Source organism: Gymnogyps californianus, chromosome 20 (genome assembly GCF_018139145.2).
Source record: "Gymnogyps californianus isolate 813 chromosome 20, ASM1813914v2, whole genome shotgun sequence".
Classification (NCBI taxonomy): Eukaryota; Metazoa; Chordata; class Aves; order Accipitriformes; family Cathartidae; genus Gymnogyps; species Gymnogyps californianus.
In genome coordinates, this window is record NC_059490.1 from 10,674,270 (window position 1) to 10,957,870 (window position 283,601).

A 283,601-nucleotide genomic window follows, 5' to 3' on the forward strand; every position below is an offset into this window, starting at 1 on the left:
CCAGGCTGAGGACAGGGTTTTTAACATTCCCGACAATGATGCCCAGCGAACGGGGAGTTTCGGCGCGGGTTGTAGCAGGAGGTTTCTCCCAGAAAGGGTGAGGAGCACCGCAGCTTCACCAGCACTTGCCTCTCTGTGTCTGTCTGGAGGCTTGGAAAAAATGCAACCATAAAACCTTGCTATCTTTTCAGCGGCATTGTTCTGCGGCGGCCTTTAGGGACGAAGGGAGGTCTTTGAGCGATAACATGGCACCGCAGCTCCGCTGCTCCCACGCCAGGCATTGGACTCTCTCGAGGCTTTGGGTCCGGACTCGAGCAGCAGGATTTGGGCTGCAGCATCTTTCCCCATCCCTTTTTTCCCTCCTTTACCCTGTCTTGTGGCAGCCTGTGACGTAAATAGTGAAAACGCTTGCTGGAAAGAGGCCTCAAACACTATGTTTTAATTACAACCCTCAAATTATAGGGTCGGTTTGCAATTAGGGGCAGAGCTAATTGTGCGCTCCCATCCTGTGCAATCAACATTTGTAGGAGCTGGGAAAGGAAAGCACATGGACACGCCGCCACGTACCCCCTTCCGCCGGCACCTCGTGCTTCCCGCTCTGCTAACAAAGCGCATTTTGTAGCCAAACAACAAAATTCAAGGCATTTGCAGTGCATCTTCTCCCTGTGATGTCTCAACCCCGGCCTCTGTTTTCTCAATGTAAAAAGCTAATCCTTTTAGAAACATGTAAATTGGGAAACAGACCCGGTGTCACCCAAACCATGTCTCCTCCCAGGTGTTTGTTAAGATTAAGCACTGCGCTTCCCTGTCCTTCTACGCTAACTGATAAGCGGTTGTTTTATCAGATAATAAACAGCAGAGTAAACAGGTTGGTAATAATTTTAGTGCAAAAGCTTTAGAGGAACAAGAGGTATCAGGACTTCAGCCTCCTGTGACCGACTCAGCCATGTCTGGACACCCCCCAGGTTGCTCATCTCTGCTAATTGTAAGAGCGGACGGCTGAATCCAGTATTTCCACCATTCTCTGCGATACGTGGGCTTGGGTGCTGGCATTGCAGCCCATGGGTGATCTCTGGGTGGCAAAGGTAGGGCCAAAAAGGACCTACCCTTTAGGGAAAAGCCATTATCAGGTACTGTCTTATTTTTGTTTGCTGCTTAATTAGCAGAGAGTGGCCCATGCGGGAAGGGCCCCGCGCTCGCCCCGCGCACCGGCGCTTCCTGAAGGCCTGGCCGTGCCGGCACCGACATCCCAGAGGATCTGTGGGGGGATTTGGGGCACGTGCTGGCTCCAAGGCCCTTGCCTGGCACTGGGGCTCGGTGGGTGCCATGGTACGGAGTAGGTTTGCCCGTACGGTGCTGCACGCTGCCACCGTTGATATTTCTGGTGTCTGAGCCGGCTCGTGCAGAGCTTCATCCCTGGCTGCGGGCTGCAATGTATCCATACCCAAAAATGCAGCTGACGTGAGAGAAGCAGGATTTTACCCTGGGGAGATTTGCCATGTTATTTTACACCTTCCAGGTTTTGTTGGGTAAATACGTTTGGCAGAGAGCAGGGCTGAGCGCTGTGCAGAGCAGCCCCAGGCTCTTTGCAGACCCCGGGAACGCGGTGACCCATATTCGCTGGATCAAATAGCTGTGCTCCGCAGAAGTCCTGGTATCAGGTACAGTGGCTCCAGGCTATCTTCACACCTGCCTGCCCCTAGGACTGTGCAAAGCATGGATCCAGCTCAGTGGCTGTACAAATATTTGGGCTGAACTCTCTGTAACATCCCCAGCCCGCGTGGGGAGTTTTGCCAAGCCCAAGCACGCAGAAACATCCCTTGGGAGCCCACTCGTGGCTCTCCGTGGTGAGGAGGTCAGCACTGCCTTGGTTCTCCTTGCAGCCCCACAGAGACGTGGCACGGTACCTGCCGGTGGTCGGTGCTGGTCGGGACCAGACCCTTTTTTCCTTCATCCAGCTGGCAAAGGCATTGCTTTGCCCTGTGCGCCCAGGCCCGTGGCTCTGTCTGGGCCAGCATGGTGGGACACGTTGTGCTTGAATCCCACAAGAAACATGTTGGTACCCGATGGACATAGACAGAAGAAGTGCTGGTTTAACTTTTGTTCTAAAGGCCAGAGATCCCCTTTAAGAGACCTGCTTGCAAGGAGGTGCCGAGCTTCCCTGGAGCCCCAAAGGTCGGGTTTTGCCCGCTTTGGGTAGCAACAACTCGTTTTGGAGATGCGTTTTCTCTCCTACCACGTCTGTGGGCGCGAGGCACGGTACGTGGTGGGTAGCACGCCGTTCCCCTGGCTGTGTTTTGGCCGCAGGGGATTGCACAGTGCTAGGGTTGCGTTGTGAGCGGCGTGAAAGCTCAACGTGCCCCGTGTTCGGCACGCGTCCAGCCAGCCAGCAAACAAGCGCGCGGCCCAGATGCTGCCTTATGTTAGCTTGCCTCTTCTTTTATACTTAAAGCATGCATCATATTTTGTGCTGACTTAATACAACGTGGATAGTTGTACTTTCCAAGTAGCTGGCAATCCTTAATCAATGTTAATTGGCTCTAATTAGCATATGTTAATTAATGATATTTACTACAAATTAAAGGTATGAGTGCTCCCAGAGGGTTTCCTGTTCATCCAATTAGTGCCAATTAGTTGCAATTAACACGTGTAAATGAGATGCCATTGAACCCAAAACAAACAGCACATAGTCTGCTGTACTCGCTTGCAGTTGAACTTGAGCACGCGGTGGCAAGGGGAGGGGAGGGGGACTGCAGAGGGCTGTTAAATAACTGGAAGGTCTCTAACATCTATTTAAGCTGGCTCGTTATGTCTTATTTTGTCTCTCACTCGGTGCGAGCAAGTTGAAGGAAAGTTGATCTGAATAAAAGCCCTTGGCAGAGTAAACGGGACGTGTTTTCTTGTCTTGTTGGACTGCGAAAAGGACACCACGCTGTTTTAAGAAAACTGCCGTGCTCGTATTTGCACCTAGTCTTGGCTTTGCATTCGGCAGGGGGGATACGCAGCCCCGAAATCGAGCTCCTTCTGCACCCATCAGGAGTGTGGAGGAGACCCAGCCTAATACTCCGGAGCAGGCGTGGCACAAGAGAAGCCCTCGGCTGTTCCAGAGGACACCAATCATCTCAACTAATTCCCTAATCTCCCCTTGCTATTTTTTCCCGGCCAATCTTTAGCACCATCATCAAAAGGTGCGCTTTCGGTACTTTTCTGCTCGTTTTTTTGGCCTGGAGGTAAACACATCCGCAAAAGTTTCTTGCCCTCAGCTTCGATTGCACATGCAATCTGGCAGGCAGCAGAACAAATTGTCATAATTGTGTTTAATTAAAAAGCGTAAATGGATTATCTTCAGGTAAGGATGATTTATTTAACTAATCAGTCTGATCACAGAGAATGTATAGTCTGGAGATGGAAATCATTTGGGGGAAATGGGTAATTCCTTTTCCCAGCAGCCCCAAAGTAAGGCAGGATTTTAGCACAAAATCCAGCCCGGAGAGAGGGGCTAAGCGAAGTGCACGACCCCTCATCCTGAGGGATGTTTCGGAACATCCTCTCGCCCCGTGTCTCTTGCACTGAAGTTATTCTTTTACTTCCCGTTTTCAGATGAAATCAGCTGCGTAGTCCCATTTTGGCATGGTTTGTGCCGGACACCATGGGCTCAGTCCGGAGCTCCACGGACACACAACCCCTCGTCTCATAAACTCGGCAGGGTGGGGAGGATAACCCTGGGTGGGACGGAGCCGGCAGCACCGCTGCAACCCTTCCTGCAACGCAGGGATACACGGTTCGGACGCTGAGCCCAGGGCCAGGCACTACAAACGCCAAACGAGCATAATTAATTGACCATCTGCTTGAAAAGCCAAGTATTGGGTGGCACTGAAGTACGACTGCCGTGTCGCGAGCCTCTGAAATATCTCTGGAAGTTGGGTGCTTTGGATACTGACGTCTAGCTCAGACGTCCTGAGCTTTCCTTTGGTTTTACGTGAGTGCTCTTCGGTTTTGGAAAGTGGAGGTGCTTTATGGCATGATGCAAAGCCTGCAGCTGGAGGGTTTGTCACCTCCAGGGCTGGGAAGGAGACGAAACAAAGGGAAGGTGTCAGCCAGCACCCGTGCATCTGGAGAAGGGTCTTTGCAGCCTCGGTCATCCCCTAAACCACGTAACAATTCCCTTGTTGTGGTTACGTGTTTGGGGAGTTATTTGAAACCATTACAACATGAGCTGGGAAATAGGCACCTGTGGTGTTTTCTGTTATTCCTAAGAAAATTCTCCTTGTGTTTAATAGGTGATGTTTAATAAAAATGAAAATGAGCTTATCCTGAGCAGGCATGCACGCCAAAAGCTGGCATTTAAATTAGAAATTATGATTTAATAACTTGTCAGGAAACTCACCAATGTAACAGCGTGATAATTATTGAAAGGAGGCTTCATAAATACTGGAATACCGTGATCTGTTATGAGAACCGAGCTCATAAATGCCCCCTGATCTCTGCGTGGGTTTGGGCTGCAAACCTCTGGCCCTCACCAGGAGAAGGCTCTCAGCGAAGTCCAACCTATGAGGTCCTGAGGGCATCCCCATCCCAGGGATGATGTACCTCGAGTTTGGCTTGGTTCACTATAGGGTTGCACCGTTGCACAAAGGGTGCAGGCAGTTGTATCTGAGAGGTCCTCCGTGGGTGCAAAGGGCAGGCAGGGAGGGCTCCTGCTGCGGGCAGGGGGGCTCCAGGTCTCCAGGACCGGGAGATGTACACACAATGCAATGTGGTGAGGTGGTAGTGGGGAGCCGGATACCTCGCCGTGGGTTTAGCAGCAGCACCGACCCAGCTCGGGCACACGACAGCACGCTGCAGCAGAACAGGACCGGGTTTGCGATCGCAAGCGGGCTGACGTAGCGGGGGAGCTCGGCCGTGGGGAATCGAAACGGAGCCGCCCAGGGCTGGAGGCAGAGCAGACGGCGCGTGTCGGGGCGCTGGGGCCGGGGAAGGATGTGACAGACGGGGCTGGAGAGCGCGAGCGAGCCCGCACGGAGGGCGGCACGGCTTTGCCCGGGGGAGGTTGGCCACGGCCCAAGGACGCCGTTCGGTGTCCAGCTCTGCCGCTACCGAGCTGAGCCAGCCCCGCCGGGCGGGAGAACACGGCTCCGCTCGGTGGAACCTCCGAGGTGCCGCTTAGAGACAGACCACGCTGGCTGGGCAGAGTCTTCTGTTCAAGTAATCTGGCAACAAAAAATGTTTATAGTCTTGGGAGGTCACGATTGCTCCTTCGCACCTCGTGAGCCTCCTCTAAACCCTTGACTGATTTGCTGGGAAAAATTGTCTTTGGTGGGGCCTTATTGTTTGAATCATGTCCAATCTCTTAATTTAAACAAAACATTCTCATAAGGACTTCTTAATATATACTTTAAATTACAATCTTGACTTTCTGTTGGTTGATTACGGCATATGACTCTCAGTTGGAAGGCCATTATTTCTGCTATGATTTACAAAGCAGTTAAAGCAAAATCTATGTAATAAATATTGAAGCATTGTAATAGATAATTCCATGTATTTAAATGCGACAGACCCCTTGGCACAATGTTTGGTTGGCAGGAGGGCGTGAAAAACCCGGACAAAAGCAACTGACAGGCTAAGGCTTTGGTTTCTGGCTCAGCCACGTGTCTCGGTGGGGAGCGGCATCCCGGCAGGAGCCGGGTACTGGGTGTCTCGGTGGAGAGTGGTGTCCCCATGGGAGCTGGGCGCTGGTTCCCGCAGGCTGAGAGCAGGGAGCTCGGCTCAAAGTTCCCCCATTAAATGTAAGCCCATTATGTTACTTACAGTATGATGCCTTAGCATGTGCCGTGCCATAGTAAAAATGGGCCTTAAAAGACCACCAAAACATGAGAGTGAGCGCCCGGTGTTTATAGCAGATTCCTGCCATAAATTCAGGGAGTGGAAGTGGACAACCGATCCAGATTAACTGCAGCGAAGGAAAGCAAAAGAAAACTGTACAGGGAAGCCAGAGATTTACTGCAGAGCCCCACCACCACTATCCTGTGCCATTCAGCACAGCGCCGCTGTCTCCAGATACATCAAAGCGGCTGGCGAGGGCGCGTGGCAATAACTGGGATTTCGGTGCCTGGCCGTCTGGCTCCGTACCTGCCGCCGCCGCTGCTGCCCTGCGGCTGCTGGAGCGGCCTGGGTGCCTGCCTGAGGCATGGGGCCGCACAGCTCTCCCGCTGCAGATCCTCAGCCGTACGTGCAGATGCGTGCGGCGTTAGCAGCTGCATGAGAAAAAACAATAATCGAGGTGGTAGCTTCGGCACCTGGCTTTTTTTCCCTTTGTTGATGGTTTTTCAAGCTCACCTTGTAATTCTGCAGCGGCGCGGGGACGGGCTGCGGTGTGACGTGGGGCGGCACCGTCACAGGACGGGGTTTGTGGCTGCGGAGCTACAAGAGGACTGAGGAGCTGTAGCATCTGCCTCCGGCACTGCCAGCACGTCATGGCAGTAGCTCTGCAGGCAGGGGTTGTCAGAGCTCTCTGCCAAGTCCAGCACCCAGACCCTTTCCATCTTTAGTCCCCCGCACCTCAGTTTCCTACTAGGAGATGGGGGGATCGTACCTTCTCCCTCCTCCTCTTCTCTGTTGTGTTGACCAACGCTGTAGTTGTGCAAACAATTATGCACCAAGATTGTGTTTCAAATATAAGGGGTGTTAGAGAAATCAGTGTAACTGCACGGAGCTTATGACTAAGCCTTGGGGCTGTTTTGGGGACCATCTCGTCGTACACATACAGAGCTCCTGTCATGTTGTGACCCCATCCCAGATGAAACCTCAGGATGCTGTTGTAATGCAAATACTCTTACTAGTAATAATTAAATGGCACTCCGGAGCGGCCAGTGGTTTCTAAAATCTTGTGAATCGGGGGGTTTTCTGGCCAGGAGAGCTTTAGGAGAGGGTCTTCCTCCTTGCTGCTTTAGCTGGTGGGGAAAGGATGCTTTGAAGAGCTGCCGTGGTCTGTGCTGATCCCCGCGCTGGCCGCCCCGCTCTCCTCTGGGTGGCAGCAGGACATGCGCGCCTCGCCGCTCGGGATGAACCAGCACCCTCAGCTCAGCCCGACCCTTCTTCCTTTTGTCGAACTTCGGCTGCGAAGTCAAGTCTGTGAGCAGCTACTCCTAATCCCCTTTACACCCCTAGAAATGCGGATTAGCTCGCCCGCTTCCCCCTGTACCCTGGGTTTATGGCACCCTGACCATGACGAGGACCTGGTGCTGTGGCCGGCTCCCGGCAGCGCTCCCTGCTCGCCGCTGAGTTTGGCACGGGTACATCTCCCTCACGCTCTTGGCAAAGTGCTTTTTCCTCCGTTCATCCAGCTGTGTTGCACATGCAAACAGCTGGAACCGCAGTGAAGTTCTTCCTACTGCCAGTTCAACAGGGAAGACACAACGGGACCTTATCCAGATCGATGTTGGGGAAGAGGAAAAGTTCCCATTGACTTCGGTAGTGTTTGGGTCAGGACTGCAAAATAGCCAAATTGCTTGTGAATTTTATTTTAAATTAAATTCCTACCATAAATTCTGATTCTGACTGTGAAACTGCATGCGCAATTAAGGAGAAGTCCATCGGGGCTTCTCCCAGCGCTTTGCACGCAGAGCGGGGCAGGCGGAGGGGACGCCGTTCGGCAGCTCTCGGCTGGCAGAGCAGGAGCTGCAAACTGCTGCTGGGTGCAAACAGCCGCACTTGAGCGAGGCGCAGAAGGTGGGGTGGAAGAAGGGATGCCCAATGGTCGCTTGTAGCAACTTCCATCTGAGGATCTCCAAGCATTTTATAAAAGATTATGCTTTAAAATCACAAAACCCATATGAAGGAGATAGTTTATTTCCATTTGCAATGGGGTGGTAGGGTCATGAGTAGGCATCACGACGTTCCCGGGATAATACAGCCAAATACTGGCTGAGCCAGGGACAAAATGCAGCCCTCCAAGTCCCCCTCTCAGGCTACTCTCACTTGCCCAATCTTGCCAGCTCCAGGCTACCTAGTCAGCTCTTAAGGATTATAAACTTAACTGTTGCTGAAAACCCAAGTCTTATAAAAGCTGAGAAACCTTGCTTTTGCAAGGAAAACGTTAAAAACTGGCTTATCTTGGCCAGCCCATAGAATTAAAACATTTTTATATTTATTTGGAAAGCATCAGAAACAAAAGAACTTTGGTTATTTCTCCTCGTTGAGATGTGTCCCTGATTCTCGGTGATTCCCAATGCCTTGTTCATCCCGCTCCCTTTTTTCTTATTGTATGCCTGGCCATCCTGGAGGAAACTCTTGGGGATGAGTAGAGAGAAGGAAGAAAAAATAACAAACTATGAAAGTGATGGGGAAAAATTGCTCTCCTGTTTCCTCTAAACCAAGAAAATGTCAAGGAAAAACTTTCATACAGATTTTTCCAGTATTTTTCAGTGAAAAATATGTTTCCTCGGAGAAATTTCAGGTCATTCTATGACTAAATAGTGAGTCTGCTTATTATTCTGTCTGGTGCTCCAGGACTTTTTTCCTTTTTTAAGTGAAAACAACTTGAGAGAGAGAGAAAAATCTCTCTGACACTAAAATCAAATAGGTGTGTTTGAAAGTAATTGGGCTGGCCCGGAAAAAAAATGCTTCGTCAATAATTTTGAATTATAAAATGACCATTGCGCCATTTGAGGGTGACCGGGAAGGCTCGGCGGTGACCGCAAGTCGTGGCCACGCTGGCGCAGCGCAGGGGCCGGTGCGAAGTGCAGGCAGGGATGAGCTGCTGCCCACGCGGGCAGGCAGGCGTGGGGCAGGGTCCCCCACACCCATCCCTCCCACACCTCCCGACCGCGGTGCAAACGCCCTTCCTCATCCTCCCCGGCACTTCCATCCACTTTGGCACTTCATTAGATGGGGAGACGGTGGAGCGCTGCCGGCACCTCGAGAGCGCAATTACCTGGGCAGCATCCTCGGGGGCCACAGCTCCGTGTGCCGGGGTTGCAAACGACAATGGTTTCCTCCAGCGGAGATCCCTGCCTAAACCTCGCTGGTGGAGCCGTTCCCTCGCTTAGCTGCTCTGGCAAGATTAAAATTCATGACTTGTGAGATTGTAGGGCCAGATCAGCTGGGGAGTTTAGACCAAAAATCCTTCTTTTTTTTTCTTTTTAGAAAAAAACAAGGAAAAAAGCTTTTTGTTTCGTTTTTGCTTATTTTTGCTTTCTCCTTCCTTCTCTTTTTCCCTAAAGAGAAGTGAGGTACCACACCTTCAGTATTAAGAAGCGATGCTGTGGCCCAAAGCCCCACCAAGCCGTAGGGCAGCTCTGTCCGGTGGGTCCTGCCGGGCCGGGCTTGCAGCGCTTCCCCCCCCGTGTCATCTCCTTCATCCCAAGGAACATCGGCAGTTTGTCGCCGGCTCTGGCCAGGCTGCCGTATCTCTCACCTCCCCTCCCCATCAAACGTGGGGCACGGAGAAAGGTTAAATTCAGGTCAGCCCTCCTCGGTCACACGTTTCTGAGAGCATCCCTTGGAAAGCCGCAGGGATCCCTGCACCGGCGATGCCCGCCGACTCCGGCAGCTCGGAGTCAAGGTGAGAACGGCGATGGGCTCGGGGGCCGCTGCCCCGGGGACGGGTTCACAGCCCCGTGCTTCCTGCACCGCGGCCCCCTCCAAACAAACAGAGCTTATGGCGACCTGGGGCGGGGGGGAGAGATGGATGGTAGACAAATGCGCCTTTGAAGAGTGACAATGAAATAAATCACCCGGCTTACTTCGTTGGCACACTTGATAATGCCATTATCATAAAGGAGGGACTGTCGGGAATGCCTGCGATCGTGCCACGGCAGGGGCTGGGGGATGCCGGGGTGGGGGCTGCACGTAGGACCGTCCCCTTCCGCAGGGCACGGGGTTGTCCTCTGCCTGCCTGGGTGAGCAGAATTTCATCGGATCTTATAGCCTAACACTGATGTTTACCTTCAGCCGGTGGCCATCGGTGTGTGGCATCCATTCAGCTCCACCAGACATGTCCTTGGCTCCACCAACCTGGAGCGCCTGATGCAGAGGCACCCGTGTTCAGTTTTCCCTGGAATTCAACAGATTTGGGATGAGGGTCACAGCTTGGTCCGGGGGTTTATCCTGGGGGGAGGGATTTCTCCTCCTGGGTTTGCCTCTTTCCCCCAAGCCGCATGGTCCTTCCCCAGCCTGGGAGCATGTGGGTCCCTGCCCCAAGGGTGCTTCAGCACCTCAGCCCCATTGGTTTCAGGCTCATTTTTGCTTAAAACTGGTGGGATTGGTTGAATTTGCTGCTGTAAATTCACCGACTAAAGCTGAGCTGATGTAAGCTGGGTGTCAGTGTGTCTCTGAAAGTGGGCGCAACCCTTTGTTTTCACTAAATCTGCGTAAAATCGTGCTTTTACGTGATGTGGCCTTGTGTAAATCCTGCTCCTGGCTGACTCAATACAAATCTGAAGTAATCCTCGGTTTAGCTGAATTACGTGTGTCTGGACACCTCTTTTCATGCTGGACTCAACCAAGGCTATGCAGGCTGCCTGTGCCCCTCCTGCCCTCCCCTGTGCTCCGGGTAAGGAATTCCCGACTTTTCACTGGACCTGGATGGAGAAGGAAAGGAGGAGGAGGAGGAGGCTCCTTCTTCCACTGAGAGCTTCAGCCCTCATCATGGTGCCCAGGCTTCACTGTGGCTTAACTAGGACTTCTCAGCCCCCAGGCATAAAGTTAAGCGGGTGCTTAAAAGCTTGATCCTGAGCCATAGAAGTTGGATGTTTTTCTACTGACTTGAGGAGGAGCAGGATCTGGCCTCAGGTCCCTGCGGGTTTAGGGCCGGAGGGCTCCGTGCCTTGTGAGTCCTGCCCGAAACAAAAGAGAAGGCAGAGAAAAGGAAAGGAAAGGGGGGAAAAAATGGAAAAAAATGAGGAATGCTGAAATGAAGTTGTGCTCGTTCAGCTCCCTCAGATGCCCAGGTCTCTATCATTAATATTAAGCACTCCCTGACAATACCACTCTGCATTTTCCAAAAGAATAACTACCAGCCTGGTAAACAAACCTGGAAATGTACAAAATTCAGCAGAATGTCTCATCTGTAGAGGCTTTATGATAAATGTAACAAGGCAACAGCTATGCAAAAAAAAAAAAAAATTAAAATGTAGAAAATTGACATTTGGAATTGAACTGGGATGTGCACTGGAAACACCGTCGTCGTATCGACAAGGGGGGGGACTTGCAGCCCTTTCTTAAACCCCAATGATACAGGCTAATTTATATGCAGTTATTCACGTGTGCAGTAAATTCCAATTATGTTTACAGATGTCTGCTTAACATTTATGGAAAAGGAACCTCAGCATGTCTGAAATATCCTTATAAGGGTTTGGACTGGGCTATCTTTTTTCTTTTTTTTTTTTAACCAACAGCAATTTAATTATATTTTGCAGATTTAAAAAAAAAAAAAATCCAGCTGAGCTCTCTGATAGAAGGTTTAACGTCTAATGCATGTATTTTGGTTGTATGACCATTTCAGAGATGTTTTAACTGTATTTTTTGGTTTTCATATAAAACTCAGGAGTTTAGTTGATTTTTTTTTAGACACACACAAAAAAAGCGGCAACAAATAAGTGCAGTAAAAGATGCACAGGTTTTCGAATGGCTTCCTGTTGTAGACTATTTTTATTCTTTGTCTTGGAATTTCTTTATTTAAAAGAAATGTTTCCTCGCTCCTGTGTTGCGTGTGCTGCACTGTCAGACCCGGGGGTGCGACAGGCTCGCCCGTCACACGGTGGCATTTTGTCCTCCGCCGTGTGAAGAAGCCTCGCATCCATCCTTGGTTTTCCCTGGGAAAGGTGTTTCTCGCCCTTCTCCTCACTGGACCTGCGCGTTTCCTTCTCCTTCTGGTTGCACGTTTAGCTGCAGTTTTATATCGTCGCTGCTGATGACTATAGCGTTAGTGGGGCTGAATACTTTGTTCTCCGAGCCCCGGTGCGCAGGGGGTCCCTGCCCAGAGACCCCGAGGCCTGGACGGATCCCGCAGGCAGCTGGGCACACACCTGCAGAGATGGATTTTCTGACTGTAGTAGGAGTAATAAGAAAAATGTGTATTTTCAAGATGCGTGGGGCAAGAAGCAGCAATTTTCACACTCTCTTGCCCTGGGTCTGGGCTCTAAAGGCGGCTGCAGCCCTGGGAGGTGACGGCCCCGCGGGGGGACCTGCCTGGCCCAGCCTCGCACCCTTCCCTGGCACAAGCTGGACCTTGGCGGGGGGGATTCCCCCAAGGAAAAGGGTATTTTCTGCTAACTCTTAGACTGCTGTTTTCAAACATTTTCCCTCCCCTTTCTCTCTAAATGTGAAACACTCGTAGTTTATTACAGCATGTTGCGTGAGCAGCATCACAGGGAGCAGCAGCCTGGCTCAGCAGATGTGTCGGTGTGGGGACAGCGTGTGTCCGGCCGGGCACCAAGGACCAGGCACAGCCCCGGCACGACCCGGGGTGTCCGAGACAGGGATTTCCACACCAAACTGAAGGATCAGGATGCTTTATTGGTGCCTACCTCCACTCGCTTTTCCTCTGGAGAGCCAAGGCGATGCACGCTCGCCTCCCGGGGCTCTGCAGCAATGCGGGAGTTACCCCAGGTCCCACCCCAGTGTCCTGGATGGCATCAGGTCCCTGAACGCAACTCTCCCTGTCCGTGTCCGGTGACTTGTTTTAAGGATTGCCACCCTGCCCGCTGGCACAGCCGCTCGTGGTGGTGGTGGTGGTGCGTGCACTGGAGGTATGGAAAAGCTTTTCCATGGTCATTTTTAAAGCTAAACAAGTCAGTACCTTACATATGAAAGTACTTGAATTCAAATAGGGGGATGAAAACCGCATCAGTATTTGGAAATGGCATTTGCCTCCCATGTGAAGCACCAGCCCTACAGAATATTAATCCGGGGTTTGAAAAGCTACGGTAGGAAATCGTCTTTCCAGAGCGCACACAGCCCTAAACCATTCCTCAAACACTGGAGCAATCCTGCAGCACCGGAGGACTCTGCCCTCTGTGTTTGCTTGTCCAGCCTGCGGACGCAGGTGGGAAGGGAACCTTTCTGTGTGCTTCCTTGTGCAGGGGACATAATCTCCTGCAGGTATGCAGAAAAGATTTGTTTCGAATTAACACCTTATTGATTTTGTGTAAAGACATCCGAGGGAACGGCAGCGAGCAGAGATTATGCGCAGTGCACGGCAGGCGCCCGCAGAGCTCCAACGGCACGCAGCCCGACTCCGCTCTCCCGCTGCGGTTCACCTTGTGCACAGACGCTGGGGATGGAGCTGCTACAAACGCTGCGGGCTGACCCCGCGAAGCGAAAGGGAACGCTTTCCTTCACGAGCTTTGGGGCAGCTTCTCTGGTTTTAGAAGAGAAGTGCTAACAGCCTACGCACATAAAATTTGGTGTGGGTTTAGGTTGGTTTGAGAGTACGCAGTTGATCTGGGACTCGGAGATCCGTCCAGGAACTCCCTGCGAAGCTCAGGTCGGGATGAGGACAAATGCCCAAGCTCCTTCGCAGAGGTTAAGTGACCCTTTGGGAAGCCCCTCCGGCTGGCAGCAGGCAGGCTGTCAGGCCAGGACCGAGGGCAACAGGTTTTAATGTCTAGGGTGCTGGGTGGGAAGGAGTACTCGTCCTTGTAATCAACAGCCCAGCACGGCAAGCGTTAATGAGACATTTCAGAGAGGGGAGAAGAGGAAGACCATGCTGTGGTTAGAGTAACTTATTTGGTCTGAGAGCATAGGCGGACTAAATGTGCCAGATTCTAAAAATGAGTTTTGTTTATTAGCACACCCTTAAGGAAACAAATCATACATCATTAGGAGTGACGTCTTCTCACCAGCCATCTTCGTTATTATTAACACATTTACCTAATAGCCATGCGAATTTCTTTCAGCCATTTATTCTGGAATCTTATAGGCTTTACAAATATTAACGAATTACAGCAATGAAGATTTTATTTCAACAACTGAAAAAACACATTGGTAGGGAATTCCGCAGACTCAGAGTTTCCGAGTCTGAACATCTCGGGAAGTTTCCATTTTCACACGCACACGACATCACGGCACTCCCAGCACGAGGCAGATCAGCACAGAATAGCTCCTTCAGATAATGGTTATCAGCGAAAATAGTGTAATTTCACAGGCAGGACAAACATACTTTGTAAAACTGTTCACTCGGGTTTGGGGGTTGCTCCCGAAGGAAGCGTAGATCAATAAGGGACTCTCCATTTGAAACAAGGTTTGCTTGTTTGTAAGCAAAACAAGCTCCCCTGCCTTCGTGGTTACGCTGGTTCGGGGTGCGATGCATCGGCCTCTGCTCTCCGGAGCCACCTTCACCTGTGGATACAGAGAGATGAGAAGAGCACCGAGGGACCTGGCTGATGGGAAGTTCTCAGTGCCCCGTAACTCGTGAGCGACAAACTCGGTAAGAAGTTATGGAAGGCCATCAGGAAGGAGCGGAGCGGGGTGCTGTCTCCCCAGCCGGCTCATTAGCTATTCTGGTTATGTAGCACCATGCGTGCGTGTTTCTGGGAGCAGCTGACGTGAGAAGTTGTAACGTGCGATGTTAACAGCCTGCTGCCAGGAGTTCAACAAATAACCGTGCATTGAAAGTACCGAACAGGGGAAAAGACCGGTTCAGACTGCAGCGTAACAAAGCCAGGGGTGAGCAGCCTTTCGCGTGACATTTTTGCCACTTTGGAATGATAATGCCGCCGTGGGGCTGCGTTTCCAGTGCAGGTGATGCTCTGCGGAGCGAGACAGCCCCTCCGGTGCTGCCAGACTCCGGAGCCTCGTCCAACCTTCTGCAGCAGCCCTGGGGAGGGCAACGCAGACGGGATCTGGGGTGGGGGGGGGGGGGGTCCCCATCCACCAGGCAACACGATAAGGAAGGGAGCTGAGAGGTGATGGGAGTCTGAAGGGTGCAGCGCATCCGCGTGGGAGTTGGGAGATTTGGGTTGTGCCCATCTCTGGGTGACCCTCGAGGAGCTGCTCCCCACCCTGTGCCCTCCGGCACTGCCTCACCAACACAGCAGTGCTGGCAGGGATCTCCAGGCCCAGCTGCAATATGAGCGACAAAGATGTCGAGGAATGATTTTTTTAGAGCAGTAAGTGTTTTTTAAAGTGAGCTTCTGAGCATGGAGGATTGGTCCTTGGTAATGCCGGCATGCGGCTCTGCCCTGCACGGGAGACTTGTCTGGGAGCACAGCAGAGGACAGCAGAGCATGGTCAGGCAGGACCCTCACGGGGACGGAGCTCTACCCCTGGCTTCTCCTGGAAAAAGTAGCTGAAACTAGTGAAATTTCACATTCTAGAACAAAATGATCTGTTTTTTTCATCCTGAAAATGGTATATTGATGCATTTCAGACTAATGGGATTGTGGCTGTGCGTGCTATATCCTTGCTATAGTAGTGAAATAAGCTGTGTATGCCTACAGCCAAACTTAGAACATCACTTACTGTGCAAAGAAAGGGAAGGTATCAGGGTTTTTAAATGTGCATTTTTTAGGAAATAACATACTCGGCCACGTCTCCTTACCGCAATGCTCCAGTTTCATGCCAGTGCAGCGGTGACTCTATAGAAATCAGATGCTCAATTAGTAGCTCAGGTGTCACGAGCAGCGCAGTGCTGTGCAGTGCTAACAAGCCCTGTCTGGAGCGTGCCGGTGACCTCTTTAATTGCCTCCACGCTTGCAGTGCAGGGGCGTGCGAGCCCGGTGAGCCGCGGGCTCCCACGCAGCGTCTGCCTTTTACCTGGCTCTTGCCCACCTGGCCCAGGCAGACAAAATGCTGCGCTGAGCTGCGGACACCCGGCAGCCAGGAACTTTGTCGGGCTCCAACTGCATAAACCCAGCTGCCTCGATTGGTGCGCGTATGAGAAAGTGGGGAGAAAGAAGGGCACGCTGGCCAGAGCCTCTGCATCCTGTCAGAAGCCTTAAAATAGAAGCCTATATAAAGAGGGTGTGACATAGGATATTACATAGCAACGTGGTATCAAATTACCGAATCTATATATAGAAGAAGATTAATCAGAGGTCGGGACTAAGCAGACAGATATAAACACAGCCAGGAGCTCTGGATTCATTTTCACAAACGGCGAGGGAAGTTTGTGGTGCTGTGGTACCTGGTCCCGGTGATGCTGTTTTGTCACCCCGAACCGAGATGTGCTCCTGCACCTGCAGCAGGCAGGCAGAGGGAAGTGCTGGTTTCCCACCAGTGCAGGCGTGTTATCCCTATATTTTATTGGGATAGTCCTCTTTGGTTTGATTTCGATTATTTTTCTCAAACGCTCTGCGTGACGGTCATGTCAGACACCAAAAGCTGACGTTCTGCTGATGATAAAAAACCTCTTGTGTTGGGAACCCTCTTCTCCAGGTGCTTGCGAAGGACAAATAACGCAGCAGCTCTTTTTCTGTACACATATGGGAAGCCAGTGACAGCGTTCAGCAGAGGAAAGTCCATGCAGTTACTCCTTTCTAAGCAGGAAGATATGTTCCTGTTGGGTAGGAAGGTACTGTCCACCCTCAGAGACAAGAAAAACAAAGAATTGGCCCAGAGTCACGCAGCAGGTCAGCGGCAGGAGCGGGGGGAAAGGTCTGGACGCCCTCTTGCCTCCGACACTGCCGACAGACCCACTGCCTCTGCACAAAATCGCATATACGTGTTAGATAGGTGGATGAGATTGACTCTCACTCCCAGGGAAGTTCAGCGACTGTGAAATTAGTAAATTACACAGGCCCACAGAACTTAGAAAAACAATATAATCCTGGGGGTACTGAAATAATTAATTTGCTAATCAACTACACCTTGCTTTTTTTAATTTGCAAATAGCACTCGGTTTTGTTTCCCCATTTCAGCCACCTCAAGAAGAGCAATATTTCGGGCAGCGAAGCCGGAGGGGCCCGGGGCAGGGCCGAGCGTGGCGGCACGGCACCCCGGGGGCTGGAGGGCACTGGGGAGAAGCTGCCTTAGCACTGCAGTGACCCCAGTAAGAGCTGGGCGATGCTTTCCGGGGGGGGCCTCGCTGCACTCTGGATCCGGCCCCCAGATCCAGCCACCAACTTGCAAGGGAAGAGCCGGAGCTGCAGGGTTCCTGCAGATGTTTTGTGCTGGTTTGTCTCCTGGTCTCGCTGCACCCGTTGTTTGCTTTAAATCATTTCAAATGCGGAGGTTGTCAGACAAGACAATTAACATGGGGAAGGGGGAAAGTATTACCATCCATTATTTGCCATAACATGAATTTAAGCCAGGAAGTCAAATGATAAAATATGTGGTGAAAAGTGGTGGTGGTGGGAGTGCCTAAATGAGTAATAGCCTTGGGCTTCTGAGCCTTGAACTTAGCGTGCTAAGTAAATCCCCGAGGTCAAAAAGTACGAAAATTGTTGCAGCTTGGGGAGATATATTTTAACTTTGCAAAAAGGTCCTCGCAAATCCGCTGCTGGGGTTCGGGGGAGCGGCAGATGCCGAGCAGCGTGCCGCGCCGGCGGCGGGCTGCAGCTGGAGGCGGCCGGGGGCTGCCGTTCCCAGCCAGCCGCTGGCTTTAGACCGACGAGCGGGGGGGCTGGTTGCTTGTTTTGGGGGGGGATTAAAATGAAATAACATCAGGTGAGGAGTGCGCTGGAGCGGGGCTGCCGGGGGGTGATGGGTGCGCACCGGCGTTTCGGCAGGGCGGGACGAGCCGGGAGCGCTTTGTGCCGCCGGGAGCGGCTCCGGTTGGGTCCCCAGCGCCGCTGCTCCGCGGAGAGAAACGATCGAAAGCCCCGCTGTAACACCCCCACACACATACACACACCCCCGGAGCCGCACCGGGCCTCCCCGGCGAGCCGGGCCGGGGCCAGCGGGGGCGGGCGGGCCAGGGGCGGGCGCGGGGGTCCCCGCTCCGCCGCGCCGCGCCTTCCCGCCGCGCTCCAACTCTTCCCCTTTAAAACTCTTTCTCCCTATCGAGCTGACCATGCGGCTGAATTTATGGAGAGAGATGTTTTAGCAGAAATCCCCCAGAGTCTCCCATCAGCCCTAAATCCCCAGCCTGCTCTCCCTGGGAGACCTCATGACACAGAGCATGCCAAAACAGCTTCGTTTTGCCTATGCATTAGCAATCTATTTTACCTTTTTGACATCTCTCACACATAAAACCGTAAGAGAGAAATAAAATATCTGTCTCTGGGCGAAAATAAAGCTTTGCCTCCCTCCTGATCTATAGGATATAAAATAAAGCCATGGCTTTGATAGTGGCTTTTCCTTATACTGGAGTTGCTTTTGCACACACGGAGACAATGAAGATGGATGAGCCGGGATCGGTGCATCCTCCTGGGGTTTGTTTCACCCTCTTTTTTTATAGTCTCCCCCCGCCCCCGCCACCTCTTTACTTTTCTTTCTTTTCTCTTTTATTCGTCTTTTATCTGCCCTTTCTCTCTTTTAACAACGTCGAGAATCCCGTTCAGCTGTCACACACCCGGGCTTCCCGGCCGGGCTCCCCGTGCCCTGCCCCGCTCGCCCCGGGCCCGGCCCGACCCCCAGCCGCCGGCGGCGGAACCCGTCGTGTGTCCCCCCCCACGCCGGGACCCGCTCCCGGGCGGGCTGGGACCCCCTCCCCGCCCCCGGGCCACCGCCGGCCCCTTCCCGGCCACTTTCCCGTCTCCGCCGACAGCTCTCAGTCAAAACGCAAAGACGCACACTTCGGATCCGTAATTATTTATTAACTATATTTCCCATAAACAATGCATGAGCTTTGAGTGTAAGCGACAACATTTAGCGACGTGGAAGGAAACCCGGGAGGGTTCATCAAGGGGGAGGGGGGCAGAAAAATAAATAAGGGAAAGGCGAGCGGAGCCGGGGGCGGGGGGGGGGACACGGAGCGGGACCGCCCGGGCGTGTTTACCCTCAGCATCGACCCGAGTGTGGCAGAATAAACTGGGACCCTCTAATACATAATTTAAAGATTTCTTTTTTTTTTTTTTCCAGGCTCCTTTAAAACAAACCTGGCGCGGCGCGCAGCGATGGATCCTATCCAGCAACGGGTTTATTGCGCGGGGATGTTCTACAGGCTTAATTACATCTTAACTTCAATATTTGTTGAGTGCATTAGCCGCATATATATTTAATCAGGCGGAGGCGCTCTTTCCTGCGGGGGAAAGTTTGGGGGGGGGGGGGGGGAAGGTGTGACCCCCACCCTTCCAACGGGCTGTCCCCCGCCCAGCGCTGCCCGGGACGGCGGGGACCGCACCGACCCGCCGTCCCGGGCAGCGCTCCGCCGGGATGCGGGGAGGGATCGGCCCTGCCTCCCCCGCCCCGTCGAGGATGCTGCTGGTCACGGCGGTACCGGGAGGAGGTGGGGGGGGGGGGAAGCGGTTCACGCCAGTCGTTCAAAGCCCGGCAGCATCACCGATCCCGAGGCGCGGTCGTTGTGAAATGTTGAGGAGGAGGGCAAAAATAAAAGAATAAAAATAAAAAAAAGAAAACGGGGGAAAGCTTAGTGCTACCGGGGGACGGACACGGCAGAGAAAAGTGTCTGTGCCCAGGCGGGAGGGAAGTTTCTTCCTCGGCTTCGTTCGGGGGGGATGGAGAGGTTGGGGATGCGGGGGGGGGGGAGGGATGAACCGCACCGCACCGGCGGTGGTCCCCGGAGCTCTGCCAGCAGCCCCGGACAGTGCGGTGTCCGGGACGAGCGGGCTCCGGTGTTTGTACAGCGCTAGTGCCCCGTAAAGGAGAGAGAAATCCCATTACCGAGCGCAGCGGTGTAGAAAGGCTGATGATAAACAGGGTGATGTTTAACTAAAAAGACGGGAACGACACCAATAAAATGCAAATTTAAACTCGCCTGAAAGGGACTTTTTTTTTCTTCTGTATTAGATTTTAAATAAATTTGAGATTTATTTTTTTTTTAAACTCTTTTAATTTCCCTCTTTTTCAGCACCGGGTTGCTTGGCTCTGAAATACCCCGGCCGGCTCTCCTCGGGGTACGGGTGGGCTCGGCCCCGCTCTCCTGCCCGCCGCCGGGGCTGGGGGCTTGTGCCCGGCCGAGGGCCCGGCTGGGAACGGACCTGGGCGAATTGCAAAATACGATGAAAAACAAACAAACAAACAAAAAAAATACCCACCCCAACCCAGACGCACTGCCCTAGGAGGGGGCGGCGGCAGGCCGGCTGCTGCCGTGCCGTCCATCCCCGTGGCCGGGGGGGATTTTTCCCCCCCTCCCCTCAGGCTCCGCGGACTCCCCAGCCAGTGGGTGCCCCACGCCGGGACACGCCTGTCCCGTGGGGCAGAGGGAGGTCCGTAGGAGGCCGGGGTTGGTGAGTTTTTCTTTTCGGAGCCTGCTGGAAACAGCGCTGGCAATTTCGCCTCTCAAACGCCTGCTTCTGAGTCGGAGTCCCCGGAGGGGGGGGGGGCTCCCCCTAGGCGGACCTAGGGCACCCCACGGTCCCCACCGCCCGGGGAGGAGCAGCCCCCCCCCCCCTCGATCTGCGCTGCTGCCTCTCCGGAGTGGGTTTTCGGGGGATTTGCGTGTGCCGGGACGGGCGGGTAGGGAGCTCCGCCGGTAAATCAGCGCTGCCCGCCCCATCGCAGCGGTACGGCGGGTACCCCGGGCCGGCGGGCTCCGCTCCCCCTCCGCAAACCGGGGCGGGGAGGGGGGGGGGCCACACACACACAGAGCGGTCTGTGCCCGCCTCAGCGTCCCCGGGCCCTGCGCGGAGGCGGCGGGAGGGGGCAGGGGATAACCAGATGCTTTCGCTAACGCCTGGGAAAGGGGGCGGGGGGGGGGGGAGGAAATCGCTGTGAAAAACTGGTGCTTGATGGACATAAGATGCTCATCTCCTTCCCCTCATTCATCCCCACCAACACATGTCACTTGGGGGCCCGCAGTCAAAGGGAAGAGGTCCCTTGACGGCAGCCTACAGCTGTCGCCTTCCCGGGCGGCGGAGCGGGGCCGCCCGCGCCGCCTCGGCCCCTCCGCTCCGCATGAGAAGCGGCCCATATGCGGGGGGAGCGGGCGGGAGCCCAGGGCTCTATTGATCCCCGGCAAAAGCGGCGGCAAAGCAACCCAACAGCTGGGCAGGGACGCGGAGCGACGCGGAAAGCCTTGCGCGCCCCGGTGCGCGGCCCCGACGGGGCGGTGATGGCCGGTTCCGGACCGGTACGGGGGGCAGAGGGAGACCTGGAAGGGGGAGGTAAATCGCGGACGCAGCCCCGGAGCTTTTGAACACCCGCAGGAGCACCGAGGCGATGCCTCGGCCCGGGGAGAGCCCCGAGAACTGCCCGCAGGCTCTCCCGGGCAGGCTCCGCACCCCGCGCCGGCCCCGTCTGCCCCCAGGCCGGAGCGGCGGGCAGGGCGCGGACCTGAGGCTCCGCGCCCCGGCACCGGAGGGGGGTTTCCTGCCTTCGTTTTCCTTTTTATTTTCCAATTTCTCCCTCCCCCACTTTTTTTTTCTTTTTCTTTTTTTTTTTTTCCCCTCAAGGACGAGGAAAACAGACGTGAAAGAGAGCGCGGACGGTGGGTAAGGGCGCGGGGAGGCGGGGGATGCTGCGGGCCCGGGGCAGCCGCGGCCGCGGAGGGTGCGCGCCCCACCGCGCCCGGTCCCGGCCGTCAGCCGTGTGTGTAACCCTTGGGCACGTTCAGGCCATTTAATCCGCCGTTTCCCTCCTAATTCCCCACCGGAGGATCAATCAGCCCGCAGGGAAGGTGAGAGCGGGGGCTCCGCCGCGGAGGGGCCGGGAGGGTCCCGGGGTCCGGCCCGCGTCTGCCGGGCGGTGACACCTCCCCGGAGCGGCAGCTCCCGCCGGGCAGCAAAGCGCGAAGGAAAGAGAAATCACGTCCCTCCTAACCGCCCCGGCCACCGACCGAGCCCCTGGAAGGTAAAAGCAAATGAATTTTTATTTGCCAAAAAAAAAAAAAAACCCAAAAAAATGTACATCAGCGGTGGCCGGTGCCGATCGGCCCCAGACGGGCGCTGCGAGCGCCGGCAACGGAATCAACGCGAAGGTACCGGCGCCTTCCCTCTGCCCGCGGCGGCCGGGCGGCAGCGGGGCCCGCCGCCCCCTCCCCGCCACCGCGGCCCCGCCCGGGCACGTCGGAGCGCCCCGGCTCTCGGTCCCGGCACTTTCGCACCTTTTTTCCCGGGAAAGGCGAGCCGTCGCGGGTTTTTCCTCGTCGAGGCGCCGCGCACCGCCCCGCGGCAGGCTCCGCGCCCCCCGCCCTCCGGGCCCGCCGTTTATTGACGGGAGTAAACCACGCTAAAAACCGGGAACTCGTTGGACGCCGCTTCCCAGCCAACCGCTCCGCTGGTCGGCGGCGGGAACCGGCCGGTGGCTCCCTATAACGGATGCGTAACCCTATGGGGGTGCCAGACCCCAACGAGCGACCCCGTTCCCGGCTCCCCCACCCCCACCCCCCATCCCCACCCCCGCTCGCCCGCGCACCGACACACCTACCCGCTGCAGCGCGCTCCCGCGCCTCCGAGCAGGGCGCGCCTCGGCCGGGCCCGAGCGGCAGCGGGCCGTCGGTCCCTCCGCCGTGCGGTGGGGTGCGGGCGGAGGCGGCCGGCGGCGCCCCGGCGGCTCTATAAAGGGGCGCGGACGCCCCGTCCGGCGGCGGCGCGGCGGGCGCGCGTGGGGTGGCGGGGGGTGGAGGGGTGGGGGGGGGGTGGGATGGGGGGGTGGGGGGGGAAACGGGGACGGACGGCGGCGGCGGCGGCGGCGATTGGCCGGGGCGAGCGGTGACGTCTGCGCGCGGTGCATAAGGCTGCGGCCGCGGGGCTGCCGGGAACATGCAGTGCGCCCTGCGCTGCCGGGACGGCGCGGGCAGCGCGGGCAGCGCCGCTCTCCCTGCCCTGCCCTGCCCTTGCCCTCCCCTACGCTCCCGGCCCGGCCCGGCCAGGCTCGGCCCGGCCCGCCGCCCCGGGAGGGGGGAAACAAAAGCCGGTAGCGCCGGGAGATGCCGCGCCGGCTCGGCGGGGACGCGGCCGGCCGCCGCGGGTAGGCGCGCAGGGCGGTGCGCGGGGGTAGGTAGGAGCCGGGCGCGACGGTACCGCCGAGACGTCGAGGGAGAGAGAGAGAGGGAGAGAGAGAGAGAGAGAGAGGACGGAGCGAGGAGCTGCGGAGCGTCTTCCCCCCCCACAACCCCCCCCCCACCCGCGTAAGGACGGCGGCCCGCTCCGCGGCGCGTAGGGCCATGTCGCCGCGGCAGCAGCCAAAGCCCTTCTGACCGCTGTCGGGTCTCCATGTCTCGTTTTGTTATTTATTTTTTTAATTTTTTTTTTTTCCCTCCTTTGATTTCTCTTTGGGAAAAGCACTTTGACTCCTGACTGCTCTACCTCAGACCTGAGAAAAACTCATCACGCTCGCTTTTCGGCGTTTTTTTGTTGGTTTTTTTTTAATTTTTTTTTTTTTTTTAATTTTTATGAGCGCCGATCTTTATAGTCGTTGTTGTTTTATTGTTACTATTATTATTATTATTATTATCATTGTTGCTGTCGTGGTTGGTAGCGGCCGGGATTCTGCGGTTGTGTCGAAGCGCTGGTCTCCTCGGGCAGTGGGCGGTTTCTCCTGTGTATCCCTCCTAGGACACTCGAACGAAGACTTTCTTCCTCCCTTCCTTTTTCTCCTCCTTCACTTCTCCAAGGCTTTTAAAACAAACACAAAAAAGCAAACCTACGCCGGTGTTGTCGTCTTTTAAAATTTTTTGTTGTTGTTTTTAATTTTTTTTTTTTTTTTTTTTTTTTGCTTGACATCTGGGAAACCAATACCCCCCACTCTCAGAAATAACCAAAGACAATGGTTCACTGTGCAGGCTGCAAAAGGCCAATCTTGGACCGGTTTTTGTTGAATGTACTGGACAGGGCTTGGCATGTGAAGTGTGTTCAGTGCTGTGAATGTAAATGCAATTTGACAGAGAAATGCTTTTCGCGAGAAGGCAAGCTTTACTGCAAAAACGACTTCTTTCGGTAAGTACCGCGGCCCCGCTGCCCGCAGCCGTCGCTCCTTTGCATCCATTTTTCATCTCCCATTTCCACCCCCCCCTTTTTTTTTTTGTTTCCCCCCGTTGTTCAGTGTGACCCACAAACGCCTCTTCCCTCCCCGCGCACACGCAAACACCCCCAAAACCGTTGTTATTTCTCCAGGTGATCTCCCGGGGCGGGCGCGGGGGGGCCCGGCGGGGCGGGCGGGGGTCAGGCCCGGGGAAAGGGGCCCCCGGGCGCCCCGTCGGGACCCGCAGGGCGAGGCCCGGTCGCTCTCCGCGGGCACCGGCCGAGCTAGAGTTCCCCAAAGTTGCCTCGAAACTATCGACCGGCGGAGCGATAGCGGGGGCGGTGCGGGCCGGGCCCCGCTGCGGATGGGCGGGCGGGCGGGGGCCGTCCCGGCCCCGGTGCTGCGGAGCCGGGGGCGACCTCGCCGCCGCTTCAGCGGCACTTGCCGGGGCTTCCCGGCGGGGCTTTCCGCGGCCGTGAGCGCAGCGTTGTTCTCAGCACGCCCGGAGCCCGGTGCCGCCCCGGCGGGGAAGGCCCGGTGCGGCGGAGCTCCGCGGCTCGGTGCGCGGCTCGGCGGGCCCAGCGCCTCCCGTCCAACCGAGCCGAGGCCGCCCCGGAGGGCAGCGACCCCCTTCCCGCTCCCCACCCCCGGCGGATCGATGGAGAGGGGAGCGGGTACCGACGCTCGCTCGCCGCCGCTTCCCCCGAGCATCCCGGCGGGCCCCGGCGCCGGAATAAATCCCAGGCTCGGAGCGGGCCGCCTGTGCCCCTGCCCGGCCGGGCCCCGCCGCCCCGGCCCGCACGGACACCGGCGATAACGGCAAAGACCGGCTCGGGGCCGGGATGGCCGCGGAGCCCTTCCCGCCCGCCGCACACCGGCACACCGCATCGCCCGGCGCGGCGGAGCGCTGCCCCGAGCCCCGCCGTTCTGCTGCCGCTCCTCCCCGGGCACAGGGACCGGCGCTGCCCCGGGCCCGGCTGCCGGCAGCCCCGGCGGTGCGGTCCCCGGCCGGAGCGGAGCGCTGGAGGCAGCGGGCCCCGGTGCCGCCCGGCCCTCGGCTCCCCAGCGCCGGCCGAGCCCGTATCGGCAGCTCCTGCGGCCAGTGCGCGGCCGTGAGCGATTCATAACGTGTAAGAATTTCTGCTTAATGTTTATTAGAGCGTCGTTAATCAACGTGTCAGGGCGCAGAGGGGAAACCCTGGACAGCGCAGCCCCGGCGTTTAATTAATCCCTCAGCACTTCATCCTCTGCCCAGATCGGGTCTTTTTGGGTTTGGTTTGGTTTTTTTTTTTTTTTTAAAGATAGCATTTCAGGCATTCGCTCGTTAGGAAGCGAGAACGCTCTGGAGGGATGCTTTCGTTCATTTCGTTTCATTCTGCAATGGCCAAGCGGCGCAGCTCGCCGGAGCGAGCGGAGGCCGCGGTGAAGGGCGCGGGGCCGCGGTGCGCTCGCCCGTCGGGGCCGGGCTGCGGGCCGCTCTCGGCGGGGCCCCGCGGGCCGGGCGGGCGGTGCTGACCCGCTGCCCGGCCTCTCTCCGCAGGTGTTTCGGGACCAAGTGCGCGGGCTGTGCCCAGGGCATCTCCCCCAGCGACCTGGTCCGCAGGGCGCGGAGCAAAGTGTTCCACTTGAACTGTTTTACGTGTATGATGTGTAACAAGCAACTCTCCACGGGCGAGGAGCTCTACATCATAGACGAAAACAAGTTTGTCTGCAAAGAAGATTACCTAAATAACAGCAATACTGCCAAAGAAAACAGTCTGCATTCAGGTGAGGGAGCGCGGCCGGGGCGATGCGGGGCGGCGATGCGCTCAGCCCCGGCTTCTCCGCGGGGTGAGAGCCAGTCCTCTCCCTTCTGGTCTCCCTTCTGTCCTTCTCCTCTCCCTTCTTTCCTTCTCCTTTCCTTTCTTTCCTTTCTTTCCTTCTCCTTTCCTTTCTTTCCTTCTCGTCTCCCTTCTTTCCTTCTCGTCTCCCTTCTTTCCTTCTCGTCTCCCTTCTTTCCTTCTCGTCTCCCTTCTTTCCTTCTCGTCTCCCTTCTTTCCTTCTCGTCTCCCTTCTTTCCTTCTCCTCTCCTTCTTTCCTTCTCCTCTCCCTTCTTTCCTTCTCCTCTCCCTTCTTTCCTTCTCCTCTCCCTTCTTTCCTTCTCCTCTCCCTTCTTTCCTTCTCCTCTCCCTTCTTTCCTTCTCCTCTCCCTTCTCCTCTCCTCTCCCCCGGTCGTAGTGCGGCCCGTCCCCCGCGATCGGTATTTCCCCCCCGGCCGCCCCCCAGGCTGAGCGTGACCCGGTTTGCTTTCACCCAGCCACCACCGGCAGTGACCCCAGCCTGTCCCCCGACTCCCAAGACCCCTCCCAGGACGACGCCAAGGACTCGGAAAGCGCCAACGTGTCCGACAAGGAGACGGGCAGCAACGAAAACGACGACCAGAACCTGGGGGCCAAGCGGCGGGGACCCCGCACCACCATCAAAGCCAAACAGCTAGAGACTCTGAAAGCCGCCTTCGCGGCCACCCCCAAACCCACCCGGCACATCAGGGAGCAGCTGGCGCAGGAGACCGGCCTCAACATGCGGGTCATCCAGGTACCGCGACCCCCCCCCCCCCCCAGGGGCACCGGCTACCGGGCACGGCTCCGCCGCCCCGCACGCTCCGGGGGATGCGGTGGCGTGGAGGGACCGGCGCTCGGCAATCCCCGCACTGCAGGGCCGCGGAAAGCCCTGCCGTCGTTTTAAATCGTTATTATCGAGGTGGCCCGGCAGCCCCCAGCCCCGGCCCCCCCCCCCAGCCCCGGCCGGTGGGCAGGGGCAGAGCTGCGGGTTTCTTTTAGAAAGTCCTGAAGAAGCTGCAAATGGTATCGAAATTAATAACCATAAATGTGAGGGGTTAATGGATAAATAAGAATGACAATGCGCTGGAATTATTAGAAGGTTTATAAACCCGCAGCGCTGGGGGTAATGGGGGGTTAAAGGACCATTAAAGACGAGGTTAGATTGGAGAGTCTCAGTGTGAGGGTAATTAGGAGTAATCTTGTCAGGGTAATAAGAATTAACTCAATCATTCTTGACCTGCAGCCGGCGAGCTGCGGGCGGCGGGGAGCGCCCGGCCGGCCGCGGGGCCGCCGTCACGCGTGGGGCTCGGCCCCGTTTGAAACGAGGAGGAGCGCGGCTCGGGGCGCACCGGCTCGGGGCCTCCCCGCCTCACACCCGAACAAAAGACACCGGGAAACGCGCAGCCCCGGGGGTGGCGGCGGGGGGGGGATCGGGATCGGGATCGGGATCGTCCCTGGCGGGGCCGGGGGAGGCGCGGGGCGGCAGCGGCGGGTCCCGGGCTCCCGTGAGCGGGACACCCACGACCGTGGCTCCCGTGACCGGCGCTTCTCCCGCCCAGGTCTGGTTCCAGAACCGGCGCTCCAAGGAGCGGCGCATGAAGCAGCTGAGCGCGCTGGGCGCCCGCCGGCACGCCTTCTTCCGCAGCCCACGCAGGATGCGGCCGCTGGTGGACCGGCTGGAGCCCGGGGAGCTCATCCCCAACGGGCCCTTCTCCTTCTACGGAGGTGGGTAACCCTCTCCCCCCGCGGCCCCTCTCCGCCGTGCGCCGCGTTATGATGCCCGCTTCCCCGCGCCCGGGCTCCTCGCTCGGTACCGGGCACTCGCTGCCTCCCGCACCGGGGCCGTCTCGCCGGGCTGCGGCGGGCTCTCCCCCCCCCACGACACCGGGTCGAGGGACGCGGGTGGGCGGCCCGGCAGATTTCCTCGCCCCTCGGAGCCCGGCGGGGGGAATTCCCCTGCCCCCGGGGGGGGGCTGCTGCTGCCGCGCTGCCGGCGGGACCCGGGAAGTTTTACAGACCGGGCCGTTTCATTTCGGTGTCCCCGGTGCTGGCCGGGGGCTCCGCTAGAAGGGGATCCCCGGGAATCAGCCAGAGCCCGGCCAAGCCGTGAGCACGTTTCCCCCGTGGGTTCAGCGAGCTCTGGGTGACGCTTTGAGGCACCCCGATGCACCGCCGTTGAAGCGCGCTCTCGTGTCTTTTCCACTCGGTTGCTTCGCCTGCGTGTTACCTTCCCTCTGTCTCTCCTTGTCCACCAGATTATCAGAGCGAGTATTACGGCCCTGGAAGCAATTACGATTTCTTCCCGCAAGGACCTCCTTCATCTCAAGCTCAGACACCCGTGGATCTCCCTTTCGTGCCCTCCTCGGGGCCGTCAGGCACTCCCCTGGGGGCCATGGATCACCCCCTGCCCGGACATCACCCCTCCAGTGAGGCTCAGCGCTTCACTGACATCATGTCGCACCCCCCAGGAGACTCGCCCAGTCCCGAACCCAACCTGCCCGGGTCCTTGCACTCCATGTCCGCGGAAGTTTTTGGCCCCAGTCCTCCATTTTCTTCGATATCCGTCAACGGTGGTGCTAACTATGGCAATCACTTGTCACATCCACCAGAAATGAATGAAGCAGCTGTGTGGTAGCTTTAAAACAAACTGGGTCTAAGTAAGTGATGATCATCTAGTCTGCTTATTGTTACGGTGTACAGAAATGAATAAATATAACATCTCTCCTGCCCTAAGACAATATTACCTTGGGAACGAACTGAATCCAAATCGCTCCAAGGCAAGCTTTGCTCTAGACCAGGACAATCTTCATGTTATGGTTGTGTCAAACAAGCAAGGGGACTTTTTTGTACCATTGACAAAGAAACTGGTGAAGCTGTACAGTAAAGTGCTGCCATGCCGTAGGATGGCGTAAGTTTGATTACCCTGTTGGATGTCATCCTAAGAGCCACAATCCTTAGAAACTTCTCATTTAAAAAAATAATAATTGAATGAAGGAAAGGTCAAAGAAAAGGGGGAAAAAAAGCTTCAAGAACTCTAGCGTTCCCGGTTAAGGATGGTTCTGGCATTATGAATTTGTTTGTTAATTTTTGTCTCTCAGAAAGTTCGACAACAAGAAACTCTTTTTAGCTTCAGCCATTTCAGCCTGCTGACTATCAGGTGGGACAACTTTCTTTTTCCTTTGTTTTTGTTTTGTTTTCCAAAATAACAAATACTAAATGTTAAGCCCTCAGCACCAACTCTTCTACCTTCACAAAGCTACACGTACAAAACCTCCTCGTCATAGCAAAGGTCACCACCCAGACCTCTAACGAAAATGACTTGAAAAAAAAAAACAAACAAAAAGTATTCTACCTTCACAGAGAGAGAAAAGCTAAACAAAAAGACTCTATTGAACTAAAAACAGTCAACTGTTTACGTCTAATGTTAAATTCAGGAGTTCAATGTTTTACTAATAAATCCTGTTTTAGAACCTCTTGTTCAAAAGCAAAATATTTTGAGCAACCAACCAAAATAGTTCATTTTCTTTTCTGTAGATGTTATAACAGATTGCAGGGCTTGTGGTTCACTGTGCTAGTTTGTAAAAGGTGTTGTTTACAGAAGGCAAAGAAAAAACCCCACGAAACCCAGACAGTTGCCAAATAAAGTAAATATATAGCACAAATACTGTAAGGTGCTTTGCACCAGCAACCCGAGAAGGTGTTTAAAAAGTGTTACAAGGTTAAAAAAAAAAAAACATCTTTGCTAATTTTTAGTCCTGTTGAACATTCATGGAATTGTTAATATGACTTATATAGACCCACACAGGTTTTATTTTTGTGTCTTTAAAATAAAAGTCCAAAATATTTAAATTTTATGGTCAAATATGCAGTCAACAGCTGCTACTTTTTTCTTTATATATTAAATTTCTCATATGTCTTTTATTGTTCTGATAAACCTAAGCTTGTGTGACCTCCAGTGCATATTAGACCATTCACTGTATGAAAGAAAACATGTTGGATAAAATTTGTGCGTTTTTAATAAAATTAGAAAATCTGATGTTTAGATAACTTGTGTTTCATTTGATGTTTTAAGCAATTTTAAATGGATTCTCTTGAGTAAAATAGCCCTGAGAAAGAATGATCCACTCTGCCGATAATCCTGTATAGCTCTTTTGCTTTGGTGGAAGTCTAAACCCTGGTGTCGATGCAGATAGCAGTCAGTGGCAGCTCCAGCCTTTCCTTCCATCTGCAGGCTCAGTCGTTGAAGTACAAATACTATGTTACGCTGTACGTTAAATTTCAAAATTGGCAGCTAATCAAATTGTTCAATATACTAGCCTCTTCTGGGTCTATGCTAAGAGAAAACATATTCAAAGTGCTTATTTTATGCATAAACAAAAATGTATTGTGAATGTAAAAAACTTGCAAAGAGATGGTTTTTAATTGATCCATTTTTAGTTAAATTAGTTCTCCAAAGGTAATTTTTCTCTTTTTTTCCTAATTGGATGGTTTTGAACACAGCATAACCTCAATGTCATGAAAGTAATTTGAATCCTTTTTTAGAGCTGATACAAAGTCAATTGTTTAATAGCGGTTGGTATATATGAAGTTCTCTGAAGGGCAGCGGGGGAGAATATTTTGCTTTGCACTAGATACATACTAATTTTCTTGGAGAAAAATGAAACAAAGAATTCTGGAACCTTGTGAAATGACAGATTTAATGTTTTAATTATAAATGATTGCAGAATCCCAAATATTCAGTTCTTCAAAAGCAAAAGTCTCACTGATTCCGAGAGGACTTTGACCTGTGTTAGAAACAAAGAATTAGGTTCGGTTCTGAAAAGTCACTGGTTTAAATGTTTTCCACCTGCTGAGCTAATAGAATGGGATGAACTATAATTGCATATTTTCCTTCGTCTCTCAACTAATCGTGACTCTGGCTGGCTTCTTTTTTATTTTACATAGACACAGAAATTTACGCTAAAACACAGACTTCTACATTCCCAGCAATTCGATTATTTCTCTCTTTGGACTGGGGGGGGGGAGAAAATAAAAATGCTTTAAAGTTGTATGATTTGTAATTTTCAATGGTGATTTTTTTATTTTGTTCACAACCTAGTTTCTATGCCCAGCAGAGGGGCCACCTAGATGAAGCAATAGTTCACTTTAAACACAAAATGTCTTATATAATAATAATATAAAGATAAAAACTATCTGCAAGGGATCTGTTAGTGTTTCTAAAAAAATTCATGCTTTATTAAATACAGGGCAGACTTCTTAAACTCATGGACTCCGTGTCTAACTCATTTACTTGTCTTTCGTATTGTTGCGATGTTTTGTTGCTCTGTTTTGCATTTATATAAGGAAAGTAATGGGTGATCTATTTATTACAAACTTTTACTTATCTGGGCAAGTGCTATTGATAAATACTGCTGTTTGTGCTTTTGGTCTATGCTGCTGGTTTGTTGTTGAATCAATTATTTTAAATGAGAATTTCACCCAATAGGCTTATTTTGTAGAAAACATGTCTGCCAAGTGGTTTTTCTTTTTTTTTTTCCTTTTTCTTCCCCCCCCTTTTTTTTTTGTGTCTAATGAGGTATTTGTACAGTTTATTCCCTGTTAATTTAGGCAGCGATGTGATACGGTTCAGTTTAGGTCAGTGGCTTATACAAGGGAGGGAGGAGAGCCTGTATTTTTTTCGAAGCTCCCATCCCTTCCGTAGGGGTTTTGCCCATCTTCGGGGGGGAGCCCAGGAGCCGTTCCCATGCTTAAGGCTGAGCGCGTCCTTCAGTGCTTCCCGGGATCCGCTCTGGAGGCCCCAGCACTTTGCAGATTTGAATTCTGTGCTCTTCAGAGCGAGCTCGGTGTTTCTGAAGACCCTAATCCAGCAACAATTGCACAGTCAAAACTCCTTTTGAAATCATTGTCACGTTGGGTTCTTGTAAGTCCTTGTTTACAAGAGCATTTCCATTGACTTCAGTAGCATTACTTGGGTGAATAGAGGTCTGCAGGAGAAGGGCCTCGGAAAATACGTGCTGCTTGGATGGATTTTACGTGTGCGTATTAATTTTTTTTAACTGCAGAAACACGGACATGCAACATGCAACTATACGTATGTGCAATGTAATTTCAAAAGCGTTTTTAGAAGTAATTACTCTCTTTTGATCTTTTCTTCCTTGACTGCTGCTGGTTTCGGTGACCTTCACCTTGTTGCTGTGTCCCAGCAGAAGGTGCAGCTCGGTGACGTTAAACCCTGCGCAGGCCCCCGTCCGCTCACCCGCTTTGGGATGGCATCCGTGGCATCAGCCAGGGCGAGCGGTACGCGCCCTCCCGGCACGGACGAGGGAAGCTCCGCGTTTAAATGTGCGAGGCTGAAGACTTGTGCAAACCCCGTGTGTAAGACCATTTGCCGTTTACTAGGAAAAAGGTGCAAGGCAAATACTGTAAGTATTATTCGTATTGAGCTAATCTGTATGAAGGAGATATTTGGAAGGCTAATCAAAGCGTCTTTAAAATGCCGTGAGTTTCCAGCATCCAAACAACTCTGCTTTAGGCCCAAACTGATTGCGCACCGTGTCCCCCCGCGCTGTCACTGTGCGATGCTCCTCTCTGCCCTCTCCCTTCGTCTCCAGTCGCTGCTGGTATCTATTTACTCAGGCCTTTGCTTGGGGAATGGTAGGGGATTTGTAAAGATCTGTATCCCAGGAGTAAGAATGTACTTAAATTACGATTTGTAGACAAATGATGTATATTATTTTAATATGTGTACGTGTACCCAGGTGCTGAGCGATGGGTACGCGATACAAATCTATAAATAAATATAATTTAAAAATATCAGTGGTGATTTACGTACTTTTGCCATCCTAGGAAGTGGCAGATATTGCAGTGTCCTCTCAGGAACGATTCCTTTTGCCATAGGCTGGACTTTTTCCCTGAACAAGAGTGTTGTATTTAAGCTTTGCATGTTCTTACAATATTAAATATAAGCATTTGCAGTCTCCCTTTCGGTTACTACCCCTAGTAGATAAATTCACATCTATTCAGATTAAACAGTTGATACATATCCTTAAATGCTGCTGACGCTGTTGAGCTGGAAACAGGGAATTGTGATGCTGGAGTAGGTTCTGGAAGGTCTTTTCTTTGTGTCTGCCATGGCACTGGGGTGCTCAGTGTTCCTCGTGCCAACAAAATATCTGTGAAGTTATAAATGAAATTAATGGGACCATTAAAAATATATTTTGATTGTAAATCCTTCTGGGATTGCTATCTTCTGTTTCTTTTTCAATGGTATTTGTGGTGCTTTTAGCTATAGAGCACGGGGTCATGCTTAGAAAGCAGAGTTTGTTGTTGTCCGGAGAGTTTTTCATTCATTACATGCAAAATTGTAATGCAGAAATGGAAGAGTTAATGTGGCCTTACAGTTAGGTGACCTTCAAATTACCGAATCTCTGTACTTGGGATTACTGTAACTGGAACGGTAAAGGTACTCTTAGGGCGACTGATTTTCCTGCAGTGTTTTCACCATTTGCATGTGGGGATCGCTGGATGGGATGCACGTAGCTGTTTTTATTGCGCACATCACGGTCCGGTTCTCGGAGAATCCCCTCGGCCCTCTACGTAATCCTCCTCGGGGATGAGGGGCACAACTGGTCTCTCTTCAGTCTTCTGTTACAGGCTGTCTTCAAATTCAGGAATAGCTCTGCTTTGATAACCTCTGGTGCACTGTTGAGAGAGCATTTTTGGCAACTGTAAGAATTAGCTTTTTTTCCTGACTGGTTTTCATACAAACTTGCTTCCTGCAGAATCTGAACCGTTAAAGAGGCTGACGGTATCTCACGTGGCTTGGAATGAAATCCTTAGCGCTGCTAATCGAGGAAGCCCAAGTTTGCAGGACAGGTCCAGTGTGATTTTGTTGCAAGGTCTCTATATGGCGTGAGGAATTGTGATGCGGCACAGACTGTAAACGTGAGCTGGAAAACACACCCCCACCCCCCCCCCCGGCGCCTATAGAGCTGGAGTGAGACGCATGCCGAGGTGTTGCGGTGAATCGCTGGGAGCGAAGCTTACGGCAAACGCTGCCTTGCGTGATGGTGCGTGGCGTCTCGAGAATAGCTGCGTGCGGGCGTTTCTGTGCACGGGGGAGTGCGCACGTGGGGTGTGCACGGGGAGGGTTTTTTTTGTGGATGAAAAATAGATTTTTTTGCTCCGTCTGAAAAAGGTTTTCTTCTAGTTTTTGAATTGTCTCTGGGTGGCCTTTAAAATTCTTATCTGCTGGAAGCATCTTTAGGCTGTGCATCTATTCAGACACACTATATTCATTATATTTTTAGACGTAAGAACCATTAAGGGTTGATTAAATCTTTAAAACAATTGTGTTTTTTGAATGAGTGATGGGTTAGGAATATAAAAAACGCTCAAGTAAATAAAAACACAGAAGAAAAATAGTAATAAATATTTATAAGGAGCGTAGTTTTTTATGTACATAATCTAAATTTCCTGTTATGTAATTTGTTTTAGTGGCTAGGTTTTATGTGTGCTCTTCCCTGCTTCTCCCCAATTTTTTTCTCTTCTTTTTTCTCTTTTTCACTGACAAATTGTGTTGCTGATTTAAAAAGAAAATCTCGAAATGAAATAGTGTGACTGAAATGAAAAAGGTTGGTTTGGAAAATTACATTTGCTAGCCAAAGCGTTGGAAAGATAAGCTCAGCTCCGGCTTGTAGCTATTTTTGGACAGCATGCAGTCCTCTGTATATGGGTCAAATTCTGCCGTTGATAATGCAATTCAATTAAATTCAGTAGAGGCGACTCTGGCGCGCGTAATTCCCGTGGATCTCTATGGGAATCCCGTCGCAGATCGGTGCCTGCAGCCCACCTCGCTCCCACCGCTCTGCTCACCAAGGCAGGGACCCAAGGCCGGGTGCTGCCGAACGCAGGACGCAGACGAGCAGGGAATGACTCGGTGGTGGCGTCTGAATGGCTTGACGTTTCCGACACGTTTCTTTATTTATATATTTAAGTAAAGAAATGCTCTGAAAAATGGATTCTTATTAATAACCTGTAATTCTACAGACGCGCAAGGATGATACGGTCTTTCACTGCCAAAGCTACCATCTAATCTGACAGTTTCCTAAAAGATGACAAGCTCCACAAATACACGGGAGCAAAAGAAGCTGAGTGTGAGAAATTAAAAGTGCTTTTTTGTAGTACAGACTATTCAAAATTCACTTGTTTATCTGTTCTGTGTTTAGGGTGTTATTGCCATTTTAGCAAATAAGCACGTAAATAAAAAGTAAAATTAAGAGGAAAAATGCCAAAGAAATTATGCCAGTTAGTTTGATGGCTTCTGCTTATAGTTTATAAACAGGCAGAGGGTTTTACAGAACATATCGTGATGCATAAAAAGGCTTTCATGATTGACTTAAATTAAAATGTATTGATATAATTTTTGTACAAATATTCCCCCACATGATTATGAGTCCAAACCGCGGCAGCATGGTTTGAGGGCATGTGAACCAGAAATTAAAACCGAGCCTGAGAGTCTGATTTAATTACCCTGCTAAGTGAAAGGTGAAAGAGAGAGAATAAACAGCGAAGAAGGAGGCTCTGTCGGTGAAATATTTTAACAATCCATGACTTTCATACACTGCGTTTTCTGTTTGATGTTGGTTTATATTGACTGAATCTCCTTATCACAAATTTTGAATTAACAGCTCCCGCAGCCCTTTGAGGGCTGAGCAGCGGAGCTGGGCTAACCTGAGCAAGTCCCAGCACGGGGGGGCTCCCCCCTTCTCCCCCGCACACCAGCGCAGGGGAAGGCATGTGCGATGCATACGTCTGAGCGTAGCGTGCTTTTCCCCCTTCAAGTTTGTTTTGCACCGATGTGAGCGACGGATGCAGGGCAGAAAAGAAACAGGGCTCTAAGCTCTGTCAGAACCCCTCGAGTTTGCAGTTGGACATACGTGAATTTTAAGGCATTGCTGGATTCGGGATTTATGCTGAACAGTTGTCCCATTAGTCTCAGCGGGCGAAATCCTGATCTCGCTGGCGCGAGTGGCAAAAATGCTGTTGACTTCAAGAAGCCCATTTTTTACTCCAAAGGACTAATGCAACTCACTGTGTAATTTTTTTAATTAATTATATTGGGTATGTTTTATTTAACCATCACTAAAAGCCTCTCTCCCTTTATTAACAGGGCTATTTATTATTTGTTAGGTTAGATAACATCCCTTTTTCACTCTGTAAGAGTGCGGAGGTTTGAAAATGCTATTATGCAGGGGGGGTCTTGGCACTAGTTCTTCGGTTTGGTGAGTGGTTAGTTACTCCTAAGTAACTGTTCAGGTAAGCACTTGTTTCTGCTACTTAATTTTCTATGGATTTATTTCTCCAGGCTCCTCCCTTTGTTTATAATGGCATCTTTTACTCTGGAAACAAAATGCCTACAAACTCAAAGAAAAAAAAAAGCCTAGAAGCAAAGCCAGGGAAGACACACTGTACACATCTCCTGTTTTATAAAACCATGTGTTCGTAAAAAAAAAAAGATAGCAGTGCTTAATTTCACATTGCTGGAGCAATGGCAAACCCACATAACATATAATGCAGAGCATTATAGCTGTCAATCATGGTATGATAAAATAAATACAAACTACAAAATAAAGTTGAAATAGGATTGAAATACTCAACAGCATAAAACCCAAGGGTTTTGTTTGCAATGAAAATGTGCATTTTCAGTAAACATTAGTTTTCATATAAATTGAACTGCGTATTGTCTTCACAGTACACAATATCACACAGTTTTATAGGGAGAGTCATAGGGTATTTGAGAAGGGGGGGAGATATTTGGGGTTTTTTCCCCACTCGGTCTCCTTCTTCGGTGCCTCTGAGGACCCCAAGCCCCCCTGAAGCTGGCGGGTAGCAGCGGCGGGCGGCGATGGTAATTAATGATATTCCTCTGCCCTCTGTAGGAGAGCTGCCCGTGCTGAGCACCGCTGCGGGGAACACTGCTGCAGCCCACAGCGAGCCCGCCGCTGCTCCCGCCAGGCCCGCACCTTTCTGCCTTCTAATTAGAAAGCACGTCTGGATTACATTTTTATAGCGTTTAAAAAGCAGATAAGGAGCGTGGAAGAGTTTTGTGTTGACAAGAAAGGGATGAGCGAGCAGCCTATGCAATTCGTCTCCGAGCTAGGACTCGAGCCGGTACCCGGCTCAAGTTTGCAGGTCACTGCTGGCACCCTCGCAGGCAAAATCCCAACGCCGGTTGTGGGAAGCCCCAATCCTGACCCCCTGAAGCTGTTCATTGTGGGGTCTGAAGTTCAGACCTATATCTGCAACTCAGATTTGAGATGCTGATTTGGGTCCCCACTGCCTTGTAACAAAATATGCGCCAGCCTCGATTGCTGTTCCCCAGTTCCAGGTCTCACCTCGTGCTTTGAGACCACCTCACCCCACACCGCAGCCAGGAGAAGCTGTCAGCGGGCAAACCCCGAAGAGCTGGTTCTTGTTAACGCTCTCAGCAGGTCACTTCTGCATCGCTTTGCTCCTGCTTCTAGGCCAGAGCCGGGCAAAAGCACCACAGGAGCTTTGGTGCTGGTATGGATTCGCTGAGGTTGGTGTAACTCTGGTGTAAGGATCCATCTGGGCGCAAGGACTGGGGTTAACCGAAGAACCTGCCTTTCAGCTCTCGCTGCTGTAAGAGGGGCCCTGGCTTCAACAGGCCACAAAATGTTTAACGTATGGGACAAGAAAAGAATTAATTCAGTTCTGTGCAGCAAACAAAAAAGTGCAATGTTGACTGAAAGAAATAGTTGTAATATTTTGCATTATATAATAGGACTTTGCTTTTGTACCGCTAACCATTATCCCAGTGCTGCTCAGCTTCAGAGCACTGGGCAAACACCAGTTCTCACGACCCGGAGGTGCACAATCACCAGTATTCCCCCCCTTAACGACGGAGGGACGGGGGCAGCGGGCACAGGCGGCTCGGCGGGGCCAGGCAGCCCTCCCCAGGCACGGCTGGGCTGCCGGGGGTGTATCTGTGCGGCTGCTTCTATCTACCCCGCGCACCTCAGCCCAGACGCCCGCCAGACAAAGGGCAGACACTCGCGAAGCCCCGAGACCCGCTGGGCCGGCTCCTCCCGCCCTGCGGCGGTCGCTGTCCCCGGCTGCGGGCCCGGGCACCGGTACCGGCTCCCGCTCCGGCCCGGCGGGACCCCGCGTTCTCAGCCGGCGGGCGGTAGGACCCGGCAGGATCCGTCCCGTCCCACCGCCTCGCGCTGCCCCGTCCCGGGCCGCCGGCCCCGCCCCCGCCAGCAGGCCCCGCCCCCGCTGAGCTCCGCCCCGCGGCCCCTCCCCTCCCTCCCTCCCTCCCGCGAGAAGATGGCGGCGCCCTTAGCGCGGCAGCTGGAGGAGCTGCTCAACCCCCGGCCCAGCTTACGCGACCCCGAGGACGACGCGGAGGAAGGTGAGGGAGGGCCGGGAGGAGGGTTTAATACCCGCGGCCGGCGGGGGCGGGCGGGGGTGGACCGGGCGCCGCCGCCGCCGGACCGGCCGCACGTGGCGCCGCAGCGGGCCGCCGCCGCGGGGAGGAGGCCTCGGCCCGGGCGCGGGGACGGGGCCCCCTCGGCCCCGCTGGGCGCCTCGATCTCCCCAGCCGCGGGCGGAGGTGGGTTCTGCCCGCTGTGCCCCCAGCCCCGGCCCCACAGCGAGCGGCGCTCGGCCTGCCGCCACCCGCTGCACCGCGCCCGGACGGGTTACCTCAGGGATCGGGGTTACCTCACCTCAGGGATCGTAGTCTCCAGGATCAGGGTTACTTCAGGGGCCGGGACTGGAGTTACCTCAGCGCCGAGTTACCTCAGGGCCGCCCAAGCCAGGCTGCCCCGGTGCGGGCCCTGCCGCAGGCTGGGGAGCGGATCCGGCTGGAAATCTCCAAGAAAAGAGACGTAAAAGTGCAGCATCGGGGCAGGACTGCTTCCTCTCCCGGTGAAGCGCAGCTGGTGCGGCTGTAGGAGCGGGGAGGAGGCTCAGCGGACGCGGTGGCTGGTGACACCCCTCTCCGGCACACCAAGCGCTCAGAGCAGGGCGCAGCGCGCTGCACGTGTCTTGTTTGATGCTTACCAGTGGGCAATTATCAATTTATGTTTTTAATCAAGCTCTTTTTGCCTTAGTTGTGTTTTTTGAGACATTTGTTCCTTTCCCTGTGACATGTAGGTGGCGGTGTCATCTTCTAAGTTTCCAGGCTGGTGCCTGCCGTTTCCTTGACTTACCTTCTCCAGAGCAGAGTCTCCCCACCGGTCAGTAGACCAGCCAAGCCGTGGGGCAGGACTCATCTCTAGGGCATGTCTGTCACACAGTGCCAGCACTTACCCCTTGAGATAGCGAGTTAACCATCACACGCTGACAGCGGTTGGCTTTAGGAGGTACTATGCACCACTCATGGTAAACATGCCAGCTAGCCTGGTTCTTTTATACAAGTGTATGTGAGAGCAATAGTGTCTTGTAAGCAATCTTAGTAACCACTGAGGAAATTAATGTAGTCAGCAGAGGCGTTTTCCCATTTTACTAATCATGATTTAGTTTCAGACTTCATATTTTAGTGGTGCCAAGACTGAGAATGCCAGAAGATCCGTCGAGTGCCACAGGTCATTCTGCATCTGCCACTCTTGCCCAGTCGTTCTTTGGTGCTGAGCATCTTGCCATCCTCTTGTAGCTGGAGTGACTATATTTAGACCTGATCTTGTTGCTTTGATTATGAGCAAGAGATTTTTTTTTGCTTCCCCCTGCTTCAAGTAAACACTATATGTGAGGCATTAACATTTCCAAACACACATTAAAAGAGCACTTAGCAATGTTCAGCCACTTGGATCACTCAATTGGTTGAACAAAGCTAACCCTGTAATTTTGCATACAGGGTGTCTCGCACATGAATGAAAATAAGGAGGGAGTATGGTGTGATGTGTTCTCTTTGCTGGACTGCTCCATTCCTGTGTCCTGGAGAAGATGGGTATCAAAGAGGGTGATAACCACAGTGAAATTATTTTCTCTGTTTAGCCATTCTAAAATGTTTATGTATTTATGTGGCTCATATATATAGCAAGAGGCCAAAGTGCATCTGAATTGCAGTTTTCCTCATTTAATCTGTAAGCGTGAAGTGAGTGAAGGTGTTCCAGCTTTACTGAGTCTTCCACCTGGAGGACTGCACTTCTCATGAGACTCTCATGAATCTGTGGAAGGGCTTGGATAGGCTTAGTTTGTCTAGCGCTTTGTGCGGGTTCTCTAAAATAAAGAAGAGGCAGGGAAGAAAGTGTGAATGTAGGCGATGTTCATTCAAAAAAAAAGAATTCAGCAGGATTTTTGGTGTTTGTTAATAAACATCCATCTCTACTTTGCAGGTGAGCCCTGTGGTACCAAACCTGTGTATGGAGAAGTCCAGAGTACTGAGAGGGGGGTTGGAATTGGTCAGTTCATGTAACATCTCCCTTCCTCCTGCAAAGGTTAACCTGGCAGGTGGGAGAACGCTTCTGGCTGCAGAGGAGTCACAGGATGTTTTCTGAAAAATACCCTTGGAGCTGTCTTATCTCTTCTGCTAGATCTTAAATATTACTTTACTCAGTAGTTTCTAGGCAGGACTGCTGCTGATCTGCACAAAACCCAGCTTTGAGGCTTTTTCTCTGCCTTTGATTCCCGAGCAACCTTTCCCCCTTTGCAGAAAATTAGTGTACTGGCTTTCCTTCACCAGGCAGGGAAGAGCCTTGTTCCCTCTCAAAGCCTAAAAGCCAGACTCTTACGTGAGGCTGTGTTGCCATCCAACTCACCTTTGCAGTATATTTTTGTTTGTAGAGCATGAGGAGTTTTCCATGGCTCCTTCCTGCAGTTAGTTCTTCTAGTCTGAAATTCAGTTTGGTTTGGACATCCCTCCCTCCTTTTTTTTTTCCCCACAGCTACAGTTGCTAAAGTGATTGACAAATTTGAGGATGAAACTGCAGATGACATTTTCCCTGTTGGTAATATACGGAAAAAAGTTTCAGCCTCTCTCTTGGAAGCTGATAAAAGGTACAGTGGAAAAGCTACATCTCGCAAAGCTTTGCAAGAAGAACTCTGGGGAGATGCTCTGTCTGAAGAAGGGTCTGGTAAGAAATCTCATTTCTTTCCCCTCTTCACTAGACTACTCAAAATTTGATGTTAGCATGTTAACTGAGCTAGTGCCGTCTGAACTGAGATGACAAACTTTAGGTCCCTGTTGCAGGGCAATAAAGAGGTACAGTTAAGTTAGGCATCTTCTTGAAGTGCCTTCCTGAAATTCAGGCCATATTTTTTGGCCTGAGCGAAGGGGAAATCCCAAAGAGGAGGTCACTTCTACAGATTGAGGAAAGAGTGTGACTAAGTGTAAGGTGAGGTTCAGTGCACTGACTGAACCTTGTGTGGAGGAAAAGAAGCAGCTCCCATTTTTAAGCCAATGTATCTCGGGGACTGCAAGTATATACAGATTCTCATTTTAAAAATGCATATAGCAAATGCTGACCACCTTGTTTGCTTATCATGTCATTGTTTCATGGGAAAGCTAAGCCATGGATCTGCTAATCGTTGCTGCAGAAAATGTGAGCTGAGATCTTTTTGTGAACATGGCCTTGTGTTTCCATTATTTAGCCAAAACAAAGAGTAACATCATACACAAAACGGAGTTTGGAGCTCAAATAGCTGAAACTTGTAGCTATTGATGATGCATACTGCAAAGTCGCACATTTTGCTGCTAAGTAAATAACTTTTTTTGTCTTCTAATTATTAGCAGAAGAAGCATTAGATGAATGGTACAGCGGCAGTGAAGATTCAGAAGAGAATGGCAGCTTAGGCACTAAAACAAAGGAGAAGCCCAGCAGTGCTGGCAGTGACCAGGAGGATGACTTGGAAGACGATGAAGAGACAGATCCATCTGTCAAGGCCAAGGCATCGAAGTTCAGTTTCCAGAATATCACAGACTTTGAGAAATTTACAGAGGGGATGGATGATGTAGGAAGCAGTGAAGGGGAAGACGAAGATGATGCCAGCATGGAAGAAGGGAGCGATGAGGAGGAATATGGGAGTGAAAACCATGACAATATAAAGGAAACCAAAGACAGCGAAGATGATGGGGGGATGATGACATTCTCAAAAGGACAAGAGGCTGAAGAAGTAGAAAAAGGAAAAGCTGTGAAGAACCAGCTAGGTTTGTGCATGTTTGCTTTGTATTTGGACAAGACTTTCACCTTGCTGACACTATAGAAACTGGCCATGTTAGGAGCCACTTCAGCATGTTAGCATGCTGTTAGCATACTGCATGTGCATACTACAGCAGCCCTAGTCATTTGCAGATGTTCTGCCAAATTTGCTATGCAAGCTGGTGTCACTGCTGCTGCAAAATCTCCTGTTATGAAGTGTATTTATGCACTGGCTTAATTGAACCAGTACTGAATATACTTGTTGTATTGGTGGGGATGGGGACTTCCTACACTGGTAGTGCTGTGTGTGATGCTGATACCGCTTCTGTTCCTTTTCAAAATGTAATACTGAACGCAATTTCTTCCTATCTGTCCTATTAAACTGTCAAACCTCCATTTGCAGAATGTCCTTTTAAACAGTCAAGCAAAGGGGTGATTTTTTTTGTGGATCACAGAATTGCAGTCAGGATCATAAGATGGGATGCAGCTTTGTCCAGAGACACCTTCCAATTTTGTGCTGGGTCAGTGCATGCAAAGATTTGCCCTAACCAGGACTAATATAGCTCAAAGGAGAGGGCCTGTGCTGCTAAGTCAGCAGCTCCTTCACAAGGAGCAAGTGCTTTGGCTTGCTAAATAATTGTTTTATTTTCTCTTTGTTATGAAGCACTGTGGGATCTACTATTGGAAGGGAGAATCAAGATGCAGAAGGCGCTCGTAACAGCCAACCGGCTTCCACAGCCAGATACTTACCCAATCTTCAGAAAAGAAGGTGGACAAGAATTTGACAATGCTGTCGAGAACTGTAAGAATTCTTCAATCTTTCTACTTTGGGTAGACTCTGTTGTAGCCAGTATGTTTTGCCTGTGTGGGAAAGTGTTAATGGGAAGGTGAGGGCTTTGAGTTGCATGTGTCTGTAGTATTAGCTGTTGGTTTGTATTACCTTAATCATTAATTAGGTACTGTGCAAACAGAAACCAAAAACTGTTTCCTACCCCAGACAAAGAAAATGTCCTCTGTCACCCACATCTGTATATGCCTAGTTGATCTCTGCTGGTGGCCTGTCGTCACTTACATAATGTTGGAAAGCCTCAGCTCAGGTCCTGCTGCTATTTCTAGTTCATGTGGGGATTGAAGTTTGCTTATCAAATTTAAGTTTCATGCTGTATCTTAGAAATAATTGGTTTGGGTGCAGAGTTGGCATGCTCCTTTGCCCAGAGACACCTTGTGGTACCAATTTCGTGCTGGGTCAGTGAATGCAAAGATTTGCCGTAACCAGGAGTAATGTAGCCCAAAGGAGAGGGCCTGTGCTGCTAAGTCAACAGCAAATATCTTTTCAGCTTGGAGCTGCTTCATCTGTTTATTTCTTAGGATCACTAAGAACACAGATTGTTCTTTTTTCTAATCCCACTAATCAGAAATTAATGAGGTTCATAGGATATTCTTCCAGTCATTTTGAACGATAAAGATAAGCCCAGTAGCATTTTAAAGCTTGCCAGGTTGTTTATCCCTTTCACTTCTATTTCTTCTTTCCCAATCTTGAGATACTGCTCACTTTCCAGAACGTTTCAGCTCCCTAGGTGAGCACACCGTGGAGGATCCCAAGAAGCACCCTTATGTCAACCAGTTGGTAGGAAACGCTGTAGTGGTGTCTACAGCCTTTCATGCTAAACGTCAGAGACATCATCTGAACTGTCTGGTTTGCTGTGGTTGTATATCCATTCAGCCACACGATGTGCCGGTTTGTACATGCGGTAGTGATACCTGCGCATTGAGAAATTTTGGCCTGGGCTGGCACAAGTCATCTTAAAACTGGATTAGGAACTTTCACCATCATTGAACTTGACTCTGAATCTTGCTCCTACACCAAATTTTGGCTGTCATCTTACGGCTTGTACCTGATCTGAACATGGTAGCTAATCAGCTTATCTGGAGTTACAGCCGGTGAGGTACTTTATATTTTAAAGTTAGCTCTGCTGCTTTAAATGAAGTGATTAAGGAAAAAAAGGCGAACTCCCAATAATACTAAGCTGACCTTTCAGTGAAATACATGTTATTAATGTATTTAATGAGATGCATTACAAACTGCACTGAGCACCATGTTTCATTACAGGTCTAAAATGCAATATCATTAAAGACCTTTAACAGAAACAATGGTTGACATTTTGGTATTTCCCATAAGCAAAATACATCCAAGAACATGGAGTATAATACTGTACACAGTACAGCAGAGAGGCTAATCTTTCAGTTGTCCAGAACACTAAAGGAAAAGCTATTGTTCATAACTGCTCAGTGATTCCCTCCCCACCCTGTTCTCGTAATCGGGGCAGGAAAGTTGCAGTAGTACGCTCTGATGTTCCTGATAGCCTGGGTTGGTGTTCCGTATTTCATCTGTGAAGAAGCTGGAGTGACCTGGGCAAAGTTAGCAGAGGAAGGGCTCAGACTGGCAGATGGGAAGTAATGAATTTAGGAACATTCTGCTAGGCTTGTTTAGTGTTTTCTGGTGTTCTCTAAGGGACCAAAGTTATATTCCTTTTTTTTATTTCTGTTTTTTTAAAATACAATCTGTAATTGTACAATAAAGTAGGTGACAATAAATAGTCATTTTTGATGAGCTACACTATTGTCTAATGCAGCTAGCTTTCACTGCCCTGCAAAGATACTCTTTCCAGAAGTTACGAAGTGCCAAGCATGAAATAAGGAATAAACTTATACATGAAGATCTTACGAAAGACTGGGGATGTAGTTGATGTTATGAGGCAAAGACCCATTTCTCTCTTGCTTTGCTATGTCGGGCCCTGGGAGAGGGATTGACATCTAATGAACAGCTAGAGCTTTACACTGTGGGCAGTCTGAGCTGTGTTACATCTTCATTCATGGAGCTTCTGCCTGGATAACAGGGCTGTGACCTGTCAGTTCAGGAGGTAAAACTAAGTCCTTTCTGAAAATATACATGATAATATATTTAAAGTTCTTTCATGAATTGATGCACCTTGATTTATGAGGGGGAAAAAATCTCACTCATTATAAATCAGCTTCCAATAAAAGTCTTAATTTTTAGCTGATGAAGGGATTTAGTGGCTTCTATAAAGATAAACTTTTTTACTCGATTCTGGACGGTGATGTAGTGGGCTGGGTAAACATCTCTGGACTCCTCAGTTCTCATCCCAGTTGTGTTACCAGCTTATGGGTAGGATCCCATTCCCCAGACAGGAAAAATTAGAAGAACTGTGCATGAGTAAGTTTAGAGATGAGTGGAAGACAGGACTTTGTAAATACTGAATGTTGAGGTGGTTCCATTGTACGTGATGCGCTTCAGTCTTGGACAGGATTTGGGATAATCATGACATTGACACTGTTTTGGACTGGATGATACTCTCCTTTCAAGGGAAGCGTCAGCACTTCTTTCCAAATCCACAGAATAAATTTGGCATGCTTTCATCATCTTCATTGAACAGGAGGAAATTATTTGGTGTTCAAGTTGCCCAAAGCAGACAGTGCCAAAAATCCAGACTCTCGGTGTACACTATAGCCAGCTGAAGGCAAGAGGGCACAGAGAGATCTCGGTGCCCAGCTCTCTCTGAGGTCCTGGACAAGTCCCTCACATCTCTTTGAAAGCTGCCCCAGAATGCTCTCAGTAATTTATTCCAAGTCCTTCCATTGCTCATGAAATTTCTGCTCTGTGCTCACAGGATGGATGAATTTTTTGAAATGGAAAATGGTACTTCGTATATTTGCCTCTGTGGTATCTCCCACTAGTGACAACCTTCTGTGCAGCTAGTGGTGGTAGTGAAATTCCCTAAGGGTTTGAGCATAATTGCATTAAAGAGTAGACAGCAATGCTCTATACGTTTGCAGTTTTAAAGCCAAATCTGAGTGAAAACGGTAAGGTCATGCTTGTTTTCCAAATTTTGAGATTGGAGGTTACAAAACCTCAAGTGTTTAATTTATTATTTTTGTAATCTTTTATGAAATAATTTTTTCTAAAAAATGATACAACGCGCTTTGGACAGTCTTGGATTCCTGAGATCTCAGGTTCTGGTGGATGATTTACTGCAAAATTGCTTATAAATTGAAGTAGAAAATGTTTTGCAGACCTGGCAGCTTTCAGGCTTCACACCCATTTGTCACCCAGCATTTCCCTTTGTGTATAGAACAAGAATTAATTAGGCTGCACTGCAGGAAAAGTTTATGGCCATAATTTATATAGGATGAATTTCTGTTTAAAGAGACAGCATTGCTTTGTTTGCACTGTCTTACTTTTTCTTGCCTTTTTTTTTTTTTTTTAAATCTTTAATTATATTCCAGATTTTTTTTTTCTGTCACCCTTTTTACATACAAATTGGAGACCAAACTGTGGTCATGGAGCTCATGTTTATTCCTGTTTTGCATCCATGGAGAAGGTCTGAGTGTTTTTTAATACTGAAATCACAGTGACTGCACTCTGAATGCAGTGCAAATGTTTAATGTTTAATGCACTGCACACGTGAACTCCCACAGCTTACGTTTCTGAGGTGCTGCTGCCTGGAGTGGTCTGTTTCTCCAAGATACATTTGTATTCTCTCGCACCGTATCTTCCAGTCTAGTCCAGGGCTTGAGATGTTGCCTCTGTTTGGGGTCTTGCACGTTCAATTAATGTTTTTCATAATCAATGCAAGTCAGAATTTGCAATCTGCTCCTGATTTGCACATTAAAGAGACCCATTAATTAAAAATTCCAATCCCTGGCATGTTCCCGCAGGATCCTTGCATTATTTACATAGAAAAAGAGTGCAAGGTGCAAGTTTCTGTGTTGTGTCTCTGCACAGGTTGCATGCCTGCCATTCATATTTCTATGTATGTTTTCAAGGGGGAGGAAGGTTGGAAGTGGATCTCGTGAAAATGTCACCAAAAATTACCTCAAGGACAAGAAAGAGCCAAAGAAGAGGTGGAAGCAACATTAGTGAAGCCACATCCAGTGTCAGGAATTAAAGTGTTCTTAGGTTTGGGGCTTGTTATGTTAAATCTTGATTCAGTGACAAAAAAACCACAGTTAATTGGGGGGCAGGAGGGCAACAAGAGCTTTAAGAAATGATCTCTCTCGATCAACAAAGGCTAGAAGCTGTTGTTCTATGTGCCCTGGGTAGCTGGGCTTCCCAATATGGTCATGTAGCTCTGTTCTTGCTATTTTAATTACTTTCTCTTTATAATTCCAGTTAACAATGCTGAACTGGGAATGGTTCAGTGACTAGTACTTTATGCTCCACAAAAAGAGGTGGGAATTCTAGCTTTTAAATAGTATAAATGTGTTATTTTCAGTTTTTAGTTGGTGAGGAGTTAAAAACATACAGAAACCCAGGTGAGGATCTTGCAGAAGGCAAGATGCTGACGGAAGATGCTGATGGAAATTGCAAGACTTTAAACAGACAAGTAGTTGTGTACGTTTTCGTATGTATATGCTTTCACTTTCCAAGAGTTCAATAGGTCCCTGAAATGTAAACTACTGGCTGAATTTTTGTGGTTTTTTTTTTTGCTTTGACTCCATCTGTCAGTGGATTAAGAGAAAATATTGGAATCCCACATTTCTATTCTTCAGCATAAGCTCAAGATAAATTGTTTTGGAGAAATGGAGAAAATAGTGCTTTTGGTAAAAGGTAGATATGCAGGGTCTGTAAGAATGGATTTGCTTACTGAAGGAACAAAAGTGGGGACAACAAATATTAACTGTTATTTACACTTTGTAGGGCTGTGGAGAAGTTGCACAAAGGTTTGTGATCAATAAGAAAATAAACCTGAATAAAGTGAATCGGATAAAAAAAATCAAATGAAATGCTCCATGTGCTTGCAAGGCCATTATCCCCAAACCTGCCTGGGTTGTTAATGGAGCAGCAGCAGTGAGCTCTGCCTAGCAGCGGCCTGAACTTTTCAGCACAGTGCCTTGTCTGCTGCTAATAGATACAAAATTGTATAGAGCTTTTTAAATTCCGCTGAATTTAAATTGTGCATCTTTTCTCAACCCACAGTGATGTTTGAACTTTAATTTGTATTCTCTGTAGTCAACTATATCTTATTTTCCTGACCACTGTGATGTTACTCTAGATGATTCATCCATGGACATTATCTGTGGCCATGGGCTAGTGGCATTGCATCCATGCACAGAACGCAATTCCTGTATTCCTTGTATTCAAGGAGGGTGCATTATCCAGAAGAAACCTTGTTTCCCCCATCATGCAGCATTTCTGTAGTATCCCCTTTGAAATCCCTCCAGAAGAATTGTTGTGTTGAGCTCATTCACACAAAAAGATGAGCTTCTATCAGAGACAGGGCGTTGGAGAGTGCTGCAGTTAGCACAGCTGGCTGCTAAGCAATGCTGCAATGCATGACCTTGTTCACCCTATGAGCGTGCTGCACCGGGGCCCGAGGATGGTAGAATAGTGCGTTTTGCCTCTTGGGAACAAGTTAAACAAGTAATGGTGGAGACCAGTCCTTTTTTGTGCCCTACCAGTAGTGCTCCTTGCGGCCTGTGTGGCGTTACGGATAGTGTGTTTCTTTGTGGCCACTCTAGGGATGCAATTACACCTTGAAATGGGAAATGGCAGTTGCTGCCTGAGCAGTGGTTGCCAGTCCTGCCTTTCCTTCTCCATACTGAGTTGGGACCGCAGAATATTGGAGCATGTGCACCTTTTACGTCCTTCAATATGTGTTTTAAATGGGGTGCTGTGAAGAAACTTTATTCAAAAGAAAGATATGGAAAGATGAAACAAGGGAAATGAGTGTGAACTACATGTAAAGTTTGCAGGAAGCAACTCACTATTTGTCATCTTACTGTAGCCGGTTTCTTCAACTCAGAGTCAGTTGCTGGATAACTTATACTACATGTTGATTAGTTATTCCCTTAAGGTGTTATATGTCTCAGGTGCAGCTAGCCAATGGTTGCTATTCAATTATGCTTTATTGAAAAGTAGAGCTAAAAGGAGCACTTACAAAATTTGGCAGGACTTGCCTGGGATGGCACAAGGCTGGGTGTTTGGTGCCTTCTGGGAATTGAAGGAGATGTTGACTTCTTGCTCCTAAAAAGTACAGTCCAGTCTAAACACTTTGACTGACCCAGAAATGTCTGTTTCTGGGGTGGGAATAGGTGCATTTGTGGTGGATGTGCTGGTAAAGGACTGTGCTTCCACCTGGAGCTATGTGGACCTTTATAATAATTGCCTGAGTTGGGCTCTTGGTACGCCAGGTTGGTTAACTGCTCCCATGACAAATATCTGTGGCTTGTGACTAAACAGCACATTTGTGGACAAGGCCTCTTAAGGATGTGATTAAGAATCCCACTTACATTCATTGCCAGCAGGAGACCTCCAAAGATGCCATGTGTTTTCTGGTTTTACATTCTTGCATATTAAACATTTCTGTATGAGTGCTTCACGCTGAATATCTTTAGTTTCTTGTGGGTTGGTTCTGTAATATTTTGCTGAAAAGGGACTCAAGACAGAGGGAAAGATTCTATTCAGTGTCTGTTTAGTGTATGTTTGTTTGTATGTTCTCAGCGTGTTTTTAATAGAGGATTTTTGCTGGGTTCTGTTACTCTGATTCCTGATCTTTAAAAAAAATAATAATTACATTCTATACAACATCCAGGTAAGTCATGTCGAAGAAGCTGATTAAGCATTGACTAACTTTAAATAAGATCAAGTCTGCTTTAGGTACCGGAGAACCTGTTCCACTTCCTGTAAGAGAGGATGTGTCTGGCAAGGCGTCCTCCTCTCCAGTTGTGCAGCACGCTCTGTCTGACGGGCTCACCCTCTGCCTCCCTCCTTGGCTGCACCTGGTTGTCATTTTACGCATCTGGTTAGAGAAAAGCTGCCAGATGAAATGTGCTTTATTGACACAGGCTGGGGATTTTTCAGAGAAGCCTGCAGGAATCAGCTGCCAATAATTCACTCATAATTTTGTTATCATCTCTATTCGTGGATCACTTTTAAAACTAAAACATATCCATACATACATCTGGAGATGATAATGCATTAATACAGAGCGGGGTGGGTGTCACAGGGGAGCGGGGGAGGAACTGAGGCACAGGCAGATTACACAGTTTCCAGAGGCATAGAGCAGTTACAGGATTAATTGGTGCTAGGCAAGATCATGGACTTAAATATATTCTTCCTTTGAAGATTTTACTGGGAGCCTGCACAAATGTGTGACAGCAGAACTGGGTTTCAAGCCTGAGTGTAAATTATTGTGATCAGATCTAGCCTACTTAAAACTGGTAGTTCATTTTAATTGAATTGTATTAGGCTAGACACTTTATGAATACAGAAAACATCGTGCTTGTCAATTTGTGCAGGGTTGAATTTTATTTAAATGGACATGGATGCAGGTGTCCCCAAATTTCACCTTTCCTCTCTGATCCAATGAAGAATCTATTCAACTCTTTGGGACTGAGCCAAAGACTGTTGACATTAATGAAGACTTCTCTTGACTAAAATAAATGAATGAATCAGACCCTTTTTTAGTAAATTTTGTTGTAATGATCCTATGCCCTGGAGAGCTTTTGGTAAGAGCTGGGGTCAGTAAGGATGATAAGCTCCTGGGCTCCTGGGTGGCCATTCTGCGTACGTGCCAGCGAGTGAGAGGGAAGAGATACGAAGTGAGAAGCTTTAGACAAAAGCACAGGTATCGGTTTTGGAGCTCTCTTGTAGTTTGTGTGCGCATTTAGTTGGGTAATGGGAGGTGTGATGTTGTGTGCATGTGCAGAATTTGGGCTGTGCGAGGTACCAGGAAAGTATTTTGTGGCTTGTCGTTACTGTCTGTGAATTGTTCAGAAATTATGTGTGGGAGGTAGTGGAGAAGTGCAGGATATTTATATAACATGCAGTTTTGGGCTTTTTTTCAGGGAAAAAACCTCTTGCCCTTCCTCACTGAGTGCCAAGGCTTTTAGCTTGTGGTATTTAGTCTTTTTGAGCAGAATTTTTGTCTGCTTCTCTTGTATAGATGTGGTAAAATTGAAATGCTCCCATTTTATAGGTTATCTCCATAACCATATGTGTTGGACACTATTGGCGTTTGAGGTTTATTTTAAAGCTGTCTTAAATTCTAGTGCAAGAAATACTAGGAGAGTCTGTAGTTGTTGACCTGATGCACCCGAACACCGGACTGTGGGATTACACCACACTTTAAACACATCAAATAGGTTTGCCTGCACTTAAGTTTCCCTAGATAATTAATAGCTAATTAAATTGAGTTTAGCTAAATACTTGTGCATGTTAGTCTGTATACTCCACAAACAAGATGCAGGGAAACAAAGGCTTGCAAAGCATCCAGACAAGCATGTGCAAATGTCAGCTAACTCGGATTAATTGGCAATTGGTTACCTTGAGATGGAAACTCAGTGCTTGTAATGATAAATGTAATTAATGGCCTGGTATTATATGGGGAGGTCAGTCTAGATGGGCTAATGTTCCCTTCTGGCCTGAATATCTAGATAACTATGAAATTTCATATTTCCTATTCCTTTCTCATTCTTGCATATGTACTTGGGGATTCCTGCCTGGCAGAGGCAGGTATGCATGCTGTCAGCTTCTTTATATTTACAGTAATGTAAAACATCGGGTTTTATAAATCTCATTTTTACAAGCCCCGTCCCCTCCCTGGTTTGGGCTGATATCAAAAGATGACGGTTGAGGCGAATCAGTAGAGCATGAACTTCATGGAAGTGTTTCTCTTTCTCTCCCTTCTCAGCTTTCCCCCTCCCCCAGTCCCCACTAATAAAATCCTTGAATATCAAGCCTTTTATTCTGTTGTTGCATCTAGTTATTTTGTTTACTTTTAGCGAACTCATCTATGCCTGATCCTGTTGTCCTTACTGTCAAATGCAGCAATATTAGAGTGAAAGGTCTAAATTGAGTCCGTTCTGTAACTCTTTGGGAGTCGGCTGAACTGCTTGTGTGAAAGGGGTTTGCAGCATTGGCTCCTTTGTGCTGAAGGAATACAATTTTCCCTTCTGCAAAGGCTTTTGCATCATTTGCATTCCAATGGAACCAACAAATTGGGCCTTGGTATGAAGCAGACCTTTTTATTGCAATCAACAGAAAAGTCGGCTTTTTTCCTACTATCATTTGATAAAATTCCACAAACTCAGTGTTTTGGGAAGCATGAAGGGAATGTTACTCCCATAATTTTCTAAAATAACCTGGACAGATTTACAAGTGCTTTGTGTTAGGATTCAGCTGAAGTCCGTGAGAAACGTGTATATAACTATACCACCTTTAAAAAAATCAGATCACTCTCTACTGCCAAAGGGCTTGCAGCTAGCCTATAATTTAGTCTAGGCTGGCTCTTGTAGCTTCTATCTTACGCTTATCGGTAGCCTTTTATTTCTGTGCCATCTTGGTTTTGGGGCACCAGGACATACAGGGGTGCAAATCTGAAGATAGCGAAAGTCCTGCCTGGACCATATTGTTCCTCCTACAGTTAGTTACGCGGTGGGAATTACAGAAAAGCTGTTGTCCAAAGCCCCATGTTTAAGATGCGATACCTGGAGGAATTCCCCCTGCCTTTTCCTGGCTGGTAACGTTGCTCTGCTGTTGGGAATATAGAGCAAGCTCCAAAAGTAATACTGACAGACTTCAGAATTATGATACACTGGAGCTCTGGTGTAATTCTTTGTTGAAGAAGTTAGAGGCCTAAAATGTTAAGGCTTATTGTTATTCTGAGTTGATAATCTCTGCCTTGCTTTAATAATTTTTCCTCATGCCTGGATAGCCTGCGAGTTGCACAATAATCACTCACACAGCTTTGTAATCAATGCCCAAAGTAATAGGATTCCGCTGGCCAACGGCAATTAATAAATTTGTGTCTTTTTTAAAACACTAGCAAGTCGGGCCTGAAATACGACTGACTGGCTTTCCTCATTTGCATATTTATTGCAGTGGAAAAATTCTTGCCGAATGATTGATGTTGAGCCTGCCTCTTGAATTCCAAACAGCACATTATTATGAAATGAAAAATGCCGGCCATACAGTTGATTAAAGTTGAAGACAGTGGAATCGGTGTTTTTTAAGATTGTGGGAGAATTAAAGGCATATTTTAATAGATGTTGACAAGAAGTGAACTAACAAAAGCAAAGCAAAGGATTTGCTTGAAAAGATTTAATCAAACGTGTTTCTTGGGGGATTAATTGCTGGGGATGACTAGTGCAAGTGGCTGGCTTGTGGATTTGAATGAGAAGTATTGTTCTCAGGCCAGCATATTGAGTGCCATTTTGACCTGTAGTTTAACTCCTGTCCCACAGTCATTTGAAAGGAGTGAAAATTTCCCCTCTTCATCTGAATGTTGGGATAAATGCATGGACCTGATAAAGATACTTTTCATTATGTACAGCTATTAAAATAAAAGAGGTTTGATTCCTCTCCTTTTTATTTGCATAACGTGACCAGTGTGCTGGGCACTGTGCCTGTTCCATGCAGTGGTGACACGGTGACTCCCCAGTGGCAGGGGGAACTCCACCAATATTTGGCAGCTCAGCTTTTGCTCTCCATACCGTGGTTCAAACACCAGCGTTGTTCCAGCTTTGCTGTGTGAGCACTTCATACAGCCTGTGGAGGTACATGGAAAATTAAAAGCTTACATGCCGATGATATTCCTCTGATGCCAGGTCCTCAGATTTAATTGAGGGGAAGAAGTAGTTAATTTCCAGCTTTGGCGTGGGCTCTGAATTTCAGCCATGTCCTGTGTGTGCTGGTGTTTTGTGCTGGTACATCACGGTAACGATGCTCCTGTTTGTGTTTGCGTACGGTGTGTACACAGTAGCGGACAGGCACCGTTCTGTAGGGGAGCACTGCCACAGCACTGCCCCATCATGCCCTGTAAGGTGCCACGAACATACAGTGATGGAGTGAAAATCCTGGGAGTTTTGCCCCAATTTTGAGGATTCTGTCCCTGACCGTCGTACTCCGAATCTGCTGGATAGATGCACCAGGGCCGGGCGGGGAGGAGCTTGCCTGGTGGAGCAGTTTTGGGAATCCCACTGGTTGGCTCTCTGTGAATACCTTTGAAAGCCTGGCCTTGAGGCACCGGCTTTTTTCCATCGACTTAAAGTGTCTCTGCGTGAGGCCGCTCCCTGCTGCTCCGCACCAGCTGCTGCTCTCCGCAGCTGCTTGGGAAGATGAAATGAGACCCCATTTTTAGAGGTCATGAAAAAGAGCACAGATATTTTTCTGCGCAGGAAGCTGCCTTGCGGTAGAAATGCTGAACTTACAGCGATGGGCAAGCACAGAAGCCATCATGCCTGCAAGTCCCCAGCGCGGCAGTGCTTGGGTTTCAGCAGCAGTGGAGGCACAGCTGCCCTCTGCATGCGGAGAGGGCTGGTGGGGGGAGCGCCTGGTGGGGTCGGTACCCTGCAGCCAGGAGCCACCCCACACAGAGGGGGATGCCAGCAGCACAGCCAGTTTGTCCGTAACCACTGGCATTGACAAAATTGATTTTTGTGGTTTGAGAGCAGTAGGACAGATTTCATCTCTGGTGGGTCTCCTGACACTTTGATACATGGCAGTGCTATCCCTGAATGGAGCTAAATACTCCAGGGCTACTTTCTGACTGGGTGAAGGGATGTATAAAATGAGAACGTATGAGAGAGTATTAACAGAAAGGCACACTTTGATTTACTGATACTGGCTCCCAGCTTTCTTGGTGGATTGATATGCTGTCTGCTGGATCTGGAACAACTTTTTCACTCCTGTACACAAAATGAAGGGGCTCCCATGGCTCTTAAAAGTGGCTCTTACAAGTTAGCGTCTCACCACAGACACTCTGAGTCCCATTTAAGCTGGAAGTTATATTCAAACCACGTTTGCTGTGTTCTTGGAGCAGCTGCAGATGGATCCCACTCAGCATCCTTTTTTCTTTCCCAAAGGGCAGCTTTAGAAAAGGTTTGATGGAAGGAGGGCTTGCGTGTTGTCCTGGGGTTAGTTGGCCTCTCCTACACACCGAGTATGAGTTGTTGTTCTGGGGATTTCAGTTGCTCGTACTGAAATGCTGTAAAGGGATCCAGCTTCTTTTGTTTTTAAGGCAGTGCTGAGCCACCTGTCCTCAAAAAACACAGGTCGGACATGCAGAAGTAACTCCTGGAAAAGGAGATAGTTTTGAGATTTTTCTCACTAATGACGTATGGCCCAATGTTAAAGGTGTCAGTTGTGACACTGATGTCGATACAAGGTGGAATATTTACCCCAGCACATTGCAGTGCAGATTATAAGAGAGATGCAGCAAAGCTGCCAGCCGAGAGTGGGAGAGAAGGGGTGGGAGAGGCACAGACTGGGGTCAACTGGGGTGATAGGCTGTGCCTGCAAAGTCAGGTCGGGAGAGTTTTGCATACCACAACATACAGCTGCTTTCGCAGTGCTGTGCCTGCAGTCAGTGACCGCTGCCTGGTGCACTGGACTGGGAAGGGGCGGCTGGGGAAATGTAAGCAGCAGTAGTTGGCCGAACACAACAGAGTAGCACCCAGAAGTCGTACTGATGGCAGAGTTAGTGTAAGTAGCTCTGGGAATAAGCTGTTGGCATCAGGATCTTCCCGCTGGTGAATGAGTGGTGGGAGGGTAGTCATAGAGCTTTAACAGCATTGTTTCAGCCTCAGCCGATTTGTGGTGCTTGCGAAAACCATAGTGTCAATAACCTTCTTGGTCCCGAAAGCTTTAGAAACTGAAAATCATCAGGGACTGCCTAGGACCTAACACAGCTCATGGCAATGGGAGGCCCCTGCTACATGGTCAGGGCTGGCATTGCCTGTGCTCTTAGAGGTATTGCTGGCTTTGTTCTGTGAACAGAGCAGGGAGGGGAGCAGGAGGTACAACCCTGATGGTTATCACATGTCAAAGCTGGTAGTTGGTTGCCTTAATGTACTGGCGTGCTTGAAAGCTCCATGTTTGTGACTCTTTCTGTTTAACTGTCTGTTTCAGACAAGGAGCAGCATTTAAAAAAAAAAAAATGTGCTCGGGGCGGGTAGGAGAGCAGGAGGGTTAGCATCCGGCTTGCTTTCAGAATGAGACAGTTTGCATCTATGAAACAGTTTTGTTTTATGCTGCCTTCATTCACAAATGGACTCAGTCTTTTCCCCAAAGCAGACGGTGTAAAGGCAGATGAGGGCATTAGAGGGAAGAGAAGATGAAGAGAGAGGAGACTGGGAAGAAAACAGTCCCTTCTGGAATTAAACGTGAAATGGATAGGGCAGAGCTGGATGGGAATAGGGCAGGGGAGGGTGACACTTGGCTTCTGAAGTTGAGTTTACAGCACACTTAAGCACCCAACAGTAACAATGAGAATGCCATCCAATAATGCTATTATATACACAAGAACTGAAAACACGGAAATTACCCAGCTGTAAGAGGCTCATGGTGAAGCCACTGTCTGGAATAATTAGCCCTCCCACCTGGTTAGACACACGGTCATTGTCTTCCCTGCCCTCTCCATCCCCTTCACTCCAAATAAAATTGCTCCCCATCCCCACTTCTGTTGGGGTCCATATCTCATAGCCTGGGGGAGCTTGAGCCTGTCTTTATTCCTTGCCTGCTTGCCGTGGCCCTGATATACCCCAGAAGAGCTGGAGTGCTACTCCAGTTGTAATTGACAGGATCAAAGCCGCCTGGGGTGCATTAGCACTGCTGCTGGAGGATAGGCAGCGGGTAGAAAATAAACAGTTTCGGAAGCTCTGGGGACATTTAGCTGTGTTGCAGGCAGTGGGAAAGATTTTGCTGTTGTAAGCTGTGCACTCAGGCTAGGGTGGGGGCACTTTCCTTTTGCAAGTGATGCTTTAGCTGCAGACACATACCACAAATACATTTTTAAGGGCTTTTGTCTGTTTGTCTCTTGGAATTGTTTTGATGCTAACACACGACTGTTTTACAAGTACGGCAAACCTAATCCGTTAATAGGTTTATATAGAAGAGTTGTCAGAACGTATCTATAATGAACTGTGGGCCAGGGGAGGATGAATCCAACAGCTGATCTGCAACAAAAATCTTAAAGCATCTTCTCCTTGACATTCCTGTTACTGAGGTCAGGCCGTAATTTATCTGAAGATGGTGACAACTGAGCAATATCACAGTGGTAACATGCGGGAGATTGAGACCTCTGAATGTCTGGGCTGATTTCTGCTTGCCCTGTCTCTGTCTGGCTGATGAAGATTTGCTGTTCACTCTACCCATGATCTCTGTGTCCTCCATTAAAAAAAAAAGAAATAAAGAAAAAAATCGAGTGGTGAAAAGTTCTCTCCATTCTTTTATGCTAACTGCAAAGAAAGAAACAGGTTTGGGAGTTAAGCAAAACACCCCTACTGACTTCATGTCAGTGGAGGAACTGGCAGAGAGGGTACCAGGGGAAGCTCTGGGGAACGTCCCACCACCGCAGTGCTCCTCCTGCCCTCCGAACAAATCCATGGGCTCTGTCAGCCGGAGTCACTGCTGCCTGCGAGGATGCTTGTTCTGGGTGCGTGGGGAGGGAAGCCAAGCCTGCGTGAACGTATCCTGCAAGAAAACAGATCCTGAAATGGTGTGCTACGTTCCTCCACGCGGTGCATTTTTTCCCCTTTCTGTGGTGCCACTTTGTAAAAGTAGAAGGCAATACACCAGTGTCAGGTAAATGTAAATTAATCTGTGTAAAGTTCAGTTTAGGTTTTTGGATAGAAGCGTACTAAGTGTTTTACCTGGAAGAGCTGACCCTGTGATTGATGGGTAGCAGTGTACAAAGGGAGAGTTTGTGTAGGCCTAGACAAACACTTGTTTTGTATCAGAGCGTTCTGCAGGGAGGCTTGTTGGTTGCCACAAAAGAACTATTTTTAAAGAACAGATGCTGCAACAGTGTGCAGTTAACCCTTCCCACAGTCAGCTGCAACTGTGTGTCCTTGGAGAACGTAAGATCATTGGAACACAGATTGTTTTCTCTGCATCTGCATAGATACAGGAAAATTGTCAGCTATGAAAGCCTTTGGATACACAGCATCAGATCTACATTCAGGATTTGTGTCTGCAAATACCCTGGAAAGCAACTAGTCATCCCTGTAAAACTAACCTTCGCACCATGTATTGATCATTTTGTACACCTCTCCACCCCAATCTTTTCTTCACTTTCTTTCTTTCTAAGGATCTCTGGGCCTGCAGTTCTGCTTTTCTGATCAGAATCTTCTCATTAAACTTGCCAGGTCATTGTTTAAGTTTCCCCCATAGATTAGATCTTGCTACATTTAATTTTACTTACAATCTAATTTCTTATACCTCCTGCGTGGTGAGCACAGCGGCATAGAAACCAGCGGTAGTCACAGCCCTGCAGGAGTTTGGTTTTTCTTCTTGCCTTCCCTCCTTCTGCTCCCTATAACGTGCACATTATGTACAAGAAAGAAAAGTCAGAGGTCAAGTTTAGATGGGATGTACATATATACATTTTCCCTTGTGTTGCTTCATATTATTCAACTGAAGCTGGCCTCCACTGCAGAACTTAACACAGGAGAGAAATGAGTGAGTCAGCAAAAAAGGTTGTTGTCGTATGCGTGTGTCATCAGACACTTCTGCACACAGTGTTTGCTTCTTCAATATGTTAATCCTTTAGGCTCCGCAGTCTGAATGTTTGTCAATGAAACATTAGATCAGTATACTCCCGATGTGCAGCCAGGCAGATGTTTAGAAGGCAGTCCTGCCTCCTTTCCTCCCTTTTTAGGAAAGAAGTGTTCTTTCCCACCGTGGTGGTGTTTGACATTAACAGCTATAAATCAGTTTGAAGGTAAAACCACGTCTCTAACTGATTAGAGAAAAACAGTTAATGGGACATGCAGTAGCTGTGGCAGAAATTCAGCTTCAAGATGAGAAACTAAGCACTGCAAAGCTAAGTCTTCACCAGAAGCAAGGATCAGTGGGAAATTGTCACTTGTGTCTCTTGTTCTGCAGGTTGTAAAGCCCTGGAGGCATTGCTGAAAGTATTAGTGGACCTTCAGGATGAGCTGCTTTATCAATACCCAGGCACGAGGCATCTGGTAGATGGAAAGCAATCAAGAACTGAAAGGTGAATACAAAATAAGACAAGACCTTTCTGAATCCTTTGGTCTCCAGCTCTCCAACAAACAGGACAATGCACAGCCTTCCTGACCAAACTCTCTGCTGTTCTCAGTTGCTGCTGTATCTGAGTGACAGACACTCTGGACAAATGACCGTTTGAATTCCTTCTGCCAGTGTGGGAAGTCTGTTTTGTAATCTTTCTGATAACGGAGGAGGGGCTGAACCATGGGTCTTTTGCCCTAAATATCACCATGGTGTGGAAAAAGCATGGGTGGTAGTGGAGGGGCCGTTAAGAATTCACACCTGTTGCCTTAGAGAAGTGTAGGGTGTTTAGTCTGTGTATTTTTGTTCTAGTGATGATGAAATCCCTAGCAGTAGTGATGAAGAGCAAGTGGATAAGGCTCAGGAGAAGAGGAGGAGCCTCCCCAAACGAAAGCTAAAGATGGAGGACTACCCAGAATTCATAGCCAAGCGGTACGCTGACTTCAGGACGTATCGGAACAACGTCTTGCAAAAGTGGCATGACAAGACAAAGCTGGCATCTGGCAAAATGGGAAAGGCAAGTCTTTGTTTATGTGTGCTGACACGCTTATTGTTTAGCAGAGATCTGTGGAACAAGTTGGTTTGAAAGTTTCACATCATGGATGTTCCAAGTTAAGCCGAGAGTTACAGCAGTAAGAATGAAATACACAGGTACACACTTTTCCCCAGCCTTAAAGGAGTTTGGAAAGAAGCTCAGCCCTCAGATTTCAAAGACATAAGCTGCTCTCTCTTGTTTTGAGCAGATGCACAGGAAAAAATTTTTCAGGGGCAAATGGTTTCCGAAGTTTTGGGAAAAACTCTTGAATAATATTGGAGTTCTCCCAACCAAACATCTCATCATAGCCAGTCTCCAGCAGCAAGTAAGCTGTATGAAGATGCCACTATTGCTGATCAACAAGCTGTTTGTGTTTTATAACAGAACTAGGGGCTTCTGAGGCTCTCCTCCTCCATGAAGTGTACGCTTTAATACAATGGGTAATCATTTCATCCAAAGATCCAGGGTCTCCTAACATCTGTGAGTTAGTATTAATCATTGAGAAGTTCATCTGAACCAGAACAGCAAAGGCATTTTATTAAGCCAGGCATCAGGTTGCCTCAGGTTGGGAAGGGAGAGAGCGGGAGAAACAAATAAAAAATCCTAGCAGAAATCCTTGCAACGAAACCCAACCCCCCTCCTCTTGGAATGCTGTCTGCTTATCCACTGACATGGAAAGATAGAGGAACATTGCTGCCTTGAGGAAAAGCTTTCTGCATTATCTGACACTAGTTAATGTTGTTGCAGGGTTTCGGTGCCTTTGAGCGTTCAATCTTGACTCAGATTGATCATATTATGATGGACAAAGAGAGATTACTACGGCGGACACAGACCAAGCGATCAGTGTATACAGTGCTGGGAAAGCAGGAACAGGAATCTCATCCGGTCCCTGAATCTTTGCCTGAAAATTCGGTAAGGGTATTTTGTTTACGTAACTTATCCTGTAGCAGCAGTGAAACTCTCTGCAAAACAATTAGCTTGAGCCTTTAGCAGGTAATATTGTTTGTGAGAGATTTATGAAGGAGATATCTGAGTGTTGATTCCTGTAATGTAATGGCTAAGAAAAAGATGTAGACATTTCAACTTCGGTTTTATGGTGTTTGCATTATCTCCTGTGCTGGTTCTTGACAGGGGAAAAGTAGGTTTGGTCTGTGATTGAGCCCCTCCTGTGCTGTAGGAAGTGATGCTCCCTAAATCTGCTTTTTGAGGTAGCGGCTACAAAACTTTGTTTTTAGTCTGGAGTTTAGAATCTTTAACCCAGAAGGTCACTTCTGAAATCATACTGCATACAACCTACAGAATACGTTAGTAGTAAGTCTGTTATTAATTTAGTATTTAAGAATGAATAAATACTCAATTCTCAGAGATCATGTAGAATTACTGCACTTGCAAGATATATTTTTGCCATTACATTAAAAATATCTGTAGTATTTTGCCAGAAAGACTTTGCACAGTCCTATTTATTTCCCAGTAAGGGTATCATAAATCTATTTTGGCACTGGCAGCGTTTCTGCCTTGCCTTTAAATGTATTCCTAGTCCTTAAAAGCTTGTTATGTTGGGAGCTTTTCTCCATTCCTTCATATCTTCAAGCGTGTTTACAAGCTGCTGCACGTGATGTCATCAGAGTTAGGGACAGAAATATGCACATGTGAGCTTTCAGTATTTCCTTTGTGCTTCTAGGAAGTCCTCCCTCAGTCAGATTCCAACAGGCACCTGAAGGACATAGACGAGGAGATATTCGATGATGATGACTTTTATCACCAGGTAGGTGATGGTAAATCTGTGTTGGAATTAGGGCACTAGTTGCTTTTTAATACTTACAGAGCTAATGCGGTTGGTTCTCTGCTCTAAATTTCTCTTACCAGTGAAACTCAGTTACCTGTTTTAACACCCGAAATCTCTGTAGATACCTCAGAGGACTTTGCTCTCAACTTTCGATATAGGGCTATGTGAGCTTAAACTTGCGTTGTGGATGTAAACCTCCTGCCATTACTGGCACTGCTGTACTTGAGTGAGTCAGGGCTGCAGGATAAGGTCTATGCCTGTTGTTCTCACTGGTGAACATTGCTACACAAGAGAAAAATTCCTGAATTCTGAAGGTGACTGTTCTCTGTGGGTAGAGTCCCATTATGAAAAACGATTCTAGGAGATCCTCAAAAGCACCTAAGTTACTCTCAACCTGAATCATCTCATCTACCTACTGAATAAAAAGGCTGCAGGGCTTCTCTAGCACTTTTCTTGGAGTTGTGCTAGCTTGGATTTCGGCCAGTTATTCTTTTTATTTGCAAAATTCTTAGAAGCAAGGAATCTGCACCCAGTGCATGGAGGCTGCAGCTTAGGGAAGCCTTGTGTTTGTAATTTATTTAATAAATGACAGTGTCAGCTTTATGAAATACTGAAATTGCCATATTTTGAGGAGTACAATTCACTGTAAGTCCTTCCCCAATGCACGAAAAACTAGTTTTGCTCTGATGATCCACAGAGAGCTTTAACTTCAAGACTAAAGAAATACCGTTATATCATTAGAAAGGCAGAAATTTCTGATCTGAATAGTTATTAGAGTGGCTGGTAAAGTGTTAGGGCAGTGGAAGAGAGCTGTTGCCGTGTGACTGTGCTCTGATAACTCATTTAACCGGAAGCGTCTGAATACTTTCAAAATTTGGGGTTTCATGTACAGAGCCGGGACTAAAGGTGAATAAAAAGATGTATTAAGTTGGTAATTCTTATCTGTGTTTTGCGGATAGGAAATACAGAGAACTTTCATGCTGCCTTTTTTTTTCCCCTCCAAGAAGGTTTTCAACACCCTTCCAACCCTACTGCTGTAGATGTCCAAGAAAATTTTTGCAGTAGACCTCACCTAGTGCAGAATTAGGACAGTTTGAATATTTAATGTTTGTGAGGGATCTACTCAAAGCAGCCTGCCTCAGAGCCAGGACTGTATTCCAAGCTAGCTCCTCTCCAGGCTGTGTACTTATTGTAAGAGCATCTCTGCTAGTATTGCTGTGAATTGAGCAGCATCTCTTGGGCACGTGAAGATGCCAGGTTCATCTGTGTAGGCTCTAAAATGGCAATCGGAGAGTGCCTGTCTTGTTGGCAGCAGTGGTTGAAGAGGCCAAACCTGTAAGGCAGTGAGATAATACTGAGGTGGAATTTGGGGTCCAAGTGGACCAGAAGCCCAGCTTTGGGGGCCAAGTGGACCCTAAGAACACAGAGCAAATTAAGTTAGTATAACAAAATCATGAAGTGGTCGAGGAGAAATAGCTGTGATTGACAGTCCATGGACCTGCGCAGACAAGGTGCTTATTGGCCATGAAATGTTAAATTTTTAAAGGAGAAATAGCAATAGAAGAATGGGCCGTCTTTCCTTCTAATAACTTTAAGTTCGATAAATCGTGATTTCAGAAATATGACTAGTCACAGCTTAGCTTTTCCCCTCACTGGTTAATTGGGGTGCTGGGGTTAATCTAAATTAAAACTTAAACTAATAGAGGTCATTGAGGGAAGAGAATCACCTGAGTAAAACAAATGGGTCTGCCAGGCACAACTGTATCTTGGCCATTTCCCAAGAGGGAAGTGGCAGCAAATTGGAGTTGTTTCAGCATTCGGTAGAGGTGAAGGATGGGTGACACCGGTTTAATGTACGGCACCTCCGGAAACGTTCCAGATTGCATTCCTCGCTGTACCAACTGCTGCCTCCCGCACACAGTGAATAGGAGCAGGACCAGCCAACAACATCTGGCAGCACAGCAAGCAATGGGTGCAACTTCGAAACCCCATAGACTCTAAATATGGTGCTTAGCCTGGTGGAGGCTTTAATCACTTACCACTCTTTGGCAGCAGGCTACGACAGCTTATCCTAGCCTCGTACATCACGCACAGACATCTGCTGAGCCGCGAGGCAGCTACACATTCATTTTCCTTTCTTGCTTGTTTTTTTTTTATATCCCTCTCTCCCTCCCTCCCTTCCACCCTTCTCCTCTCCTCCCGTCCCCAATATGCTTCTTGGGCGAGATGATCTGTAAAGATTACTGCTTCATTGTGTGCAGGTAATTGTGGGGATGCCAGCCCCTTGCCGGACACCGCGCAGCACCTGTTCCGCTGACCTGGTTAATGTCTTCTGTTGAGTGGGATTTGGCAGAGATTGGAGCTGAAGCCAATTCAGTGATAAGGCTAAAGAAAATGGCTGTATGTTTTCTGTCACCTCCCAATTAAATTGGTTTCATAAAGTGCTTTCCTTTATTTGTCAGGGTGGTAAGCTGAAGCTGAACGTTGCATTCAGAAAGGGTAGAGTGCATTACAATAGAGCACTGACAATACAGTGAATGTGTTTTCTTTCAGGTGGGTCATAACTGTGCAGCGCTTTTGTGTGCATGTGTGATTGCGTGTGTGGATGTACATATATAAATAAAATGTAGAAAGGGAACTGGTTCTTCAAGAGTAATTGGCAGCAATGTCTCGGGTTGTTGGAGCTGAGGTTGCTCAGAAACTCTGACCTCTGTGCATAATACTTATTGCAAAGTATATGTGCACATTTCAATGAGTGCTTTTTTCTTTGTATTTAAATTTAGATCCAGACTTTTTTTAGTATCACGTTTATTTTTCTAAATAACATTTTATAATGATTAGCTTATTTTGATTACTGCTTATGGTTTATTAAAGGTAAACATTCCGATAAAGGAGGACACTGGAAAACAACTTCCTGTATGTTTCAGTGTGAAATTAAGCAAGTAAAAATGAATGAGATCTGATGAATGTGCACAAGTTAATGATAACAGAATAGGTAGCTATACTGTTTTGTTATAGATTATAATACAAAACTCTTTAATGAATCTGTTTTTCCTATGGAAAAACAATTTTCTTGTCCGGGTCTTGGTATTCAGTGGAATTCACCATGTGGGGCTGGTGGAATTTTACGACGATTCGGGATTTAACTCTGTTCTGTCTGTTCATCCCACTTTGCCTTTTCTCATATTCTTCACTTGTTTTATAAGCAGTTATAATTTTTATTGTGGTGGCCCATGTTGAATGCTCGTGTAAAGCCGAGCTGAATAATGCAAGTGAATGTTTTTATTTGGGTTGCACTGTGTGGGAATAGTTAAACTGTTTCAGGAGGATCCTCATTACTGACAGCAGTGAGAGGCTAGACCCCATTTCCTTTTCTTTTAAACTCTCTTTCATACATGGTTTTAAAGGAAGAAAAAGGCTTTTTCTTCTTAGAAGTCATATTTACGTAGAATTCATTACAGCTGATATTGCAGCATTAAGACTTAAAATTCCAGCCTGCTACCAGAGAGCTGCTGGTCTGACATGCTACAGTGGAGATTTTATTAGTAGGTTGAAATACTCCTCTAGTAAAGGAGAGAGTGGAAATTGGTTTATTTCCAACAGGAATTAGGTTAGTGTTCATATGCTAAGTGTTCCACTGGTAGCAGCTCTTCCCAGAACAAATGTTCATCATTGATGGCAGCAGGTATGCCTAAGGAGAATTAGGAATATACATAATCCCTTTTTTCCTCTGCTCTCCTGCTCCCTCCTCCCCCTGGTTTTGGTTACATTGTATGTCATTGCATTTTATAACAACCCGCAATCGTCAGTCTTATCTGTGATCACCACAGCTTCAGAAGCTGAGCAGAGCCAAAGTGGATGGGGAACATTTAACGAAACACTGAAGTATTCAAAGAGAGATGGCAGCCGTTTGCCAGGCAGGACTGCCAGCAGGTTGGAGAGGACTGTCATCCCTCAGCTACTGCATTATGTTGAAATGAACTGTTAGTGTCTGGGATTTACTCCTAAGGTGAGCACGCTTGAATAGCGAGGAAGAGGCTTGCTCCCTTCCTTATCTGTTCCCTAATTACTTAGGAAAGGAGTTGATCCTGTAGAAAATGTTGTTTAATTGTAGGACTTGTAACTTTCTTTATTGTCGCTTGTGGAGTGGCACTGTATGTGCCTGCCCACTCTTGCACACTCTGCGTGACAGATGTGGTTTTTACAAGTGAGCAAGAGATCTCACTAACTTCCTTTTTCCTAGCTTAGTGTTCAGAATGCCTGCTTTAATCCGAGTAACCACAAAAAAAACTTGCAAGTCTGAATCTCTTGTTAAGATACTTCTAGCTCAATTTGTTTCTGTTCTGAGTTGTACTTGTGTCTAAATCACACTGTATGGCTTTTTAGAAAACTTTACCTGATGGGGTAAATTTCTCCTCGTGTCCCAAGCAAGAGTCGGCCTAAAGCAGTTCCCTGGGCACATACTGGGGTTTTCTCTCCCAGGTATTTGATAATGCCATAAACAAGTAATTACTAATCCAGTGAACTATTAAAAGTCGATAATGGTGAAGAATAGAGAGAAGACTGGCTTTCTGACAAGCTGGTTTACCTTAATTAAACTGGTGAATGATTAATATGGACAGCTGATCTTGTGGCTTTAATTAGATGCATTTAGAGTTTTGTGTGAATAAGAGATGTCTCGAACCATCCCACAGGTTAATGGCAATACAATACTCTTATCACAGGCATGTATCTTTCAAATGGCTGGGTAGATGGTTAATAACACGTTTTAAAGCTTGATTTGAAACTTCTCTTAATGGGTTATTAGAAAATACGCAAGTCAATGCCTATTTTATACAAAACTGAATTTTAATAAAATGTTTTTTAAAAAGAGACTGTCCAGTGATTTCATCTTGCAGTTTAGGTTTTTACATTATAAATAGATTGCAGAAAATTAAATTTAAAACAAGTGTTTCAAGGGGATTTAAAAATAATATTTGAGCTGCAGTCTACATTTTCTCTGGTGTTGCTAGAAATCCAAATGGTGTTACACTACTACTGTGTGGGAGCTTGAGGGAGGAAAAGAAACAGCTTGTTTCTACATCTGGGCAGAATGCAGTGTAAAATGTACGTTGAATGAGTCCTGGACTAGAAGCAACCTTTTCATAATTTATGCTGTTTTAAATAATTGTATGGTGTATAAATATGAAAAAGAAGGAAAAATTAATGTGATTTACCATGTCTCTCCAAAGACTAAAGGAGAAAAAAATTAAATTATAAAGTAATGAAATTGCATTGATAAAATTCAGCTTTGTCAACTTTCTGTTCAGGAGTGACTTTGCATTTTCACCAGGAGAGAGGAAAAGCATTTAGTGTTTGTAGTCTTACTTCTTTACTTGGACTTGACAAGTTGTACTTAGCTTCTCTCTTTTTGTTTCCTACAGTGATTTTGTTAAAAAATAACTGCTTTTTAAACTGTTGAAAGATAACTTAACAGTAACACATTTTTTCAATGTGACATGTCATGTTGTGGCTCTGTGAGGCAGGATGAAGGTAATTTGCCTGAGCTTTTGAATGGATTCCGTGTTAAAAGATAACCGAGCGCCATTAGTAGACCTTCACACCACAATAATTGTTTGTTTACTGTCTCTAGTAACAAATATACATTTAGCTAGAAAAGTCCACATAAGCACTTTGCAAATATTTTAGAGTTCCTCACTAATAACTGAGGAACCAATAACTAATAACAAAAATAAACTGAGTGTTTTTTTAGCCAAGGAGTGACAGGGTGTTCCAATAAAGGTAAGCAGCTGCCAGTAATCCTGAAGTCTGGGTTTCTCACGTTTTTCTCATTGTTTCAGAATGCATGGACAGTCGAATCTTTTTCTGTTTCTTTTGCTTTCAGCAAGCGACTAAGATGTCAGAAGTGCTACGAGGTTCTGCTTTTCCGTTGTTCTGCACAGTTGTTTTAAAATGAACATTGTCAGACCCTTGTTTGATATTATTATTGTTGGCGCAAGGAGCCCGACAGGACTGTTTTGACTTCCCCGTACAGCAGCCAGCACAGTGGCCGGGCTGAGGCTGCCTCTCACCTCCTTGCATACCCGACTTGGTGAATTCAAAGGCAGCAGTGCCACTTGCAAGACAGAGTAGGTGGCTTTGATGCACTGTAGCAGAAATGACCTGTGCCTTTACTGGCTTTTCTGAAGATTTTAATAACATCAGAGAAAGTGTGTTCCTTTTGTTCTGATTATATTTCTAAGCTTTGTAAACTCAACTGTTTCCTGTGATATACTATAGATCAACTTTTGCGAGGTATTAATTTGAATTGATCTGTGAGGTCTAAGAAAAGTGAGCCTTTTGTCACGAGGCTTATTTCAGCTATACTTAGCTCTTTGTCTCAACTGGAAATTCTTAGGGGTCTGCAAATCAGAAAGGTCAGCAACTGTAGTATTAGAAACACTGATAGATAGTGCATGAAAATGAGACCTAACCTCTGAAATGAAAATTGACCTCTACAATGAGAAATGAATCTCTATTACCCTTGAACAACACCCTGATGGCATTTCTAAATCCCTCTAATTTTGTACAATGTACTTTGTGTGCATCTCTTTAACTCGCGTAGAGAGGGAGTCCTTTTAAGGTGAATTCTTTAGAAAGCACACATCATTGACTCCAGTGTAAATTTTAACAATGGCTTTGGTGTCAGCAAAGGTAGGTGAATACTAACCGCTTTTGAAGCTCTTTCCTTCGTCAGACATGTTGTGTGGGAACACTGCCTTGCTCTTTGCTAGCGGTTGCGGATTTTAAGCTCTCTCACGTGCTCAGGACACAGGAGGCAGAGTCAGTTCCCGTCTGCTCCCGGCCCTCCGCGAACACGGCTTGTGGGCCTTGGCAAACCACGCGACCTCTGCGTGCTTTTCTTTACTCGTGAGGTTGGTAGTCCCCGGTTTTGACTAGAGAGTCTGATTGGGTTGGTTTTAATAGCGAAACTTCGTTGAGTTCAGAAACCCACGTGCGCAGAAGCACTCGTGGCAAGCATCTCCGCTTCGTTCCAAAGGCAAAACTGACGTTAGCAACTTTCTTCTGCTTACTGTTGCCCATTGTCCACTTTGCACATAGTTTGTCCTCCTGGTTCCAGCTTTTGGTAGGAGCAGCTTGGAGTTGGTAGTTGAGCTGCAGACTGCTGGACGTGGTTGCACTTCGTTGCAGGTAGGCAGTTGTGTTTGCTTATGTGGAAGACTGAGCTTAGTTTTTTGAAGTTCAGGGAAGATGTGAAGAGGTGAAGGAGGGAAAGCAAAAAAGGGTATGTTTCAAATGAAAGCCTTTTGATGCTGAAATTGCCTAACTCAAACTCTGTCTTCACACATCAGGGCTTAATGCTGATAGTGATTTACTTACACTTCCTAGTTAATAATTAGACATTGGGAGACACCATATATCACTCCTAATGGAATATATGGGGTCTGATGAGAGTTTTCTGTTTTGACTAATAAATTTTAACCAGAATCACCAAGCTTAATGAAATATTACAGCTTCGGAAGTGTTTTAAGTCTTGTGCTGTGAAAACAGTGTTGCTTTATTCAGTAAATGAATTTATCATTCATTCTGTATCCTGAGCCCTGGCTGGCTCTGGAGCATGGGCTGAATGCAAGACTCTGAACTAGAAAGCGGAAAAACTAATCAAATCCTTAAAGACCAAAGGCAGCGAGGCAGGTCTAGACTGACTTTTTCAGTGGTAGCCTCTGGCTACATCCACTTTTATTTTAGTAACCATTGTTAGCATGATTTATAACTTTAGCTTTAAGACGTACACTATTTAGATGTAATAAGATGCTTCACAGCTTTTATTTCTATTTCCTAATTTCCCTCTTGTTCCTGCTTTTTTTTACTTCCCCCTCATCTTTTTCTCCCTCTCCTCTCCCCAGCAGTGTCCCCAGTCCTGCAGTTGATGCTGCACTGAAAGAACATTTCACTGTCAGCCCCAAGGTCAACAAAACCGTCTCTGCCTCAACTAATGGCTGATCGGCTGGTGGCCTAGTTAGTGCGGAGGAGACGACTGTGTGCAGGGTTTAGTCTCCTACTGCTGCACAAAGCTTTTCCCTGCTAATTCTGTACACAGAGGAGAGGATATGCCCCCCAGCAAATAATGGGATCCCTGCTGTCGCCCTGCTAAGTGGCACGCAGTTCAAATCCTTGCCCTTCACAGCCGTGATGGGAAACGCTGCCTTGCCAAAAGGAGAGTGATCCTGTCCAACCGGATCCTGCCCGCTTCCCAGGTACAGCATTAGGAACCTGCCCCAAAAATGCATCTTGTTCTAACCAGTGCGGACGTAGTTGTAAGATCTTGACGGCGCTCCTTAGTCTACCAGCCTGTGGATTTGGTGGGCCACCAGGAAGAGCAAGTCCTGCTGAAAATGTCTTGCTGCTGAGTTCTCTAAGAGTGTAGGACGTCTGTGCATTACTGTGTTCTTGTGCCTTAGCCTCTGCCATTACTACTCAGCAGTTTTTTCTGTGCACCGTGCCAAGGAGGCAAGATAAGAGGAGACAGTAAACACACCTTATTGCCTGTACAGGAAGAAACCACTAAAACCTTGCTGCACCATTTCTCGCTGCTGTTAAAACCCTCCCTCCCACCTTGCTTTTGACAGAATATTGACTAGAAACCAAGATCCCATTTCTGCTTAGCCTTAAGGGCAGCTGTTTACAGAGTAGCGGTGTTACATAGGTTTACTGTGTCGTATGTCTGTGTAACACTGGATTTGGATCTTGTATTTAGCTGCCAGAAGTGACTGTGATAAAGTGGGAGAGATAAACTGATAGATTGTGTGCCAGAAAGATGTTGGGAATCAATCAGATAAACAGGGCAGAGAAGTAGCTTGCTGTTTTCTAGTGATAATAAACCAGTGGCCTCTCTTCCTGGAATTTTTAAATGTAATTGCTGCAGTAATAATCTCCAAAAATAAGCAAATAGAAAAAAAGCCATGGCAGGTTTTTAATTATACTTGAATCGCTCTTTTTATTGTAATATGATGTATGCCTTGAAGGAGAGGAAAGATGTGGACAGGTATAAATATTATCTCTGTGGCTTGAGTGTCTCTTACTTGAAAAAAAAAAAGGGTCATAAAATAATACCCATCTACCTTTATGGCATTTTTCTTTTGTGGTGTGCACGCCTTTTCCTTCCCTCACTCCAGTAGTGTACTTAAGTGATCAGAAACTATGGGGGTCAGCGAGTTTCTCATGTAGCACTGTGCCCGGGACAGCTTTTGGTGTCAGCTGCGCTCGGTGGGGCAGCGTCGGTGCCTGGGAAGCTGTCTGAGAGCAGGCTGCTCTGAGCACGGTGGTAGGCAAGAGCTATGCTGTGCTCAGAAACACTGTCATCTCACTTGAGCGGGTATTTCCTTCTCCACATCCCCAGCTGCGGCGGGGATGTGGAGCTTCTTTCTTGTCCTCTTGCCTTGTCTGTCCTCTGTCTTGTCCTCTTGCCTTGCCTCCCCAAGCCCTGCTTTCCCTGACTGTCACTGTACCTCGATTGACCGTTGCAATCCAGCTCTCCTACTTGAGCAAAAGTATAGGGTGGAGGAAAAGCATCTTTCATCCTTTCTTCTCTAGCATCTTTGTGGAATTGCCTGGACTCTCTGGTTTCCAGGTGGGTCTGTTACCGGTGCTTTCTGAGCTGAGGCAGTAACTTCACTAGTCAAGTGAAATGTCAGCATCGAGAAAGCAGCCTGTGCCCCTCAGTTTTGGAGGGTTTATGTCTGTTCTTTCCGTTAATATGTTGGCTAATACCCAAGGCACAGCACGTACAATTTACAGTGAGCGGTGATAAACATATAGCACTGGTTGAGTATCCAAAAAGGCTGTTCACAGTATTCTTTGGCTGCAGGAAGCAAAAAGGACAAAACACAACCCTCAGGACATGAAAAGAAATAGAAAAGCCTGCTTGAGCATTCCTGCTCTAGCTATAAAAATTATTTTGCTGTGCTGTTCCTCAGAGCGAGCATTGCTGTCCAGCAACGCTTGACTTCTGTTTGGTGAAGTGTTTCAGTTCTCTCCTGCCCTCCCCACTCGACGTGTGGGGTGAGACCTGTGGGGCAGAAATCTTACTGCAGATCTGCCTGCGTTACATCTCTTGCCCATGGGAGATGTGTACACAACAGCCTGTGAAGATTCAGGCCTTTTTTGTCCTTCCAAAAGCCCAAGGAACAGTACCAGCCTCTGAAATACAAGCTGAGGCTCAGCTGTTCACATCCCCCCAAGGTTGTCACCTATTTGCCCGCTGTGGGATTGTACACTTTGCTCTGGGCTCCTGGGACCAGCAGTTACCAAGCGGTTGGCCCATCTGACAATCCCAGAGGGGGCTTTGCAGTGCCCCCAGGGATTCCAGTCCTTTGCCGGTGCTTAGACTTAAGATCCTTAGTTTGCTTTGCCCGTGTAGGGCTTCTTGTGCTTGGACCACAGTGCTGCTAAACGGTGCCCCTCTGGCTCTGCATAACCTTTTAGCTTCTCTTCAGATGAATGACATGATGCTACATGTCACCTGAATAAATCATGATGCGTTGAAGGAAAGACTATACTACTCTTAGACCCATCTGAAATGATATACAGAAACTCTTTGTAGTGGCCTTCAGTGTTATGCTCCAGTCACATATTCTATGGGGACCTTTTTGGAAGAGGAGGATGATCTACAGTTACTTAAACTTTTAGCATAGCCATCAGCTTTTTCCCTTGGAAAACTCTTTTGTGCAGAGGAAATGTTCAAAAGCCTTGGTTCTGGGCTTGGAGTTTTCAGGTAGTTACAAGAAATGAGGTATACAGGTTCCGTTGGGAACTTGGCAGCTAATTTCTTAAGTCTTCTGAGAAACCTGTGAGCCTGTTTGCATTAACATGTCTTTACTGTGCTTTTAAATGGGATTGTTGTCTTTCTTCTAGCTCCTTCGAGAACTTATAGAACGTAAAACCACTTCATTGGACCCCAATGACCAGGTAGCAATGGGCAGGTAAGTAGGAGGTTGTCTGTAACATCACTAGCTTCACCCCAGCACTGCATTCCAGTCCAGAAGTGCAAAACGACTTACGGGCTTCCAGTCCAGTTCATTGTAGAAGGCAAAATTTGGAATGACTCTGGAGAAAGCATCTGGGTGTAAGAAATTGCATAACGAATTATAAAAACAGTATGACATTAGTCAGGAAAGTCATCCTCTGTAACATATTCCTTAGTTATGGATCACACTGTCTGACTCCGAGTTTGCCACCCTTTGAGCTGTGCCCTGGTTTGTCTGCAATCCCCTGAAGATGCTTTCCAGTTGTAAAAGGCTTGTTCCAGACTTAGGATATTTCTGTCTCTCAGTGGTTCGGGCAGCACAACAGGAATCCATAGAGGGGTGACTTAAGCGACCCTAGCGAGGGGGAACTGGACAGAGTGACTGCCCACTGCTGAAATTTGGCCTTTTCTCATTATGAGCTCTGATTTGTCATTGTTTTAGAGGAGCAAACCTTCTGATGTGAGATCAGTGAAAGCAATTCCTGTGTATGCTCTCCCTGCTGTAAGAAAAGATACTATACAATTAAAAGAGTATCAGGGAATGTTTCCTGCATGCAGAAGTAAAATATAATTCCATGCAGGGAAGCTCTTATTTCTCTGTTTAATTCTATAGTTAGAAAATAAAGAATCTTCCAAATACCAGTTAATGAACAGTGTACATTTAAATAGCCATGGGCTATAATTTAGAAATGTGTAAAAGCAGAGGAAGGCTGAAAATGCTGGAGTAGGGCTCTCCACTGAAAAAGTGCTATGGGGGTATGTGTATGGGGAGGGGGAGAAAATGCATTAGGAAATTTTGTGATGGTGAAATAACTTTTATCCTTGTAAAATATTACCCAAATTTTAGTGCAATGTGTCAAATTTATTTTGTGTATGTGTGGAATATTATGGAAAGCTATTCACTATAATTTAACTTGATATAGACAAAATTACATTTAAGTGGTGATTACATTGTACATTTATCTGACTTTACAATAAAATAGATTACAGTAATTAAGATTATATTAAGATTGCAGTAATTGGATTTTGCTAGATTTTTTCCCCTGATGTCGAGTTTTCATTGTATAAATCAGGTAAGATGACGCTCGTTTTCGTAAAAAAATATTTATAACTAGTAGAAGTTTTTCCCTGCTGAAAACTTCTTTGACTTGATGAAGTTCTGTTTGAGGAGCTGAGCTCTCCCTTGTAAATACAGTCAGGGGTCAGACAGCACTTTCTGAAAGTGTTTGTTGCTTTTCTTTCTTGTGTAGTTTTGTGTAGTAATAGTTGGAGCATTGCATAGGGCTTCTTGCTAGATTTGCCAGGTTTAAATCAGAGATGGTGGGGAGAAATACTTGCTTATAATTTTCAATATACTTTGCAAAACTGAGGGCGGAAATAAATTCAGAGCATCTACTGCATCATGGTAATTCTGTTCATGAAGTTAGCATAACCTATCTCACTTAAAGAATCAGTTTAGGATGTGGCAGAGCATCTATTCTGTTATGGGCTTTCTATATGCAAACCAGAAGTAATTCTAGTAATCAAGGCTGAAACAAAAAAGCAGTACCTGTAAAGACATTTTTTACAGATTTTAGCATTTATATTTGGTAAAGATTTTCTTTTTAATTCTAAAGATTCTTTTAAAAATTGAGTACTCAAGAAAGAATAAAAAATGGAGCCAGGCTTGTGGCCTCCATGGATTTCCCTGCAGGTACAATATTCTCACTGAACAGCGACTGTCTCATCTGGATCAGCAGGTCTGGTCTGCGTGTCCCGTTGTGGCTGGAGTCAGGAGAAACGCTTATCATTTAAATGCCATGTCCGTGGGGTGAAGCAGTACCATGGGCACTTGAAGTTTCATACTTGTTTTCCTGAGGTTCTGATCTCCTTCACTTCTGTAAATGCAATAGGTAGAAGGGCTGGGAAGGGCCTCAGACCGTAGTGTACCTAATGCTCTTTTTCGTAGTGGCTCTAAAAGTTGTGTAACTGTCGTTTTGCATTCCTCAGGCAATGGCTGGCCATCCAGAAGTTACGAAGCAAAATAAAGAAAAAAGTGGACAGAAAAGCCAGTAAAGGAAGGAGAATCCGGTGGGTGACAGCTTCTGCAAGCAAACAGAAGTTCTGATTTTGCCAAATAAAATCTGACTGCGCTGTGTTGGCCTCAGGGGTGCATTGGTAGGCTTATTCATGCCTTTTAGGGCAAGATGTCTTGCTCTGGGGCATCCACTGGGGAATCTTAATGTTCTTTGAGCCTAGAATAAGGGCTTGGTTGAATGCAGCCTGTGAGCATTCCCCAGATAAGTCTTGGCAAGAGTGTTCATTGGTCTCAGAAAACACTGGAGAGAGGTGTTCAAATGTCCCTGAGCGATTTGAGGCCGTAATTTCCAGTGAAAGCCAATAAACACCTCTTGTGCAATATATGTTTAGCTGACTAAAACGTGGATAGCAGCTCTAGGGGAAGATGTGCAGAAATGCCTCAGTGAGGTAGATGTCTATTTCCCACTGACTGTCAATTGGAATTTGGTGTCTAATCTCTCTTTATTTTTGTAAGTCCTTTTTTTTGTTTTTGCAGCTTTCTTTAGCTTCAAAGCATTTAATGTCCTGACTCCTGGATCACTAATTTGGGTTGATCTCTCCCATTGTGTTTCCAGGGAAGAATCTTCCACACAGTGGGGTGGAAAGGGAAGCAGTCTGGAGAGGATAGTGGTTTTTTTCCCCTTTGCAGAGCAGATATATTAGTCTCCCTGAGTTTAGCATGACTGCATGATTTGTAGTGGAGGAGGTGTTTGTGGCAGGGAGGCATGCTGAAAAGCTGCACCGCTTCCTGAAAAATCTGCAACATTAACCATCCTTTTGTGAGTAAACTATAAATCGTGAGTTTAGATGGCATCTGATAGAAAGTCAGTGGAGTCAGTCTGGGTCAGGCCTGGCATAGCAATTTTTAAGATAGATGTCATAAGATAATTTATTAAAAGAAGGAAGAGCTACTTTGTTGGCCTGAAAAGCCTATAATTATTGACTATCAATATTCTTTTCTGTCAGCATCACACATAATTGGATATATTCATGATTCAGTCAAAACTACTGACAACATCACACAACTGAGTCAGACTCGTAAACCTCCAGGAATAATGGGGAAGTCTCTCATTGTGTGCAATCTGTGCGCTTCAGCATTCCTGAGAGATCAGCTATCTCGCCAAGTCAATTGCCTCTTAGATCTTAGGGTTTTTTTCTTCTTTAAATAAAAGTTGCACTGACCCTGCAGGGAAAATATCAATAAAAGAAAAAAGTGTCATTGTCTGTGTTTAGGATTAACATGCAGTTAAGCTCCAGCATCTTTTCAGAATAGTCCAGTAGAGCCCACATGGGTGTTTTTAAATAGTTGGTTCTTCCACTGAGTCACCCCAAGCAGATCACTTATCCTCTGTTCTTCTTTTTCCTTCTTGAAAATTGGGGCAGCAGTGCTTAGATTTGTTTTCATAAAGGACTTTGAGATCCTGGAGAGCAAAGTATTTAGTACTACGTTTCACCTGTCGCCATAATTCTTCCTTTCTAGCAATCCTTTAGCAAATGTTCAATATTATAGCATGTTTGGATGAAATGTGCTAGTTTATTGTAGGGTCTGAGGATCTTCAAGTGCTTTCAAAAGCAGTCGATCTTCCACTTGACATGAGTACCTGTCCCCTTCATAGACAGGGAAATTGGGGCACTAAGAGGGGAAGGGAGCTCATCCAAAAACTCCGCAGTCAAGGTTAAGAAACCTGGTGCCTAGGACTCTGCTATACCCTCGCTAGGACATGCGTTTTCTTGAGGTAGATATAAAGGAGTGATGTGTGCACACCTATTTTTCATGTCAGTGATTTCTGGTCCTGTGCTGCTGCAACAAGGGATGTCTTTCTGTGAATGAAATTAAATATTTTATGTCTAGTAGACTGGGATTTTTAAAATCCTGATTTAAAAAATGTGACAGTAATCAGTTCTGGACAAACAACTCATGTCAAGAGAATTTATCAGAATTGCGAAGTCCCCTTGCCACTACGCAGTCTGTCCCTGTATAAGCTTTGATCTATATGAATCCATCAGTTGTTGATGTCTCATAAGCGAACTATTTCATAGTCCAGCCTATTGACCTGTTTTTTGTTGCAGTACTAGCCCTGCACGGCTATGTCTGTTCCCTGACTCGATCATTACAGCGTTAGACCAGGGCAGTTGCTTCCATTACGAGTGACAAAGACTTGATTGTGCAGAGAAACCCTTGTGTAAGGGTGAGTGTGCTGTGCCTGAAGAGCCATTCTGAAATAGTCTTGTGAGCTAAAAATCCCCTCGAGGGAATGTTCCTGCATAAGCAAACAAAAGGGAGTGCAGAGGTGACAGAGTGGAAAGGTGATTCTGGGCAAATGCTTGTGAATCCTTTTGCCTGCTATTTGTCAAGCTCTAAAAATAGCAGCAGCTTGGATAAAACATTTCAGACTTGGGTAGGCAGCATGGTAGTGTACACCAGAAACCATTGGTTTGGAATCCCCTGCCCTTAGACGCTAGGGTTTAAAGCCACCTTTTCATTCTGAGTTTTTCAGTGCTCTGTTAAATTTTATGTCAGGTCCTTGAATGTAAGTCATGAAATCTACTGCAAGTTCCTAGCCCAGTGTGGAAAGCGGGAAGGGGATCCCATATCTGGAGGGGCAGTACAGCTTGCAGAAATATTTTGGTGGATCAGAAGCAGAGGCAGATGCAGCACTGTATCACCTTGGATATGCCCCATCTCTTCTTTGCACAGGTCTTTTTCCTGTCTCCTTCTTTACTTGTTTTTACATGCTCCATTTGTAAGTTATTCAGGGTAAGACTTTCCAACTATGGGTATGGCTAGCAGAGTGGGATTTTGATATCCTTTAGGGCCCTAGATACCACAGAGCAAGGAAAAAGTGATAGCAGATGGATGCTTGAGAAGGTCTGATGCTCTGACGCTTCTGCTGCCTGCAGTGGGTTCTTTGGGCATGAATTCCAGAAGGTGATTAAGACGCCAGCTGAACGGAAGGCTGAAAATGAGTTCTTGTTTCTCTGTCTCTGACTTTTCAGGGTTGTCTGTCTGGGAGTCTGATTAGGTACTCGCACACAATTAATGGATGCTGTATGTCCTCTTTGTAGCTGTGATAAAAAAGGATTTGCTTGCTATTCAGTTTGTTACCGAAAAAATTCTTGTGTCCATGTTATAAGAAAGGAGGAGGAGGGAAGGGAGGGGCAATTGCCAGCTACAACTAGTGACTCATTAGATATCAGCCACCAGGAAAGCCAGTGCTTTGCATTTCAGGGACTGGTGTGTTTCTATTCAAGCAGCAACATTTCCTTTTCATTAATAGTTACTAATGTGCTGCCTGCTTATTTCCTGCACTACTCAGGTATCATGTCCATAGCAAGCTGGTGAGCTTCATGGCACCTATTGACCACTGTACAATGAATGATGATGCCAGGTGAGTAATAGATTAATTATGTTTCTCAAATGGCTTCATGACAGCATGATATTGACCTGTTCTTCAGTCTGTCGCCCCCTCCATTTCTTCTTATCAGTTAACCATTTGTCACTGGCATCATAGCCTGGGTGTCTTGGTCACATCTGTCCAGGCAGTCTGGCTGAGCTTTCACTCTGTAATTACTGTGACACCAAACAAGAAATTTTCATAAATCTTGGTACCTACATTTTGATTCCTGCTTTAAAACTCCTCCGATTTTGAAATCTTCTAGTTTTATGGAATTATTTTGGAAATAGACAACTAAGTTATCCGGTGTCTTCAGGTATAATCGAAACTTACAAAGAACTTGTCTTTTAACAGAAATGGCGACTGTTTTAAGTTCTGTTTAGTATGCATTTTCTTAGATCAGTTAATTACTGGAATAGTTCAGTCAAGATTCACTCAAGACCTAAATGTTGCTTGTGTTTATGTCTATTTAAAGAGTGAAGAATTTTATTGGAAGACTATAATGTTTTAATGTGCTAATTAGTAAAGAAAATATCAATAAAGTTTTGTGCATAGTTACTAGATAGTTTTTCTACATATACACCCATATTTCTTAAGTATTACATTTTTAAACTAAATCTCGAAATGCTGAGCTTTTTGTGGGAAGGAGGTGGAATAATTTTTCCAGTGAATGGATGTAGAAGGCTTGAGAAACATCTTTCCCCTGGGTTGTGGAACATGTTTGTGTTTTGTGAGAGAGAGATGTCATTTGTCTGTTTGTGAAATGGGAACCAAATACCCGTTGTTCTTAGACTGTTGCCTTTTGGGATATTGCACAGACTTCTGGATGAGAGCTCTCCAGTAAGCTGACACTAAAACGTTTTGTGTCCATAATAAGACCTGTGCTGTTTCGTCATGCATCTTTCTCATAGTTTCTTGACTCTTTCTTTTTTTCTTTTTTTCAAGTGAGAAAACTGCTCTGATTTCTGAATATTGTCTAGATCCTCTCGCCACAAAAATAAATGTGTTTCATGCGTAGGGTGAAAGCTATGCCTCCAGCCATATGAAATGGTCAGTTCTTTCACCCTCTTACCTGGATCATAGGAAGAGAGGGACAGAAGCGGCTTGGACACTGTGAGATTAGACATACACGCTTTTGCCTATTTGGCAAATAAATCAAGTGCATTTTTGTTTCTGATATGCAGGGCCTGAGGTAGCAGCTCTCTGTGCTTCCCAGCTGGCAAGGACCGCCTTACCTGTATGGAATTGGTGTCTGCTGTTTTGGATAGCCCTAAATAAAACATGGGGCAGGACAGACACGCATTCCTAGTAGAGTTGTACCATCCTGCAGAAATGGTTCTGGGATGTGCTGTTTGTTCCCCACATTTTTCGTCTGAGGGTCATTAGCAGGTGGCGTATGTGTTCATACCATGTTCATTAATAATATGCATGACTAATATTTCTCTATCGTAGTGTTACATCCAGTTGACTGGTTACTACTTACGCTTTGAGAATTTCGAATGAGGTTAGGGTGTCTGTCATTTTTTGCGTATACTACATATTGCACTGTCCTACAGGTTAGGCAGGCATACAGACCCCTGCTCTGTCCCCGGAATGAAGGCAAGGTTAGCTTGCATGGGGTATGTGTGAGGGGGAGGAAGGTGAAAAAAAAACAGTGAGACCGATCCTAATAATCTAGGAGTTATCATACTATGTTGGCTGTCCCCAGAGGTGACATTGCTTCCTCCTTCGCAGTCCACCGCACTCACTTGTGTTCCAAAAGTTGCATAGAAAATGCATTCTGTAAGCCAAAATCCTCCAGTAAGTCAATCCAAACGTGAAGTGCATCAAAACAGCTGGGACAGTGGAGTTGTTCTGCACAATAGCCTTCTTGGGCCTCAGCTACACTTCATCTGGCTGCCATCTTCATAACCCTTATTCCCCTCGCTTCTCGGGAGGCACCTTGAGTCCACCACAAACTGCACGGCGTCTGGCTGACCCTCAGAAGCTATTACAGCTAATAGGATGCTATCTACGTTATGCTGTGTCGACATAGTTATCATTGTGGTAGGGACAGAGTGTTTGACATTTGGTTTACTGAAAATGTCTCCTGGGGGTTTTCTCCACATTGAGCGGGTTATTACATCGCTTGCATGTTTTACTGATTCTTTGGTGGCTGCAGTGTGGCAGCAGCTGCTGCTGCTTATTGTCTGACTGCGGGAACTTATTTCTTACATTAAGTTTATTAGTCACTTTGGAGGCCCGCCATACTTTCTGTTAATGGCATTTTAGTCACTTATCTCCTGATGTTGGTTTAGCCGTCTAGAGTGAGACTGTCGGTTGATGTGTTCGCACACCAGCAAGTGTGCCTGAGGGTCATATCGTGTGGGCAGCTGTATCCCATTCTGCCAAGATCAGGCTTTCAAGCAAACCCCGGACATGGATGGGGCAATGCCGGAACCAGGCTGGGCAGGTTCTGTTCCTAGTTCTGCCAGTGGCTTCATGGATGACCTTGAGGAGGTTACTCTGTGTTTCTGTGTCTCCGATTCCCCTTCTGTGCAACAGAGGTCTGCTATTGAGAAGTGCCTGTAAAAATCAGTGGTTTAGTAATAGTAGCAGTAGTATTCAATTTTTTAACATACATAGGAAAGCTTTTGTTTCAGACAAGAGGCAGATGCACAATTAGAACCCTAAGCTTTCCTCAAGGTTTGCCAAAATGCGTGCTAGTTACCTGTAACACAAAGAATATGCCTTACCTTTGCTTACTGCGGGCGTTAGTCTTCCTTAAGCAGTTTCTCTGCAGCTTCCTCCCCATGGGATGTGCTTTGGCATTTTTTAGTCCTAATGTTGAGCTTAAATTTCCCTCTGCTGTAATTTAGGCCCGTTATTTCTTGTCCTGTTCAATGTGGGCTTTAGGAACAGATTCTTGCTTCCTCTTCGCAGCAGCCCTTCCACATTTGGGTGGGCATTCTTGCTTTGCACACTGAAAACCTGGGTGTTACTTAGCTTAGCTTGCTTTCTTTCCTCCCTAGTTTACACCATTTGTGTTTCATCCAGACATAAAACATATTCAAAATACTGGAGTGGCCAGTGTCTGAAAATTAGGCCTTTAGAGGTGTTTTGGTTCAGCTCTCCCAAAATGAAGATATCTGCTGCTATCAGTCATTTTTTTTTAAATCGTAGCCACTCTCTAGGGGTCACTTCACATCTCTGTTTAAAATGCCCCTGCACTTGCCATGGGCCATAATACCTCTCTAGCAGCACACAGCTGTACCGGACAAGGCAAGAAGAATTCAGCATTGGCTTTAAACTGCAAGTGAATTAAAAAGAAAGGACCAGGCCTGTACGCATGAGAGGGAAGCAGTAATGATAACAGCTTTCCTTTGTGACAGAAGAAGGTAATTTTATTGTTTGCAAGTGTGAATTACTAGATTGAAAATGCAAGTATACACTTCACAGTGATGTGATCATGCTCTGAGCCATTTTTTTTTTCTGGTCAGGCACTTAAAAGGCATGACCCCAAAATAAATACACATCTGAACAACGGGGCACTCTGTGTTGTACTGTGAGAAATTTTAAAGTGTCAGTGAGCTGTATATAAAAAAGGGTTGTAGAAACAGAGCTGGCAGAACATTCCCCTTAAGTTCTACCAGTGGCTACAGTGGCAGGTAGATACCTGGAAAATGCCAGTAAATAAATATGTGTGTGCAGATGTGGATAGGCAGAAGCTTGGGGGGAATGGCGTAGAGTCTGGGGGAGGCGAGTGGTGGTGTAGTTCTCGTTCTTCCTTGGCTGTGCCAAGTCCTCACTCCCCATGATGAACTGCACAAGGCCTTTGTCACTGGGGCGAAAGCAAAGGGGAGTTGTCTGTGACTGTTGTCTTGCTTTGCTTGCTGTAAGTGCTTTTGAAGGCAGAAGTCTGTGTATCACTGTAGTACCTTGCTGTTTTCTGTATATTTAATTAGCTAATGCAGCCTAGGAATCCATTTGGGGCCTGATTCTCCTGTACATTTAAGCCATTTTACACTACTCTGGCTGTGCAGAGAGACCTTAAAATAGTGCAGGGAACTCCTAGCACTCACCTGAAGGTCCCTGTGTGGTGTTGTCATGGCTGTGGGATGCCCAGGACTTCTGGGGATGTGGCACGTCAAGTTTATCACTTGCCGCTGCCACTGGCTGGGGAAACAAAGAACAAATGCATGTAAGGAGAGGCAGCCTGAGCGCTGCGTAGAGAAGGGGATGAACAGTCACTCCAGAATTGTTTTACAGCCTGAATTTGAGAAAAGAAATGTACAAGTATAATAACTGCCTTTGTCAACATCACTGCCACTTTCTTTCTTATTCTTGCTGCTGGTTGGAATAATAGCATTTGTGCAGGCAATTAATCTTCCACTTGCCAGTTTTTCATGCACCCTACGCATGGGCATGGCTGTTTAACCTTGTGCTCACATATATTATGTTGTAATGTGTGGGACACTGGTGGCCTCGAGCCCTCCTCTATTTTAACCCCTCTTTGGTAGTATTTTAAAACATACACTGGAAAGTGATTTTTATGGTTATCTTGGGGTATATGTTTATAGACTTAAATACATTTATTGTACTCTTGGGCCAAGGTTTTTCTAATCGGTCCAAGGTCATTGCCATGTAAATGGGCCTGCCCTGAGACAAGGAACCTGAAGGCGAAAACTTGAATGTAAGTGCGCTGTGGTGGTTGTCCAGAGGAGAGGGTAGCTGTCTTGGGGAGGAATTACCCAGGATTAGAACATTTATCTGTCTCTGGTTGTGATTTTGCCTGGGTTTGAGGATGGCAACATGTGGGTGCCACTTCTTGGACTTCCCTTGAAATACACTTTTCCCATCTTCATGACCTAGGGTACTTCACTGATCCCATTGCTCCAGTATCTAGAGTCGTGTTATGTTTAATGTAATCATCCATGTGCAACAGAGTTGCGAAGATGCCAGTCTTCTCTGGTTTACACTTTGGGAAATGAGGCACAGAGAAATGATAGCCCGTATCTCCAAAGGCATTTGGGTCCAGAAATCCATGAGTCAAGAGCCTCAGTGACTTGCCAGAGGTGACACAGCAGGTCTGGGCTAGAGCTGTAGTTGAACCCAGATCTTCTGTGCAGCCACCTTCAGCTAGCCCAGCTCTCAACAGCCTCATGTTTCCAGATCAGACGTCTGTGCACCCACGGAAAACTCCTGTGCTAGATAGATGTATTTCTTTATGGGCAAACTGAGGCTAGAGATTCCCACTGAAGGCCTGCAGGTCCATAGACAAGGGAGCATATTTTCAGTATGTGCCGAGTTGCCGTATTTGCAGGAGTGGATCCTATAAACAGCCTAGTTGTGGCAAGGTCAGGTAAAGTCTGTGTTCCTGGGAAGAGCTGTGTGTGGATTTTGGTTTTGTTGTATCTCTCTGTCAGCTTTGATATATAGATCTTCAGATCTCTGCATTGTACGTGTGTGTGGAGCAGAGACTAAACACAGACACTTTAAAAAAAGGTATAATATCAAATTACTGCTAAGTTTGATGAACATCATTATTTCACCTCTGGAGGACGATAACTTGCAGGAGAGACGTTCTTTAAGGACACAGATGTTTGGTCCAAACACCTTTATCTCCCAAGACGACTCAGGTTATTCTGACAGGTAAAACAAGATTGTGCAAATATGCAACAGTGATCTAATCAGCTGGAACAACAGCAATATTTTAACTGGCGCTACCTTTTAACAGCATCATTAAGGGCTCTCATTACTCTTTTATTAGAGGCTCACTCTATTTCTTATCAGATTACAGAATGAACATAACTCATGGCACTGATTTGATCTCTTGTTAAAGAGGATTACAGCTTTGCATTAACTTGGATTGACACGGTTTATAATTTGCTGTTGATACACATGCTGGCGGTGTCACATGTTTGACCCCCTCCCCACAGCACCGCTGAGGAAAAGGACACCCATACATCATCATTAAAGATGGCACCCAGTGCAGCAATGGGAGGCAAAAGGAGGCTTTTCTGCAGTAAAGTCAGGCAGGACAAAAGAGACGTGTTCTCAAGTGCAAGCTGAAATTCAGAACAGGGATTTATAACTGAGTGAAAGTGGGGGAGAATATATGGGCTTTTAGATAGGTTGCTTTTTACCTCGGCAAATGGTTCTTCATTACGGAGGACTTTGCATCCGTTATGAGCCAAATTAGAGGGAAGAAGATGGCTGTAATGGGACTGTGTCAAACCATGCAGTTCCACCCGCAGCGTGAGGCACGGAAGCTGTTCCAGGAGCTGGGGAAATTTCCCCTGCTCTTCTCACACCTCTCAACATTGTGATTGTCACCAGTTAGTGAACTGGTCCCTGCCTTCGGGCAGTATTGATCACACACCACCAGCTGATGGTGTTAGTTTAGCCAGATAACCTGTTTGCCTGTGGTGGAAGTTACCTTATTGTCATGTCCTTGGTTTGTAGGAACCCCAGGCAACTGGGGCTTCACGCTAGGGATGCATGTCCGTGTTGTGGCTCCCTTCTCCCAGCTCCTGTGTACTGCCCATGCGTTGTAGGGCTGATCACAGTATATTTCCTTTGCTTTTTTTCCCTCTTTTTTAGCACGTGGTCAAGTGCTGACCAGGTATTTCCAGCGCACTGTACTTAGCATTACTATATAGATACCTGTATGTATATACATATGTATATAAACAGTCTCTCCACACCTGTGGTGGTACGTTTTGTTTGACTTTGGAAGTGCAGACTTGGAAGGCAGCAGAACTGGGCTCAGGGCAGGAATCACTGCCTGAAATCCCACAGCCAAATGCAAGAAATTAAGCCCATGACTCCACAGTCCCGTTGGCCTCAGGTCATTCTTGGTAGAAGAGCATCCAGCCCACTCTTTTTCTTGCACGAGCAGACCAGTGCCTGCTGGGAAGCTGAATTAAGACTATTATCCAGCTGCCAGTGAGGTCTGGATTAGGGCATTTCCCTTGGTTTCAGCCAGGACATTGTGTATTTTCCCAATCAGCATTCTCACTCTTGGACTTAGTGCAGTTGCTTTGTCACAGTGTGTCTTGCTGCAAGCAGAGGGGGATACATAGTAGCAAGTCCTGGTATTAAAAGATTAATTTACTTATATGACATAAGAGTTTAATATTAAAAAAAAAAAAAGGTTGGTGAAATACCAGCCTTTAACTTAGCTCACTTTGTACTTTGGGTATTAAAACACCATGAGACTAGATTAATGGAGGAATTTGGGCTCTGCGATTGTCAATCCATTACGTTCACCACGACAGAAGTCCCTGAAAGGAAGCAAAGCCCTTCTTTCCAGAACAACTGAACCAGCAGCTTCTGTGCTGCATGGCACAAACCTCGGGTGACCGTGTTGGTGTGAGAAAAATTATTCTAAGTTTATGTAGACACAGCCTGGAAGAAAGGTTGTCCTGCTTTGTATTGGCTTTGTTTTGGGAAACAAAGGGAGTAGCGCTAATGGGGAGGGCAATCTCTTGGAGTGTGCAGTGCTCTGACATTTTGGGGAAAACTGGTGTTTCTGGCATGAGGCTGCGGGTGGGAGGGCAAGCTGCCTACCTGGGCTCTGGGGCTTCTGGAAGAGCCCCCTGGTATGGCAGGGGCCCTCTCCGGTCTCTTGGGGGAGATGTATGGACTCTCCTGGGGAGGTGATGTGTACCCTGCTGCACACCCTGAGCTGGCTCAGTCGGGAGCCTGGTGCTCAGTGCGGGGAAGACCTGAGCTGTACTGGGAACCAAGAAAAAAAGCACGTGTTGTCCTGTGAAACTAAATCTGCTTGGCTTGACTGTTGGTCCCGAGGCACAGTGGCTTCGGTATCATTCTGCCCTTTGTGTATCGTATTGTTTGGTGGATTTTATCCCCCTAACCTTTGACTTAGCCTTAGAAGTCAGCTCATGTAGATGCAGTTAAGTATCCCATATCGCTTTTAACCATAGTTGTTAGAAGGGCTGGTATTTGAACAAGGAATTTTTGTATGTTTTGAAGCTGGCAGTAGTGAAGTGGTATACGTGACCCCGCTTAGTGCCAATGGGCTGAAATCATCGTGTCCCAACATTTGATGTTTGACATCCCTAGTAAGAAGACAGACGCCTCTGTTATGGAAATTTCCTTTTTAAAGGGAAAAAAAATAACCTGTTAAGAGCTGCAAGATGATTTGTCGTCCTTCCTTTGTGAGACAATTTGTCTTCTCCTGCATCAAATCTGTTATAAAACAGGCAAGCTGTGAAAGAGGGAAATCATCCTAGGAATATGGGATGTTAAGGTACACAAAGAATGGTCCCCTCCGTGCGCCTGTGTGCACGTCTGCACAGGGCCCTTCACATGCCGCATTATAGTGGCTGCTCTGCTCAAATACCCATCTAAAAACAGAGACTGAGAAGGCAACATTTTATGAATTTCATGGGGAAATTAAAGCTGCTGGAAAGCATGCCAGCGGAGCAAGCTGGAGGTTTCTGCACGTCCCTCTGTTTTCCTACTTCTCCAGCCACTTGTCCACATCTTTTATGCTTTGTGCTGTAAAAGCTCATACGAAAACATGAATGCTATTGGGACAAAAATCAGGATGAGAGGGGTTCCATCTCTGCTGCCATTAATGCTGTCCTGAGCTCAAGGCTGGTGAATAGGCAGATGTGTGCTGGTGTAAAGGGGAAACGTTCAGAATTGGTGACAGAGATGGCAGGTCTGAACCCCAGGTCTGGTTAAGTTTGGGGGACGGTACCTTGAGCAGCAGCCCTTCTGTCTCTCTGCTGTCCTCCCGCTCCCCACCCCATCCCCAGATCCAGCCTCACAAAATGTGCAGAGTCCCTTTGTTTAGGGCAAGAACCTAAGCTTTCTGAAATATTTATAAATCTTGTGCCTGGTCTCATGAGACAAACCAGAGGTCACATGTCACCTTTCATAATTTAAAGCCGTGGGGCTAAAAGCATTTGCACAGACTTGAAGGACCCAATCCTGACCTGCCTGAGCGAGAGGGAATTGCGGCAGACCTTTCTGAATCTCCTTCAAGCGCCGGGCACGGTGATGAGAGCCGTCTGGCTGTGTAATTTATAGCCGGAGTTGTGCGCTCCGGTTTTGGGCCGTGGCGGGGAAGCGAGTGAGAGAGTGCCATCTCGTGGGCCTGCCTTCCTGGCCAGTGCCACGCTGCCGGCACCGCACCGCACCGCACCGCACCGCACGCCGGACACCCAGCAGCGCCCTGCTCTGCGTTCCAGGCCCCTCGCTTTAAAAGACGTGGGTATTTTAATTCTGCTTTGATGATTGCTGCTGCTTCTTTTGCTCCGCGTCATCGACCGTAGCATGGGTTTGTCGCTGTGGAAGTACCCGAGTGGGGAATGCATGTTGGAAGGTGTGTGAATACAGAGCCAAATCCCACACCCCACGTGCTGATTTAGGGTAATGCCTTCGACTAGAAATTGAGAAATAAAGGGCTTCAGCTTGTTTTATCTTCCTGGGTACCTGCTCTGCTTGCTGGGCACCTAGTAATCTGAACTTCACACCGCTGGACAAAAGGTTTCTTAGGATACAGACAAAGTTTTCCAAGAAAATGATCAGCCATCTACAGCCAGCGTCAGTTTTCATCAGGAGGCGGTGTTTCTCATCCTCCCTTTCTTCGTGGGTGTTCATGTTCTATCTTCCGCCAGTTTTTGTGAATTAAAAATTCATTGTTCCCAATGGAGGATGTCAGTAGGAATGGGGTAGGTATAGTTATTTCAGTACTGCTTGTGGCATATTCTAAATTATCTTTTTTTTTTTTTTTTTTTTGGCCTGGAAGAAGAGAAGAAGTAAAAGGTACATGGGAAAAGGTAGAGAAATTTGTTGGAGGGTATTTTTACTAAAACAGCACAGCAGTGACTCATGCAGTATTGCTATATTAATAACACTCTGAAAAAAACCCAGCAGAGACTGAATTTTCCCCCTTAATATTGTTCTTCTACTAGTTTACAGAACTATATTTAAAAAAAAGAAGTAACATGACTATAATTACATGAAATAGTACAGCATTAGCTGTTCTCCCCTCCCATGTGCAGGTATGTATTTGTTTTCCCTTTTCTGTCTTTGGTGGAATAGTGCTACTGCAGATGGGCAAAGTAGATTTCTGGGGAACTGTTAACAGTTTTTATGACTTATATTTTGATGATTCATATATTTATCAAACGTGCTATTGCTATTAATATTCACCCAAGGCACTCCTGCCCTCTCTGTGTGTGTTTCCTTGCTCTCTGTTGCGAGGATTTTGCCTATAAAATGCGTGTAGTAGCAATACCTGGGATTTGGCGGGTGGTAAGGTCCACTGGTCAATTAGCACACAAAGCTCACTGTGTGAAGTAGCTGTTCCTTTTATTTATTTTTTTAAAATACTGCTGTTGACATGAAATCACCAGTTTGCATGGTGGGGAGCCGGTCAGCGTTTCTGCAGTGCCGTGGAGTGGGGGCTGCACAGGGGGGGCTCAGGTTGAGCCGGGCCTTGGCACCTCTTCTGCGCGCAGCCGGATCCTTTGTCTGCAAAGCGCACGTCGCAGCGCCGTGACGGGGGCTCCCCGCAGCCCCAAGCGTTGCTGTGACCATGCCAAGGGCTGTGCACGTGTTAAGCCGTGAATGGGAAGACAGTCAAGCTGCTGGCTTGGGTTTTGCGCGGGGAATGCCCTCCCCAGGGTCCGCAGCGTGGCTGGGGTGGTGGGCAGCGCGGGGGCATCCCTTCCTTCCTCTTCCCGCAAAACCAGCGTAGCCACAACCGAGTTGCGAATTGCACCGAAAACAGGATTCTTCTGACTGCGCAGGGGCACGGAGAGCAGAGTAAACCACCTCCCTCACGTATACCTTTTGTCTCAGATTGCTGGTGCGTTGAAAGAAGGGGCTGCACAAACTTTCTAGGTGCCTGTGGAGCGGGCGCTGGAGGTGGGCAGGGGTGAGTGCCTGGGCACGGCGCTCCCGCTGCATCGAGCACCTGTGCCCTCCTCTGCCTTTGGAGTCCGCTCGGAAGAAATGCATAAATAATTAAGCCAAGGTACTTACACACACATGTTTTATGGCAAATGGCTGTGTGGTTCGTGATCATTTTTTCCAGAAACAGGTTTTATGATAATATAGTAAAAATATTAAATTAGAAAATGCCTCACTAAGGGTGATAAAACCTTACTACAGTGGAAATAGGTAATTATCCCCTCTACAGCCTAAATGACAGTTTAAAAGAAATAAAAATGTTAGTGCTCATTACTTGCTTTTGTAGGTTGCAATAAAGGGTAAGTTAAATTTTAATTCAAGGAAGACCCCTGTATCGACCTGCTTCTTCCACACTCTCTACCTGAGGTGTAAGTACTGTTAATTACTCGCATAGGTTATTCCTCAGCATATTGCTAAGACCAGTACCTCTTTGTGCTAAAGTCACCTTCCCTTCATCTGGAGGTAGTGGACTTGCAGTGGGGTGGGTTGTTTCAACTCAGTGGCTCAAGTCTGATATTTAATATATGTGGGTGGAGGAGAGAAATTTTATATTTTTTAACCAAAATCCAAGTTCATTATGCGTAGCCTTAAGGGGGCTGAAAGTATTAAAATCCACACTTACCCTGGTGAATTGAAACAGAGACAAGGTTAAACCTGGAGGATTGATGAGTTTTACTCTATGCATGGTTAAATCCTGCTGAGGGGAGATGCTGTAGAAGAAAGGTGGCCTAGATGATGAGAAGAGGAAAAAAAAGATTGGGTTTTTTTTTTTTTTTTGCAGGGTGAAATATTTATTCTGTTTCAGGGGTGGTGGGGTTACCTGATTTCCCTCCTTCTCCTGTCACTCTCTTCCAGGGTGTCTGCCCATGCTGTGTTATTATCCAAACAGCTCCACTTGAATTTTTACTTCAACAGAGGTTACCAGCATCGTGCCCGGGAGCATGGGGGCTCTGGGGGTGCTGGGCTCGCGCTGCAGGGCCTGCCTGCCTGCGGCTGCGGGTGCAGCCCCTCTTTGCACCCCTGAAACCTGGGGCGCGAAAAGTGAGAGTCTGTCAGAGCTGGCAGCATTTCTCGGCCGGCGAAGACAAATTCTTACTTGAAGTCTCCCTGGGCCCTGCTTGCTTGAAAAATGGCTGTTTATTTAAAACCTGTAGGTTTGGAGCAAATTCAGCATTGATCCCTGAACTCTTGTACCCATCAGAAGACTATCAGAAAACAAAAATGAAGACAAAAACCTGCGGAGACTGGTTCTCCACCAGTGGGAAACGCCAAGGCAGGCAGCAAAGAAACATTACTTTTGGCTTTTGCCCGCTCACCAGGAAAACAGAGAAACTCTTGCTGTCTTTGGCTAGTTTCTATGGGGTTCCCCAGAATGTGCACATTCTATTTGAACTTACAGAGGACTGTAAAAAAATGAATGAATGTGTAAGAGGAGAAGGGTGTATTGTAGAGAAACTGCAGCCGGGAGCCCCTCTGCGCGGTGGAGGTGACGTTTGGGAGCAAGTCCCCTTTGAGTTTTGCAAAACGCCGTTGAGGTGTGTTTGGCAAGCAGCCAGCGGAGCCGGAAGGTTTGAAGCCTGTTACCTGTGGGTGAGGCTTGTGGACAAAATAAAAGCAGATTCTGTTGCTCGCTGGCACCAGGGTGTGGAAGAGGAGCAGGAAAAGACCCGCCTGCAGTTTGCTGCGAGGGTGTGCAGTGGTCAGGCTGAACAGGGTCTGCCTGGGAGCGGATTCGTGCCCCTGGCAGCGCTTACACAGGCTGCAAAACAGGATTTCTTCAGCCCAGTCTTTTGTGTTGCCCAAGTGGCTCAGTGGCCAGAGGAGAGTGTGAGGTTTATAGCCAGGACAAAGAATATCCCCACACTGGCCAGTTAACGTCGGTGGAGGGCAGCGGAGCCATCTGCAGTGGGAGCAGCGGATCCTCCCAAGCAACAGCCGTGCCTGCAGAGCCGCGTGATGGATCAGGACTAAGATCTGAAATGGTGTTTAGGTCGGCTGTACAAAATCTGTGGGAGAGCACACAGAGCGCTGGCAATGTGCAGAGACCGTGGTGTTCCTTAGCAAAGCACGAAGGGGTGGGAGCGAGTCCGTGTGCGCGAGCTGGGTCTTATTTAATAGCTGAGAACCGAACTTGTCTGGTTAGCGCCTGTGCTGCCTGTGCGCAGCACGTGCCTTAGAACAAACAAACTGCAGGAGCTGCACAGACCAGAGGCTTTGAGCCCTGAGCCGGGGCAACAGCAGCATCCCTACGGTGGAAGCGAAAACGGAAACAATCCCGAGAAGAGGAGCCGCGAGAGCCTGCTGGCTGCCGGGAGGGTTCTTCTCTGCAGAGATGCTCTCCTCTGGCACAGGAGTGAACAGGCGGGAGTCTGCCGCTGTCAGCTCCCCGAGGCCTTGTGTGGCTCCCGCTGCTGCACCTGCGGGCTGGAAGCCAACGAAGTGGGTGCGTTTGGTATTGTCATTTACCTTCCTTAGATTGTTTTCCTCAATGCAATTAAGTTGCCCTTTTTAAAACGAGGCGTATACCAGAGAGAGGGGAGAAAGAATGAAATCGGTGACGTTTCGTTAAAAGTACCCGAGCCGCTCAGCCTCCTCTGACAGGAGCAAGCCGCGAGCGTTTGTCAGCTTTGCCCACCTGAGTGTGAAATGATCTTCTATCAAAACACCGGTTTCAGCGTTTCCCTCTCTGCTCCCGACACGTGAACCCCGCTGCGGACAGGAACCGCTGCGCGCTGCCCAGGAATTTCATCGAGATTGCAGCACAAGTGGAAACGTTTGCTCAGTGTAATGACGGGGTCTGAGCCGAGCCGGCGAAGCAAGGCTGGAGGGCCGTGATTGTCGGAGGACTGAATAGCATCGCTCTGCATCTTCCTTCCGATCACTTGACGGAGCCTTAAAGTCGCAACGTCCTTGTTGGCAGTGGTGCCGCTTGCCGTCTGATTCCTCAGTTGAAACAGCAAAAGCGAGTTACGTTTATCAGTTGATAGTCAGGAAAGATGGGAAATGTTGTAGGCTTGGGTAAGGCATTCCTCTCCCTCTGTTTTTTTCTTTTAAGTGTCAAAGTTTTCAGCTTTTCATGTATCGGTTCTGTTTTCTAGAAGTGTTTTGATTTTGCATTTGTGTTAAACTTGCCAAAACCTGTGTGCACACTCCTGATTTAAGACAGAAACTCCAGTTGTGGTCCCGCAGGCTCAGCTGAGCTTTGCACGCAAAACACCGTGTCGACCATTTTCTTAGGTAAGGAGATGCATCCCTCACCACAGACTCATTTTCTGAGGGTAGAGCAGCTGATTGCTTAATTAGCTTCTAAATTAAAATTAATTTAAGAGATGTGGCCCTGTGAATTAGAAGGGTTTCTTGTCTCAGTGGTCCGTGCACGTCTGTCCATCCTCCTGCGCTGCTGGAACGGATACTTTGTTCCTTGTCTTCCTGGGATTAACGGCTGGCGTTTTTCTGCCGTCACTGTTCAAAACTTCGAAGTTCCTTCTTTCACGAGGCTGACAGGTAACTTTCTTCTGTGGAAGTGTCTGCAAGAAGCAGACAGTTTTCAAACCAGTTGCCATCTTTTATCGATCGGTGAAGGAGCAAGGCATCAAAGCAGCCCCTCGCGAGAGTGGTCCCCGTTGTGGTCGTAATTGAGGAGGCAGCCAAAATCACAGTATCTCTGTCAGGTCCGAATGTCATCCTTTGAAGCCGTGCTTTTACTCGTTCTTGAGCGGTGGAGAAGTCTCTTTTCTCTGCCTGTCCTGACAGTTTTCCTGGCCCGGCTTCTGCAGGAGCTGCTTTCCCGGGCGCCGGCCCTGACGAACCGTTGAGACGCTGGCCCACAGCAATGGGATCGTCTGGTTATTGCTCTAATAACGCTGATGGTTGTTGCTGTGCTCTGAAGGAAAAATCCCATCCTCCGTGCAGCCAACACTCCGCTCTGTGTGTGCCGTCCTCTTACAACAGGCCGTTGCTTTAGAAAGTGCATATGTGGAAAATAAGGCTCTCCTGATGCTTTTTCCTTGATTTCCAGAAATGCATGATTTATAAAAATGCTCTCTCCTTTCCCCCATCTCTTCTCAGGTTACTTTGGTTCTAAAATTAAAGATAAATAACACCAGCCCACTTTTTTTTCTTTTTTTTAAAAGGGAAACTTGCTCCTGTTATCAGAATTGCTGCATGTGTGATACTAATTGGAACCTTGTTGCTGGGTCATTTTCATTGTTTTTCAAGTACCGTCAAGTCCAAGAAAATGTATGAAAACTAAATTATAGTCCCACGTAGACTGCCTGATTGAATCCTCCTTATGGCTCTGCGGTCTCATACATCCTATTAAAATGTTCAGTCTTGTTTTCTTACTTGAAGAGCCTGTCTGTAAAGGGCAAACTTATAGAAAACCTCGTTCTCTAGAGAGATGGTATCCAGGCACACTGAAATATTTACATATTTCTGTACTGTGTGTGATTGGTCTTATGCAAGTTCTCCCCTTTGCCTGTGTTTATTAATAAAGATTGTTGAATGCATTTTTAATTACACAAGGCCTTTACATTTTAAGGAGTGGATGGTTTTGCTGGCAGCCTCTTCCTTCCGTTTTGACCTTGAAAAGTAACTTTTCCCCTCTCCTCCTTCCTCCTTTCCCCAGGACGGAGCTTTATCGTTCGCTGTTTGGAAAAATGACGAGTCCCGAAGAACCCGAGCAGAATTAGCGTCGGGCCTTCGCGCCAGGATTGACCGCGCCGGCAGCGCTCCGCACCGCACCGCACCGCACCGCACCGCACCGCACGCCCCCGGCCCGGCCGGAGTGCGAGGGGCACCGCTCCCTGCGCCGGACGCTGCCCCGGCTCGTGACATCTCCTCCGTCTGGGCAGCTGCTGGCCCTGCCCTCCTGTGGTCGCTGGGTGCTGCCGGGGAGCACCCCGAGCAAGGTCTCTCCAGCTCTGGTTTGTTCCTGAAAGCCTCCCGGAGGGAACATCAAATACGGTTACTGCTAAATCACACAGGCTCAGAAAGAAGAGGGGAGGGGGTAGACATTTAGCTTGGCTAAACGCCCTCCTCTCTAGCTTCAAAATGAACTCTGCTTCCTCCCAAAGACAATCCATTTTTAACTATTCTCTTTTAAATTCCTGACCTTGATTTTGCAATCTGCTCAGCATGGGCACGGTGTTCTGCTGCGGGGAGGGACATGCGGTTCAGACCGGCAGGGACCACCAGCCCCCCCTGCAATCAGGTCACCCACGTTTGTGTTAAATCCCTAGAGGTTTTTATTTGGGGGATTCGGGGAGGGGGGGGCATTTAAGCGTGCTGTTCTGGTCGTTGGCTGCATATCTGGAATGTGTGACTTTATTTTTCACCAAGTCAAGAGGATTTAAATGTCATTTACATAATTAACACAGCCTTAAAACAGAGAAAAGGTGCTCTTCCTTGCCGACAGCCGGAGCTCCCCCTTCACGCTCCCGTTTCTGAATGAGCGCTCGCTGCACACAGGGACATTTGCTGACTGGCGATGAGCTCAGCACGGGGGGTACGTCTGGGGATGGCTCTGCAATTAGAACCTATCGGTGAATTTTTCAGTCCAGCATTGATCCTGTACACTTAATTATTTCTGCTGATCATGACTCTGAGCCATCCTGTCTTCATCATCACCATGACACGCTGTGGAAGGATGCCAGCACGAATGTAAAACTGGCCAGAGGAGATGACTCACTTGAGGGGTTTGGTGGGGTTTTTATATCCAAAAGTCAGAAGCTGGAGATTAAATCCCGGAAGGGGAATTTGTTAGCCTGCTGTGATCAGTCTGAAATGGAGGTTATCTTGCGTAAATAATACGTGCATATATGTGTGCGTGAGGTGGCCGTCGCTTGTGAGCACGTGAACTGCGCTGTCTTTGGTTTGTGTTTGGCGCGATCCAATTAAAACGCTTTGTAAACTGGTTGTCTGAGCATGATCAGTGCAGAGGACGTACCAGCAGCCACGGCCTCTCTCAGCCCCGCCACCGCAGCGTTACTTCTCTGGCGTCTTCGGCGTCGCTTTGCACGGAGCCAGAGCCGCGCGAGCAGCAAACGGCCAGAACGCGCAGGGAGTTTTAAAGACGGAGAGGCAGGAGCGCTGCGGGACGGGGGCTGGAAACTTCTTGTGCAGCTGGAGCTCGTCCCCCGGCAGTCCCTGGGGTGCCGAGGGCTGCAGCCCCGCTCGGGCTCGGGACAGCGAGTTCACAGGGATCAGGGTGCTGGTGGGATGAGACCCTCGCCCCACGAGGTCCTGTTCCTGACACGGGGAAGCTTTGCATCTCTGAGCGTCCGGACGGTGCTGTGGGCTCGTCACCGCCGAGCTGAGCTGCTTCCTGCAGGTGCAGGGTGGCCGCTGCAGCCGCTCAGCAGCGACTGAGCCGTGGGCGTTGTGCTGATGACGCCCAGCACGCATCACGAAAATGTAAAGGCTTGCAGTAGCGGTTACATTTTTGTTCACCAGCTGAAAAGCCCCGTGTCTGAACTTCATTGTAACACACGGGGTATTTTTCGGGTTTTTTCCCTTACCAGCTTTTCAGTGGACAACTAAATTTTACTTTTTTAATTACTTTTTCTTATTAAGCTTAATTAAAAATACATTCTGTTTTTAAGTGTGTAACAGGTTAGATCACAGGGAGGGAAGCCTGCTCCACGACCCGTGCTTCCCCGGCAGACGAGGCCCAGCGTGCAGGAGCAGACGATCCCACGCTGTACGGGACTGTGTCTCCTCGCGGCGATGACCCCTTTCCCTCTGCTCCTGCCGTGCTGCTCCCCGCGTCCTGCCTCTGCTTAAAATGGGATGTATTACAACACAGTTTCACCCTTTTTTTTCCCTTTTAGAAGACTTTCTCTGTAGCTGCATTATTGCACTTCGCTGTGTCCCTGGAGCTGTCTGCAGAGCTGATATTAATTAATCATTTTCGCACCTCATCATTACAGAATTAAGTCTCCCTTCTAGTCACCTGCTTCCAATAAATAGCTTCCCAATACCTTCAGTGTTGTAGGGAGCAAAGAGCCCAGCACAGCAAGGGCGAGCCAGCTCAGCTGCAGAGACTTGCCTTGAGCAGGGGTGGGTGGGTGGGTGGGTGAAATCCTGGGTTTAAAAGCAGAAAAAGCCCCGCACCTGTGTCTGGATCCGTTCTGGCTGAATTCTGCCGCCTCTGCACAAAGCAGCCTGGGGAGCCCCGGGCAGCGTGGCGTGAGGGGCCAGCTACCAGCTACAGGAGGGCTTCCTTTGGGCGAGGAGGCGGTGCGCTACCCCAGGTTTCTTTTGTGACTCTCTTTGGTTTGTTTTTTTTAAAGCAGGGAAGAAAAAGTGTGATGATAATGTCGTTAAGCACAGCTCCTCCGACCAGTGCTCCCAAGAGTACTACCTGGATTTTTGCCTGTTCTTTAGGCAGCCGTGGGCCCGGTGCCTCAGCGCTGGCTGTGCCAGGAGGAGCTGCTGGCTCTGCGAAGCCATCGGAGCTTTTCCTTTCCCTGTTCCTCGCTGGTGCTGGTCCTTGGCCCTCTCGATCCGTGCAGGGAGAGGCAGCAGCGGAGGCCGGGCTCCCTGCCCTGTGGAAGAATTAGGATTTTTCTTGGCTTTAGAAAATAAGTGCCAAGGCGAGTATTCACTCTGCGTGGAGCACGTACATATCATAGGTGAATAAATCTTTATGCTCACTTGCAGCGAAGCAGTAGCTGCAGCGCTCAGGGAAGGGCATTGATTTCTCCCGTCCCCCTCCAGCTCGCAGCTCTCTGGTCAAAATTTGCCAGGTGGAAACGCACTAAATGTCACCGCTGGCTCCTCTCTGCTGCCCTTTCTATTTCAGGATCCCACTAACGACCTTACGTACAGCAAAGAGCCCAGCAGCGACACTCGTCCCTCCCACGAAGCTCACGCAAGCTGCGAGAGTCACAGGCGAAGCACCGTCCGGGGAGCTGCGGGGAGAAGGGCCCAAAGGGTCCGTGGCTACAGGGAAGGGCTGATTTTTAAGAAGACGCCTGTACCAAGGTATGGTGAGCAATCCCGTGTTCGTTAGTGAGCCAGTTCGTTTAGTTTAGTGTGATGCCTGTCAGTGGGCTGCTCCAGTGTGGAGGGCTACACCTACAGGCCTCCTCCTCTGGGTGTAAGCATCTTCCAGGGCAAATCCTGGCAATATGTCAGGTCCTGTCCCCTCCGTCCAGGCCCCCCCCATCAATTCCAGCTCCCCAGCAGCAGGCAGAAACCCGTGTGACGCGGCAGCACCTTCAGCCATGCCGTGTTGGCACAATCCGCCCGCTGAGAGTCAAGGCGTGTGTCCCCACCTGTTAGAACTGTACCTGTCCTTCTTTTCGGAGCAGCAGCAAAGCTGGGTGGTCTTCCAACACCATTAAAACCTCATGGTTTAATAACCACAATTCTGAAAGGCATCAAGGGGAGGAAATTGGCTGCTCCAAAGTTTGTGTCGGCGGAATGGTTTCACGCTGCTCGCGCTGTCTGCGCAGGCATTAAGGATGTTGAACAGAAAGCACCACGTCCCTCTCCCGCTTTGGGGTTTGCTGTGCTGGCAAGTTGTCCGGCCTCTCGTTGTAGCTGAGGCGCTGCCGGTACGCGCTGCAGCTCTGGCACCCCTTTCCAGTTTGACTTCTGTGTCCTTTACCGTTGTAGCACCAGGGCACTTGATTTTTCTTCTTTTTTTTTGAGAGCGAGCTGGATGTAATGTTAAAAGGGTAATATGAAACACTTTAAATGTGGTGATAACTTCTCGTTTGTATTGTTTGAAGAGATAAGAGTCAAAGCCCTACTAAGCATGCTTTTGAATTTACTTATCAGTGTTTAAGCAGGCTTTTCTCCCTGCCATCTCCCCCCCACCTGGGTAGTGCGATACACGGGGAGAACCTGGGCCGGCAGCGTCAGCTTATGAGGCCAGTTTCATCTGCTGACCTTGCTGGTAAGGGCAGTGCTTTATTCCTGGCATGAAAACGCTCCCTCGCCTGGATTTGATTGTGCTGCAGGAGAAAGTGCAGCCTGTGTAATCCCTGAGTAACAACTCATCAGAACCACCGCCCGGAGAGGCTCCAGTGGTGACGGGCCCGTGTCCAGCAGCAGGGCAGCCGGCGGCCCCGCAGCTCGGCCCTCAGGCGCAGCTTGGGCGGCAGCGGGTGCCTTGCAGGGCACCTTGCAGCCCCCAGCGCGCACAACGGACAGTCGCTCGGCCGGGGAGGGGGTTACGTGTGCGTGGGGGGGAGGCTGGACTGTGCGTTACACCCCAGCACCCCCAGTCTGGGTGAACTGGGGCAGGCTCTGCTCACCCAGTTCCTGCCCCGTGGCCCAGCGGCAGCACCAGCAGCCGTGGCGGGTTCAGAGCGATGGCGTCCGATATCGCGGGGCTGCGGCACGGGCAGCAGCGTTGAGCGCTGTTTAATAAGGGCACAGATAACCAGGGTGATTTCCACTCAGTTTTCCTAATGCTGCCAATTAACAGCAAGGAAGTGAGATATTCCCCCCCCCAATAGAATATTAATTCTTTATCAATTCATGATACAGCTGCTAATTAGTACCTACACAAATGGGCATTACACCTTTGCACAACATTGCACAGCAACTGGGTGGTGTATTGGGGAACTGTGTGTGCGACGGGGGGGACAGAGGGGTTGTGTTGTTAATCCTCTCCCCCAACCCCACAATAGCAAAGAATTTCAACTTTCAGACAAACAACTTCATTTACAAGTGTGTCTCTAATTAGCTGCAGAATTAGTAAAGCAGAGTTTTCCCCCCATAGATCGGCCAAACCCCTGAGGGAGGCTGTGGAATAGAGAGAATCGCATTTCCAATTATTTTGTTGAATTGCTAATTTAGTTATTGTGCCTGGCGTAATTGTGATGGGTATTGGGTGTGCAATTCAATTTGTTTTAAATATTTGTGGGAAGGCTGATCAGTAATGGAGCTGACCTATTTCATGGCCCAAATTGAGAGGAGACTAAAACAAAAAACAGCTACAAAGCCACAGTTTGTCTCAGTTTTTATTTTGATGTCTCTCATCCCTCTTAAGACTGTTGATGCAACAAAAGGTTTACATTAAAAGATGATGGCACTTTGATCTTGGGCTTTTGAGAGCTTACAGCTTTGGTACTTCTTTTCTTGGCATTTTAATATGTAGATATTTTAGGCTAAAGAGTTTTAAATGCGTTTCTGGAGTTCAGTAGGGTCCGTCCCCTCACCCACCCCCAATTATATTACGTTTGTTAAGGTGATTAACTATCAGGATTCCGGTTTGAAAAATGCATGAAAAATAACTGCTGGAGTTGTGTTTGCTAACGTGGTCCAATTTAACGTCACGCTAATCCTCACCTTCGACGTGGGGAGCTTCTGAGAGGCATTGGTGTTTACCGAGCCCCCAGGTTAGCAGGGGACACCCCTCAACCGAAGGGCCTGCCGCGGCGTTCCCAGTGGGCTCCTGCTGACCAGGTCCCTGCCTACGGAACAGCTCCGGGGAGAGCGTTCATGGAAGATCTCCCACCACCCTTGGAGGCAATGGCTGGGGCTGGGTTTTTCTTTTCTGTTTCAGTTAAAGAAGACAAGAAATCCGTGGAGGAGGAACAGGACCCGCTAACGGCTGGCTGGGATGGCGGCTGTGGGCCGGGAGTTACACCCGGAGCGGTGGGCAGAGACCAGAGCCCGCGGTGGGACGAGGAGCTGGTCCTTCTGCCCCGGCACCCGCAGCTCCAGCACGGCTCGGCGCCGGCCGCCCAGCTCCTGCAGCCACCGAGGATGCAAAGCGGAGAAAGGTAAATACTCGTGCCCGATTTGTACGAGTACCGCTTGTCTCTGGCTGGCCGAGGTGTCGGGACGGGCTTTGCCCTGCGAGGTCACATCTCAGAAGGTTTATTTCAAGCACCTGCAGAGTCTGACCGTGGGTAGGCACAAGAGCAGCAACAGGGGCCAGGCGAGAGGCAGTGTTTTTGTGGTGAGCCCGAGCGGCTGAGGCGAGGGGCACAGCCAAGACCACGAGGGACTGCGGCTCCGTCCTCCCCGCATCGGCGGCCACCGGACCTCGTTCGAGAGGTGCCGCATAGAACTCCTTGTTTTTCCTTAAGGCAAGAACAGAGCTCCCCGAGGGGCACTCAGGACAAGGGGTGACAGATTTCCACTCCCGGCAACAGAGGTGTAATTTATTCTTTTTATTAAAAGAAATTGAGGTAAGTGAAATACTTCAGCACCGGCGAGAACCGTATGTACCGAGGGTGGTTTCCCTGCCGCCCCCGCCCCGCTGGGTAACTGACCCGCACGCCTGCGGCACCGGCACTGCAGCACCGGCACTGCGGCCACAGCCGGGGCTGGGGGAGAACGGCCGGGACGTTGGCCGGTGACGCTGCCCCGCTGCTGCTGCAGGCCCGGACCTCCACAGGGCTCCCAGGGCTAGTGCTGGACTTTGACTTCAGACCAGCTCCGACGTTACCGGACGGCTGTTTTTTTGGAGCTACTTTACCCCCAAATTAAGTGGAGCCTGACCCAGCGCCTGTAACACTGAAACAGAGGGGTCTGCTCTTGCCCAGCAGGCACGAGACTGTGGCAGCGACGGCTCCCACCCCAAGCAGAAGAAACGGAGCCGTGGGCACTGGGACTTCTCCCGTAACACCGGCAGACGTCCCGGATAAGGGACTGACTTGTGACACCACCACAAGGAAATCCTGGTGACAGTGGAGGAGGTGGCCAGCGAGTCACCCCTGCCGTGATGCCCCCTGAGCGGTCCTGCCTGGGGAGACATTCTCTCTCTGTCCCGCGTGTCCTGCTGCAGCCCACACTGGCGTAAGTAAAAGCATCTTTGGGGGTTGTTCAGGGGGCTCTAGTGGAAAAAAAAAAACCTCTTTTAAATCAAATTAGGATTCTTAACTATTAAGAAAAAGCTAGTCCTTCAGGTGACACAGCTCCGCTGGCCACGGGCAGGGCTGCACCGCTGCTGCTCGTCCCCCCGGGGAGGAGAGCAGGGACCCCCGGTGCTGCACCTCATTTTACAGGAGCTCTGGCACCACAGGCGCAGAAGGGCTGCATTGCACTTGAGAAGGAAACCGTACAGGTGGGAGGCACTGGCATCATCATTAATTATTTCTTTCATAAAAACATCCCCTCTGATTCACGCTATACTACAAGAGGAACTGTAAAATCTGAAATACTTTTAAGACAATCATTGGTGTAAGCTCTCCAGTACTACTTAGACCAAGTTCCATAACAGTATCTACGTGTTAGGGGCTGACTGTGCTTCCCTCCAGAGTTCCAGCTTCTCTCATCTTTTATTATGGTCAGGAGGCCCATGAAAATAAAAAAGTGTAGAAATAAGCCAGGGACCTGGGCTGGGGTCAGCCTGCGGTGATCTACGCTGCTGCCCCACTGCCGACCTGGGCAGCCTGGCTCAGTGCTGGCGCCGCACTTTTACCTGCCATGGAGAAAGTTATTCCTGACCGGCTGCAAACAGTGACCATTGGAATGGGATTACCAAAAATAACTTTTATTTCCGTCTTCCCACGTGAATAATGGCAGTCCCTTCCCCAGGGCCAGCCACGTGCAGGCAGCTCCACTCAAGCCAGCTCCAGGGCAGAGGTGGGCGATGGAGAAAAACTTTGCTCAGATGCATTAGACTGATATTTCCTTTCGCAGTTCTAACCCCACTGGTGTATCTGACTCGGTCCTTTCCCCTCCCTTACCCTGGCAGGCTGTATCTGCTTTCTGCTTCAGTTACCTACCTGTATGAAAGGGATTAGCACTTACATGAAGTATATGCAAGAGTGGGGCTGCCCGTGTCTGTTATCCCTCAAAATAAGTAGGGAAGGAAGAGCAGAAATGGCCTAGCAGCTGCGTTGTGGTCTCCTCTTTTACCTCCTCCTAGAAGGGCCTTTCACACAGTTTACTGACCCGTTCTAAAGGAACTGGGCACAAAGGCAAAGCGAGCGGGGATTTAGCCTCCAAAATCCTGCCCCGCCACCTTCACAGTCCTGGGGAGCCCAGGAGCCTTCCCCGCAGCCTGCCTGGGGCACGGCGACAGCCCTGGCCACGCCGCCTTAAACACTGTTTTTCCTCTACTAGTAAGCAACAAGACAGACGTTTGAAATAATACAAATCACCACCGGCTGACAGAGACAAGAGGGCTGACTCAGCGGTGGGCTCCGCTCGCCCACAGGACGCCAGGCGGGAGGATCTTGGGCTCCCACCCGCTCCTGGGAGGAAGAGCCCGTCATCGGCTGCAGCAGTGCTCTCGCAGGGGGTGACGTTGGCACTTGTCAGCACAAAGCCGCCGCTATCAGGCGGGCTGTGAAAAGAGAAGCAGGCAGGGGCACAGGGGTGTAATTTAAACGAGCCCCTGCTTTGCTATGCCAAGACCTCACGGTACCGGAGCACCCTTCATTGCCTGGCTGTAGCGCTTTTGGGTGGCAGCCGAACAGCGAACTGATGCATTGGTCCAGTCACACTTTGTTAAATAAATAAGGTACAGTTAGACAGCTGTAACTCAATTCCGCAGGCGCTTGTGTTTATACATTTTCCTCGTGTCTCTGGCCAAAGAACACACTTCCTCTGGTCAGTCTGATTTGAAAAAATAAAAATGTCACTCTTCCAGCGTGTCCCTGAGCCTCCCCGTCTCGGTACAGTGGTCACAGTCGAGCAGACAAAGGGCAATTCTGAGCTTTTTTCTTTTTTTTTTTTCCCTCCACTGTACCGGGCAGGGGGGAGTGTGGGAAATCGATGCTCTTACGTTGAAGAAGGCGAGTCCATTGTGGAGAGGATCCGCACGATCTCGGCTCGCTGGGTGGGTGATATATGCTGGGTCATGTGCACTATCGAATCCATGGCAACCTCTGGATTGGCCTGGACCAGGCTGGAAAGAAGCGAGAGTTAAGTGACGGCAGCCCCGACACTTGCACCGGAGCGCGTCCGACAGCTCCCCGTCAGGCCCAGGGGGGGAGGACTGAAATATGGGGTCTGTAAGAGAGACTGGACGAGGCAGCAGGCACTTGTGTGAACTGACTGCGAGCAGCGCAAGAGCTGTGCTCGCTTGGAGGTCCCTGTGCCACTGAATTTGCTGGTGGCAGACCTGCTCAGACACGCACGGAGGCTGAAAGCCCGAGAGGCCGGACCATGTGGACCCAGGGCAGACATGGGGCGGCCAGGAGCGCTGGAGCGTGCTCTGATCCCACCAGCAGCACCTTCAGAGGCTGCCGAGAGCATCCACATCTCCCCCTCCCAGATGTCGCAGAGCCCCGTCCACCGCAGCACGGATGGAGAAACTGGTGGAAATGACGGGAAGAGTCGCCCTACGGAGTCAGACACGGGACACGGAAACCACAGGAGCTTCACTCCGCAGTTCGGTGCCCTCCCCCAGCTCTCTCGGAGGCAAAGCTGCTTTAAGAGACCTCCAGTCTAAGGCACAAAAACTATCAAAATTCGATCTGTTCAAGTCTAGCAAAATGTTTGGCTCACAAGGCTCAACTGGCTCCGCTGGATGAATGTCTGTGCAAATGCGCACAATAACTCTTAGAAGCAGGAGGAATAGATACCCTACCAATGTTTTAGTATTTTGAGGGTTTATTTGGTGTAGTTCCAAACAGCAATTGAAGGGAGCTGGGCTTTTTATGACATTGAGCAGAGAAGAAACTAGGTAGCTTGCCTGGGAAGTCTGGGGCTAGAAAAAATAAAGGCAAGGAAGCCGTAAGGATATTCTGGCCATGTGCGGTCAACACACCACTTTGATAGCAGTAGCACAGCTCAGAGATTTGCTTTCTCTCCTTGCTTCACACAGTATGCAGACCTCTAAAATAATTCTCCATTATCTGTCTCAAACGGAGAAAAGCCACATTAGCAGTGAAATTTCTGTGCCCTGGCTCTTCACAGCTCCTGTTGCAGTAAAGGGCGGGCATGGGCAGGGAGGTTTGGGCGCTGCTGGATTAGATCTCCGCTCTGCTGGCTTGTGATTTTGCTCAAGGCACCTGCACGTACAGCAGCACCACAGCCTGCGCAGGAGGAACAGGAGATGTAGACTTTGTACAAATCCCTCTGTTTCACAGGAGCTCCACATTTGCCCCTGTATTTGCACTTCCAAAGGAAACTGCATTTCCACATACTCCTTATGTGTTTGCCACACAAGAAGGCCAATGAATCCGTTTTCCTCAGCCGGGGAAGCGCACGTGGCCAAGATCAGAGGCTGAACTTTTTAAAATCCCTGTTCTGCAGGGGCAGAGTGTGTGTAGTTGGCTTACCTCCGTATCTGTTTGAGGATGTAGTCCCTCGAGATGTATTTGATGTTTTCATCCACAACTGAGCGAACGCCTTCTTCTTCCGTCAGCTGTTTTTCCAGCCACTCCACCAGGTCCTTATTACTGTCCCATAAGTACGCCTGCGAACAAACCGCACGTGTCACCCGGTGTCCCAGTGCTGTGCAGCCACCGCTGCCTGCACGCTCCCGCTCCCCACGCACCGTTCCCGAAATTTAACTCGCAATTATTGGCAGCCTTGGGTAAAACACGTGGCTGGCAGCCCTCTGTGGTTTTCCCAGTGTGTGCGTGGCTTTTATAAACACAACGAACAACGAGCAAAAGTCAAAAGATGATATATTTCTTTCGCGTCTCCTTCCATAAATGTGACTAAAGGGAACCACGGAGGCAGCAGTGCTGCCAGCGGCTGACACCGAACTAGCTGCATCAGCCCCAGAAGCTGCCCCAGCTAAAATCCCAGTTTCCTTCCCGGATCAGATGCCCAACTTCTGGTGAAATACCACTGATGCTGAGGTGAGGGCAGGGGTGGTCAGAGATGCAGCTGATCTGGGGCTTCTCCCAGTGCTAAGCTGTCATGGGACCCAGGAGTCCCCATCACCTAAAGACTGACCCGGTGTTAGTGTGCCCCAACAATCACGGGATCCCTGATCCAGCCCAGAAACCGAACAGCCCCTTCAGCAGATGTGTGCACTGCAGAGGAGATCGGGGTGTCCACATCCCTGAAAAGCCTTGGCAACAAACCCCTCTTTTTCTTTTGCAAGATCATTTCACCTGATATTTGCTAGGTAGTTGACTACATAATAATTCAGGAGTGTGTTAGACGCCTAATAGCCTTCTCGCTCCTCTCTTCTCCTCTCATTTTCTTTACAAATCATTTAAGAATCGTTTTGTTAATGGTTTCCGGAAAAGCAAGTACTGCCATTAGCACTCATTCATATTTATGTCATTTTATTTGGGTAATTAAACACAAAGCTCGTCATTTAAAGGTGCACTATCCTTCTCTGTTATCACTAACGAAGTCAAAGTCAGAATGACAATGAGCTCGGTGCAGTAATGCACCGGGGGGCCGAGCGGGCACCCTCCCGCCACGGGTGCAGACCCCAGCAGCCGCGGGCAGCAGAGCAAGCACTGCTCCACCCGGGCACCCTACACACCTTTGATCCTTGTGCTGCCTCTGCGGCCTGACTGGGAACGGGGTGATTTCAGGGGCTGGCCGAGGAGCGGGAGGCAGAAGCACGTGATGGATGTTTGCACCCGAAGGTGAAGCCTCGGTGTGGGTGGGCAGCATGTTTGCAAAGGCCCTGGAAACCCCTGGAGCAGTAGCAGTGAAGCCAGCAGAATACTTCCCCTACCAGGACTCTGCTTGGCTGCATGAGATGGGTTCCTGCAGCCGGCCACGCCGCCTGAGGCAGCGTCTCACCTCTCCCGCTCTCCCAACAGAGCGGTGCCTGCACCTCGACAGCTGCCAGCCCATTACAAGCCTTCGCAAAGCTCATTTTCCACCGTCCTTGCCAATACCAGAGAGGAGCGCAAAGGCAGCACTCGCGCCGATGAGCCTCCTCACTGCTCACCCTTTATTTATATATTTAATTATCAGTTTCCAAAGTCCAAGAAATTGTTTCCCTCTTGCCTGGGACTCTCACAAGCAGCACGCCTTCCCCGTGTTGATGAAGGTGTTGCTGCGCCCATGGGTGAGAGCCGGCATTGCTGTGAGGAAGCCCAAAGTGCAGACCCCATTCCAGCCCCCAGCATTGCTCCTGCCTGACACCCTTTAATAAGAAGCCAGGATTTTTTTTCTTTAACGTTATGTATATGATTGTCTTAAATCAGTGATGTCATTTCAACCTCAAGATTTTGCTTATTTCATTGGTTTTTCTTATTATTATTTTAAACTCGTTAGGTTTTGCTCCTTGCTTCTGCCCCTAGACACGACAGAAATGCTCCCTGCATACAAAGTAGGGCACTTAGGAAGATTTCAGGGAAGGGAAAAAAAACCCCAAGAAGCTGCCTTACGGTTGCAGACCTGCGTAAAGCTAGATTTACCCAAGAATCCCAAAGCTTTTAGTTTAGGAGAATATTTAATACTCTTATTAATCATTTTTAATCCGTTTGCTTTTAATTAAGAAACAGCATGATGCTTTCCTATCAACATATGCCAGGGAGCAGATTAATTGTGGCTTAAGATAACTCTCCTTGATTGGTGTAATGTATTAGCTAACGAGATGCCCGCTTTTAAAGACGCTCAGACACTACCTTGGAAAGCCTGCTGCCCTCCAGAGAACACTTCCCCCCCTTTTCTGGAACCCCTGAGTGTTTGTGACTTTAAAAATAGAATAAAATAAAATAAAATAAATAAAATAACTCAGATTGGAGGACTGTGACAAAAACAACCTAAGAGCAGCTCCAGAGATTGCTCTTCAGAGATTGCCAGCTTCCCAATTTAAGCACAATTAAAAAAGAAATCCTCAACACAGCTATCAGATGAGGACTGCGGATGGTGCCAAGGCGATCGCCCACCCCAGCCCTAGCAGTGAGATCTTACAGCTGATCCGTGTCCCTGCCTTTGACCGCATGCCGCTCCGCGTGGCATTAAAGCACGGTGCAACCCGGGGGACGCGGGACGCTTGGCGGAAGAACAGCAGGGGCTCTCCCGGGCTGAGACGTGGCAATGGTGACAGACTGCCAGGCACGTGTGATCTGTCCCCACCATCTCTACGTTCATGGCCCGGGGAAAGGGAAGGAAGGCGAGGGCAGCCCAGGGAAGGGGGGACAGTATGGCCATGGTCTGCTCTGCAGGCAGCAGGACAGGAGGGTGAGATAGGCTGGCTGTACATCTGCCAGAGGAAACATCTGGATACAAGCAGTGAAACTCCATACCCTTCTCAGTGTCAGTGGGATAGAGCAGGAATGAGGATATTATTCAGTAAGAAAGAATAATTAAAAATAAAATAAAAATCCTGCTTTCACATCACAGAGGATCCCAAGGGTATGCAGGGACCAGTCTGCACAGCTAGGCCAGCTCCTCTGTAACAGCCTCTGTAACCGTGAGCAGCTCCACAGTGTTATCTTAGGCACACTGTGCACAGAAACAAGGAGATGGAGATATTCAGGGCTGGTACATAGAGCACGTGTTGTGACTCCTGGGATTTCTGCTGCCAGTTCTGCCAGACAGCAGCACCTCTGCGCAGCCTTCTTCCCACACACTGCCCTGCCTCGCTCTGCTGAGTGAGCTGTTCGTCTTTGTAAGATGCTCAGATTTTCATATCAATAGTGCTACATGCTTGGGAAAAAACCTATTTTGCTTTTCTGGCCTGCTATAAAAAGTGTCCCCATAAAACAATTCATGACCTGGAACATTACCCAGAAGTTCTCTTTCATCACCTAAAATGTCCGTGGACATTACAATTAAAAACCAGAGATCAAACTCCACCTGGGAGAACTTCACTGAACTTAAGCCCAGGAAAGAATAATGCCTTGGTGAAACTGCTTTTTCATTTACCTTCACTGTCCCTTCAACTTCCACAAACCAGCGTCTCAGCATAGCCTGGATCTGCCCATCAGTCAGCTCAGGATTGGCATCATGGATCTTCTTTTTTACCACATCTTCTAGAAGAAGACGTCTTAATCTCCAGTAGAAGAAGGTACGGGAAGTTTTCCAGTCTAGAATGTCCTGCCCAAGACATAAGTGGAGAAGGAGAAATGAGCGAGGGACAACATTTACGTGGAGAAACATATGTGCCTTATTCCCAATGGCAAAAAAAGGCTTGCACTCATTATATACTTAGTTGTACCACTTGCACAAGAGAAATACAAAGACTCCCATGTCTGAGCTTTGAAGACTTCCACCCTGTCATACCATTCAGTCACCAGAAGCTACGTCCAGCCTCCTTTGCCTACGAGAAGTCTGCTCTCTTCTGCAAAAAGAGACACAGCTTCCCAGATGAGCAGCACAGCCCAGGATACGCACATCCAAGAGGCGAGGGAACTAGGAAAATCTAATCGGCCAGGGTTCAAACCCTGACATGACAGCTGGCCTTCAGCTATGCCGTTACAGCCCTTCCCATCCCTGAGGGTCCCCATGGGTAGAGGCTCACCACCTTCCCTGCCTTCCCGTTCTGCCAGGGCAGACTGCAATGTGCTCTGTGGGGTTTTTGATGTGGTCACTAACGAGCTACCGGTGAAGCCCAGAAAATGTGGGGTCTCAAATGGACACGGATCAGGTAAAGGTGCTAAAAACCACAATGTGTTGTGTTCTGGGGCCAGAAAACGGCTGGCGGGTGGAGAGGGTTTGCTCCTGTGGCAAGAGTCATTGGGGCAGAGGTTTATTTGCAGGCCCGCAGGCTGCCTCCAGCAGCAGCTTGCCGCACCGCACGGAGACTGGCATTTCCCATGTGTCAAACCCTCCAACGATGTCCCCAAGGAAAGCTCCGTGATACTCACAGTGATGACACCCTTCTCCTGCATCCGGCCGGGTGTGTCGTGCAAGTCAGCAAACTGCATGGCTACCTGGTGGTAAATGGGAATCAGGAATTCCTCCCGCTCCTTTAGCTTGGTCTCCAGCTCTTTTCGGTCAGCAGGGCTCAGCTCAGGGGTACCTGCAACCAGGCACAGCCACACGTCAGAGACCTTTGACAGGGTAAAGCAGAGGGGTGTACAAAGGACTGCTGCACGGAAGAAAGGCGAGCAGCTCTGGACAGTCCAGAGGGAGAATGGAGGTTTCTTCTGTTCCTGCATACAGGTGAAACCCAGCCTGCATTTGGCCAGGACAAACACCAGACCATCAGCTCCCAGCAATGCCAAGCAGAGTCTTGAGTCAAATGTAAGTGTTCCAGCCCAGACTTCCTGACACCGATATTCAGGCAAGAGCTTCGAAGGAGTTTTCACCATGGAAACTCTATTCCATTTAAATGCCAATGAGCTGAGCCATCAATTAAGTGACATTTACTGGACTTACTCCTAAAAAAGAATAATGTCCCAACACGCAGTTCATTTAGCAAGAAACATGGACAATGTAAAACCACCTACACAATTTCAAGTCTTCCTGCAGGCTGGTTCCTGCCAGTAGCTGTTAGAGCCACTGCCTCATTAAGGAAAACACAAGTCACGCTAGAGACGCCAAAACTGCTCACATTCAGTTTACCAGTGATCAGCACACACTAGTCGCAATCATGGACTGACATGATGGACAAGAATAAAACTGTGTCAAGAAGATAATGTCCTGTGGAGTTATTAACTTTTAATTTATTTTAAAACATTCCGCTCAGATAAAATTAACTTTGATTAAAACAAAAACACGCATTAAACAGTTTCCGATTAATTTTGGAATTGCCTGACCCAGAGTAAGTCAGGCAAGGGGAAACACACCGTGCTGCGGAGGCACGTCGCAGCTCCTGCCGCTTACCGCAGCAGAACAAGGTGCTCCTTCCCACAGCTGCCCCTTTATCAAACCAAGAATGTAAATCCCCTCTTCTCCCCGTAACAGGCCACAGGGAGCACAACCATAAGTGCAACTCTCTGCTGAACCTGCAGTAATTTACACCAGGTCAAAGTTGGCCCAGAAGTAGGTTGATGCTTCTCCTACACTGCCTCACCAACACGTGGCAAGAGGTCCTTGTGCACAGGCAGAGTATTTAGAGCCAATCTTAGTTCAATTTAAGCAAAGATTGCAATCTGAGCCAAATTATACAGTACTGGATCCTCTGCTGAATTGTGCCATTTTTTAACCTCCCACCCACACCAGAAGCTCTGGTTGCAAGTTCACGGCCTCAGAGACAGCTGCCTCCCATCCCGCCTCCCCTTTTAAAGCCAAGGTCGCCGGCAATCTGAAGCCGGGTCATGGACGAGTCTTGCTCCAAGCACTGGTGGGCTGTAACATTCAACTGTCCTACGGCACCTTCCATTCAAATGTTAATATAACCGCCCATGCGCCTGGGAGACATGCAAGCACGACTGCGTGTTCAGTGTACAGAAGTGAGATATAAAACAAAGAGGTGTCCTACCCAGTAGCACAAGAAGTCATCGGGAGAACCTGGAACAAAAGCTGGCACGGTGATTCAGCCGGAGGACAACGCTCCTGTCCTTGTTATCTTGTAGCCTGAGTACCAGGACTGCATTTTGCGGTGTGTGAACACCACCGAGCTTTTTTTGTTTTTAATCTTTATTGTTTGCGAAGGAATGTCAATGGGATTAAATGCAACATCTACCATTACATCAACACCTATTGTTAAACTGCCACACTTCCAGGCTGGGTGACGCGGAATGGGAGGCAATCGCTGGGGAAAGGCAGGAGGAGAGCTGAGCAACGGGGGTCCTCAGCACCTCCACGGCCACCGTCTAGTCTGACAACAGCAGGCTCTGGAATTGCAGCAGGAAGACAGAGCAATCCAAGTCCCTCCCAACAAGACCAGCTTAAATTAGCAGGCAGAAGTTTTACAGAAACCCCAACAACAGGGAACACTTCCACACAGTGCAAAATCAAACGGTGGAACTCATTGCCACCGGAGGTCCTGGGTGCCAAAAGTACAAATGGGCTTACAGAAAGTGATCAGACAAATTCATGCAAGGTAAGTCCATCACAGGCTTCTAAGCATGAAGATCAGATATTAATCTGTTCTCGGGAAGCCTCCAAACCACAGGACTGCTGGAAGCTGAGACAGCGTCCTGGCGAAAGCATCATGCTGCATTTGCACGACGCTCCTACTCTTTCCGTGAGCATCCATGGCTGAGCTCCCACAGACACGATGATCCAGGGCTGCCGGACCGAAGGGCCGAGCACCCCAGTGGCTCTCACCAGTGGGTGCAGCACCGCAGCAGCTCATGCACAGCACCGTGACACCGGGGCTTTGGCTCAGACCCACCTTCAGGGGGCCACTGCATGCAGGCCCTGTTCTTTCCTACTTTGCACTACCTGTGTCTTCATTTCCTTCCAGAGCTTCTCTTCCAAGTCAGAACAGGTTTGAACACACAGGCGCACGCACATTTCCAAGCCACGGGCCAGCCATGCAATGATTCTTTCTAGGGAAGGAATGTTTTTATGCGCCTACCAATATAAATGTTACCTAACCTTTCAAATGCTAGTAAGAAGGTTTTAATTAAGAGAAGCTACTCTTGTAACCTTCAGAATAAAGAATTATATATATTTATCCATGTTAAATTCACAGGCTCCTACACCTCTCTGTTTTAAATGGCAATGCATGCACTTAAGCCAGTAAACTCTCATGTATTCTGGCCTATCTGCCACACTCACGGTGTACAGTCAAACCAGCCAGGCCCAGTAATGATTTAGGTGAGATTAACAAATATGTCAATGTCTATTTTCTGCTTAATTTAAAAGCAGCGTCTATAAAGATTTTTGACTTCTGAACCCTGTTCTCCTGGAAGAAAGAAGGTAACAATGAGGAGGGGGGATAAAGAGTGATTATCCCATCATCGATCGTTTGTCAGGAGCATTTCTTATTCACTGGACTATTGTAAAAAGCTAAGCTCTCGATCAATCCTGTAAGCCCCCTGTACAATTAAATATCTTGGAATGGTTTTCTTTCTTTCCTAGTCAGATCTTGAGGCCTCAGGGTTTTTCGGAAAGCTGGGGCTTTATTTATTTATTTCTCAGAAAAAGAAGTCTCCTTCCACAAATCTTATACTGGCAAGGAGAGGGGAGTTAAAATATGGGATTCCTTTGCTCTAAAGGTACTTGACAGTTAATGAAACTGTTAAAGTTTAAATCATAGGAACATTATAGACCTCTAGGTATGGATCGGCTACTAATCAATAGAGAAACAAAAGAAGCAGCACTCAAACGGCCACATTACAATGCAAACACAAAGTGTAGCGGGTTTTGGCATGCAGGTGGGGCACGCAGGTAAGACAAGACGACAATTTAAAGGAAGAACGAACACGTGTGACCTTCCTAACGTGGCAGGCAGCACAGGATGCTTTCTAAGGCAGCACTCTAAGTGCCATAAAATGTCACATTTATCTTGGATTGCAGTTTGCTCTGCAGTCTCCAAGTACGCTTGCATCTATATATAGTGCTGGTATGATCACAGCCATTGGCATGATTGGAAGAGGCCAGGTAAATGTCTTAATTCTGCCCTCAACACCTTTAAAGCTACCCACAGTGGTAAATGCACCAAGACCTCTTCATTCTATGTTGTCTTTTCTGTTTTTTTTTTTTTTTATCAGTAGCAAAATTGCCTTAAACAAGTTGAAAAAATGCCCTTGGGAAGCAATAACATCGGGGTACCAAAAAGATTAGAGAGTCTCTTCGAAGGTCAAAAGAGCAGTGGCCTGGGTCTTGCCAAAACCCTCTGCACAAACATACCCAGTTAAACCAACAAAATCTAGTTTAAAACCACACATAAGAAGTGTTTAACCTAAAATGTTGCCAAACACTTCCCAGAGGAAGCTGGCAGCTCGTGCTTGCCTGTCTCCCCCATCGTCCCCTCCCTGGCCTGTGCCCATCTCTGCCGTCTCTCCGCGGGGTGACACCAGCCTCCCCACTCAGCTGCTACAGCCTGGCTTTCGGGGCTACAAACTCTTTTTTCTGTGTCCTACAGCCCGTAACAGGCGCCCAAACCTCAGGCAGGGGCCCTCAGTACCCCGGTGGCACGGAACAATAAATGCCAGACACTACGGTTGCCAAAACAAGCCCTTTAACCCCCCTGCAGAGAAGCACTTCCCAGCCACTGCAGCCAGGGACATGCACGCGTGCTTTACAGCCTGCGATCATGGAGGAAGGCTTCAGAGGAGCTGCCCTCCCCGTGCAGACAAATGGAAAAGCTGCCGCAATAAATCCACGCAGAGACCTCTCCTGTAAAGTGCTCTGATACTGAATATCAATTTATACTCCTCTCCAAAAGTTAAGGGAAAGCATCATGGCAGGGAAAGCAACATCTAAACTATTTTGATTTGTGCTCCATTAAACAAAAAATCTGCTCTGAAGTAAGCAGCGTCTCCGAGCATCCCTCCGATGTATGTGCCTGGCAGAGGGAGCCATTGACAACGCAGTGTCCTGCAGTGACTGCAGCCTGCTGCGGTGGCAGGGCATGGGCTGCCTTTAATAAAGTTCCTGCCAGACGGAAATGGCTCAGCAGGACCATGAATCACGGCTTCCCATAACATTTAGTAGCAAAGTGCTTTTTTTAAATATGACCAGTTTAACAGGTTAGACAAAATGACTTCAAGAAATGTTATTGTAGGTTCCCTCTGATTGCAGAAAGCCAGGCAGCTTCTGAATCAATTTGATGGTTTACGGTTTCTAAGCTGTTGAAATGTGGGATTTTCTCCCTCACCCTCGGCGCACAGCCTCAGCATGGCCAAGCATTTACTTGTCCATTTTCTTGCCTCTTTCCCATACATGCACTCCAAGACCTGGGCAAAGCCCAGCACCAAGGCCTCTGACCCAACCGATTTGCAGAGACGGCCCTCACGCTTACCCTCAGGCTCTGCCACGCTGCGAGTTGGGCAAAGCAGACGGCTTCAACCCAGGCTCCAGCCCATCACACCCAGCCAGCGACACAGCAGAGGCACGAGTGGTTGGTGAGCGTGAGTGTGCTGCTTTTGGCCATTCCTTTCAGCAAAGCAGTTAAATCCCACTGCAGCATGTGCTGGACGGGCCCTTAGGACATGAATTCTGGAGAAGTACACCGGTTGCTCTGCATCCAATGACATAATTAAATGTCGATTTTAACCCTGGTTATGACTGTCCCACCTCATTTCCACATCTGCAACAATAACCGTCCTACCTGAATCTCACCTTCTCTTCCTCTGCCTATAACAAAGCTCTTGCCAGACAAAAATTCAGCAAAGGCAGCAAGAATGCCAACGGCGTCCGGGCTGCCCAGGCAACACATCTCCCACCCCAGCTGGAGGGAGCCGCTCCAGAGGGGAGAAGGAAGGTCACTCAGAGCCACTCATGTCCCTGGAGAGACACGCGTTTTTGGATTGTCGCTTGTTTCTTTAAATGAGACTGCTTGTAATTGCTTCACTAAATATTCAGTAGGATTTATGTTATAAAGGTGCAATATGAAATAGCAGCAAAGGTCACACACGCTCATGACACGGGCTTGAAATACCCTTGTACAACTGCACCGTGTGATGTTCCACTCCAGTCCTTTCCAACTCTTTGCTCCTAAGGTCTCATACTGGCATCAGAGCAAACGGGCAAAGTGTGGCAGGTACGTAATGCCAAAAAATTCCTATTTTGGGGGAAACATCTATGGCCCGCCTGGGAGGATATTCAAGATGCCAGTTGTCACAAAGGAGCTGACAGAAAGCAGTACTTGCTCTTCTAGACTCATGATTGTGAATTAACAATAATTTAAATGCAGCAGCACTTGCATATAGAAGCAGTTACTGGAAATCAGCATCGCCTAAAAAGACAAAGCTACAACCACACTGACTGCATTTGTCCAAGACTTCACGAGAGACAGAATCGCAACAGCAGCCTTTTTCTTAGTTGTTGCTCAAGAAAACAACCGGCATTTTGATTAATTACAACACTGAACGAACACTCCCCCCCCCCAAAAAAAGAAATACTAGACTTTAGAGCTGCAATCTAACTTTCTAAGCTAAAGCTTGGAATGGGACAGGTCACAGGATGGAAGTTTTCAGCCACTCAAGAAACAAGGCTGCGTCAGGGCTGTCCCTGGGTCACCAGCAAAGTCCTCACCAGGTGGTACAGTCGGGGCCAGGAGCGACCTGGGGGTTCAATTCTGGTACCGCACCCCGGGCACGTTTATTTTCAGAGAGGAACTGCTATGCTAAAGTGGAGTTATGGGTTCGATGCTTGAGTGTTCACTCATTATTTGGAAATTTAAGAAAAGTTTTGCATACCCTTTAGCCAAATAAAAGTGTGAAGCAAGTCAGAAGCCAGCAGCACAGACTGACTGGTAATATTACCTGCGGAAAGTTGAGGGCTGTCTGCAGCGTTGGAGTTTGTGCAGAAAACAACCACTGCCTCCCACTTCCCAACGTGCTGCTGTACATGTGGAGCCGTACGCTCCCCCCTCCTGCACCTTGTACAGTGTATACAGGCAAATGCAAAATGGGCATATAATTTCAAATAAAATTAAAAGATGCATGCCAGCACACGGGCAACTATTTCACAGGATCAGCTGAAGACAATATTCACACTATTACAACATATATCAGGTGATGAACAGATGCTTCCTTTTTACTATGAGATAAATACCTGATAGGAGAAATGTGAAAATGTAATATCCAATCTCGCTCTAACTGGAGCCATTTTGCCATTCCTTTCATTCATATTCCACCAAATTTTTCCGTACGTTACACTGTGCATCTGACACATTACATGCCCAGAATCTGCATGACAAAGCTGATTTTTATTCCACTCCTACATGTTTTACTCTAATTGTAATAAATAAATAAAATAAAATTGAATCTCCATATTTTTAACTACGGCCTGAGGCTTGCAGTCTGAATCGCTCCTACATTTCTAGGCAATCACCGTTCTCCTTGCACACCTACTCAGTGTGGAAATGTGCTCTTGGGCAGGATAAGGGCTATCCTTTCTTTCCTTGCCGTTTGCTCCGCACTGTTTGCTGGTTTGTAATAGCACAACTCTGAGTGACATTTTAATAAAACATGGGGCTAATAAACATTTCAGCAATAGTGCTGGAGAATTGATAATGAACAGATTTATGTCAAATTATTCAATATCTGCCAGCCTTCTCTGCTCTCACACTCCCCAGTTGCAAGTCCAACCCCAGTGTCTCAAGACGCCTGGAATGAGACCACCGTCGCCCGGTTTCCCCACCCCTCTGCAACAGGCACACGTTTGAGAGCATCTCCCTTTTCCCCCGCTATTCAGCAGCTCCAGGGAGGGATGACAGCCATTCAGGGGTTAAAGAGAGGCAGTGAACCCCCAGCTAATGAGTAAGAATTCAGCAGGCAGTGTAAGATAAATGGAGCTTTCTCTGCTTCTGCTGGAGTCAGCATGAACTGCGGCCCTGCGGCTTGTTTGTGGCAAATGGAGTGCGCGAAATATCAAAGGGCAGTGATCCAGAAGAAGACCGACTTTGACAAATTTTAAATTGGCCAGAAAGAAAACCAGCAAAAAAAAAAAAATTATGCAATTCACTGTGTCCTGCAATCTTGGCTTTCCTGCTATGGTACGGAATTAGTGGCAAAACAACAGCAATGATCGCCCGATGTTGGGAGCAATTACCAGCCATCTAAGTGAGATGCTTATCAGTGACTGAAGCTTTTAGAGCTCTCTGTATGTACAGTTGTAAGTGACTTGCTCTTGTGTTGCAGTCATTTTAATTAAAGTGTATGGAGTTTGCTGGGAGTAATTACCCTGTAGAGGAAGAGGGGAAAAAAACCCTGAACAGGCTCCTGCCTCCTCACATAGCGCAGTGTTGGATTTTTGAGACTGTTGGCAGAAAACTGTATCCCCTCTTTCTCCCTGTATTTTTTTCCGGTGATGCTGGTGCAGGTCCCACCGGTGTGACTGAAGGGTGCTTGGTAGGCGTCCCGCACCCACCCGACGGACCCTTTGGAGGGGCCACCCGACAGCGAATTAGCGTGTTACTCTGCTCCCCACCTTCCTCCACTGCTTCAGGATTTAAACACTCCATCAGCCCTCTCTGCCCGCAGCCAGTGACTCTGCTCCTGGGAAAGGATTCATCCGGCGGTTGCCGCACAGAAGATACCGTTTCTTTGCAGAGGCAGTAGGTTGGTTTGTTCGTCGGCAGAGCCAGTGCTTTTCATGGTGGGGTGAAGGTAAATACTCTCAGAAACAGTGCTCCTGCCGTAGTGCCATTTATCTGCATGGACCTGAGCTGACTGCTCAGCATATTGCCTTCTCTAACCACACATCTGATTTCTCCTTCCCCTGGAGACACGCACCGGAGAGGCAGCTCTCCTGCATCGGCCGCGGAGGTGCAAACACCCGCAGGAGGTGCAGCTGTGAGCCCTGACTGCGTAAGGAACTCGACTGCAGCCTTTAAACTGTGAAGTGTGAAACACCTTAGGAGAGCGTTTGTTGGGACCCTGTGCTGGGTCTCCGTGATTTGGTGTAGCCACACTATCTGTTTGCTCCTAAAGGGACACTGTCAAGTCTAACATAGGTCAAAAGTGAGGTTTTGTGAAAAGAATCTCCTTGCTGCAACTACAAACATTAAAACTGGCTTTTAATTCCAACAGACACAGGCAGACAGAACACCACATCCACCCATCTGGGTATCTGTGTCTGCTCTCTCGTGCAGCAACACATAATGCACATAAGCAAGATCTGAACTCAGGTAAAACTGCTGCCTTGTGCTGGTCTGCAAAACTCAAACACCTGCTAACCTCCTTCTTGCCCAGAAAGCAATCGGCACAGTGAGAGAAAACAAAGAGAGTGTCAAAATACTATCATTAAAAAAAGAGGGAAAATGTCTTTGATGATATCAAAGACATCAGTAAGAACCTAGTTTTCAGCAAGCAGTCTGATTCTTAACACTCCCCGCACCCTTTACAATTATTATTCTCTTCCCAAGGCATATCAGAATGGTTGTTTTGTATATAAATTGTTGCACTGCCATAAATTAAAAAAAGCCAAATAATAAAATGTAACTGCAGCAATAGCCACGATTTATCAGTCATTTGCAGAACACTTTTCCTCCTGAAGGATCCCAAAAGGCTTTATAAATTCAAACCATACCCACATAGCATGCTTCTTCCACTACTGAAATGTAGTCAATTTTGGAGGTAAAAAGAGGCTCTGTAAGATTATACTCTTACAGTAAGAGCTAGTAAAGAACTATTTAAAGAGTCTATTCCCCTGAGAGAGTACATATCTGATATTAAGTGCATTTTGCTGAACACTCTGTATTTTGGGTTGTTGGGTGTATACCAGGCGCTGGGATCATTTGGAGCAAAAGGCAGAGTAATAATACAACACACTCAGTGACGTGCTAGCCACTGAGCACTGCAGATCACCCCGTGTTTTACTGAGGAGGTGAAGAATATTTTTTATTTTCTTGAAACTGAAGAGTAGACAGATATCATTACTCAAAACTACCTCAGGCACACAGTGATAGTCCAGCAGCCCAAAATGTCTTTGACCAAATTCTTAGTTACACCAAATGACACCAGCTGAAGGTTTGGCCCAGGAGATTTTAGTGAGCCGAGCAACTGCTGAGATGGCAACTAGACTCAAGCATCTGTACCAAGTGTCTGTTGTAAGGTCCATTCAATTAAAAAAACAAAAAATCAGTTCAAAAAGACACTATATTACACACACCCTAGGTATGCTAAACGCACACGAATATCATCTCTCACATGTACATACATGCAGCTTGTCTCATCTGGTTTTCTTCCCAAGTTAGATGACAGTAAATAAAAATTATCATGAATTTGATAAAATGCCTCAGTGCCCCTTTTTAAGGTCTATAAACACATTCATTAGCCACCAGCTGAACGGATCACTGCTCCGCCAGCCCCCGCGCAGCCGTACCTAGCCGCTCTGCCAGGCGGATGTAGACGGGGTCCACTCGCCTCATCGTCTTCACCAGATCCTTCCTGCGGAATTTGATTTCTACTGTCCCCTCTGGTTCCAGGATTCCTCCTCTGATCAGTGACGGGAAAAGAGAAAAGAAAGGCACTTTCAGGTCATCAGACAAGGGGAAACACAAAATGGAATGGTTCAATGTTATCTACAAAGTATGTAAAAAAAGAAGAGAAGAGAAGGGGGGGAGGGAGACAAAACAAAGAGAAAGAGAGAACAAGAAAGAAAGAATCTTAGCTATTATTTATCCAATGCCACAAATGTACACCAGGCTTCACAGAAACACGTCTATCCAACAGTATATAGTACAGCCTGGTACAAGCAGGCAGTCTCTTTTAAGCTGTGACCTGAAAGCTCTTTCAAAAGGTAGGTAAGCTTTATGAAACAAACCAATTAACCAGCCATTTTCATTAGAGATCCTGCCCACTTCCCAGGTCAAAGACAGAGGAGCACGTGGTTTGAATCTTGGGCTCGGTAAATAAAATCACTTCAGTCTTTAACTGTGAGGGCGGGAGTAATGACGAGGAGGAAGGTCAGTGCTGAGGGTTATGAAACAGCAACAGCGATGAGAATTATTACAAATGCGTAACGGTACTTAGGGACAGGATGACATATTTTGCAAAATAATCTGTCTTGGCTACTGGAGCTCAAGACCTCTAGAGTCCAACTACAGCTCTGCAAACCACACACAGTCCTTCCTGATGTCTTGCAAGGTGGGGAGCTGGCTTGAGATTTCCAAGAGGCGAGCTCACACTGCCAGCATCCTAGAAAGGTATGGGGCAGAAGCAGCAGGAGGGAGTTGTTCCTGCATGCACCCCAAAAAACACTTGGTGGGGGAAGGAGTTTGTAGAAATCCTGCTCGCACTGTGTCTGACTGTGAAGCAAACAGGCTCCATGTTTCTAAGTAGGAAAAGAACAGCAAAAACTTCTGACGTCCAGGAGGTGAAGATTAGACAATGTTTGCTCAAGATGCAGGAAATAATGAGGCCAATAGACTACAGGTGTCTCTGTCTTGCTTCTTTAGAACAGAGAGAGAGGCAAGCATCCCATCAGGAGCAAAATTCAGCTGGGAAGGGCAAGGGAAATGGGCGTCTGGGAAGGGCGCCTTCTCAACTCCTTCCCACATACGCTTTTTTCCCTCCCCTTGGAGCAGCTGCCCAGGAATTTCGCCCTGCTCAGATGGCAGGAGTTGAGAGGATGCCCTGATAGCACAATATTCATGCTGTCCTTCTATACACCTTCCTTCTATCTGCTACAGATAGCCCAGGTAGGGCGGCCTTTTTCCTCCAAATGATTCAGTACCTCTGTATTTTAGAGATTCTTTAAAATATTAAAAAAAACCTGCTTCCAAGAGTTTGCCTGTAGTTTTATATCCTGAACCGCCAGTAACTAGAACTTCACTTACGCAAGTTGTAGTTTATTAAAAAAGCGCAACTACCCAAGCGCCCATATGACAGATAGTACAACACTCAGGGATTTTAAAGTGCACAATTATTTACACTTATTCAATTTGCAAAATTGTATACACAGGCACTTGTTTCATAGCACAAAGCAGTGTGTGGAAATATCAGAACGGAAAAAAAAAAATCCTAAGCGCCAACATCTCACTGTGCTTTGTGAGTGTTAGTAATGAACCTTCACAGAGGCTGGCTCACACTGGCTACAGAATCTACCCCCATCTAAGTCTGAGCCAGGAGACTATCCGAACTGTCCTAGCTGTGATCAAACTCCTCCGAGACATGGGTTGCAACTGGAAAGCAGTCAGCCCCTTTCAGTAACAAACTGCCACATTCTTAACTGAGAGCTTCTCACTCAGCCAGGTAATTATGCCTCAAAGCAGGTGGTTACAGAAGGAGGAGAAAGCTGCCATACCTGCTTTCTCGGTCTGCGTACATCTCCATATGACGAGGATTAATGGTAGGGTCAATCACAGCCCAGGATCCTCCTCTCAGCTCCGCTTGCGGTGGGATGTAAATAAGCACGGGTTGACGATATTCTCTCAGCCCGTCCACAATGTAGGCACCAAACTTGAGCACTTGGTCATACATGTCTGCAGAAAAAGGACACAGCATTTGAAGTCACAGTATGTCAGTCCTTCAGCCCTGCCACGCTTGGTCAAACGGGGAAAAAAAAAATCACAATTATTCAGCTCTTCTGGCCACCTCCTTCTACCATACTGCAAGCTCTGGCTGGCGTTATCTGGACCTGGGCAAGACAGACTGAGAAAGGAGGTGTTCCCCCATCAGCCCTGCTCCCAGACACTGGACCTCCACTCTGGAGATCTGGTCTGGTTACTTCCAGCATAACCACATCTATTCACAAAACATGGACTACGGGGTCCTCAGTTCACACCAGCCAGTCCTACACCATGTGTCCTGGAGATAATCCATCCCTTACTTCCCAGCCAAGCCAATGAGTATTACAGCAGTTCGGAAAGTCAGGCCAGCTATTCCTGTGCTTTATACGAGCGCAGCTGCCCAATTTCAGACTTACTACCATGGACCTGTATCCTGATTCATGTAATGTGCATGGCACACCTAACAGCAGCAGACCTTTTACATATCTTTATAAAAATTAGGGATGTGAAATGGCATTCTTCTCTTCTTGCATTAAAATTTAAGGCATTCTGCTCAAAATTAATGAGAACAACTCCACTGTGTAAAGACAGTACATTGAAAATATCAGCCCCAAAGGCAATTTAAATAAAAGAGAAAAAAGGAAGGCAAAAGAATTTATATGAGATGATATAGTTTATAATGGATATAGTTTGTAATGGAAACAGGCACCCTCGAATATATATATTTTGTTACATATAATTATATATAGAAGTATCAAATCAAATACACAAGAAATGAAAAATGCTTATTAGGATCATCTAGTCCATCTCTTTGTTCACACAGGACTGTATCCTATGTTTCTTTCCCAATGCTTTTTAAAGCTTTCGTTTAGAAATCCCAAACAATAAATCTGCTACTTCTTTAGGGGCATTTCCACAGCCAAATAGATGAAATTTTCCTGAGTATTCAGCCAAACTTCCCCTCCTTCCCCATCTCCATTAATTTCATATTACTACTCCTTGCATCACCCTACATAATCTCTCCACTCCTTCAGGCTTGCTACAAATAGCACTAGGTTTTTCAGTGTTGGGTTTTTTTTTTTTTTTTTCCTTAGACACACTGTAGGTATTCATTTCTCATGTCTCCCGGGACAGTATTTTCAATCCCCTTCATCATTTTTGTTCTTTGCTTAGCAGCTCCCAGTTTGCCTAATTTTTTCTGGCCATTAAAATACCAGTGCATAGAGCAGAAAAACTAAGTGGGTTGCATATATGTACCACGCACACATGCTGGCCTTCAGTAACAGGCTTAAAAGACCAAGACACTTTTATTCATCTAAAATCCTTACAATCACTTGAGAAAGCCATCATTTCTGGGGAAGAAAGAGACTCCAGCCAAGGTCCCCCTGTCATTTAACCCCAGTTTAATGTTAAGCATTAACATGAACATAGTTAAGCACTTAACTCTTTGGGAAATACACACACACACTCTTACATATATATACACACGCTAACACATATAGAGCAAGCGAGAGAGGTGTATATGAAGTGTGTGTATATATATATTAGCACCATAGGCACTGATGTGATCTCTCCAGTTCATCTGCAAGGTCATTGTCCAAGTACCCAAGAAAAGGACTTTCATGTTATTTAAGAAATGTCAAACGCTGATGAAGAGAAGAACAATTTATTTCCTCTAATTGCGAATAAACATAAATTCTGGCAGAGACAGTGGGGACTGAGAACCAAACAAAACTCCAACCTTTTCCTTTGTCCTGAGCAAAGAAAAAGACCTCAAAAGGGGTGACAAATTTATTACTAATTACACAATTATTTTATTATGTAGTGCTAGTAATAAACCACTTGAAGTACTTTCAGCTAATTCTAGTGTTAAGAAAATAATTGCTTGATTCAAATTATTTTAACTGAATTAATTCTTTACTAGACATTTTTTACTAGTGCTACATAATAAAATAATTGCGTAATTAGCAATACATTTTTCACTCCTGCCAAGGGTATATATTTTACTCAGGTTAAGCGTAGAAAAAAGAAGTGCTACTTGTTTGAACAAGGCAGAGGGAGGAGGAGCAGAGAAACTGAGAGAAACTTGATGCTTTCTGCGCATAGCTCCAAATCTCTTTCAGGTTTACCAGGTGGCGTCAGCAAGGTGAGGGAAGTATTTCTGTGCCTACACCACTTTCCGGATCAGACTGTCAAAGCTATCCAGACGCACGAACTTTACCGCTATGTGGTTCTGTACACAGTTACTCCTTTTGGGATCCTGCAATACAGCACTTCATTTTCCTGGAATGTCCCAGCAGCCTTAGTTTAATATTTTATACATGGATTTACACCAACTGCTGGCTTCTCTTGCATGCTCAAAACTTCCACCGAGGTCAATGGACCTGCTGCTGCACTAGTTTCAGATCTGGCTGTAAATGCCTCTGTTGTAGAGGATTTCCCCTTTTTTTAAGGTAACAGCTTCCACTAATGGAGACTGAGTTTTGCCCAAATAAAGGTGAGACAATCAATCTGACTGCCACCGCCAAAGGGTCCCCATGGTGTCACGCACAGCTCCAGACCACAGAAGCTGCTGAGCTTCAGAGACAAGCCAAGGGGAACTGCAGTGTCCACAGGCTATGGAAGGGTCCCTAAACTGTCTCTAGCATTAACAGCAGCCCGCTCTTCTGCAGGGTTTTCCCCTCCCGCCATCTCAACTGTTCAATTTGCCTACACTTACCTTTTCCGCAAAGTGGGCACTTTTAAAGAATGTATATTTTTAAGAGGTAAAATATAAGTAGAGTTGATGAAGATCATAAAAATACTGCAAAGACAACCCAAGACGCCTGCCTGTAGTCCCCATACCCAATCACCAGAACACACAACCTCCCTGATTTACGTTAATACTGTACTTGAGCGTGAAACTATGAAACATTTGCCATACTGTGACAACTGCCTCTTATTTGCAGTTTTGCTGCATTCTCCACTCTTACAATGGAAAACAGTGCACCAAATCTATCTGCTGCAGGGGGTAAATGATGCCAGGTCTCAGTGGTGCCCACTGCTCTGTGCCTGAGCTGCCCGTGCAGCCCTAGTGCCTTGGTAGGGTGCAGACTTTATAAACCATTAATACTGTAACTAACACACTTACTATGTTTAAAACAAAACCCAATCACTTCCATCATCATCCGTGCAGCAAAGATCACCACACACATTTTAAGAGCAGACTGTTTGCACAACTGTTCTTGCAAAGAAGTTGCTTATGTTGAGACTGGAAAAATTAAAATTAAATATTATATTGGTGGGCCAAATTTAATTCCTGTATTAATTTAAAGCTCAGCATAATAAGCCACTTGCAAGATAGAAATGCTGCAGAAGTCCTCTAGGAAGAGCAGTGCTGTTCGTTATTCAGCAGGGCAGACAGTGTTCGCAGCACACTTTCCCATTCTCTGCCTGCCTGCTCAGCTGCAGTGTGCATCAGCGTCTACTACACACAGACATGAAATCTGCTGGAAGCTGTTATCATTACACTGTATGTGTAAATATTGGCAGTCAGATGCATCAAGCATGCTAGAAAGGCTGCAGACAGTTTTTTGCATTTCCATAGCGTCGGGCAGCGTGCCCTGAACCTCCAAAGCTGGAACGGATCTCATCAGCTTGGCTGGATGATCAGATAGGACCTGAAGGTAAACACCAGGCATATATTGGCTGCAGACACATAATGTCCCTCATAAACCCATTACACACAAGCAATACCGTCATTCAACATCCAGGTAATCAGGGATTTAAAACAGCCTTTTCATTCTGCTGAGATTTTTTTTATTGTTATTTATAACATGTCCCAGGAAAAAATAATAAGTAAAACATGAAAAGCCAACTGCGAGTGACCCTGTAGCACAAGCAGCGCTGCAGTTTAATGTCGCGGGGATTTGCATGCTATCAAACTATTCATGCCGAGTCCAAGACCCTGGTGCTAATTTCCAGTAAATTTCACGCTTGATGTCTCCCTGTTGTGGGTCACTGCCGGTTCGCCTAAATAAACCACTTCCAAATGGCTCCTCCATCTAAATATTCAAGCCAGTTTTTATAATTTAATTTTGCATTATGCTGAATAGCCTTCTGGCCAGATAGAGCTCATTGGGGAAACCACCAATACCATTGTGATATGCCTTTATTTATGTTATTTATTTATTTATTTATTTTACAGCTTGAATTAGACCTCCTAGGCCGACTAGGAAAGAGGTTTTTTTTTTCCCCCCTCTCTTTTTTTTTTTTCCCATCCACTAATGTCAATTTTCAGCATAGCAAGAGCTGTCTCTAATCTTTTCCTACTCATTACACACAATTTTGGAGTCATTTTACCCACAGTGCAGTCGGCTCCTGGCAGTGTGTTTGTGTGCACTGAGGGGTGGCATAATTGTTTATTTTCCCTCCCTGCATAATCCCCAGCCAGCATTGAAACCAAAACTGCAAACAACTCCCCAAGGACCGCAGAGAGTGTCAGGAGAGACCAACACTTGCTATGCAGGCCCCAACGGCAAACAAGATGCAGGAAAATGCACGGACCAAGGTGCAAACTGCAATGGCTCTGTTCTCCCCTCTGTGGTGGCTCTCTCTTCCTCCTGCTACCAGCTGGGGTGGAGTAAGTGGGGATACACAATATAAATATTAGCAGCCTTGTAGTGCCTTTTGTACCTTGGGCTTCTGGTCCCAACTCCAAAGCTAAACTCAGTTTCCGAGGAACCCAGCAAAGGGCACTGCCAAAGCCGACAGATCTCGCAACATAGTAAGCCAAAATAATATTTAACGAATGCTTGGTAAAGTTACATCAACAACTTCCCCACGAGTTGTGCGGTAGGGAAAGCAAGTCACGAAGGGAGTGCAGTAGCAGCACATGGAGCAGAAACCATCCTGAAAGGTAACAGATATTTTCCAGAGGAAAGAATTTTGCCACCTTTTGCCACCTTCCATCTTTGCATCTGCAAACTCAATGGCATTGCTTTCTGCCCAGGTAATGAGAAAGCAGAGCAAGACAGCCTTTGTCACCCTGCGAGGCTTTCCAGAGCAGGAACTTTCACTGGTTTAGTGCATCTGTAACTTTTCTTCTGTGTTTGTTAACTGCCTCATGCAAGTAAGGGGCCGTAATCTTTTACTTATACTTTTATAGTATTAATCTCATATTCTTGGCACTTCACAAAATTTAAAGTAGCAATATGTGGTGCAAAAATCTAACTGCTGGTATATTAATTCACAGTTTAATAACTGTTCACTTCCTCTGAACACCACTACCACGAAGAGAGTCAACTAGGAGACAGTCCTCGATAGGACAATATTACAGTGTGAAAAATCATCAGAGACAATGTTGACAGAATATGCCTATACATTTTTGATATGCAATATTGTTGGCTTATCCAGCCCCACTTTTAAGCTGAGGCAGAAGGGGTTTCCTGAGATTAGTGTTTAACCAGTGGAGGTTGGCAGCTGTAAATTTTGTTAGCAACTAGACCACTGTTAACATCCAATTACCTGTTCTCACTGCAGATGAGACTCAGTTGGACTCGATGATCTTCAAGGTCTTTTCCAACCTAAATGATTCTATGATTCTATGATCTGGCCAGTTCCTATAACTGTATATGAGGGTACATATAAAAATACAGCTGCATTGCATATTTTGAAAAGAACTTGGTATCAAATTTGCACCTTGCATATTCTATGTTATTCCTGCTATGTGCCTATTAAAGACAAGACACACATGGGGAGGAGAGGAATGAAACCCTTTCACACCACAGCTACTGCAGTGTAGAGCGTCCCTTTCCCCTAGCTGGTTGTACAATGATCACAACTGACTTTCAGGAGAGCCGGGCAGAGCACTGCCATGATTTCAGAGGGCTGACATGTCCAAACACTTTGGCAGGCCTAGAAAAGTATCCCTTTATTAGCATTTCTAAGGGAGGTCACATACTTGCCATGAAAGAGGGGGGCTGGATCTTTGATGCAGGCTGCATCAAAGATGGGTGAAGCAGATCCACTCTGCAAGTTTACTGGTACAAGTTGTCACCACAGTTAAGCCAATCTAATAGCTAGCTGCTGCCCAAAGACAGGACCTACTTGCGTCCCTTGCCACACACTCCCACTGCTGGTTTGTCCCCAGAGAACTGCTTCAGGATGCTAAACCAGTAGAGTTAGTGCCATTGGGTATGCCATGGCGGGGAACAGCAGCAGTGCCCTGAGCAGTAAAAGACAAGCCACTCCACAGGATAACGCCAAATGGGGATCCAAATTGATGGTTACCTTTCATTCCACCAGAGAAGCCTCTCCAGTTTGCAAAGACCATCAGAGGCAGCCCTTCTCTGTTAAAGTCATTGATAGCCTGTGCAGTTTTAAAGGCAGAGTCAGGGAACCACACCTGACCAGCCTGCTGGATTATCTGTTGGGAATAAAAAAAGACTGTTAAGCCTTCAAACACATTAATGTAAGAGTTGGCATAAAAACACAGAAATAGATGCAACAAGAGCTGTGATGTGGAATTAACAACGAGGAACACAGCGCACGAAATGCTTAGGATCTGCTTGCCCACAGAAAAATTGGGACAATCCTTTTGTCACCAACATCAACAGGAGTGTTCCCACTGATTTAGCTAAGAAGAAGAATAGAGATGGTATGGAAAGCCTGACACTATGACCGCTGTAGGAAGGTGAAGGAGAAGAGAGAATGAAAAGGACATGCAAAGGAGAAAACCCTGAAGAGATGATGCAGGGCCAGAGGTGTGAAATCAGGCAGGAGAAAAGCAAAATGTCAGAGCAGAAAGACCATGAAACACTATGGTCACAGCAAGAGAACAGGGAAATGATTTTTGCTTGCCAGATCTCCTGGGCCCTAGTCCCTGCACCTCACCTAAGTCATAAGAGAAGCAGGACTGCCGGGGAACGTGTCTCCTGTACGAACGGCCAACACAACTGTCCATTCACTCCTCCCAGCAACTGCCATGCATTAGCATCTCACCAAGGAATGGCTATACTTTTCGTCCCACGTTTGGGGAAAAAAAAATCCCATCAAAACAAGTGCTCTTTCCACAGAGACATTTGCGGAGGACAAACAAGCAACTGAGCACACATTCAACCTACCTTGGCCTCAGAGTCCAGGTTTGCAGGATCAGCAGGGATGCTGAGCTCCACCGTTCTCGTTTCTACGGCAACTACTCCTACAGGTATTCCTCCCAGCCTGGTAACATGCGAGACAAATCAAAATTCGTATTTCTACTGTGACACAACTAGACTTTTTTTCCAATTTGCACCAAAATACTCAAGAGAGACAAATAATGCAAGCAAATGGCAGAAGAAGCATTCTGGCTTTTTTTAAGAGTTTAGGCATGTGGCTGGAGAATTTCAGAGTAGAAGTCACAGTTCTCAAAGCAAAATCTAGTTCTAAAAACTAGCACATACCTCACTAAAAACTAAATAGAATAAACCAAAGCCCAAATTTTGAATGATATAGCTACATCTCCACCACCCTTCACCTGCCACTACACAGATTTTGATACTGACGGTCTTGACCACGAAAAATAAACATGAAGACCCAAGGCTTCCCAAGCCCTGTTTTCACAAGCACTGTCAGCTGATGAAATACATCCACAGGCTGCAGGTCTAAGCAATGCTGATGTCTCAGCCACCCTAAACCTCCACTGCTTACAAAACCTCCCTCTCCCAAGAGGTTAGGGTGAATGACGGGCAAAAGGTTTGGGTTTGCCCGTCTATCTCCTCCCCAGACCCTCTGCTGCAGGATGACTGCAAGGGTGGGAAGGGTGCAGGGACAGAGGGATGAGCAGGGAGCATAGGAACCAGGGAGGATGCTCAGCTCTGCTTTCCACAGCATCTAACCGCTCCTTTACACAAAAGGCATCTTGCTGGCGATGACAACTGCTTACTCCCAGGACGGGAGTCCCAGCAGAGCCTACGCTCTCTCCTCAACCACCTCAAGCTGGATGACACGCGCTGCAGGCAGAAAAAGCGACAAGGCCTATGTGCACTAGGGGGTTGAAAATATTCCCATTCACTATGATTAAGAGTCTGCCTAGAAACCTGTAATTGCAGAAGCCGTCTTAAATCGGTAACTTATAACTTCTATATTAGGGCCCATGTGACCTAATAAAGAACATCTTTATCCAAGTATTACAGTTATTTATTGAACTTGAAAACAGCTCAAAACAACTTCTGTTTTCCATTATACTTCATATAAATTTTATCAGGCTAGCACATGAAGATGCTACATCTTGTTTTATAGTGTGTCCCTGGACAAGTTGCCATAGAATAATAAAAGACAATTTACAGCCAACAGCACACATATTCCAAACATACATACAAAAGATGAGTTTTGGCAGCACTTACAGTAACAATCCCAGAAGAATACATTCCTATTTGTTTTTTCAAAATGCCACTGCTTTTGAAACAAGTCAGTTTCATTTGTATTATATATACCTGTTTGTGAGAGTCCAAAGCAACTTGGAATTTGTCAGAAGAAAGGAACTGCAAGTGAAGCTGAGCACGGGCCTGGACAGAGACCTTCTAGCTTTGCCAAATCATTGATTCCCACCCCCCCTGCCCCCCAGTATACTGCTTAAGCTAAAAGCCTTTAAATAATTATAGGACGTTGTGAGATAAAACTTTAGAGCGTCATGGATGGCAGATAAAAATACCCAAGTGTATCAAAAGGTCACAGGACATCCCAAGGTTAGGTGCTACAATTAGGAGTGGAGTCAGCAGGTATTTTCGGCTCCTCTCAACAATGTATAAAGATCAGACAATACTCTGAGTGGAAAGGATCTTCAGAGGTAATAGCACTCAGAGCCCTGGGACCAGCAGTGGTCAGAGACATGAAATTCCGAGAAGGCAGAGCTGAGCTGCACCCGCACACGAACGCCCCTTTGGCTCAGCAGCAGTTCGTCTCTAGCTGGGCTCGTACAGCCCATACACTACCACGTTGCTCTGTCTTGAGCACAGACGACTCCTCCTGCCCTGATATGATATCTGAGGAAATGGGTATGTTTCTCCCTATCACATTCTGCACTAGGAGAGTCCAAAGGCAGTTCTAAACCCATTAAAGACCTTCAAAAGTCTTAAGAAAAGAGCAACAAAGGGACATTTTGCTGAGTACACCCTTGTATCTGGAAGCCTCCTTCAGTTATTATGTAGCATTTCATTAACATATTAACAGAGCTCCTGATGGCCATTTTAGAGATGTCCAGAACGGACACAATCCTCTGAGATGTTGCACGTGAGCTCTAGTGAATGTCACAGTGTGACCTCTGGCTCTCTGACCCTCATTAGGAGGACTCTGTAGAGCTGTGGCTTTAAAAAGTCGAAGAGAGAAATGGGAGCTCCCAGCGCCAAATATTCTGGGGCCACGTGTGCTATCAACATAATGGAGATAAGAAACAGCATTGATTCATGGCTATGCTGGCTGGGAGCCTAGGTGGCTATCCCAGTTGTGCTGTGTGTTTCAGGAACGGTGGTGTCTCTCCCTGTCTCCCACCGAATGCTCTGGTAATCAAACACAGCATCACCAGGGATATCCTGGTACTACGGTCAGTCCTTGAGTCACCAATTTTGTGAGGCTAGAGGCTGATTGAGTCAGACCCCAGGGGTGGCCACAGGATTTCCAGAAGATGGTAAGCATTATCAGGTAATTTGGCTCTGGATTGTTGGCACTGTGATACTGACAGTACGGGAGGTGAAAGATCTGTAAATAAAAGATTTTTCTTTGATGCAGACTTCTGCTAAGGCACTCTGAACACCCGTCATGCACGGGCACGACCGTATCTCATTAAGTGTAACACCTGAAGCCTCCAGGATCCCATTCAGGCACTTCAGGTTTTTTTCTCCCCTTTCACTTGGTAACAAAACGAAAAAAAAAAGGCTGACAATTAACCAAAACCACTGACATCAATTAGGAGCTGGGAGTCTGCTGGAGGCAAGAGTATGAAGCTCTGTCTTGAGAGGAGAGCTGGCGGTAGTCTGAGGAATGAGGAGTGACAAAGGATAAGCATGCGGCATTTGGACAGCTCAAGCACTTGTAGTGGAAACTCAAGGGAGATAAATGTACTCTTTCAAAATGGCTTTATTCTGAGAGGAAGCAGACAATCAGATCAGGAAACTCTCAGTGCCATTTGGGCGGGAGGTGGAGTGGCAAAAAACTAAAGAAGAAACTAGAAAAGAGGTGATTGAGGGGGTTTTGAGCCCAGCTCTGATTTGCATTCTGTCAAAAATACAGGATCCTATCTCCAGGCTTCTGCTTCCTGCCAGCTCTGAGAGTTCACAGACCTGCAACACCAAGAATGACCCAGGCTGCAAATATTTTCAAGGCAGGGGTCTAAACCTCGAGGCAACGGGGACCATTTTAGAATCCTGCACAGGTGCCACTTCGCAGCAAGGTAAGGGGAAGTGACTCCCCTCGGGAGGAGGCGAGTGCCACAGGCCTCCGGAGCTGCACATCTCTGCATCACGAAAAACAACTACGATCAGGTGTGGCGGGTGCTCACTTCTGCAACGTTAAGCTCTTCTCTCTGCAGAGTTTCTTGCCATTTGCTCTAGTTTTAGCTGAACTTTTCTTGCAAGCCAAATAAAATGCAAAACAATAACCTGCGTAACGTATCTTCAACTAAGGCAGAGCTGCAAGAAGGCATCACTATGCAACCATGTACCTAGGGAAGCATATATTGTCTGCCGTAATTTTTAACAATCTCGCTCTTTTTGGCTTTTTGCATGTTAAAGCTGTCACCTCCAAGCAAACCAGGAGAAACAATCAGACCATGCTTCATTTGTGTGATAAAGAAGTATCCTATTCAAGTAATGACTTATTTTTACTTATAGCCATCAACTTCCAAAGGATGTTCTAGAAAAACGCAAAGCATAACGAAAACTTAATTTCTACAAATGTCTAAAACGCCTCTTAGAATTTACCTTGCTCTGCCAACCACAACTGTCTGCGCCCAGGGCTGCATGATCTCCAGGAACGAGCCATTGTCAAAGAAACCACTTAGCCACTGTCCTTTTTGACCTAAAGGGAAGGGAAAAAAAATGGAAATATCAGAGGAGGGAGGAGGGAGGGAAGAAAGAAGAGAGAATATCGAAGGAGCAACTGAAACTTGCTTAAAAATGCCAACTGGAGAATGTGGCACTGTCTTTTTATTTATTTATTTTTAAATAGATTATAATACAAGGGAACATTAGACAGCTGAGCATTTGTCTGCCTTCAGCCATCATGTCTTATTTCATTTGCTAGTCTGCATAAAGACAGTAATTTATCAGCAAAAGCATCATTTATTGTTAAACGATGGGGTTCGGATAGCAGAGGGACTTTGCATGCTTTTAAATAAATAACTCTGTTTTTTTCAAGACACTACAAATATTTGTCAAAAGGCAGTAAAGTCATTAAAGATGTTTTTCAAAATTACTATTTCTATTTTAAAACTTCTCTCACATTTTTCTCTTGATTCTGCCTAATCTTTCTTTTAAAGAAAGAATGCTGAAGAAATTCAGGAACTAAATATAAAAATCTCTATGATATTTTAAAACTAGACCACACATCTAGGCATGTTTCACACATTCTTTTAGAAAAACTGAAATGAAGTACTCCGATACCAAAAGCCTACTTGCTCCACAGAAGACACCAGATGATGCACCTCTCCCTAAACTAAAGCACGCTTTAAGAGTCACCCTCCTGGATCAGACCGTATGCTATCAGACCAATTCTCTTGCCCAAAGAAGGCAGCCACTTCCTAATGCTTGAGAGAAATCAAACTGTTCCTGAAGAGAACACTACCAAGATGACTGTGCAGTTCTAAGAGAAATAAACTTTCCCTGACCCTTGCAGACAATCAGCTTCTACCCTGAAGTATGAGGGCTTGATTACCCTGATCATGCTAACTATGAACTAGTATTATTTGCCCTTTATAAAGCCAGTGCAGTATCAGACTTGGCGTTCCTTCTGCATCACAGACTCCAATATATTGACAACATCGCTCCATCCCCATGTGCAACAACATACCTGTTCACTAACAATCCACATACATTCCTTCAAATAAAATTCTCAGGATGACAATTACCCCCACGGGAAGCGGGGTGGCAGTTTACGGTGTATTTCTCTACTTTCCATGGGTGTTTCTTAAGCAGGCACGAAAGACACTACGAACGAGTTAAGCCTCACTACGCCGACCTGTGCCATAGCATGGCACTGCTTCCACTCTCCAGACAGGAAGACCGTGGCAGGACGGTTTTCCAATATTTCAGCTTGGACCCTACTCCAGTGAACAGGTAAGGCCACAATGAAGAGCTTTCATTTGGGCTGACTGCTGATGCTGGATTAGGGAGTGACAAGTAAGATTTGCAGACAGCTCGCTTTCTGCAGTCCTCCAGCCTGTGTAAGTTGTATATCCCAAAGTCAAGGCATCGAGATACTCTACCCACCCAGACAATTACAGAAATCCAACTCTCTGAGGGCACCTGCTTTCCACTGGGGCTTCATGAAGCTCTGCAAAAAAAAAAAACAAACCCAACCCAAAATCCCTCCCAGCTTTACCCCTTGGCACACAGCTTCTGGGGAATGCTTTAATCTGAACAAGCACCTCTGCTTCTGCAAACCCAAGTCCAAAACCAATTAAAAGTGGAGATCCAAGCAAGCTAACCTCTGCTGACTTAAACAGGATGGAGAGTGTTTTATCAAGACCAAACTTGTAATTACTGTGTTCTACATTCCTTGCTTCTGTGGCCCCACTGTAAAATGTGACCATCCATTTCAAAATTATCTCTTTATCGTGAGCCCAAAGCTGATCGTTTAGATTCTGGCCTCGTGTCGGGCGTCAGTTTGAAGAATATCACGGCAATATCTCCTCTAATAAATGGCTTTAACTTTTCACCTAGGAGATATCTGCTTTAACTTATCACAGGGAATCATCTGCTTTCCTTAACGCTTCCACTAAATTAAAATCTGAAGTCACTCGATTTGGAAGCCAGCGTTAGCTGCACTCAGACAGCTGGATGAATTACTTGAGAGATGATGAAAAAATATTATCCAAAAACAGAAAACTTAGTTTATCACAAATCTCATTTTAGCCCCCCAAACTCATTAATAACAGCAGGCATAATGGTCACCCAGTTTGCAGCTTGTACGTACACAGGCTGCACAACCCCAAAAGCATGCATGGGAGTTCAATGGTTTGCAGCATTTCCAATACAATTATTCTCCAAGATCTGCAGGAATACTGTGATTCCTTTAGCGTACAGACCCTTTGTATATGGACTTTCCTCTGAACCATAAAAAAAAAGAAAATCTATAAAAGTAACTAATAATTGTAGGTGTCCTCAAGCACTCAGAATTTACATGCTGTTTTTATATATTATATTCAAATTGTTTAGAACTAATTACTTTATAAGCTCTGAAATATATTTGGATTGCAGACATAAAGCCTTGACAACCAGTCTTGAAACAAGACGCATTACTGCATACCCTGGCCACCAAAGATCTACGTACTTGGATTTGGGCGTCCAGCCAGCATCCAGCGAGGATCATAGGGAGTCTTGGTAGGAACAAACTCTATGGTTCTGTCTATAGGATCCTTGACTTTGAGGATAGGAACAGGGCTGTAAACACTCTAAGGGAAAAAGAAAAATATTGAAGGAAGTAGTTCTCCTGCATGGCTTTGCACCAAACACCAGCTGTAAAGGACCTGGTCAGAGTCCTCTTTCCCCGACACTGCACAACCCTTCGACTGACGGGATCCCAGAGCCTCGGCAAGAGCTTGAAGAAACTTCCAAGGTGCTCCATACACTCTCTCAAACCCTCCTTTGGCATCATCTGGCATACACCGTACTTCACTTACTCTTGAACTTCAGGCATAGCCAGCATTAGCGAGGGGTTGCAATTTAATTTTTGAAAGGTGACCAGGCCACCTGACTCATTCTATGCAGTCTTTCCTGAAGGAAGGTGACCTGTGTGTTTTGTTGCTACCTTCCTGGCTGCAGAGCAGCTTACACATATACATCAACTCCTACAAATTACTGCCTCAGAGGGGAACTTTTAGACTCTGTTCAGTAAGAGACAATCCACTGCTTACATAAAATCCTGCTGCCCGGAGTACTGAGGGCAGCACGCCAGGGGAGTGATGTGAAAGTACCCCAGGCAGTGCCAGGCTGCCCCGCATCCCAGTTCCTGAAGCTCTTGAAGACAAAAACTACTTTGTTGACTTCAATACCATAATGCTTAACAGTCTTGATCATAAGCCTAAACCATTTTGCTAGGCAACACGTGTTTGCCATACAAACACAGAAAAAACCCACAGATACAGAGAGCCCCCCACCCCCCCAATAGGTAGTGGCACCTTGCACTCCTGCAGGGCCAGGAATTACCTTCGGCATGTAGGAAAGCCACTGCAGAATAGTGTAGACTCCTTCAAAATCATCACACACAGTGCTGTGCGTCACTCCGTTGTTGTGCATTATCTGGATCCCGCCCAGCTGGTTGTTGGAGGTATAAACTTCCCGTCCCAGCACCTTTTGAAAGAAAAACAGGAAAACCATCAGTGGATGGGATGCGACAAGGAGGTGTTGGCTAAGGAGATGCACACAAGCCCATTCCTGCAGCAAGTCATGATCACTTCAACACCAAAGGATGGAGCAAATCACTCACTATAGACCTTCCCAAGCCTTGTGTGCAGATAAGATCTTAGGAACAGTGATCCCCAAGGGGAATGATACAAATGGGGAAACTGAGGCAGGGGGCAGTGACACGACTTGCCCTTCCCCAAGCAGCAATGGAGCTGATACGTGACCAAGTCTCCTGGGTGCTGACCCGAGCTCAGCTCGCTAACTCAAAATTGCTCTGACTAAGATGACTGGTAGGGTGGACCCATTTAAACCTTTAATTGGGGAAAAAAACAACACTGCGCACAAAGACGAGTATAGCAAAGACAAAGCCATACCAGCTCCTTAGAGGGACTGGAAGGAATAAGACTGTGACTACTGGGCTTCTAATTCTCTTGCACAGCTCCATCTCTAATCTCAGCCCAGGCACCGCAGCTCTTTTCTCATTCTCCTGCTGTCTCTTTCCATTTGCCCTCTCACTGACTGATACACTGATCTCTCGGTCACTCAGCTTTCTGCTCCACTGAGTCCATATTACTAATAACACCTCTGCCACGGCCAGTTTACCTCATGAAGGCAGGAGCACATCATTACAAAATAAACTCATAACTTTGACATTCTAGCAAATACATGCCGTTTGTTATTTTTATGGGTTGAGTCTTTCTAACAGACAGAGGGCATTACATACCTGCTTCATTTAGATCTTAAAAAACCCCTCAAACACACACAAACAACCTGCCCTCCCCCACCAAACAACCAGCGCAGCTCATTTTAGGAAGAAGGGCCACCCCAAGAGAGGAGCAGCCCGGAGCCCACGGCAACCCAGTCCTTACGGAAGGGATGCTTGGGTCTGACTTCATCCTCATCCCGACATCCTACAATGAGCGCTCGGGACATAACTCATCTCACCCACAGCAGAGGGGAGCTCCACATTTCTCACGATTTGACCTTTTGGGCTGAAAGTAAGAAGGTGCTAAAGGGATATGAAAATAGAAAATTTTGATCTGGTTATAAAACTACAATTAGTTTTATAATTGTAGTCCAAAACTGGACCAATTAGCTTTCTTCCTGCACAAGATCAGTTAATCACAGCTGGGGTCAGGGAGCCACTGTGCCCGTCTGGTAAGGCACAACGCTATCATTTGCTAAGTCCAAATTTATTTTCCTTTGGAGAAGAAAAGGCCCGGTGGTCTGGCATTTCACAAAACTCAGCACTTCACAAGCACTAAATGATCCTCACAGAACTCCCTGTGAGACAGATGTCAGTTGAGGTTTACGTACAGAAGAAACCGAGGCACAGAAGTTACGCAACTAGCCCAAAAATTTAGAAGTCAATGTAAGCATTGTAGTTTTGCACAGAGATGTTCCTGGGTCTCCCTTCTAGGCTCAAATACCTTCACCTTCTTCTAACAAAATCAGTGCCATGAAAAGGCATGGTAGAAAAGACAGCAGCATAGATTTAGGTTCAAGGAAAAGAAAAGCACAGGCCTCCAGATGCCAGGCACAAGGCCAGCTAAATGCTTTCCACAGAGGAAAATAAAACTAAAGAGGATTTAAACTCCCCATCTATGAACTAATGCAAACGTATGTACATGCAAAATGGGCCTCTGCTGCTGCTTATCCAGAGACACTGTAGACAGCTCAGGTTTACCACTGCTGACAGGCAATGAAAACAGTCTAATATACCGCCTGCTCTCGCCCTTAAATCCCTTTTTGGAGATCAAGATAAATATGCAGTTCCTTTTCCCGAGTGCTCCAGACATTTCAGTGAAGTGGCAGAGCATTGTGAGGGGCTGTGCAAATGAAATCCCTCTGTAAGACTGAGCGAGCGCACTATTTACTTGTCAGTGTTTGTCAGCAGAGGCAACGTAGTCCCAAGCCGCATTTAAAAGTTGTACCAATGAGCGCTCGCTGCCTTCATTTGTATGACATATATGTCCACACATGTGCACTTGCACCTGCACTGAGTGCAGGAGGAGGGACGTGTAACATGGGCACACGCAAGCTCTAAATCAGACCCTGACTTAAGCACAGTCCAAACGCAAAGCAAGCTATTCCAGTCCCCGGTGCAGAAACAGTGCAGCCAAGGGGTTAAAGAGGTTGTCTTCCAGGGATACTGCGAGGCTGGGTGCTGGTCTCCTAACCTGCTTCTGCACATGTGCTCTTCTGTCTACTCAGGAACGATCAGAGATCCTGCCAGCTTGTTTCACACATACAGCTGCAGACTGAATTGGGTGCCAGAGGTTAAAAGGCACTGAAGGGCTAGCCAGCTTATAGACAATGATCATTGGGCTTGAGAAAAAAATGAATGCAATAGCTCATCCATTCAGCTCTGCTAACCACCTCATCTCTGACCTCAGAGAACTACATTTTTAAAGGCTGACAAGTAATTCAATCTCCAATTAACAATCTTAAATGGTGCAATGCATATTGCTGTATAAATGTTTCTGCAAGAAAATATCCAAGGGTGAAAGAGAATACATCTGCTGGAGAAGTCCAAAACTGATGCTTCTGCAATTAAAGGACTCAGACATTCCTCAGTAAGGCACATGGTCAGCAGAGGCATGAGTGGATTTAGAAATGTTGCTAAATCAGTTAGACAGGTAATGCTAGAAACAAACTCGTGGGAGAAAAGACTGCACAGGATTAAACCCTGTATCTGATATGAGCAGGATCTGTCAAAATGGTAAACTTCAAACCCTGAGAGTTTGGGTCCGCCAGGGAGGTACACTGAGTCACATGAAGTAGGAGGTCAAGAAGTGAAAGTAGCCCAAGGCTTATAGAAGGCATCCGTTTAACAACCAAACACGTGCATGGAAGGGTTAAGTTTGCAAAGCAGGCCCTTCCTAGCAGAAAGCTTACTAGCACTCCAGGGAACAGTCAAAGATGCAGCTACCAGAGTCAGCTGCCATAGACCAGAGATCAAGAAAGGTCCAGCAAGAGGGGTGGGAAAGAACAGGTCCCAGGATTTTAAAGCTGAGATACACAATACACATATACCTGAATATTGGCAATATTTGACCTCTGATCTTGTGCTTAATCCAACGGCAAAAAGAGACAAAAAAGAGCAGCCATGAACAGCAAAGCACCAGACAGTAAGCTTCTGGCACCAGAAAATTTGCTTTAAATTACAATTCTTTCCACTCCAGGAAAGCTCGGAAATGCAGAAACCATGTTTCTGTCCACCCGGAGTTTGACATGCTACCAGTCAAAGGAAGCTGCTGTGGGTGACTGGCCCCACACAGAGACCCCAAACTTGCCCTTTCTGAAGTCTCCAGTGAGGACCCCTCACTTCTGTTACTACTCCTTTCCTGCACATTATCCCAGTGCCTTTGCATTTTGGATATAATTTCCTTTTTCCAGTTCAGCAGCAGCCGGTCTGACGTTCCTGAGCGAGGTGCAGCAAGCGCTGCCGCCCGCCGCTGGAAGGTGTCAGCAAACAGGTCTGCTTTCCCTTCTACCAGCAGCCTGTCCCCTGCCGCCCCTTCAAGCACTAGCATTAACCATAACCAACGAAGCAGGACTGCCACCACCCACTCCTTGTGTATTTGGTGCCAAACAGCCTCCCGGTCACTAGGGACCCGGGTTGGATTTGGATGAGCCGCTCAGTCTCCCCTTCCTTTGCTCCTGAAAACAAACCTTCCAAGTGTGCAGAAAGCAATGCATTTAACAGGGTAGACAGGACAAAATGCTTCCTCTGTGCCCCCACCTCAACAAAAGGATGAGGACACCAGTGAAGTGGTCAGAAGGCAATGCTAGTTCTAGAACTGCACGTCTAAAGCTCAGCCCATGACTGCAAGAACACACACTATTTTCCAGATAATGCAACCTTTGATACCACATGCTTACAAAATACACGGGCAGTATTGTGAACACTTACTTCATTTGCTTCTCCAAAAGCCACTCTCCCTACCGTAATGGGGAACCACGTTTCTTTTTATTTCAGAGGATCTTTTGGAAAGTACAAAGGAGAGCCAGGATTCTAGCAGCCTTTTCAGCCTTTAAAAGACCGTCCTCAACAGGTTTACAGGCATGTCATATGCATATTAATCATTTTCTAGCACTCAAACCCATGATGACCAGCTGCTTTCTCTGTGCTCCTTTTCAGAAACTGAGCTGCTAGTTAGTTGAGACACTCACTGTAAAGCTGGTTTGGCTGCAAACTTGATTGGCTCATATGTTTCATCAAAGATAAAAGATCTGAAAAAATGACAGCAGAGGGCTTGAATGGGAATCATTATGTAACATAAGTGCTGTTATTATTCAGAGCATATCATGTGTTTATATCAAATATAAGTGCCAGATTTTTATCCGAATAATTTCAATAATTGCAATTCCCATCCCACAATTTATATTATCTGCCAGAAACCTGAAGCAGAAAAGGCACATGCACATACTATAAATAGCCTATTTTTCATAAACAGGCAGAAACGATCAGAATGAATGTCTCATCAGAAAACACAATGTAGGAACTTAAAACCTGACTGCTATTATGTGCAGTCAAGCCTCAACAGATCTTACAGTGTTCATTTCTATCACTCAGCTCTTCCCCCACACATATCATGTCATTAGAGGGTAAAATAGCAGCAACTCCGAACAGGAGAACCAAGCTGAGGCAAGATGCCAGCAAGAGCCGTGCTCCCGAACAGACCCGTTCCCGAGTCTTTAGCCTATTCGCATGGCGGCGCGAGCGCAGACACCTCCTCTCTGCCTGGAGACGGACTGCACTTCTTGCATTTCTAATCTATGAATGTGTGCAGTTCCTGCACTTTTAATTTACGAGCGTTCGGTGGGGGACCCTTCTGACTTGGGAACATATTGGCTCGGTCTAATGCTTGGAGATTATTAAAGTCAGAGCTATACTCCACTATCAAGTCTACAGATCTTTTATTTAGAAGATATGGTGCTCTAAATGCACAAAGAGCTCCCCGTCACCTTCACATTAAAGCCCCTAGTGCCTGGTAAATGGAATTATATAGCTGTCATCTCCTTTCCCCAAAGTTTTAAGAGTACAATGGGCTCATTTTTTCACACTCCATCCCAGCTTCAGAACTAAGAGACCTACTTTGTATTGATTTAAAGTCTCAGAAATAAATAAACCTGCTTCACCAATGTGATTCACAAGAAATTCATGATACACTATTGCATGATATATTTCAAGCTGTGGCTCCAGCTCTTTTTTTCCTTTGGTGAGTGATGGGGGAGGTGGGAGGTAGGGGGAGGTGGGGGGGAAGCTGACAGCCTGATGGTTATTGGAGATGGCTACTGACTGCAAATCCAGAAGCAGGTCTTGCTGGTGGAGTCTTTTCCTTGCTTTAATTTGGTGAGATCAGAGGGGGAAGGGGAAAAAGCAATTGCACTTCACCTCGGAGGCAGCAGGGGAAGAGGCATCCAGATGGACACTGCAACTGCAGCTGGCCTTTCTACACCACCTTCTGCCTGAAGATCCCAAAGCACCTTACCAATACAAAGGGAGCAGGGCTCCACAGCTGATCAGATAGGGCAGAGGCATTCTCTCTGCAGATGGCAACATGGAACTTTATCGGGAGGAAACAGTTTCTCCATCTTGCAATAACTGATGAGGACTTTGGAAAATTTCTGCATTGCAACAGAAAATCAAATTTTGCAATCTTGAGATCTGAACAAATATCAGACAGGGTCAAGATGTTTGCTTCTGACTTCTGAAATATTTGTTGTAGATATTAGAAATAAAAATTAATTTGGAAAGAGAAGTCGGGGGGGTGGGGGGGGGGAGACCTTTTCATTTGACCCAAAAAATTCCAAATGAGAAATTCAGCAAAACTGATACATGTTCCTGAAGAGATCCAGTTTCAGCGAACTGGCATTTTCAAATGAAAAATGTCTTGTCAAAAAATTCCTGCCTAGCTCTCCTTTCATGGTGTAGGGAGACTGCCTGTTTTGCTCAAGGTCACTCCATCAGTCAGTGGTAAATCAAAAGGACTCAATATACTTTGCAAACTAAAATTACAGCCCCCTATTCTACATGGTGCAAACACTCATAAATCCCATCTATCTCAGTTAGGGGTTCCCTAATCTAGACACTAGCCCTATAAACAATATTAATGATTGTCTCCATGATACTTAAAGATCTTGGTTTGGTCATTCCCTTGGTCACCTTCTGGACCCCAACAGAATGCTCTTATTCAGAGACCATCCAAGGGGCCAGGCTGCAGTGCAGGTACCTCTTTCACCAGCCCAGTGAAACTTTATTCACTTTGCAGTGCGGGTTTAGGCTTAATCATGAGATATGTGACGATTCTCCAATGCTGTTCCTATAGTTCCCACTCACGTGTCCAGAATGGCAGATAATTTCTCCACGATTCACTGCAGAAAAGACCCACAGGCAGGTCACCCTGATATTCTCCTAGTGACACCCCAAGAGAGGGGTGGTCAGGACCAGTTCTTCTGGGACATGTTTGAAAAGTGCCTTCTTCCGTTCAGCTCCAGTGGAACATCAGGTACCAGAGTTAACGCTCCAGTAATAACATACCCTGCAGGATCACCAGAAACTGGGATACATGTAACTACAAACTAGTTACATGAAACATCTATAGGGTTTAGAATACATAGGAGTTTCCCTGGAAGGTACGGGAAGAGATTTAGATAGGCAGAATATGGGCCACTATGCTAAACTCCTCTTTAGTGGGAATAAATACACACACAGCCCCCACAGCACAGGCACCATCCACATAGATAAACTGATCAAGATCCATATTAAAAATGATAGAAGGAGGGAGAAAAAAAAAGTCAACAGAAATCTATTAGACTTTCTTCCCTAAGCAAACATAAAGGGACTAATAATGCGATGCCTGGAACGTAAATTGTCTCTAATGGGAACAATACACAAATATCACCACTTAAAGAAAGGCAATTAAAAATAAAATGTAGAAATGGAGGGTGGTGTTTGTTTATTTGCACCTGTCTGAAGTCCAGGCATCCATCCTGCTTATATTAATTTCTCTACACAGAGCAAAGACCTTTGTGCTACCAGGAACTGCCACCAACCAGATACTCCCAGCAGCTAATGCCTCTCACTGGCATTAAAAAAAATGAATTCTGCTCTCTTCCTATTGCCAAATATTGCTAAACTGAGACTGACTCTTACAAGAGCTCTACTCTGATCTTGGTTCTCAAACCAGACTGGCTTTGTGGGGTGTGAGCAATGGTGACCTATGCCACGGAGACCTCCAACAGCACCGAGGTCCTGCATCGGTTCAAAGAGAGCTGAAGAAACCAACCTGCACCCATGAAACCACCCTTGCTCTCACCACATCATCTGCCATAACCACCCAAAGCACAGCAGAGCGGCCCCTCCTGCTTCCCCCACCACCGGAGCCAAGAGCGAGGTAACCTTGGTGAGATCCACGAGAGGAACCGACTGATGGGTAATGCTGTTGAAGTGTCAATTTCTGTTTGACATTTTCTAGACCCTCTTTGATTAGCATTCTCAAACACCCTGCGCCCATACGTATCTTCCTAATAGTCTTGCTGTGCCACTACAGAAAGATTCATATCATGCATTAATAATTATAATGCTTCTTTGAATGACAGGGATGGCACTTGCTGTTCTAACTCACATGATTGCTCTCACATGATTGCTTTGATCTAATCCCAAGACTGGAGTCATCTTGAGCAGATACTGAGCTATCCCTGCCTTGAATCTCAAAAAAAGAGCTTTCCACATTCTGTATTTTACAGTAAAACCCCCAAACAGCATCAGTCTCACAGGGCTTTTATTTATTTTTTCCAGATTGTGAAAATGAAGTAAATATTACCGCTTGTGATACTGAAGACCGATCACTCACACAAGACAGACTGACAGATCATGTAAGCTTCCTACTCCTCACATAAACTCCTCCAGTGAGCCTCAGACCTGACCCAGCAGCCTCTCGCATGGGCACAGCACCACGGAGCAGCTCTGCCTGCTCCTCCCAAGCCCTGACCTGTTGTCTCACCCTGTTATTCGAGCCCCAGGGCGCCCAACAAGTTCCGCAGCTTCCCTCAGCCACGACCTGCAAACATCAGGTCAGTGCCAGGCTGCTTTAGCACAGAGACCAAATGACATCCCAACAAGCAGGCAGGGTACATCCACGTGTCAGTCAGAAGACAATGAAGAGCAACCAACATCAGAGAGCCACATTGGTTGAAGTGCCTCAAAATATACTTGTCTCACTAAGTAACTTACAGCTGGGGATAACCACTGTCCGAGTGAGCTGGTTTCAAGCTAGCTCACATATACGCTGCTCCTCTGCCTGCCGTGCGGATGCTCCCACAGTTCAGCTGCAATCCTACCCCAGATCTACACCGATGAAACCATAAATCTCCTCAAAAGCAGGCACACTGATCTCTGTTCTGGCTTTGGCAGTCAGTACAATTCAGGACTGAATTTAAAACACAAGGATATTCTCTTCTGGCCTCGTGCAAAGGGGTTGTTGGGGTGTTGGGTTTTAAATGCAGATTGTCAAAACGATCCTTGCAGCAATTATGGTCTGTTGTATCAACAAGTCCTCAGGGACTCATCCACAGTCACGTGATTGACACATACACTACGCTATCTTGACACAGTATGGCACCTATCATGTTAACATCTTTACCATGCACAAGCAGTGTCTCCATTAATGAAAGATGTACTCAAGAAAGGTCATTGGACAATTGCTGGTACTAGGCTTAGAAGTTTCTTAGCTATTTACATATTGCATTAGCAAGTCATCAAGTTTCCACTGATCAGTTCATCTCACAAACACCCCTCTTAAAGCTCTTCTTCAGAAATGTTTTCTCCCCCTAAAAAACAGCAATTCACAGTGCCAGAAATAGCGCATTACTAATCTGGTAAATTGGTTCCTGAGCTCTTTCAGGTCTAGAATAGGCTATACAAGCAGACGCATTGTTTAAATTAAGATCATTTTGAAGGCAAAAACTTCCACAGAAAGAAATCCTGAGGATGGGGTTACCTACCCTGCCAACGCACCACTGCTGGCAGGTACTTTCCATCTGATGAGCTCAAAACACATTGCGAATACAAATGAACTAAGGTTTCAAGACCAAGCTGTCAGCAGGTAACTGCCATTATACCCGTTCTGATCAAAAATGTCAGACCACAACCAGGCAGGCAGTTGGCTGCAGACTGGGAAATGAAGCCCAGAGTTCTGGTTTTGAACTGTGCTTTGAACATTTCATATTTTAGTGGTTTCTGACTCTTCATCTTCACTGCCTCTTTCCCTACATGGACGTATACTTCTGGCAGGTGGTATTTGTCAAGCTCACGCTTGGCACACTTGGATGTTCTTGACAAACCAGGCCAAGAGCATCGTGCCATGGGGCCTCAGGGATGAGCACACCAGAGGACAGGTTGAGGGCCTGATGCATCATTCGGGCAGGCCAAGCCTGGAGAGTCTGCGGGAAAATAAAGCTAAACAGGAGGGAGAGGAAACAGAACAGTCTGCTGGTTAGGTTCTTTCCTTCACCTCCAGAAGTGACAACCACTTTAGACGTCCTATTGTGAAGTGCAGTGTGTGGGACAGTTCATCATCACTCAGAAAATGAACTGTTTGAGATACCCAGTTGAACGTCTATATAACGAACTGATGTGCATCAAGTTAGGAGCAGTTCCTGAAAACCTCTGCTAAACCTGTCTTCCCTTAGGCAAAGCCTAGAACGTGTACCTGTAGAGAAAATGTGACTGAAAGCCACTATTTGTTTACATTAGCAAAACAGTCTTAAAGACAGGATTTCTTTTAAACACAAAAGCAAACTAATTAAAAATAGGTCAGCAACAGACTTGGGAACATCCTTGTGAGGACTGAAATGTATTCCTGGAAGCTTGAACCATATAAGCAATGCATAAACTGGGAGTGCTGGGCTCTTCACTCTTACTTCTATTAAAAAGAAAACCAGTGGAAATTAACCTGTTAGTGCATGGCGGCAGCACGTCACCTATCTCATATGAAACTGCACCATGTTTAGCTTATGACGAGGAAAGGGAGCTGAGGGAGGTGGAGGAAGGTACGGGGGTAGAAAAAGGGGGAGGCAGGGAAAGTTAAAAAAAAAAAAATCTCTGCCTCAGCAAAAGTTTTCATTAAAATTTTAGACAAATGATCTCTGTGTCCTTCTCCCATGCTGCCTGGGGCTCCATGCTATTTCTATGCAAATAACAACCTCGTGGTTTATATCTTATTATTTCCACCGGAGCTGCGGCGACATGACCCGAGACGTGTGTGAGGTAGACAGCGAGAGAGAGAGAGAGGGAGAGAAAGAGAGGGAGAGGGAGGGAGAGAGATGGAGTGGCTGCTCGCTGAAGTGTGAAAAAATATTGTCAGGAGTGAGCAGCAAGAACAAAAAAAAAATTGCAGGGATAACGTGTTTATTTCAGCCCCTCTCCCCATGTGAACCAGCATCTTTTAAAATTCATTGGGCATCAGGCGATCATGCACAATCCATCTGCTTTCACTTTATCATTTGCATTTCATGCCTCCTGGCTTTTGATGTGCTGATACTTTGATGCAGTCAGGAGACGCGCATTATCATTATTTCAATTTTCAGGGGGGTCAGCGGGCTCAGCACAGGCGCGCGCACACACTCACAGGAGAGGAATGAAATGTCATTTCCACCTCTCCACCCCCTGCTGAAATGCAATGGTGAAGACAAAAGGGGTACAGAGGAAACGCAGCCCTGGTGCCCCACATGCAGAGCACTGTCCCCACCGCAGAGCATCACACCTTTTCCCCAGGTCTTTCCCTTGCCTGTCGGTCTGGACTATAAACAAAGACAGCTTAATCAGGAGCAGAGGGAAACCTTGTACAGCTCTTGCGCAGTTTCTTGTCACCCCTGACAGGCAATGGGGCTGAGAGAATCCTTAAACCTGCCTGATATCAAGTGTCTTACAGTGATATGCCTCTCTACTTAAAAAGCAGTGACACGAACGCAGTGAACAGCCAGCATGCGATTAGTCAACCTCCAGAACCAAACATTAGCTTCAGCTAAAAATGATATTGACCTTGAGCTCATCATCTAAGTTATAGGTTACAGTCTGGCTTTGGCAGCTGGACCTTTCCCTCTACACCTAAACCCTCAGGCTGGTTTTACATAATGATAATGAACAAGACCAGCAACAGATCTGCTGGCACGTAATGTTTGTCACAGTCCCCCTCTGCTCCCCCTGTAAATTAAAAAGAATCCAGTATTTCACAGCGAAAAAAAGAAAAAAAAAAATCATCAAACAACTTTCCAGAAAAAACCTCACTGCTCTCTGAAAGCCTAATTGTCTCCATTGCTGCAGAAACATTTTTGCACTGCACATTCTCTTCTTGCAGAGAGAAGACATTTTGAAGATGTGTATGCAGACACAAGACTACGCGTAAGCTTTGTACAGCATCCTCTATGAAGACAGTAATTAAAAGTCAGCAATGGAAAAAATTGTCCCAAATCTCTGACACCTAACTGGGAACAACTAAAGGAATATTTGAGTGCAACTGTGTTAGAAAACATTCACTTCCAACTGCCATGCAAGGTAGCAGTTTCTATTTATTTATCTTTGTTTCAGTCATGATCTTTCCTCTAAGACTCTGCCAGTTGGATGGGTGACCTTCTAATTCCCACAAAGTAAAACACTGACTTTACTGCACAGGGCTCTTCTCACCATCTAATCCAAGGGTACAAGAAGCAGCAAGGCTCACTTGCTCCACAGACAAAAACCACAATAGGTTTCCACCATGAGACCATTCTGGAGTCATACTCATGTGAATGAACAAGAACACATCGTCTATCATGCCCAAACAGCCTCTGCATTCCTACAAGGGAAGACTTTGCTTAATTGGCCCCTGGCTGATAGAGACCTGACTTCGAGCCAAAAGAAAATTCAAATTGTCCATCTAAATTCAAGGGACAAGTGTTTAACAGTTACCACATAAGAAGAGGGAGACAGAGGGCAAGTCTGAAGTAGATATTGCCTCCATGGCAGGATGATGGAAATGCATTAACATTCACCATTTGCTTCACACTCTTCTTAAGATCTCAACTGGACTGAGCTGGGTCATTTCATGTTAGCACTGGACATCATTTCACTACTTCAGACATACTTCTGGGACACAATTATAGCTGAATCCATTCAAGAAGCTCTGACCAGAACTGCAGGGACTGGAAAATGAAGATCATATGAACTAGCAAGATACATCACATAACATCCAGCAGTGAGTGAGGATTCCCAGTCCCCCACTATTCAAGGACAGGTAAACTTATTGTTGGGTCTGGGCTTAGCTGTCTTACTGGGAAAACTGGATAGGATGCAATAGGTTCCTCCCTTTGCCTGACCTTTAGGTAGGTAGAGGTTCAGTGCATACATAAAAATATATGCCTTTCCAACACAGCAGGGAGGAGAGAAAAGGACACATGGGACTATTCAGCCCACTGAAAATCTTGGGATGGGATAAGTCACCCCCAGAAAGCATCTCCTTCTGCTTACGTCTGCTGACAGATGTCAGGTGCTTAAGTTAGACTAAACCTTAATTTTTAAGTGCCTAAAATTTAGTGACATTAATCTGGTCCTATAAAAACAAACGTTCACTCCACCAGTAGAGTGTGCAGTTAAACCTGGAAAGAGAGCAGAAGAGGAGGACTAAACAGACTGGCCCTGCCATCTGGGACACTCTGCAGGGCCCCGATCCCCAACAAATGACAGCTGGAACCAGGCAACTTACTCCACTTCAGCAAGCACTAAACTGACTCAATTTCTTTTTAAAGGATGGATCTTCAAATGCCTCTTTTCCTTCCATTGATGCAGGTGTGTGTGATGTGTGTAAGAGATCTAACTGAGGGTGCTGCATCCTAGAGTTGATAGGATCAATGCTTCATTTTCTGCAGAGCCCCCTTTATTCAGGGGAATAATTCAACGAGAGACTATTTTCCTTTTATCTCCCATTGTCAGGCAGGCACTCCTTGAAACGCAGCTTGCGATGAAGCACAACCACCCCAGGTGCTGGAGAGTGCCTGAGAACAAAGCTGCACAATGGGGAAGGGCACTCGCGCCCACACAATCCTAACTCCCACGTAAACAAAGCCCTCAGTGAGAGGGACAAGAGTGGAGTCGGCTGTGAGCCGTGTCTGCTACAGACAAGGAGCTGGAGGCTGTGATATTAATAGGCTTGGGGCAGCAAGGGAGAAAAACTGCCTCTGGTGGGGGGGGGGGGGGGAAGAAGAGCAGCCACTTTAGTAGTGAGAGCAGTAAGTTTTCTTACAGCCCAAGTTATTCCTCCCTGCCCCCACAGCTGAGATTTCCAGCAGGTCTGACCCCTTGAAAACCACCATCCGCACACTCTTTCTCAGGCTTCAGTGCTCCCCCAGTATTAATGCAACGCTGTGGATGGCTGAAAGTTCAGGGTGATTCTGGCCCACGTATTTTGAAACACGGTCTTCCAGACACTGGCAACAGCCCTGTTTCCTCCATCACAGTACACAGTGGGTGGGAGAAGACGCTGCCCTTCTTCTCCACTTCTGTCATTTAGTCACTGCACACAACCTATGTTAAAAGCTGCTTCTCCTTCTTTCCCTTCACCTGGTTCATGCTCAAGCCCTTAAATTTGCAGTTCTGCCTAGGTCCCCTGCCAATCTCCAACCAGGATGCCTGGAATAGTGCCTCTGGCTGTCAATACGATGTTCTTGTCAAGAAAAACAGGTGCATGAAAGGACTGCTTTCTGACCAGAGAGAAAAGAATAAAGAAAAAGACTGCAAAGGCATGAAAGTTTCACAGCTGCTGCCCTGTGTCAGTTCTCCTCCTTGATCGAAAGGAGCCCGAGAAGGGAGAAAGCCAAAGGGACCAAGCGCAATGACAGGTATAGTAGTGGCAGCTCCTTGAATCTCCAGCAGAACTCAGAGAAACACCAACGCAATTCACATAGCTCTGAAGACTGAAATGCAAAGACTTACTTTGTTGAGGGCTCCACAGCCAGTCAGGATTATATGAGAGTTCTCAACCTGGATAGTCCTCTGACCTAGCCGAACAAGGTAAGCCCCAATTCCAATTGCCCGACATGTAACCTTAAAAAAAAGAAGAAAAAAAAGGAATCACATCGATTTCTGCCTTACCACACAGCCAAAACCTATCGACTCAAACATCTAGATAAAACTAGGCATGTTTGTATTACAAGGCTATAAAATCTACTCTCACTGCAAAACTCTAGAATCTATTTTTTTGTAAAACACAGTATCTGAACATGTGTATTTTATTTAAAAAAAGAGAAGCAGTAACTTACAGACTGAGCAAACATGAAGCCAAATGACTGTTTTCTAAAAGTGTTTTAAATTTAGTCTGAAAGGGACCCAGCCCTGTAATGGTGCCAGCAGTGTTGCTCAAAGCATAAAGGAGCCCATTTACATCAACCAGAATTCTGATCCCAGATGTTTCTTCTGGATATCATTGCAGGATTTTTAGCTGAAACAGACAATACAGTTTGAAGAATAGAAAGCAGTGGGGGATTACCAAGTTGATGGTGATAATACTCTCATAGGCTAAAGATGATTCCCCAGCAATCATGCCAGATCCTCTGAGGTTCTCTATTCCAAGTCCGTCTTCCTTTCCGATAATATCTGTTATCTTATACCTGAGGGAGACACATACAGCCTTTGAGTCACTAGGTCCAGCGACTTGCTGAATCAGTTTGCTATGAAGAAAATGAACAGTGACTAAATATCATTAAGGCTCCAAAGAGTAATGTGCATAAAACCCAGCCAGGACCTGTACATGGGCTCATTCTGCAGCCTTGCTGAACACCATGGAATAGTCCTACATATAAGCAGCCAAAGCAGCACTGCAAAGAGGAAATGCCAAGGGAGAGGAATGCCCGTGAAAAGTGTTCTTCTGTCATTCCCGCAGGACATGAGGAGCAGGCTGATTATAGGAAAAAGGGCAAGAAAGGAAAAGAATGAGGCCAAAAGGAAAAAGAAATAGAACAAGAGATTATGATGAGGCTCTTACCTCTTCTTTACTTTCTTCTGTCATGCCTTCCTTCCCCAGCACGGTCCCTTCTTACTCAGCACTCTCAGACTGGCTTCTATCTTTTCCACTAGGCCCTTGCCAAGCAAAGTACTTGAGCATGTGCTTCAGTGCTTCACTGAAGAGAGCCACCAGCTTCCCCACCACACATGCAGGCACGCACACATCCCCACACCCAGCACCACACTTTTGTTCGTTCAGAGCTTGCCAGTCTGCAAACCAGGCTTTTTTTTTTCTTCCTAAGCATATCCTCCTCCCTCTGCCCAGGAGCACCACTACAGCTGCAGTCTAGCTCTGAAAGCTTCTTTACACCTCATTTCCAGATGTGTTACCTTTGGGATGTAGCTGGGAAAATGCAGACACCTAGAGTAGACGTGTGTGGAAAACCATAGGCTATAAAGCAGTTTAGTGCAACCACTGCAGCCCAACCCTTCAAAATGCACGGAGGGCTTAGCCTTCGCTCAGGAATTCTTTTATCCTTTCTACAGAATCTAGCAGAAAAGTAATTTTCAAAATTTAGACTGCAAGTCTTTGGGCAAGAATCATTGTCCTGGTCATTCAGTGTTTACCACTGCAGGACCCTCAGTCATGACTTGGGCCCCTAGGCAGCAGGAGTCAACATGGCACTACCCCAAACAAGGCATGTCATGATACAACTTTAAACTCTCTTGTTCCATGCTCTGACCACACACAGCTATGGCTTTCTACATACCTGGCTCCTAAAGAATGTCCTAGCTGAAGACAAGGATGTGACATGCACCACCTTGTAGACCCAAGGATGAAGAGAAAGCTTTTCATTCCGACCTGTCTGTGCTTACCTGGACTCTCCATTGTCCTCCACATGTTCACAGTGAACTGAGTTCAGGGCACTGACTTTCTTATAGTCTTGAGGAGTCAGGTACAAGTATTTGTATCCCTGCAAGGAAAAACAGTTCATTCATCTCATTCCCACCTGTAGTCCCTTCCCAATCCCCAATAACCCCTTCCAAAAAGGAACTTTCAAGGGAGCAGAATTTAATTCCAGACAGCGATAAGAACATCCTCTCTTAACATCGGAGCTCCAGCTGAGGTCAGTGAAAGCTAGGGATGTTTTCAACATTTAGCACTAACTCATTCTAGATGCCAATCCTGCTGCCTGAGACATCCAATACCAAGGAGAACTTTGGACCTAACAGTCTGGCAAATATTTACCCTCACCTCTATTAAAAGAGGCATTGTAAAAATAAGATTCTTTTGTGAGCTACTGCAGTTTCACCTCTGATTCCTGTGCCTCCTTACCTTGTATGGGTCATCTGGGTCTTCCCAAGCTACGTGGAACATGTGCCGAATCTCCTCAGCCAAACCAATCCTGGCTCCGCTGTTGGCAGCCACATAGATACGGGGGATGCCATGTGTTCGAGCAAGCTCTGAAGCCCTCAGGAACAGCACGTCCTCTTGAGGCCCAAAAGAACCTATTCGGTATGTAATGTCATTACCAATGACAATGATATCACGGCCTTCTGGATACTCGGGGGTCTTCAGAGTCATCTTCCAGGCCACCATCCCAATCTGCAATCAAAGAGCAGATAACAACAAAACCTAAATGTATATCTTCAAGATGTGAAAGAGGGGAATCACGCAGGGGCCATTTTTCTTATGTATGTGGCGCTTTGTATATTTTCTTTGGGAACTCTGGTAACAGCAGCTCTGATACGCGCTGCCAGTGTAGAGCACAGCTGGCAGGACTTGATCCTTTCCACACTCACTGGAGCACATCCTCCGTTGCTCTCTTCCCACCCCAGACACTAATACTGGCCCTCCCTCTCCCCGTTCAGGGATTTGTCACAGGTCCAAAACGCATTCTGCAAACGCCCCTCTCGCAGGGTGCTGCATTTATTCCGTATGCCAGAGCTCACAGGGTGAGGATGGATGTGTTGCTGCACAGGACTCCTGACCATCTGTTTAGGCTACCCAGATATCACCCCAGAACCTCGTCACCCTGGCTCTCTCTCACCCTGCCCTCCTTTTAATAATCCTTTTATTTCATAACTACCTCCATTTTTTTTTTTTCCTGTCCTTCCTTTCATTTCTTTGGCTCTTCCCTTTTTCCTTCCCAAATACTGCATCAGTTTCTTTCCAAACCTGCCTGGATAAGTAATGCTTTTTGCTGCATATTTTTCTTTTTAAAATCACCGGATGATCTCTTCTGGCCCATCTTACGGAGATCAGCAACATCTGTACCCTGCATCTCCCATCTCTCAGCTGCCGCGTATCACTGCACTGGGGAGTTGGCCATCCTGGAATGCCATTAACAGATGGAAATAGCAGCGTCGCTTGAAAGCCACATGCATCACCCAGTCTCCGCTTGCCCAAGGATCATAAGCTCTGAGTACACATTCCTCAAGCCGATTGCACATCCTCTGCAATCAGGAGGGTTGAAACTCTCATTGTGGAGACTGTGAATTCTGAACATGATGAACTAAAAGCGGGAGGGGGAGAGGGGAGAAGCAGCAGATAGATATGTGCCATTTAATCCAAATCAAAATGGCACAATACACAGTTGAGATCCAATCAGCATCTTCAATAAGATATGCCATAATAGGCTCATTAAAAAAAATAAAAAGGCAGAGGAATTAATCAAAGGGTCATCGGAAGTAAAGCAGGCAGCAATCCAGAAATATCACAACCAGCTACACCTCCCCTTTTGAGAGCTGAGATTGCAAGTTAACAGAATGATGGTGTTTCAGTTCACCTTCTCCTTGGTCTCAGTTTCATCCACTGCTATTTTGACTGATAGGTCACAAGGGATTAATCTGTTTGCCTCTGAATATTTGCAGATTTACAGTGACATCTTAGCATCCAACTGCAGTGTTTGGAAGAGAGAGAGACTGCAGCAGTTTCAAAGACAGGAGCACAAATCCCTAAAAGTCAGTGGGTGCTTTACTAAAATACCAGTATTATTGCCAAATTAAAGGGAAAAGTTGTTATGCTGTAAAACAAGTGGATGCAGCTGTTGGTCAGGCACACAGACCAAAAGTGTGTGCAAAGAGACCGAGCGTCACACAGACAACCAGTCCAGAATCTGGAAGAGCAACCTAATTCATCCTGAATAAACCTACACAGCCAGAGGGGTTCCTTGGACTTCTGCTGCTGGACTTTTGTAGCAGAAAAAGGAAGAATAAAGGTGAAAAAAGGAGAAGAAAAGTAAGCTTTGTCCTTCGGGCCTGACTGTTGCAGGAAAAGAGATGCCAGGGTCTGGCTATTGTGTCTCTGTTCTAACTCTCAACTGTGGGCAAGCTTGCAATTAGAAACAGCAGGTTAAAAAAGTCTGCAAATCCAAAGTTAAAGGCTTCAAGATTAGCCTCTAAGAAATAAGGGATGCCTGTCTATACCCTGTCACCTACTGCAGCTCAGTTCTTTACCATATTTTACAGGCTTTTTTTTTTCCCCTGCCATAACTAAAATCCTTAAGTGGGCACTTACCAAATCTTTCTGATACCACCTCAGAAACCAGCTTTAGTTATTGACAGAAACCCACAGGGAAGATGGGGTAATATTCTCTTTAAAACTGCACTGTAAACTTCTTCCAAAATAGCACAGAAGTAACACTAGTTTACGCGTTTTTGCCTAAGTAGTTGTTTCCTTACAGCTACACTGATCCCAGCAGCCAGGACCACACCAGGAAGCTTGAAGCACCATGAGATGAACACAACCCACACCAGCAACAGGAGAAATGCTCAGGCTTTGTATTTGCTAAATACTTGTCACTGCAGCAAACTGCAAGATAGAAACACATAAAGACACTGCCAGAAACCTACACAATAACCACAACATACTGAAAGTAAACTCCTAGCACCCCCAGCTCACATGTGAGGCAGATGAATTAAGACTTGCTCCAGGGCTTAGGGACTCAGTTAGTATCCAGGACTGGTCCTACAGTCTGTCTCACCTATCAAGATGTTAAGAGATTTTCCTCACTTTCATCAGCTTGATGATTTTTAACAGTACAGAAAACAGGCAAATTAAAAGCATTTCCTATTTAGAAAATTCAGATTGTAAAAGAAGTCTTGGAATAGCTCCCTAACCCGAAATTGTGTATACTCTACATAAATAAAACCCCTTTTGTTAATGCTCACTAGGAGAATAGGAAAAACTATCTAGCCAGGGCACAGTAAACACAAACTCTTGAAAATAGTTTACAGCTGATAAATATGGAGCAACCATATGCAGTTTAAGAAAAGAAAAATTGAAGTGCACCACTTTATTAACTTGTGTGTCTTTTTGCCTCCCCAATACATAGCGTGCTTTGTGCCATTTATCCAGTAATAAAAATCACAGGGCACAACTAAGGATTTTTTTGCTATGAACAAAGTAGATTCGTTTAAATTTATGGGCAGTGGAGGATAGCTTTCTATTTCAGAAAAAAAAAAGATGAGATTTTTAACTTAACGGCAGCATGCCAAAAAAATGGAGAGTTCACAGGTTAATTAGACAGGCTGAGCTAATCACCTAAGAGCACTGTCAGAACAATAATGGGTGATGGTAAGCAGCAGTGGCTTCAAAACGGGCTCTTTTTAAGAGCCAGCGCAGTTTGGAAGTGCTTCTCCTGCCACAGCTCTATTCCCAGCACACCCGGGAATGAAGAAGAGAGGGAGGAAAAAATAAAAGCAGGAACCGTCTTATTTAACTGTTTTTATGTTGGCAAAATGATTTGTGCCACCGTATTTCCATAAGAAGTGGGACCATTATTCTCCTGTAGGAACACATTTGGTTTGAAAAGTATCACTGGACAGAACGTGAAAATCAAACCAGATGAATTATTCACAACCTCCGATCAGAAGTGATCATTATTTCTGATGTTCCAAACTGTGATTAGGATTCAGTGCTCAGATGTCATTTGCTCCCTGAATAGCACCAGCAATGCAGAATTGCATGACACACATATATTACACACAAGTTTTATATATATAATTTTATACACACCTTCTCCCACTAGATCTTTGGCTTAATGTAACCATTAACAGATAGTAAAAACACGATATTAACTAACGTTCGTTTTCATGGTGCTCATAAATGCCATTAGTTTGACACACAGTGTCAACACTAATCATGGCCTAAAATTAACACCAAAATTGACTTCAACATTAATTGCGCTATCGATGTGAACAGTAATACACACACTGATGCAGTTACAAATTGACTGCTAGTCAGCCGGAGCTGTTGACAACAGGCACTGAGGGGAATGGGGAAGAAACCGATCCCAGTCTCCCTCCTGAAAGCACAACGGACTCCGAATGAAGGGAAGCCAACACAAATGGTGGCTGGTGCTCAGGCAGAGGGAGCTTTTAAGTCTCTTCCTAACAGGATCTGTAATTCCTGGAGAAGCGTAGCTGACAGAAAATCTGATGTTAACGAGAACAGCTTATTATTTGACAGCATCTACGCTTGAGCCATGCCAATTGTGTTGGTTTATTCTACTTCTCTCACTACAAGGCTGATGCTTGAGCCTAGGTATTTATGCTATGCTTCATTTTGTGTATTTACATCCAAATTGGGAAACCTGAATGTGGGTCGCGAAATCTCTAAGTAGGACAACTGAACTTACAGAACCCTGACAACAATTTTGTCTTGTTCCCATTGTGTTGCATCTGTATCATATGTAAGTTTTATATGTAAAAATATATTTATAAAACATGAATACATTTGTATGTCAGTATTTATTACATACAAAAGTTATAACAAGGAAGGAAATGCAACAGTTGTAGCAGTCTAGCATGTAAGCACTGGAAATGCCGAAGCTGAACATTAATGAAAGCACATTTCTCCCCTGCTACGCACACACGTTCTGACATTGTCAAATCAAGGAACACGTGCTTTTTTCGCCCTTCACAACCTCTGTCTATTCTGGAGGTAAACCAGTGTCCACTGACCCCAGGACGCTGAATCACTCTGCTGCACAGCCATGGACAAGGTGTGTTTTACAAAGGGAATAAACACATCCCCAGAAATGTTACTTCATGCAGACGTAGCAATTTTGGTATTTCATCATTTGAATCTGATGCCCAGAGAGACTCTCTGCACTTATACTGTGACCAAAAGCTGTAAAATTTTTATTTCAGCATGAACCAACTCCCAGAAAAAGGGCATGATGCACGTGGTTTGCTAGAGGCATTCAGACTTAATGCCTTGACAAGGGTGGAGTGCCAAAACTCAGGATTCCTTCATTCTCTTCTTGGCTCTGAAAAAGGTGTCATTTAGCAATCAAAGCAATGGGCGGAGGCGGCACAGCCAAGCACACGTTGGCACGGTTCTTCTGAACAGCACGCAGCCAAGTGGATGAGAGATGGGAAGAAACGGTTCCAGGATGAGACGTGACAAAGGCTTGCTCAGTAAAAGGTGTTGCGCAGTACAGTGGGCTGAAGGAGATGTGAATTTGTGCTGTCTTGGTTCCTTGCACTAGACCAAAGGGCATTCGGATGGCAAGCCAGGAAGCAAACCAGCAAAAGGCTGGCTGATGTTCAGGGAAAGCGGACGGACACACAGAGCACCAAAAGGAAAGCTCAAAAAAACCCATTAAAGACAGTGTAAAAGTACTTTTTACTGCACACATATCTGTGTTGCAAGGTACGAAGCTTGCACAGTGTCTCTTTGGGATAGCAAAAGGCATAATGCTGAACCCAAACCAAATTCTCTATTAAATTCAAGTTCCTGCTGCAAGCCCACAAAATCAACTGTGAGCAACACTGACAGCTTTTTCACCAAAACAAAAGCATTTTTGATGAAGCTTTCTAAACTAAACAATAACTTCTCCCTAGGCAGAGTGTAAGGCTTGAAAACTTCAGCTGAAATAGTTTGCATCTGGTGAAGTTACAGACGGATAGAGATGTATTACAGAGAGCGACAGATAACCTTTATTACGAGCTTTCTTGTAGGCAGGAACTTTCTTGCCTACTGTATCCATATTATCCATATACACGCGTTCAAACATACATATCAAAATACAGACTAAAACTCTTTGCTCCACCACTTATATCTCTGATCTAGTAATGCTTGTATTTGAGGATTTTAAAACCCTTCAAGAAATTTGGAGCTCTAGTTGCTCTCTGAATAAGACATGATTTGGGTGGTCACTGCTTTCAGCGTCCTCTGAGAGCCTCACCTGTGATATGTGCGGTTATTTCCTGCCCAAGAGTTTAATTTCTGTAAAGCGTTAACAAATATCACAAACACTTACTAGAGGTGTGATTTAAATGTAAACATTTGATAAAAATCAGAATTAAAAGAAAGGTAACAAAATTAAAATTCTGTATTTGTTTGATAGCATTATGGAATTCAACAGTCATACCTGATTATATAATTTTTTTTAAAAAACTTTACTTATAACCTTCCAAAAATTCATCTTTTAAATAATTATGATAAATTCTAACTCAAAGGCATATGTTAGAGGCTCATAACCTCTGGTTCTGTAAGGAAAGCCTTCTCAAATCTTGAACTTCTAGTATTGCTATAGCATACATGTACCTTTTCAAAAATCAGGCCATGGGAGATACTGCGTCTACAACACTGTGAGAAAGAGCACATTGCAGATACTGATCTGCATGAATATTAACCCTTCAAACAATTCAAGGTATTACAGAGTACTCCTGCTCAACTGTACAACCACTGTTCAGCTAAGGAGATGCTCCATATACACTGTGACATGCATCCATCCCAACTCTAACAGAGTTCAGAAGACCCCCCACACCAGTCCCATCCTCCCATGCACACACCTGCTACTCTTCAAGTTACATTAAACGATCTAGGCATATAAGTGAGGAAAAAAAAATCAGCTTTCAGTGATGCTAGGGGGACCCATCCTCTTTTAATTTGTATTATATTCCACTTGTCACAAGACATTCCACCTTTTACTAAAAATAACACTCTCCAGTCCATGACAAAAACATGCTCTGTCCTGATCCCTACCCCCACGTCTCATTGTGACCTCCGAGCATCTCATTGATAGCGGCTAAATTATTCTGCCAAAGGAGGATCACCTTCTGAAATTGCATCACAAGTATTTCAGATGAGGAGACATCACCTGCTGCGCGGCAGGAACAGTTGTCCAGCTTCCCTGTTATTTAAACCCATTCCTACTGCCAGAAGAGCCTTCAGGTCAGGATTGTTCCCAAAACTCATCAAGAAGAAGGGCTGGGAAACCCAAAGAGGAACAACTATTTTTACAGTAATTTCTGGGAAAAATAATGGTGGGGCCGGGGCAGGGGGGAGAAGATGCGCGGGTGTTTTCCTTCACCTTCATGTTAATTCACTGACTTTGCCATCACTCATTCTCTGCTTTTTCTCAAGTACTTACCATCCGCCATAAGTAGCCCAGCGGATGTTTTAATACCCTGTGCCTGTCATAAAATGCAGGAACATGGGGTGACAAAGCAGAACATGCAGTTCAACTATTAAGCTTTGCTTGTATAAAATTCATTAGCTACACCTTGCAGCCCCAGGCAATCCAGGGAGCTGCCGAAGCAGAGTTCCAGCAGCCCTCTGCCCACTGCCGTCCTGAACTTCCACCTGGCCAAACCTTCCCACGTTCACAAGAAAGGGTGCCTGCCAACGCTCCAGCTAACAGCTCCGATTATGGATTATTTCTGATCCTCACGCTACTGAGAAGGAAAAACTGTGACATCTAGTGCCAATAGGGAAAATGACACATTTTACACGGATACTGCATGAGACTAAGATGAAGGGTAATGTGGGGTGTTGCAGCAGGGACTCCTTACACTCACTTTCTCCTTGTCCTTGAAGATTAGTTGGGTCTTATCAGCGGAGGGTGCTGTCCTAGTGCCAGAGGATCACGGTAAATTGTAGTCAAAATACATAGAGTGCTATAGAAAAACATCAGAATGCCCAGCTCAAGAATGACAAGTAATATATTGAGTTCTCCAACAGGCTGAGGGAATTACCTTTTCACACTAAGATTTCAGCTAATATGCTAATCTTCAGAACAAAGCCGTCTTCAATGGGCATTTGAAGAGGGTGTCACTACATTACAGGTCGTGTCTTCAGCACAGCTACTGCAACCAACACGTTTTTAAACACTGTGCGAGTTGCCATACACTTCTGAACTCTAGCCCTGTTCACTTGTCTGTGCTCACACAATTTCTGACTCTTTCAGAGATCTCCCCATTTTAGCACAGCCACGTAACTACAGAGCAACATCAGAGGCTTAGACGACAGGCAGGACAGAGGTGAGCTGCCAGGGCAAAAGGCTCCCGGAGGACAGCCATCAGCTCCTCTTACACTGTCAAACAGGGTGAGGTCCTGCATCCTTTCAAGCCCATCCCTCCCAACATTAGCGTAGAAAGTCCCAATCACACACCTCTACCCCACAGGCTCAATGAAGATCTTAGCCAGAAACATCAAAGATTGTGCCACCGAAAAAAAAAAGGCTTCCACTTGTTTAAAAAAAAAAAAAAAAATTAGCAGAAATGTTAAAAGTCTTGTGTTATAATCTAGATAATCATCCAGGCTGTGGTATGAACTTAAAATTTTCTTCTTAAAGACACTTTAGAGTAAAATGCCTAAGATTTAAAACAACTACAAGTGGATTTTTTTCCTCCCATCTATATAATCTCTGTACATTTCAATGGTCCATGTCTCTCAAGAGTCAGACTGGAGTCAGGCTGAGCATCCACCTCTGGTGCTTAGTTCTTGATATGCTCAGTTGTACAATAAATTATACCCCATTTGTCCCAAAGTCTATTCAGTCTTTACTCAGGAGCATTAGAAGTGAGCTATTGACTGGTGTTTGATTCTGCTGATAAAACACTGACTTCCTCAGCTCCCTTCTATACCTGCTGGCTCTGAGAATTATTTACAAACTGTTCTCAACTTTTTAGTGTGGCACATTCAGTCTTGTCAAGGGTGTTGGCTTACTGAAATCCTATGGTAGCAGACAGAGCTTATCAGAACAGTGTCAAGGCAGCCAGACTAGTAACAGAGGACACACACACAAAGAAATCCAAACAAAAAAAAGAGTAACTAGAGACCAGGACACAGGTCACAAGCTTAACATGAAGGATCCAGAACAGAAACTGTCTAGCAGAAAGCTCCAGGTAACACCCAGGATTCTGGGTGAATCCTGAACCCAGTAGATGCGGTTCAGGAAGAACTCTGGCTGCACTGAGTGGACAAGAGGTTGGAAAAAGGTCCTGCATTAGTGATGTCTTCTGTGCCGCAAGAATAGGCGGCAGGGCCAGCAGCACGGCAAGCTCCCTCGCGTGGCCATGACAAGACACAGGATGCTCTGCTCAGGAGGAGCAGCACTGCCTAGGAATAAATAGCAAGTTGTATTTTCACGGTCCATTAAGTCCTTGGCTTCTTTGTTGAGACTACTAGCAAAGAGATAATTACTGCCAAATGAGGTGGTGGGCTACGTGAAGTGGTCACAAGCTAAGCAGAGAAAAACCTCTTGTATTGCGAAGGTTCTTGAGAATTCCCATTTCACAGATTTTCCTGAAAACGTAGACAGGTTAGCCAGGTGAGCCCAGAATGCTGCTTGCAAACTCTGAGAGGACAGGAGAAACTCAGCTTTGAGCTCCTGCTCTGCCCTGTATTAGAGCAGGGATTGCAACTTGGGTTGTTGACATCCAGCTGAACACACTGACCACAAATCTCCTGGATTTTATGCTGGTTTCTCAATTTCGCCTGCTAGCTAAAACAATTAGGGCGCTCAGCTCAGTTGAATGCTTTAAGACGAAGAGTGTCTTGACCCCTTTTCACATAGAGAAAATGTAATTGTTCATACTGTGTAGCACAGCTCCAACAGGAAAGACAAGCCCTACCTCAAACAGCTGATACCACGATGGTAAGGCACTCACTTGCAATGGGGGAATGAATAGCTGTGTTTGAGTCTCTGATCTGAAACAAGTAGAACAGTAATAGGAACCTAAATGCACTGAACAGCAGCTCTATTTACCACAGTCAGAAGTTTTCAACAGAAATTTCCTCTTTAGTAAAAAACACATGATGTACAATCTCTCAAAAGACTTTGGATTCAGAAAATCAGCAACTTTTGCTGGGAAGAAGGTGTGGGGGGGAAGGAATCACATTTACTTGGAAAGTTCCTACCAAACACTCCTGCCTGTCAGCTCATTGTGGTCTGAACTGGAAACAGCTCACGCCTCTGGATCTCTGGGGCACAGACTCCATTGGCACTGACCATCAAGGGTTACTAACCAAAACTGGGGGAATGCTGTAGAACATAATATCCAGCACTTATTTAGCAAGTACAAATTCAAAGACTCTTAAAACATATTCGTCTAAATTGTCTTCATAACACCCCAGAGCAGTCCCATCTTACTAGGATATGAACAAACTGAAGCAGTGAAAACTTTGACTAAGACTACCAAGCAAGCCACTGCAAAGCTTAGGAACCTGGACTTCCCTGCTGTACTCGTTTCTTTAGGGATCATCTCCCCGTAACACAACTTTCAGTGTATATGGGCTTCTGGCATTTTGAACTCAAATACATCTATCTGAGGACAAAACTCTTCCTTAACAAATTCAGGCAAGTTTAGAGAGCCAAGGAAATGTGCCATATTTTGAGAACGGTTCACCATTGTATTATGTGGAAGAAGTGCAGAACCAATTAATATTTTCTCCTGCTCCTTCTGGTATGTCTCCTCTTCCTATGCAATATTACCAGCTACTGCCATATAGATGGATTACCCCAAGGATCTTTGCTTCCTGGCAGATAAGATACTGTATTTCTCTGCTCAGATGCTATGCAGACTGATTCTCAAAAAAAGCAGGATGGATCCACTTACAGCCTTAACAAAGAAAAGGCTTATGCTCTGAACTTATCGAGCATCCTGTCTCTTCCTTCTCCACCCCTGCAGCCATCTTCTTTGGAAAGAGAAACTTGAGCCCGCGTTTGTGAAAATTTGTTTCCTCAGCTGAACGGAATTAAACCATAAAAGCCTAAAGTCAGCTCATCCAGATAAAGAAAGTGCAGCATGGAGGAATGAATCTCTTCGGCAGCTCGTCGCCTCCTGAATGTCACCTGTCCTTCAGACTGCTGCTGGAACCTCTTCTTCAGATTGTCTGCTCTCACCTGTGAATGAGCGCTATTGTGTGCGGTGGCTATTGGTAACAGAATTCAATACCAAAGCCTCAAACCTCATTCCAGCTGCACGTGGTCCTACAGCGACTCGTCCAGCTGCAGACCGGCCGGGCTGACAGGTTAGCAGGACCAGCCGTGAGCTGCACGCCTCTCTGGGGAGGCACAGAGCACTGCCTCGGTCTGACCACTCGCTAGGCTAACCCGAGACACCGAACCCTGGGCTGGGATTTCACCTCTGCGGCCAGCGCCCTCGCCTCATTTCTGGGAAGTCATTAAAAGGCAGGTTAGAGTCTGCCATATACCTCCACAAGAAGCGATCTTCAGCAGCCAGACCGAAAAATGGGGGGGGAACATCATGTTTTCCCCTTGTTTATCTCACTTTCCAGTGTCTCAACCCCTCGGCGTAACAGCCACAGAGGCAGGGCCTGAACCTGTGCATTAGATAACAACACTGTGCACACCACAACAGGAATGTTACTTCTTTACAGATTGAGCACAAGTAAGTCTACCAAGGGTTAAAAAACCTCCTAATTTTTTTTGGTGGTCTTTGGGTACAGAATCTCTTATAATAAGACTATTTGTATTCATACTGGCAGAGTAAACACTACATGTTCATGCCCAGGCAGCTCTGTGCTTGTAATTTCAGCAAGAACAGAGCTACATCCCTGAGGGACTTTGCTATTTCCCCAGCCACCATCCACTCAAATGCTGAATGAGAGCAGAGAGAGAAAGATGATGGCATAAGCCTCCACAGCACCGCAGCCTCAGCTTTCACTAAGAATGCAGGGAATAGCTCATTTCAGGTTTAATTATACTAGTTAAAACATTTCTCCTATAGGCCAGCAAAAGACAAGGACATAGTGCTCCCGTAGTCACCATTTACTGATTAGATTCAATTTGAAAACATCATATTCAAAACCTTCCCCTGACAAGATACGCGCAGTAAATAGTGATGAAAACCCCTATTTCCTCTCATCACTATACCTGATGTTTTTGAACAGAGCTTTTGCAAATCTTAAGTTATGTATCTAGTAAAAGGACAGTGCTAGTTCAATGATGCCAAGAAAAAATAAATGATACCACCACTTAGAATGGTTCAAATTTAAATTACTGTAGGAACATTCACTTACTGAATCCCACCTAGCCTAGGCAAAAAAATAAACACATCTTCTACTAGTTAGCTTTGTTCTCCAGTCATTTCCATGTTGCAATCTGTGGCTTGCTAATGTAATGACATACCAGCAAAAGCCCACCACAACAGTACAGCCTCCTCCTGCTTGAGCTGAAGGAGTAACTATTACCCGACAGCACTAGCAGGTTGTTAGTCTCAAGTAAATCATTCACTAGAGGGGGATGTTGCACACACCTTGCCAGTGTGCTACACAAACACTGCATGGTGAGTATTTAAATGGAAAGCATAAAATTAGTTTTTCGGTTTTTTAAGCAAATGAAAACATTTCTATTTAGTCTTGTAAAATGTATTTTGCTCAAATACAAACCCCAGTTACCTGGAATAGCTGAATGGGCACTTTTTAATTATGAAGGAAAAACAGCATAGGCACAGGTTTGAAATGGAATCATCATTTACTATAGAGGTTAAAATACCCATTGTATGGAAGGTATTAATTTTTAATGAAACAAAAATCTCATTTTCAGGAGAGAGATTTCATCTGTGAAAGACCGAATGAATAGATTTTGTGCCTGGCTGGTAAATTTTCATCACAATTGTCAAACCTAGTCCAAAACACAATATACTGCAGGACGTGGAAAGAAAAGTAGCATTAAAGAAAGTGCAACTTGCCTCATTTCCTCCCGGCAGCCTGTTCATGTGCACGAGCTGGCCCTGATCATCCAACACCAATTCAGTGTACGTTAGTATGTCAGAAGGCAGCGGCGGCGTTGGCAGGAATGCATGTTCATTCATAGAATCCCAGAGTTTAATCAAAGACTAGACGATGAAAAGATAAATTCTTGTTAAGAACATCATCTGCAAATATTTTTATTCAATCCACTGTGACTTAATATTCAAGACACAACACTGAAATATTCCTCCCTCCAGTTTGACTGACAATATTCAGTGGATATCACTTACTTTGGAATTTAAACCATGAAACACAGTTTCACCCAAAGTAGTGTAATTCAAATTATGTGATTCAGGAGAGAACCCAGCAAATCAGAAACATAACAAATTCTGCAACTCATTAACACATTCAATGATGTATGAGTCCTATCCTAGGAACTATCACCCCTGCACTGCCTAACCCTCTAGGAAGTCTAGATAACAGGGTGGGAAAACAAAGAAACATAAACAAGAAACAGAAGACGGTTTACATTTCAGCATCTACCATTTACTTATTAATGAAACTACAGCAGCAGTGTATCAAGAGTCCTAATTTCTTTCAAAGCAGACTCAATCCATAGCTGTATAGACCCTGGGGGACAATTGCTGGCCACTCCAGGCCACTTGTTTCCCTGACAAGCAAGGATGACAACTGATAGAAGTGCTTTGCAGCTACAAAAGTTTAGAACAACCCACTTGGCCTTAAGAACACTTACCTGCCGAAACATCTCAGGAATGTCATAGACATATGATGTCCCTAAAGACTGTGCCTGGAATCTCTTGGACTGCAGCAGGTCTTTGGTCACGTACGGGGTATTGATCAGCATCCCATGAAGTGGTCCCTGTTTATCTCCATATGCCTGGAACATAATCTGCAGCACAAAACACAACCAATTACTGCTTAATCCACTGGTTCCATACACCCATCTCATCCAGACTTTACCAAAAATCATCAGGATATTCCAGACTGATCAGGCTTGTTTCTGTTCTCTACAAATATGTTAATACTTGCATATCCTGTAACACCATGCTTCATCATGCATTACTACCCTTTGGAGACAGTGCTGGACCATTACTGCACAGATCTGAGTATCACTGACTTATTACCATATCACAGCAGAAAGCTAAGTGAACAGAGGCACATCCCCACAGAAAAAAGCCCGTGACTTAGATGACTTCACATTCACCAGTATTTCCCCTGACACCGTACCTATGCCGATGGATTGTGATAGCTGGGAGCAGAGAGGAGAACTCTGTTATTTATGTAGTCGAACAGCACAGTATCCGTATCTCCACTGACTGATCATGGAAGCTAGGTCAAGACTTGCATATGTCATTTGGCTTGAAGTTTTGATATTATAAGTTTAAAAGATTTTCCCAGAGTAGCAACATGAATTATCAGCTGCCATGCTTCATGGCACTATATATTCCACTCAGCCAGGACTCAGACGGAAATCTATTTCAACTAAGAAACAGGAGGAGCACTGCTTAACTGGGACAACACTGCACAAATGCTGCTTAATAGAAACATGCCTGACAGAAGCAACACGATTAGGCTGTTTTTAGCAGAATGGTGATCAGATCTGATGTTACAAACGGCAGATCTTTTTCTAATTGAAGATGAATTAATTGAAGAATTCCACTGAAGATAAAATTCAGTAAGTAAGCCCTACTTTAGTTTTTAGATTAAAAATAGTAGTTCATGCTCTTTTCAGTCTTCACAAATGTTGCTTTTGAAGTAGCTTCTTCAATGGGAGAAATATTTATTCAGGGTAACAGGTATCTGTGACAGTGCCTGTGTTAGGATCTGCTACTGCACTTGGGGCCCAATTCTCCTTAAATCTCTGGAAAGTTCTGTGGGAACTGGAGAAGTCTGTACTGAGCATCACCACTCATTACCACAGAAACTGCGAAACAAGAGACCAGGGTCATTCTCTCATGATGAATCTATTTTTCCATTCTTCAGAAGTCATGAAAGTGCCCAGCACCCAGTACATCAGTAATGTCTGAATTCTTTTAAAAGAATTCTCTAAGTTCAAAATAACCCTCTGAAAACACAGGAAAAAATACACAGATCTAAACCCGTCCTATAAACTTCTGTCATGAGGGGGAGGATTTACCAAAGTTTCTTAAAAAACTAACACCTTCAAGCTTTGTAAGACAAACTTTCCTGCCAACTACTCAAAGAGTTAATTGAAATAATTCCTATCAGTATAATTTTTTACTAGAACCTGGTTTAATATCCTGGAAAAAAATCTAATTTAAAAATATCAAATATTGGAAAAGTTGCTAAAAGCCATACACACAGAAATGCATTCCCCTAGCTTTAAAAAAAACCAAACTCATCAGAGACAGAATTTAAGACGAAAGGTGACCTTCACAAATGACTAACAAAACTCAAGTGTTAAGCTCAGCTACTAGAGACTATTAAAATATTCTTTTTTGATGATGATGAAAGACCTCATCTCCACTCAAAGGCAGAAATGAAGTAAAACGTACAGACGTTATCTGTCCTAGGATCTCCAGAACTGGATGGACTGTATGGCCTGGCACTTGCTGGAAAAATTTAAATGGAGAAGAACGGGAGAAAAGGTGATTCAGCACTTTCTGTTCAACGTTAACGGTGCCCAAGTGATTTATTCTGCTGCTACTACTGCATGGCAGAGAGATTATTACAGAGGGAGATGTAAACATTTCTGTAGTTAAATATTTTTCATGCATCCTATGCTCCACGTATTTTAGCATATGTAGGTATCTCAGTTAACCACACTGTTCCTATGCCATGAAAAGCAGAAATACCAGGATAGCCACAACCATTACAAAAGAGCCCATTATGCTTCATAAAAATGATATAAAAGCACCTTCAATAATTTTATATCATCCTACCCAGGTCATTCCCTATATCTTTAGAATTTAAAAGACAAGTTCACAGATTTTCTCTATCTACTCAGGGAAACGTATAATTAATAATATTTTTTATTACGACCTACAGGATGAGCACCAACAGTGACTACTTTTCTATTACTTTTTTGAGCACTCTGCCACAGAGAAAAAGAGATGTGCAAATGACTGAAGGTACGTACAAAACAATTAGAAGATACGCACTTTTACATAACTGATTAAATTTTGCACACCTACATGCCTATTGCAAGATTATCTTTACATGCTTCTTCCTTTGGTAAAGTCGAATGGCAATTTTATATTACCTGAAAACACCGCAAACCACAGAAGAGCTTCATCAGGTATAATGTGTGCCCCGCCAAATAATTTGCTCATCAAACCACGGAGCCATGTGGAACTGTACCTGTCCTGTTCTGGAGTCTGTCACTTCTTTGTACAGGCTGATGTCCAAATAGTAGCCTGACTCGTTGGTCAAGAAGAGACGAATGGGAATTGCCTTCCCAGTCGGTGTCAAACGAATGTTGATCTTCAGCTCGGCTTGGAGGACGCGCAGTTTCCACAAGCGACTCCCGTAGCGCATCACCATGCTCCGCACAGATTCTTCGATCTTAAAACACACGAGAAGAATTTCCCTCACCTTTGTGGACACATCCACTGCTTTGTCACCCCTCCATCCCACGGCTGTAAGGTCCTGCTCAAAGGGTAACACCACAGAAGAGGAGAGATGGAAGCACCAAACAGCAGCACGTGCCCAGTGCTGTAATGGGACCTCGGTGGCCTGTCCGTTCTCATCCTAACGAGCCTTGAGATAGGCAGGAACTGAACTCAACCCAGGGACTACTGAGGTAGAGGGACAGCGCTGGATTCACATCTCTTTTCCTCATGGCACATCACACCCCAGCAAGGCACAGCGTGCCCACTGCTTCCCCTTCATCTACCTTTCTTCCTGCAGGCATAGCTCACAGCTAAGAACTACAAAATGCAGGAAAGTGAAATCCTTGACAAATAGTTATGTAGCACTTATATGCACAATAATCATGTTTCACCACGCATGCGGTACAGCACTTTAAATCAACAAAGCAATTACTACTTGGAGCTTGGCCTTCTGGTGTTCTATTAAACTTTATAATATACTACTGTTGGCAAATAGCGCATATTAAAAGAAGGCAATTTACAGGCTGTTTTTAACATTCTTTCAAAAAATAAAAAGTCTCTTTTCCACAGCAGCTCAGGGAAAAGTCACGGTACACATTTGAGGGCAGCCTAACTTCCAGGGGCTGAATTTCCCAGCTTCTTCTGAACTTCCTGGGAACTAAAAGATTTTGGATGCGCCAAGAGAGAATTTATTCAAAAGCGATTTAAGCCAGCAATTTTTAATCATGATTTAAAAGTCAGCAAGCAAGAGATACTTATTTTGATAACCAATTCATCTTTTTAAACTTTCAGTTATTCTCATAAGGAAAGGTCAGCTCTCATCTTTCGGTAACCATGAATAGAATGTTGATTTCCAACTAAATGCAGCCTTTACAGTTTATTTGGGACTTTCTTTGTGGTGGTTCTGCTAACCAGAAACATGCTTTATGCCTAAACACTTTCATTTATGCATCTACAAAGCTTAATGTTCATTTATTTATAATGTTGATCTCTGTGGTTCTGTATCAGAGAATGAAAATGAGGCACTTCTTTTTGTAGCTGAATTTACAAATTCTTCTTACATTCATGACTTATCTCACATTTTATTTGGATAGAATCTGGACTTTTGTAACAAACAGAAGAGCATTTAAAGCTATTTCCTTATTAAAATTGTTTATCTCAAACACACAATGAAAAAATAAGTTTAGTTTCAAATACAAAACAGATTTTTAATAAACTGTTCCTTAGTTTACACAGAGGAAGTGAGCTGCATTGCCTGAAGGACAGCGTTACTCCACTAAAAATATGAGCTCTGCTAGTTCTGAAATCTTACATTTAATATTTATTCATACATTGGAAGAAAAAAACAAAGCTTACTTCCTTCCTCACTGCCAAAGAGGTTCCTAACATGAAACAAACTAATTGCTTGCCTTAACTAGCTAAAATAAAAAGTATTCTCTCTGCTTTTGAAGAGAAGTTGGTTTAGCAGCTCAACAAGCAATCTTTAGAGACGTCCATTAGTTATGTGACTCCACTTTCTTTACTGCAAAGCAAAACTCCGGTATTTGTAGAGTAACTAAACTGACCCTCACGATACCACTGCTAATACTGGTCCCCAATTTCTTGTGCTTTCCGTTATAAAACGGCTAGTAGAAACTGCGCGTCATTCACCAAATGGTATTAAAATGCACTCAATCAATAGGTGCTCTTACATAGCATAAAAAGGCAACAAAAGACCATTAATTCTGGTGAGTCAAGCCCGAGAAAAACAAACAGTTCAGAGCTAGGGAAGAGATCATACCTTAGATGGGTCCATGATGACAGTAGGCACGAAATTTAAGAAGATGTGATTGCAGTCAGTGCGCACGTTGGTATTATTAAATGCCACCTCCAACTCATCCATGGCTTCCAAAAGCAATCGTTCTCCCTCATTTTGCAGATACTCAAAGGAGGCTTCCTGCCAGGTATTGTCAACAAATAATTTACTTTCTACTCAAAAATCACAGCCCAAGAATACAGTGTTTGAAAAACTGCAGAAGGACTTGACTGAGAAAATAGGTTACATTTGTTTCAGCAGGATGTGCAACCCTGAAACAGATCCATCACAATCACAGAGCCCGTACTCCCACTGCCTAGATTCGCATACCCGGCCGACTTGTGCCCTCGTTTAGGTCAGCATAAATCCAAAACTAGACAGGGCAAACCATTACTGCAGTAGTGCAGGAGAAACACAGAGAAACAACTGTTGCCTCAAAATGCAAGAGTTTCTGACTATCCACTTGGGCCACAGAAAAACCTCCTTGAAGCACAGGAATACTAGGGCTTTGAAGACATGCTTCTGCAGAGCCAGCACCAGCAAAGAGAGGGCACACATCCACAGTACTCTATACAGTTAATACGTTTGCATGCAGGTTCCTAGAATGACTTACAGTGTTTCATACACTGTCTTGGAAAGAGACCTTGCATGGGCGACAAAACTCACCTTGGTAACCAGATCTGAATGCCTTATAATAGCCCTCACGAAGAACCTGTAGTCTGTCACTTCTGTTCCCACTTCAACTTTAGCTGCTCCCAGGTAGAGATGCATTTTGTGATTGGCACACGGGATGGCAGTGAGATCGAAGTTTCGCATTCGGTTCAACTCGAGCTGAAAAGCCAGAGCTGGCTCCAGATGACGGTAAATCCTATCTTCCTCAAACTGGACGCACCCGGCATCATACAGGCAGAAAAGGGTGTAAAAGAGGATGGTGGGTTAAGAAGCTGAAACACTGAGGATGGGAAGAACTAGACAACACCCCTTATGAAATTTCATATTGAATTAAAAAACTAAAGATTCAAATGAATCCAACCCAGAGTTTTCTAACTCATGCAGAGTCATTAACACTAAGAGCTGCGTTGAAACTGTTGAAATACTACGAGTAGAAGACAAATTGCAAGACAGTGAGTTCTCAAGCTCACCTCCCCCAAACCCCTCTTTTTCACAGAAGCCAGAAAGTTTGGTATTGAACCATTGTACTGCTTCCAGTGCTCCCTTGTTACACTGCAACTAAAATCTGCATAAACAGAAGCTTCAGTTCAGTCTTCCAAATGCACGAATTTTTATCCCCAAATATCAGAGACTCATTGTTACTGACATCAACTGCTGCGTGTGCAGACGAGTGGCCTAGTGACGGAGGAGAAAATACCGCACCAGGCAGTGAAGTTGGGCTGAAGTAGCTCCCACCCTCTTAGACTGGCAAGAAACAGCTACATGAAAGAAGGATAAAGCCAACACTTAGAGAAAAGTATTAAGAATATACAACTTACCTTATCCCGGGCACGGAATGTGAAGAACTTTGGAAACTCCCTCTGTTTGAAAATAAAAACAATGATGTTAGCCCTCCAGAAGTAAGCCATTTGATCTACCCAGAGAATGCTCACAGGCCAGACCTGGGGCAGCACCACAGCAGAGGAGATGACACAAGTTGTTACAAGCTACTTTTTCAACATCACAAAGGGTGGTGGAAAATCAAGTTACCCTCAAGAAGGCAGCAGAGGTAGTTTAAACCTGTCTTCACTGCTAATGCAACAGAGGCTACTTGATTGGCTTTTGATTATTATTGTCAATTATTAACAGACAATAACATGGAACTGTCCAGACAGTAGTGGGAAACAACTTCTAGCTCTATTATGATTACTGTGGAAATGTTTGGAAGCCATACAATGATATTAACACTCCATTATGTAAGCAGACGTACACAAAACAATGATCTGTATTCCATAGCTCTCTTCATACTATTACTGCTAGAAATACTCTCCTCCCAAGGAAAACTATGAATTGTAATCAAATAACTTTATCTTCACATATTAAATAGTACTCTACAAAAATCCCCCAAATATGATTAGGTTTCTCTGTTATTCTATTGCACAGATAAAATCCTAGCAAATGGTAAGGGCTTTATATTTTTGTGGCATATTGCACGTCTTAGAAGAATGAGAAAGACTAGACAGCATCCTTCTAGATCTCCCTCCAGTTTCATCCCAGCAAAGCCATCCATTTCTGTGGAATTACACTGTTCCTGGCTGGAGGAACTTTTGTGAATGCTTTGCACCAACATGAGAATACCAGCCATTTATGTTAAAGGTGACCTGAGAGAGCATACACAACGCCAGAACTGTCTTACTAAGAGAAAAAGAAGTTATCTGACCTGGAGTCACTGGATTTCTGAATCACATTTCACTATCAATGAAAGACTTGCAACCCTAGCTTGATTCTGTGCAACAACCAGTGCATGGTGACAGAGTATAAGGCTCCACTGAGCAACATGGCTTTTAAGGCTTAAAGTAATCTTCTAGCTAGTCATCTTCCGTACCTCCTACAAAAAACAGTCCCCAGAACTTCACCTGATGACTCTCAGTTGAGCAAAATAACTTTTTTATTTGCCTGGAGTATGTCTTCCAGACTAGCCAGTGGTACAAGAAATCCTGCCTGAAAATTCAGGCAATGGGCATACTAGGTGAGCCTAAGAGCATCAACTATACTCTAAGAAAACAACCACTTCCATGTTTCCTCACTTCTCTTCCAAATCCCTCCTACCTGTCCTCCTCTGCACGCTGCCAATTTCTCCTAACATCATCCATGCTCATTCTACCACTAATGTAATTGCTTTCAAGGCATTTGATTAGTGTTGTGGGCAAATATAATAATTAGATGTGCACACACACAAAAATTTTCAGTGCTCTGGTACCAAAATCCAAAAGAGTGCTCCATTTCCTAGGCAGAAGAATTATACCCCTGCTGTGTTCTAATCAACCAACCATCATCAAGACAATCAAAATAATTTGCCTAAATTAGCCAATCAAGACACCCTGCAAACCACAGAATGTGAAAAGCTACAACAGAAATCATCATAGTTGATTATTATACTAATAATCATGTTAAAAACCTAATGAGATGAGGAAATTGGAAGCTTGCTGGAGCAACTCTCTATTACCTCAACATGCTGGGAACTAATTATATAGACTGTAATTAAAACAAAAACAAACCCAAGCCCAGGCCTTGGCTAAGTTAATAGTTGGTCCAGCAATAAACGAAGTAGAATAGGAGACAGTAATAAAGACTGACACTCACAAAAGATCCCAGAGGTACTCTACAAACTTTGCAAACAGATGACATACCACGCTGCCTCCTCTGGCTTAGGAACTAGGAGCATCCTAACAGTCCATCGCTCTCAATGGCAGCTCAGGGAAAACTTTTTGTGATGACTCCTTTTATTCTTTGCCTCCTTTCTGACCACTGACGCACGCTACAGTGTTTATTCATAAACTCTTTTTTTCATTCCCCAAGTATCAACTCTGTTCTCTAAACCTCCCTTTTTTTAAAATCTAAACACTGGGCTTTCTTGCTTAAGGTCCCAACACCCCTCCAAAGAGTCTAATTTCCTATGTAAGCCATTGATTGACACGTACCTGTACCTATACTGTGGGCAGCGATTCCCATGTGGTGATACCCACAGTTGTTCCAATACTATTTTTGCTGATTTGTAAACTAGTTTTCTTTTCATAAAGCTTGCTAAACCAGGTAGGTTGAGCACAGGATGAATTTCTTGCACTTTCAAGACTCCTAATAACTTCCAGAGTTGTAAAGTAGATACACAAGGGATAAAAATCGGGTTTATGCCTTACATTGCCACCTTGAAAACAGGGCTAAACTAGTCCTCACTGATGCCCAACCCCTGGGGAAAGAAGTAATTCTTAGCAGTAAGAGCATCAAACATTTTCCACATCACTGAGCCATTATGCGAAATTTAGCAAGTCACTTCAATTACTCCTCTAAGTTATTTTCAAATCAGTAAGAAGCCTAAAGAAATCACACACCACGTAAGAAATACAAAAATTTAATTGTGTAATTACATTTTAGAATACAACACAATACTGAAACAAACAAGATCTTTATTAATGTGGCAGTCATGAGTTCAGCCAGGTAACAAGAGAGACTTTAGCATGAGAATGGCCCCACTGAATGCAAAAGGCCCGCTCCTGTATTTGAAGTTAGAAGTTTGTTTAAATACTTCCCTTAACTCTGACACCAATGCTGGCATTAAATGCCTGACTAAGAACCAAATGAGAAGCCTAGAGTCACTTACGTGTCTCCTGGCCTCAGGTCAAGAATACCACCGTGTTCTAGGCCCTTTTTACTTACATGAAATCTCTGATCCACCTCATAGTTGACCTGTTTCCTGAAGTCCTTACAAACGAAACATACAAACACAGGAAGACAAGAAAAAAAAGCAGAAGAAAGCTAGCAATTAGGATGAAAATCAAAAATTAATTAATTCAAGAATACAAGAGGTGCCAAGATTGTTTACAATTGTAAATTAATTTTCTTAAGCGAATTCATCAAAACCATCTCAAATTTTAGAGAACAAAAACAGTGAAGAGAGAACTAAATACAGTTAACACAGCATTTAATTTGGGAAAAAACACATCAAATGTCAATGTTATTATGAGCTAGAAACCAAAGACTGCTGAGCAGCATGAGAGATATCAAAATACCTTTTGTGCTACAAGGAAAGTCAGCCTCCGAATCCCATGTTCAATCAGGACTGATTTCTGTAAAAAGGCAAGGATGGAATCAGGTGACTGGATTAACAGAAAAAGAACACATCAAAAACATGTCAAAGTCTTCTATGAACTGAAAAAGCTCTACAGACCCTCCTGCATCTATGCTGTAAGTTCCTAGTCCACTTCAGCCTGCTCATAGCTAAGATTGCTCATCTGATGATCGTCTAGTAGCACACATAAGCAAATACACTACATCTGAAGAGGTAACTAACCAAATCACAAGAACGTAGTATTCCAGCTGAGCCTTGCTAACAAGTAAAGCAGAAGTGTCGTATACAAGTCTTGCAGAAAATATCCTTGTTCATTTGCCAAAGTAAGTTGGTCTTTTTTGCAAAGATTACTTTTTGAAGGGAGCACAGCGTAGACATGGCAAGGCCATGGAAAACGTGTTTTAAAGGAACTAACCCAAGGAAGCATGTAGCACATACTTGATTTTGGCACAATAAACACACAGACAACCCAGACTAAAGGACAGATGTGTCAATATTGCAAAGGTGATAAATGATAGGTGTTACTTAGTTTTTTAAAACAGATGAGAGAATATCCATTCTGGTTGCTTCTTTATCAAATTCCTCTAAGCCACATTTCAAATGAGTGCTGCCATCAGTATTTGCCACACCACTGATCTTTTGAAGTGTTAAGATCTCATAATTCTGCTCCTCTTTCTAAAACTTCTTCCTTTCTCCTCCTTTTTCCAATTTAAAAGCAAAGAAAAAAAAGGAAGAACAAAAAAGAAACAAGAATTCAGCTAGACCAGGAACAAAACAACCCCTTTTGGCACAGACTGAAATGTTTTACTAAGGTTAAGCCCTTTGAAAATGAGCATCAGTGACTATATTCATGGCAAGAGGAAGAAAATAACTTTAATAATGCCATGATTTAAAAAGCAAAAATTGTTATTGCTTTTAAAATTCCACAAGTGGCAGACAATAACAGCATAGCAACAGGATTCTGATTACATCGTAATAATGTGGGTCTCACAGCAAGTCCACAGCTATTACAGAGCGATTAGCCATCAGCACCTGGAGAAACTCCATTTACACTGACTGCCTCAATCTCCTCCACAAGTCATTTACAAGTATATGATCCTAATTTCTATTAAAAAAACCACACACAACATGCTGGGACTAGAAGATTATTTGGACAATTTGGATCAACCTATTTGATAGTTTAATGTGTTTTGGAATTTTTTTTTTTATTTCTTTCCTTTTATCCCCTCCCATAAAACGCCTGGAGCATGATCAAGCAGATGAAAAGCAGAACTAGTTTTAATTTTTATATTTGATTATTTTCTTTGCTTAAAGACACAGGAAGCTGCCGAAGTCCCGTGGATACCAGCCCCGTTTTGGAACCCCTCATTTCTGCAGAATGTATTACCACCTCCCACACTGGGAAGCGAAGTTAGAAACTACTCGCTCAGTCCTCCCATAGTCATTGCAGGTACCACGGATGCAGCAGGGCCCCAGTGCCTGATGGGCTATTCACATCCACAAGCCAGTTGAGGAGTTCTTCACACCAACCAGAAAAGCAAGTGCAGGCAGGCACAGGAGGGCAGAGTGGACACGAGGAGGCTATCTCCAATCCTGTCGCCTCACAACTGACCACAGGACTAACATTTGGTGCTCTAAAGTGTATCCCGTACTTACGAAGGAGCAACAGAACATACCAAATCAATTCCACCTTGTGCCAGAAATATCATACTAGGTGGATGCTCCAGCAAGCCAACAAGGAAAACAAATTTTAATTGCATTAAGACTATCGTGACACAGAAAATACAGGCCATTTTAATGTCACTTTCCATGCCTCTGTTACTCATATAACAACTTTACCACCAGGGAGAGGGATACAGCACATTTTTTAGAGCATCTGGAGGTAGATACTGAAGATTGACCCAATGCGTTTAAAACCTTAAAGGTCTTTTACCCTACGAAAAATTAAAGGGAAGAAGTCCTGACCTAATGGATTAGAATGCACTGCAAAGAGAAACAATGACCTGGAGGCTTCAGAAAGGTGCAGCTACATCCAGTTAAAGAAGTGGTAAGGTTTTAGAGATGGGATAAATTAAGGATGTAACTGTTGCATTTATTTGTTTTGAAAAAAACCCAACCAAACAAACAAAAAACTGAGGAACATACTGACTTTTCCCCAAGCAGACAGAACTGTCCTGCACAATCACGCAGTTCCAGAGAGAGAATCAAGGCAACTTACCTTGCTTTGCGTGAACTCTCTGAACATGGCTGCCAGCCCATCATCATCAACGTCACTGTCTGTTTTAATAGCAACATTAAGAATGTGAATGGGCTCCTCACGGGCAGCCTGCAATTCAAAGAAAATATCCCCCATAAATAAACAGTTAACAACTTAACACCTGTGAGTTCTCAAAAGAGGCTCCCTAAATACAACTCTAAAATACAGATGCCCTAGGGAAAAATGACCTCAGCAGAGCATGCTGTAAACCAAGGAAAACTATGAGGGAAATCCTTGACCAAGCAGCCTCACAAATTTGCAATTTCACAGAAGTAAGAGTTAATGTCCACAAACAGCAAACAGGAGCTTCATTTGGAGAATCCAATTCTGACAGTCACATCTGACTTGGCTAACTCGAGTGTGCTTCATTTGGATGCAGAAAGAATGCAGGGTCAGGTCCTCTCTTTACAAGACGCTGTACAGGCAGGACATTAGAGGACTTCGGCATCAAGAAAGGTAATGAAATTAAGCAAATTCAAAGTGTGGGAGCAAAACAATGTGTGTTTTCATACCTACAACAAAATGAAATCATGTGGAAGCATCAATTACATTAGAAATCTGAGAAATGACAAATTTAGCATTTAAGAGCCTGCGGTTAACTGTGAAAAACTGAGTATGAATAGGAAATTATCCTTGGTGAGGTGAGGGGAGGTAAAGAGAGAGATCTGAGGACTTTAAGGTTGATGGTAATATTCTGGAACAAGGCTACAGTACTTACACACATCAAGATCAATGGATCAGTTTAAAACCAAGCCCTATTCTGGACACAGACTGTATTCCAACAGAGCTTCCCGCTGTTGGGGGGCAGGACAGAGCAGTGGAGCAGCTACCTGTGTCTCTAAGGGAAACTGGTCTTCTATCGCTAAGGATTATAAACCGTCTGCTTCCTCTGCACCTGTTCTCCACATCAATGCAAAAACTGAGGGGTTCCTCTCGTCTATTCCTCCTCAAAACAATTCTAAGAGGTAGAACAGAGGGAAGAATCAGAATGTAATGTGACTAGGAAGGGTGTAAGACAGAAAATAAGGCAAGTCAGACTTAAGGTAAAGGCGGTTGAATATGCAGTTCAACACCCCGATGCACAGAGGAAGTCTGGAAACTTAATCGTGGGTCTAAACTCTCAGTTACACTGCTGCGGATCCAGTAATTCTGCTGACGTTAAAAGCTACAAACTGAATTTACATGGAAAGTAAGAGACTTAGCCGTAGTTTTAGAACAGAGTCAGAAAATGGCCACCTACTTTGAATCACCTGCTGTGGAACAAGCAAACAAATCACATACATAAATACATAAAGCTCTTAACTCCTGCTTCCAGCACTCGAACTAGTGAAAAGTATCTAGCCTGCAGTCACTGCGCCATTCTGCACGCCTTCTATTTCCAACCTGAGAGCAATCTCAAGAGAAAAAACTACCGTACCTTGTCTTCATCATACAAGGAAGCATGGCCAGCTTCGGGGAAGGTTGGGCTCTGGGGAGGAGAGTCGCAGAAACAACCCATCACTTCATCAAAGATTCTGAAATACACCAGAGAAGTATTAGTCATCAACACACTGCTGCTAGCCCACTGAAAGCATATAGCACTAAAATCCACAAATCATGTTGCTAAGGAGGGGAGGGAGAGAGAAGGACTCCTTCCCTTTGCAGGACTGAAACTCAAAAGATTCAATAGGAGGCAATACCTCCTCCACCCCTTAAACTACAGCAGAGCTTGGATCTTCTAACATTTGTCAAAGATCTTATGGTTGCAGGCCCTTACAACTGCTATGGGCTCTGCTGGGGTTTTTTGCCTACCCCTAGAAGGTTGAACGCATAAAGAACACATCCTCCCACATATATACGCGTGAACATTAGCGTTAGAAGAAATCCAGCACGTTTGCAAATGATTTCCAATCAGCAGAAATTCAAGATGCTGATCCTTCTGGCTGCAAACTGCTCTTATAGCAGTCTGAAACTTTCAGTTATCTCAAGGAGACAGACAAGGGGATCCAAACAAACTTCCACCTGAAACTCCAGAACCTTAGCAAACAAGCTCAGGACCAGTTTAAACCTGACTCTAGAGAAGGCAAAGATTTTGTCCAGTTCCATTTGGGCCCACCTAGGAAGCTGGCAACACAAACAGTTGTCACCCTTCCCCACATACCTGACAAAATCTTCAAATGTGCGGAAGGAGACCATTCCACCCATCCGCTGGCACGGTGGAGTGAATGAATTGTCTAGCAGTACATCACTCACGCTAGCTACATGGACCATCCCGTAGTGATTGAGGTTGGAAGAGAAGGACATTCTAAATGGCAATTCAATAAGATCACAGTTAGTACGGACAAGGGAGAGAAGAATATCACTGGAAAAAGATTTGTGCATGTGCGTATGCTTTGACCGCTTGAAGCGTGGCTGTTTATCCAATATAACTGTTGCAAGATTTGTTATATTCTTCAGCACACCAGACCTGCTGTGCTGTCTTCGCCAAAGTCCCTGCAATGCTGGCATGCCTCTGGTGCCATTAATGCCCCTACCTGGACGTTGTCCCAATGTTCAGGCACAGTTAAAAGAGTTAGGAAATAATGTTGTAACCCTTTAAAACAAGTATTTCTTAAGGAGTTTCTTGAAATGTCAGGTTTACGACTATGCAAAGCTGAACGTATATTTCCTGCTGTATGTATGTTTTGCTTTACAGGTGGAATACTGAGATAAACAAATTCTAAGCTTTGACACTTTGAAGATTTAGTAAACCTTTACAAATTAAGTTGAAGTGTACCAAGCTATATTATCTTATTGCTTCCACAATTTTTCTGGTCATACTATAATTTACGCTCCTCAAATGCAGTGTCGTACAGTGACCTCTCTAAAATCCTATACTGGAAACGGGGTTTTCTATAGTGTTACACTACTATTCCTACCCTAAATAAAGTCCTACTACAGTGCCTTCCACTTTAACTGCTGACCAAATTCATGTGCTCCTCCATCTAATTTAATCCATACTTTAAAAACATTGCAACTCCCCCTACTCATCTATTTTGCTCCGTTTTGATTGCTAAAAGGTGGCAGCTGTTAAATACAAGCAGTTGGCCACAGAACACATCTATCTTAAGGAGCAAGGAAGGCAGAGCTCCAGACACGTACTACTGTCATACTCATGCCTGATGTCTGTTGTTCAAGCACTAAGATACACTGCAGTACACACATCACTGGTACAGGACCAATTCCTCATTTAAGTGAGGAGGACTGGAACAGATTTACACAAGCTCAGAGGAAGGCACTGAGTAAGAGACTTGTATTTAAAGCAGGAGCACCGTTCACTAAAGGTCAGCATTCCTTCCTGGCAGAGGGCAAGATCCTGAATATATTAAAGTATCACTGAGTTCTCATATAGTTCAACTGCTAAGGCAGCACACGCCCGCTGTGAAATAGTTTGTGTTATTTTGGGGTTTGGGCTATTATTATTACTGTGTTTTTTTAAAGACCAACAATGTTACTGTCAAAACTAGCAGAGAAAGTTTCTCACACAGTGAACAAACAGCATACAACTAACTAGACATCCTTTCCCTAGCTACTAGAACTGGGTTTTGCCTTCTCTACAGTAATTATTTCTAATTTCTGAACTGTGCTACAGAGTCATCTTAATTCACTGAGGGACCTACTTCAAAAGCTCCCTGCAACATGGCGAGACCTTCAAGCTTGCTCTGAAGAGACAGAAATGCCGAGCTGGCACACGGCAGTGCTCTGCGACACAGGAACAGTGCACTCTCACTTGCTTCACTCTCCCCGGGGCTTAGGAAGACATTAACGAAGTTAAGTTTCTGTCCTCCCCAGCTGGTGCCACAACAGGAGGCAGAAGGCAATGGGGGGAAAAAAAAAAAAATCAGGGCACTGATTCAGCACAGCACAAGACTGACTTACAACTTGTAAAGTCAAAAAGATGCTCAGCTGCCGTGCTGGAGCAGACGCCAGTGGCACAGCAGGCAAACCAGGGGCCCAGCCATGCTGGTTACGGCACCGCTGCCAGCCACACAGATTCAGGACCAAACTGTGGATTGCTGACACTGCTACCTACCGGCTTTACTAAGATTTCTTTCTTTCCACGTACAGAAAACCATTGTGATACAGTCCTAAGTATACTGTTAACAAGTCTAGAGTACCATCAGTTTGATTAATAGCTCTCCATGTTTAAAGTCACTCTATGTTTCCGTAATTTATCTCTGATTAAGAGCCATGAGACTTTCAAGCCCATTTTTACTATTTTTCCCTAAATAGGCTTGTAAGCAGTAATAAATAACAGGTATTCACGTTTTGAAAGAGAAAAATTTTTCAGGACATGCCTTGGTGTACATTTCTTACAACTAATACAAAAAATACCACAGAACAGTAACTAAACAAAAAGACAGCAGACATTTTTCATGTATTATTTAAAACAAGAAATACTTTTCAACTGAGACATGGGAGGAAAAATTAGCGTCCAAAACACAACAAAACATGCTGTCAGCTGTTTGAGATGTAGATTCATCTATGGTGTGAGGGAGGTGAAACAGCCTCGACAAATTCTAAGCTAGTTACAAGAAACCAGAGTAGCAACAGGTATGCTATCGGCTAGGAGTAACTGCCTGTTTCACTGTGACACCCTAGCAGAGGGTCAACAGCTGGGAATCCAGTTCCAAAAAAGAGACCCTAGAAGCAGCATTCTGCTAGAAGTTTGCTGCGTACCATACTGCAGATGAGCTGAGTCACCTGGCAAATTAAAGATTGCTGCATGCAAAGCTTTTTTAAAGGGTAAAGAAAAGCTGAAAACATGTTTTAGACAAAGGGAGAGGAAAAGGGAAGGAAAAAGAAGAGTTATGTTTGAGAGCTTCCCAAGTAAAGATAAGGGCACTAAAACAAAACATGTTAAAACATTAAGAACTAGGCTACTTCGTTCTAGTCTGTCTTTTCAAATTTTAAAAGATGACAAGTACCATACCTGTTTAGCGTGGGGATGTTCCCTCTGTAATCAAACAACCACAGTTAGTTACAGATTGGTTAGTGAAAGCCATAATAAAGAACTATCATCAAGCTGATACACAGACCAGCAACAAGTTTACAATTTACTAAACCAAAATTTGTCAACCATCAGGTATCAGGCAGAATTCAATTTCATTGACCCTGAGAAGGCACCCACCACCTGACTTCGCTTGCCACGGCTGCCATGGGAATGAGCACAGACCATGCACGTAACATGCAAATAATATACCCCAGGAAAACACATTGTATTTGCAAGGTACCCTGCATTTCTATAGCATCTTTTATCGTACCCACTTCAAGCCCTTTGCATACACCAAGTGAGCTTCACAAGCAAGACCAGAGCGGGGAGTTTCCACTCCCTGACAGAAGGGCAAACAGCACAGATGCAAAAAGTGACCGTATCACACAAGAAAATTGCAACAGGTTCAGGAAAACAAGCCAAATCCTCATTGCCAAACCTCTACACCAAGCAGCAGCCTACACACTGGCTCCCACAACAATGCAGTAATAAAGCAAACACACACATAAACACCATGTAAGACTTTGCATTTTCAGCATTCAAGGCCTTGAATACCAAAAAGAACAAGCAGAACTTAAGGATAATTTTAGGAAAATTTTACAGTTCCTTCTATATAACATCAGCCCAACTCTTCACATATTTGCATGCAGACTAGGGCTTAGTGACGCACATAAGACAGAAAGGAGCTGAGGGGCACATTTTCATACCAGCATAAGAACAGCGCAGTCTAGCCCATGCTAGCTACATTCATGAAAGCATAAGGTGGCGTATTGCTCCATGCAAGATGTAAAAATTGCTGTGATCTGACATTCCACGTAGTAAAGATTAAATTGAAAAAAAAAAAATTACAAGCACACATGAAGCTTGTGCAAAGAGATTAGCAAACATGAAAAGATCGAAAGCCAAGCTTCAGGGAGCATGTAACTGGACATTCACCCTCCCCTTCCCTGCAGAAATCTGTAGGAGATCAAACCACAGACTTTAACATCCTTGACCATAGGCAAGACCCCAAGTTACTGGGCATGAAGTCTCAGTACTTAATGACCAGTGTATTTCCATGGTCACACTGCTAAATACACTGACTGCACCTGGTCCTGTTCTCAAACTGGTTTTGGCACAGCAGAGTCATATTCACTACAAGGTTGTGTGTTTGGTGCTTTACTGGTAGAGGCATGAAAAGTTCCCATGATCTCCTTAAGCCAAAGAGGAGAAAGCACAAAATGGCCTAAAGAGTTATCTGTTCAATGGTAAATGACACAAGTATTTAATTTCATTTGGAGACAGTGGGGAGAGACATTGTGCTGTAGAGCCTGCGGTTAGAACCAAAAGGGCCATGAGGCCTCAGGGGGTTCAGACTATTTTTTTTAGCTTGGCAAATGGTGGGAAAGCTGTATGTGATCTACTTCTGTTGGAAAAATAGTCTGGAGAGGACTGGCAGTTCCTACACCTGGTACACTTGTGTAGCGGTCCCTGGAACGTTTTCAGAAAAGAGACAGAAAAAACCCCAGCATAACAAATGTTCCTTTCCGTCTCAAAAAGGGCAAGGAGGCCTGTTGCCTTGATCCAGGAACTGTTCTCCAGCCACTCAGTATGGAGGTGAAGAGACTATGGCAAGAATCGCAATGAGGAAAACAGAAGACCCAGTGGCTGGAGATGTCAGAAAAAAAACAGAGGAATAGTCTTCAAGCTGCACACTATGGGGTTGGCTTTATATCTACAGGTCATCATAGCTGTGGAGGGCTTTTCGCAACAGGAGCTGCATTGTCACTTGTCACTGAAACACACTAAGAAGTAAAGGTTTGATATTTGCAGTACAATCAGGCCTTGTGAAAAGGCACTACAGTCCACTGAGCTACACCTCTGCAGCTCTGACAAATAAAACACGAGCTGCAAGCCAGCCTGCTCAGCCGCATGGCAACATCAGTGCCAAGGAGCAGCACCATGGTTCTAGGAGCCAAATAAAGGCAGAGCTGATGGAGCACGCACCGACAGTGTTCTCCACGGCCAACTCCAGGAAGCTGATCACAGGATCAGAAACCTTCTCACCACACCAGCCCCAGCCCTTCTCCCTATCTCTCTTGAACTTTTAAAAAGGCCCTTCTTGACCGGGGAAGCTGATATCACTAGGAATCTGCTCCATACTGACACAAGCTCTACTGTTACAATTACTCCTTCTGCTCAAGCAACAAAAATCCCCTTAGCTCCCTCCTGCACCTCCTGGTTGAATCTGAATTTGTTTCCCCTTGCCCCTCCCTTTCTTTTTTTTTTTTTTTTTTTTTTTTTTAAAAAGAGCACTCCCCTATGAAAATGATGGCAACGCATGCAAAGCGCCACTGGTTATATCAAGCTGTGATTGAGTGCCAGCGCAGGGCAAAGCTTTTGAAATCAGGCAGCAAAGCGGAATCAGCAGAGGTCGGCTGAATAACCCACTTGTAGTTATTAACAGCAGTACCACAGGAGAAAGAGCAATTCCACTGGCTGTGACCAGTGGCATTCCTCTTATGTTTCTTCATTTCTGTAGAAGAATCTAAACAGAAGGCTGTGAAACATGCCTCAAACCATACAGTTTGATTGGGTTTTTCCTCTCCCTCTTTCTTTCCTTATTCTTCTGCTCCCTCTGTGATTCAGCCAAGCTGAATCCGCTACTGAAGTCCAATTTGCATAAAATTATCGTCGTTCCATTCAGTTTGCTGCCCCTTCAACAGCCCCTTCTTTGCTCTGTTGGAAGATTTTGCCCTTTCTGAAACAGGCAAGCCAAGGGAACTGCAACACATTACTGCTGCCTGCTGTCTAATTAACATCAAACCCTCAGCACGAAACTGTAGGGATTTACAGGTGTCCTGGAATCATTTTCCCTTCCTCCCTCCCGATATCAGCCAGTCTCTCGCAACAAGGAGGGGACCTCAGGCTACCTAATGATACGCTGCGAGTTATACACTCAGGTCTCCAGGCTCGTACGGTTAGAATCCAAAGCGGCACAGCTGATTCAATACTGGCAATCCAAAGACTGATGCAAGAGGCTGTTTTGGCAACTACTTTAGTCCACAGAAAATGCTTCCATTTTGTCAGAAATTCAACTCTTATGAGTATATCGTTGTAAAATGACTGTAGGAAGGAACCTATAAACACTGCTTTAAGTGCAAGCGAGTTTTGGTTTTTCTCTAAAAAGCACTGTTCGGAAACAGCATTATTTAATTTGGCTTTCAGCCTTCAAAATGGTTTCTACCTGTAAGCTAAGGAAGAGGCTGACAAAAAAGAACAACCAAAATACTCCATAGATGATAAAACATCAAGAGACAGCAAAGGAGAGATCATGCACCACTCTTAAGCCTTGAAGTCAGCAATATCGAAGTCCAAGTAGGGTGTCAACAAACATCCACAAGCACAGAAAGAGGAGATACTGGGCAAAACCAAGCACAAGATAGTTGAGACATTTATATTGATACCCTTGGAAATACAAAGCAACCAGTGACTAGGCTTGAATTCCACCCTTGAAAGCATCACGGACAGCAGGATGTAGTCCCAAGGATGAATTCAACCTAGACAAGTCTAAGTAAGGCATTTGCCTGTATGTCCATGTTTGCCGAGTTGTGTGCATTCCCAACTCCAAGTGCAACTAGGGTTAGCTGGTATCAGACATCTTGTTTACCAAGTTTGAAAAGTAAAACTTGCTTTAAAGCTAACTAAGCTAATTATCAAAACTTAAAGCCTTAATCTGCAGTGCTAGAACTTTCCTTCGCTTCCACCTTCCAACAGTACATCCTGACTCCAGATTCCCCAGGATGTCTCAAGGCCAAGTGTGGCAGTTAGGGGTGGCACGTGGGACAAAAGGAAGGCGTGGGCTCAATGCACAGATGGATTGGAAAGGCATGGCTAAGGCATCAGAGTGAGCAAAACAGGCTGGGTTACAATTCAGTTTCCTTTGGGGCTCAACATATTCAGAAGGCAGAGCCCTGCGGTATCACTGCCATACCCCAAAATAAAGATATATCCAGCATCTCTAAGTCACCCTTGTCAGCAATTGTCTTAGTGTCTGACAGAGGGAATACATTCACCTCTGAGTAAAACAGACGGATCTGTTTTGTGGGAACACATTTACCTCCGAGTTCTTCCCTTCTGAGCCTCCAGCACATCTGTTACTGGGGAAGGAAAGATCAAGAGAGCAGCTGAACAACCTGGCTGGGGGAATGCAGTGAGCTGGAGAAAAGGGGATGCTTTAGGAGGAGCAGCGCAGCAGCACGATTCTGCAGCAGGCTCCAAAAGCTGGCTACAGCAGACAATGTCCCAGTTTAATTTAAACCTTACAGCTTTAGACGTAAGAAAGGCTGTTTGAAAGCAGGAGAGGAGAGGGGGATTATTAGAAAAAAAACTTCTCCTGTTGAAAAAGCACTATAATTCCCTCTCCCTATACTAGAAACACAATGTTTCTTTGAACAGAAGATTTTAAGCTAAGATTAGGCAAGCACTGTTTCATGTACTGAACACCTAAGAAAGGCCTTTCAGTGTCTGTCACCTGGCTTGCCATTCTCACAAAGGAAGCTGAACTCTCTAAACACCAGTCAATATTCCACCAGCTTCCCATCTCAGCAGGGCAGTCTGAACAAGAGGGAAGCAAAGAACAGCTCAGAACAGGGCTCATTTCTTTCTCACATCTTTTCTCACCAGGACTCTAGATGACTGAAAGAGGCAGGTTATCCAAATGCAAGGGGCTCTGCACGTAAGCATTTGTTTGCAGTACCCTGCTGCAGCATGCAGCGATCAGCATCCCGTAGATACCCTTGTATCGCTTCCTCCAGATTGGATTACTGCAACGCCCTCTACTTGGAGAGGGCTTGCAAACTCCATTTACTGCAAAAGGCACCAGATGGTTACACTGTACTCCTCATCTGCCTTGCACCGGGCAATAACGAATGCTGGTTTTGATCTATAAAGCCCTCTATGGTTTCAATTATAAGCAGTTTTTCTCCCTATGTCTTACCCTTGCAATCGGGATCAGTGGGGATTCTTACAACAGGATGTTTTCTATTATTTTAAACAAATAATTCCCCAAACAGTTTCTGCCCACAAAACCCACCAGGAGCAGGCTGCATTTCCATGACTTTGTTAGCAGATTTAACAGCTTTTCGTTCGTCTCTCCTTCCATGTAAAGCTTTCCTGTGGGTAGCTGATGGCAATCATTCAGTGGCCAAAAATACAAAGTCTGAGTGCCTAGCTGTGATTAGTCAGATCAGAAGTAGTGACTGTCACAATTAAGTAAAGGCATAGCGAGGTTAAATACCAATAACGAAGAACTTAAATATAGCGACCATTATCAGTTTGCAATTTTCTCTACATGAATATTTGCTCCAGTAAAATTCAGCCCCTTAAATGTCCACAGAAATCAGACACGAAAGGGACCAGGGCTTAAAAATATCTGATAAAGTGCTGAAAAATGTGTGGCATCATACAACTAACCCCAGCTCCAAAAGAGAATGCTCTCTTAAGGGCTCTCTGGTACCTACTCCTGTTCACCACGACCCAATCCTGCAGAGCCTCAAGGGACATCTTGCTTGGTCAGCTGGGATATTTTGGCTTTGGGGTTTGTCCTTGGAATGCATTTTTAGCTTTTCAGTCTAAAAGTTCATGCTACAGAAGATACAGAAAAACATACGATGGACGTAGAACATGGTCAAAAACAACAAAGAAGACTTAAGCAAGACAATGTCAGAGTTTTGAGATTTCTGTGTCTTGGGCTTAACATAAGGTCTGCCTTTACAGCTAGCTTAAATCTACACACTCAGTGCTAATTTAAGACCCTAGGTACCCTGCTACTGGCTGTGCTTCAGCACCCAGCCACACAATAGCCGCACAAGTAGGTATACACTGCAAGAAGATGCATCAAGCAACAGGAGCCAAATTCATCACTAACAGATGGAGGTGCAACTCAAAGGGACTGAACCTGCCTATGCAAGCAGTGAATTTGTCCCCAAGCCTGCTTGCCTCTGTGCAAGGACTGCGATGCATTTTCAGTCAACCATCAGCAGTGCCGATGGTTGAGGAGCAGAACTGAGCTTCAGAACATTGCTCCAGCGAATTCAGCGTAAAGGAGAGAGAATATTTCAGGACAAAGAAGCTGTTCCCCAAGCAGGTGACAGTTCTCCTCTTCCAGCTGACCTTGTCTAATTAAGCTTGCACACAGTAATAGAGCAGTGGTCAGCATGGGCAAGCCAAACAACCCCCAAGCAACAGAGGTAACTGAGACCAGCAAAGAGAAGAAATGGAGAAAGAAGGGGAGGGGGGAGTATTATAAAGGAGTACTAAAAATAGTATGCAATTATTTACAAATATTCTAGAAATGTAGGAAACAGATGAGACCAAATGCATGTCCCATTTGTATCATGAGTGTTTTGTGCTGCTTGTTGAGGACAGTCATTCATTTCTAGCAAACCAGATTCTGAAAACCATTTCATAAAATGTACTGATGGATTCTCAATGAAGCGAGACTGGACCCCGTTGCCCAGCCCCACCAAAAATAAAATAAAGAAAAAGATGTTTGGAAACAAAGGAGAAAAATAGCACTGGTACCATACTGCCAAACCAGCACAGATCAACAGTGGCACCCGGCGGCCACGAAGACTCACTGCGCCTCTTGGCTCCAGCACGCTCTCCGCTGCCTGGGACAAAAATAAAATATTGTCTAAAATACCCTCCTGGGTTCCTGTTGCAAATGAAAAAACAGGGGAACTGACTAACCTGACAGATGCTGAAGAAGTTCTGATAACCAAGTTTGTTTGTTTGTTTTTTAAAAATGATCTTAGCACACACTAGGAGATGCGACCCTTCTTCTAGAAGACAGGGCAGCGAATAGCTGATGCTTTTGGCTGCAGTCATGAGAAATACTTCTGAAAAATACTGACTGAAAACCAAAGTATGTCAACTCTAGCATTTCTATATAAAATATTCATACATGCATCTTGGTCTTCTCAGTCAAAAAAACCACATACTAGGAAAGATTTGACCTTATCCAGTGAAGCCAGGTTTGAAAGCAGAGCCAATCACGAACAGTTACAAAGGGCTGGCAGGGGAGCACTGCAGGAAGGGGACAGAGACTGTTTGACTGTTCTTTATTAAAATTCTGAGTAATTGATTATTCTGTCTGGAACTGTATCTTTAGGAAGGCTTGGGATTCAGCTAGAACTGAAGTTCTAGAGGAAAGTTACTACACAAGCTGAACTTAAAAATATGAAAACTGTATCATATTTAAATGAATCCAAACTGCAGAAACTGCTACCCACAGCTCCTGAGGTTTTAAATAACTTAGCAGAAGGAACTGGGTAATGTAGGGTTTCATCTTAAATAATTTATGCTTATTTGAGGCACTGGGACTCTCCCTTTCTCCACCAATTCTATTGCAAGTTTTCTTTGCCAAGATAGGATGTAGCCCCTCCTAAACCTCTGATTCCAAAGGCACCTGAACACGTTATCTGACCTGTTTGGATGGGAGGTAGGTAGCATGAACTGGAACTCCACCACACAAGTGTTATCCTTCAGCTGGCGATGCTGGACACTGTTTAACTCATAGGCAATATATGCCCTTCGAACGTACACCTGGTTAGAGAGAAACTCAATCAGCTTAACTGTGCTAAGGAAGCAGAAAGAGAGAAGGAAGACAAATAATACACCAGAGACTTCAAAAATACTAAAAACCAAACAGATACCTCCAAATGAATATCTAGATAGAACTCTAATTCAACCAGAATTTAATATTATTCTTTGAGGAAGGCAGTCTGGCAGGATACAACCATCAGCACAAGGCACACAGGGTAGGCTGACCACATTCTCTGACAGCAGCTTCACTTTCAATCCTTTCAAACACCTAAGTCTTCTTCAAGCAAAGAAGACAACTTCAATCCGAAATTTCAGTCAGTTATGGATATTAATGCTGTTAAATGCCAGACTCCGGGTATGCCAGATTCCACACAACCTACAGCTCTCTTAATCTTGCAGGGTAACAGTGCTCAAAACAAACAATCCCCCCCCCCCCCCCAAACAAAAAACACAGGGGAAAAAAAAAAAATTTTTTTTCAACAGGAATAAACTTACCTCCAAAGCTGCCATTCTTACCACCTCGTTACTGTGGTAGAAAAAGTTGGGTAGCACATCAAAGATGGATGTCTCAGACAAAATGAGTTTCTAGAAGAGATCACATTAATCAGAGTTTTAAAAGTGAACTGCCTGTCTTGCAAACAGGATCAGGCAAAAAAGCAAAAACCCCAAATCAAGCCTGACTAGTTCCGATTTCCATGCTTTTCCTGTTGTTCATCAAGGATTATGACCTTTTCATATTAAATCATAGAATATCTCAAGTTGGAAGGGACTCATAAGGATCATCGAGTCCAACTCCCTGCTCCTCGCAGGACTACCTAAAACTAAACCGTATGACTAAGAGTGTCATCCAGACGCTCCTTGAACTCTGACAGGCTTGGTGCTGTGGCCACTTCCCTGGGGACCCTGTTCCAGTGACCGACCGCCCTCCCAGTGAAGAACCTTCCTCACGTCCTATCACTGGTCACCAGAGAGAGATCAGCAGCTCCCCCTCTGCTGCCCGCCTTGAGGAAGCTGTAGACTGCGATGAGGTCATTCTGATATCAGTGCAGGAATGAAAACAAAAATGGAGGGAAGCTAGAAACCAGAACAACAGAATTTAAAGCCACAAGGACCCTTGGGACTACGGGTGAGATTTAATACAGAAACATTAAGATCAGTGAGAAGAAAGCAGGGAAAAAAGGAGAGAAGTTTGGGAGATACCTGCAGGTTCTCAATGCAGAACTGGTGTCCATACATGTCAATAGCGGACAGGAAGATGGACTCCACCTGGTTGTGACGCAGCTCGTAGGATGGCAAATGGGAAGCAATGAGAACCTGGTAAACAGCAAACACAAGGAGTGTCAGTGAAAGGAGCTATGCCGGGCCATCGGCAGGAGGCTGTTACCTCCAAGGCAGTGATAGTCTGCTCCATCCCAGAAGAGGCGACTGGTTTCTCCTGTGAATTCTGTGGCACCTGGGTGATGCTGCAAACTCTCTCCCCTCCCCAGCCTCATTTGTGTATCTGCTCGGTTTGTATTATTGGCAATTCCCCATGGAGAAAAGGAACAGCTTCAATCAAGTTCCATCAGTGCATGTGATTTAGCACTGCAGAGCTGCTAGTCCTGGGGATTGCCTGACCGGCTGTTAATTGGAAAGCAGATCTGGCAGGCAGCAGCTGTGGGGAGGCCAGCAACGGAGACCGCCTTTCACAGCTTCCGAGCAGAGGAAGCAAGAGACACACTGGTGCCAGGTATTAAATGCCCAACATGAAGGATATGGAGATAGGAAGGGGAAGCAGCTTGCAGGGGAAAATGAAGTGAAAGAGCAACATAAAGACATACACAAGGACTGCAGCACCATCCCCAGCACGCTGCTGAGAGGTTCAATAACTGAATGGTTCAAGGACACAAATACAATCCGGAAGGAAACATAAGGTCACTGAGCAGCTTCAAACACCCCATTCATTTTCAACAGTCAAGCTCTGAAATAAAAGGAGAGATCCCCAAAGTGTCAGCTTTCCTGCTTAGGACTTTTAGAATGGAGACAGGGACTGTGGAGTGAGAGGAATGATCAGACTACAGGGTTAGCATTACCGTGAAATGATTACGCCCTCTCACTCCTTCCTGGCTACAGACTAACTGCTAAAGAGGAAGCTCACAATAATATCCAGGTGGATACCTGGCATTCAAATTATTATCTGTACTAGACTCCTGGAATTGACAGTATCAAGAGTTTTCCCAATTATTTTCAGGTTAAAAAGAAACCGACAAAACGCAACTCAAAAGTGAGAAGAAACCCTACAAAACCAACGTAATTCTTTGCAATAATTCCTTAGCAGTTGCAAAGAACATCTAGTTCTTGTGTAAAGTTCTCTCCCTGTTCTCTGCACACACTGATTCACAATTGTAAGGTAGCTGATGAACCCAGATAGCATGTCCTGGCTGCTTACTGTACAGCTGCCTGCACGTTCCAGGCAGCCTGTGCTTGGCGGGTTCACAGATTATAGAGCCAGAAGGAACTACAGTGACCATGTATTTTGACTTCCTCTGTCGCACAAACCATAGGCTACTCTCAATGAACTCCTATTTGAGCCAGACAAAACTTTTTGGAGGAGCAGGGACAAAGGAATGTAATCTTAACTCCAAATTTTACAGTGACTGGGAATCCACTGCAATCTTTGTTAGACTGTCACAATGGTTAATCATTGGTTAATTAGCTTCATTGTTAAAGTGCTGCTCACAGTAATCTACGCTTCACATTTGCATAGTAATCAAAATAAACATCAAGAGATATAGACTTTCCAAAAGAGTGAGCTCCAAGTGGGAGCAGTCCGTATTGATCTGATCAGCAGTGGCACAGCTGTCTCTAGCAGGGATCAGCTTGGATTGCTAAACACGCTCCCTTACCTGCCGTGCTCGCAGGGCCACTTTAGCGTTGGTTGTCTTGCTGAGCTGGGTCAGCTCTGTCAGAATATTAAGCAGCTCATCTGTCAAGGTGGGGTCACGACCACATAGCTGGTCCTAAAAATAAAGAGAACTGAAAATGTTTAGAACAGAGGAAAACCATCTTCTGTCCTCCTGCAAGGGAGTTTAAACCTGAAATACACACACACACGCACTCAGGTGCTGGACCACATCACCTCTAGATGTCCCTATCTAAATTATTCTGTAATCCTGTGCTGACAAGGGTACAAGGATTAGGCTTTCAATAATTTTACACATATAAGTAAAGCTACAGAGGAAAGAAGGGACTGGCACCAGCACCCATTTTCTTATTTGTAGCATGTGTCTTGGCATCCAAACACAAGAGAAACACTGACTTGTCAAAGAGACTCAAGTAAAACATTTTCCCATTACCCAATTTCAGCTTTGTAGCAGAAGTCTCCCGTAGCAGCAATGCAAAATTCGAAGAGCATTTAATTGTAGCGAAATGCCTTGTGTAGCATGCAAAGATTAGCAAACTTTCACCGTGAAAGGTGACCAGAGTTTAACTGCTGGGAGAATCTCCTGAAGTCCACTTAAAAAAAACACCTCAAAACCAAAAAAACCCCACAACTCCACAACCACAAACCAACCACATGCTTTGTACAGCTTCAGCAACACCAGAAAAATAAGAACCTGTCGTTCCTCTAACAAGGCTAAGCAAAGCTAACTAAAACCATAAATGATATAATGTGTTTCCTGCCACAGTACAGGACTGACTCCATAATATTTCTTGTAATCAGAGAATCCTGGTTCTGAGGACGTTCACTAGCTTACTTTACTGTCTAAACTGGCTGGATAAAACAATAAAACTGAACAGCATAATTTTCAGTGTTAATGCTGTTTCCAGACTCTTGGCTTCAGCCATTCAAAGAAATGCCAACAGTAAAGACTTGGGGTTTTTTTCTGAACAGAGGAGCTGCACTCTTACACACACTTTCTTCCAAAAATAGTTTCAATTCCCATGAATAATCCCACAGCCTTCAACTACTCATACTGGCTTGTGAGCCTCTTCCCTCCCACTCCCGAAGCTGGAAACCCGCTAGGAGCCTCTAATGTGTTTCTTCTATACAGCACTTAACAGCTTTTCTCTTGGTAAATGAATCATAGGAGGAAAATGCGAGATGAAACAGGGATTTGCAACAGGAAAGAGAGCTGGTGCCTTAAAGTTTTAAGAGATTTTAAACACATACAGTCCAGAAAAGGCCCTTTGAAGAAAAAGGGAAACCTCTGCGCAGCAGGTTAGACTGATAAGCCTGCCAGGGAAAATGAAGTAAAAAACGAAAACCAAATAATACAAGTCCCATAGACTGACTAACAAATAACAGCTCATACTACATGTGATTCCAAAACTAAATAGCTTTTCCCCCACATTGCTCTTGACCCCTTTCTCTCTGACCCCACTCAAGCACGATGCCATCTCTAGGAATGATGGCATACATCTCTCGGGGAGAGAGACCACAGTCAAACCACTCTTACTAAAAAAATCTAAGCTACTAGAATCTTATTAGATTGTTGTCTTACAAATCTTATTCGATTGTTGTCCCCTACTAACCAGTCTTGGGCCAGCAAACATTACAATGATTGTTCCCAAAGAAAGTTCTGTAAATTTATCCACTCCAGGTCACTGTGTGAATTCACAGTGCATAATTCAAGAACTGCCTTCGTCGCATTTGAAATACAAATTCCTGGGTGTTGTAATGTTACTGCTCAAGGTAACAAAAATCTGACAGGACACAGGACATCTGCCATGCCACAAGCAATTCTGCCCAGTTAAGGCTAGGATGTGCATACAACAGTCAGTTGAGTACATAAAATGAACATACAACTTCAAATCAGACTATATTTCAACAAATATATGAAGGATGAAGTAGTTCCCATCCTGCCTTAAACGCCTGCTAGCTAAAAAAGGTGAATGATGGCAGCATAACACTATTACTAAAACCATCCTCAGAGCCCTTTGTTAATAATGGATTCCTAGGGATACATCAATAACAGCAACATAAGCATCAAGGTGTTTTGACATGACGTTTGCCCTTGGAGGACAAACTTAAACCATCCCACATAAATAGCTTGGCAACCCATAAAATGCCACAGCCTTCACCATGATTACACCAAATGTGCCACGGGGTCCCTCAGACACGAAGAGTAATGTGAGTCGGAAGAAAGAGGAATGACGGTCTTTTGGTTAACGGCGTGGCCTGTAGCTCAGCAGACGGTAATCCCTAGCTGTGCCACAGATGACACTGTGACCAAAGGCACGTCGCCCTTCCTGAGCCCCCGTTACCCACTCGATCGGAGAAGTCCCTGCGACACAGCGTTCGTGTGAGGGCAGACGGCCGTTTGCAAGGCCTCGGGCAGAGGCCATACAAATGGCGCTCAGATCACGGCTAGCTAGCCGGCTGTTCTTCCACCACGTGCAGCATGGTCTCTCCAGTATGTTTTAAGTTCTAGCAAACTGGGATGTCAGCCTTTACTTGAGTAGAAATAACTGACAGTGGTGGGACGAATGACTACACAGGAAGGAAAAAGGAAAACTCTTTGATGTTTCTCTGCGTTCCCTATCTCCCAGCACGCCCCTCGCTCCCTCAGACGGGCATTGTGCCGGCCAACGTAAAGACACAGCAAGGCTCTGCCTCCAAGACACGGCTTGCACGGAGGTGAAAAACTAGACAAAAAGTTTCAGTCCCATTTTAGCAAGAAATAATCAGGATGACAACAACAAAATAAAGCAGGTAGCTGGCGCTGCACTGGCTTTTGCCTGCACTGATTGGCAAAGGCAGCGAGCAAAGCATCAAACCAGCTCTTTGACAAGGCCTAACGCCTCCCCGGCACCCCCGTGTAATTACACACTTGAGTGACTGGACTCTGAAGAAAATTGAAGGCCTGAGCTGCGAACAGCTGCCATTTTCTCTCTCCATCACGCCAGCATGATTACTTGAGAAATGAACAGCCCCGGCTCAAAGCTACTCCAGAATTCTCAGAGGAAATATGGCTCCGTGTTCAAATAATGAGATTCTTAAGGCAAGCGTTACTTACAATCACACCACACACCAAAAAGGGAAAGAGGGGAAAAAAAAAAAAGGGAAAAAAGGAGAGCCAGAAAGAAAGAATGCCAGGGTCCTTATATCTTACAAATTAGAATTTAAGAAACCCAGCCTCAGCCTAGGACAATTATGACTCTTTTTCTGCTTTTGAGAGTTATTTTGTGGATGGCTACTTTGGACATATTTTTGGCAGTAACAGACCATGTTGGGGGGGGGGGGGGGGGGGGAGAAAGAAAAAAAAAGGTGGGGGAGAGAGAGATAGTATTGTAATTAGCCTCTTAAAAAGCAGGATACCTAACTCTAGTCTGTTGAAAATCATGCCGTAGCTAAATTCATCCTGCCTTGAGGAAGGTGGGCATTCATTCTGCTTCAAAGCATTATGTAGGACAAGGATTTTTTGAGGCCTTTTAGGAAACAGGGAAAAAAGAGACAGGACTCAACTGTTGTTTTTTTAATTATTTTTCCTGGGAATGTAATGGGAGTTTTACCCATTAGAGTGGGACTGAAGTTAATGAGAACTGAGATTTTTCATGGCGTAACAAGCCAGAAGAACATGAGAAGGTGATGGCAGGTCCTGGCATGAGGATTCAGTTGTGTTTCTAGGGTGGAATCTATGTCTGTCCAAGAGGAATTCCGACCCCAGTAGACTCCCCATCCCTTTACAAGCCCCCTGGACAGCCGCATACCATCCCCCAAGGGTCAGAAGCCTGACCTGGAGTGACCAGCTTTGTGCTGAGATATTGAGAACTAGTCAGATTCCATCATGCAGCCCAGAGTACAGCCGGTCCAAAAGCACCACTGCAGACCTGAGATAAGACTTTCTGAGACTATAACCAGGAAGAAGCTGAGAGAGCCACTGCCAAACCTGTAAGACCAAACTATGGCTCATCAACGAAGAGCATGTGAAACCCCTCAAGGGCCTCCATATGGGCTGGCTGATGCTATTCACTACCAGGAAGTCACCCTCATTAGTAATGAAGCACCATAAAAATGTTGCTATTACAGAAGTATTACCACAAAAAAAAAAATCATCTGCTTTTTGTGCTGGTAGCATATTGCTTTGCTTTCCAAGCAACTCCATTTTGAGTACCATGAGCTATATAAAGACAGGACCTCTCTGAGACCACTGAAGATGAAGCAGCAAACTAAACCAAGTATAAAGTCACAGCCCAGTGTCTGAAAGTTAGCCTCTAGCATCCTCCCAATGTAAGAGTTAAGTCTGCATTCTTATCTCCCCACAGATGCTCACAAATCACTTGCATAATTAGCCTTCATTGCACTCTGATAGGCAATCAATGCAGGACAGTCATGAACCAGGCGTACAGACACCGAGCTGAACAGTATGTTCTGGGTCTCCTCTAATGCATGGCTTACACGCCCTAAGAACACATGAAGAAACTCCACACTGCTGCCACTGCTTCTGTAGCTAGAAGGCTCACATCTTTAAGGATGAGAGCTGTCAATTCAGTACCTTTCAAAGCATCAAACATACAACTACAAGAAGCAGCAAATTTCTAGAGCACCAACAGACAACTTACAATGAGCATTGTAACAAGCAGGTTCTTCTTGGTGACCTGAGCATGTGAGAAGATGTAGTTCAATACAGCATTCATATCACTTTTATTCTCTTCCCGAAGAGTAAAGACACACTTGTCATAGTGACCTGCAATCAGAAATGCACATTTTTTTCCAGTCTCCACACCTCTGTGTCGAGGAATACAAGTTACTAGATGTGTCTTTATTTTTCTACATATATGTTTTGAGAATCTACTTTGCATGGTCCACACAATCAATGCTGGGAAGGAAGCATTCTTCCCACCACCACCCCCTCAACTGCAAACTTTAATTTAAACATCCTACTCTTATTAAAACTGTTCCAATACCAAATACTTCCTTTGTGAGCCATACAAAGAGAAGAATGGTGACCTCAGTCTTTCATTCAAATGGCAACCAAAATAAAGTAATAGCAAAAAGACTTGCACCATCCTCTACTACCAGCAAATTGAAGTGGAAATGAATCTGCAGTACCATTAGGCTGGTGCAGGTATTGGAGCAGGACAAAAGAAAAGTAGAGTGGAATCTGAACTACCTGTAAGAGCTAAAGCCTCAAAATTAGCTAGTGCTTCATTGCCATCTTGTGCCTGGATACAGCAGTGCAATGCCTTTATTTCAATTCTCAGTTTCAGGCTGAGGTTTGAGGTTTGTTCTTATGAATAGCAAAGAGCTTCCTGGTATTTCACAGCAGGTGCAAATAACTCAGTGACTTTTTTTGTTTTTACTATAGAATTTAATAAACAGGCAAGATAGAACTAAATAGCGTGGTGAATTTAAACAGTTTTTCTGATTCTGATTTTTCTGCAGATGCTCAGAAATCAGGAAATAAAAATCAAGCTTCTAATATGAAGCATCTACATGTGGAATACCCGAGTGGGGGGAACTCTCCAGTGGTGGGCCACTGCTGACAGAGTCAGTGAGGGAACGCAAAGGAAAACTGCTTCATCTCTGATCTAGAACAAGCAGAGACCACACAGACTGGCTAAGCCTTAGCAAGCTCAGTAACAGACTAGAAATGGCAACAAAAAGAAACTCATAATTCAGTGAGTCTGTCTTTTTACTCCAGGTCATACAAACGTCCTCACTTAGAGGATCATAAACTCATATAGGAGCTATTCGTTTGAAGATTTACAGGGAAAAGGAGCATTCCTACACCAAAAAGAGACCAGAGTCACATTATGACATGCAAACTGTGGGTAAGATGACACGGGATGTAAAAAATGATGGGTATACCGACAGTGGAAAACCAGCAGAACAGACAGCTTTGGGGTGGAGTTTGCCATTTGCTTGTCATAAGCATTATGAGCACTCTTACCACAAAAACTCAAACTGGACATAAGCTCCTCTACAAAAAACAGGCTCTGACTGGCAGACCTTTAAAAGAAAACCCGTGTAGCTTAGCCTCACCATAAAGCTAAGAGTAATCTTTCTTGAAGGGCGTCCCTGTGGACCTTCTGGGACCAAATGTGGTTCTTTCAGAAATCAAATCCTTAATGTGCTTAGAGACTCACCATGCTGAAACTGAGTCTCCACCTTCAGATACTGACGGAGCAGATCCATCACCACTGCTTTCATGTGACCCCGAATACCACTCCGGTACCTGCAGAAGCAAGTAAGTCAAACCTAGCACTGAGACTGGCATGGCCTTGCTTCTGAAGACCTGCAAGTGAATAACACTCAACACGAGTGGCAGAATAAGCCTGTTTGCTTATGGAAAGAAGCGTACCTGGTTCTGAAAACCCCTGCCATGACTGTTGTGGGGCAGCATGGCTCATGTTTTGCATCAAAATGTCCTTTTTGTTCTAAAAATACTCAAAACTCCAGACACTGAAAGGCGTAACACACACCAGAAGCTTGATGAAATGGCCAAGATGTGACCAGTGTCAGGACAGAAGTTAAATCTTTCTTTCATATGGCAAAGGGAAAAAGAGGAAGGATCTGTATGTGTGCTTAACACAGGCAGCCAGGAGCCACACACACATGGCCCCCTCACTGTTGACCTCCCTGAGGGAAGTATGCAGGCTTATTCCTAGTGATTTAGATTCTGAGTGTAATAAAATCATTTGAGTAAAGACAAGCAGGCTCAGGTCTTTCAAACAGCAGCAAAAAAAAAAAAAAGTTAAGGGGCACCCCTGAAAATGGCTCACCTCTGTACAAGCTGCACAATGCTCTGAGTGTTCATGAAGAAGACCTCGCGCTCTGATTTGCGGTTCAAGGTGGCTGCATGGCTATCCAAGATATTGGCAATCTGAAAGAGAGCAATCACATGACAGTCCCAGTCCTGGATGGGATGATCTGGCTGAACAACCAGCAGAGAAGCTGAGAACTTCCAGACAGACCAGACCAGAGTTCCAGCAGACTCCAGCAAAGGCCAAAGCCTTAAGCTGCTAAGGAAGTTAATGACCTGACAATGATACAAATATCAATCCACAAGATTGTATACTGGAGAAATCATCTTCCAACACCTCATTACCTGATCAGGCCTCCCTTAGTTGCAATCACTCTTTTTTAAGGTTACGTTGACACTACAAATTGCACTGCAGCACACATACCAGGCAAAAAGCAAATAAATAAATGCCCACAAGGCCACTGATATGATTAAACTGTTTCCAAACTGCCTGTTTAAAGCTATACTGAGCAGGGAACACATACCCTGCAGCACAGGTAAAGGAGGCAAGCCTTTAAGCTCAAGTGATACAGGTAAGTATCTTTCATCATGAAGAACCCATGTTCAAATGCACCTTTCAGGTCCAACTAACCTCCAGATAATTTAAAGGAACTTTCTCTCTCTCTGCCCCAATGCAAACCAATTTTTATTCCTCTATGTAAGTGTGGTTGATCACCTGTTGGCTGGGAAACTGGCAAAGGACTGATGTGATGTTGCTGGCATACTGGGCCATCTCCTTCTTGATGGACTTCTCTACATTGGGTGGGATCCGTCCAGAAACACTGGTCATGATGTCCTGAAGTTCCAGCAGAGGCAAAGATGGATCTCTCAGTGTCTTCATCAGTCGCTCAACCCAGCCTTTCACCTAGAGAGAGACAAGTCAGTGTAAAGACAAGCAGGAAGAAAAGAATAAGCAGCAAGGGAGAAAAGGAAAAGCTTTTCATTGAGGTCTTCTTCAAGACTGTTTTATCACACAGCTAGTCCATGGACTAAAAGAGAGAACTGGAATAAATGACAAAGCTGCTGTGCTGCCTTACGCCAACAGCTGACACAGATTCATCCACCTTCTTTCCTACTCCCTCTAGGACTTCAACCACAGCTGGCTATGCACACAGCTCCCATGTACAAGGCTGCAGGCACAAGCAGTAAAGATCAAGCTCAGCTCCTTGGCTTTCTCTTTGTTTTGGGTGCCACAGATGGGACTCTCTGGTGAGACTGACTATAAGGAAGTCTAAGAAAGAGAACCGAATCGAGCTGGCACTAGCAGGGTAGTACTGCCCTGACTCTTGGTCCTCTGGCTGTCACATGCAAACTGGCCAGCCTTACCTTGAATTGAAAGAAAATTTGTGCTTTCACTCTGAAACAAGAAGTAACCAGTACCTTGCTGCTAAAGTAGGGCTCTGGCAGGCAGTATCCATTCATCACATTGACCAGGTTGTCTAGGACATAATGGAAGATGCGATGGAGTTTCTCGCCTCGAAGTGCTGTGCTCTGGATCTGCGGCAAGGTACCCGTGTGCAGTTCAGCCTGGAAACACAATGAACAGCACAGTGTCACTAACCCTCCTGTATGGCATCAGCCATGGTGGTAACATCCAGTTACCCTCGACTCGAGGCTCAGATTTAACTTGGAAGAATTCCCAGAGTGGCAAATGCACTTGGTTGAGAGACAGAAAAGTTATAAGGTGGATCTCCAATAGTTCTATGTTGTGTACACCCACAAAATAAGCTTCTAGCCTCTCTCCCGAATATGTTACAGTTGATGTCATTTTTTAGATCCAGGATGACCAAAGATCTCAAAGAAAAGCACAGGAAAAGCCAACAGTTTGGTGCTGACAATCACTTTCCACCCCCTGCACAACAACTTCCCACAATTTTCAACTAGCTATTGCTAAAGGAACAATAGATTCTCTTCCACCGCCACCAGTTACATCCCAGCCTACCATCCCTAAATAAATATACTTTTTGCTTTCACCTTAAAAAAGATCCATGTCCTAGGCTCTTTTTTTTGTATTTCCACATTTGCTACAATTGCTTTGACAGGACCCGACACTCTTGGAGTTGGGATACCAACTCCTGTCCTCCCAAAGAGGGTCACTTGAAGAAGAATACATGATAAAAAGAAGTTACATAAACTTGCATAGGAATAAAGCAGATAGAAAAATCTGGCCAACCTCCAATATCCTAGACAGCCATGTAGCCGCAATAGCACTGAGGTAAGAAAAGAACAAGAATGGTACATGAGCTTAGCCTGAATCAGAAAAGGAGACAATAATCTGAGTCCTAGTCCTCATGTCAGACAAACAGATGGTAAAGTGACAATTCCAGTACAACGCACAAATCTGAAATTGGTTCAGTACACTGGACCATCTCGTACCACTCTCAACATCATTCCCCTATTAAAAACACAACAAACATCTGTGCTTTCTGCAGCTTCTCACCTGCTGAACCCTGCTGGGATCATCGAGCTGGAGCTTGGCAATCACACAGCCTGGATCCAAGACTGCCCCTGGGCGTTTGACATAATGGATGCAGCCTGATTCTCCTGCTGTTAGCGTCATCACCATTTTCATCACCTGTAGCAAGGAAAACAGGTTACACGCTCAGCTTCCATATTCCCCAAATGGTTCTAGTTTTGTGAGCCAGCAGCCAATGTCCTCCCACAGTCAAACTAATCTGCATGAGCACCTTTTGCCTTCAGGATTTCTCAAAGGCTTAAAAGCACACACATTGGGAACAAAACCCCAGACACTAAAGTGAATCGTAGAACAAAATAATTGGCCACTAATTAGCGCAGCAGGAAGCCATCCTCAGGAATGTCACCTGTTCTACACTGCTTGGACCAACAGCTACTCAAGAAGGTCCCACATTCAACACAACGAACAAAGCAGACACAATTTACTGCTGCAGCTGCTGCACTCTAAAGGCTAGAAGTGGGAGAGCCACTCCCAAAAGCTACAGCAACACATTCACTTTTAGCAGAGGAAACTAGGATTACTTTCTATAGAGGTCACAGGACTCAGACCGCTCTCACAAACAGAGATGCTTCCTTAGCTCAACCATGGAAGCTCCTGCCTTTGGAGCAGAAGGGTTGGGTATGGGGGGAGACAGTCTAGTTTTACAATTGCCATACTATACACCACAACTGGGCACACAGGAATTGAGTAGGTGGTTCCTTCTTAGCCATGGCTCTGTTGCAGTGTAAAAGCACTTACATAAAATATCTGGATCTCTGGCTTGATATTTTTCTCCTACACATTGTTCTCAACTGGTTTAATTGCCCCTCTGTCAACACACACCCTCCCCTCCCCTCCCTCAAATCTGTTTTGAGCCATGCACTCCTACACAACCTCTCGTGCTTTCCTCACAGTGGTGCGGAAATTGTTCATCCTCCTCCTCTGTAAGAGTTAAGTAACTTCCGAGGGAGAAGGGAGGAGTGACACTTATTAACTCATCCGCTCAACCTGATAAATGATCAGGTAATCAGAGAAGTCTTAATTTGTTACTTAATCCTGGCATATCACTCCGCTTCTGAGTCTGTGTTAGTACTAAGTAGTGGTCTACAAGCAGAAAGCCTTCTTCACCACAGCTAGAAAACACAGTACACATGGATCCCACTCTCCCTTGGTATCACAGCAAGATGATAACCATGGCCTCACTACTGAGAAATTTTGCTTATCACTTGGTATACAGTCATTAACACTCAAATTTCAGCTGTTAAGCAATTTCTTCCCCACCTCACCACTCTCACTGTTGATTCCTGCATTAGTCCACGTTAAAACACAGACAAAATTTGGAAAGGAAATACTGTGAATTATCCCTCATGCTCAATTCCCAGGTCCAAACATTCGACTTCTTTCCCCCGAGCTTTTGCCTGGGCAGATTCAGCATCTGCAGCCAAGTCAGTTCTTTGAGACTCTTTTTACCTCTATTTCTGCAAAGCACTGGCCCGCAAACACGTGTCCCCCGTCCTCCACCACATACTGGATCAGCTTCCCAGCCGAAGGGGAGCGCAGAATGGAGGGATCATTCTCCTTTTCAAACACACAGGTCTTGTTACCTATAGTGATGCGATACCTAGGAAAGAACAGGACAAATCACTGCAACAGAGTTCCTTGTGGAAAGCATGGGAAGGGGAAAATCCATTCTCTCTTTCCCTGTTCTACTTCAAACCAAAACTAAACAAAATCACCTCAACCAGCTCTTCTGAGCTGAACGGTACGGCCCCGCATAGGAAAGTTCAGATTAATCATATCAAAACAGGACTATGGAAGCCAAGAATCAGAAACCAGCTAGAATAGCCCTTAGCAAAGTTGTATGTATGTTACTTTTGTGCTGCTTCTCTATCAACAGGTATCACTCACTGTCAGAACCAGACCCAACGAAGTTCAAGATTTCATATAAACAAAAACTGATGTTAGTGGAGATTACACTTGCCATAACACACAATACATTCGCCAAGCTGCCCACCTCATGCAAAATCCTCTTGTATACAGAGCAACGCTGAAAAGAGCAGGACACACCCATGTAGCAGACTGAGAGGTTGAGATTTTATAGCATTTGCCAGCCCAGAAAGTTACCCAAACTCTCTTTGTATCCCTGACCAGATTCGTTACATTTGTGACAGAAAAGAAACCAGTAGAGGGGGCAGTGGTTCACATTCCAGAAGCTGGAGATTTACTGACCTTATGGCTATGATCCCTGCAGAGAATTTTGAGGGAATGCACTGAAATAGTAAATCTTTTACTATCTAAAATCTATTAATCTTTATCTTCTAAATCTATTTCTAAGGCAGCTGTGGAGTTTCAAGAACTTTAAAGATCTTCATGTTCTGTTTTTTGGTGGTTGGTTTTTTGGTTTTTTTTTAATAATCCAAAAGGGCACTTTTGGAGAACCAGCACGAGAATATGGACTCCACATGGCTACACATTCAGATCTTTCTTCTAACAGTAGCCAAGATCTGTTCTTCAGGTGAAGGCAATTTCTCCCTTTAAACTCATCCATAATACATCTAGTAGCTTCTTCTAGGAGAGAATTCCATTCCCAGCTGATCTTTGGGAAGCATAAAGTTACAAGTACACCTAATTTTGGCTTGTATATCAATGTTAAACATTAATCTTTACACATTGCTACCTGTCCACTTCTTCTTTCATGTAGGTAGTATAGCTGCTACCATCATAAGATAGGAGCAGTCCTCCATCACTCAGTCGGTGCACATCAACTTCCACACATGAGCTGTTCATGATGACCACATAGGAATTGGGAGACTGTCGGGTCACCTGCGGATCCACAAGAATGGTACGTATCACGTGAAATAAACACAGCATTGATAGTGCCTTGGTTGCCACAACATACACAGTTTTTCAAGCACTGCAACAGTGGGAATTAAAGAAGGGGAACAGAGCCATTTGTTCTTATGTTAGATGGGGAAAAACAATGTAAAAAAATTTGGGATCACAAAGCCAAGCATTTAGCAGTCAAGAGATGCCAGAACTAATGCTGTCCATGAATCTTGATTTAATCCTCTCACACTTATGCATTAAGTGTATGGGTTTGATTACACAATCATATACCATTTCTTCACCCCGATCTACGTACAAGCCACAGTTGTGTACTAAAATTGCGTAACGACTGAGATAATTTGGGGGGGGGGGCAGGGGGGGGAAGAGAGAGAGATTGTCTCACAGAGAAAGCAGCTAAGGCTCTCCCTGGAAAAAGGGATCCTATCACAGTCTCTGCCACAGAGTTCCTATTTGAAGCTGGGTAAATCACTTAAAGCATAATTTAGCTGCTGTTCAGTGCCTCTCTATTTCTCATCAAAGGGGTGCCAAGATAAACTCATGGAGGTGCAGGGGTGCAGAATACTTATAGCTGCAAAAACCAGTATATGGTCATGTAATTAAAAACTTCACCATAATGAATTTGCCTGAGGAAGCTAACTGAGATTACACAGGCAATCTTAAGTCTAGTATTTTCTAACTTTTGTATGCTTGGTTTCGCAACCTTTAAACAGTATTTCTAACATTGAAAGAAATGTTAGCAAAGAAAAAGGAACACTAAAGGGAAAAATTGCTACAAACTCTGTCATGCTGATGAAACTGGGCTCAAACATCCAACAGAGTAGATCTACATATTCAGAAACATCAACTGAAAGTTTTGGTCAACCAACAGGCAGTAGTCTTTGCCTATAACAAAGTATTCTTCACCCTATGCAGAGCATTTCTTGACCCCGAAAGGTTAAAACGTTTACAGAGATACACAGAGATATTGCAATGGAAAGATGTGACGGGGTATCATCATAAGGGAGATTGTACTGATTTCTTAACCCCACTAAAGCAGAGAAAATAAACCCCGCACAGATTTAATTCCAATGATTACACATATTACAAAGATTAAGCCAGAGCAGCACACAAACAGACATTTCCAACGAAAAGTGGCAAGAGGATGGGTTTCCACACTGTGCATCGTACCTTCAGCACATACTTCCGTCCTTCATAGATGAGTTCCACATCCACAGTGTTTAGCAGAGTATGAGCAGGCAGGACTTGGCCCCTTGAAAGACAAGTACAAAACAAAACTGGTCTTCCAGAAGCCACCAAATGGCTATCAGGGGCCCAAGCAGGTTCAAAGATGCATGCAAGAATTTGGAAAACACTAGCAGAGAGATGGGAATAGGCTTTTAAACTGTCTCTTCTTAGGAGGGACACATATCAGTTTGACAAAGGCAGCCCTTCTCTCTCCAGCCACACAGACCAGCTTTACTCTCCTTTCCATTCACCCACTTTTGCATTAGAGAAGAGTCTGCAAAAGGAACGTCACAGCCTGAATTACAGAACACACAGCATGCCTTAACATAGGGATAAAGCAGCTTTTCCCCCTGCAGCTCTGTTTACGTATGGACTCACCAAAAGGACACTGAGGGGAAGAACCCTGTTAAGAGTGGACCTGCCTGGATCACACCAGGTTTAGCCTGACGGAGTGTTATGACTAGTTTCCCTACAGTGCCTGCTCTACTTTAAAGCCAGGAGGAGCAGAGAGGGTTTTCTAAGTACTAGTGGGAAGCATTCAGTTTGGAAAATTATGTCAAATCTGGAAAATTAAATCAATCCTCAAAACAGGAGGAAGACAATATCTGGTGATTCAAGACTCCCTAATGTTGCCCTAGCAGCACACAGAGAAAGAACTCCACATTTCTGAGCCATTTCTTGGAGCTTCTACCAAAACTGCCAGAAACCGAACCAACCTGTGCAAACAGCAGAGGATATTTTGGGGAGATGAATAGATATCTGCCAGTTTTCCTAGGCCAGTAGATAAACAGCTTCCTGGGGCCAGAGAACAGTCAGCAGATAATAAGCTCTGTGCATTTCTGGACTGTACTGTACTTGAACAAAACTTGTAAATCAAAACTAATTTACTATCTGCTTATCAGCTATCTACCAAGACCAGTTTGCAATTTTACCTTTCTAGAGAGTGCAGGAAGTTTGAGACGCTGTTTCGGAAGCTCACATCAGCCACATGCAGAGCTCCACACACCACTCCCAGCATGGTATCAGGCCTCTCAGCCTAGAAAGAAAGGGTAGATAACACAGTTACACCTCCTTTAGCTTCAGTCCATTCTGGACACCCACTTGAAGAATCAACAGTCTCAGCTCTATTTTTCGTTCATGGCCAACCTCTCTTTAAAATTAAGTTGGTGTAGCATCCATGCAAACACCATACAGAAGCAATTACCTCTGTAACTCCTTAAAAGAAAACCACATTTTTTTTCTTCCTGGATCGAATCTTGAGGCTCCACCTACATTTCCACTATCATCTGTCCCAAACTGCAAACCAAAATACTAGCCTTAATTCACACGTACACTAAGATGCTTTTCTGGCCGACTTTAAGACCACCTTTCCCTGACAGGGATGACCTGGGATTTTGATATAAATAAGAATTAAGGCCAGTGAAAATGTTTATTCATAAAGCGGTAAGTGGAAATTAACCACTCCTAAATCCTTGTCCTCTTGCAACCAGCATGCACCAAGCTTGCCCCCCCAGCCCCTTCCCCTCCTCACTCCGATCTGTAGTCCTGTAAAGCAAAGAGCCGCACCTGAACTTTCTCAGCAATAAGCCGATCCAACCAGCCGGTATCAATGCGGTTCTGCTGGAAGCTTTCTGTTTCCAACAGTTTAATCAAGTACTCAACAGTGGTTCGGAAATCCCCTCGGATGGACAGCTCCTTCAAAGCCACTACCATGTTTCTGAAAGAGAAAAGAATACCTATTATCTGCCCCATACTAACGGTAACGTGCAAGCTGGTAACTCAAGATAGTTCCCCGTGAGCTGTTGGGAAAACACAGTTTGAAGGTAACAGCAGAAGAGCATGTGCACTGGAGCAAGATCCTATATGACATGCTTGGGAATGAAAGAAGCTGGTGTGAACAAGAGCAGCTCAGGCAGCACCAGCGATGAGATCAGGAGTTCCCACTGTTATCAACATCTAGGCACCTACCACGTGTCAGAATTATATGTAAGACAGACAGACGTGGTCTCCATCCCCCTCAGAATGGAACAGATGAAAGGCTCTGGATGAGAAACGACATGGGTGACAGGTCAGACAGTCCTGTCTTATGACCGGATGCTTTAACATTCCACACCACACAAGGACATTCAATGGTTTATAAACCATTACAAAGCATTGGCATAACAAGCTAGCAGTGTTTTTCCTGTTAGAAGCCTTCCACCTGAATGCTTTCCAAGAGGGACTTCAACACAATGGTAGCTGTATCATACCCCAGCAGCAGGTATACAAGGCAGGAATGAAACAGAAAGGAAAAAAATAAAGAGAAGTAAGCGAAAAGTGTAGAAATGTAGGTGCAACACAGTGGAACGGCAAAGCAAGACAGGATGAGAAGCCTGACCATGATGTGGAAAACAAGATAAAGAGAGGGAAACTTCTCTTAAAACTCCCAGAAGTAAGGAGTCTTGTTTTATCCATGGCCCTTTGGATCAAAGAGGACAAAACCAAGAATTTCCACGGTTCTACCACTCTTCTGACTACTTACGAGATGGCTTCTTCACGATTTTCTCCCCAAGAGAAGCAGTGACCAAATTGAGAATCGGCAAATTCATGAAGCCCTCCTGCAGCAGCAACACTGAAATAGCCCCAGACATTCTTATTGCTGCGGAAATTCAGTTCCTGAACTGTACCAGAACTGGGCTTAAATCCCTGTAAAGACAGACAGACATTGCTATACATCCTAAAGAAAAAGTAAATAATCCAGAATTAGGGAAGTAATTAGAGTTCTGAAGGCTAGAGCACCTCTTTGTGCTGCAACATGATATATACACAAGTAAGTTCAGGCTGTGTCTAACCAGAGTCTACAGAACCGTCAACTAAGTGAGATAAGGGAAGAGTCTTTTAAATCGCTGCCAAAATTTTCAGGATCAGCAGCAGGGATTGAACCTAGGTGTAAAGTCTACAGTTATCAGAGTGTGATCAGTAACTACAGAATTTAAAACACTCACCTCATCAGGATTCTCACTGGTGATACGTGCAGCGATGACATGGCCGCGTGGACAGGGGACATGGGCTGAATTCTCAAAATCAATAGATGCATCTCCCCATGGAGAAACACCATACATCACTCGGATATCCTTGATCCTGTGGAGGGGAATCCCCATGGCAATCTAAGGAAAAACAATAATAAGAAAAGAAGAATAAAAATAATAAAATAAAAGAAACCACCACTACGTAAGTTTCTCTCCTCACAGAGAGTACCTATTCCTTGAAAAATTAATTCTACCAATTCTCTGCAGAAGCTGACGCTGCAGTTCTAGTATAGCAAATATGCATGCCTGTTTTCTGATGTGAGCCTTCTCCGTTGACATGTCTTGGAACATTCGTATTTCTTGGGACAGCTGAGCTCAGTGTAATATCCACCTTAAGCCCTTCAGCCAGTATTTTCCATTGGCTGATTAAAAGGCTCCAGAGAAAGCTGGCCAGTGCTGGGTCAGCTGAGGATGGGCATGCATTAGGCCTGTTAAAAATATACTAAGGTCCCAGCGAGACAGAAGGCCCCTAACTGGTTGTAGGAAACTGTGGAATTTTGCAATTACAAACTGCAGAGAGGGTAACCTGCAGAACTGGCTGCTGGCTGTATCCTTACGGAGTAAAGTCCTACCTGTTCTGTTCATTAGCTGGGATTTTTTTTACAGCTACAGTTCAAAAAGGCTGAGCTTCAGCTTAACCATTTATTTAAGCTGTGTATTAGCCAGACACCAACAGACGAAAGGCCAAACTGGTTACAATATCAATGCGCCATTCTATGAAATTGTATCTAGCATCAGCAATATGAAGAACAGTGCCCAAACAACAAGGAAAGCATCTGACCAGTTATAAAACTCTCAGTGCCTGGCAAATACAGACATAGAGCTACGGCAATCACCTGCTGAGAGAAGGCTCAGGCCAAAGCCGAATAGCCTCCTGACAAAATGAAGATGATCCTGCTCCTGAGCAGCCTACAAGACATTACAGTTCAGCTGTTTTCTCTACCATATATCCAATAAACTTCAAAATGCAAACAGGAGGGAGAAGAAAGAAACTAGAAAGAAAGCAAGAGGGTAAGAATGGGAGGGCTGAGAAAATGGAAGTAGAAAAGCACCTAGAGGTCCTAATGTGGTGTAAGACAGAGAAGAGGGAAAGAGGACTGCGGCATTCATCCACCGGTGGAAAAGATGGGGGCTGAGAAGAGGGAGATAGCATGGCAGCACCCAGGGAGTTTGGCGGGGATGCACAAGTGACAGATGAGCCACAGCATATGCAATAAATATGCCTTCTACAAGATCTGTGAATGATCCCCCTCATTACTTTGGGGATCAGAACAACAAAAAGCCTGCTGGTTCATGTAAGCCATAACTGTCACCCACCGTCATGACTTCCCCTTGAAAAAGCAATAAATCAAGAGAAATTCTTGGTCACTTTGCCACATCTATTCAAGTACTTAATTATGAGGCACAAATCCTGTTTTGTAGAAAGGCTGAAGAGCAGGGACCTCAGCCAGGAGGAGGAAGCATCTGCGATGAGTGAGGGGCTTAGAGAGGTGGAAACAATTGCTCTGGAAGTCAGGAACTGCTCATCAAAATTAAAAAGACCCAAGTCACTTTCCTGAACTTCAAACAACTGCTGAACTTGCTGAAAGATGAAAAATCCAACTGTCTGTTCTTTTTACCCTCCTTTTGTCATTAGAAACTCTGGGAAGAGGCTGCTGTCCCTTGGAGGCAGAGTGGGCGATGCACTCCTCAAAACTGGCACAGCATTTGATCGCACGGCTAGCCTCAGAAGCCAACTCATTTCACAAAATAATTTCAGAGCTTAAAGTTGAACTACTCATGGCTAAAGCTTGTTGAGACAGGCTTTTTTACACACAGCCTTTCCTTAAATCAGTTTTCCTACCTCTATGTTTTATTCCTCTATTGCTTCCCTTCACACTCCTTTTAACTGAAGGTCTATCTGAGCAGTCCAGGAGAAACAACTAGAAAATAACCTCTCTTCGCTTTCCAAATCAGAAAGAGCCAAATGGTAGAGTTACAACTTAGTGAAACAGTCATAACAGAAGGGATGCATACATATATTTTGGAATACTGAATGAAGCTTTGCTCCAGCCACAGAAGATAAATCCCAAGCTGAGAAAGTACCAAAATGGGCCTTTCAGTTATTGGCTATTTTTGTTGAGGAGGAAACGTGGGGGAGTCATATATCACCTATCTGCACATGAGGATATAGGCCATATTTGGTAGAGCTCTCTAATACTTCCTTTATATTCCCTCCTTTATCAGTACCAAGATCTAGTCATCTGCATAATGTCAGTATGTGATCCAGTTTTAACACAGAACCCCGGCTGTGACTCAGACAAGAGTCCGCCCCCCTACTTTGCTAAGGCTTCAGCAGAACAGGTTTTTCATGCTCAGGCCTCTTCAACGTACCACATCTTGAGTACTTCTGAAAGCCTCCCGGAGCACAGGGCCCGGGCACTTGACTCACCTGGAGCTGCGCTGCCGGCAGATTAACGTCAGCTACCATCTCTGTGCAGGGGTGCTCCACTTGCAGGCGGGGATTCAACTCCAGAAAGTAGAAACTGCCATCCTGGCTGTACAGGTATTCCACAGTGCCCGCACTCACATATCCCACCATTTTGGCAAGCTTCACCGCACACTAGGATACAGGAAAAAAAGAGTATTTGACTTCCAGGCCCCATGCTCAGTTATCTATGCGCTGTTCATCCACTCCACCCACTTCAGACTTTTTTGCTGGCATTCTGAAACATGCAAAAGCTTGTAACAGGCCCGAGAACTGCTCAAAGAAAAGCACGTGGCACAGGAGTTTTGATTTCCAGGTTATTTCATTTACAATTTACAGAAGGCAGAGTTTGAAGAAAATATGTATAACAGCATTAGACAATTCATACAACTCCTGCAGCTTGCTTTTAATATGACAATATGCATTTAAAACACACTTCCCTCCTATTTTTGGGGTGCACGCATTTTTGAAGGGAGCTCTACAGCTGTTTGTCAGCACATGGCAGACTCAGTTTCGGAAATGTGAGTGGTCGCCCACACGAAGCATTTTAAGACACGCAACCCTGTATTGCTCCTTTAAAAGATTCAACAATGCAAACTCTTGGCGAGGTCAAAAAAAAAAAAAAAAAAAAAAAAAAGCCCTGCCTGTTTCTGGAGTCTCACAAGGAAAAGAGAACTTGCAGAGCCACTCTCACCTGTTCCATGTGCTCAAACACCACCGAAGTCGCAATAGAAGCAGGTGCTTCCTCAATAATCTTCTGGTGCCTGCGCTGCACGGAGCAATCCCGGCCAAAGAGAGAGATGGCATTGCCATACTGATCTGCCAGGATCTGTACCTCCAAGTGGCGGGACTGTTTGGCTAGTCTCATGACAAAGATTGGAGAGCCTGGCACTTCAGCTTGAACCTACAGCAGAGACAGCATATAAATAGGCAGATCATTTTTTGTAAACACCTATCTTAGTCACAATCATCCCAAGTTAATTTTTTAAGCAAGGAACATCCATATTTCCCCTGGGCCACTTAAGGTTGAAAATACCGTATGTTTGCTTGTATATAATTACAGTGCCGTTTCCATTCCTCTCAGCTTTCCTAAATAATGCATAAACTAAAAAAGGCTCGTGTCCCTCAACATTTTTGAGTTACACCGCAGTTGCCCTCCATTACTTGGATTTATTCAGCGTCTCCTACGATGTTTGGGCATTTGACAACTGTATTGGATATGCAAGATATATTGAAATCCTACCAACATACAGAGCAAAGAAAGCATGAACTCATGAGTCAAATAGCTAAACAGGCTCTGATACATAATGCAGTCTTTTTCAGTTCTCTAACATTTCCAATACAGTGGTTTCAGAATCACCCAACCTGAACATTTAGAACAAGACAGCACAAATCAGTGGGAAAAGTTACCTGTCTAAATAGGTTGGGGAAGTCATCTGCATTGTTAACTTTCCTAATTCCTTTTCCTCCTCCTCCTTCAGAAGCCTTGATCATGACAGGATAGCCAACCTCCTCAGCAGCCTGATCGAGACGGGCAGAAAAACATGGGTAAGTACAAAAAGGTAGAAGAATCAAGTTGAAAAGATCATGATTTCCCTGTTGATTTGTGTCCAAGCTTCCATGTCTGACTCTAGCAACCAAGACATGAATGGGATAGAAACCAAATATTCCAGTTTGAGAGGGTGCTTGCAGTTGCAAAAATCAGCAGTGATTTTGTGACTACAAAGAACTCTAGCCTCTCGAAGTGATAACAAAATCTTTTGTCAGTGCTTCACATCATTAAATTTACAAATGCACAGAAAAGCTTCTGTATAACACAGAAAATCATTAAGCTGGGTAACATGGAAAAATCATACACTCCACCCCCTCTCTTTACAAAGGAAAACTCCCAAATCCTGTATTGTGGCACGAATATTTCTTATTCTAGAAATCTCCCTCAAAGAGAAACTTAACAAAAGATGAAATGAAGTGTGAGGTCATGGGTTTTTATTAAAAACACCTTCTTCCTGCATTAAACAAAAAACAGAAGAGCGCCGTTAATAAAATACAACTTTGGTCCCATATTTTGTCTCTTTCTCCTAATTCTCACCTAATTCTGCAGGCTGGGCCCAAAGATGATATGTGAAAGATCACTTTCCAATTTCCAAGACTCAGTTCTGTGAGGCTGACAGTCTAGTTCTAGTTTGTACTCCCATTAAAAATAAATTAAACCTCTAGCGCTCTTCAGGTGTGCATGCAGCAAGACCTCATATACCTCCAAAATACTAGCCACCTACCCGCAGTCCATCATCTGCATCTTTCACGTAGCCTTTTTCATACAGTTCCTGAGGAACATTCAAGATACGCTTCTGAAGATCATTTTCCTGCCAGTCCACTCGAAGACCTGAAATACAAGCATTACCTTCTTAGCTCATTCTGCTGCAAGGCTCAGTGAGAACTCACATGTCAGACATTGCTGAAACAAACAGCAGTCATAGTTCCACAAGGAACTAGTCTGGAAGCATTTAAAAAAAAGAGAGAATGCAGAATGTAAACAGACATTTCTGTTTTCTGGGGAGCAGATATTTTCATCCAACAAATTATATCCTCCTTCATTTACCTTCTGCAATTCTGAGAAACAGGTTGTTATTTACAGTCTTTTGAAACTGCATAAAGCTTCCATGGAAGAAGAGTATTGGCTGTGTGCTCCAAAACTACACGCTACATGCTAGAAAAGTAGAGACTGCAGAAATACCAGATATTACAGCTGTACTGTTAGACTAACAGCACGTTACACAACGTGTAAATTTTGCCCGACTTATCCATATATATCGTAGTCACTATGTCTAAGCCTCAGATAATACAAATTTGAAACCCTAAACAGATAGAACATCTCTTGGAACACCTTTTTGTGCACAGACACTTCTTAAAGATTAGACGTGTTGAAGAAAAAAAGATTAGAATGATCTTGATAAACACAGGGCAATTTCCTTCTTACCACTGCCACTCCAAGGAAGAGTTGGAATGCCAGCAGTCTGAGCCACTATTGAAGAAGCAATTTTATCTCCTAAGGCCCACATTGCTTGGCTTGGAGGACCTGCAAAGAGCAAAAACAATGCATAAGAGAGATACAAGAGATATCAGACATTAGGGAAATGTCCAGAAGTCTAATTTAGGTTCCATGTAAGAGGGATAAATAAACACCCTTAGCAGGGTTGCTGCATGCCACATCTCAACTGGTATGAATCAACATTTCTGAACTGAAACAGAGAGCATGAGCTGTATCAGCCAGGAAACTAAAAGCAAACAGACTAGAGTACTTTTGACCAAGAAGGAGGAAAAGGCAATTGAAACTACAGCAATGCAACCACAGACACATCAGAACAGCTTGTTAAGTGCCCATCCTGTTAAAGAAGTCTTGGCAGACTCAGCTTGCAAGCACCGCTCTCTGTCCATGTGTCCTCAAGCTCGGCCTGCTCTCAAAGGGATGGCAGCTACTAGTAACTGGTATTAGGTGTGCATATCACACGCTACTGCAATAATAATTCAGTGCCCTGATTTTACTTGAAATGTGGTTTGCATGGGACTGTAGCGTATGATTGGTAAGAGATTTAAACTGGAATTAAAATACAGCTTTTAAATCCACTCCTCTTCAAAGGTCCAAAGTATTTCTGCGGTTATGGCTCAACACACTACAGATAAAAAGATCTGGTAGAAGTCAGAACAGGATACAATTGTCCCCAGGCTATGTTCAGACCGTGACTTTTATCACAAGTCCATCTTTAGTTCTAAACACTGCATGTGTCCAAAACCTTATCCAATATTCAGATCCATGTGGTTCAGGAGATGAGGCTTACCGCATCAAACATCTCCAGCACTTGGTTAACTACACTGCTAACTAGATCACAAACTTAATGTACTGTCCACATAAAACTCCACTCTTTCTATAAAACCAAACTACAAACACCCTCTTTAAAATGACAACAGGGACATTCAGCTTTTGAAACAGCCTGCTTTAACAGGAATCTTTTCTGCTTTTGTACCTCACAATATTCAAAGATATGTCGGAGAATTTGCCACTTCTCCCATACAAGAACTATTTCCCAGGATATGTCCAAACCTTATCTAGTTCCATTAGCCTCGACGATTGGAAACAGACTACACTGTTAGCATAGTCCGTTGCTCTGACTACCGTAAAGAACACATCATCAATCTTGCACTTGTAAACCATACCTCATGGCTCTCTTTTAGAGTCAGGATTTTCTATCTCACTAAACCTACCCATCTTAAAACAAGGTCTAGACATTAGATCAGAAGTATATATCCTCACCCATGAAAGCAATCCCATTTTTGTGGAGAAGTTCTGGTAGTTTAGGGTTCTCAGATGCATGGCCCCAGCCAGCCCATACAGCCTGCAGAAGAAAATAACATAATTCACTCTTTGTTTTAGTGAGTAGAAACAGAACGCATGCAGATACTTCAAGACTTTCTTTTCCTCATTGAAAACAGCCTCATAACAGTCATAAGCCAGACCAGCCTCCTGAACTACATGGTTTGCTTAGTTTAAAGGGCTAACGTCTTGCATCTTGTAGACAAGTCAAAGAAGGCTGCTGCAGCAAGGTGTTGAAGAGGAACTAAGTGTAGGAAAGTGGAAGGGTGAAGGGAACCTTCTATCTCCTGCAGATATTCATGCTGGGAAATCCACTGCATTGTAATATGCATGGCCTTTTGGTGCTAGTATAGGTTTGTAATTTCAATTTCTTTGACCTGTCTTTTTCCCCCACATACAACTTGTAATTTAAGGAGAGAAGATTGCTTAGTGTTACCTCCTGTTTTGAGAACCATCTTTGACACTTCTCACCTGCACTGGAATCCGCTTAGCAATATCAAGAATGAGTTCCACATTTGCATAGTTGTTGTTGTTCGGTCCTCCTGGAACCGGGACGTAGTGATCTGCCATTTTAATATACTCTGCAAACACAAAGGAGGTCTCATTTAGATTGCAAATCTAATAAACAGTACTTGGTCTAAAACTCTCTAAATCTACAGTACTGGAAGTACTTAATCTCCTCCCAGAAAAGTCTGTGCAAGGAGGTTGTGCACCTTCACTAGTCTTTACAACTCACCTGCATTTGCTTTCAGATCCTCAGGAGTCACCATGACAACAAATCTGATTGCCCGCTCATTTCGAAACATCTCGTAGGACCAGCGTCGGATGGATCTCATGCATTTCACTGCTGCAATGCCGTTATTTGCTATCAGGACCTGAGTATATTAGAAGCAGGGATGAAACAGAGTCTAAATAGCACAAAACACTAAACGATAATGAAAACAGTTTTTTCTCTGCAGACACTTCGTCCAATTTTGGGGCTGTGCAGTTTCATTAGCCAGCATTCAATTCAGCAAGAACATTTAATGGCCCATCAGTCAATTCAGAAATCACCTCTTGCTCGACCGCCAAGATTTTAACGTGTTATGCTTTGTTTGGATTAGAGAACAGAAGGACACATGAGAATAGGCATAACGAGTGGCTAAAACTTTCGATACCTGAAAGGAAGGGACCTCAACCATTAAATGATTATGTATTTTTAAATACATTTCTTAAGTGGTTTTTACAGTCTACTTTTGTTGTATCTGTCTATAAATCCTTCTGTATCAGTGGAAGTGCTCTAGCTCACTCAAAATTTTTTTCCTGTCACACTGAGCTAAAACAATGGGATGTTTATTTATCACATATAAAATAAAACGGAAACACAATGATTACAGGCAGAAGTACAACTTTCAAGTTCAGGAATATTAAAATTTTGGTATCTGTAATGTACAGCCTTATACAGAGAGAAGTCATAGCTCAAAAGAAGGGAACAAAATGCAATATGCTAAAGTCAGAAAGGTCAGTAACTTACCTTTTCAATAACTTTATTCCCTCCAAAACGAGTAACAAATTCTGCTGGAGAAGCCACAGTGAAATCCCGCTGTACGTCAACTTTCTTCCTGTCCCGGCCTTGCTTTACAAGGTGTAAACCAGACATACTGGGCCTAAGGAAATTTGTGGGAGACAGAAAAAAGCAACTTGGCAGCGCAGATGTACACAAATAGAAGAGAATATGCGAATAATTTGTGAAGTTCCCCTTGACCACATTCCCCCATCAGACAAGCAGAATCACTCCTTGCCTCCAGACCACCATGGCCTGGTCCTCAGCTTTTACAGGGATGACTCTGGTTTTTAACTACCTTTCAGTTATCTCTCTGCAAAAGCCAGGTTATCTGGAGAAATTCCAGTTATGCTAATATATAAATAGGTAAAAATGTGTTCACTGCATATTGCTGCCCAACACAGACAACAATGCTCCACCACATTGCTTCCAATTCATCTAGGAAAGCTGGAAAATGACAACAATGTTTTCTGGCTTTGGTAAAACAAGCTACTAAGATCAGACTCCGTAAGGAAATCCTATTGGGGAACCACAGCAAATAAATCTCCAGGTGCAAATGAGAGAGCCTGTGACTGGCTACTTAAAATCATTTTCCAAGAATTTTCCACCATCCAGCCTTTAATATCTTCCTCAAAAGTTCTGAGAGCTAGAGGACAAATTAACCACGTTACTTCTACTAGAAACAGTGAAAGCCAGTTTTGTGTCTGGCAACATCAACTCTCTGCTCTCCCACCGTCTTTCTGTGTGGGAATGGGACAGTCGCTTCCCTTTCTTATGCTTCAGCTTCCACAGAAATAACACATGGATAAATCACCCTTTGCTTTTGCAAGCACTACAGGATTTGATTTGCTAAAAATTTACAAAGCTGAAAACATGAGAGGAAACTCAATAGAAAAGCAAAGACCTACTCTTCACACTGTGCGTCTACCATAGTGCAGCATGACTGGGGAAATAACAAGATACTTTTTATTTTAAAGCCCCTGAAGCTTTACATCTCAGGTCCCCCCACAGTTTACCCATTTTTCTTACTGTATTCAGCGTGCTTTTCTTAACAGGTTCCTTTCCCACAAACACACTGAAGTCCTTACCCCTGCTACCACTTGGGATTACAGGACCTTTCTGTAGGAAGGAGAGATGAATATTGGGAAGGTATTGAAAAAACTACTCAATGCTTTGGGAAGACCCAACAGCAACCAGGGGGGTCAGTGCCATCGGAGCAGCTGTCTAAGTGGCAGCATCTGTCCCCAGGAGCCACGCAGGCCCTGCTGGCTGCCCTTCGGCCATGGGAAACCCATCAGGAACCTCTGGCCTAATCAGCTGCTCAAGGGCTGCTGCCGTTGAGCAACCCCACTGGGAAATGGGATGGGACGTGGCAGAAAGCGACTGGAATTGCTGGGGGAGGGCACGAAGGGAAAACCAACCCAAGGACAAGCCAAGCCATGCACAGCATCTAGAGGTCTCCTTTTATAAACACGGCCACCAAGGTCAGGTAGCCCGAGAGCTGTGCCTGTGAGGTTCACCGCCCCATGTGAGGTTTGGAGCATTCTGGATTGAATGAGGTGCTGTTAGAGGTGCTTGGTGACAGCCTGAGAGGAATCACACAGGTTCCCCCTCACGTTCCCTCATAAATACGTTATGGCTTATGAAGATTTACCCATCTGGAATGCAGACCCTCCTTAACTCTTCATCAGGAGCACAGTAACACCACAGACCAGTATCTTGACTAAAAAATTTGCTGACAAAAGAAGCCCTGAACAAACTGTAGTTAGTATCTGGTTTAAATCCAGATTCTTCTCTTACCTATGAACAATCTTTCGTATGTTCTTTCCTATGAGCAATCATGCTGCTAACACAGACTACGCTGTGCTTTGCAGTACACATTAACAAAAAGGATCTTGACCCGTATCATCTAGCACAACTGTCCTGGTTTTGGTGCGTGAAGCACAGCGAAAGAGGCTTTGAAGCAATCCGTGAAGCCAAGAGTGGGAGAAGTAAGGGTAACAGGAAAAACAAGATCAATAGGGTGATTTTAAAGCATGCTAAAAAAAACAGATGCCTATCTCCCAGTGATATTTTGGGACATACAAATGGCTGTACTAGGTCAGACCAAAGTACATCCAGTGTAGTAACTTGCCTCAAAGAAGAGCTGCTAGCTGATATCCAGAGAAGGCCATAAGAACAAGTTAATGTGTGCGGAGGTTCTTCCCCTGTGTACTTTCCCTTCTTCCAGCAAGCTGCACTTTCAGAGATAGACGTTATCACTGAACTTAAAACTTGTCCCTGTGAGCACGCGTTCACAAACTGCTCTGTGATAATCTCAGCCCAGGAATTCATGGACAGGAGCCAACAGGCAAGAAAAAGAGGAAAGGTGTTGTTAAGGTTGAATTTCTACTAAATCTGTGTATTTGAAGAGGGTCAGAATCTATGGCGTGGCAAGGAAGGAGCACGGTCCAACAAGTGAGAGAGGTTTATTCATTGCAGGTTTGAGAGCAGCCTCAACAAAGATAGAAAAAAGATAATCTTGGGGTCAGAATCTGTGAACAGTATGAATATGAACTATCCTGCCAAGCTGAAATTACTACACACATAAAGATACTGCTACAGATAAAATGTCAATGAAACCAGAGGTTCATCATCCAGAATAACGCACAAACACTTGTTGATAAGCAAGTATAGTTCAGTTTAATTTGTGACAGTAAGCATACCAAGAACATTAAGTTTATTTACTAATAACCACAGTCTGCACATTATAATCAAAACAGGAGAGACTTTTTTTTTTTTTTTTTGGCAGGGTAAGATGAGGTAGAAGTTGGGCATCAAGGAAGAAAGAATACCGAGCTCTAAACAAACCAGAATAAATGCTGAGTTAGTAACAGTCATCCCTATTAATCCCCAGGTCACAACTGCGGTGTTTTGTTACGTAGGAACTTTCAAAATGCTCATCTATCCTTCAGAGTTTATAGAGGTTAGAAGTTGTGCAGAATCTCAAACTTTTTTAACACTGATTCCCCAACTAAGATGTATGCTAGTATCTTTCTCACAAACTGCATGCACAGATACCTCACAGTAACTGGCGAGGTTTCAGAGGATAAAATTAACATGGAGAAATATCAGCATGCTTTTCCAGTACAGAGTGCCCAACTGCCTCAGTTCAAGACGGCTGCTGCTATGAGGAGACAATCATATCTGTAATTCTTACCTTTGCAGCATGTGATATCTCATTTCCTGACTCTGCTCTGCAGAATCCTCCATGCTGTCTCAGTGAAGGAATTAACAGATTTCGGGCTTGCTTATGACTCTAGTGTAGCTGCTGCTATTTTTTTTTTTTTCAATACTGCAGCTCAAAACCCAGGAGGAGAAAGCTGCAAAGAGCCTCTTGCACTCATGCGGTTCTCCTTGAAGCAGTGGCACTTCCCAGATTGCTTCAGTCTTTTAACCTTTCCCTTGCTTTCCACCACCCCTCTCTCAGTCACTCTTCTGTGACGCAGCATGCACAGAGAGGGTAGCAGCTTCCCTCTTCTGCGTTCAGAGGAAAGCAGCTGATCAGGAAAGAGAGAAAATGATCTACAGCTTATGTAATCAGGCTTAACACACGGCACCGCTGCTGCGGCCCGCACGATGCACAGTGGCTGTTCGCAGCAATGGTCAGCCCCAGTTCACGCTCCCCACAACGGGGGTCACGCAAGGAAGCGGAGGCTCCACAGCTTCCCCACGCGCTCCGTCAGCATCCAGAGGAAACCTGCACCGCCGGCTGCACAGCCGCGCTGGGAGCAGGCGAGCACCTCCTCAGCAGCTGGCTTTGCGAGAGCAAAGGAGCAACTACAGAGGCCAATTTGCCCGAAGAATTCAATCAACACGTAGGATTTAATATCAGATTTTCAGGAGGGGTGGGGAGGTGACAAGGAAAGCATTTCCAGGGCTTTAGAGAAGAAAGTCAGATGCACAGTTTGTACAGGCACACAGAGCACAGCGGTGATCCAGACACGAGGCAACAGATCACACTGGACACCAGCGTGGAAGCTGGGAGACCCTGGACAAGTCACTTAAGTTTTCTGTGCCTCTGTTTCTCCACCTATAAAACGGAGATGAGATCACTCCAAGTGCTCTAAGAACAAATATCCTCACAAGCAAAGTGCTACAGTACTGCAGGGTCCAATAACATCACTGGAGAAAGGAAGAATGTTTACTCAGTATCGAGCACATGCAAAAACATAAGTTGCAAATTTGGGGGTAGGGAAAGGATAAGCAAGGGCAATGACTGCAGCAATACAGTGATGATCAAACCTGGACTGGAACTAGATGCAGCAACTGGATTACATTTTTAAATTTCACGACATTTGGGGCTGTCCTGGTGTAGGGCCATATCCAGGTAGCACAGCTTTTATTTGATGCACACACATTCCAAGAGTCTGAGCAAAAGCCATGCAATCATGCAGGAAGGGATCACTCAAAAAAAGGTACAAGTACCCAGAGGAAAAGTGTCACATTAACAGGATGACAGTATGCAACCTTGAGCCCTGAAGGGCAAGGTGAGGTCACCGCAGGAGACAGGGAACTAAGAACAGTACAGGCGATATGAGTGACGACCAACAGCAAGTGCCATGTGTCTGATAAAGTGCAGGCAAACAATTCTGTGCAGATCCAATTTCTTCAAGCATTGTCAGCAGAAGGGTAAAGGGGACAGCGACACGCTGTGGCAGTGAAGGAGGCAGTCACAGTGGAAATCTCTTCACCAGAGAGCAGAGACAAGAGATACCAGGGAAAGAACAGAGTTTAAACAAACAAAAAACCCCAACATTATATATCTACCTAATAACTAAATGCCTCTCTCACCTGTCAGCCTTTGTTTCCTCTTTGAAGAGCTACTCAAACTACCCAACTATGAAGTACACCAGAAATTTCCCATTTAATTCATTTTAAAACAGAAGTATGTAAGAAAAAGCAACTTGTCTTGAAATATTTTCCAGCACTGGCTCCATCTTGAAAGGCCTCCCACCGTACCACTTACCTTGGTGTGGTACAGATCCCTGCGCCCAGCCCGCCAGAGCGAACTCGGGGTCCCTGCCTCTCACACCCCAGCACGCATGACTCCAGCCATGGAAGTCTGCTCTCACGGGTTCTCCAGGCTCCTACTTCCCTTCACCTCTGCAGGGAGGCTACCACAAACCCACTATTTCACCAGTAAGGGCAGAGAATCATGAACCTACAGACTCTGCTTGATAAAATCTGTGTCACTTTCTCTTCTGGTCATCGCTACGTAAGACCAGCAAAATCCAACAGACATTCAGCAACTCTACTGGATATGTATTTCATGTAGAAAATGGGATATTCCATCATTTTCAAAATAAAATACTTGCATGATCTATGGTTCCATTAGATTTCCTCAGGTTTTGATCCTGAGTCGAGATTAAAATTTATACACAGTATAACTGAAATTTTATTTTTCAGGTTTTGTGAAAACAGTTTCCCAAATATTTGCCTGTGCTCCAAAAAACCCCACCCACAGCCCCCAATCCAAACAGTTTCTGACCATCGTAGCTACAAGGAAACAAATCCTACATGTGCACACAGCTTGGTGTTAGAGGAGCAGCTTCAGCATTGTTTAAAAATATTCATCGTGCCTTCTACCAGCTGAACTCACTGCTATGAAATCAATGGACACGATTTGCTGCAACATCCCTACAAAAACATGCTACACAAGGATGTGTCACTCTGATACAATACTTACCATCAAACACGCACACACTCTACAAAGCTCATTTCCTAAACATAATACTACTCAGAACCCAAATGTCAAATATCATATGAAAACCATCCCCCTCCTTAGACCCTAGGCCTGCTGTTAGACAAAAGGAAAGCCTGCGCGGTTCTCTTCTGTTCTAGCCTCCAAGAAAAAAAGCATTCATTACAGACACATACCTGACGCACATTGCAGCTAGGAGCCTGCATTGATCCCAGCACTGTAACATGCCAAGTGCTATCAGTGACGTAGCAGTTTATTCCAAAGGCAGTGATGCACTAGCTGGCTTGTTTGAAAGGCAGCCTTAAGGAGACTGCAGCACATACACACATGCACACACACCCCCCCGAGAAAGGATTTTTTTTCCCCCCTCCCCTCCGGATTTGGCCTGTAAAGGGTGTGGAGAGAGGGCAGCTCTCATCATCAATTTGGGCTTTATGTTTTGCAAATATGTAAGCACTGATGTGAACATGTATCTGATCTGGGTGGTAAGACTCAAGCCAGTTGAAGCCTCTAAGATCTGCTCCAGTTTTAGATCTGCCCTTGCAACCTATTTCACAAAAAGGTAGAGAGAAAGAGCAAGCATATATGTAGTCCAGCAAGCAACACAGAATTCTGCAGCTGGAGTAAATGGTTCACTATGTCTCGGGTAATAGGCGCTGGGAGGCAGCAATCTGGACTTACTCAAAGACAGTTTTTGCCTGCGCTTTTAAAGAGACAGAACAGTTGGCTTGAATGCAGACACTGCCGGAAATCAGTGCTTCAACCTATAAATCAAAAAAAAAAAAGAAACTCGACTCAGCTCTGACAAAGGATTGAGCCTATTTCAGGAAATTAAATAAAGGATGCAGCACAAAAACCAAAAGCAGCCCTCTCCCTACTCCCTGGCTTAATAACTTCACTTCCACGCTAACGCAGACTTTGAACAGCCATCAAGGCAGGTCTTTAGCCTAAAGCAGTAACTTTGGTTCCAAAACTACAGAGCCCAAACTGGCACAAAATGCTAGGATTCCTCTCAAATAACCAAGTACCAACAGCTGCAATGGATGCAGATTTTAAGTGCTGAGACACTTGTTTGTTAGATATTTTCTTTTCCTAAACCACGTATCTGGCTTTTTATCTGCTATGCCGTATGCATTTTAAACTGGACCATACCCACAGGACGCACACACCAAATCACTGGTGTTCCTTGCAAGTTCCAAAGCAACATCACAGCTGTTATTAGGGGAGGGAACCTGATGATTTAAAGCTCACTGAGCTCCTCTGGATCACACATTCTTATGTACTATGATCAAAACCACTTCACTCCTGAGGCTCTTCAACATACCCCATTCCCTCTGACTGTTCCTTCCAAGGTATTTTGCCCTCAACTTTATGACTCTCACGCTCGACAAGCCTCTAGCCTCCTGTACGCTCCAAGCCCCTTCCTTCTCCTTCAAATTTATCTTTCAGAATCCATTTCTTCATCATGTCCTTCCCGCTTAGACCCACGGAACCAAATTTTCACCCCTCAAAAATACCCCGTAAATCCAAATGTCAATCCAAATAAATAGCCAAATTTATATCGAATTGATATCCATACTCCAGTTCCTAAAACCACAAAGCACTGAAAGATCTTTACTTTTACATCCTCATGAAGTACAAAATTCCACATGTTCCTGGAGCAACAGCCTAACACTCTCCAGGTCAAGCCCTGCCACCAAGATAAAAGTTAGTAACAACAACCGTAAAAGACAGTTGTGCAACTGAGAAGAAAGCAGAATTGAAGTTTTTGGAAAGGAGCCTTCCCAGTGCTCTTTGACAGAGTTCAAGTGTTGAACAGATCTGATCTGCATGAACGAGAGAACGTTATCTTTTTTAACAACCAGAATCAAAGGGGTAGGTGGGGGAGTTTTGCATAAAATTTATCACTGAAAGAGGTTTTGCTTAGTATAAGAGAATCCAGTACAGAAAGCACGGTGCAGCCCATTTCAGCTACTAGTCGTACAGAGTTACAATAAGGAGTCAAGAGATCCAAGTTATTCCCTCGCGTGGAGATTCTTTGCTTTCCCTACCTAAAACAGGTTTAATGACACTTCCTCTTTTCCCAGATTTGTTGCAAGCCTGCATTCATTGACAGCTTCTCCTGCAGCCACTGAAGATACAAGCACTACGCTGTGAGGGGATTCTGCAAAAGCACTTGCCTTTGAATGCCTTTGCTACACGTCCCCATCTGGGTGAAAAGCGAGGGCATTCAGCAAAACACAGGAGGGGGCCCTAAAGTATTCTGATCGGGACAAAGTATGCTTCGTTATCTTTTCAATTAGAAATATCAGATAAGTAAGCAAGTAGGAGACACTGTCACCGCTGTGGTATCTCAGCCAGCTAATCTTTGCAAAATCTCCCTACAAATTACTGAATTTAGAGATGATGTTTCCCATGTTAACTGAGGTCAAAGGGAGTAAAATATCTGTTACACCAAAATAAGAAGAATGCTACTTTTGAGAGGTATGCAGATGAAAAGTCCTTTAAAGTGTATTTGTTCACTAAACAGAGTAGCTTTCAGAGAAGAAAAAAGTTATAATTCACAGGTTATCAGTACAACCAGAAACAGCTAGGAATCCAAAACACCTTACAAGCTTCCTCTTTTTCAACAGATGCCGGAGGAAATTCAACTTTTCACTCCAGGTGGATGAAGTTCAAAATATAAATCATAACGTCACTCACTGGCAGTAGTGCTAACAAAAGGGAACTAAATCCTCTGTTTTGGCAGCGGTTCCTTGAAGATGCACAGCTTTATTTCAATAACTTGCAGAAACATGCAACAGTATCACTGTCCCCTATCTGCTGAGCCAACAGCAATTGATCATATGCAAAGGAAAATGTCTCAGCAAGCAGCATGCAATTCCAGTTTCATTAACGGCCTTCTGGTCCACGAGATGCAAACCCATGCAAGTCGCCCTACACAAAAACCTCAGCAGCACCATGGCAACTGCTAGCACAGACAGCAGAGCAAGAGGAGGAGCCTTCAACTCCAGCAGCGGCCCCACAGCCAGGACGATGCAGAAAGCCTGGAACAGGAAGGAATCAGTTCAGCAAAGGAGAAATCCTTTTTGATGCAGCTGGACCAGTCTCAGATGCGGCAGTGAAAGCATCAGCCTTGCAGACACTAAAGCATACTTGTACTTCTATGCACACATTTGCGCATAAAATTACAGCACCACTTACAATTTTACAAGATCAATGCTCTATAGTGTAATCTCCTAACCACAAACAGTTGGACTGGAAAGGAATTTTTTTAAAATTCAGAACAAGCTCAAAAGGATCCTTTATTACTTTTAGTACTCTGTGCAATCACTCTATGACTGGTTTCTAAGCAGGCACCCTGTCCCAGTGCCAGGCTGGGCATACTCAATACACTACTGTCCCAACTAAAAACAAGGCATTCTTCCAAAATTACTTTAATAGATGATTAGTTCTTCTCAAGCATCTCAGTAATTTATTGAGATTATTTACCGAGAAGTCCAAATAGTGTTAGGTGCTAAGGGCTAAAGCCTCTGTGGGCTTAATATCAGAGGTAACAGCTGAGCTACTTCCAAAAATTTGGCTTTCAGTTGATGCAAGTGGATTGTCAGGTGACTCTGTACACCCATTTCATTGCTTATGAAACCAGAGGCCTGATGTACAAATACCAGAAGGCATGCAGGATTTATTCTATTTTAAACAAGAATTTGATACAAGATGCCATCTTTGAAGCTAGGAATTAAATTTAGCAATAGTCAAGAACAATTTATTAAATGAAACAAACAGACCCAAAGTACTTTCCAAGTGGCATTTATAAAGAAGTTACTTAATCTACCACTAAAACTTCAGAAAGGAGCACAGCAACTCTCTAACAGCTCACTACTCTACAAGCAGAAACTGTATCCCAACAGGACTACTGCCTTCAGCTGGAAGTGCTGATGGAAATCTCTGAACTCAAAGACAACACAATTATGCCTGGAAGCAAAAAGATTTAAGAAAAAAATGGTATGCTTGGTTTTATTATCTGAAGGTGCAAAACGCAACAGAGAGTAAATTTTGTTGATGCAAACTGTACACAAGCAGAGTACTTTCTTCAAGGACACTTGTTTTCAATGTTAGATGCTACAACTAACACAGTGAGGAGGGCATTTACATGATTTTTATTACTGATACTCTTTAAATAAAGCACAACTACAAGGAAGAAAAGAATCAGAACATTTTAGTCTGCATGGTTACTCTTCCAACACACAACTTCTGTTAAGCGCTGATGTTCCACACACCAATTTAAAGTTCATTATCAGAGCGTGGCTTTCTCAATCCTACGTAGTACCAGCCAACTGGCACAATCAAAGCTCTTCATAGATCTCTAGTGGTATGGAAGCCTACATTGTACACCCTGTCCCAGCAAGACTGTCTTTAGCAACAGCATAAACACTTAACAAGATCAATAAGGTGATAGATGGAACACCACAGTGCACACACACTGTGCATGCTCAAATGAAGAAACATGAGTTGGCATACAGACTACCCATAGCTGGGTCAGGATATATCGATTAGACATCACAACCCCGTCAGATGATAAGGCTATCAGCAATGTTTTCCAGCTCAGACGGGAGACCTGCAAATCTCAGGTACTGAACATATGCCAAACAGTCTACTGAAACATCTGTGCTTCAGGAACTGGCAATCTCATGTCGCTTTTTACGGGGGTCTAAGAGCAAGAGAGAAGCAGCAACGCCTGTTACCACAGGTACACTCACAAACCCTTTTTCAGCTGACTAAATTCTGGATTTTAGACATAATTGTTCCCTGAGAAGGACTTCTCTGCAGCAAAGCCCCTCACCTCAAATACAAGCTATCTCTATCTTTAGCTGACCAAAGTTTCCTGTGTGAAACTAACCAGCAAATGGAAAGATTTTTTGGCAACTTCTTCAAAAAGATACGCTCCCTTGGACCTGCACCTTGTTTGACCCATTAGTCAAACTGCACAGAACTCCCCATGAATTTATCTTCGTCATTTCAGAAAGTGTTGTACCTTTGTGATTACCAAAAGGAAGCTGGAAGCAAGAATACCTGTGTTCTGTTAATTCACTGTCACGGAATGACTTCAGGCAAGTTGTTGAACTTGTCTTTGTCTCAGTTTTTCCATCTGTAAATATTATTTGGCATTCTTTTGATGAAAGGGACTACCATCCTGGAAAACTCTTTCAGTTCATCTTACTTTATCTCAGAAAAACAGCCTATAATGCTGTAAACTTTTTATTTGAATTGGCATTTCTCTCCAATTTAACTGAAAGTCAAGTACCCTCAAAAGAGAGTGCCAAAGTAAGCAAGTTACAACAGAGGTGCTCAAGGTTGCACACCTATTGCATTACAGCTCTCTGATGCCAGGCAGTGTCCTAGAGGTTGCTCGATTTTCTTGCTCTCCTACCGTCTGTTTCCACACTAATGGTTATGTGTTCTTCCAGCTGCTTCTGTTCCTAAAATATATATAGTTACAGGGCTAGATCTTTTCCTGCTTCAAAATTACCTTTTGCGCTGCCAAATTATTATAACTGGCAGCCTTTGGAAAGGTAATCCCTTTTAAATTTGCATTAAGATCTTATATTTGTTATATTACTGCCAGCTGGCTAAACATGTCCATCAGTATGACCATAACAACTCTGTAAAGTATGGACTACTATCCCCCTTCTGCCCCAACCCAAAGAGTGTGCTACTATTTGTTTTCAGAGGCTGTCTCCCTAAAGTAGGGAGGGAACCACCAATAAAAGGGCAGATTAAAATTCTTTAATCTGCACAAGCAAAGAAACCAGCAAAACAGAAGAACAACCTGAAAGGATTAGCTGGTCATATAAATATCTACTACTGGTCAGTAAAAGCCAGAAGCCTTTTTTGAACCAACCATTTCTTCAAAAGCAACAAAGTAAAGGTAGTGCAGGATTGTTCAGTAAAAACTATAGTGGGATTCAGACTGTCCTCTACTTTCCTGGAATGGGATGACACCTTTTAAAAAGGCAGGCAGAAAGAGCACATCAAGAGGAAGCTCTTCTAGATTTGGTTCTGACCACGGGGAGGAACTGCTGGGAGAACCCGAGGCTGAAAGGCACCAGAACAATCAATCACAAACCTATTCGTAAGGAACTAGCAGACAAAAAGGTAGTAAGTTACATCCAGCTAGAAGATGTCAGGGACAAATCTTTCCTAAACAAAAATGCATTTCCTTCCTTACATGCTAAAAAGGCTTGCAAACAGGGGACTGTCAATTGCTGCAGTAAATTCGGATGTTCGGAAGGTTTTTGACACTGTCCAAAACTACTTTTTCATAAATCAAACAAGTATACATGAAACAACTGCAGGGTAGCTGGAAATTCAGACGATGGCGAGCACTGTTCTGTTAAACTAGAAGGATGTAAGAAGCGGGTCTTTGGTAAGGATTCATTCTGCCACCAACACTGTTTAACATTTTCTTTTTAAATTTATCAGTTATGAGCTTACCATCAAACTGGGAACAACTGAAGATGCTTTGGAATCAAGAATCTAATTCTAAAGGAATTTGACAAGGTGGCAAAGTAACCTGAAATGAGCTGCTGCAATTCAGTAGTCACAAATGCAAATATTACACCTAGTATAACTTTAGCAATACTCAACATGGTGATTGCTCATTGACTGCTGCTCCCCACGTACAATATCTCCTCACTCCACCCAGCACTGGCAAGGCCTCAGGTACAGTACTGCGTACAGGCCTGGGCACCAGACCTCCTGGAATATGGGAAACAAATGAAGGGGACATGGAAGTGCAAAGCAAGACTGATCAGACACCGAGAAACTGTCATCTGCACACACGCTGCAAAGTACGAGATATCTAGCCTATAACAGAGGAAATCCCAATGGGTACATCCCGCTAGTGGTATGCAAATCAGGAACACCATGAAAATAAAGAGGTGTTTTGACAAGCAAATATTAACTCCGTGATCTCAAAATTCCAACTTCATAGTTCATTTGAGCCACAAAGAATTCGGAGTAGGAGTGAAACAGCCCTTCTCCCAGCTGTGAGGCCAACATCTCCCTGAGCTGCAAGCAGCAGCTGCCATATTAAGCCTTGGCTTATCACCACTTTGGAGGATACCAATCTTTTCTTTATCAACAAAATTTTCTCTATCCAAAACAAAAAACATTCCAAGTGATATGGAGTCATTGATCTTACCCAGGGGTCCTGCCAATTCTTTGGCTACATACAAAGCAGCCAATTCCATATAAAGACAAAATAAGCAAATAATGTCCTTATTCTCAACAAACACAGCCCATCTAAAACACATACACAAGTGGAAACTTTAAAGATCTCAGCACATTTCAGTTTTCTGAAAGCTGGGACAAGAGATAGGCAGTATAAGCAAGCCTACCATAACACTCAACAGCTGAGATGTCTGAAAGGTGCTTAAGGAATTTAGGCACAGATATTTCATTAAAACCAATGGAAAACAGAAGGTTTTGATACAGATAAACATACAAGAGGTCATTTTGAAACAGAATGCCGGAAGATGTCTTGGCACAAGAAAAACATTTGAGGCCAAACTCGCATATGAAGTTGAATCTTTGGAATGGATGGGGTAAAAAGACTGAAGACTGAAACTGAGTACTATTTTATCCATACCTCATATGGCTTGCCAGGCCATCTTGAGTGTTAGAAAGTCCTAGATCTGAAAGAGAATCCGAGCAGACAGATACAGGCGACAAAGACCTCTCTTTCTCCTCTAGCAGATCAAGTTTCACCAAGGAGCTCGTCTCATCTTCTGAGTTATCCTCTGACACAGAGCCAATAATAAAGCGAGAGTGAGGGTTCATCTCCAGGGGTTTAGTGGGTTGAGAAGATTCTTCCATAGCTCCTACAAATTGGGCTCTCAGCACTGTAAAGGGCAAAAGAAAGCAAAAAACCAAAACCTGAGGTTAATATCTGCTATTGCAGAACAAAGAGGACAAAGCAAGGTTCACTTCTGATAGGAAATGCAATGTTAAAACACCATAGCTGAACCCAGATAGGAGTCCAGGATCAAGAATAGTTACTTCTGCTATAATCATTGACTTTTCCGTTTGCACAAGGACTATAAGATCAAAGCAGCTGGTCATCCTGATCTGTGGCAGAACCTGCTAGTTTAGACAGAGCTGCAGTAGGCACTTAAAAGAAAAAAAAAAAAAAATTAAAAAAAAATCATATACAAATGCATGACTAGAAATCCAAAATTTTTATTTGACTATTATTCTTTGCTTAGTTAGTTATTGGTGACATTTAAAACCTGACTGGACATGGTCCTCAGCAACCTGCTCTAGCTGACCCTGCTTAAGCAGGGGGTTGGACGAGACGATCTCCAGAGGCCCTTCCAACCTCAGCCATTCTGTGATTAAAAATTTGTATTTCAACAGCATCTGAGCGCTGGGACTCACTGTGTTAGGCACTGCACATAGCATTATTTACTGCTATTCAAACGATGGATTTGATTGGCCAAAAACACCCTTTTCCCAGCCCTTGCCAGGTGCAAGACACATTCTCTCTCACATTTTTTCAGAAGACCTCATGCTTCTTAGGATTCTTCTAGGAATCTGAGCTGATCTACCAAACACTGGGGAGCAGATACAGCGTACCGGCCAGCAGCCTGCCAGCCAGGGGGCCAGGCAAGACCTAAGATTTGTTCAGCACACGAGTCCACCTCCAACTGTGGTCAATAGCAGACACTCGGGCAAGAGAAAAAGAACGGGCTGAACACATAGTTTGCCTTCCCAAAATCTGATCTCAGCTTCCCAGGCCAAGAGCTCAAGCACATCTCAAGCCAGAACTGCTACCTTTGGGCTTAATGGCATGAAGTTTCAACTGAGGCAAAGTGAGTAATTTTGAAGTTTTCACTTAAAGAAGCATCCACAGATTCTGGAACAACTACAGGATTAACTGAGTATCTTATAAAAAAAAATTCTCTAAGATTTCCCTATATATATAACAGGTATAACACAAGCAGTAATTAATTTTAAACTTCTTCCACATACTGTTGTGCCATCTGCTTTATCCTTAACCTGAAAAGATCAAGCTTTAGGAAGACTTGAATCTTCAACGCTCGTTCAAGTCTGAGGATAAGTCACCACCAGGATGACTTTTAACAAATCTAACAACCCATCACTGTCAAAGTGCAAGGTCTCACTCCATTCATACCTACCTCTTCCCTTCTCCACCCTAGCTATGTGTTCACATTGCCTACTCCCCAGCAGCTCTGGTGCTTTCCAGACCACCCTCTGATCTGATTCAACAAAATCATCAGAACTGTAACCAACAAAAGCTGATTTCCTGCAAGGTTAGCAAGTGCAACTGGAGCAACAAAGGGAGCAGATGGGAAGATACTGGTAAGGAATGATGGGGACAGAAGCAAAACCTCCCCTTTTTGGCAGCAGTGAACTAGCAGCCTGATGTTCAGGCTACTGGCTCAGCCATCTCCTGTAACTTCACCCTGACTTTAACCTCTTGGTCCCAGATCATCCATGTCAATTATGGGATAGTATCTACGGTAATATATTGAAACTTAGTAGCATGATTTACAATTGTTAGAGGAAAATACAAAAGTTCAGGTCTCCATTTTCCATTAAAAAAAATCATTGCATAGAGAAGAATGTCTTAATATGGGGAACTCCAAGTATCAAAAATTCAGTGTTGTTCCAACAGGGAATGAATGCATTTTCTTCAAAATTAAAAAAAACCAATAATTACAACTGAGAAAGAGCATGACAGAGAAAACAAAGGAGCACCTCACAGCACAAAGACAGGTGGGATGGGGAATAAACATTTGATATGCCCTGCTCTGCCTGACTTCGATGCACTTACATGACAACTACACACAGCTGGAAATCACATCATCATAAAATTAGGAATGCGCTAACCTCTTGTTATTCTTGCAATCTGAGCAGTTATCCACTTCCAAAACGAACTGGAAAAGAAAAGAATTAACAAGTAAATATTATCATTACGAAGAATACTCTGTGTGTGTTTTCCCGACTATACAAATCATTGAATACAAAACTGTTGTGAAAAAACCACAGGTACAACACAGACTAGATCGCTTGCTCTGGGTCACAGAGTAAATCGGGAACTGAACCTGCGATGTCCAAGTTAAGCCTTGGCAGCTCCTGCTAGTCCATCGTTCTGGCAACTTCTGAGCAATGTGTTAGCACACACCTGATCGTCCCACATATGTTTTAGTTTTGTTTCTAAAAGAAACTACCCTTTGTGCCAGTGCTATCTACTTATGTCAAACTTTTTTTCCTCTGTCAACTTCTGAATCTGCTGGCCGATTTCAGCTGAATTTGAGATGGTCAGGAGTAAATCCCAATGACAATTAGAAACCTCATGAAAAACTGGTGGCTAGAAGACACAGCTGACATGCCATATTTTTACAAGAAAAAAAACAATAGTTTACCTGTAAAACAAACCGTGATACAGCAATACAGACAAGGACAAGACAAGGGGACATTTATCTCAGGGCCCCATTCCCCCAACAGGTACTTCACTATGCAGAAAAGACTGTTTTGATACCTTTAACTCTCACGCCACACACTGACATCCTAAACCGGTGGGAAAACCTTGTCAGTCCTGCTAATTATAGCCATGTTATGCCAAGTACAGGGATGCAGCATAATTGCTTTGATATGAACATGACAGCTTTCATCCGGTACACAAGCAAAACTGGACCATGTTCTAACACAAACAGGACATGATCGCAGTTTTAATTAGAGCACAGACAAGGAATTTATAGACAGTGCAATCCTTAAACACCATGCTCTTTCTTTTCATCAGTAACTGAGAATTAAAAACTGATCCAACTGGCTCATGCACTTTTACCATGAATGTACTTGACTGAATTATTTAGATCAAACCCTGTGTTGACATCACTACTCCCACAAACTCCAGTTTCACTGGGGCCACAGGCAGTTCATTTTACAGAGAGATGTACTTAACCATTTTATGACTGAAAAACCACAAATCTCTGTCCGCCATGGGCATTAAAAGGGTGGGTCGATCTGCCTTTTTTGAGGGTAGAGATGGAGAAGAAGAGGAAGCATGACTGTGAAGTCTGCATACCTATCTGTGACATGCAGAAACTAAACCATACAGGAAGATATCTTAAACTGAGGTGTTTGGGCAGGACTTATAGCTCAAACAGCACAAAGTTTTATCAAATTTTGTTTGCACACGTAAACATGAAGACAATGTTTACGTGTATATTTATCCTGGCATCAGATCACTCCTAGAGAATTTCATACACACGGATTTACTGTTGGCACAATCATCAGCGCTGAAGAATCTGGGATACAGCCAAACTAACTTCAACTCTTTCTTAACAAAGAAAAACTTTTTCTAATTTCAAGAACTTATATGTTAATAAGCAAGTTTCAAGGTTTTTTCTTTTCTAAGCAGAGAAGGAAACAGAGGAACAGGTGGTGAAGCGTTTCACTCAAATACTCCATGAGAGAGCATCAAACCAATGCCAAGGCTCCTGATCCCCAACGCCACGCTCAAACAACTTGACTCAAACATCTTGTTTGTACAACTCCGTTCAAAAGCAGTTAAGTTATCCGTGAAGCCCCATTCAAGTCCATTTACCAATGCACTTCCAACCCCTTGTAGTCCCGTCCCAAAGTCATGAGTTCCGCTAATGTTTTGCAATCAGCTGGTAACCCAACACTGCATTGAATTAGACATAAGCTCAGCTTGTTCTCAGCATGCTGAAATTTGTTATTCATATTTAAATTAATTTCAGCATTGTCTGGGGCCAAATAAAATGCAGACTTTCTCAGAAATCTCCTCACAGAAGCCTTTTGCTTCCAATGCTGCAAATAGAACGCACAAGTCTCACCAAACCTCTGCATATTGTATTCGCTATAGTTTCTAACGCAGCATCCAGCTGACCACCGAGACAATGTTCGCGTACCACTAACCTTAGCAGATGTACTGTTTCTTTCAATAATGTTGAACTAGACCCTAAAAACCAAAATTGTCTGGCTCCTCACCTATATGCAGCCCCTACACTTATTGTTGCAGGTGTCAACAGCCTGTCGAACAGGCTTTTGCAGAGAGAGAACTTTTTGCTAAAAAAACCTATAAGTAAGTTACAGAAGGATAGATTGAGAATTAGATCCTGCAAAGGCTTAAGAACAGGTAACATCATGCACTCTGAGCCTGCTCAGTTACATAAGTATGTTTAATCACAGTTGAATCTCTACAGAAGCTGAGCCACGCTGTCCTGCCTCCTCCTGAAGAAATCAGCTCCCATTAGAGGTCTGAAGATACACAGCACTTTCATAACTCCCCAGCTCTGCAGATGTGAAGGTATTTAAGACCCAAATCGTATTCGCGCTACAAGCGATGAAAACTCTGCAATCCAAATGCAAAAAGTAACGTATCTGGTTTTGCCCGAGGTGAAACAAAACCCAATTCACTTCTCCACAGCTCTACTACTATCATTAGTAACATTTTCGGCTTGACAGTAAAATGCACATGTTAAAATATTACACTTTAGAAGTTTTTATAACAGTTTCACTTTAAGATCATTTTTACTATTGTAAAATACACCTAGGCATGAAACTTGCATAACGCCAGTTGGAAATGAAGTTTCTACTTTTTTCAAACCACCCCATTCTAAAGACAATTACACTACTGAAAAGAGTATTATTATTTCAGTGAAAATGAGCTGTAGGTTCTTTCAAAGACTCAGAATAGCACCTCTACAATATTGATAAGTCATATAACAAGGAAATTAACAAAACTAGTTTTATTTAAAGGTCTCCTGTTTAATACCCAGGGATCTGCGGTATTGCTAATCAACACAAATGATTTTAAAACAATGAAATGGACATGTGTACTTTCACCACCCTAACTGAATGAACACAGATCACAGAAAACAAAGGAACAAAAAAGGTAAAACCAAAGGAACAAAAAAGGTAAAAACAAAGTAAAAATAGATGGTGCCTGTGTAACAAGTTGACTACTTAATTGCTCTTACTGAACACAAAAAAATCAGCAACATGCTCACCTATACCAGGACTGGAAGCGAGTTTCCAGATCAGGAGAGGGCGAAGAGATGACTTTTGCACCTAGACAGGCCACCAAGCATCAAACCCTTTACCTGCAGAGCTCCTTGCCTGCGCTCTGTCAGGCCAGCTGCCGCTGCACTTTAAGACTCGCTCAGTCTCAAACCATCGCCAGCCTGTATCTCCACGCAAACGGTGGGCCACGATTCAAACTCTGCTCCGCCTGAGCCATGCCTCCTGCTTAATAATTGTGCATTGCTTCACTTCCTATCCTAAAATGTTCTCAGCAAATATCAAATACCCTGAGAAGTTCTTTTGCTTCTAATGTATTGAAAAGTACTTCACAAACTATATGTCCACAGATTAGAACTTCTTGTTAGTTAGTTTTCAGATTTACTGTATCAATATTAGACACATAAAGCTAAATATACAAGTGGAATATATGCTTCTTAGGTCTCCTCAGGTAAAATATGTGTGCGTCACTTCCAAAAAGAACATAAAGACAAAAAAAGAGCCTATATTTACAGCTATCCTAGTTTGCTAAAACGCTCAAGACCGTGTCTAAATCCCATTGTCTTTGAGAGAATTAGGCATAACTTAAATGGTTTGCTGAGTATTTACAGCCTGCTAAATTGGAACAGGCTACGATTTTACTTTGTGCTTTTTTTTAACGTGGTATATTTCATTTTAAAACCTTCTCACAAAGATCTGAGAGACACCACAAAACGAGAGGCGAGAATAATAATTTGGCTTATTCTGCCAATCCGCTTTTACAACTTTATTATTTTCAAGCACCCCGCAGCACCTTCCAGAAGGCGTTCCCAGGGCTCCCTGCAGCCCCTCTGAAAAAACAGGCCCCAAACTCCTCCCTTAAGATCTTGAAATCCCACCAGAGATGGAAGAAGGATGACAATAAAGAAGAGGGATGCCTAAGTTGGCAAAGCAAGCGCCTCATGCTCCAGTCCTCCGCTGATTCGGTGGCTCCAACACACCCGATTTGATTTTTTGTGAATTAACTCACTCGCACGCGGCAAAGCCACCACCAACTTGTTGTTCCGTGCCGGAGCAGCCGCCAGCGCGACCACCAGGTCCGCCGAGGCAGGCGGGAGGTGCGCGGGGAGGGGACCGGGGGCGGCCCCCCGAGTGATCAGACCAGCAGCACACGGGGACCACAGGCCCCTGGTGCGGCACGACTCGCTGCACCGCGGATCTCCGGCGGCCCTCCCGCAGCGGCAGGGCTGGCCCGCACCAGACCGCGCTCCGCCGCGGGCACCACCGAGAGGAAACCGGCCGGCTCTTCCGGTCGGCAGGAACCGCTCCGCGCCGGCCGGCTGCCCGCTCCGAATCCCCGCGGCTGGAAACCCCCTTCCCGCCCTCCGCATGCGGAGCGGGACCGCTCCGGGCCGCTCCCGAGCCGAAGGCGGACCCGGGGAGCCCGCAGCCCCCGACCACCGCGCCCGCCCAGGCGGCGCTGACAAAGCCGGCGGCGTGGCACGGCACGGCACGGCGCGGAGCGGCGCGGCCCGCGCTCCCCCGGGCCCCGGCCCCGCCCAGCCCCGCGGCCCCGCGCAGCGCCGCCCGCCGGGGCGCCGGCCCCGGCCCACACGCTCCCCTCCGGCCGTTCAGCGCGGCGGCCTCCCCCCCCCCCCGAGCCCCGCAGCCCGCGGCAGGCCCGGCGGAGCGGGACGCTCACCTCAGGGTGCCGGGTGCTGCGGAGGCGCGGCAGGCCCCCGGCCTGGCGCTGGGTAGCAGAGCCGGCGGGAACGCGGCGCGGCCCCCCCATTCACCGTGCGGCCCCGCCCCCGCCCCGCCCCCCGCGCCCGGCCCGCCCCCCGCGCCGGCTACCGCCGCCGTGGTGGTGTGATGCGAGAGGTTACCTCAGGTCAGCCACCTCTAACCCCACCCCTCCCGGTCCCGGCCCTGCGCCTCTCCCATTGGCTGCCGGGAAGACCACAGCGGGGGGCGTGACCAATCAAGCACCGCGCGGGGTGTGGCCAATAAGGAGACGCCTATGGCCTGAGCGGCCGGCTCGGCGCGCCCACTGGCTCCCGGCGCGGGGGCGGCGCTGCTGGCTGGGCTGCCTCACGCACACGCCCCCCCCCCCCCCCCCCCCTCACCCCGGCCTCTGTTGGCGCGGCCCCTCGCGCCCCCTTAACCCTTCCGGTGCGCGGCAGGCGCGGGCGGGCTGTGCCAGGAGCACCGGGTCTCGTCCCCTGCACCCCCTGAGCGCCCCCACACGCCCTCCTGTCCCGAAACCGCTCTATTTTGGGGAAAATCGCATTGGGGGGGGGGGGTGCTGCAGGACCGACACGCAGCGGGACTGGTAACGGGGCCGGTAATGGGGCCCAACCTGGCCCAAGCACGGGCCCGGCGCAGGCAGCGAGGCCTGGTGCGTACAACGGCCCGGGCACACGCGGCGAGGCCCCGGCAACGTGAGACGACGCCAGCCCGCAGCAGGGCCTGGCACAGGCAGCGGGACCCCACCACCACCACCCAGCGAGACCCTCGCCCCCAGCAGCCGCCGGCCGTGCAGCGGGAGCGACCCCAGCCCTGCAACGAGACGCGCCAGGCCCGGCACCCCGGCACCCTGCGCAGGAGAGCACGGCGGGGAGCGGGGGCACAGACCTGTCGCCTCCCGGGGCATGGGGACAGGGCAGATAACGCACGGCCACGACACTGCGAAGCGGGCCAGGCGCTGCCAGAGCGCTTCCGACTTGTTCTTTGACCTTTAGCCACTTGCTCTGTGGACAGACAGCCGTTTCAAGAATTACCCCTTCGGCTTTTTTTTTTTACTTTTTAAGTTCTGTTTAAAGATTGCTGCATTACAGAGTTGCTGAAATTTAATAAGGAATGCAAGTTTAATTCCTAATGCTACTGGATCTGGTCATCTGTGTAGGCAGGGCCTCTTCCTGCTGGGAGCAGCAGCGGTGCTAGGGGGGTCTGAAAGCAGAAGTATCTGCGCAGACAGTTTTGGGGTCTATTCAAACAGTGTTCAGGCAGGGCTCATCACCGTGAGTACCCTCCTGCGGTGGTCAGAGGGACAGAACCAACACCCGTACGTCACTGTACCTTCCTCTCCTCCATGGAGAAACAGGGTTCCGTTGTATGATTTATACATGCGTTGGGCTCTTTATTCCCGCCCTTCGAATAAAGGGTGATGCCGGGTTTGAGAGGATACTCCTGAGAGAGCTCGTCCTGGCTCTGGGCACCGCTCCGGGACAGCTGTCTTGGGCTCCCAGAAACGTCACTGCAACAGCAGGAGCAATAACAGAACAGTGAGTTTCCTCAGCCACAGACTTCAGTTTAAAACTCCAGGCCATTTCTTTTTAAAATGTGTCTTAAGACCGAGCCAGTGGTTACTGGGGATGTGAGACTGTGCTCTACCAGGAAACAGTACGCTGACTTGGGAGCGCATGTTGGAATATGTGCCTACTACAGGCAAGTACTACACGTCTGGAAAATCTTCTCTGGGGCTTTGTAGCTTTGTGGTTAATAATAATATTAGGGGGGAACAGACCATGTTCTCACCTCCATCAGGACTAAATCTGGAAAATTGTTCCGGGCATGGACATTTTTATTTATATCTCTGTAGATACGTCTTTTACATAAAGAATCTTCCTCCATTTAAATATTTTTATGAAGGAGCTAAAAGAGAAGGCTAGTCAATCTTAGCTTAATCGTATACAGTACTAAATCCCAACTCATACAAAAGTGAGGGGGAGTACTTGGCATGCTGAAGGATTGTGTCCTAAATCACTGATAATAACTATATACAGAACTTACAAAATCGGAGATTACGACAGGTGCTTAGTTCACCCTGTCTAGTGTTCCGAGTACTCTGGTCATGCTAAAACCTGCATGCTGCTTGTCTGCCCTACCCATTTCATCCATTCAGTTAATAAATACTATTCAAATACTGCTGGAGGAGTGATTGCTACATATAATTAAATCCTGTAGCAACTCTCCCGTTCAAGGGCAAAGAGAGAAAAGAACACGTGAAAACAGCAAATTAAATACATTAACCTCAAAAATAAAGCATGGATTTGGAAGGTGCTTTTGAAATTAAACAGTACTAATAGCCTTGGGCCACCCTCAGCTTTGATGGCCTTAAAGCAGCACTTCATTTATCATTATAACAACGGTTGGGCTTTTTCACAGATGGATTCTAGGGCACATCGTACAGAAGGACAGTTGTGAAGAGCCTATATACATACAGCACAGAACAGATCCCAAAATATTCCATTATGCGAATTTTACACAAGCAAATAAAAGCTTGGGGCTTTATATCTTTCACACCTGCTCTTACCCACTGAAGCCAGCAATAAAATCTCGCCTCATCGTGAACAAGTGTTGGTGGAAGACTTTTTACAAGGAAATACAATTTGGGAGGAATCACCGTAACTGATTTGGAATATACTGCAGGGTAAGGAATACCCAGCAATTATTACTGGCTACGCTGAATCAAATCCCGCATTTAGGACACCTGGTGAATTTTGCTGTGACTTGCACAGGAGCAGAAATACGTTCAACATTTCCCTCAATTCTAGATTGAGGTAGTTACAAAGGACTAGTTAAAAATGTGTTCAAGCTTCAAATTGTGGGCAGCAATCATCTGTGTTTTAATACGAACGTACTGTTTCACAAAGTTCAGACATACTTTGCAATAGTTTTATCAGATTTTGAATTGTAACCACATTTCTGCTTTGGCGGGAGGGGGTTGGTTAAGCGCATGTCTGTTTTCTATTATGTTCAGAAATTGGACATAGTACATTATTTACTCTTACGTGACTTAAGAGTGCATGCACTGTTTACACGTGCAACCCCACCCCTCCCCCTATTTTCTCAAAAAAGCAAGTGTAGCCTTAATAATGCAAGTAAATAATTTCCAAAAAAATACAGGGAAAATGTTATTACCTTTTATGACGTCAAGTTAGGGTTCCACATCTCTTCCCCAGGCTCTGATAACATCACCAGTGCAAACACAAGAAAGATCACCCTAGGTTAGGGGGGTTAGTGACGACATCTATCCTGGCACAACTCACGTCCTGGCAGGCAAGTAAAAGAGAGAAAGGTCAGATCACTTTTTAAAGCAAAATCGTATTTTAGCTATTTAGAAAGTGTTACAGAAGATTTTAAACATCAGAAATGAAATGTTAATCCTCACAACACTGACAATATCTGCCTGTTTTCAAGGATAATCACTAAGAAGATACCTCATTCTCTCCAGTTAGCAGGTTAGCTGCCATTGCTAGCTCAGTCCACAAGATCTGCTGTTATTCGTCCTAAGTTTTCTTACAGCTTCAGGAAGCACCCTAAATCATCTTGTAAAACTGCAAAGTTAGGCTCATTTCGGCATTCCCAGCCCAGGAAGAGAAGCAGCAGAACTCATCAGAAAGCGAAACTGAGCACTGTAGATGGGATGGTGAACATTTAGTAACGGTATTGGATAACCGCATTAAAAATAAACATTTAGTTGTTTGAAATTATTTATAATCTAATTCTCTTTCCAATATTTTTGAGGTTTTATTTACAAGGCTGAGGAATTTTGGATTCCTAATGGTTTCTATCTTCAGAAAGTTGCATAAAAATTAGCAAGTATGGAAATATGGCTTAAAAAAAGGATACAGAAGTATCTGATTAGCTGAGTGAGAACACACTTATTGACAAGCTGATGAAATCCTCCTCTATAAAGGATCCTAATAGGTCTTCCTTGATCTATGCACTGCATTTCACAAGCAGAGAAATGGCAGTGAACATTTTTATTTTATTTTACATTAATATACTATTTCCAAAATAAAAGATTCATTCAACTGGATAAGCATTTAAATGTGTTGATTTGCAGCTACATATTCTTTGTACTACACTTGCGGGGAGGATTGTGTGGGGTTTTATACTTCTCAGGAAGATTCACATTCTCTTTTTTTTTTTTTTTACACTGGAAAATGGTGAATGGTATCCTTATTCTACATTCATTCGTTATGGTTGGTGTCAAGTTGCAGTTTATAGTAACTGGATGTCAATTATAAACAAACACAGCACTACAGAAAAATACTTAACACAATCATAAATATGAGGGCCAATATATCAGGAAGCCCTCCTAGGTATGGAGCAGATCAAGTGTACCTCACACTAGCCATGCTATTTGAGATTCTCACTATCTTCTCTTTTCACACCTTTACCATAGTGGTTTGGGTTTTTTTTTCCCAATTCTACTATTGGCTTTTCAATTTTAAATGAAAAAATCATTGAACTAAAGCAGCGGAATACGCTAAAATAAAAAATCTGCAGAAAAGTGCAAAGAGAATCTGGTTTTTATACCACCTGATAGATGGTAAATATTAAATATTTATACTAAAATCCATCCTTACCCACCATGAATATCCGAACTACATAGGCATGCAGAATAAATATTGACATGCAAGCCCTTGCCACTCCATTTGCTCTCTTTTTAAACTTAAACATCTTCTGGCATTATCAATGCTTATGGAAACGTCTTCTAGAGTATCAGTCATTTGAAATGTCAGGGGTTATTTTAGATTGAACAGCAATATTCTATCCTTCCTTCTGTGATCGGGGACGGAAACCTGTGGTTATTCAGCATTTAAAAGCCAGAGGCTTTGCAGGAAAAAGTGATTTCCATCGCCACCTTGTGTCTAATCTAGAAAATGCCAATTCTCCAAAAACAATCCACCCAACAGCCTAAAGAAATCTCACCAGGTCTTTTTGATTAAACCTGCAGACAGTAGCCTGATAATTTTCCCACTTATTTCTGTATGCTGCCTTTGTGTATTGCCTCTGAATTTGCTGGGCACAGCTGCCCCGAAAGCTATTGCATTTCACCCAGCGGCACGTGGGGCTCAGCCTGGGCTCCCTCCTCGCTCCTGGGAGCAACCTGCACCAGGGCCGGCAGATAAGCACAGGCTACCTTCATTTCCTAAGCAGTTTTAGGCTTTATCAATAATCTAAAAAGCCTGAAATGACCTGGGACCAGCCTGCTTGACATCACTTCTCCCCGTGCCAGAGCTCCAGTGGAAATCCCCTCCAGCGCTTGCAACCCTTTGCAGTACTGTCCTTGCCCCCCTTCGGAGCTGCCCTAGGCAAGTGGGAAGGCTCCTCTTTACAAACGACCTGTGAGCGCAGGCGATGCCAGCTGAGGGATTACGTGGTGCTGGTTTTACTTCACCCAGCGGCACGGTGTATTTAGCCACGCTTGCACACCAAGGCTTGCCCTTGGCCCGCGGGTGTTCAGGGCCCGGGAAGGCTCAAGCCCCCCCACAGCTCTCAGGAGGTTGCTGAGAACCCTCTCTTTGGGGGGGGAAGGCTCTAGGAAAGGGTTCTGTTTGCCCCTCAGCAATGGGGTGGCTGCCATGGGGCCCATTCTAGAAGGAGCTCAGCCCCACGGCAACCAGCGGCCCGCAGCCCACACCAAGACCCCAGTGTGGCCCGGACCCCTCTCCCACGAGACGCCGTGTTTACCTGTTTCACCCATTTCAGTGCTTAACTCTGGGACTTGGGTTCAGGACCAGGGTTAATTTGTGACATACCTATTGAAAGGAAATTTGACCGACAGGTAAGATTTTTTTCCAGGTCTATTTTTTACCAAATTCCACATTTCTCCTGATTGGGTCAAAACTAGAAATTCGTTCAATCTCCAGTGAATAAGGCTCTAACTTTAAACCCTCCATATGTTGACCAGGTTAAAGGTGGAGGAGTTTTGAACAGGAATATATGATGACAGAGCTATTGAGGGATCTCTACTGATCAGCTGAGTATCTGCTTAAATACCTTTACAACATTACTCAAAGGAAGCAATAAAGATAAAAAGGGCTTCGAGGTGATCAAGAGAAGATGTAATTATGCTCACAATATTAATATTTAGCTTACTGTTTGCGCACAACAATCTCAGCAGAAAAGGTGAGTTGTTCACATAGTTGCAAGTTCTAACTGAACAAAATTAAGGATTTTGTAAGAGACTAACTTATGTAATATTAGGAACAAATATATCTTTGTATGTTAACTTTCTCTCCTCTACCATATGCTGAACTAAGTCTTTAATCCATACGCCCTCACCTCAAATTCTTGCACCTTTGCTGTCAGCAAAACGTTGACATTTAAAATTAGTTACTAAAAGAGGGTAGTACTGACTTAACTGTGCATTGTAATTAAAAGTGGTTCATCCTTCACTCCATTCCCTCAGACCCCAGAGACTACAAATGTCACGTGGAAAATGCCTCAGAAATATCTGGCAGCGTAAGAAGCCTGAACATCTTCCTGCAAGGTAAGGAGTCAATGGAAGAGGAAAGCTGTCAGGGCTCTTAATGGTGTGGTTAACATTTTCAGCTGTCTCAGCTATTCCTCAGCCACCTGACCAAAAAGGATACAAAAGATCATGCAAAATTTTAGCTCTGTTTTGCTAAAAACCAAAGAGACCATTATAGCAACCTTTGATGGGCTGGTGTCGCTTGCCGTCAGTAATTATGCATAAAATCTGAAACTTTCAGATTTCAGCCTCTGAGCGCCTCGATTAAGGGCCTCAGCTCCCACACTGCCTTTTGAGTCCCCAAGGGCAACGGGGACCCCAAACAGAGTCTGTCTGTCGGGTCTGTCTGTCGACTATTCAGGGAGTTGCCCATAGGTAGTTATGTTACTATAAAGTTAGACGGTGTGAACATTGTCCGCCCGAGTGTAGCAACTTACTGTGTGCTTGGGCCTTAAGAATAAAGCTAGTCGGACAAAAAAGAACCACCAAAGGAATTAGACAAAGAGAACCTGCTTGAATTTTCCTCATTGTAACATTAACAGCGAGCTGTCTCTGAAGTTCCCTTACAGCAGTACATCCCTCACAGCTAACTGTGCTGGCCTGAATCTTTTGCAAGAAGAATTGCAAATAATTTAAGAGAAGCCATTTCTCATCTTTCTTATTCTTTTCCAGCCCCTGGGATAGCAGCAACCAAGGGAAAGTTAAGCAGAACCCAAAAAGTCATCACTCTGGAATGCTTTAGTCTTCAAAGCCCCGTGCAAGTCAATCTGCTGTATTTGGAGAAGATGCATGGAGATGTGACAGGCCAGACAGTAGAGAAATGTACCCTGCAGAGCCTGAAAGTCATTCCCAGTGCAGGCAGGAAACCTGCTGTCGGCCACACCTGTGTTTTACTGACACGCCACAGGAAAAAGTTTCAGAGAAAATTTATTCTTAGAGAAAAAGGTAAAAACTTCAATGTAGCAAATATATGTTTAGGTATGTCAGAGGATGGCAGTCTTCAATCTCATATAGCTGATACCTTAGCAGTTATTAAAAAAGACTACTTGTACCTTTCTATTAAAAAAAAAAAAAAAAAAAACCCTAGAGAAAGTAATGATCTAGAATTAACACTACTGAAAGCTTCAGGTTTTGGAACAATTCCATACTGTTGTTTTCCCTCCTTTTGGGAGGGTCAGGAAGTTTTGGCAAATATAGTTTCCAATATTAATACATATAGAAAATTCTGTACATTGGGAAATTGCATACAAGCAAGAAAACTTGTAGTTTTGAACTTGAAGTTCTCTAGTACTTCACTGCAAATTGCCAGGTTCGCTGCCACCTCTTGCCAACTGTGTCAGCCTGCAAGTAATTCTAGCCTTCAACTGCTTCTGGTTCTTCAGTTTAAATAGAAACAAACATCTGTTTTAAAACTTCTTTTTCTTTCCAGTGTTTCTAGCAGGGATATCGAATTGTGTTATAACAGCAAAGGTGCCCAAGCTGAAAATTTTTGCAGAGGGTTTGACTGTCCCGCATGTGCACCAAGAAAACCAAACGTTAGAGAGTAAGTACCAGTTCTGCCTCCAGAGTCACAAAAGCAGCATAGCGGGAGGTGTAAGGATAGAAAAAGATACTGGCTTTCACACACACAACCTTGACAAAGTTCTCCCAAACAGCAGTTTCTTTGAATAGCAGTATTGTCTCTACTAATAAATGCATTGGCCCAGGTGCTTTGTGAATCCATGGCTGTAATGAGAAAACAGTATTTAAGCACCAACCTTCACATGAAGTTACCCATGTTTAAGTGTGTCCCACGAGGGCTCCTAGCTTCCCTTAAAAACCTCACCTGACTTCAGCGGGAAGTTACAAGCCTTACTACTGTGATTGGGCTTACACACCAATTCCATCTGGGGACCAGGCAGGAACTGAAAGATATCTGAAATATTTTAAAGTAAAAAGTTTCTGAGATTCTAGAGAGATTTACAGCTTCCTGTGAAAGCCTACAGAAGACTCTGAATTGTTCCTCTGCTCTGGTCCACCTAACTTAGCCCAACCTAACCGAAATGAAGAACATTTTGAACTGTCAAAGACTTGTAAACACATTTTAAATATTCTTCGCCATCTCATTTTAGAGGGAATTCCATCCACAAATGACAAAGATATGCTGAACAGACAAAAACTAAGTATCGTCATAAAAGTGTTCATCGCTTGCATCCTGTTAGCCTTCGCAATACCCTATATCGTGTTTGTTATATATGAAGTTCCCTGCCTGGTAAGTTTTTGAACGTGATAGCTTCTCATCTCAATCCCCCACAGCCTTGTAAGTATGACTGATGAGTTGAAATATGTTTACCAAGTTCTCAGGAAGGGAGAACTGTCTTTACAGATATGGACAGAAGCTGTGTGCTTAATACAGTGAGACAAGAAAAATACATGGTCTGAAATTTGCAGACCTCCTGAATTCACTGTACTATGATGACTGCAACCATCTCACAAACTTCTTGATATAACAGTACACTGCTCTTCCTAGAGGAAACCTTGTTCCTCCTCCTCAGCAGAGACTAGCAGCAGAGTAATTCACTAGCTGCCTGTCAACCCAGCTACTGGTCTGATTTTTGGTTGCAATCAACTGCTCCCCAAATTACTGCTGTCAATGTGAGGCAATTCTGCCAAAAAGCAGCCCAGAACAACCTTGTGCTCTTGTGAATGGGCAGCTTCTGGCCAGCTGGGAGAGGTACTCCTGATGCCAGAGGAAGAACAGTTTAGGGGTGAAAGAGGCAAGACTTTGAAAGGACAGGTAACCCTCTCTAGTCTTCTAGGCTGCGGGACGAACTATTTAAGCATGCTGGTTGAGGACATATATACAAGAAGGAGATACTGAAAACAAAAGACATCAGGGGCTGCGATATGCCAACTTCCTTCTATAAAGCCATATTACTTCGATGCCTAAAAATCCAGTAGCATTCACCATGTCCCCTCCAGAAACACATAGCCTTTTTTTTAGTTTTGAACAGTTGGTATTCCCCACCATCCCCTACACACCCCTAACTGCTTTTCCTTCTTTCCCAAGTGCTTGTGCCCTGCCTGGATCAACAGCGTATGGAGCAGGAGCAGAAGCTTGTTTGCAGCCTGTGTCCCAGTGCATGACAAAACACCAACCCTTTTAACCCCGTTTATGAAGGGCACAGAACAGAAGCCACTGGAAGCTTTTGTCTGACTCTCAGCCTCCCTTCCCCAGGTACAACCACTCAGCGTCAACCAAATCTGACCAAGCGATAGCAGGCCTCAATGCAAGCAAGTTTCCAAGTGAAGATCTGATTAGGTAGTAAGGAGACAGCCAAATCTGTCCCCGGGGGAAGCTGGGTGGGCTCAGCCATCCCCATGCTGGCTGGCAGCCATCTGACAAGCCTCGTGTACCTCCTGGGCAAACAGCACACGCAGCATGTGCCATCGTGCCCGTGGGCACAAGCGGAGACAGGAGGGAGCTAAGGGAGACAGGAGGGAAGCTGGGACTGTCGGCGTGGGGAGGATGTATGGGGCCAGTCTGGGCTCATCCATTCCACTCTTCACAGGGTAACCTGGCTTTAGGTGCATCTAAGCAACAATTACTGTGCTTGAAGATAGACCTATCCCTTCCCCCTCAAAAAAGTACATATCCCTGAATTATTAAGCTGCCTTTTCATGAAGAAATGATTTAATCTTGTGCTTCCTACCCCATTAAGTGAACTGCTGAGGTTGAACAGTTACAGTCTACTCCCACCTCTTGCTGTGACTTGGGATCAAGTCACTTAACTTCGGCTTATCCAGTTACTTGTCTGTCACCCAGCTCTAACAATTGCCTTGTAGTGAGACAGGAGTGCTTAGCCCTGCTGACACACAAGAAGCCCTCTGGATGTTACACATACAGAACAAACCGCTTGAGAGCATTTAATTTGCAGAAATTATCAGTAAATAATTTCAAACAGCAAATGAAAATTACCTCATTTGTTAAAACTTCTGAGTAGAAAAAGGCAGCATGTGAGCACATTATTCAGTACCAATTATCCACTTAGATCTTCTTGGAGTGTAACTGTAGTGAAAAATGTGCTATAGTGAGAGGTTCGGAAATTGAACTGAGACCCTTAAGAGCCATTTCACACAAGCCACTGAACAGCCATCAGGTGGTAACACCTTTGGGCCTCTACTAAGCTGAAAACCATTTGAACACACTTAAGGCAAAAGACTTTTTATGTCATTGCTCCCTCCAGGAGACATCAGGCATGCTGTAACGTCTTTAGTTCAGTTCAGCCAGGAGGTGTCGCACCACTAAATTACTGATCTGAAAAATGCGAGCACTGGTATAAGACTCTAGGAGTAGGGTTGTTTAACATTCCTCATGAATATTTTTTCTTCCCTTGCCAGACAGACGCATAATAGCAAGACCCTTACACAAAAAGATCCAAAATCATTATCATCCATGAAACCTACCCGTGAAAAGCTGCAGGCCTCAGAGGAACACCTTTTTTACCTGCGAAGATGCATCACCTTTCCCTTACCACTTACTAGAAACAGCAGAAAGCAACTTTTGAGAAGACACTCATATGCTGATTCTTTCCATTAACTACCTAGACTCTTATTTTAATTCCCAAATACAGGAAAAACCTGTTAGCATAAGTAATAAATATTTCATTGATGTTCCAAACTCTGCCTCTTCCAAACTCTTAATTTTTCCCCATAATTTTTCACATGCATTTGGGGCCAGGGCAAAAAGAAAAGGAAATAATTTCCAGTAGTTTTAGTCTTGCAGTTAAATAGTTCAGACAAGGAGCATACATGTAGCAAACTCATCCTAGGACACCAGACCTTCTCCTCCAGCCTCAACGGGAATAACGCAGACACTAATTTTTGAGCTTTAGCCTTTGCCTAGGTCTGAGTAGGTGCACATTTTCATGTGCTGATACAAAGCGAATCTCTGATCTATTGCAATGTACTTATATCTAACGCAATCTTCAGCTCTCAGATATGAACTGCCAAAGGCTACATCTGTCTGCTACAGAGAACAGCTCTCATCTCAAGTTCCCAGAATCTGCATAAATGAATAGAAGCAGCCTTCGAGCCTCGCAGTGAACAGTATAGCACTTCCCCCCAGTGAGGCAGATCCTGTTCATCTAAATCAACATCATGCATGCTCTGAGGGGCACCAGAAGAATTTCACACAAAATTAGTATCTCACAACAGCATAAAAAAAAATGTTGCACAGAAACAGTAATGACAGGAGTTTTTTTGTGGAAGAGGTACGGGGTCATGGAGCTATGTGGGGTAGACACACCATGTGAGGTGTTCCAGGCAGCTCAAGTTTACTGCAAGAACAGCGCCCAAGTATAAGCAAGTCTTTGAAATCCATGAAATACCAGTTACATTTGCCAGCACCAAGGCACCATAAACATACAGAGAACCTACTTAATAACTGTGTTAAACCACATTTTAATTGTCAGCATTGCTGTACAATTGCACCAGGCTCTGAATGAGTACCATGTCCCCATGGGAACACAATACAGCATACGAGGCTACCGCAGAGGTGACGAGAGATACCATGAGGTTCGTATTGCCACTGTGCCAGGTTGGCCGTGCAGGCCGTCTAATACAAAAACAAATGACTATTTTAAACAAAGCAACTAGCTAAATCATTCCCGAGCTTTAGGGTTTTATGCAATGCAAGGCTCGTTAAGCCCTATTCAAATCCCTCTGACTGGATGTTCTCAACAAGCCCACATGCGCACCCAGTTCACAAGGACATCCGCAGTGTACATGGGAGACAGCCAGGAGAAGATCTCGTAGGCAGGATAGTGCCTGCAGGCAGACAGGGAAGGGACTGGAGAGCCCTTTATCAAGCCAAAGTCAGCCAAGAGTTGCCTTCACTACCTCAGAAACTTAAAGGATGAACCCGAAAAGATGACTTCGTTGGCAGGAACCATCTGAAAGCTGATGTATTAACTGCTATGGGAAGGAGTTTAAATTCCTCCCTGGTGTATCTGCAGTGCAGCACAGCGCTGTATCCCAGGGAGAGCCGAGGCCGCCAAGGCCTCTTCACTACGCACCGCACCGGGCAGCCGCCAAAGCGATGGATCAAGAGGCGCACATCCCTGTCAGCTGCGGGGCGGAGGAGACGGGGACGCACCGCACGTCACACACAGCTGCTGGCGCCTGGGGGGGGGGAAAAAAGCCTCCCCCGCCGCGGTGCACAGGCCCTGCCGCTGCCCCTGCCCCGTGGGAGCCCCACGCACTCGCAGCCCCACAGCGCGGGAGCAGCAGCCACAGCCGCCGAGGGGCGGGGCGGGCCCGGGGGCGCGCGCACGCGCACGGCGCACGGCGCGGAAGGCCGTGGCGCGCGGGGCCTACCCGCCGCCCGGCGTGAGGTGAGAGGCGGCGGAGGCGCGTTCGGTGCACCGCCCCAGGCCCGACCCGGCCCGTGAGGGTCGAGGGGAAAATCGGGACCGTACCATAGCGGGGAGGAGCCGATCCGGGGCGGGGGAAGCGGGAAGGGCGGTGTCCGGGCAGCCGGCGGCGGGGAAGGGGGGGGGGGGGGGGGGAGGGAGCGGGCTGCCGGGAGCGCGCGCTTTCCACACCCGCCTCACCGGTCGCGCCCGCGCCTGCTGGGGGCGGGGCCTCGCCGGGGGCGGGGCGGAGGGCGCCGCCTGGCGGTGATGGGGAGAAGGGTCCGCCAGGGCTGGACGGGGCCTGGGTATGGGGGAGTGGGGTTTGGGGGAGTGGGGTATGGGGGAGTCCACAGGGCTGTTGCAGGAATGACCTGTGCTGCTGTGCTCGGTGCTGGCACTGCACCGGCGGGTTGGTGGTGCACAGGTTCAAGCAGCCCTGTAGACGGGGCGAGAGTGGTTTTCAGGTCACAGAGTGAAGTGAGGGCCCAGAGGTGGCTGTGCGGTGTCACTTACGGCCACGGGGTAAAAAGTCCAGCCTGGAAGTTGCTCTCGGTTCTCTGAGGATCCAAGCAGAGGTGCAGGGATGTGTAGTCGGGATGGAAGCAGCTGCCATCTGCGTGGAGGGGCTGCAGAGCTTCAGTGGTGTCCCTGGACGCAGGACCATGCCTCCTCCTGTGGTGCATGGAGGAGAAAAGTCTAGAAGGAGAAACATGAATTTCAATAAGTGTGAAGCCTGAGCCATTCCCAGCAAAAATACCTTGTAAAAGTGAGACATGTTAGAGATCCCACAATGGAAAGCAACTCAATTCCCTGATGGTGGACAGCAGTGTAGAACCTCACTATACAGGTCCTGGTGAATCAAGCCTGTTCATAGGAGCTGCCACACAGTCAACACTGAAAATGTAGTTGACATCAGCGTGGTAGATTTTTGCACTGCTGTGTCTGTGCCACCTCTAACCTGTTTGTTCTCTTCCCGGTGCTTCTTGGGAGGTACAAAACACTTTCTTGCACAACAACTGTTCATAACTCTCTGCTCAGCACATACATTCCCACTGAAAGCCTCGGTTCAGGATTGGCTTATATCCCCATCCCTTCTTATCTCTTCTTACGCTGTATCCCATCTCTCCGCGTTTGATTTCTTCTCATACGCCGCAAACAGGTTCTCAGCCCTGTCAAATGGTCCCTGCTACAAAGACTGCTGACAGCCCTTTTGCTTTTGTGTTCAGGACGCTCTGGCAGGATCTCATCTGTGAGGGCTGCGTGAGAGATCTGCAGGGAGAGAACAGCCTTTTTGGACATACTGGTTGGGGCAAGCCTTACGCTACGGGCTTTTAGGCAAGACGAGTTTTACTCAGAGGAGCAAGAACACTGCCGAGGGAGGGGAATGGAGCGCCTGGCCTCCTTCAGTAGTAAGTACCATAAGATGACATTTGGAAAGTGTTTGCCATTGTTTAAAGACGTTAGCAGCCATCTGGGGGAGAGAGACAAAAAACTAGCAATATTTGGTCCACAGGGTCACTTCTTTGATCAAATTCTCAAGAGCATGAGTACGTGAATGATTCAGTGGGAATTTGGGTCTTTTTTTCTATCTACTTTTTATAGTTGGGCTAGTTCAAATCCATTTTCTTGGAAAAAATGCGGCTTATAACTTGACAGTCTATTTATTTTGACTACTTTGCAATGAACAAAATAAGAAAAACTTGCAGAGCAGTGTTTCATTCCTTGTTCAGCAGTATGAGCAGAGTCTGAGGTTTGGACGGGTTACAGAACAATCTTGTTGATGCCTTTGCAACCACAGCAATATGCTTTACGAGTCTGACTTGAGGTAGATGGGTGGGAGACTGCAGCTGTCTGTGCAGTATTCTCCACAAATAAGGCCTTAGGCCTGGTCTTCGATGCAGGAGAGCTTGCTGAGTTGTACCAGGAGGCTGCTACAGAGAAGATTTTCTTTTGACTCCATTGCACAAGTTCAGGTTTAGCCCTCAGTGTATCGGGTCTAGCGGAGATGCAGTGCCAACATCTCTCTCACAACTCCAGCTGAACAAGGAACTTTTAACAGTTATTTGGAGAAGCTGCAGTAGGAAAGAGGTTATATACAGTTGAGTTCACTTAAAATTACTGGGCACAAGTGAATTTAGGTGATTGCAAAACCAGCGCCTTGTTTGTGTTGCATGAGATTTACTTTTGGCTTCGCAGATGACCCTTTTGATAAGCCTCCATGCCGAGGTTGCTCTTCGTACCTCACAGAGCCCTACGTTAAGTGTGCTGAGTGTGGGCCTCCTCCCTTCCTCCTGTGTTTGCAGGTGAGTGCAAGGATAAAAGCAGAGGCATTAATTTCTTTGAGAAAGTCATCAAAGGCCTGTCCGGTGCCAAGCTGTTCCATAAACACATTAATAACTGGTCTCTGTAAACTTGTATCAACACACTTATTTGCTCAGGGACAGGGAAATGACAAAGAAAATGTTGGAGGCTGAAGAATTGAGGCATGAGCAGCTGAAGGAGATCTTTGTGAAGGCAGCCAAAGCTACCTAAAGACATGCAGTCAGCCTGACTGTGTAACGGAGCATGCCGCTGCATGTCTAGAGAGGTATCGTTTCTGTCATTTTTTATGGCATGGAAAAGAAAAGCCATCAAGAAACACCCTTTCCCTGTCACCACACGTTGGTTTTTTCCTCCCAAATGGACAAGAAAATTTGGGGAAGGTTTGCAATGTTGACAATAATTGTTTGTGACCAGATATAGTTCTTCAAAAATTATGTGTGTGATCTGATAACCACAGAAAGTACTGCTAGTTTTAATTATTAAATAAATAAGTTTGCATTATTTATGGTTAAAAAATGGCAATAACCTCTAAAACTGAAAAAGGAGCTTAGCCTTGTGCTCAGATACGTACAAAATACACAAAACCGTATTTTGTATATTGGGTATATTTTTGTTCATTTACCTGTACTTAAAAAACCAGAAATTTAACTGTTGAAAATAGCTGCAAATCATGCTGGTGCTTTTAAACAGAAAATGAAGATTAAAGGGAAACTGTTTTTTCAATACTTAAGAAATACTCTGTGCTGTTTTCCTGGAACGATCCACTTCTTTGAAACATACCACCAAGCTTCTTTCTTTCACCTGCCTAACTTTGCCATAAATACTTAACAAAAAAGTATGTCGATTCACAGGAGTTATGTCTTGGTGCATAAGACAAGTAAGATACAAAGGCAGATTTAACACAATTTTAACAAAGATTTTTCTACCATTTTATGTTTTTTCTAAAACGAAATCAGAAAAATTGAATATCTTTTTCAGCATATCAGGTGGTCAGTTTTGGATACCGAGTGGTCAGAGAATAAAAGGAAAAAAGGGACCAGTTAAAAAGTTTTCAGGGCAGAAGTAAGAGACTAACATAATGCTAATCTTTTGTTCTACAGTGTTTCACACGAGGATTTGAATACAAGAAACATCAAAGTGATCATACTTACGAGATAATGGTAAATGTTCCTTTCAGATAACACCTACTCAATCTTGAGCTTTCATAACTTCCTAGGAGTTAGACCCTTGCTTCCTGATATTACATTGAAAAGTTAAGTGATACAATTCTTTGATTCAGAGGTTTAGAACTATTAAGAAAAAGTCTTCCTTGAGAGCAAAGAAAAATATCCACCTGGAACATAATGGAATAGTGGAGACATTTAAAGCTACATTTTTTTATTGTGCCTAGATAGCACAATGCATCTCACTAGACTTCCAGTTCTTTAACCATGTGAATCAACTTGTGTTTCTCTATTCTTGTTTTTTCTTTCCCAAAATTATTCTTTTTAAAAGTCTTCAGTAATTTTTATTGTGTTTCATAGCACAACATTGTTGAATTACAGCTGGTAGATACAACATCTAACAGTATATTCAGAAGATCTGTAGCGACAAACTAGTTTTTAGTGTAGTTGATGACCCAATGGCCTAAATAATTCAACAATTACTTGATCAGGTTTCATGGGACCCAGTAAAAGCTTGAAACTACCAGTATTATATACTATGTTGCCCTGTCGTTTAGAACTTCTTTGCTCTTCATGTGGTGGATTATAACAGAGGATCACAGCAGTCTGATTTGCTTTTTTCTTCTCTAGACTTCCGATTTCCCTGTCTTGGATCCTAACTGGACAGCTCAAGAGGAAATGGCTCTCCTAGAAGCTGTGATGGACTGTGGATTTGGAAACTGGTGAGAATTTAGTGGTTCAGCCAACTTCAGTGAATGATGGGTAGTTTTTCCTTTCCTTTCACTGGATCTTACTGTTGAATACATCAGTGCAGCTGATGTATTCATACTAATTTAGCAGCTAAAGTGGAAGACTGGGGTAGCAGATTCTGTTTTCAAATCTGCTGTTAGATACCCGAGGAAATTGTTAAAGGCTTCTTGTGAGATGCAGGCACCTCCAGTGAAGTACAAAGTTCCCTCAGTTCACATTAAAGTCACTAGGTTTTGAAGGAGCTCAACTATTGCACAAGATTTTCTGTGCCTCAGTTTGCTCCTATGTAAAAAACGACTACAGAATTTCTTACCTTGTGTGGTTTCGGTTTGCTTACAGTTGACTAGCTAGGTATTGTTATTTTTGGAGGTTTCCTGCTTCTCCGTCATATTTAGGATAGAGCACTGGAAATATTTAATATTTTTACATTATGTTCTGTTAAGTTAATTTCTGTAGTTGCTACAGGATTTTTATGCATTTGTAAATAAAGGAGATCTGTAGTCATGAGTTATTTCTCTTCTCCTTCATGAAAAAATAGCTGTATTAAACATACAGAACTCCAGACTTCACTGAAACAGAACTGTGAGTTCTTATGTGTACACTGCTGTCATAATTAAGACTGAAAACTGGTTGCAGTTATGTTCTGCAAGTATGCTGTCCAGCACACTTTGCCCTACTTAGCAATACAAGTAATCTTAACTTCTTCCTTAAACACTTGGCTTTTTTTTCAGCCTTTACCAAAGAAAGGAAAAACTGACTTTTCTTCCTGGAATCCCTTGCATCCAGTTTTTAGTTTAACAGAAATTAAAATGATTGCTGCTGGTGGATTTTTTTTTTTTTTTTAAAGTCCTCAACTTACACAGCCATTTTATTAAGACAAAATACTTCATGTTTTTAGTCAACCACTTTTCCAAGAAAGTTTGGCAAAGATTTTAGAATGTGTTTTGTACAACCATTATGGTGTTCAAAAAAAACCTGTTTAACATCGCTACATGAAAGGGGAAACCACTATCCAGTTAAAATCGCAACAGAAACTTGAGAAGCAGAATGCAATTCCGGACTTAGAATTTACCATTACCTGGAATTACTAAAATGTATAAAAAGCTCTCAAATAACAATACTAAATTTCAAGCATATAAAAGATTTGGTACATTCCATCAGCCAGGGAGTTTCTCATGTGAAGACAGTGAATTGCATTACTCCTGACCACCAAAAAAGTGCTCCCTAGCACTGTATCAAACATGTAAGTATTGGCTCAGTGTCCGTATGCAAAATGTGAATTCAGATGTCATCACAGATCAGTTCTCTGCACACCATGCGATCAATCTCTTGTCCAAAATTATCTTTTCCCACTAGAGAAAGAAAAAAACCCTAAACAATCTGCGTTCTTCATAATTAAGCCTCCCTCTCTCCCCACTTCAGGCAGGACGTAGCCAATCAGATGTGTACAAAATCCAAGGAGGAGTGTGAGAAACATTATATGAAACACTTTATCAACAATCCCTTGTTTGCATCTACATTACTGAACCTGAAGCAGGCGGAGGAGGCGCAGCACAACGAAACAGCCATTCCTTTCCACCGTGAGTATACCCTGCCCACTAGCACATGCAGGGAGCTTCCCCGCAAGGTCTCTGCTCTTCCAAAACTGGAACGAGCAGCCTTTGGAGAAAGGCATGCACCACACATGCAGTTTGCTTTCATTCCCAAAAGGAGAGCTTGTTCTAATGGCTAACTTGATTAATGTTAGTAGTAGGGTTTTCTTCACACTGTATTAAATCATTGGTGTATCAAATAAACAAGGCTGCCAGTTCAGCCAAGGCTGGGAAGAGGGAGGGAACAGAGTGGTCTGATACAAACATCAGGTTCTCAAAACCAGAAGTTCCTGCACAGCCAGTGGAAATGGTCACTCACAGAAATCACTGCAGCAAAAGCCTGGATGTGCATATTTATTTAAAGGACAAGCTACCTCAAAGCTACTCCACATGTGACACGATATAACAGCGTGTCCTTCATGGTAAATACCAGTGTGAGTTCTCACCCTGATGCTGGGGTGGTTACTTGTCTTGTCGAGACCCTGCGTAGCAATGTTAACTGAGAAGGGATTTCTACCTTTAAAACATTTCATCTGATTATGCACTGTGTACTAGGCCTAACTGCTGATGTGATTTGTCATAAAATCATCCCCTTTAAACTCCGCTGATTTCACACGTCTCTCTTTAAAACTGCCTTTTGAAAAGTGTATGTTAAATTTCAGCGATTTAACAAATTTTCAGTTTTCCTTAAATTTAACACCTTTAGAATTCCTCCAGTCTAGCAGCTGTTCCATTATAAAGCTCCTCAGAATGGCTGGGTAAAGAGATTGCTTGGTATCTGGAGGTTTAAATTTCACGGTAAAGTGGTTAGAGCTAAAGCAGTAGGAACTGGACAATTTTGGTTCTGTCCCTGGCTGTCATTGATTTTTTTATGTGACCTGGGCCAAGACAAATTCTCTGTGCCTCCGCTTGCTTTATCTGTAGCATGGGACTTAAAATGCTTAGCTCCTTCACAAGTGTGTTGTGAGCCTTGGTCCATTATTGTCTGTAAAATACTGAGCTCCTCAGTTGGGAAGCGCTGTAAAAATTCAGAGCTGTATAGCTTTAATTGCAGCTCTCTGTAAATGGCACCCAGAAGATGGCAGATTTAACACCCCTGTTGCTATTAACTAAAAGAACCTGCACGCTGAGACCGAGTGATCTGCAGAGGTTTACCGGGGGGATGCTGAGTTCTGAAATGTAGAGTTTACATTTTATAACCTATTTATTACCTTGAATTTCTGTGTTTGACTTTTGAGAATACTATGAAGAGCTCAGATTACTGCATTTTTCTCTGGATGAACTCAGTCTTTTTCGGAATATAATGCTGAATAAAAGCCCAATCAGGGTGTTTTTCTTCAACTAATTATTCCCGCTTTTCCTGCAAAAGAAACACCTATTTACAGATTGTTTTGTGTTAAAAAAGGCCCCAAGCCCTACACAACAACTGAAAACCTTTATTTTTTCAGCTGCTGATGATCCCCCACGGCCTACTTTTGATTCCTTGCTCTCCAGGGATATGGCTGGGTACATGCCAGCAAGAGCTGACTTTGTTGAGGTAAGACTCTCTCTTCTCCCATTATTTTAAATTTGCTACTGAATGTGTGATCAGCAAATACACACTTGTTTGCCCCTGCCTATAGGTATTATTTACTCTTCACATAAAAAACATTAGAAGAGAGGACAGGATCGAGTGATTAAACCAAGGGTTTAATTACAGAGGTGGCGCTGCAGGCCTACAAAGCTGCTCGCAGGCAACCTGTGAGTCACTGGCTCTGTGTTACGGGCTGTAAGGCGTGCTGCTACCGCCAGATGTCCAGTGATGAATGGCTCTTACGTAAGCGGACTAGATGTTGTGAATTAGATGCTTAGCAAAAGGGGTCAGCTTCAGCATGCTTCTATTTCATTTGCCTTAGAGAAGCACATAGGAGCCTGATCCAAAGATCACTTGAAAGACCTGCATTGTTTTCAGGGTTTTTAGCTGTGGGCCCAGCGCCCTAATTCCTGTTGCAAAACAAGCTCCTGTACATGAAGTAATGAATTCAGCCATATAGGGGCTTGTTGGTTTTGTACATTTGAGCAGAATTTCTACCACAGTGTGGGAGTCATGGAGATTACCTGATTAATTCTCATTATCCTATCACAGCATCCTGTTCCAGTTCCAGCCATGGGGGTGTATATCATACATTCCCTAGTTAAAGCTCCCCTGTGATGTATGTTGCTCAAGGATGGAGCCTTGTACAACTGTGTATGAGTAAATATCTCTGTTTTCAGTACTTCTACGTGTACGGAAACTTGATACCAATTTTTTAGTGCTCGTTAGTGACAATTTATTAATCACCTCTGAACAGGAGTTTGACAACTACGCTGAATGGGATTTGAGAGATATTGATTTTGTAGAAGATGATTCAGACATTTTGCATGGTAAGTCCCACATTTTTGTACATTGTCTGAAAACAAAGTTTCAGAGTGCCTACACAGCATTTCATTGGGTCTCTTTTTCTCTACATACTTTTTAAAAGGTGAACATACATTTTTAATGATCTCAATTCTGTGTGCTGGGATTAAAACACTGGCATTTCTGTGGTTTCAAATCACTTTTAAATCTCACTTTCAAATCTCTTTTAAAAGCTCTTAATCAGCTGACGTACAAGTGGTACTTATATATAGAATAATACACTTCACTCACTACTGAAATGTAGCCAGTTGTAAAGTAGAATATGACTGAAATCGAATAGTCTCCACCAGTAGTAGGCATCTCCTTAGGAAAGACACAAATGATGTCTTATCCAGTATAAACTCTAGAGAAAGTTCAGCTAAGTAGAAGCAAATTATCTGAGATAGCAGTTTGTCTGGAAACAGGTAGCAGTACCTCAGTGTTTGAATAAACAGACCTACAGGCCTATTAAAAAACAGAAACATCAATGCCTTGATATTACTTCCCCTCCCTGGCTGAAAGATATTCTTTCCATCTACATAATGTTTGTGAGCATCACAGCAAGGCACAACTTTTGTTCTGATTCAGAAAGAGGAACACTTTCTTCTCTGTTGCTAACACCCCTTTCCCTTACTATATCTAGTTTCTTAGATACAGTCACTTATTCTAACCTCTGTTAGTTTAGGAAATCTGGTATCAGGATAGGTGTTAATACAGGCAGCAAGCAGGTATGTAGTTTAAGACTATGTGCAACACATTGAAACTGTTTTGAAGTGTGGTTTTTCATGCGTTAAACATGCACGCTGAGTTATAGTAGCATTGTGTGTGACAAAAGTATATGTGACAACTTTTCTATTCTGAAGAGGATGGTTGTTGTATGAGTCCAATTACTGCTACTGAGTTTCTGTGAACGTAGCTGCCTTAATAATACCAAATAACAGGAATTTTTAAAATGACATTTTAATCCATAGAGAAGAAAAGATCATACTTTTCCCCACATTTGTAAGTATATATAGTGTTTAAAAGTACTGTGTTTATGCTTCAGAATTCTCCCATCTATGTCAGGCAGTTCTAAGCTAAAGCCTTAGCATCCCTTGGAGACAGACAAATCCTGTTATGTATAGACAGTCTTTCCAAACTTAAAAAATTAGTTTGAAATTTAGCCATGTGCACAGAGCTTTAAGGAATGCAAACTCCCTTGGCTCAAAAAAGGTCATGAGAATCATATGTCAGTCTCTCTTCCCTTTTAACGTTTATTGAAAGGGGGACTGGCTTGTGGACGTGTCACGGATTCATCATGCCATCTCTCTACTGTTTCTTTTTATTACTATTAAAAGATGTATTTTCTTGCTTCCATGTCCTATTCTGAGTCCTGGTAAACTGAAAAAGCAAAATAATCTCCTAGTTCTGTTCACTAATCGATAGCTTAATATTCATTCAAGCTGGTTTACCAGCACTGTCTTCCATACCCTTCACACCTGTCTTCCTCCCACTGCACAGTTCAGCCATTTAAGATATCTCCTACCAGCCTCCTGTTTAAGTTGTCAGTCTGAATGCAAAAATCAGCTTTGCTCATCTCTTCAGAATATCGTAAAGCTATGCAGGGCCAGACCCTTTGGTCTGTCTAGCTCAGTGTCCTGTTAGTACCCCATAGCAGACGCACAGGAGAACAATGTAAGAAAAGGCAAGTATGGGCAGATACTTTTCCTGGCATATGTTCCACATTCCCTGCAGTGATAAGTTTAGAGACTTCTTGAGCACATAGGTTGTGTTCAGACCATTTTGACCAAAGGACCTGCCCTCCATGAACTTAGCTAACTACTGTTAGAACTATATATATTTGTACTTTTGCCCCCATAACATCCTGTAGCAGTGAGTTCCACAATTGGGTTAGGAGTTCTACAATTTAATTATGTGTTGTGTGAAAAAATACTTCCTTCTGTCTGTCAGATCTTTTGCTTGATAATTTCATTGCATGTTCTCTAGTCCATTCGTCGGTTGTCTTCAGTATTTAGTATAGGATGTCAGGCATTTGCCCTGTGAAAACTGTTTGGCAGAGGTTATGGAGCATGACCAACTACATTTTCGATCTCTTAGCTCAGGAACTCTGGCATCTTCCTTCCCACAGCTGTCCTAGATCTGCCCACGTGAAAGAGAATGCCCCTAAAAAAATGAAGTCCCAGGGTCTAGCCAGCTGTTTTTCTTTTACATGAGGCATCTTGGGGAGAGAAAGAATTATTTTCTAAAAAACTTTGGAATTAGATCTTTCCCTTCTCCAAGTTAATACAAAAAAGGAAGGAGCCACATCCTCCCTGTCCTGCAGTTTTAAAGGTCTCAGATGCTGACTTTGCTTGATTGCTTGAGAATATTTTGCAGCCTAACTGTAGGATTTTATACTGTAGAAGACGGCTCAACATTTGGATCTGAAGGCAGCGACAGGCATTTGGATGATTTAAGAAACCTTTGTACTTTCTAGTCAACAGGCAGAGAAGGTTGTGAGGCAGCCCTGAAGGCCCAGGTTCTCGTAATCTCTCCCGAGGGTGCCTGTCCCACTACGGCAGGCAGCGGCTCTCATGTGCCTCTCTACCCCAGCCCTGCCCACTGGCAAACTTCTTACACTAGATCTTACAGAAATGTCCTTGAAAAGCAGCCCTGTGGCTGTCTCTCACACCTGCTCGAGACATATTTTTGCTGGCCAAACAGCAAACTTTTTTTTTTAAAAGGTAAAGAGGTAAATCAGGGTTTTAACACGTTTTATAGCCCAGAGAAACCCAAATGGGGTCTTGCAGCACGGATTAAGTATCAGGTTTGTGAAAAAATCCTCAGTTTGTTTTCCTGCCACACATTAAACCTCACTGGGTTCAAGGTTAATTTTTGAAAACTACTTTTATATTCCATTTTCTGAAAGTTACTCAAGCTAGACCCTGAGAACACACCGACCAGAATAATTTCTATGGTCTCTCTTTCCTTCTTTTGTTTCACAAGTCACAGATCAGTGCTGCAACGTCTAGGCTGCACGTAATACAGGAGTATTTGATGCTTTCATTGGAACGGAATTCCCCCTTCTTCCCTTTCCTCCACACTGCTCTGCTTTTCTTAAAATTTTGTAAAAATCATTTTACAAAAAGTTCTAGACCTAAGCTGCTTGACCTCTGTTTCCTGATATCATTGCTTTTTCCCTGTTATATTTTCCTGTGTCGCTCTAAACAAGTTCTCAGTATTCCCACAAGAAGGAAGAGTGCAATTTAATACAAGGTGGAAAGACTCCCAGGCAGCCTTTTTTGAGGAACACAGAAGCCTGTACCGGCTGACTCACCAGCTCCTCCCACCACACAGGAGGTCACAGACATTGTTCAGTCACTTCTTGGTATTAGTGAGATGGTAGAAATTGTATGAAATCTCTTATATTTCAATTCACTTCTTGAACTGTTAACTGTTATTCAGTACTTGCAATATAATAAGTGCATGCAAATATATATTGCAGTTAAGCAAAAACATAATGGACAGATCAAAAGAAACAACTAGTTACAAATCTAATTCAGCCCAGAGTGCCTGAATATTTCATGAATTACAAGTTTTCATCAGACTGAATTATAACCTTAGTAATTTATCTTTTTCCTGGCTTTTTCTCCACTTTCCTTCTCATGTAAATGATTTTTACTTCTGACACTGGAAAGTAATTGCTGAAACCGCAAGTTTAGAATTGAGTGGAAATAGACTGCAACTCTGGCTGTACAATAGTGAAATTTCATTTTATAAGATACAAGGCAGTCAATGTCCTTCTAAATATTACATGATATTTATTCTTTTGTGGAAGTTCCTGACATGCTCTGAAGGCAGATACTCTGTTTGCCGAGGGTCCTGCTTTCTACTAGGGAGGGTGAATTTGGATTGTAGCCATGAAGTTTGTACCAACCAAGGCACACACTGGATACACAGCCTGTTTACTTTGATTAGTTTGCATTCTTCCCATTATTTGGGCCTTGCATGCCAAACAGGTTAGCTAGCATGAAACAAAGGTCTCACTCATTAGTGTTCAAAAAAGTTTTTGCAGACCAAATGAGGCTGAAGAGGAATGAAAAGCAAAGGAACTGTTTTGGACACGCTCTTGAGAAACCAAAATATTTTGATTTTTTGGAATGAAGAAAGGAGCCTTGAATTTCTGCCTATCACTGGTTCCTTCAAAGCTACTCTGACCATCTCAAAGAACCTTATAATTTCCCAAAATGGACACTTTGAACACGGTGTCAGCTTGGATTATCTTAAGTTACCAGTACAAACAACTGCCTCCCTAGTACAATCCATGGGGAAAAGCACAGGCAAATAATTTTCATTCATACAGCATCTCTTTTCTCATTTCAATGCAGCATGTAACAGTATAGTAGTCTGAGTTATTCATGCATTCCAGATTTTGTAATCGGCTGTTCCTGTGTGAATATGTCTATTAAAAACAAAAGCCCCTCCAAAAGTGCATGTGGCAGCAAATACTAATTTTTCTGTAAGCAGAAGCTCCATTTTTTTTCCTTCATTTGTTCTCATGAACGTTCCTTCCCCTCCCCAGTTGATCATAATTTCTTTCAGAATAGTGTGCACTCAGGTGAAAGCATCAAAATGCAATGGTTATAGGTGCATAATTACTTGTGATATTTATAGAGGTTCTCCAATGCAATTTCTGCATGTACTTATTAAGTTCTGCCCACACAAACCCCAGAAAATAACATGTTAGCTTAGCTTGCAGAGGGTTTAAAAATATAAAAATATTTTCCATAAATTGGCACCGATTCCAACACTTAGTAATATATTTCATTCATGTATAACTTGCTGCATTTCCCAATTTCTTGTCCCCACATTTAAGCAAGAAGGAGAATTTGCTACCTGTGCTTGTTCGTAAATTAGGAAACTTAAATACCTCTTTATGAAAATACATGATGATTCTTGAACACTCTGGTTTTGCAAGAAATTTGCAAAAAGAAGTAAGAATATTGTACCACCCCTCCTGTCTTCATACGTAATCTTTTGCTCCTAGATTAACATCAAATCAGTTTTGTATAGACGGAAGATTTTTTTGCTAATACAGGATCAGCAAGTGTAACTCAAAACTGTTGGCTCCTGACCCAACACAGCCTTTGGGCTTTGGCTGTCCCTCTTTGTATGAAATTTTATTACCCAGAGGACTGCACAGATGAATTGCCTAGCGGCTAGGGGCTTCCTGGTGTTTACATATAAATACATATTTTAAAAGACACATAACCACCCTTCTTTCTTAATTGCATTATTAATCATTTATTGGAGAGTGCAATCAATAAACTGCCAGTATCAGTTTTGCTCTTTTCTTATAACTACAGAGAGAGGAGTGGATTCTGGATTCTGTCACACTTGGGCCACCCCTGTTTGCACAGCACAGTGGGCTGAAAGGGGACATGCTCTTGCTTGGTTTCCAAGAGCTGCATGTTGTCTCTACAGACTGTAAACCCACTGTCAGGTCTTAAGCCTCTTCCTTCTGAGAGCATATTGAAATGATTAACGTAAAGGAAAAAAAGCCAACCAAGAAATCAGCCAACTCTACACTTATTTAACGACCTAGAATTTTTGCATTATTTAACAAAATGAGGGAAGGGAAGGCGATAGGTGTCTCCTTATCTTTTCTTTCAAGAATTTACCAAAAAAGTTTATTAACCTAATGGTTACAGGACAAAGAAGCTGAAGGATCTCAGAGTGGATCAGCCAGACTGCAGACAGATTTGATTTTGAAAAGGATATGATTTCTAATGAGCATGGCTTTTTCCTGTGCTTCTTCACATTGTCGTGAACTATTCTTTTTGTTCTTCTGGCAGACAGATAAGTTTAGAAGTTAACAAGCTAAAATCTTGTAGATGTTTTTAAGAACTGTAGCAAAGGCTACTTTGAATCTTCACAGTTCAGAACTGTGTCTTTCTATTTTTTTGAGTTCCTTATTCTGAGCAAAGAAGCCTTTGTCCAAAGATGATACCTCAGATCCTTAAATCTGATAAATTTGCTTTTCAGGAGAAGGAATACTTAACAATTGCATGTATGAAGGAACAAGTAAGTGCTAATAGTAAAACAGTCCAAGAAGGAAGAGGAAAAGAGTTCTCAGGATCTACCCAGGTTCATGTTTGCAGGCAGTAATGTATTTGGAAGGAGTAAGCAAAAGAAAGCTTCTACAGGTAGGATGTATAGTCTGCAGAAGGTTAGCCTCTAGTGAGTTTATGCCCCTGTAAAATTGCCACGGGATTTTTCAAACAGCAAAGTAGAGTGACCATTTCAGCCTACCATGAACATAAAGGCTTGAAAATTAGCCTAATACAGTGATTACTTAGGTATTCTGTAATTTTTTTTATTATTACTTTGCAGCTCTGAAGATTGCAGTTGTAGATATCTATCATTCCAGGTTAAAGGAAAGACAGAGAAGAAAAAAGTGAGTTTTCAAGCAATAACTGTGTTCCTTTGCTTCATTACCATGTTTTGGTCCCCAGTGTTGTCCTAATAATAAACATAATTGATTTCCTATAGCATCCTTCCAGACAATTCCCATGCATGGAGACCTTCTGCTGTGAGATTTGCATGACAGGCTTCATCTTGGATGTGTGGTTCTGCTTCTGTGCACAGATTAAGATCAGGCACATGGCTTTCGCAAGGGTACCAGCCCAGAAAACACAGATTAACAGACCCTGATACTTATTTGTACACATGGTTGGCAAAGGACCTCTGCACACCATAACTCTCCTTTAAACTCTCAAAACAAGTCATTAATTGTGAAAAGCCTATTTTCCAGTCCTTTTTAGGGCGTGAAAGTCATGTACGCAGTGCTCTTCATGTTACTATCCCAAATCCAGTTATACATAAATAACTAAGCTTCTAGCACACCTTATGAGATCACGTAGCCATTTTGCAGAAGGAGAAACTGAAATACTATCTGGGAAACCGGTCACAGATCCAGGGCGAGGAACCAGAGAAAGAGGCAAATCGCTGTTCTTTTTGTTCCTTACGTAATGCTGATGGACTGCACATAATTCATTTTCTACTTTAGGGGAAAAAAAAAGCTGCCAGTCTGTGACTAATTGCTAGACCCCCACTTTCTCCACAGAAATGTTTGCATCATTATTTTTAATTCTTAGTGGTCCATAAGTTAGTTTTCCACAATGTGTAATGAAGATAACTATATTGCTGACGTGAGTTTGAATAATTTATTCGGTTCATTTGACAGCTTCCTAGAATGACTCTGTTCATTAAATTCAATTTTATTATAACTTTCAAATACTTTGTTCAATATTTAAAATTATATCTTGCTGTATTACTCCCTGCTGGAAGAGTTAGTAATTTGGAGTAAGATGACTCCATTCCCTCTTCTCGTAATACAGCATAGTTCTGCTGAATGACAGGTAGGAGTTGCTATGTCTTGACCTGGTTCGTTATAATTCATAAATAAAAAATATTTATGTGGTATCATTTCCATTATGATAAATCATGTCATACTAAAAGAAAGTGCCACAAGGCTCAGTTAGTTACATAACTCAAATCGGTGTCAGTTTTTGTAAAGTTCCTACAGCAGGATGGGACAAAAAACTGGAAAATGACATAAAAATGCTGATGTCACTCTCAGAAAGGCTTCTGTACATGGGACAGGAATATTCTTTTATACATACTAAAGAAAATGTAATGGATTTTAGAGAGCAAATTCCAACCTGACCTTGACGAGCCCAACTTTGTAGTATCTCTTATCATTTGCAAAAGTCGAGTGTTTATCGAATCGCCATGTAGCAATGACCACATGACATTTGCTGAAACCGGTGACAAATGTATTTGTCATGCACTTGTGAATATCTTACCTGCCTTTTTACTCTGCTCATTTCCCTGATCCTGTCAGGAGCATTTCAAACTTATGAGTTACCTAAATCATTTCCCTCTTTTTAAAATCTAAGCTGTCGTGGTAAAATTCCTTCATCCGGCTCCCAGTGGTGACATTTACAGTCCATCTCTCACCCTTGCTCTAGTAGAAGGACGTTTGTCTCTCTCTGAAGCTGGAAATCATGCTTCATGAGACATTCCTTTACCTCCCATTTTGGAAGGACAAGTTATAAGACACTGTAGATGCGAAATCTGTGCCTAAAGAAGCAATTTCAAACCTTTGAAGTGATTGTAGCTCCCTTTGTGCTTAGTGCTGTCAAAGCTGGACTAATGCACACCACTAGCCAAAATTTACTCTGATTAAAGCTGTGCTGCATCACTACATCATGTTTCTCAGCTAGCCAGCTCAAGGGTTATGGAAATTTCATACGTGTTTAGTTTTAGACCCCTCTGATGGTCTAAATCAAAGTTTCTTCTGAAGCCTTTGTATTTATGAGGTAATACGTGAGTTAATGCCTTTTATTAATACCATTTTGCTCTCAATTACAGAATTATAAGAGATCATGGCCTAATCAACCTCAGAAAATTTCAGAGTGAGTATCAGGTGTAACTGCTTAACTTTAAAATGGCCTCTCCTCGGGAAGCAAAACTTCGCATGTTCACTGTTTCCAGTGCACCAGTGTGGTTTATTCATACTGAACCGTATTCAGATGGTCTGAATTCCAGCAGATTTCCTGCCCTGACTGTTTCCAACTGGCTGGCTCTAACTACTCCCAGCTCAGTGTTTTAGTTATTGCCTCGGAATTGCTCTTCAGAAGCATTTTGGGCTCCACTGAGTAGGGAGAGGGGTGAAGGTGAAATCTAGGCCTTTTAAGTGCATCTCACTATTCTAAGAAATGATCGAACAACATTTAAATATCATCCTCCCTCTATGCTTTTAGAATTTTAAGGGCTGTATAATTTTGTTGCTTTTTACTCAGCAATTTGTAGTTGTGACACCAAAACGGCCAAGAAGCGTACCAAATATGGATCTTTGGGCAGTTCACAGAGGCTGGTAGTCACTTCAGGTTCTACTGAATTTATTTTCTCCTCACAGTAGGACTGATAAGGTGTGTCACTTTTTTCCCACTCCAGTTTTGGAAAGGCGATATCCAAAGGAGGTTCAAGACCTTTATGAAACAATGCGACGATTTGCACGAATTCTTGGACCGGTAGAGCATGATAAGTTCATTGAAAGCCATGCATGTAAGTATTTTGAGGATTTTAGCATATATGTTCTTCAATAGGCATAATGAGGGGTTGCATCATCTACAATCTTTCCTAAATATATACCATTCCTGGAGGGCAGGAGCTTGTTTTTCTCCTCCTCCCCCATCTAACTACCTCAGAAAAACAAATACGTTTGTGGTTTGATACATTAAATGAGTAGCAAGTGGTTTTTTTCCACTAAACTGTCTCTGAGTTCTTTGTTTGATTTCTCAGTTGACTGAACATTCTGGTCATGTGTTGGAAGTAGCATTTTCTTATCAAAAGACCACTATTCATTTACTGGGACTCTATATCACTGAAAGAACAAAATCCCTAAAATTTATGTCTGTATTGAGACATCAAGAGCTGGCAGCAAATTGTGAATTCTTTGAAAGATACATGTTAAACTATTATATGTGTACATAATTATATAGTACAGCAGTCATTATGTCCCTTACCTTAAAGGGAGAGGCATTGTTCCATCACCGAATCATCTCGAGTCTTTATGCATAACCATAGCATGCATTTAGGCAAATTCCAGTACGAGTCATTACATCCTGCCTAATTCTGTGACTTAAACTGGGAAAATTGTTGCTCAATAGAAGGAAGAAAGCATTTAAACAGTTGCGACTGAATTTTCAGGACACCCTGTGTGAAATACCAAAAGTATGATGCTGCAAAATCCTGAGTCCCACATGTGAGTGCTAGTCTTGGAACCTAGTTTTGTTGTTGTACTGACAGTGAAGTTTTCAAGTTAACCTGACAGTCAAGTACATGCATTATACAGATCTCCTGAGTAGTATGAGTAAACAAATTTGAGACAAGCAAACTTGCTCACTGTAAAACTAAGCAATGCCTGGAAGCCAGCTGATAAAAGCTGTAGGCAGTAAATATCTCTGAGCAAAAGAAACATTTAATCTTACTGACTGCAGAAAAAGAGTTGTCTGCAAGGAAAAATTTTGGAAGGTCCAGTTATGAAAATCATAGTTCAAAGACAATATTAGATGCTGTAAGGAGCCTGGATGGAGTAGTTTTTCAAACCTATTGAAGTGCCTTCCAGAAATCCTACACTATTGTTATTTGCCTTGTCCAGGGTATGGGAAAGGAACTGTCAAAGCATGAAGATAAAATAACTTTTCTGAGCACACAAATGCTAGAAACCAGCTTAAATGTGCGATCAAGGAGTGTTAGGACACAGTGAGTTTGAGATCTGATACAGACGTGCAGAGAGGTTAACCCTGTCTGTGGTTCTGTATACATCATAGCCGAACTGTGTAGACAAATAAGAAACTGCAATGTTCCTAGTACACCACAGTTCACTGCCACCCCCACTGACTCACATTTGTTTTTTGGATTTCCCTTCTGCTTACTCTTGGGGTAAAACAGTGGAATTTGAGCTGCGAAGGGAAATAAAGCGACTACAGGAATACAGAGCAGCAGGAATCACCAATTTCTGCAGTAAGTACCTGATGCATTATTCAGCCCATTCCCATTCATCAAGGTGTGGAAGGATGATTTTTACAACATTTAGGATGCGTTGAATAAAAAGACACTTTTGAAATACATTTGCCTAGCTCTTTAACTGAACAAGGCTTTAGCAATAATGCTTCAGTCCAGCTGTGCTTTTTTAAAGCTAGTTTGAGCCATCAGCTTGGAGAACGTGCTGTCTAGCAGAGCTCTGCTTTAGTCACCACTTTGCAAAAGATTCAGAAAAAAATTGTCATGGCACAGTGGTCTCCAGTGCTTTATCTCTGGACACTTTCACTGGCTATCAACAAGCGTGATATCTGGAGAGAGGCCTAGGACCTCTACATAAATGAAATGGCCTGTTTTATCCTGGAGTTGGATCATGGAAGCCTTTTTTGTTTGTTTTTGGCCTGAAATTAAGGGGGGGAGGGGTGCAGGGTGGAATCGAATACCTTCTGATGCCAAGTAGTTGTCGTTAGGGAGAATAGCAGAGTCTGGTCCAGAGCTAGAGAACAGTTTCTCACTTATTTCCTGAAGTCGAAAAACAACAGTCTGAAAATTTTGACCAAGGCAGCTGGTGAGAATGTGGTATCTGTTTGCCATAGGTGCCAGAACATACGATCACCTTAAGAAGACAAGAGATGAGGAACGCCTGAAGCGCACGATGCTTTCTGAAGTCCTGCAGTACATCCAGGACAGCAGTGCCTGCCAGCAGTGGCTCAGTCGACAAGCTGATATGTATGGTTACAGTAAGACTGTGCATTTTACATGCCTATGCTTTAGTCAGGTGCATCAAACACATTTTTCTGTGTGATAATAACAAATGCATTCCCAATTTATTACAGTAGGAACAGTCTGCAAAAACCAGAAGGGCAAGAAACTGTGGATAATGGCAATAGTGCTTGTTGAAGTGCAGACAAGGAAGTGACTAGTAAAGGCTCAAAATCTCAGCTTTCTGTATTTTATATTTCAGGAACTTAACTGCTGTTAATAAAGTCATGGAGAGAAATGAGGTCGTTATGGATATTAATGAGGGCACAGATGACATTTGAAATGTTTCAGATGATTTTAGATGTAGCAGCATTATTAATGTGTAGTCACCCTGCACAAGCACTTTGATTTAAGGAGCAAGCTGCAATGCAAAGGAAGTGCATCCTGTATGCCACGCGGTCTGAGAAGATGATTTGTAATTTCTCCAGTCAGTCTCCACTGAATTTTTTACTGTCTCCCCCTGCCTCCCCTTTTTTTTTTTTTTTTAAAACAGGTTTCAGACATGGTCTTCAATCTGGGAGTGCTAAATATTTAGAAATCCTGTTGACATCAGATCAGAGCCTGGGTTATGCAAGTTGAATTGTATAATTATTGGAAGTTGGGGAAAAAGTAGTTTCAGGGCCAACATATGCAGTTATTCTTAAAAAAACATGAAGGCAATTTGAAAATTTCCTTTCTTTTCAGTGATTCCGGCCTGAGTCCCACGGTACCAGTTCCTTCAAATTCAGGTAACTGTTAGATGATGGTCTGTGATAAAAAGCCAGCCATACATCAGTAATTGTTCTGACAGCCAGCTGGAGAGTGACTCTTTTGCTTGAGTGCTAAAGCGTCAGTCCTCAAGCCTCATGGTTAAGCACTGCTTAAGTCAACATTACCTCAATCTGCAACTCATTCGATGTGCAAATCCTTTAGGATTTTTTGCTGAATTTCTAGATTTTTCTGACTACAGGTGGAAAACCCATCCTAAAGCTACATTAACAAGGCAGGAAAGAAAAGAATTTTCACATGAGAACAAAAGTTTATCTTTAAAAGATAAAACTAATCCAGGTTTTTAATGAAGGTGTATAGCACATACCATAGCAATATGAACCTGACAGAAAGCAGATTTGGGAGGGCAGAACACCAAAAAACAGTTGCCTGAGAAGCAGGCAATGGTTGCAGCATCAAGCACTCCAGAGTGACAGAATGAGATGATACGTGTTGCCTATGCAACTTCTATGTTTTCTATGAATATGCTTTTATATTCTTTAATTCTGTAATCACAAATTATGGTTTTTTCCACCCCCTTACTCCACCCACTAAGGACAGATTCAGGTGTCAGTCAAGGCCCTCCTGAACAAGACTTCTATAAAATCCCATCCCGTTTGTTGAGGTCACAGGGTGGCATGCAATGAATGAGACTAGGATAAAGTTTTACAATAAGGCTGTTAAATGTTGCCAGGCAAAACTGGCTTCTAGCTCTGTCTCTACATCCAGTTTTTATGTGGGTGCTAATAAACCACTTGAACCAAACTTCTTAGAGGTGGACACTGAATCTATATGTTCTTCCTCATTTCTGCCAGGAGCCTTGGAAATTTGGGTCAGAATACCAAGCAATTAGTCATTGCAGTATGCACTATGTTTTAAACATATTTGGTGATCACAAGATTGGGTATTTTGAAGAGAAAATAGCACTGTGTATCTCAGGCTGGGCATCCAGAGTCCATGAAATGGGGACAGTATCCCCCCAGCTGAAGGGCTAGTATGAAGAATGAAATTAATTTTTTGTCAAGTATTCAGTGGCGCATGAAGGAGAAGAGCCCAAGAGAACAAGAATTGTTTTGCCTATGGAACTCAGATAGCATGCAGTGTTTACAACCAGTATCACATGTTGAACAAAACCCAAACAAAATACCATATAGTTGCTAATTAAGCAAACATCCTGCATACTGAATAAGGCAAGGATACTGCGGAAAAACTGCCACGTGTCTATATAATTAAAGGCTGCATCATACTGAATATACTAGAGGGCAAATTAATGTTGCTTAACTTTACTTCTAGATTTTGAGCTCTTGCCTTTGCAGCCTTAATATGTTTTCTTTAATGTAGTTTGCGTGTGTGTGTTATTTCCTAGGTTTATAAAAGAGTAAAACCAAATTCTGTTGTGTCTCATCATAGCATGCTCGTTCCAGGCCGTAGAAAGAGGGAGCAGTGCTGGGAAATAGCTTCCTCTATACCTACCAGAGACTCACTACTCCAGCGTCTTTCTAGTCCTTCAGTTCTCTCTCTGATCAGGCTCCCCTCACCCAGCCAGACTCCCATCTGTTTCCTACAGATGCACAGGAGAAAGAGAGAGAGACTCCCCGGTCCCAGAGGTCGGACCCGGACAGGGCAGGGTCTGGAGCAGCGGCCAGCACAGTCCTTAGGAAAATGGAGCTGCAGGTTTCCCAAGATCTCATCCCTTTGCCAAATTTGGGAAGTCTGTCCTGAGATAGAGAGACCTGTCTCTAACAGTGCTAAATATGCAACCCACAGCACAGGGGCAATAGACTTTCTAAAAATGTAAATAAATAACCCTAGCTTTGTTCTGAGCTCTGGAAGATGAAAAAAAATACTATTAGAAAAAAAACCCAAACCTGCAAGTAGACAGCCCTCATGAAAGTTTAAGCTGCACCAGTTAAAGTTCAGCAAAGTTATAAACAATCGCGAAAGTGAGAACTATCAGACTACCTTGTGATAGATATTTCTTTCAGTACTGTTTATCATAACAGACAAAAATAAATCCACAAACTGCATTTGCTTTACAATATCTGCATCATATTTAAAGGCATTTAAAGAAAACGCTGCTTCATGACGTTGTCAGTAATGCCAGAGAAATCTGCTGCTAATCACACCAATAAATCATCTCAGCATCCTTGCAAGGTGCTGGTTTCACACCCGCTGGGAGTTAGTCCTGCACGCTGTGCACACCCGGGGCACACCCTCCACACAGCACTGACCTCCCTGACCCCGGCTGGAAGACTTGGTTTAGTCAGGAGGTACAGCCCAGCTTAACCACAGGCAGTGCCAATTTGACAGAAAGCTGCTGCCTTTCAGTTCCTCCTAAAAGCCAGTGAGCCAGGGTTAACAGCATAAGAGCCTCGTGCACATATTCACAGCGCTTAACTATGTCAGTTGCAAAATCATACCTTTTATCAAATCAGTGCAGTTTTTGTGTTAAGCCCTAAATAACCCTGTCTATAAACACTTGGATCATACTGGGTTAACATCACGGGGATTTAATTGCCTCTGTGATAACACACCTAAGGAACAGCCACCACCAAACTGCTCAGAGTTCTTCAGTGTTTTCCTTTCTTGTCTCCGCAGGTAGACGGAGTGCCCCACCACTGAACCTCACAGGTCTCCCAGGGACAGAGAAACTTAATGAGAAGGAGAAGGAGGTGAGGAAAGGAATGGAAAGATAATTATAAAACTTTATCTTCACAGTGCAGGGGTGCTCACACCATCTGTCTCAGGTGCTGCAAATATCACCTCAGCTATATGCCCTGACCACTCTTTCCTGCTCACAAAAATCATTCGGGTTTTCCAGTTGGCTTCTTAATTTCAGTTACTGTACTATACGTACAGCGTAGCTGCAGCAAATTAGCTTATTTAGCAAAGAAAGGTGGAGCACGCCAAGGTGCTATTATGTGTTATTATAACATCCAGAGCATGACATCCTCTCTCCCTCCGTTGTGTGACTAGGGTGAGTAGAAGGGTCATTTTTTCTTAATGAACATTGGTTTTAAAACTGGCAGAGGATTTCGTCAAGGGCTTCACTGGACAGATCACTGACCCTGAACAGCAGAGCTCTTTACCTCACAGCCAAACCTCAACCAGTTATGGTTGGTTGTTCACTGTAACACTAATGTGAACCGTGGAGGCGATAACAGCGTATTGTTTTTTTCATGTTTTTTCCATATTTCTGCTTTACAGTGCATATACCAAGCTTTTTGTATGCACGTATGGCAGAGAATGGGCTCTGGCTTTAAGCCATGGGTTGTGAGCTCGGCCTGGTGTTGCAGTTTGCAGTCCCATATAGAGTGCTCTTGCACAGTCACCTAACGCAATCAGAGGCGCAGGAAAGATCAACAGAGCAGACAGAAGTGGGACCGCAACCCATGCGGCAGCCCCCAGGAGAGGCAAAGGCGGCAGCAAGGGGCCTGCCGGGTATTTCTGGCTCAGTTTCTTCTGCAGCCCAGTGTAGGCCTGTCTTCTAATTCAGTGAAAGGCAACGCTGGAAAATATTGAAGATTTTTTTTTTTTTTTTTAATAGAAGTCATAATCTGTCCTTAGATTGTCCACAAGGCAGATTTCAGCGTATGTGAAACGCAGATGTATTTCAGACTTTTCCCTCTGTGCGGAAGCTGTTTCCCCTTCACTGGAGATGGCAGCATTGAAAATCAGATCACAGATTCACCATGGAACATGGCATTTCTGGCTCCATTCAGCATATAAATAATTGTGACTAGGACATTAGTGTATATGGGGAATCTGATTTCCTCGCCAGCTGAGACATAAAGTCTGAGTTCCTCTGAATTCCGCAATTTCCTATCAATGAGGAACAATCACTAAGCATTTCCTTATTAAAAGGAGGAGACAGCCAGTATCTCCATGGGGAGCAATGCAGCGCACCATCTAGAAGGCGGCTGGTATTTGGAAGCTAAATAGGAGCATTGCAACCTAACAGCAGAGCGCAGGGGCTTTTGAAAGCGATTCCTTTTACCAAACTTCCAAAACACGTAATGCCCTCCCTGCACAGTTTCCATCCTAGACTTCCGGAGGGGGCAGGCGTTGTGTGCATAGCTGCTTTTGTAGAAAGGTATTAAAGACTTAGTCTGCAGGGGATTAATAGACAGATGCCCTCCCTGGCTCTCGTCCAGCATGCTGAATTGCTGGTTGCAAGTCTCTTTGGCATGTGCACTTCCCTTGGTTTGTAAAGAACAACGCCCACACAGGACACACTCATAGTTACGCTCCTGTGAGCCGAGAGCTTGCTTTCATCCTCCTAGTTTATTTTTTAGTCAGGAATGTTTTTGAATGCAGCAGCCAGCAAGCTCCTCCCTTCCCTACCTGTGGATCGAAACAGCTCATAATGCAATTACTGTATGCCTCCCCCATACAAAAACAAAAAAACAACCACATTTAAAATGTTTTCAGAAAAATATTCACAGTGTTACTCCCCCAACAGGGATCACAGAATGAAAGAGCATGACAAGTGTTAGTGTTTATTAACTTCACCTTTTGTCTTCCAGCTCTGTCAGATGGTGAGGTTGGTCCCTGGAGCCTATTTAGAATATAAAGCTGCTTTAGTGAATGAGTGTAACAAACAAGGAGGCCTGAGACTAGCGCAGGCTAGAGCACTCATCAAGATCGATGTGAACAAAACCAGGAAAATCTATGACTTCCTTATCAGAGAAGGGTACATCACAAAAGCCTGAGGACAGACATCAGCGCTTTGGCTGGAGCAGACAGATGTGGAGAAGCTTTGAAGTCACTTTGAGAGCGCTGAAAGATTTTAACAGTGTTGAATGAAGGACATTTCCTTTTGTTTAAAATCTTTGGGGGCTTTTTTTTGTAAAAACAAGTAGGGAGCTTTGTTAAATTGTATGAATACTGACATTTCTTTGTCTGGTTTCCTTTTGACTCTGCTGTTTAACACTGCTGTTGTCAGAAGTACGCTGCCACGTAGCGCTGGAAAGAATTACATGCCGTATAAGCTATTCTTAAATGTGAATGGGCATTCATTTCTATCACCTCTTGTAACTAAAAAGAGAATCACGGTACTTTTATGCTGACAGTGACACAGAATAAGGACAGAAGAGCAGCACGTAATGAGAGTCACACTTTGACTTTGTGTGAGTACAGGGGTATAGAAATGCAGTCCCCTCCCTTCTTGTACTCCTTCCTAAAACAGTGGCAGCTTTCAAAGGAGATAGCACATGCCTGAGGGTATAAAAATAGAGCTTGCAGTGGTCCAGTCTTTTTAACTTAATTGTGATAAAGGATGGGAAAGGACATTGCAGGGAAGCTCCTCAACAGTTGTTACTTTTATGTGATATTAGCACATATCACAGCATGAGAGTACTGTACAAACCAATAAGCTTCATCTGCTCGCTACTTGATTTGTGATTGTCAAGTTATATATAATCCCTCAGTTTAAGTCTTCATTGCTCCGGCTCATTGGAAAGGCTGGGTGTTACAACCAGAGCAGCCGTTCGGAACATAAATAAAAAGACGCTCAGTGCCCCGACGTTCTCTCACGAAAGATAACAAGCGAAGAGCGCAACAAACTGCCCGGAGCACGCACTTCAGCCCTTCCTGCCCTCCTGTTCGTGGGGCCTTATTCTCTCAGCTTACCGCACTAGCGGCAACGTACCCAGTTGACCAACAAAGCAATGATGAGGCGCAACAAGTTACTACACACACACACACGCATGTGCGACACCCTGTCGCATCAGATGATCCATTGTACGACTTCGGTACAAAACATTTGTATTTGAAAATACAATTGGATAATGAAGATGGTTCTTTTCAGCTGCAGCTTGGCATGGTTTACTAGGCAGTAAAGTCTTTATCAAACAGCTTCCATTGCTAACGTATAGTGCCGAAATAATGTCCCGTAAGTAACCTAACAGCCAAAGCAGGTGGGATGTTGGGTGCTCTCAAGTTTGGGATCTCATGTGGAAAAGCCTAACTGAGCTACAACTATACTGATACCTATTTAAGGTGTTTAGGGTTTGGGTTTTTTTTTTTTCCCCAAGAGTAATTATCCTGTGTACCTGAGGTGCCATTGAATGTGAAGTATTTTGGTTTGTAATAAAATCAAAATGACTTGAAACAATCTTACATCCGTGTTCCTGGACTCCGAGTGAGACTGTAAAGGTCATGCAACTGCCTGTATCTATATCCATCAGCTTCTCACCATGAGAGAGAGGAGATAAATGCACAACAGTGGCTGTATGGATGTGACCACTAAATTACTTACTTAGAAAATACTACTATTTAAAGAAAAGCAGCAGTAATAAACTACATCTTGAAGATTAAAGTCTGTAGAAATTGAGACTGCACAGACTGGGAATGCCAAGGGAAGGGACAAAGTAAGCCGTAAATCCTTGGGAATGTTTTTCCCGGTTGTCTTTTTAACATTAAACAAACAGCCAAACTACCTTTCCTCTTGCCCAGTCTCCTATGCCGTGACTTGTACAAAAAAAGCAGTAAGTGAGCCAAAGACACTGGTACCTGCTGTGACCATCCTGAGACCAGCGACATCCCCACCCAGCACGCTTTAGTGACGTTCCTTTGCCCCGAAGGGACCCAAACAAGACTCTGAGCGTGACCTGCTTTGACCAAACACAGAACTACCCAAACCCGAGCCCTGTGCTTTGGGCAGTGCTAAATAATTTGGCCCTCTGGAAAATGTTGGGGAGAAAAGATCTCTGGAAAGGCGAGAACTGCGATCTGTTAGCCAGCCAGGAGGGGAAACAGAAAAGAGACTTTTCCGAGGAAAGTAAGAGAGCGTGAGGCACTGGGGAAGCGGGGCTGGGATGTTTCCCTCTGATAGCATCAAAGTACACAAACAACAGGTTTTCCCCTTTCACAGGGCATCTCCAAAGCAGGGAGGTAAGAGGCTTCCAGCGCGCCTGTGCCAGGGTCAGCGCCTCTTTGCTGCTCCCATTACCTTTAATTGCCAAGCTCTAACACAACGTACTGTTGTGCTGCACAAAGAAGGCCAGAAAAGTCACATCAGGAAAACACTGTTGGGTTAAAAAGCTCCATCTGTGCCTGCGCCAGGCTCGGGGGCGAGATGGGGATCAGGGGCTGGGGGGAGGCGCGGGGGGGCCGGCCGCTGCCGTGGCCATGGCCATGCACAGCCCACCGAGGCACGACCGTCCCACGGCTGCTCACACCCGCCCTCTGAGGACGGGCGAGTGATCAGCCACCGGAGACACACCGACAGCAGGATTTTGGGTACAAATCCAAACGCTTGTAACACCGGCTGGGGCCAGACTGGCCGACGGAGGGGGGAGGCAGGATGGGGATCTCTTCACCCAAGAGCTTTCAAACCACTTCCGATATAAAATAAAACCCAACGAACAGACAAACAAAACCCACCCAGGTGCTGCCAGCTGAGGCCGGGCTCGTCCGCTCGGAAGCGAGCTCAGCTGCACTGGTTTTAAAACAGAGCAGGCTTTCTGCAGGAGGCTCCTCCAGGGCACAAGGGCTCCAGCCAACGCCAACAGATCCCTGCCCCTTCAGTGGCAAACGCTGCTGGCGCTTCCTCCCCTCCACGCTCTCACGAGCGCCATTAAACAGAGAGGAAAGAAAAGCCAATGCTCGGGCACAGGGCAGCCCCTCTCCCCATCACTTTTGTCCCCCTCCTCCCAGCCAGCTGCGCGCTGCTGTGGCCCCTCTGAACCATTTCCCGACACTCGGGGAAGGTGTTGTTCAGGAGGAAAGCTGTCCCCGAGCTCCCGGCTGCCTTGCCGGTCCCTCCTCCTTTAGATCCCGGCTCCTCTCCGACTCCTCACAAAATGTCTCCGTCGCTGCCTGCCAGACCCGGCTCCAGCCTCCCAAGAGCTAGCTGTCGCCTCGATGTCATTTGGAGAGGCTTTGAAAGGGGGGAAATCTATCTTTATCCGCGCCGGGAAGCGCCATGCGCGGCTCTGGCACTGTGCAAGTAATTAACAATAATGAAAAGTTGAGGTTGCCATGGATATGCTGTTCTATTTACAACGCGCATCTCTCCCCATCACCCAGACCCGTGCAGCAACCGAGGGAAATCAGAACCCCATTCACTGCCTTGGCGTGTGGTTTTATTTTTAACCGGGATGCTGGAATAGGAAGGCAGCCAGGCGGGACGTCAGAGGCAGGACAGCGGCTGCTCCTGCCCCTGCCACGGGCCGGCTCCTCCGCCGGCTGCTTGGGCTGTGGCTTGGGAAGCAGGACACGGGGTTTCCATGCTGCCCTGCCTCACCCAGACACGAGGTCTCCAGACAGCTGCTGCCAGTGAAAAGAAACCCAATAAAAGTGCTTTTCAGATATCTCGAACTAACTAGTCATGACTTTGCTGTAAAAAAAGGGGGGGAAAGAGTGGGGGGGGAAGGACAGTCCATACACACCTTTTTTAAGTACTTTGCTGCTAACGGGCGCTCACTTCAGACCCTGCTTTGGGACCAGTGTTAGTTCGGGGGCGGGGGGGGAAGTAAAAAGAGAAAACAAAGGAAAAACCATCAGCCTGGGGGTTGGTTTTGGCGGGCTGCTGCGCAGGTCTCGCATGCACAGCGCTCCGGGAACGCCAGACCTCGTTAGTACACTGCAGGCTCTCAGCTAAGGATTGCAGTTGGCTTAATTAGAGACTCGGGTGAACATGAAAGATTAAATATGGAACAAGGCTGGGGACAGGCGGGAAGACGGCCAGTTTGGGTTAAAGTGCCGATACGGGTACCTGCAGAATTAATTACACCAGGACTCGGGCGATGCGGGGAGGCTGTCACTGCTCCATCCCAGCACCGTCTTAGTCACCACTAATAGCCGTCGCATGAGGTATGCACGGTATGAATCTTCTTTGGGGCTGTGTTATTCGCCTGTCATTAAGAGCATCAGTGCTGGGGTTTTTTTTGGGTCTCACAGCTGCCGTCACACCAGCAGCAAACGCACTCGGCCCATCGGTGACTCAGCCCCGGGAGGTGGGGGCTGCCTGGAGCAGATCCCGGGGGCCCGCGCCGCCCCCAGCGCAGCACCGGGCTCCCCCACTCCCCACGGCCGCTGCAGCGGAGCAGATAACGCTGATAACGAAGGCACAAGGAGCCCTAGTTTTACCGCCTGCTCGAATTCCCGTCAGGTGGGGCCGGTGAAACCTAAACCACCTCCTTTTGGAGACAAACACCACCGCGCTGGAACGGCAGCTTTTCGGCTGCGGTTAAAGAAACACCAGAGCCGCCCTCCTGGCTGGTGCGACACGAAAAAGGGGAAAAATCCAAACCACTCGGCGATGCCTCATAGCGATCTCCTCTGCTCTTCCAACAAACTGGTTCAGTGACCTTCCGGGAAAAACCAGCACAGATTTATTAGGGAGTGTGGAGAGAGTGCGTGCAGTGGCTCAGGGGAAGCAAATGTGTTTCCACCCCACTCCCTTCAACTGGAGCCGATGGAGGGTGCCAGGGAGCGAACCCACCGGCAGCCTCACGCTATGAACGCCCGCACCCCCCCGTCCTGCTGTGCCCCCGTCCCGCCTGGCTGCTCCCCACGGAGCCAAATGTGATTCCGCAGGGGAACCGCAGGCCAGACCACACATCCCAGCCGTGTGTTGGCACACCATGGCAGCACTGGTGGGAACCCAACAGGCAGCAATGGAGTAGGGAAGAGCATGAGAAACCCAGACAGGCGGTCAAGCACGAGCTCGGAGCACGCAGGGTGCCCAGCGTTTTGGGCCTCTGCGGCGCGGGAGCTGTTAGGCAACGCCTGCTCCATCGCAGGCTCCCCGCCGGCCCCAAGCAAAGATCACCTTTTGCCCCAGAGAAAGCAGCCTGGCATCCCTTGAGCTTTCTGTACAATCACTAACATCTCATTTCTTTTGCAAAGCCTGTCTGGAAAGTCAATGTTTCATGAACCAGCATCTGCAGGCGCCAGCACTCCCCAACCCTTCCCATTAATTGCGATGGGGACACGAGCTTGGAGCACCCCTGTGCAGTGCTGGTGGGGCAGGCTCTGCAGGAGCACGCTGCAGGCTGGGCTTCCAGGAGATGTTTGAGGTCCCTGCGATGGGGCAGAGACCCCGGCTCGGCTGCCCGGGAGGCAGGCGGTGATGTGTGGGCTGGGATGGGGAAGGAGGGAGCTGTGGTAGGAGAGGCGCAAGGAGCAGTGAGCGCTTTCGGGGAGGCTGAGCTGCCAGGCCACGTCAGTCCCTCAGCCCTTGCTTCCCCGCCTGGCCACAGAGCTTCTCCCCGGGGCACAGGGAGAGGGGTTGGGGAAGGACGCAGAGCATCACCCACCAGCCAGGCCGGAGGCACGCATGCTGTGGCTCCGGCTCACGTGGCTGCACAGCCCCGTGACTCAGCAGGCGAGCGCCCGGATGGAGCTCACCCCACCCCACCCTCCCGAGACCAAACAGCACCCCGGCACCCTCTGTACCCAGCGTCTTGCCCAGGGAGCTGCCGAAACGCAGCCCACACCATGGGGTCCCTGCACAACGCACCATCTCTGCTCCCCCGCTGTCTAATGAGGGAACCCCTCAATGCAACAAACATATAGTGGAGCTTCTCCCCATGACCCTATACAGCCCACAGGCACCTATAGCCCACAGGTGGGACAGCAGAGGGAAAACTGGCCTTGGGCAATGGTGCTTTCCTCCGTGCGGTGCAGGCAGCCCAGCCGGTCAGCCAGGAGCCGGCAGGGATGCCCGGGCTGCCGGAGCGAGGCATGAGGATTGCCCCAGAGGTGACTAAGCCTCTCACACGTGTGGCTCCCCGCAGCCGAATGTGGCCGGGTGCAACACACCTGGGCTACAGAAACACTTCCCACTTCACCCACCAGCCCCATGAATCAGAGCACTCTGTGGATTTGGAAACGGTCACGCGCCCTCGCAGCCGGCTGCGCCCCAGCCACCTCCCGGGAGTCCCTAAGCCCAAATCTCCCCCTGTCCCGGGAACTCGGCTGTGGGTTGGGATGCGCTACCCTCTCTGCTCCTTGTGTCGCTGGAAAGCAAACAAAGATCCTGCCGTGTTGTGACATCCCCCTGCCTCCCCAGAGAGGCCTCCAGTGACCCACATTCCGCCACTCAAATCGCACGCAGTGACCTAAAGCGCAGGTTTTGTTTTCCCCCATTAACAAGCCATAGCCTGAGCGCCTGTTCAGGGATCTCTGCTCCGCGCTGTCACCTCGCATTGAACGAGAGGCTGCCGATGGCTCCGCGGCTGGATTTATCCCCAGGAGATGACTCGCTGCCTCCCCCGGGTCCCTGCTGCCGTCAGGGAGGCGAGGAGCAGAAGGCAGCACCCCAAAACCGTGCCACAGCTCTCCCGAACACCTCAAAGGTGCCGTTCGGCTGGGACGCAAGTGCTGCCAGGACGGTCAGCGCCTGTTGCTCTGTGGTTTGATCACCCTGGGATGCGGTTGTTGCTACCAAAAACCAGGAGGTCCCACGTCCCTGGGCTTTTTGCATCACGCGGGGACCTTTTTTTGCATCACGCCCGTGCAGGCGGCCGAAGGCGGGGAAGAGTAAACTCTGGCGTAGCCATGGAAACTGGAGAGGATGGATGGATGGATGGCGGCGGATCCCTGCACACGCGTGCCACGGCCGTGCGGAAAGCAGCCATCTGCTCCCCACTCACTGCCAGCCTGCGTGACCCTGCGGCTGCTGCCGATCACAGAGCGTGGCAGGAAAACACCCCGGTGATTAAGCTAATAGCCCTAATGACCAGCTAATGGACTGCGGGCCAGACGCACCCCTCGGGAATGTGCCCAAGACTGCACCTTGCCGTGCTCACCCCAGCACGCCGGGCACAGCCGGTGCCTATCTGCCAGGCTGGGCTGCGGTGAGGTGGGTTTGAGCCCCTCCGATGCCATTGCCCCCAAAAGCACCGCAGGGTGTAATTGAGAGGGTCTGGTCCCGCTTCAAGCATCTTTGCCCCAACACAGTCTTCATATCTCTTCCAGGAGATGCACAAGTTCCTATGGGAAGGGGGGGAAACCTGCCCGCAACATGATGTCTCACTTACAGGAGAGCTGCGGCTGCCCTGCATAACCTGGACAGTACCTGATGGGAGCACGGGCTGCCTTCCTGGGGTAGGGGGTCCCACGGAGGCACCGCTGGCCCCCCACGCCAGGGCAGAGGGCGAGCAGGCACCCGAGAAAGCACTCGCTGCCCGACACCTCCCCTGCGCTCAAGAGCAAACCCTCTCGGTCCCTCCTGCCCCGCCACGCATCCGTTCTGGCCGAAATCGCTATTTGCAGGAGGGCTGGAGGACACCAGCCTTTCAGCAGCGCCCAGCCTGCCCGCCGAGTGCCCCCGGCTCCCCCCTTCCCTGCTCTCGCTCCCAGCTGCCCGCAAGCGAAGCCTTTGCCGGGGTTGAGTGCGGGGAGGAGCTGACATTTCCTTTTAGCTCCGGTACCTGCTGCATTTGCTGTGTCCTTGGGTCAAAGGCCTCCCAAGTTTCCCTCTTTGCATCCTCTAACCCACACTAAAAACACATAAAGCTCCCGGCAGGGTGAAGGTTAAAAGCATAAGTTACACCAGCATTAAAAACATCCGTCCACAGTTGCGTGAGTAGTTAAGAACTGCCCAGGACAAGTGGCTAGGGCTCTGCAAGAGCCTGTTTCTCATTTAATGACTGTCAAATGGAGGGCAAACGAGGGGTTTAGATGCTTAGGGAGGAAACCCCACAGGTTGCTGAGGCTGCCACCTCAAAACCCATCCTCATCGGTCCCTACGCTGCCCGTGGCCGACACCACCCCAGGCTTGCACTGCAAGGGCTCCGAGCCCCCAGCCGAGGGCATGGTCCCTCGACCCCAGCTCCCGGGGAGACATCCCCGGAGGTTCAGCTGTCTTTCAGCTTCTCGGTAGACTTGAGATCGCCCAGGGGTTCGTCTCTGCCCTGAGATGGTGCAGCTCCAAGGAAGGCAGCAGAGGAAGAGCAGAGCAGAGCTGATGCAACGCGGAGGCAAAGCAAACCTTGAGCTTGCAGAGCCGAAATCCTTACATTTTCATTTTTTGGCCTTTTGAGGTTTTCTTAATTTGTCTATTTTTGT

At 45.5% G+C, this 283,601-nt stretch overlaps 4 protein-coding genes and 1 long non-coding RNA gene across 8 annotated transcripts in view; 4 read left to right on the forward strand and 1 right to left on the reverse strand.

Moving 5' to 3' along the window:
• The window catches only part of LOC127024498 (uncharacterized), a 212,956-nt gene extending 193,831 nt beyond the window's left edge, over positions 1 to 19,125 (forward strand). For both annotated transcript variants that reach the window (XR_007767559.1, XR_007767558.1), the window contains one exon: positions 18,964 to 19,125. This is a non-coding gene — a long non-coding RNA (uncharacterized LOC127024498). The remainder of the gene's footprint in view (positions 1 to 18,963) is intronic.
• A 4,644-nt stretch (positions 19,126 to 23,769) lies between these two features.
• On the forward strand, positions 23,770 to 28,497 carry LHX1 (LIM homeobox 1). Its single transcript, XM_050909076.1, has 5 exons — positions 23,770 to 23,939; positions 25,505 to 25,731; positions 26,261 to 26,538; positions 27,344 to 27,509; positions 28,040 to 28,497. The coding sequence occupies exons 1-5, from the start codon at positions 23,770 to 23,772 to the stop codon at positions 28,417 to 28,419; spliced, it is 1,221 nt and encodes a 406-aa protein (XP_050765033.1). The 3' UTR covers positions 28,420 to 28,497.
• Positions 28,498 to 38,135: 9,638 nt separating this feature from the next.
• On the forward strand, positions 38,136 to 93,740 carry AATF (apoptosis antagonizing transcription factor). Of its 2 annotated transcripts, none has more exons than XM_050909131.1 (12): positions 38,136 to 38,220; positions 40,697 to 40,885; positions 41,542 to 41,958; positions 42,615 to 42,752; positions 58,857 to 58,971; positions 59,319 to 59,523; positions 60,289 to 60,453; positions 61,223 to 61,306; positions 72,242 to 72,309; positions 74,343 to 74,423; positions 77,729 to 77,800; positions 93,366 to 93,740. In XM_050909131.1, the coding sequence occupies exons 1-12, from the start codon at positions 38,136 to 38,138 to the stop codon at positions 93,427 to 93,429; spliced, it is 1,683 nt and encodes a 560-aa protein (XP_050765088.1). In that variant the 3' UTR covers positions 93,430 to 93,740. The 2 variants fall into 2 exon arrangements, with proteins under 2 accessions (XP_050765088.1, XP_050765090.1); XM_050909133.1 differs by having other exon boundaries at positions 41,545 to 41,958.
• Positions 93,741 to 99,864: 6,124 nt separating this feature from the next.
• Positions 99,865 to 240,633, reverse strand: ACACA (acetyl-CoA carboxylase alpha). 2 transcript variants are annotated; one of them, XM_050909166.1, is made up of 57 exons: positions 240,499 to 240,633; positions 238,654 to 238,831; positions 232,438 to 232,484; positions 230,174 to 230,426; positions 216,750 to 216,882; positions 215,973 to 216,111; positions 215,708 to 215,817; positions 215,177 to 215,258; positions 213,845 to 213,943; positions 213,144 to 213,250; positions 212,278 to 212,388; positions 211,562 to 211,771; positions 210,832 to 211,002; positions 208,317 to 208,478; positions 207,854 to 208,017; positions 206,899 to 207,049; positions 206,265 to 206,368; positions 205,276 to 205,357; positions 203,939 to 204,084; positions 202,732 to 202,882; positions 201,247 to 201,381; positions 200,187 to 200,333; positions 199,483 to 199,671; positions 198,787 to 198,887; positions 198,151 to 198,239; positions 196,624 to 196,748; positions 191,964 to 192,077; positions 190,279 to 190,392; positions 189,574 to 189,663; positions 188,960 to 189,078; positions 181,432 to 181,455; positions 178,621 to 178,764; positions 177,898 to 177,994; positions 176,442 to 176,549; positions 174,165 to 174,221; positions 173,812 to 173,856; positions 170,937 to 170,978; positions 170,113 to 170,328; positions 169,432 to 169,587; positions 167,401 to 167,604; positions 164,813 to 164,968; positions 164,058 to 164,204; positions 151,441 to 151,710; positions 150,981 to 151,078; positions 149,650 to 149,770; positions 149,097 to 149,207; positions 134,924 to 135,067; positions 134,049 to 134,169; positions 131,480 to 131,576; positions 127,649 to 127,745; positions 126,816 to 126,951; positions 120,341 to 120,518; positions 118,418 to 118,530; positions 108,394 to 108,548; positions 107,453 to 107,623; positions 103,939 to 104,075; positions 99,865 to 102,560 (listed from the first exon to the last, which is right to left on the reverse strand). In XM_050909166.1, the coding sequence occupies exons 4-57, from the start codon at positions 230,398 to 230,400 to the stop codon at positions 102,434 to 102,436; spliced, it is 7,044 nt and encodes a 2,347-aa protein (XP_050765123.1). In that variant the 5' UTR covers positions 230,401 to 230,426; positions 232,438 to 232,484; positions 238,654 to 238,831; positions 240,499 to 240,633; the 3' UTR covers positions 99,865 to 102,433. The 2 variants fall into 2 exon arrangements, with proteins under 2 accessions (XP_050765123.1, XP_050765124.1); XM_050909167.1 differs by lacking the exons at positions 230,174 to 230,426; positions 232,438 to 232,484; positions 238,654 to 238,831; positions 240,499 to 240,633 and adding an exon at positions 219,979 to 220,031.
• Positions 240,634 to 251,527: 10,894 nt separating this feature from the next.
• Positions 251,528 to 276,701, forward strand: TADA2A (transcriptional adaptor 2A). Its single transcript, XM_050908919.1, has 15 exons — positions 251,528 to 251,648; positions 252,436 to 252,542; positions 253,662 to 253,721; positions 254,355 to 254,446; positions 255,897 to 256,054; positions 257,515 to 257,603; positions 258,397 to 258,469; positions 264,855 to 264,918; positions 266,898 to 266,941; positions 267,483 to 267,593; positions 268,983 to 269,054; positions 269,669 to 269,801; positions 270,519 to 270,562; positions 273,180 to 273,253; positions 275,108 to 276,701. The coding sequence occupies exons 1-15, from the start codon at positions 251,624 to 251,626 to the stop codon at positions 275,291 to 275,293; spliced, it is 1,332 nt and encodes a 443-aa protein (XP_050764876.1). The 5' UTR covers positions 251,528 to 251,623; the 3' UTR covers positions 275,294 to 276,701.
• The last annotated feature ends 6,900 nt before the right edge of the window (positions 276,702 to 283,601 follow it).

Coding starts and splice junctions, on each gene's coding strand:
- ACACA (XM_050909166.1), bottom strand. CDS start 230,400: ATGGAAGAATCTTCTCAACCCACTAAACCCCTGGAGATGAACCCTCAC. Junction 216,883..230,173: donor GGCCTGGCAAGCCATATGAG/GTATGGATAAAA, acceptor AAATTTCCTTAG/GCCCAGTATGTCTGGTTTAC. Junction 108,549..118,417: donor CCGCCTGGCAGAGCGGCTAG/GTACGGCTGCGC, acceptor GCCTGGTTGCAG/GTACCCCTGAGCTGAGCCCT.
- TADA2A (XM_050908919.1), top strand. CDS start 251,624: ATGGAGCGCCTGGCCTCCTTCAGTA. Junction 252,543..253,661: donor CCTTCCTCCTGTGTTTGCAG/GTGAGTGCAAGG, acceptor TTTGTTCTACAG/TGTTTCACACGAGGATTTGA. Junction 267,594..268,982: donor GTTCATTGAAAGCCATGCAT/GTAAGTATTTTG, acceptor GGGGTAAAACAG/TGGAATTTGAGCTGCGAAGG.
- AATF (XM_050909131.1), top strand. CDS start 38,136: ATGGCGGCGCCCTTAGCGCGGCAGCTGGAGGAGCTGCTCAACCCCCGG. Junction 40,886..41,541: donor TCTGTCTGAAGAAGGGTCTG/GTAAGAAATCTC, acceptor TCTAATTATTAG/CAGAAGAAGCATTAGATGAA. Junction 74,424..77,728: donor AGTAAAGGAAGGAGAATCCG/GTGGGTGACAGC, acceptor TGCACTACTCAG/GTATCATGTCCATAGCAAGC.
- LHX1 (XM_050909076.1), top strand. CDS start 23,770: ATGGTTCACTGTGCAGGCTGCAAAAGGCCAATCTTGGACCGGTTTTTG. Junction 23,940..25,504: donor TGCAAAAACGACTTCTTTCG/GTAAGTACCGCG, acceptor CTCTCTCCGCAG/GTGTTTCGGGACCAAGTGCG. Junction 27,510..28,039: donor GCCCTTCTCCTTCTACGGAG/GTGGGTAACCCT, acceptor CTTGTCCACCAG/ATTATCAGAGCGAGTATTAC.